At 43.2% G+C, this 288,358-nt stretch overlaps 4 protein-coding genes across 9 annotated transcripts in view; all 4 read right to left on the reverse strand.

The window, feature by feature from the left end:
- Positions 1–37,782, reverse strand: part of ppfibp2b (PPFIA binding protein 2b) — a 126,422-nt gene extending 88,640 nt beyond the window's left edge. For all 5 annotated transcript variants that reach the window (XR_005038648.1, XM_036958254.1, XM_036958240.1 and 2 more), the window contains exons 1-2: positions 37,393–37,782; positions 11,861–11,962 (exon numbers count right to left, since the gene is read on the reverse strand). Coding sequence is in view for 4 of the 5 variants with exons in the window: in XM_036958254.1 (XP_036814149.1) it covers positions 11,861–11,924 (64 nt within the window). In the remaining variant the exon portion in view is untranslated. The remainder of the gene's footprint in view (positions 1–11,860; positions 11,963–37,392) is intronic.
- A 16-nt stretch (positions 37,783–37,798) lies between these two features.
- Positions 37,799–41,943, reverse strand: olfml1 (olfactomedin-like 1). The gene is made up of 3 exons (XM_021575577.2): positions 41,667–41,943; positions 40,421–40,703; positions 37,799–40,283 (listed from the first exon to the last, which is right to left on the reverse strand). The coding sequence occupies exons 1-3, from the start codon at positions 41,781–41,783 to the stop codon at positions 39,502–39,504; spliced, it is 1,182 nt and encodes a 393-aa protein (XP_021431252.2). The 5' UTR covers positions 41,784–41,943; the 3' UTR covers positions 37,799–39,501.
- A 22,174-nt stretch (positions 41,944–64,117) lies between these two features.
- syt9b (synaptotagmin IXb) lies at positions 64,118–88,943 on the reverse strand. The gene is made up of 7 exons (XM_021575590.2): positions 88,456–88,943; positions 81,775–82,138; positions 81,132–81,672; positions 68,923–69,043; positions 68,278–68,449; positions 66,034–66,163; positions 64,118–64,810 (listed from the first exon to the last, which is right to left on the reverse strand). The coding sequence occupies exons 1-7, from the start codon at positions 88,601–88,603 to the stop codon at positions 64,736–64,738; spliced, it is 1,551 nt and encodes a 516-aa protein (XP_021431265.1). The 5' UTR covers positions 88,604–88,943; the 3' UTR covers positions 64,118–64,735.
- Positions 88,944–110,525: 21,582 nt separating this feature from the next.
- On the reverse strand, positions 110,526–234,810 carry LOC110498902 (spondin-1). 2 transcript variants are annotated; one of them, XM_036958288.1, is made up of 16 exons: positions 234,167–234,810; positions 217,807–217,913; positions 209,561–209,694; positions 195,863–195,936; positions 195,547–195,669; positions 192,924–193,072; positions 144,448–144,512; positions 138,854–139,055; positions 136,008–136,148; positions 133,260–133,335; positions 132,508–132,690; positions 128,669–128,839; positions 128,189–128,356; positions 127,699–127,860; positions 116,348–116,632; positions 110,526–111,855 (listed from the first exon to the last, which is right to left on the reverse strand). In XM_036958288.1, the coding sequence occupies exons 1-16, from the start codon at positions 234,393–234,395 to the stop codon at positions 111,686–111,688; spliced, it is 2,439 nt and encodes an 812-aa protein (XP_036814183.1). In that variant the 5' UTR covers positions 234,396–234,810; the 3' UTR covers positions 110,526–111,685. The 2 variants fall into 2 exon arrangements, with proteins under 2 accessions (XP_036814183.1, XP_036814191.1); XM_036958296.1 differs by lacking the exon at positions 234,167–234,810 and adding an exon at positions 233,308–233,445.
- Positions 234,811–288,358: the final 53,548 nt, after the last annotated feature.

Below are 288,358 nucleotides of genomic sequence, written 5' to 3' on the forward strand. Positions count from 1 at the left end.
TTGATCCCGATCTCTTGTCATGGTGAATTGACAAAAAGAGAAAGACCAATGGCATGAATCTCAGACAAGATGTACATAGATTTACACAATAAAACACTGCTGTGACTAGGATTGCCAAACTACCGGTATTTTACTAAAGTTACCAGAATCTTCAGTAATTTTGGTAATTAACAGAAAAACTATGGCAATCTATTGTAATTTAGGTAATTTAAACTTGAATAACTTTTTTAATATATATTATTCATTTATTATACCTGTGTCCATATTATCCATGTGTTTCTAGTAGTTAGACCATATGGTTCAAGATAAATAGCCTAATTATTGAAAAAAAGCATCTAATTAAGAATGGGATTATTTTCTTCAACTGCCAACAATTTGATGCCAAAACATTGACAACAAATACATATTGACAGTAAAATAAATAACAGTTTGTATAAATAATTACTGATATTTCATGCTAAAACACTAATATAAAACACCAATGGTATTCACTAAATGTATGTAAATGTAAATGTTATTCTTTCATTTTTTCAATTATTTCATATATTTTACATGTGATACGGCCACACAGAGGGCCAGAAATGATTACCGACACCTGTGAAAATCTGAAGTACCCAAAAGGGCCACCAGATATCTTGTGATAAATTAAATTAAATCCTTGAAAGATACAAACATTCTGGTAGTTTAATGGTAAACTTTGAAAGTTTCCAGTAATATACCATCCCTTTGCAACCCTAGCTGTGACATTCCCCTGCATACTGAATAGTGGTGCTCGGGTCAGCTGTTTGTTCACTCGCGTTCTGCCCGCAAATGTTAGTAACTCATCCGCAACCACCCGACTTTATGTGATAAAGTGAAAATCTGAGGCCGGAGCTATAGTCAGGGGGTGCAGGATTTTTTTCTGCCTGATTTAGATGTGTTTCTGCTTATAATTTCAGACATTTTTTAAGCTATTTATTACTAATTGGATACACGCAGCTTCTCTTCTGTCATTAGGCTATATGTTGCCCTAGAACAGTGTTTTCCAACCCTGGTCCTCCAGTACACCCAACAGTACACATTTTTATTGTAACGCAGGACAAGCACACCTGATTCAATTTGTCAACTAATCATCAAGCCCTCAATGAGCTGAATGAGATGTGTTTGTCAAGGGCTACAATTAAAATATGTACTGTTGGGGTACTGGAGGACCACGGTTGGGAAACACTGCACTAGAAGACTAAATTAACCCTTGTTCACCAGAATAATGTCACATATTGATATATATTTTTTATTTATTTTCATTTCACCTATATTTAACCCGGTAGGCTAGTTGAGAACAAGTTCTCATTTACAACTGCGACCTGGCCAAGATAAATCAAAGCATTGCGACACAAACACAGAGTTACACATGGAATAAACAAACATACGATCAATAATACAATAGAAAAAGTCTATATATAGTGTGTGCAAATGAGGTAGGATAATGGAGGTGAGGCAATAAATAGGCCATAGTGGCGAAATAATTACAATATAGCAATTAAACACTGGAGTGATCGATGTGCAGAAAATGAATGTGCAAGTAGAGATACTGGGGTGCAAAGAAGCAAAATAAATAAAATAATAGTATGGGGATGAGGTAGTTGGATGGGCTATTTACAGATGGGCTATGTACAGGTGCAGTGATCTGTGAGCTGCTCTGACAGCTGGTGCTTAAAGTTAGTGAGGGAGATATGAGTCTCCAGCTTCAGTGATTTTTGCAGTTCGTTCCAGTCATTGGCAGCAGAGAACTGGAAGGAAAGGCAGTCAAAGGAGGAATTGCCTTTGGGGGGTGACCAGTGAAATATACCTGCTGGAGCGTGTGCTACCTAGCAAACACTTATACAGTGGGGCAAAAAAGTATTTAGTCAGCCACCAATTGTGCAAGTTCTCCCACTTAAAAATATGAGAGAGGCCTGTAATTTTCATCATAGGTACACTTCAACTATGACAGACAAAATGAGAAAAAAAATCCAGAAAATCACATTGTAGGATTTTTTGTAAATTTATTTGCAAATTATGGTGGAAAATAAGTAGTTGCAGTTGCCATACCAGGTAGTGATGCAACCGGTCAGGATGCTTTCGATGGTGCAGCTGTATAACTTTTTGAGGATCTGGGGACCCATGCCAAATCTTTTCAGTCTCCTGAGGGGAATAGCGTTGTCATGCCCTCTTCACGACTGTCTTGGTGTGTTTGGACCATGATAGATCGTTGGTGATGCGGACACCAATGAACGTGAAACTTTCAACCCGCTCCACTACAGCCCCGTTGATGTTAATGGGGGCCTGTTCGGACTGCCTTTTTTTGTAGTCCATGATCAGCTCCTTAGTCTTGCTCACATTGTGGTGCGAGGATTGCCAGTTCTCTGTCAGTAGTCTGTAATAGTTTGCAAGCCCTGCCATATCCGACGATCATCAGAGCTGGTGTCGTAGGATTCAATCTTAATCCTGCATTGACACTTTGCTTGTTTGATGGTTTGTCTGAGGGCATAGCGGGATTTCTTATATGCGTACGGATTAGTGTCCCGCTCTTTCAAAGCAGCAGCTCTAGCCTTTAGCTCGATGCGGATGTTGCCTGTAATCCATGGCTTCTGGTTGGAATGTGTACATACGGTCACTGTGGAGACGATGTCGTCGATGCACTTATTGATGAAGCCGATGACAAAGGTGGTATACTCCTCAATGCCATTGGATGAATCCTGGAACATATTCCAGTCTGTGCTAACAAAACAGTCCTGTAGTGTAGCATCCACATCATCTGACCACTTCCGTATTGCGCGACTCACTGGTGCTTCCTGCTTTAGTTTTTGCTTGTAAGCAGGAATCAGGAGGAGTCAGGAGGAGTTAAAGGCGGAGGAGTAAAATGGCGCCGGAGGAGATTACGGTCTCCTAACCAATTGTGCTACTATGTGTTTTTTTCCGTGATATTTGTAAATTATTTTGTACATAATGTTTCTGCAACCATATCTTACGGAAGAAAAGAGCTTCTGGATATCAGGACAGCGATCACTCACCTCGGATTAGATGAAGATTTCTTCTTCCACAACAACAACAACAGCAACAACAAGCAGGACTCACACGATATTCTCCTAACCCCACAGGGCAGACATCCCAATTATTTGCAATATTACTTGCCAACGTGCAATCATTGGACAATAAACTAGACAATGTAAGATCACAAATATCCTGCCAACGGGACATCAAAAACTGTAATATCCTATGCTTCACTGAATCGTGGCTGAATGACGACATGGATATTCAGCTAGCGGGATACACGCTGCACCGGAAGGATAGAACAGCACACTCCGGTAAGATGGGGGGGATGCATATTTGTAAACAACAGCTGGTGCACGAAATCTAAGGAAGTCTCTAGAAGGAAGTCGCTTTTGCTCACCTGAAGTAGAGTATATTGTGATACACTGCAGGCCATACTACTTGCCTAGAAAGTTCTCAGCTATACTTTTCGTGGCTGTTTATTTACCACCACAGGGCAACTTAAATCAGTTCTACCAAATCTCTATCAACATGTTAAATGTGCAACCAGAGGGAAAACAATTCTAGATCACCTGTACTCCACACACAGAGACGCGTATAAAGCTCTCCCTCGACATCCATTTGGTAAATCCGACCACGATTCTATCCTCCTGATTCCTGCTTACAAGCAAAAATTAAAGCAGGAAGCGCCAGTGACTCGGTCTATACAAAAAATGGTCAGATGTAGCAGATGCTAAACTACAGGACTGCTTTGCTATCACAGACTGGAACATGTTCTGGGATTCTTCCGATGACATTGAGGAATACACCACATCAGTCACTGGCTTTATAAATAAGTGCATTGAGGACCTTGTCCCCACAGTGACTGTACGTACATACCCCAACCAGAAGCCATGGATTACAGGAAACATTCACACTGAGCTAAAGGGTAGAGCTACCGCTTTCAAGGTGCAGAACTCTAACCCGGAAGCTTACAAGAAATCGTGCTATGCCCTGCGACGAACCATCAAACAGGCAAAGCATCAATACAGGACTAAGATTGAATCAAACTACACCGGCTCCGACGCTCGAAGGATGTGGAAGGGCTTGCAAACTATTACAGATTACAAAGGGAAGCACAGTCGCGAGCTGCCCAGTGACACAAGCCTACCAGACGAGCTAAATCACTTCTATGCTTCCTTCGAGGCAAGCAACACTGAGGCATGCATGAGAGCATCAGCTGTTCTGGACGACTGTGTGATCACACTCTCCGTAGCCGACGTGATTAAGACCTTTAAACAGGTCAACATACACAAGGCTGCGGGGCCAGACGGATTACCAGGACGTGTGCTCCGGGCATGTGTTGACCAACTGGCAGGTGTCTTCACTGACATTTTCAACATGTCCCTGATTGAGTCTGTAATACCAACATGCTTCAAGCAGACCACCATAGTCCCTGATCCCAAGAACACAAAGGCAACCTGCCTAAATGACTACAGACCCGTAGCACTCACGTCCGTAGCCATGAAGTGCTTTGAAAGGCTGGTAATGGCTCACATCAACACCATTATCCCATAAACCCTAGACCCACTCCAATTTGCATACCGCCCAAACAGATCCACAGATGATGCAATCTCTATTCAAATCAAATCAAATGTATTTATATAGCCCTTCTTACATCAGCTGATATCTCAAAGTGCTGTACAGAAACCCAGCCTAAAACCCCAAACAGCAAGCAATGCAGGTGTAGAAGCACGGTGGCTAGGAAAAACTCCCTAGAAAGGCCAAAACCTAGGAAGAAACCTAGAGAGGAACCAGGCTATGTGGGGTGGCCAGTCCTCTTCTGGCTGTCCCAGGTAGAGATTATACCAGAACATGGCCAAGATGTTCAAATGTTCATAAATGACCAGCATGGTCCAATAATAATAAGGCAGAACAGTTGAAACTGGAGCAGCAGCATGGCCAGGTGGACTTGGGACAGCAAGGAGTCATCATGTCAGGTAGTCCTGAGGCATGGTCCTAGGGCTCAGGTCCTCCGAGAGAGAGAAAGAAAGAGAGAAAGAGAGAATTAGAGAGAGCACACTTAAATTCACACAGGACACTGAATAGGACAGGATAAGTACTCCAGATATAACAAACTGACCCTAGCCCCCCGACACAAACTACTGCAGCATAAATACTGGAGGCACTCCACACTGCCCTTTCCCAACTGGACAAAAGGAATACCTATGTGAGAATGCTGTTCATTGACTACAGCTCAGCGTTCAACACTATAGTACCCTCAAAGCTCATCACCAAGCTAAGGATCCTGGGACTAAACACCTCCCTCTGCAACTGGATCCTGGACTTCCTGACAGGCCGCCCCCAGGTGGTGAGGGTAGGTAGCAACACATCTGCCACACTGATCCTCAACACTGGAGCTCCCCAGGGGTGCGTGCTCAGTCCTCTCCTCTACTCCCTGTTCACCCACGACTGCATGGCCAGGAACGACTCCAACACCTTCATTAAGTTTGCTGACGACACAACAGTGGTAGTTCTGATCACGACAACAACGAGACAGCCTATAGGGAGGAGGTCAGAGACCTGGCCGGGTGGGGCAAAGATGCCTGCCATCCAGGACCTCTACACCAGGCGGTGTCAGAGGAAGGCCCTAAAAATTGTCAAAGACCCCAGCCAACCCAGTCATAGACTGTTCTCTCTACTACTGCATGGCAAGCGGTAAAGTGCCAAGTCTAGGACAAAAAGGCTTCTCAACAGTTTTTACCCCCAAGCCATAAGACTCCTGAACAGGTAACCAAATGGTTACCCGGACTATTTGCGTTGTGTGCCTCCCCCAACCCCTCTTTTATGCTGCTGCTACTCTCTGTTTATCTTATATGCATAGTCACTTTAACTATACATTCATGTACATACTACTTAAATGGCCCGACCAACCAGTGCCTCCACACTCTGGCTAACCGGGCTATCTGCATTGTGTCCCACCACCTGCCAAACCCTCCTTTTACGCTTCTGCTACTCTCTGTTCATCATATATGCATAGGCACGATATCTACATGTACATACTACCTCAATAAGCCTGACTAACCGATGTCTGTATATAGCCTTGCTACTCTTTTTTCAAATGTCTTTTTACTGTTGTTTTATTTCTTTACACACACACACACACACACACACACACACACACACACACACAGACACACACACACACACACCTTTTTTTCCTGCACCATTGGTTAGAGCCTGTCAGTAAGCATTTCACTGTAAGGTCTACACCTGTTGTAGTCGGCGCACGTGATAAATAAACTTTGATTTGATTTGATAGAATTATGGTCAGATTTGTCAAATGGAGGGCGGGGGAGAGCTTTGTATGCATCTCTGTGTGTGGAGTAAAGGTGGTCTAGAGTTTTTTTTCCTCTGGTTGCACATGTGACATGCTGGTAAAAATTTGGTAAAACTTAATCAATTCAACCACATCTTTGTTTCATCACAAAACTGGAGAGCAACCTCTGTCTGGTGAAGTCCACAAAGCATAATGCATGTAACAAACATTAACATGACCTACAGCATGGTCAAGCAAGTTAATGTTTCCATCATTTTCAGACAACTACACAACTATTGATTTAGAACCATGTAGAGTTACCGCAAGTCAGGAGCAGCCTCCACTAAAACAGGAGCTGCCTCCACTATTCCAGCACCATTTCAACTTCGACATTTCAACATCATCAAATCACCTATGCTCAGTCTAATACAGTGACAACTAAAAGATACCAAAAACAATAAGCTAAATATCATGTGGCTGTCCATTCTTCCAGTGGTGATTTTAGCATGTAAATCTTGGAGGGGCAAAAAAAGAAAAAAGTGGATTGCATGCCAGCAAAGCCACAACACAACACTAAACAATACATTCATTTTACTATAACGGTGACAAACGGTGCCCACAAACTGTTAGGGCCTATATAAAGCTGTCCAAACAGCAGTCCCAACATCTTACCACTGCTACACCTGGATATCAGCGGAGCCTTGTCTGGCAGCGAAACAGTTCATTCAGCCTCATTTACTGCCTTTAAAAAAACATAGCTGATATGGCTGACATGCTTAAACAAATGTGGTTTCTAATGACAATTGCGATGTACAAACTATGGTATAAGGGGACTACAATTGGATAAGAAGCAATCCGTAATTTCGATTAAGTCATTAATGAGCGAGCTAGGATGGAAGTAGTCAATATAACGATTTGTTCAGCACTTTTGAAATGTACAGCGACAGCATTCAGAACATGGGCCGTTCTTACAGTGTTCTCCCTGTACACCTAGTCAGAACCGTAGGATAAATAATGGGGGCATATAAGCAGACAATGAAAGCTCTTACAATATTCAATGATTACATTTCTCTAAAACAGGTTATATGCTACATGTGCACCACCAAGTAAGAACAGTAGGCGAAATTAAGAGGGGTAAATAGACCAAATTATTAGGGTGAGGCACATGGGCTACTAACATCTTACTACACAATATACACTTAGTATTACTTTCTTAGCTACAGTATACATATCTTCATGGCATATTACATAATTTACGCAGCAGTATTAGAATACATTTTTGTACTCACCTTGTCGTGCTGTACTCACTTAAACAGGAACGTGGTGCACCGGTCCTTCGAATTATGATGACGTCATTGATCTTCAGGTCATAGCTCTAGAAAGAGGCCTGATTTACAATTCCGAGTTGGATGTCCATTCAAAACGTATTTTCCCAGTCGGAGCTCATTTATTCCCGAGGTCCCAGTTGTCTTGTTCCAAGTTAACAGTTATTTTGAGTGCGGCTCAAATCATGCTTCACTGACAGCATTGGCAATGTTGGATGTTTATCATTTTAAACTTGGAACAGAGCCCCTTAATCCCAGATTTGGGACCACACAGCCACTGATTCCTTCCAAACCACTCATTGTTGAATTTGTGATTCCCAACTTGCTGTGTAATGTTTATGTCCAATGGCCGATGAGCACCGATACGTTTTATCTGTAATTTATCTTCATTATTTCTCTTCATATGACAAGGATTAAAAAGGATTTGCCAGTAGATTGTCGACTTGATTTATGATGATGACTGATAGCTAAGATTTTTAAAGTATGATGTATGATGTTTGTCCAATCAAAACTACTGTACATATAACATAATTTGACGTAATTTTATCTGTGGCCAATGACCTTGAGCCTTCTTGGATGGGCACTTCTAATGTAACTCTATGGCAGCACCCAAAGGGCTAGAATTTTCGAGGTCTACCTTTAGACTTGGCGGTGACGTAGTGTCCCCATGAGTGACAGAACACTGAGCCAATCCCTGGCCATTACCACAGAAAGCACTGAAACACCTGCAATTTGGAGCTGCCTTATTCAATAAAACAAAAGAGACCATGTTTATAGGAGGCTTAATTAACTCAATTATATATATATATATATATATATATATATATATATTGTATATTGTTTGCAAACTGATATGTGACACATGAAATACAGAAAGACGACTGATAACCGAATATAATTTGTCTTATTTTTTTCTTAGTAAATATTTTGGGGAAGCCTGGCTTCTCTTGACATCCATGAATACACGCCACTGCTGAACAGTAGGCTACAATTCCCTTGACTACAACACCTCTTCTGCCAGTCACATTCTGTTAAAGGTCCCCAAAGCACACACATCCCTGGGTCACTCCTCTTTTCAGTTCGCTGCAGCTAGCGAATGGAACGAGCTGCAACAAACACTCAAACTGGACAGTTTTATCTCAATCTATTCATTCAAAGACTCAATCATGGACACTCTTACTGACAGTTGTGGCTGCTTCGTGTGATGTATTGTTGTCTCTACCCTCTTGACCTTTGTGCTGTTGACTTTGCCCAACAATGTTTGTACCATGTTCTGTGCTGCTACCATGTTGTGTTGCTACCATGTTGTTATGTCGTGTTGCCATGTGTTGCTGCCTTGCTATGTTGTTGTCTTATGTCTCTCTTCATGTAGTGTTGTGTTGTCTCTCGTCGTGATGTGTGTTTTCTCCTATATTTATAGTGTATTTATATATATTTTTTAATCCCAGGCCCCCGTCCCCGCAAGAGGCCTTTTGCTTTTTGGTGGGCCGTCATTGTAAATAAGAATTAGTTCTTAACTGGCTTGCCTAGTTAAATAAAGGTTAAATAGAATAAAACAAATTTAAAAAACGTGCCAAAGGCCTTTTTGAAGTCGCCATCTTGTGACTGTCGAATTTGTATAGCGTCTCACAATCATCACATATATCCTAGCCGCGGGACTTCCATCATGCTCTTTTACAACTTCACCAAATCTTTCCCTAACATTACATTTCTGGCCCTCCCTTCTCTTTATTTTCAACTCTCCTTTCACAGCTTTTCTCTTATTGAATTAAACTCCAACCGTTTAGGCTTACGCAGTAATGCCCGATGGCCTAAAATGATGAAATAAAAAGCTCAATGTAGCTAGATAGAAATACATTTTATAGGCATTTCTTCCCTCTTTCTCTTTCTTTTCCTCTCCCCTTTTTCCTCTCATCCACACAATATATCATGATCATAAACCCACCCTAAACCCGCCCGCCCCGTGAATATAACGGCGGGGACGGCGGGTTATGAGTCAACCCACGCATCACTAATACAGAAGGCTAAGTCAAACTCTGTGGTCAATTCCAACGGCTGTCAGAGTGGCATGTCTTTCATTCTCCACAGAGACTGATGTAGCATTGAGTTGTTCTGTTGATCCGTTTAGTCACAAACTGGCATGTTGAGCTTCATCGCCCACAGTCTATTTAGATGACCGACTGCATTAAACATGAACCCTTTATTAGTTGAATCATGTTGGCAATAGCTGAGCTTGCTGCAGGGAGCTCAGCCCAAGCCCCTACAAATGCTTGCCCCTAATTTAACAGCCACACACACATACAAATGGATGTGGGCACATGCCCCCCCACACACAGACACACGCCCACACACACACACGCCCACACACACACACGCCCACACACACGCCCACACACACACACACGCCCACACACACACACACGCCCACACACACACACACGCCCACACGCCCACACACACACACGCCCACACACACACACACACACGCCCACACACACACACACACACGCCCACACACACACACACACGCCCACACACACACACACACACGCCCACACGCCCACACACACACTATCCATGTTTGACTGTGCCTTCCACCACACTAATACTGCATGGATTCCCTAAATAGGACTCATAGTGTACATGCAAGAAAGAGGAAAATGCCATTAAAACACACTCATATTTTGGGAGAACATCATAACAGAACAAACTGATCTAATTTCACCTGTAAATAAGCCAAAAACATTATTTTCCTTTTTTTTATGATATTTCCTAACTGTGAGGTGGAAATAAAACTCTGAAATTGTGAAAATTATAATAATGCCCTTTTTGGATAAAGCGTCTGCTAAATGGAAGGCTAATTTAGCCTACATGTTGTATATATGGGAAAAATAACATTTTGCTACTATTTACTAAATTGTTATACTAATTACAATATTTTCTAAAACAAGTAAATGTAATAATCTAATCTGATGTTTAGAATTTTACTTAAAAAGTAAGACTTCAAGAGATGGAGTTCAATGGAATTGGAAATGCATTCCGTCTAACGTGTTACAAACCCATCTTAGTTCAAGTCTATGGAGTCTATAGTAAACGGTCTGAGGATGACAGGGGGAACTGTCCAGGCCCCCAGTGTCCAGTCTAGAGTGGGAAGTCACGAGCTCTGCTGGTCTATTACCACGTAGCAACCTAGCGCCGCCAAAAGCTCTGGTCTGCCGTTGAAAGCCTACGAAAATGATGATCGTCAGAAAAGCCCAAAAGTTTTGGGCTCTAAAATGTGTTTGTTATGATCAGTTTAATCCCCACTGTAAATTCTTTAAAAGTTTGCTACAAATCGAGATATTTAATTAAATAGTGATTCATTCTGACAAGAACATTTGTCATCACACAGGACCATGTGCTGAGATAGCCTACCGGCCAATGATTGGTCTACGAGGGAGGAGGCTCTCTCAGGCAGGATGAAAACAACTACATCGACCATGATCCTTTGCTAGTTTCGGCCACTTTCACCGTGATCCCTTTTTTTTGTGCCATTCAGACCCATTCAGCAATATGACCCATTTCAAATTCAATATGATCCACTTCATGTACCATCGGGAGTGTTCCATAGGAATACGTGGATGACGTCAGCGCTAGAGACTATCTACTGGTTTGAATGTCTATGGAATTGTTACAGCACAGGAGGTTTGTGGAACCTTAATTAGGCAGGATGGGCTCGTGGTAATGATTAAGTGGAATGGTATTAAATACATCAAACACATGGTTTCCATGTGTTTGATGTTATTCCATATGCTCTATTCCAGACATTATTATGAGCCGTCCTCCCCTCAGCAGCCTCCTGTGTGTCACAGGCAGGGCTGATCTGATGTTTTATTCAGGACCTAATTTCTTTACAGGGTAGCCTTGCTTAGTCTGCTCCGTTTCTCAGCTTTTACCTGTCTGGCAGTGGCATGGTGTGTTTCAAGCCCACACACGCCAGCAGTTAAACCGGTTTGATATAAGGTATGTCACCTGAACCAATCACTGTGTACAAAGACAGTATAATGAGGCAAGGACCTTTCTTTCAAAAGAAGTGAACTAGTTTCTCAAGTTTGTTTTATATTCCAAATTGACGTCAGAGTCGTGTGAAAATACACAGATCTTTTCAATGGTGAATCAAAAAACCATAATAAACTGTGGGAGAATGTATTAGATGTAGTAGGAAGAGATAATTAATCACTTTTACCTGCAATGATGTCATCCATTTGCTCCAAGGCCGCCTCCAACATGTGGCTTGCATCTGAGGCCATGGCGACAGACTACTGCATCAGCCTCTATGCTTAGTGTCCTGGAGGGAAATATAAACACTGTTACATTTTAAGAAAGAGGAATTCTAAATATAATATAATTTAGCATTGAAAACTTTGTACAGTAAACATTAGTTAGAAAATATATGTCATATGGTACAAATTAGCCACGTATAAATAAACACCTGAACGGAGAACTGAGGATCAATTGTACTGCTGTGATATATTCTCTATTGAAACGGTTTCAGATACAGTATGTCCTTGTAACGTGCTGGTTCCTAGGCATACCTTGCAATATGATCCCATTGGCTAGGCCTGGTACAGAGACTACTGGTATATTCTCTGGGTCATCCCTATCAATAGGACAGAGCATGGCTCTGTACAGCGGACCCCTGTTCTAATGAGGCCTCCAAAGAACCCAGCAGGGTCTCCTCCCTCTGTCATCATGCCTTACAACCATCAGCATCTACCCTCTTAAACAGAGAGAACAGCCCGTCCCTTGCCTAACCCCCCAGGTTACGGGATCTAAACACACTGTGAATGTCTTCGTTCTTTCAGCTGTTGATAGAGCTGATGGTTGGTGGCGTTGGGGTATATCTCCATTCCACTCAACCATCACTGAGTTGGGAGACATTCACAAGGACCCAGGTCTGTTTTCATTACAGCTCAAAAGGGATCAGAGTGAAGCGTGACGGATAAATTGATTGCTGTGCCAAGAAATAAATCTGTCTCACACATCAATCTATGATGAGTTCCAAAGATCAAAGACAATACCAGCATGTTGAACTTTGACTGCTTAACTCTTTCATTCCCACCAACTAACTCTGTACTATCTATCATATGCCATAATGGAAACATAGCTATTCAAGTAATCTTCTCTGGAAAAATAATTAGATGTGACCATTGACTGTGATGCGTTGAGGACATAGCGACAGGCCTCTGTGACAAAAGGCAACTGTAGACGCCGGAATGGCAGGCAGGGACAGGCAGGCAGTGCTTTGAAAGGAGCCAGGCGTCAACAGTGTTAATTATGCGGCTGTTCAGATTCAGCTGGACACGGCTGAGGGTGATGGCTCCATTCATTCAGAGCCTCTGTAGTGACAGCTCCTCTGTGTAACAGCATCACAGTGGGCAGCAGACACTGCTATTCTAATAACTGGCCTGATCATACAAACCCAATTAAAGCCTGCAGTTAAAGGCCATGAAGAGATCAGGGTACTGCAGTGCACTAATGGACATGCCAAAGAGAATAATACAGTCTACTGTCTGCTTCTGTACAATCTAATGTAGCTCGAAGACACAACCTTGGTAGAGCTATTGCCCTGCATTAGGATACTATTGTTGGAGTGTATCAAGTCCATTAGAACAAACTGTAACAAAAGAACAGTGAAGTGGCAAACAAATGAGAGCTTCATTATGATATTAGAACATGAGATACGCTATCTGTAATAAACCTAGAACTTCCAGATATTCAAAATCATAGTGAAACTACCTACTACTTATTTATCATTATTATTCATAGTTTATGTAGAAACAGACACGCCTTATTCTCACAGTTTCCCAGTAACAAAACAACTGCCAGCAAAACAAACTTGATCACCCTGTTGTTGCAGGAAATGTCCTGCATAGCTGAAATACAAACATGTAGTGTATTTGAGGTCTAATTAAAAAGGCTTCTAAAGTTTGTCATTTCCATTTTAACATTTCAGAATTGATTTAACCTAACAGAAAATATATCAACCCCTACAAAAATGCCCATTATATATAATACACACAATAATAAATTCACATTCCCTGTTGCTGAAGGACTATTTTCCTTCTGTGAGAAACTGGTCAAATTAAGATCCTGCATCTGAACAACCTGTCATGACAGCAGTTTGTTATAAGAACTACATTTTCTGCCCGGTCTTAAAGCTTTCTTGCTGTGCAAAGCATTGAGGTGGTACTTTGCAGACACAAATATGACTAATATATAGCCAAGCAAACAGACACATCAATAACCTTACAGCACTTAAAGCCTTCTATTTAGTTTGGCCCCAGTGTCACTAGTCAGCTATCACAGGCATTCTTACCACAGAAAAGAGGAGTAGGCTGAGCCTGTTTGAAGAGGATAACATTAGCTAGCAGTGCTCAGGATGTCCCTTTGTCTTCCCATTTCATCCTCTGCCCCTGACAGTGCAGTCTAGCAGTCTCTCACAATAATGTTCTACGGGTCAGCACCTTTCTCCGCCGCAAGGTGTATTTTCAATTCAAACACCTGGGCCTGCTCCTCGCTGGATAAGCCATGGACTCGACAGAGAGTGAAATCTAGCCCGGTGCCGTCAAAGCAAATTTCTGTCAAAAACTCAACATTTCAGCTATAGCCAACTTTCACAATGCAGAAAACAGCAGGTTTAGAACAATGTGTTGCTGTCTGGAAAAGACATAAAGGACTTTTAAACTACTCCACAGACCACATCAAATGCTACATAACCTGGAAGTTCCGTGCTGAGCCAAATTGAGCTGCCGGGCATTTATGTGGTGTGCCAAAAAACTCTGAAGGTTAAAACAACAAACCTCTCCTATCCTGAAGCACAAACCCCATAAATCTAGGCAACAAAAAAGATTTACAAGAATACGATATGAAGAATGAATCATCCCTCGCCAACTTTCTAAAATCTTAAGATGTTCTTGGTCTGTACAAATAAATATACAAATCCACTGCACCTGGGTATAGTCCGTACAGTGCCAAACCGCTGTGTCTGCTAGGTCATTGCAGCCCTATTCTGTCCTGCTGCTCGTTCAGTGACTTTCATAAGTGCATTTCTGAGCCACCCACAGTTTGGAGAATCACCAAGCAGCCGAGTGCTTCTGCTGCTATCAGTAAAATGATTAGTGACATCTGAAAACATCACATGCTGAACAGTGTCCTAAGTACATTACAGATATCCAGCTCTGTATCTGGTTTCTGCACATGATCCATTTGGAGAACTTTGATAAGCACTGCATGGGACCTGCTTAAAAAGGGAGAGACAGTAACTTGCCTCTAAGGGCCTAAATTATTCTAAACATTCCTATAAGGGAGAAGGTCTGAACTTCTAAACAGTGCTTTGCAATTTCCATGCCTTTACTTTATAATCCTGAAAAAATGTATGACAGATTATTTACAGTTGATTTCCCTCCAATCCTATCAAAGGACTATAAAAAGTAGATTTGCCGAGCTTCCAGCTTGATAAAAAGAAGCAGCGTTTAATACTGGTCAGATCCTCATGGCCCTCTATCTGTCCCCTGCAAGGGACTTAATGCTGTTGTAATTAGAGTGTGGACCTGAGGCATTCCTTCACGCTGGCCAGGAAATAGCTGATTCTGGCTGAGCACTTGGGACTGGAGGGATGCTCTATCTCAGCCAGCGCTATCATCACCATGTGTTGTCTAATGTACTGCTGCCATTCAAAAGTCTCTGGGAGATTACAACAACAACATATGATGCCTGTAAAATCATTAATAAGTGTATTAACACAGTGATAATGTTGTTCATTATCAGTATAAAAATGTAAGGAGGTTTTTTAATTTATTAAAATCCTGTTCACCTGCTACATGCAGTACAGATGTCAATTGAATGCAGGCCTAATGATTAACAAGAAAGTATCCACCTCAATACAAAGTCCAACTGAGAAAATACAAATAATTGTATGAGCAGATGAGCTCAATACCCACTCAAGACCATTGTCTGAGTCTTTGATATAAGTCTGCAGGATCAAAATTGATGTAATAAAGATAATTTCTATGGAAACACATTTCTGGACGAACAATCTTTCGTGTTGTGTAGATGATAAATACTTTTTTATCAGAAGGTATGATATCTGTGGTCCCTTGCAGTTAGGACATAGAATAATGAATGGTGAGCTTTGTTTGAGCCAGACAGGCACAGTAGTAACACTGGGAGGAAGATCAAGTTCCTGTTTTTGTCCAGGTTGTCCCGGCCTGCAGTCCTCATGCTCTGCTGAAGACAGACACACTGAGCGCTGCTGGGTAGAGTTACAGTACAGACATCAGTGGTGTCCCATTCTTTCACAGGGACCAGAAAAGTCCCACATCCACCAGACCAAAGGATGACTTGTGTGTAAGTCAAATGGCCACAAGGTTCAAATTAAGGAAGTGCCATTTCAACATGATTCCTGATTGTTTGTTTGAGGAGGTCATCAAGGCCTTACAGTTTTGGGGGTGAAACTTTTCTGCTTAATTCACATACCTGAAAATCTAGTGTTTATCACTAGTCACCAGAGGAAGACAGAAATTCCACCTTTATCTGTTGGAGTAACTCTCAGGTCTTCTGACACTAATGGCTGGGCCAAAGAAGTGGTCCTACTGCTTTCAACAATTAGTCTGGTGGGTAATGTGAACAGAAATGCCAGAGCATGTGAAGTGGGGTGAAGCACAGTGTGAGTTTACTGTTTTCCCTCATTGACTCTGGCCTGTTTGGACAAGCAGAGCCAACTGCTGCAGAAGCCCAGAGAGAGAGTGAGAAAGCTTCGGAGGCCTGGATGTTACAATCGCAAATATAGGGGGTTGAGCAGGAAATACCCAAGAATTTTGACCATGAAGGCAGAAGAGAGTAACAGAAGATGACCACACTTATGGATGGGGATTTTCCCTACTCTGACCTTTACTCAAATAGACCCTCGCATGCTAACTAATGCTTACAGAAAATTAAGTAATCGCCACCCTTTAAAATGTGTGAATCTAGAATATTAGTTCAATTTTCATGGAATAAAAAACGAAAAGTCCTCAAATGCTAACAATTCACACAGTATGCAAATCTGACAATTCACACAGTATGCAAATCTGACAATTCACACATTACGAAAAGCTAACAATTCACACATTATGAAATGCTAACAATTCACACAGTATGCAAATCTGACAATTCACACAGTATGCAAATCTGACAATTCACACATTACGAAAAGCTAACAATTCACACATTATGAAATGCTAACAATTCACACAGTATGCAAATCTGACAATTCACACAGTATGCAAATCTGACAATTCACACATTACGAAAAGCTAACAATTCACACATTATGAAATGCTAACAATTCACACATTATGAAATGCTAACAATTCACACATTATGCAAATCTGACAATTCACACAGGATGCAAATCTGACAATTCACACATTACGAAAAGCTAACAATTCACACATTATGAAATGCTAACAATTCACACATTATGCAAATCTGACAATTCACACAGGATGCAAATCTGACAATTCACACATTATCGAAATGCTAACAATTCACACATTATGAAATGCTAACAATTCACACATCATGCAAAGCTAACAATTCACACATTATGCAATGCTAACAATTCACACATTATGCAATGCTAACAATTCACACATCATGCAATGCTAACAATTCACACATCACAAATTGAAAGAAAGCAGAAAAGACCTGTTATGTGGGACTTTGCACATCAACAGAAACATGCATCCGCTTAATATACCTCAGCAGATTTATTCCAAGCCTAGAGTATTTAATGATCAAATCTCTCTAATAGCATCCTACAGAAACTATACTTATGGGAGTCTGGCTGATGATTACAAAATTCATCCAACAATAACTAAGCCGTAAGTTGACGTGGGGAACTCTATTGTAACCTTGGGTTTGGTTTGCTTTACTTAGTCAGCCCTATATTGAGCCCATCCACCTCCCCTCGCTGGTGAAGCTTCATTAGCTCTCCAAAATGTCAACATCAGGCGGCCCGAGTGTAATCGCCCTGGCAGTGGATGTTACATGGCCCTGTAATACTCATGTCAGCAATCAAGTGACTGAGAGCATGTCAAGCAAATATGAGATCGCAACATCTCACAACTGCATTGCTCCTTTCAATGGAGGATAAAGGGTTCCAATATTATAAAATAAAAGTCAAGAAAACACAGTAGTCATAAGCACTACCACATTATTACCATACATATAAGAGGCCCTGGGAGAGAATGTGTTGACTAGTGTAAACATGCACGTTTCAGTTTTTACGTTTGAGGTTTTATTAGCTCAGGGAAGCAGGAAAAAAAATGTCATCACAGGGTTTGCTTACAATTGCCTTCAGATAAAGTGGACATTTACTTTACGATCACACTAAACATCCTATTTCTTCAACAACAAAAAAACAACATATTTTTCATGTGTTTGAAACAGACGTTTTTTTTTTTATCCAAATCTGTCTTACCAACATTGTGCCAACATGTAGCTAGAGGCTAGCAAAGTCAAAGGGATGCACATCATTTCCCACACCATTATTCAGACATGTAGAACTGTACAGTAGTTAACTCTCAGGCAGTAAGACCAGCATGCACAAAGGCCAGTGTCAGCAGTAGTGGGCAGACCAATAGAACCAGCGTGTCAACACGGCTTAATATACAGTGTAAGCATCAAAGCCATAGCCCCACTGACAGCTCTAACATCCTATCAGGGCCTCATTCTGCCACTTACATGTGTTCATGTGCTAGTTGACAAGATGACACATCGGAGGGGACTAGCTGCCTGCAGGCCTTCAGTTCATACAGCCTTCCATTTCAGCTGGGCGCTTGAGAGGTAGCCATCTAAACAGAAGTGGACTCAACTCGTGTCTGTGGCACTGGGGACCTGCGTGAGAAAGGTGATCTGTTGCATAATAGACAAGGCTTCATTGTAACAGTGTTGGCAGGGGGCCTAACACATAGCATTGCCAGATGATGAGTTTGTGTGTGCTGTGCTTCTGCCTTGCAACCGTGTTGTAACCACAAAAAAATCAACAGCAGCTCATTCAAAATGGCTAGTAGACCAGACTCCTACACTATATGCAGACTCCTGATGCACAGAACATAGTAAGGTTACATGGTGTCAACATCTTAACCCACAAGCCAGCTCAACCAGAACAAACCCAGCTCAAATGACAGGATAACATTACAGTCACACTATGCAAAGCATGTCTCATAACCAGCGGGCATTATGTGCTCAGACCACAGGACTGACAGATGAAATCAGCCCATCTAATGTGGGGCCATTGTTGGAGTGAGATACTTCACTTTCATACTCATTTTATTTGTGCATGTATGCATAGTACTGTATAAGTAAGGAATCAAACAAACTTCAACAGTCTACACTTGCATTGGTATTCCATGGAAGACAAGTACAAAGTCATATCAGTAGCTGTCAGCTGTTATTACTCATCTTCACTGAGTCTTCCAGACCGGGGCTCTGGAGTGGGGTTAGGACAGGACAGATGACCAGGACCCGGTTGACTTTCTGCCAGCTCACCGGGCCGATCATCGCTCCACTCACCTGGCAGCTGTGACGCGGGGAAGTGCAGGTTGCAGGAGCAGAGAAATGTCATCCATGAGCAGGTGCACTCTAATATGTCACAAACATCAGACAAAAGGCCAGGAAGCCCAATCAGGTGTCACCTCACAGTCTACAACATGACCTTCCCCTCGCTTGGCTCAGTGGGCTCACCAAATCCATCATACCTTGTTTGTTCAAAAAAATCTAACAATCCTTTTACCAGGTTCTGTTGGCCTATTTCTTACAACATGGTAGTGTCTGTCATCATCCTCTAACACTAAGCACGTTTCACCTCAGTTACCTTTTACTGCAGCAGGCTAAATCAGGGTCACAGAGTGTTTTTGGTTGTCTTAAACAAATCTACTTTGAAACAAAAGTATACACCTGACACACATGGTTATGGGCTTTAAAAAAAAAGAACATACCTGTATCAAATATAGAGTTGAAATGTATTTCCTTTTGAGTTTGCAACCCAATATTACACTTTATATACATCACAGAAGACTGAAATATAACAAAACCATTTGACATAGAAACACAGGATTTTCAGTGGGTTTAAGTAAATAGTATTGGGGCATCCTGAGTGGCGCAGTGTCAAAGCCGGCCGCCACCGGGAGGTCCATGTGAGTGGCGCTTAATCAGCTCAGCATCGTCTGGGTTATGGGAGGGTTTGGCCGGCAAGGATGTTCTTGTCCCATCGTGCACTAGTGACTCCTGTGGCGGGCCAGGCACAGTGCAAGCTGACACAGTACTCAGGTGTATAGTGTTTCCTCGTACACATTTGTGTGGCTGGCGGGTGTTGGGATGGCAGTGTGGGATGTGTTTCAGAGGATGCACGGCTCTCTTCACCTCTCCCAAGTCCGTACAGGAGTTGCAGCAATGGGACAAGACTAACTACCAATGATATTGGGGAGATTTTTTTCTTAATTATGAAATGATTACAAATATTAAAAACATTCCATCCATCATCCTCTAATCTCTGTAGAAAAACCATCTAGTGAGATAGAGACTCTAAATTCTTGACATAGATAAATGGGCCAAGACAAACACAGAACTAAGTCTTTGCTAGGTAAAAGCCCGCCTCATCTCAATTCACTGGTCACCATAGCAGCAACAACCACAGCACGCGCTCCAGCAGGTATATTTCACTGGTCACCCCCAAAGCCAATTCCTACTTTGGCAGCCTTTCCTTCCAGTTCTCTGCTGCCAATGACTGGAACGAACTGCAAAAATCGCTGAAGCTGGAGACTCTTATCTCTATCCACCGGATGTGTACCAAACTCACTAAAAGTGGCAGTAATAAAGCCTCTCTTGAAAAGGCCAAACCTTGACCCAGAAAATATAAAAAACTATCAGCCTATATCGAATCTCCCATTCCTCTCAACATTTTTAGAAAAAGCTGTTGCGTAGCAACTCACTGACTTCCTGAAGACAAACAATGTATACGAAATGCTTCACTCTGGTTTTAGACCCCATCATAGCACTGAGACTGCACTTGTGAAGGTGGTAAATGACCTTTTAATGGCGTCAGACCGAGGATCTGCATCTGTCCTCATGCTCCTAGACCTTAGTGCTGCTTTTGATACCATCTATCACCACATTCTTTTGGAGAGATTGGAAACCCAAATTGATCTACACAGACAAGTTCTGGCCTGGTTTAGAGCTTATCTGTCGGAAAGATATCAGTTTGTGTCTGTTGATGGTTTGTCCTCTAAAAAATTAGCTGTAAATTTCGGTGTTTCTCAAGGTTCCGTTTTAGGACCACTATTGTTTTCACTATATATTTTACCTCTTGGGGATGTAATTCGCAAACATAATGTTAACTTTCACTGCTATGCGGATGACACACAGCTGTACATTTCAATGAAACATGGTGAAGCCCCAAAATTGCCCTTGCTGGAAGCCTGTGTTTCAGACATTCTACTTTTAAACTCGGACAAAACAGAGATGCTTGTTCTAGGTCCCAAGAAACTAAAAGATCTTCTGTTGAATCTGAAAATTAATCTTGATGGTTGTACAGTCGTCTCAAATAAAACTTTGACGAACATATCAAGACTGTTTCAAGGACAGCTTTTTTCCATCTACGTAACATTGCAAAAATCTGAACTTTTCTGTCCAGAAATGATGCAGAAAAATGTATCCATGCTTTTGTTACTTCTAGGTTAGACTACTGCAATGCTCTACTTTCCGGCTACCCGGATAAAGCACTAAATAAACTTCAGTTAGTGCTAAATACGGCTGCTAGAAACCTGACTAGAACCCCAAAATTGTATCATATTACTCCTGTGTTAGCCTCCCTACACTGGCTTCCTGTTAAGGCAAGGGCTGATTTAAAGGTTTTACTGCTAACCTACAAAGCTTCACATGGGCTTGCTCCTACCTATCTTTCCGATTTGGTCCTGCTGTACATACCTACACGTACGCTACGTTCACAAGACACAGTCCTCCTAATTGTCCCTAGAATTTCTAAGCAAACAGCTGGAGGCAGGGCTTTCTCCGATAGAGCTCCATTTTTATGGAATGGTCTGCCTATCCATGTGAGAGACAGAGACTCAGTCTCAACCTTTAAGTCTTTATTGAAGACTCATCTCTTCAGTAGGTCATATGTTTGACCCAGGAGTGTGAAGTTGAACGGAAAATGCACTGGAGCAACGAACTGCCCTCGCTGTCTCTGCCTGGCCGGTTCCCCTCTCTCCACTGGGATTCTCTGCCTCTAACCCTATTACGGGGGCTGAGTCACTGGTGCGTCACTTGAGTGGGTTGAGTCACTGACGTGGTCTTCCTGTCTGGGTTGGCACCCCCCCTTGGGTTGTGCCGTGGCGGAGATCTTTGTGGTCTATACTCAGCCTTGTCTCAGGATGGTAAGTTGGTGGTTGAAGATATCCCTCTAGTGGTGTGAGGGCTGTGCTTTGGCAAAGTGGGTGGGGTTATATCCAGCCTGTTTGGCCCTGTCCGGGGGTATCATCGGATGGGGTCACAGTGTCTCCTGACCCCTCCTGTCTCAGCCTCCAGTATTTATGCTGCAGTTGATTGTGTCGGGGGGGCTAGGGTCAGTCTGTTATATCTGGAGTATGTCTCCTGTCTTATCAGGTGTCCTCTGTGAATTTAAGTATGCTCTCTCTAATTCTCTCATTCTTTCTTTTTCTCTGTCGGAGGACCTGAGCCCTAGGACCATGCCTTAGGACTACCTGGCATGATGACTCCTTGCTGTCCCCAGTCCTCCTGGCCGTGCTGCTGCTCCAGTTTCAACTGTTCTGCCCGCGGCTATGGAACCCTGACCTGTTTGCCGCCGGATGTGCAACCTGTCCCAAACCTGCTGCTTTCAACTCTCTAGAGACAGCAGGAGCGGTAGAGATACTCTCAATGATCGGCTATGAAAAGCCAACTGACATTTACTCCTGAGATGCTGACCTGTTGCACCCTCGACAACTACTGTGATTATTATTATTTGACCATGCTGGTAATTTATGAACATTTGAACATCTTGGCCATGTTCTGTTATAATCTCCACCCGGCACAGCCAGAAGAGGACTGGCCACCCCTCATAGCCTGGTTCCTCTCTAGGTTTTTTCCTTTTTGGCCTTTCTAGGGAGTTTTCCCTAGCCACTGTGCTTCTACACCTGCATCGCTTGCTGTTTGGGGATTTAGGCTGGGTTTCTGTACAGCACTTTGAGATATCACCTGATCTAAGGAGGCTATATAAATACATTTATCTCCCTCACTAACTTCAAGCAACAGCTGTCAGAGCAGCTCGCAGATCATTGCAGCTGTACATAGCCCATCTGTAAATAGCCCATCCAACTACCTCATCCCCATATTGTATTTATTTTGCTTCTTTGCACCCCAGTATCTCTACTTGCACATTCATCTTCTGCACATCTCACTCCAGTGTTTAATTGCTATATCGTAATTACCTCGCCACTATGGTCTATTTTATTGCCTTACCTCGCTTATCTTACCTCATTTGCACACACTGTATATATACTTTTTTCCCTACTGTATTATTGACTGTATGTTTGTTTATTCCATGTGTAACTCTGTGTTGTTGTATGTGTCAAACTGCTTTGCTTTATCTTGGCCAGGTCGCAATTGTAAATGAGAACTTGTTCTCAACTAGCCTACCTGTCATGTATTGTCATGTTGTGTCTTGTTTCTGTCCTTTCCCTTCACCCTGTCTCCCTCTGCTGGTCGTTATTAGGTTACCTTTTCTCCCCCTCTTTCCCCCAGCTGTTCCTTGTCTCCTCCTAACTACCTCGTCACCCCTTTTCCCACCTGTTCCCTTTTTCCCTCTGATTAGTCCTCTATATCTCTCTCTGTTTTTGTTTCTGTCTTTGTCGGATTCTTGTTTGTGTTATTCACGCCTGAACCAGACTATCGTCATGTTTGCTGCAACCTTGTCCTGTCCTGTCGGAATCTGCCGGTCCATCTGAGCCTACGTTTGTTTGTTATTAAAGAAGCTCTGTTTACGTTAATTCGCTTTTGGGTCCTCATTCACGCACCGTAACAGAAGAATCCGACCAAGAATGGACCCAGCGACTTCGGATCCTCTCCACTCAGCCGTCGAGATCCAGGGAGCGATGCTAGGCAGACACGAGCAGGAATTGTCTGCTGTTGCCGTTGAGACCCTGGCCACCCAAGTCTCCAACCTCACAGAACAGGTTCACCATCTCCGCCTCGATCCACCGGCCACTTCCAGGGCTTTCGAATCTCCGGAGCCCAGAATCAATAACCCGCCGTGTTACTCTGGGGAGCCCACTGAATGCCGCTCGTTCCTCACCCAGTGTGATATTGTGTTTTCTCTCCAGCCCAACACTTACTCCAGGAGCACTGCTCGTGTCGCCTACGTCATATCTCTCCTTATTGGACGGGCTCGTGAGTGGGGCACGGCAATCTGGGAGGCAAGGGCTGAGTGTACTAACCAGTATCAGGACTTTAAGGAGGAGATGATATGGGTTTTTGATCGATCTGTTTTTGGGGAGGAGGCTTCCAGGGTCCTGTCATCCCTATGTCAAGGTAATCGATCCATAACAGACTACTCTATTGAGTTTCGCACTCTTGCTGCCTCCAGTGGCTGGAACGAGCCGGCTTTGCTCGCTCGTTTTCTGGAGGGTCTCCGCGCAGAGGTAAAGGATGAGATTCTCTCCCGGGAGGTTCCTTCCAGCGTGGATTCCTTGATTGAACTCGCTATTCGCATTGAGCGACGGGTTGATCTTCGTCACCGAGCTCGTGGAAAGGAGCTCGCGTTCTCCGTTGCCCCCCTCTCCGCATCACTACCATCTTCCTCTGCCGGCTCAGGTGCTGAGCCTATGCAGCTGGGAGGTATCCGCATCTCGACTAAGGAGAGGGAACGGAGAATCACCAACCGCCTCTGTCTCTATTGCGGTTCTGCTGGTCATTTTGTCACTTCATGTCCAGTAAAACCCAGAGCTCATCAGTAAGCGGAGGGCTACTGGTGAGCGCTACTACTCCTGTCTCTCCTTCAAGATCCTGCACTACCTTGTCGGTCCATCTACGCTGGACCGGTTCGTCAGCTTCCTGCAGTGCCTTAATAGACTCTGGGGCGGAGGGCTGTTTTATGGACGAGACCTGGGCTCGGGAACATGACATTCCTCTCAGACAGTTAAGGGAGTCCACGGCCTTGTTCGCCCTGGATGGTAGTCCTCTCCCCAGGATTCAGCGTGAGACGCTACCTTTAACCCTCACTGTTTCTGGTAATCATAGCGAAACCATTTCTTTTTTAATTTTTCGTTCACCTTTTACACCTGTTGTTTTGGGCCATCCCTGGCTAGTTTGTCATAATCCTTCCATTAATTGGTCTAGTAATTCTATCCTCTCCTGGAACGTCTCTTGTCATGTGAAATGTTTAATGTCTGCTATCCCTCCTGTTTCCTCTGTCTCTTCTTCACAGGAGGAGCCTGGTGATTTGACAGGGGTGCCGGAGGAATATCACGATCTGCGCACGGTGTTCAGTCGGTCCAGGGCCACCTCTCTTCCTCCACACCGGTCGTATGATTGTAGTATTGATCTCCTTCCGGGAACCACTCCCCCCCGGGGTAGACTATACTCTCTGTCGGCTCCCGAACGTAAGGCTCTCGAAGATTATTTGTCTGTAGCTCTTGCCGCCGGTACCATAGTCCCCTCCTCCTCTCCCGCCGGAGCGGGGTTTTTTTTTGTTAAGAAGAAGGACGGGTCCCTGCGCCCCTGCATAGATTATCGAGGGCTGAATGACATAACAGTGAAGAATCGTTATCCGCTTCCTCTTATGTCTTCAGCCTTCGAGATCCTGCAGGGAGCCAGGTTTTTCACTAAGTTGGATCTTCGTAACGCTTACCATCTCGTGCGCATCAGGGAGCGGGACGAGTGGAAGACGGCGTTTAACACTCCGTTAGGGCACTTTGAATACCGGGTTCTTCCTTTCGGCCTCGCTAACGCTCCAGCTGTCTTTCAGGCATTAGTCAATGATGTCCTGAGAGACATGCTGAACATCTTTGTTTTCGTTTACCTTGACGATATCCTGATTTTTTCACCGTCACTCCAGATTCATGTTCAGCACGTTCGACGTGTCCTCCAGCGCCTTTTAGAGAATTGTCTTTTTGTGAAGGCTGAGAAGTGCTCTTTTCATGCCTCCTCCGTCACATTTCTCGGTTCTGTTATTTCCGCTGAAGGCATTAAGATGGATCCCGCTAAGGTCCAAGCTGTCATTGATTGGCCCGTCCCTAGGTCACGCGTCGAGCTGCAGCGCTTTCTCGGCTTCGCGAACTTCTATCGTCGTTTCATCCGTAATTTCGGTCAGGTGGCAGCCCCTCTCACAGCCCTTACTTCTGTCAAGACGTGCTTTAAGTGGTCCGTTTCCGCCCAGGGAGCTTTTGATCTCCTCAAGAATCGTTTTACATCCGCACCTATCCTTGTTACACCTGACGTCACTAGACAGTTCGTTGTCGAGGTTGACGCGTCAGAGGTGGGCGTGGGAGCCATTCTTTCTCAGCGCTCCCTCTCTGACGACAAGGTCCACCCTTGCGCGTATTTTTCTCATCGCCTGTCGCCGTCGGAACGTAACTATGATGTGGGAAACCGCGAACTGCTCGCCATCCGCTTAGCCCTAGGCGAATGGCGACAGTGGTTGGAGGGGGCGACCGTTCCTTTTGTCGTTTGGACTGACCATAGGAACCTTGAGTACATCCGTTCTGCCAAACGACTTAATGCGCGTCAGGCGCGCTGGGCGCTGTTTTTCGCTCGTTTCGAGTTCGTGATTTCTTATCGTCCGGGCTCTAAGAACACCAAGCCTGATGCTTTATCTCGTCTCTTCAGTTCTTCAGTAGCCTCCACTGACCCCGAGGGGATTCTCCCTGAGGGGCGTGTTGTCGGGTTGACTGTCTGGGGAATTGAGAGGCAGGTAAAGCAAGCACTCACTCAAACTCCGTCGCCGCGCGCTTGTCCTAGGAACCTTCTTTTCGTTCCCGTTCCTACTCGTCTGGCCGTTCTTCAGTGGGCTCACTCTGCCAAGTTAGCCGGCCACCCTGGCGTTCGGGGTACGCTTGCTTCCATTCGCCAGCGTTTTTGGTGGCCCACCCGGGAGCATGACACGCGTCGCTTCGTGGCTGCTTGTTCGGTCTGCGCGCAGACTAAGTCCGGTAACTCCCCTCCTGCCGGCCGTCTCAGGCCGCTTCCCATTCCCTCTCGACCGTGGTCTCACATCGCCTTAGATTTTGTCACCGGACTGCCTTCATCAGCGGGGAAGACTGTTATTCTTACGGTTGTCGACAGGTTCTCTAAGGCGGCTCATTTTATTCCCCTTGCTAAGCTTCCTTCTGCTAAAGAGACGGCACAAATCATCATCGAGAATGTTTTCAGAATTCATGGCCTTCCGTCAGACGTCGTTTCGGACAGAGGTCCGCAATTCACGTCTCAATTTTGGAGGGAGTTTTGCCGTTTGATTGGGGCTTCCGTCAGTCTCTCTTCCGGCTTTCACCCCCAGTCTAACGGTCAAGCAGAACGGGCCAATCAGACTATTGGTCGCATCTTACGCAGTCTTTCTTTTCGCAACCCTGCATCTTGGTCAGAACAGCTCCCCTGGGCAGAATACGCCCACAACTCGCTTCCTTCGTCTGCGACCGGGCTATCTCCTTTTCAGAGTAGCCTCGGGTACCAGCCTCCGCTGTTCTCATCTCAGTTCGCCGAGTCCAGCGTCCCCTCCGCTCAGGCTTTTGTCCAACGTTGCGAGCGCACCTGGAAGAGGGTCAGGTCTGCACTTTGCCGTTATAGGGCGCAGACTGTGAGGGCTGCTAATAAGCGTAGAACTAAGAGTCCTAGATATTGTCGCGGTCAGAGAGTTTGGCTCTCCACTCAGAACCTTCCCCTTAAGACCGCTTCTCGCAAGTTGACCCCGCGGTTCATTGGTCCGTTCCGTATTTCTCAGATCATTAATCCTGTCGCAGTTCGACTTCTTCTTCCGCGATATCTTCGTCGCGTCCACCCGGTCTTCCATGTCTCCTGTGTCAAGCCCGTTCTTCGCACCCCCGCTCGTCTCCCCCCCCCCCCCCCCCCCCCCATCCTTGTCGAGGGCGCACCCATCTACAGGGTCCGTAGGATTTTGGACATGCGTCCTCGGGGCCGTGGTCATCAGTACCTAGTAGATTGGGAGGGGTACGGTCCTGAGGAGAGGAGTTGGGTTCCCTCTCGGGACGTGCTGGACCGTGCGCTGATCGAGGATTTCCTCCGTTGCCGCCAGGTTTCCTCCTCGAGTGCGCCAGGAGGCGCTCGGTGAGTGGGGGGGTACTGTCATGTATTGTCATGTTGTGTCTTGTTTCTGTCCTTTCCCTTCACCCTGTCTCCCTCTGCTGGTCGTTATTAGGTTACCTTTTCTCCCCCTCTTTCCCCCAGCTGTTCCTTGTCTCCTCCTAACTACCTCGTCACCCCTTTTCCCACCTGTTCCCCTTTTCCCTCTGATTAGTCCTCTATATCTCTCTCTGTTTTTGTTTCTGTCTTTGTCGGATTCTTGTTTGTGTTATTCACGCCTGAACCAGACTATCGTCATGTTTGCTGCAACCTTGTCCTGTCCTGTCGGAATTTGCCGGTCCATCTGAGCCTACGTTTGTTTGTTATTAAAGAAGCTCTGTTTACGTTAATTCGCTTTTGGGTCCTCATTCACGCACCGTAACACTACCTGGTTAAATATAGGTGAAATACAATTTTATAAAATAAAAAAAAAAAATGTAACAGGTTCAGGCAGAACCCCCATCTGAGCTGGGAGGGGAGCTAGTTGTTTTAGGGATCATATTCCTAAAGAACACAGTTATACCTGATTAGCTAAAGAACTCCAACTGTAACTGGAAAACAACAAAGCTGCATGGAAAAACCATCAAACTATGTCCCACAGTATTGTTTCCCTCCCGCAATCACTCACCACTCAACACTTCCCTGCTCTGCTGAAAGCTTTAGCTTGATTTGCCTTGACAGGCGATAGTCATATAACTTTGTCAGATTAAAACAATGTTCACTTCAACCTCTCTTTTTGGCTTCCGGCTAACTCTGGGCTGCCTGTTTACCATGGAGCTTTAAATCAAGCAGGGAGAAAGTAAAAGTCCTGGCCTGGTAGAGGTCGCTCACCTTTGTCTGATGAACTCTCATCACAGTTAGCGGGGAAGCACACAGGTTGAAGAATGTCACTGGTGGACCCCAGAATCAATAACTTAAGTAATATGTTTGTTATTAAAAAGATTAGACATTTCAGCATACGACTTTGGTTTACTTGTAACTAAAGCATGGATGTTCAATGATTTCCATACAGAACATATCCAGGCAATGCATAGCAGTCCAAATGCCATGCAAACATAAAATCCTGCAGAAATAAAATAGCATTTACGGTCATACTGAGGGGGAAGTTGCTAAACAATTGCAATATCTGTTTATGCATTTGGCCTGAGTCCTGGGAGGGTATGTCATCTCAAAGACATACAATCGCATACTGTTTCACATGGGGCTGGGGAGTGGCATAAAACAGAGGCCAGGACAAATAATGGGCCTTATCCATTTGTCTGAGCACATGATCCTCAGAGCACAGCCCAACTGACTGCCGCCCAACACACTCATTACCAAGAGGAATTTACACTCTGGAGCTGTGGGACTGCCAATGTGTTGTCTTGAATTTCTACACATACAGTATATTAAATGGGCAATCTGCAGTAGCTACATCCATTTTTGGACTTATAAATTAATGATATGTACTGATTTGATTCTTAAAAAATAACTGCCTCATGAGCTTAATTCAACTGTCGTACCGCATCAGAACACACAATATAAACTTGTTTTACTGTACTGTGAACAAAGTAAATGCAAACACACACTGTATGGCCTCAAAACATGGTTAAAACTAAATTGTGATGTCAAGGATGATCAGTTCTTGCATCCATAGCTCTGTCTATGAATTTGAGTGGTTCCATTTCTTCAGTCCCATCCCTCAGCTTTGTAGCAAATCAGTGCTTTGTTATCGTTTCAACTGTTGATTGCCGCTTTAAGTGTGTTTTTTTCTATGTAATAACACAGCAGATCCCTTTCACTAGCTTGTCTGTTTCTTTATCTTCGCCACCTCAAAACAGGAGTGTCCAACACCATACATAGGCTACCCAGAGGTCTGTCCACTAGTATCATTCATTGAGTGAACTCTGGTAGAACATTCCTTGAAGGGAGCACTAAGCAGAGCAGCAACAGCTGCTTTTCTTTTCTAGTAGGAAAATTATATATAATAACTAGAGCCCGAATGATTTATCGGTTTACCACTATTAAAATCAGCCGATGTTGGCCTTTTAACTCCATATTGGTCGATAACGCCACGGTAACCGATATTCAATAAATAGAATGAAAAAATGAAATTGCATGCTTATCTGAACACACCATTCTCATGATGTGTCATTATTGTCACAATGTATGAAATCCACATCTGAAGCATTGGTATTGTACAATCACTCTTTTGGATGGCAATTTATAAGAACTCAGTGTGTGAAAAAAAATTCTGCTGTAAAACAGTTTATCGGCAGATACATTAGTATTGGTACATCCCCCCCCCCCCCAAAAAAAAAAAATCGGAATCGGTACCGGACCCCAAAAAACATATCGGTCAGGCTCTAAAATCAACACAAGAAATGATCTTCCCTGTGATTTTTCAAGCCCCCTGCGAGTAGTAAGCTTTCTCCGCTCTTTGACATCCAGTATCTGACTGAGGATTACCTCCTGTAGACGACTCACAATGCCATAGCCGTGTGAGTTGACAGAATAATTATTCAAACCTAGGACTGGAACGAGGACTACTCCTGTTGGTATTAAACACACTGTTTGATCCTCAGAGTATAATGCCCTGATCTGCTACTATGGTTGTCTTTTCTTCCTCATTCTGTGACTTAGTGCAGGATATAAGCTTATACTATACATGCAAACTCTCCTTTGAATATTCTTTGTATGTTGGAAATAACTTGTATTTCCTCACATTAATTTAAACTCCAAATATAAAAATAATAATTATAATAATAATAATGAAATGTTCAATTGTAAGGCAACCAGCTGCAACAGCTGCAACAGAGTTTGCTCAACAATTGGGCATATACTGTAGCTGAATCAACATACATTGTCAATTGAATTGTATGTTCACTCAACTTTGAATTGATGGTTAAGTGAACATACAATTCAACTTGAGAGTTTATTCTACCTTATTTGCATATATCTTAGTGTAAAATGTACATCTTTATGACAATACATTACATAAATCATAAGGCCTTTCTTTGAGGGCCTAGTTACACCCTAACACAGTGGTCGAAACTCCTGATTTACAGGCCACATCAAGCCTGCAAGTCACATTATGCTGGCTTGCAAAGTGATGTGTAATTCTTATTGGAATCCAGCCAGAGTGAGGATATGCAACAATTGGAACTTTTAATTACCCACAACCTACAAGGAGAAGGACTGTCAGAAAATTGAGACTACCTAAATCATATAAACTGGAACAGCTATCTCAGTAACAAGTGCAAAAAGTCCAAATACCAAAAAATTGGATTAGTTTAGAAAAATGTATGTTATTTATGTTTGTGTAGCATAAGATTAATAAACCAATCAATGTACAAGCAAGAACACAGGTATTTAAGCAAACAATTCTGAAAATCATCCTGCAATAGAGCATGCTGGGAAATATGATAATGATGGGGGTTGTTTTGAGTGGTTTTGAGCAAACATTCATTTGTAATATTACTTAACAAGCTTTTTCAAATTCACCTCACTTCAAGCAGAGTTTGTTGAGTAAACAAACTTGAAAACATTAGCTTAAATTCTTGTCCTTTTGAAGTCCATTCAACTCACAGAATAACACTGATTAAGCAATTTTGCAAGCCAGCATAATGTGACTTGCAGGCTTGATGTGGCCTGTAAGCCAGGAGTTGGCTTTTTTTTTTTTTTTACAGTGCAATCAAATAAGTTATTGATGAATCAAGTGTATCTTGAATAGATTAAGAATGAGGGGCCTGCCGAGTGTCACAGTGGTCTAAGGCACTGCATCACAGTGCTAGCTGTGCCACTAGAGAACCTGGTTTGAGTTCAGTCTCTGTCACAGCCGGCTGCAACCGGGAGACCCATGGGGGGGGGGGGGGGGGGCGCACAATTGGCCCAGCGTTGTCCGGGTTAGGGGAGGGTTTGGCTGGCAGGGATGTTCCTGTCCCATCACGCACTAGCGACTCCTGTGGCGGGCTGGGCACAATGCACACTGACGCGGTCGCCAGGTGTACAGTGTTTCCTTCCTTCCTCCGACACAAAAATGTAAAAAAGAATGCAACAAGCACCCTCTCTCTGTGATAACAACAGTATTGTGAATGATACTGAACAAAAATATAAACGCAACATGTAAAGTGTTGGTCCCATGTTTCATGAGCTGAAATCAAATATCCCTGTAATTTTCCATATGCACAAAAGCTTATTTTACTTAAATTTTGTGCACAAATTTGTTTACATCCCTGTTAGTGAACATTTCTCCTTTGCCAAGATAATCCATTCCCCTGACAGATGTGGCATATCAAGAAGCTGATTAAAACAGCATGATAACTATGCAGGTGCACCATGTGCTGGGGACACAATGCCATAGATGCCTCAGGTTTTGAACGAGGATTTGTGTGCTGACTCCACCAGAGCTTTAACAAGAGAACTGAATGATAAATTCTCTACCACAAGCCTCCTTCAACGTTGTTTTAGAGAATTTGGCAGGACGTCCAACCAACCTCACAACCGCAGACCACGTGTATAGTGTTGTGTGGGCGAGTGAATATACATGTTATATATATATGTTTCAGTATGATAATGCATGGCCCAATGTCGCTAGGATCTGTACACAATTCCTGGAAACTGAACATGTTCCAGTTCTTCCATGGCCTGCATATTCACCAGACATGTCACCTATTGCGCATGTTTGGGATGCTCTAGATTGATGTGTACACCAGTGTGTTCCAGTTCCCGCCAATATCCAGCAACTTCGCACAGCCATTTCAGAGGAGTGGGACAACATTCCACAGGCCACAATCAACAGCCTGATCAACTCTATGCAAAGAAGATGTGTCACGCTGCATGAGGCAAATGGTGGTCACACAATGGCGCCGGAGGGGCTGGCTACCATTTTACGAGCTCCTAACCAACTTTGCTATTGTTTGTTTTTTCGCATTGTTTGTAACTTATTTTTGTACTTATTTTGTACATAATGTTGCTGCTACTGTCTCTTATGACCGAAAAGAGCTTCTGGATATCAGAACAGCGATTACGCACCTCGAACTGGACAAGGTTTTCTTCTTTAATGAGTCTGACCCGAAGGATATACTGCTTTCCGAGACCAGGCCCAAATCCCTGTCATTTGCGTGAAGAAAGAGAGAAAAAAAGGCGGCGGAGTTCGGGCTGCCTTCAGAGAATTCGTAGGCAAGTCAGTAAATCTACACTACCATCCTTACTAATGGCCAACGTGCAATCAATGGGAAATAAAATGGAATACGATTAAGACTATCCTACCAACGGGACATTAAAACCTGTAATATCTTATGTTTCACCGAGTCATGGCTGAACGACGACATGGATAATATAGAGCACGCTGGGTTTTCCGTGCATCGGCAGGACAGAGAAGCTATGTCTAGTAAGATGAGGGGCAGGGTTGTGTGTCTATTTTTTTCAATAACAGCTGATACGCAACGTCTAATATTAAAGAAGTCTCTAGGTATTGCTCGCCTGGGGTAGAGTACCTCATGATACGCTGTAAACCACACTATCTACCGAGAGTGTTCTCATCTGTATTATTCGAAGCCGTCTACTTACCAACACAAACCGATGCTGGCACTAAGATCGCACTCAACCAACTCTATAAGGCCATAAGCAAACAAGAAAATGCTCATCCAGAAGCGGCGCTCCTAGTGGCTGGGGACTTTAATGCAGGCAGACTTAAATCAGTTTTACCTAATTTCTACCAGCATGTAACATGCGCAGCCAGAGAACAAAAAAACTCTAGACCACCTTTACTCTACACATAGAGACGCATAGAAATCTCTCCCTCGCCCTCGATTTGGCAAATCTGACTATAATTCTATCCTCCTGATTGTTGCTTACAAGCAAAAACTAAAACAGGAAGTACCAGTGACTCGCTCAATACGGAAATGGTCAGAAGACGCGGATGCTACGCTACACGACTGTTTTGCTAGCACAGACTGGAATATGTTCTGGGATTCATCCAATGGCACTGAGGAGTACACCACCTCAGTCCCCACAGTGACCGTACGTACAGTTGAAGTCGGAAGTTCACATACACCTTAGCCAAATACATTTAAACTCAGTTTTTCACAATTCCTGACATTTAATCCTAGTTACAATTCCCTGTCTTAGGTCAGTTGAGCTCACCACTTTATTTTAAGAATGTGAAATGTCAGAATAATAGTAGAGAGAATGATTTCAGCTATTATTTATTTCATCACATTCCCAGTGCGTCAGAAGTTCACATACACTCAATTAGTATTTGGTAGCAATGCCATTATATTGTTTAACTTGGGTCAAACATTTTGGATAGCCTTCCACAAGCTACCACAATGACTTGGGTGAATTTTGGCCCATTCCTCCTGACAGAGCTGGTGTAACTGAGTCATGTTTATAGGCCTCCTTGTTTGCACACACTTTTTCAGTTCTGCCCACACATTTTCTATAGAATTGAGGTCAGGGCTCCAATACCTTGACTTTGTTGTCCTTAAGCCATTTTGCCACAACTTTGGAAGTATGCTTGGGGTCATTGTCCATTTGGAAGACCCATTTGCGACCAAGCTTTAACTTCCTGACTGATGTCTTGAGATGTTGCTTCAATATATCCACATCATTTTCTTTCCTCATGATGCCATCTATTTTGTGGAGTGCACCAGTCCCTCCTGCAGCAAAGCACCCCCATAACATGATGCTGCCACCCCCATGCTTCCCCCTTTTTCCTCCAAACATAACGATGGTCATTATGGCCAAACAGTTCTATCTTTGTTTCATCAGACCAGAGGACATTTCTCCAAAAAGTACAATCTTTGTCCCCATGTGCAGCTGCAAACCATAGTCTGGCTTTTTTATGGCAGTTTTTGAGCAGTGGCTTTTTCCATGCTGAGTGGCCTTTCAAGTTATGTTGATATAGGACTCGTTTTATTATGGATATAGATACTTTTGTACCTGTTTCCTCCAGCATCTTCACAAAGTCCTTTGCTGTTCTGGGATTGATTTGCACTTTTCGCACCAAAGTACGTTCATCTCTAGGAGACAGAACAAGTCTGATTCTTGAGCGGTATGACGGCTGTGTGGTCCCATGCTGTTAATACTTGCGTACTACTGTTTGTACAGATGAACGTGGTACCTTCAGGCGTTTGGAAACTGCTCCCAAGGATGAACCAGACTTGTGGAGGTCTATCATTTTTTTTTCTGAGGTCTTGGCTGATTTCTTTTGATTTTCCCATTATGTCAAGCAAAGAGGCACTGAGTTTGAAGGTAGGCCTTGAAATACATCCACAGGTACACCTCCAATTGATTCAAATGATGTCAATTAGCCTATCAGAAGCTTCTAAAGCCATTACATAATTTTCTGGAATTTTACAAGCTGTTTAAAGGCACAGTCAACTTAGTGTATGTAAACGTCTGACCCACTAGAATTGTGATAGATGTCCTAACCGACTTGCCAAAACTATAGTTTGTCAATAAGAAATTTGTGGAGTGGTTGAAAAACAAGTTTTAATGACTCCAAATAAAGTGTATGTAAACTTCAGACTTCAACTGTACATCACTGGGGCCAAGCTTCCTGCCAATCCAGGACCTATATACTAGGCGGTGTCAGAGGAAGGCCCCAAAGACTCCAGTCACCCAAGTCATAGAATGTTTTCTCTGGTACCAGAGCGTCAAGTCAAGGACCAAAAGGCTCCTTAACAGCTTCTACCCTCAAGCCATAAGACTGCTGAACAATTAATCAAATGGCCAACCAGACTATTTCCATTGACACCCCTCCCCTCTTCATTTGTTTTTACACTGCTGGTACTCACTGTTTATTTTCTATGCATAATCACTTTACCCATACCTACCTGTACAAATTACCTCGACTAACCTGTACCTGGCAGGTAGCCTGGCAGGTAGGACGCATTGTGCCATTAACCAAAAGTTTGCTAGATCAAATCCCCGAGCTGATAAGGTAAAAATCTGTCGTTCTGCCCCTGAGCAAGGCAGTTAACCCACTGTTCCCTGGGTGCCGATGACGTGGATGTCGATTAAGCAGGCCCCCCACACCTCTCTAATTCAGAGGGGTTGGGTTAAATGCGGAAGACAGTTTTCAGTTGAATGCATTCAGTTGTACAACTGACTAGGTATCCCCTTACACATTGACTTGGTACTGGTACTCCCTGTATACTGCCTTGTTATTTTAATGTATTTTTAAAACTCTTTCTTGAACTGCATTGTTGGTTAAGGGCTTGTATGTAAGCATTTTACTGTTGTTTTCGGCGCAAGTGACAAATAAAAGTTGATTTGATTTGACTGGTTCTGATCCACGCCCCTACCTTTTATTTTTTAAAGGTATCTGTGATCAGCAGATGCATATCTGTATTCCCACTCATGTGAAATCGATAGATTAGGGCCTAATGAATTTCTTTCAATTGATTTATTTCCTTATATGAACTGTAACACAGTAAAATCTTTGAAATTGTTGCATGTTGCACTTACATTTTTGTTCAGTATAATTTGGAGACCAATGAACCACTGGTGTTCAGAGGTAATTCTATTCAGATGAATGCGACCTGGGCTACTTCGGATGAGCATGGCAACAGAATACATTGTATCCTGGGTGCAAGTCCCCTCCAACTCTTCTTCCATATTCAAGACACTCAAGCATTTCTGGTCTATGAATCATCTTCGCTGTTTGATGGCAAGCACACACAGCTGGGTGCACTACAGCCTTGATACTTACAAATTACCATATCATACACAGCAAGAAATATTTAGCTGCTTGTCATGCAGTCCATAATTGATAGTCTGCAATTAAACTAGGGTGAGTAGGCTGCAACATCATTTAACACATCATAGGCTACTATAGCCTACCCTGAAAACAACAAAACTGCATTTCATCAACAGAAACCCCTACAAACCATTAAAAAGCAGGGAATTGCTTTGTGTGCATTCAATGTAGCCCATTTTCTCCTCATAATTCTTACATAAATTGTATACATACATAAACTGAACACCATATCGTTTTACTACTAAGTGTGAAAGCAACTGCAACAAAAACTAATTGAGAAAAACAACCACTACTACTTTATTTAAATAAAGCTACATGCCAAGTGCTTAGATACTTGTGGAATGCTGAGAAACTGTTGAAACCACATACTGTACACAACTGCATTGTCATGTTCAGACAAGTTTTATTCTGTCACTTTCCCAGCGCTCATCCACCTGTTCCGTAAGCAAATCAGTGTATTGAACATACTTGGGAAAAAAATAGTATAGAACAATTAAAATTGTGTTTATTCACAAAGCCGCCGTACATTCGGCTACAGATAGCATTCAAATCGTATCTACTTATATTATGAATACCTGCGAGTAGGATACAAACTTTACTAAGTAAATAATAATAAGAAAACAAGTGTCTCGCATTACCTATAATATCCTCGACTTCGGAGACTTGCTCTCCAGCGCGTATTCCTCCCCTGCAACTTGCAAAATACACTATTGACCACCTTGGTGGTAAGTGGTGTCTTCAGCGATGGGATGCTCCGCGCATTGACCGACTGTGCCTTTGCGCTGCCAACGCCATAAGTGTGTTCATCATAAAGCCTCTCCACCAATCACCTATCATGTGATTCTAAGGGTGTGCCATCCCATCAAACTACACAGCCCATGTGCTCTAGCTACTCATCATTCCCAATACGTGAACAAGACGACATGTAAACTCAAATCTGCAACAAATTATTGTAATCACGTGTAATAAATATATTACAACTCATCACATCTTCTGTATGCTATTTGTGTACACATAAATACACTTTTTTTTTGGGGGGGGGGGGGGGGGGGGGGGGGGGGGTCCCATTTACCTGTGCAAATTTTTATCTCACCTGGTTGAGTCTGCCATGGCCCAGCACGTGCACAGTATTATATACCCTAGGACTGAAGGACTAAAACATATAGCCAGCCTATCATTTGGACGCTTGGCTCACTGGCGTTTGTGCTGAAGTTCTTGACAACAGTGCCATCTGCTGATTATAAGTGAGACAAGCATAGTTTTACAAAAAAACAGCAAAAATATCTCAGGTTAGATTACCACAGTATGAGTCATAATACCCATAAAACCTAGCGGTCAAACAAGGAAATTGTTCTATCGTTTTCCACCATACATTTTTTCCCATATGGGATTACCTGGCGTGACGACTCTCTCTAGGACAAGGTGATTTATCAAAACAGTCGCCTGTATCTACCCCCCCAAAATTAAATGCTAATTAGCTGTTTATGTGGCTATCATAAAGAACTACAAATGCCATGATAATTTGGACGAGACTGCCGAATCAAGGCAAAGGTAAGAATCTCTGGATTAACATATACTTTTATTTTAATTTAGTAACGCATTTAGTAATGAATAAATACACATTCTTTAAACTGACATTTCTTTGAACTGTCTTGTGCAAGTTTTAAATTGACACAATACCTGTTAGCAAAGGTGTCAACTAGAGATGACGTGCAGGAGCTTGCAGGGATTTGTAGTCTTGCATGATGTTTACTTTGATGCTAATTTGCATTTTTTAATCTGAGAGTAAATGAGTTTATTATATATTGATACAAGGCACCTTGTGAGAGTGATTTACATAGTTATCAAAACATCATGCCAGAGTATGCCTAGCCAAGTGTTTCTAAAATTCCCTATGGGAATAATGAATGGTGGAAAAACGATTGGAACCATTTGCCTGTTTGACCACTCGGGTTTTATGGGTATTATGACACCAACTGTGGGGCTCTATTACTAGCTACCTAATCTCATTTGACTACACTTGGCCCATACTCAATTAGCCTGTTCACGTGGTTGCTATGCCATATACATACACCAATAATAACATGTCATGAACTGCCTTTCAAAGTCACCACAAAGAACATAAGCTCATATCAAAATTATTATAGGAACAGGAATAGGAAAATATGGTTTGTCTGTTAATAGAATAGTACCATCAGTTTGTGGAAATGTCAGATTTAGTTGTTTTCATTACTTTACAGGCACATCCCATCTTTAGAGCTATGATGTGTTCAGCAGGGTCATAAAAGTTGCTCCATAAACATGTATGGCTATGCAAAAAGCTACTGTTTTGGGAGAGCTCTCTCACCTCATTTAGTTCAACAGTGCCATATTGACAAAATGTATTTTCAGTCACTGTACCTCCAAGAAGCATCTGACTACATTGTACTAAGAACCATCTGACCACTACATTGTACTAAGAACCATCTGACCACTACATTGTACTAAGAACCATCTGACCACTACATTGTACTAAGAACCATCTGACCACTACATTGCTCCCAGAAAGACAACTTTTTAAATGCAGTTTATTATAATCTTGCAGAAAGTCACGTGAAAATATGGGCCTTGAGTAAACTGTATTGTGTTACCTCAACTTAAATTGATTATTGTTGGCTATTATGATAAGAATATGGACATTGTTAATTAGTTATGTTTTGAATATGCCTGTGGTTCTATGACTGATAAGTGTTTAATGTAGACTCATGTCAGACTTCAGCCTTGCTCTTGAGGTCCACTTTGTAGATGGTCTGGTAGCCGTCGTCCCAGGCATACAGCTGCTTGTCCTTGGGGTGGTAATGCATACTGTAGTGGTTGGTGTAGCGTTTAGGAAAGAACAGCACAGGGCTCTCCTCACTGTGGATGGTGTCGTGGATATCGTACAGGCACTGAATGCTGGAGCGCCCTCCGTAGCGGGAGTTATACACCACGTACAGCGTTCCACAGATCATGAATGCTGACTCGGCGTCACGGCTCGTACAGGTGGTGTCCCAGGTGTGCTCCACAGCCAGGCTGCTCTTGTCCAGCTTGGTGATCACCAGGTTGCCCCCAAACTCTGGGTCAGAGTAGATGATCCACAGGCCCAGTTCGTCCACAGCCAGGTCCAGGAAGGTGTGCGTGGTGAGGGCGTAGGTAGGCAGGCGGCCAACCCCGGGCAGCAGCATACTGTCGGCCACAGTGCGGTTGAGGAGATGCACCTTTAAGATCTGGTTGGGTGTGTCTGCCCTGTGATAGTACAGAAAGCCATTGTAGACCACATGGCCAGTTCCCTGCCAGGGAAAGGGGAGCTGAATTGGATGAGCCTGGGCGAGCCTTCCCTCAGTGAAGGTCTTCAGGGATTTAAACTCCAGTACGGTGTTGTTCTTATTCCCGCTGAAGAAATAGATTTTGGCAGAGCCCTTAGTAGGGTCTTTCAGCCAGGATCCATAGACGTCCCCTGCTTTCTTCACTATCTTCAGAGACTTCACACCAGTGAGAGCTATGTTGCAGTCTATACATGAAAGGACAAGAGTAAGATTGAAAGTATCCTAATTTATTTTTCAATATCATGTACAACACACACACACACACACACACACACACAAGTATATTACATTGTTTTCCAGTTAACATCAGTTTCCTAAGTACCTGTCCCCAGTGTGATCTTTACTATTTTCTTCTGGGTGTCTTTCATCTGCTGTTCCATCAGGGCCTCCTCTACCTCGATGTGGGGCTGGTTAGGGGTCTTATTCTCCAGGTACTCCACGTCCCTCTCCACTCGCTCCACCCGCATGGCTACATTATCCACCTGAGTCTTTACCTCCGTTCGGTGCACCTCCATGATAGCCAGCTGGCCACGCACCTTTGTAGACAGGTCATAGATCTTCTGGTCCACCTGCTGGGTGTTCTGCTCACATTTGATCAGACGCTCCTGGGCAAGAGAGGTGAGCAAGCAGATGCTGTTTAAGAAGTGGCACAATGTGAAGGTAAGAATGTGGACCCTAGGTGGTCTTGTCAGGGGGTGTGAAGCATAAGGATTCAGACAAAATCAGGTGTAAAATGGAGGTATTTATTTATAGGTGCAGAAGGTGAAATGGAACCATGGATGTTTACAAGACGTTGATGAACTCTGACATATAAACATAAACTTTCAAAATGACAAACAATCATCTAAATAGCCAATAACTGAGGCAACAACTGGCTTCTAAGGCAGAGCGCCTATAAGAAAAGTAATTCTCATACTACAGAGTAAAAGAAAAACAATGGGACCAAATGTCACTCCAGCCCAAGCGCTCCTGAAATGATCCAGAATAGCTGAGAAACGCTTGGCTGCCCTAATCAGCGCAGAGTTGAGCCGGCGTGGGATATGGCTCGAAAACTTACCTCAAACCAGTGATTTTAGATGACTCTGTACTCCTAATTATCCCAACTGACAAATCGAGAAGATTGAAATGCTGCTAATTTATGAAACTGCCTTTTTCAGGTCGATAAATCGAAGCAGTGTAACTTAAATTCTTAATTAACATTGTTAACAATTTCTACTTGCGTGTGATGGCTTGAATAAGAACTTTGGGACATGCTTAGCGGTACACTCTAACCACACTAATAAACAAAAACATTTGCAAACTATGTTTGGTGGCAAATGAGAGTAGGGTGTATATGGAGTCCCTGGTTCGCATCGTCACAGTGAACAGTTTGTTTTGAGATTTGCTGTTAACATTGGTTTTAGTTTAGTGTTGCTGTAATGTTATCAATACAGACTAAACAATGAGGCAGAGTAATCTGAAAATATGATATTAGTTTTATTTGTCCATAAGCCAATCCATTCTTACTCTGTGTGTAATGAAGAAAACATATTGTTTGGAGTCTTTAGGCTTTTGTTTTTGTCTCTTACCTCAAGTTGGGCAATCCTCCTCTCAAAATACTGCATCATGAAGGCTTCCTGGGTGGACCTCTGAGCATGCCCCAACCCCAGGCTCAGGACGAGCAGTGTCAACATCCAGGTATACATCAAACACACGTTTAGGACTTATTTCAACTACTCTCAAACACAACCACAAAAGTATATTCCTTTAAGAGAATTCAGTTCTGAACTAACCTAAAAATATGTCTCCCTGGTGAGTTGTGTGGTTGAATTCCAGAGGCATCTGGCTGTATGTTTGTTTTTGGTTGACGTGAGAGACAGTTCTGGAAGGTTTTGAATCCTTCTTCTGAGAGAGAGTTCTGCTCAGGCTGCTGCATCTTTAGAACTTGTAATATTATCCAGATGGGCCCTTGACACGTCCCCAGTCCTGAAAAAATACCAAACTATGCAGGATAAAGGTCAAATGGGTTTTTATAATGCATGCATTGATCTATTATTTTCTGGATTGTTGTTTTTCTCCCATTGTATAAAGATTTCACAAAATGTTGAGGCATACTGTCTATTTTTGGATATTGTAATCATATAATGTATTTATGAAAAATTGTAGGTTTTGGTTATTTCAGTATTTTAGATGTTGAAACATTGGTCAGACAACTGTTGAACAGGCACAGGCTCTGACTAGATTTCTTCATCTTTGTTTATAGTTTTAGAAGATTACTTCTATCCCTCTGTGGGTTGATTTAATTGAATCCAACAGACAGTGACCTTGTTTCTACCAGCAGGTGGCGCCACATTATCTGGAGAAGACTGAAGTTTTCATTTCCTCCTGAGGACCTGCATGCAAGCTGTATCCAGTCCAGTACGTTTGTTTTTGGTTCATTTAAAGAGTTTGTGTACTTTCAGCAATCGACACTTCCTGTAACCTTTCATTGCAAGTTTGTTTCGCTCCTTTAATACAGTTTTGCTATTGAGAATTTGATATAGGCTACAATCGTTTGCAAAATCCTCATCCAGATAGTTTTTGAATGTCACTCCTGATCAGTTCCTCTTAACAGTTAAAGTTGTGGTATAGTATGCATTGTGAATGCAAAAGGCACCATTTATTTTCAAATCCTAATGATCAATTATGTATGCTGTTGTATAATGCAATTGGTGGGATGGGTTTTTAACTTGAATAGTAACAACTAGACATGGTCTCTACATGGACCTGGATGTAAGGCATGAGCACTTTATGTCTTGGGTGGAAATCAGACAGGTACACTAAAAAGTATAATCCATTAGTTAGCTAACTTTGATAAGTAACCAGAAATAACTATTGATTTTATGGTTCACAAAGAAACAACAACATAGATATTAAATAAATTCGACTATGCCCATTTCAATCTTATCTTTCTACAAAATATAAAAGTTATATCAGAATGTTTAAGCAAGTTAGCTGGCTAACTCCTTGATCCTGCGTTGTAAGTTACCCCTCAGGTTTCATCTGTCTGAATGCGTTTGTCCTTTCCGTCTGTTGTCAATGAGATATTGCATCATCTGTCTGTGTGTGAACAACCCTCAAAAGCTCAATTGCATAGAACTGGTTTCATCAGGTAATATTTTCCATGCCATCTTTCCACTTATCTGACTATCCTTTCAGTGTCAGGAAGTTACCTTATTTCAAATGTCAAAGCATATTTCCACTAGACAGCAGACACTCTTATCCAGAGCGACTTACAGGAGCAATTAGGGCACATCAACAGATTTTTGAACTAATCGGCTCAGGGATTGAAACCAGTAATCTTTCAGTTACTGGACCAACACTCTTAACTGCCAGGCTATGTGACAGCCGAAGTTTTATTTCAGTTGACTTCAGCATTGTAGCCTTGAAAATAACTCCTGTTGTTCTGTAACCAAAGATGTTTTAGTTACAGGGGTGTCAAACATACTGTACGGATCCGGCACTTGAGGGGTCCAATCCGGCCCCTGGTGGAGACGAACTCAATATACTTTAAAATGGACTAAAACCAAATCTAAACGGTGTAGAAATGATAAAGGACCTACATTCATACAGCCCTCTAATAATCACTGAAATGAAATCTAGACAGGGAGTATCGAAAATTCCCAAAACAAATAAAGGACTATATTTTGCTAATTTTGACGGCTAGGAAATAACACATTGGCTCGAATCTAGGTTCTGCCTTTTGATTTAGAGAAATTCAAACAACTAAATAAAAACATTTCTTCTTTTATTGACTTCTCAAACCCCAAACTGGCCTGCCGAGTCTGCTTCGCACGGTTTTCTCGGAAACCTCACGATGTTGGACCCCTGTGTTTGGAAACTCGGTGCTGTAACTGTTCATTGCCAATTGAAGGAACATGACCACTCAAATGGATATCCAGATGTTATACTTATGTTGAGATTTCAGCATGCAAAATAAGATTTACTAATTCCATGATCACAAATTGATATTCACTGTATCTGATATGATAAAATGCTAGCCCACCCAACATACAGTGCCTTCAGAAAGTATTCACACCCCTTGACTTTTTCCACATTTTGTGTTACAGCCTGCATTTAAAATGGATTAAATTGCTATGTTTGGTCATTGACGTGTGGAATTATGTTTTCCGAAATGTCCTTTCTTTGCGAGGCATTGGAACACCTCCCTGGTCTTTGTTTGAATCGGCGTTTGAAATTCACTACTCGACTGAGGGACCTTACAGATCATTGTATGTGTGGGGAACGTAACAGTGCAATAATAGTGTTTAACATTATTTCTGAATGACTACCTCATCTATGTACCTCAAACATACAATGATCTGTACGGTCCCTCAGTTGAGCAGTGAATTTCAAACACTGATTCAACCACAAAGACCAGGGAGGTTTTCCAATGCCTCGCAAAGAAGGGCACCTATTGGTAGACGAGTGAAAAAAAATAAAAAGCAGACATTGAATATCCCTTTGAGTATGGTGAAGTTATTAATTACACTTTGGATGGTGTACCAATACACCCAGTCACTACAAAGATATAGACGTCCTTCCTAACTCAGTTTCTGGAGAGGAAGGAAACCGCTCAGAGATTTCACCAGTTAAAGGACTGTAGTTAGAGGATGAATCAACACTGTAGGTACTCCACAATACTAACCTAATTGACAGTGTGAAAAGAAGGAAGGCTGTGCGGAATACAAATTCCAAAACATGCATCCTGTTTGCAGCAAGGCACTAAAGTAATATTGCAAAACATGTGGCAAAGTAATTCACTTTTTGTCCCTAATACAAAGTGGTATGTTTGGGGCAAATCAAATACAACACATTATTGAGTACCAATCTCCATATTTTCAAGCATAGTGGTGGCTGCATCATGTTATGGGTATGGTTGTAATCATTGGACTGGGGAGTTTTTTTTCAGGATAATAAAAAAACAACAACAGAATGGCGCTAAGCACAGGCAAAATCGTAGAGGAAAAACCTGGTTCAGTCTGCTTTCCACCAGACACTGGGAGATGAATTAACCTTTCAGCAGGACAATAACCTAAAAAACAAGGTCAAAGGTATACAGGAGTTGCTTACCAAGAAGACAGTGACTGTTCCTGAGTGGCCGAGTTACAGTTTTTACTTAAATCTGCTTGAAAATCTATGGCAAGACTTGAAAATAGTTGTATTTGACAGAGTTTACATTTTCTTTTTAAGAATAAAGGGAAAATATTGAACAATCCAGGTGTGCAAAGCTCTTAGAGACTTAGCCAGAAAGACTCAGCTGTAATCACTGCCCAAGGTGATTCTAACATGTATTGACTCAGGGGAATACTTACAGTATGTAAATAAGATCTTTTTGTATTTCATTTTCAATAAATCTAAACATGTTTTCATTATGGGGTGTTGAGGTGGGTTTATTTAATACATTTTGAATTCCGGGTGTAACACAATCTGAAATAAGCCACTAAGAGCTGCTGTAGCATCTGCCATCTCTGATGCGCTTATACTCGCCTGAGGTTGGCAAATCAACAGACTAACACTTTCCACTTAAAATTATGCAGCAGAGTTTTTGTATAGTTTAAGCCAGTAGTGTTTAGTAGTAGAGCTCATGAGCCAAAATGTTGCAAAATTGTGTACAACCAGTGGCGACGCATCATTCAGGGCATGTGGGGCATAGCATTTTCAGTTAATAAAGCCACATACAAACATGGTCTCTTTTTTGCTTTCTTGAGTTTCAGCCTGCCTCGGTGCTTTCTGTGGTGGTGGGGCAGCCAGCAGAAAATACGTAGCATAGGGGTTGATAATGTTCTCTAGTTGCTCAGTGTTCTGTTACTCATAGGGACACTACGTCACCGCAAAATCTACAGGTAGAGTTTGAAAATTGAAGCCCCTCGGGTGCTGCCATAGACTTACAGTGCCTTTGGAAAGTATTCAGACCCCTTGGCTTTTACAATATTTTGTTAGGCTACAGCCTAATTCTAGAATTGATTAAATTGTTTTGTTTTTCCCCTCATCAATCTACACACAATTCCCCGTAATGACAAAGTAAAAACTGTTTTCAGAAATGTTGTCTAATTTACATAAGTATTCAGACCCTTTACTCAGTACTTTACTAAAGCACATTTGGCAACGATTACAGACTCAAGTCTTCTTGGGTATGACACTACAAGCTTAGCACACCTGTATATGGGGAGTTTCTCCCATTCTTCTCTGCAGATCCTCTCAAGCTTTTTCAAGTTGGATGGGGAGCGTTGCTGCACAGCTATGCTATTTTCAGGTCTCTCCAGAGTCGATCAGGTTTAAGTCCGGTCTCTGGGTGGGCCACAGAGACTTTTCCCGAAGCCACTCCAGCATTGTCTTGGCTGTGTGCTTAGGGTCGGCGTCCTGTTGGAAGGTGAACTTTCGCACCAGTCTGAGGTCCTGAGGTTTGCATCAAGGTTCTCTCTGTAATTTTCTCTGTTCATCTATGCCTCGATCCGACTAGTCACCCAGTCCATGCCGCTGAAAAACATCCCCACCACCATGGTTGACCGTAGGGATGGTGCCAGGTTTTCTCCAGACGTGATGCTTGGCATTCAGGACAAAGAGTTCAATCTTGGTTTCATCAGACCAGAGAATCTTGATTTTCATGTTATGAGAGTCTTTAGGTGCCTTTTGGCAAACTCCAAGTGGGCTGTCATGTGCCTTTTACTGAGGAGTGGCTTCCGCTTGGCCACTCTACCATAAAGTCCTGATTGGTGGAGTGCTGCAGAGATGGTTGTACTTCTGGAGGGTTCTCCCATCTCCACAGAGGAACTCTATAGCTCTGTCAGAGTGACCATCAGGTTCTTGGTCACCTCCCTGTCCAAGGCCCTTCTCCCCCAACAGCTCTAGGAATAATCTTGGTGATTCTTAACTTCTTCCATTTTTAAAAATGATGGAGGCCACTGAGTTCTTCGGGACCTTCAATGCTGCAGAAATGTTTTGATACCCTTCCCTAGATCTGCCCCTCGACACAATCCTGTCTCGGAGCTCTACGGACAATTCCTTTGATCTGATGGCTTGGTTTTTACTCTGACATGCATTGTCAACTGTGGGACCTTATATGGACAGGTGTGAGCCTTTCCAAATCATGTCCAAAAAATTGTATTTACCACAGGTGGACTCCAATCAAGTTGTAGAAACCTCTCAAGGATGATCAATGGAAACAGGATGCACCTGAGCTCATTTTCGAGTCTCATAGTAAAGGGTCTGAATACCTATGTAAATAAGGTATCTTTTTTTATATGCATGTGTAAACATTTGTAAAAAACTATTTTTGCTTCGGCATTATGAGATATTGTATGTAGATTGCTGAGGATTTGTTTTTTTTTTGTCCCATATTTGAATAAGGCTGTAATGTAACAAAATGTCGAAGGAGTCAAGGGGTCTGAATACTTTCCGAATGCACTTTATCCCATGCAAATAAAAACTTGCACTGGTATTCAGTCCACATGCAATCCAAAGTAAATGGTGATTGTTTCCAACATGAGTTTCTCTCTAGCTGATGTGTTCCCCACAGAGAGTAAAGACAAATAAGCATTTTTTAGTATGATGCTTATTCTCCCTGTCAGTAATGATCCTGTCTATCTCTCCAAGGGTCCCAAGAGGTTTGTAATGGTTACACAGTCAGGACACAGTCCTGAACCTTAATCAAAGACGGTGCTGCTTGGTAATGTTTTGCCTTGTATCATGCTTTACCACATTGGATTTACTTTAGACATAGATCTTAGAAGCCTTACCAGGTCCTTGTTAAAGCTTGTTGTTACCTAATTAACCATGATGAATCCAGCTATAGATTGCACTGACCTGTCTGTTCCATTGTTATTTATAGATTTACTCTAATGACTATTTTGCTGTTGCACAGTTGATCCTGTGATTGTGTAGGTAGTTCAACAGCAGAGGAACATATTCCCCCTAAAATATTGTGACACTGTCTGCAACAGTGATAGCCAGCAAGCAATGTCTCCTTCAGCTACCAAATGAAGGCATTAGCAATTCCCCAATTCTTCTGAACAAGCACAACCCTCTCGCCCATTTCCATAATTCCCTCGCATCTTTCTTTTTCACGCTTCCACCACTATCTTACATCAGTGTGAATCAGAATACAAAATTATGACATTCTCTCGAACTTCAAAGGACATTATCCAAAATTCCGTATGGAGAGATGACCCTTTGCTCAGTGCGTTGTGAGACATCATTTGGGCGGGAGAGTTGAGCTTGTAACAGCGTGGATAGTGAAAGGACACTGTGTATGTGTGTGTGCATGTCTGTGCCTGTACAGTCTCTGAACTGTACATCTTTATAGCGTATGTGAGAGTAATCTGCTCAACTAAGGAAATTCCACCATATGATGGTGCTTGGTATGCATCCGTCAGTGAATAGCTAATGAGAAACAGAGATGACATGTACATATGCATCAGATATTCTCTCAAGTTTTTATCTGCACAATCTACACCATGAATAGAACATGGCAACACAATTTTAGATCTCTGAAAATGTCATTACACTCATAGAAAAAAGGTGCTATCTAGAACCTAAAAGGGTTATTCAGCTTTCCCCATAGGAGAACCCTTTTTTGTCTCCAGGTCGACCTCTTTTGGTTCCAGGTAGAACCCTTTACACATAGGGTTCTACATGGAATCCAAAAAAGTTCTACCTGGAACCAAAAAGGGTTCTCCTATGGGACAGCCAAAGAACCCTTTTTCTAACCCTTTATTCTAAGAGTTTACATTACATTAGAGAGAGTGTTATCCAATGTATTTTTGCATTCCTAAGTTAAGAAGTCGGAAGTTTACATACACCTTAGCCAAATACATTTAAACTCAGTTTTTCACAATTCCTGACATTTTAATCGGAGTAAAAATTCCCTGTCTTAGGTTAGTTAGGATCACCACTTTATTTTAAGAATGTAAAATGTCAGAATAGTAGTAGAGAGAATTGCTTCTTTCTTTCATCACATTCCCAGTTCTCAGAGGTTTACATACACTCAATTAGTAGTTGGTAGCATTGCCTTTAAATTGCTGAACTTTAATGTTTCAGGTAGCCTTCCACAAGCTTCCCATAATATGATGGGGTAATTTTGGCCCATTCCTCCTGACAGAGCTAGTGGAACTTAGTCAGGTTTGTAGGCCTCCTTGCTCGCACACGCTTTTTCAGTTCTGCCCACAAATGTTCTATAGGACTGAGGTCAGAGCTTTGTGATGGCCACTCCAATACCTTGACTTTGTTGTCCTTAAGCCATTTTGCCACAACTTTGGAAGTATGCTTGGGGTCATTGTTCATTTGGAAGACCCATATGCGACCAAGCTTTAACTTCCTGACTGATGTCTTGATATGTTGCTTCAATATATCCACATAATTTTTCTCCCTCATGATGCCATCTATTTTTTGAAGTGCACCAGTCCCTCCTGCAGCAAAGCACCCCCACAACACGATGCTGCCAGCCCCGTTCTTCACGGTTGGGATGGTGTTCTTCGGCTTGTAAGCATCCCCTTTTCCTCCAAACATAACGATGGTCATTATGGCCAAACAGGTCTATTTTTGTTTCATCAGACCAGAGTACAATCTTTGTCCCCATGTGCAGTTGCAAACTGTAGTCTGTCTTTTTTCTGGCAGTTTTTGAGCAGTGGCTTCTTCCTTGCTGAGAAGCCTTTCAGAATATGCTGATATAGGACTCATTTTACTGTGGATATAGATACTTTGTACCTGTTTCCTCCAGCATCTTCACAAGGTCCTTTGCTGTTCTGGGATTGATTTGCACTTTTCGCACCAAAGTATGTTCATCTCTAGGAGACAGAACTCGTCTTCTTCCTGAGCGGTATGACGGCTGCGTGGTCCCATGGTGTTTATACTTGCATACTATTGTTTGTACAGATGAACGTGGTACCTTCAGGTGTTTGGAAATTGTTTAAAGGCACAGTCAACTCAGTGTATGTAAACGTTTGACCCACTGGAATTGTGATACAGTGAAATAATCTGTCTGTAAACAATTGCACAAAGTAAATGTCCTAACCGACTTGCCAAAACTATAGTTTGTTGGCAATAAATTTGTTGAGTGGTTGAAAAACGAGTTTTAATGACTCCAACCTAAGTGTATGTAAACTTCCGACTTCAACTGTACCCCTGAATCTGATGATCCCTCGAAAAGCTTGTGATTCTGCTTTACTTTGTTTAAAGCAAGTTCTCCTCCATCAGATGCTGTCTGTTTAGAAAATTGCCTTTACAGGAAGAAGTATATTCTACTTGAATAAGTTGTCTCTCTTTGTTGATATTGTTTTATGTTTCAAATCAAGTTTCTTCTGTTTGATATCTGGTGACTACAATGAAACTAAATAGAAGAGACTGAACAAGAGATCAACTGCAGGGAGTGAGTCGTTTTGTGATCCAAAATAAGGAGATGAGAGCCATGCTGTGAGCCGAGATTAGCGTGGATCTATCCCTTTAATGGAGATGGATGGAGTAAACACTGGCAGACTGACTCTGAAGTGCTTTCTGTTTCTCATTGGGATGCTGCTGTCTGTTCCCTGGATGCCAGACCACACAGTCATCTTGGTCAAAAGCACATGGCTGGATAATCCTATTGGTATCTGATTCCATAGTCTGTCTGGTCAACATCTGGGCTGTATGTGGATGAGGCATTAAGACCAGCTTCAGAATCAGCTCTTGACTCTTATCGACTGTTTACTGTAGAGACCATACTCAAGAGTATGTGTAGCTGGTTCATATTAATAACAGATAAGATGTTCCATTTTGTTTTACTCTCAGCAGCTTTTGGAACAAGTAAGACAGTCTTACAAGAAAGCTAATAAACACTGATAAAGTAATTGAAGGATCAATTATTTTATATTGGCAAACATTGTTCTTCCTCAGAAATGTAAGAACCAGCTGCAACTGGCCCCATAAACCTGTGTGCCCTGTGCAGCCCAGAGTGGGATTCATGGTACAGTACGTTAGCTAAGTGAACAGGGGAGGTCCTGTAGCTGTTCTCCCCCACCGCACCGCAATGTGCTCTCCGTCAGTCCCTGGGCTCTGGAGGAGCTCTGTGGCCCTCCCAGTTCCTCAATGAGGATCCATCCAGAGATCTGAAACTTTGAATAATTCAACTACTTCCCCTCAACATATTTACATGACCCATTTTAGTGGGAGCCCCATTTCAACACCTATAATGAATTTTCTTGTTGTTGGAAAAAAAGACAGCCCCCTTTTTTTTTTAGAATGCTGAAATGCTTTGCCTAATTAGATTGCCCTCCAAGAATCTCTATCTCGACCCACCAATGTTTTTGTTTTGTTATCGTCCTGAACTCCTAAAGATCACAAGCGTATAGTTCAATGAGCAACGGGTCAGACGATAGCAAGACATTATTGTGATGTAGGCAGGGCAGTTATCTGCTAATAGTCAATGTGTGAATCCCTCGATGATACAGTTGTGTTTGCAGACTAAGTGACCTCATTTGCTGCTCTTTCAACTAAGTGCTGCTCACTGGTGGAATAATCTCAATTTTGCCCCTGATCCAGGCTGGCTCTAAATCACAGCACTGTAGATGGCAGAAGCCCCATACGGCCGCTCCTCTGATTGCCGTCCATTTAGATGAGAGCATGAAAGTGGGCCACACTTCCTCTTCCTGCCGTAATGAGCTGAGAGTCAGACTGGCTAATGAGGAATCATAAAGATCAGAGCACTCCATAGAGTCAACCAGGCCTAATGGGGCGTGGTAGTGTATAGAGGTGAAATGGATGTCTGCGATTTAAGTAATAAACAAATTACTTAAATAATAAATTCATCTACGTTTACTTTGTATTATTCTTAAGTTATTCAAACAAATAGTGGCCAACTTAGTTAAGGAAGGATCTGTAACACAATTCACCTTTCCCAATCTGAAATGGGTTTCTCCAACAGTCCTGGTGTGTGGAGCCAGTTGTTGTTAATAACTTGCAAATTGAATGAAGAGAGAGAAAACACAGAAAACAGTGTGATTCTTGTGGCTCTATTTGGATAAACCCCTTGTCTACCAGTTTAATTTGAGTGCAGAAGAGGAGAAAAACTAAAGTACTTAATGAGAACACCCAGGGAGGCTAGACTAGTCCACCGTCACATTAAGAGAACACCCTGGGAGTCTAGTCCACCGTCACATTAAGAGAACACCCTGGTAGTCTAGACTAGTCCACCGTCACATTAAGAGAACACCCTGGGAGTCTAGTCCACCGTCACATTAAGAGAACACCCTGGTAGTCTAGACTAGTCCACCGTCACGTTAAGAGAACACCCTGGGAGTCTAGACTAGTCCACCGTCACATTAAGAGAACACCCTGGGAGTCTAGTCCACCGTCACATTAAGAGAACACCCTAGGAGGCTAGACTAGTCCACCGTCACATTAAGAGAACACCCTGGTAGTCTAGACTAGTCCACCGTCACATTAAGAGAACACCCTGGGAGTCTAGTCCACCGTCACGTTAAGAGAACACCCTGGGAGTCTAGTCCACCGTCACATTAAGAGAACACCCTAGGAGGCTAGCCTAGTCCACCGTCACATTAAGAGAACACCCTGGTAGTCTAGTCCACCGTCACGTTAAGAGAACACCCAGGGAGGCTAGACTAGTCCACCGTCACATTAAGAGAACACCCTAGGAGGCTAGACTAGTCCACCGTCACATTAAGAGAACACCCTGGTAGTCTAGACTAGTCCACCGTCACGTTAAGAGAACACCCAGGGAGTCTAGTCCACCGTCACATTAAGAGAACACCCTGGTAGTCTAGACTAGTCCACCGGCACGTTAAGAGAACACCCTGGGAGTCTAGACTAGTCCACCGTCACGTTAAGAGAACACCCTGGGAGTCTAGACTAGTCCACCGTCACATTAAGAGAACACCCTGGGAGTCTAGTCCACCGTCACATTAAGAGAACACCCTAGGAGGCTAGACTAGTCCACCGTCACATTAAGAGAACACCCTGGTAGTCTAGACTAGTCCACCGTCACATTAAGAGAACACCCTGGGAGTCTAGTCCACCGTCACATTAAGAGAACACCCTGGTAGTCTAGACTAGTCCACCGTCACGTTAAGAGAACACCCTGGGAGTCTAGTCCACCGTCACATTAAGAGAACACCCTAGGAGGCTAGACTAGTCCACCGTCACATTAAGAGAACACCCTGGTAGTCTAGTCCACCGTCACATTAAGAGAACACCCTAGGAGGCTAGACTCGTCCACCGTCACATTAAGAGAACACCCTGGGAGTCTAGTCCACCGTCACATTAAGAGAACACCCTGGTAGTCTAGACTAGTCCACCGTCACGTTAAGAGAACACCCTGGGAGTCTAGACTAGTCCACCGTCACATTAAGAGAACACCCTGGGAGTCTAGTCCACCGTCACATTAAGAGAACACCCTAGGAGGCTAGACTAGTCCACCGTCACATTAAGAGAACACCCTGGTAGTCTAGACTAGTCCACCGTCACATTAAGAGAACACCCTGGGAGTCTAGTCCACCGTCACATTAAGAGAACACCCTAGGAGGCTAGACTAGTCCACCGTCACATTAAGAGAACACCCTGGTAGTCTAGACTAGTCCACCGTCACATTAAGAGAACACCCAGGGAGGCTAGACTAGTCCACCGTCACATTAAGAGAACACCCTGGGAGTCTAGTCCACCGTCACATTAAGAGAACACCCTGGTAGTCTAGACTAGTCCACCGTCACGTTAAGAGAACACCCTGGGAGTCTAGACTAGTCCACCGTCACGTTAAGAGAACACCCTGGGAGTCTAGACTAGTCCACCGTCACATTAAGAGAACACCCTGGTAGTCTAGACTAGTCCACCGTCACATTAAGAGAACACCCTGGGAGTCTAGTCCACCGTCACATTAAGAGAACACCCTGGTAGTCTAGACTAGTCCACCGTCACGTTAAGAGAACACCCTGGGAGTCTAGTCCACCGTCACATTAAGAGAACACCCTAGGAGGCTAGACTAGTCCACCGTCACATTAAGAGAACACCCTGGTAGTCTAGTCCACCGTCACGTTAAGAGAACACCCAGGGAGGCTAGACTAGTCCACCGTCACATTAAGAGAACACCCTAGGAGGCTAGACTAGTCCACCGTCACATTAAGAGAACACCCTGGTAGTCTAGACTAGTCCACCGTCACGTTAAGAGAACACCCAGGGAGTCTAGTCCACCGTCACATTAAGAGAACACCCTGGTAGTCTAGACTAGTCCACCGGCACGTTAAGAGAACACCCTGGGAGTCTAGACTAGTCCACCGTCACGTTAAGAGAACACCCTGGGAGTCTAGACTAGTCCACCGTCACATTAAGAGAACACCCTGGGAGTCTAGTCCACCGTCACATTAAGAGAACACCCTAGGAGGCTAGACTAGTCCACCGTCACATTAAGAGAACACCCTGGTAGTCTAGACTAGTCCACCGTCACATTAAGAGAACACCCTGGGAGTCTAGTCCACCGTCACATTAAGAGAACACCCTGGTAGTCTAGACTAGTCCACCGTCACGTTAAGAGAACACCCTGGGAGTCTAGTCCACCGTCACATTAAGAGAACACCCTAGGAGGCTAGACTAGTCCACCGTCACATTAAGAGAACACCCTGGTAGTCTAGTCCACCGTCACGTTAAGAGAACACCCAGGGAGGCTAGACTAGTCCACCGTCACATTAAGAGAACACCCTAGGAGGCTAGACTAGTCCACCGTCACATTAAGAGAACACCCTGGTAGTCTAGACTAGTCCCCCGTCACGTTAAAAGAATACCCAGGGAGTCTAGTCCACCGTCACATTAAGAGAACACCCTGGTAGTCTAGACTAGTCCACCGTCACGTTAAGAGAACACCCTGGGAGTCTAGACTAGTCCACCGTCACGTTAAGAGAACACCCTAGGAGGCTAGACTAGTCCACCGTCACATTAAGAGAACACCCTGGTAGTCTAGACTAGTCCACCGTCACGTTAAGAGAACACCCAGGGAGTCTAGTCCACCGTCACATTAAGAGAACACCCTGGTAGTCTAGACTAGTCCACCGTCACGTTAAGAGAACACCCTGGGAGTCTAGACTAGTCCACCGTCACGTTAAGAGAACACCCTGGGAGTCTAGACTAGTTCACCGTCATATTAAGAGAACACCCTGGTAGTCTAGACTAGTCCACCGTCACGTTAAGAAAACACCCTGGGAGTCTAGACTAGTCCACCGTCACGTTAAGAGAACACCCTGGGAGTCTAGACTAGTCCACCGTCACGTTAAGAGAACACCCTGGTAGTCTAGACTAGTCCACCGTCACGTTAAGAGAACACCCTGGTAGTCTAGACTAGGCCACCGTCACGTTAAGAGAACACCCTGGTAGTCTAGACTAGTCCACCGTCACGTTAAGAGAACACCCTGGGAGTCTAGACTAGTCCACCGTCACGTTAAGAGAACACCCTGGGAGTCTAGACTAGTTCACCGTCACATTAAGAGAACACCCTGGGAGTCTAGACTAGTCCACCGTCACGTTAAGAGAACACCCTGGTAGTCTAGACTAGTCCACCGTCACGTTAAGAGAACACCCTGGGAGTCTAGACTAGTCCACCGTCACGTTAAGAGAACACCCTGGGAGTCTAGACTAGTCCACCGTCACGTTAAGAGAACACCCTGGTAGTCTAGACTAGTCCACCGTCACGTTAAGAGAACACCCTGGGAGTCTAGACTAGTCCACCGTCACGTTAAGAGAACACCCTGGTAGTCTAGACTAGTCCACCGTCACGTTAAGAGAACACCCTGGGAGTCTAGTCCACCGTCACATTAAGAGAACACCCTGGGAGTCTAGACTAGTCCACCGTCACGTTAAGAGAACAGCCTAGTAGTCTAGACTAGTCCACCGTTACGTTAAGAGAACACCCTGGGAGTCTAGACTAGTCCACCGTCACGTTAAGAGAACACCCTGGGAGTCTAGACTAGTCCACCGTCACATTAACAGTTTTTCTATCAATCAGTAACAGTTTGTCTGTAAGGACACATGTAGTGTCTTGTGCTAGCAGTTGGAGTATCACTGAGGTATGAAGATGGGAAGTAGTGGATGTTATGGTGTTGCTTCTTGTTTGAAAAGACCCAGCTAAGAAGCACAGATATGTACAGGGAATGTTGTCAAAGAGACTAGATTAGGTAGTGTGTAAGAGAGTTCATACTTAAAAGCCAAGCCTCTGACAGTGTTGTGGATGGAAAATAGAACATGTGGATTGCAATCTAAGTAGCCATTTAGGTCAGGCTTTACCAAGGGGACGGTGTGTGTGAAGCACATCAGAGGACCACATCAGAACATACAGTACGGTGGTCAGCTGCTCAGCTATGCAATGTGTGAGAGGTCTATTTGTGTGTTTCTGCGTGCGTGCGCAAATGTGTCATATATTTGTAAAGACAGGCTGGGATAGCAAGCCAGGTGTGAATCAAGAGGTCACATTAGCCATGAGCACAGTACAATTTTTTGTGTTGAAAAGGTAACATGCAAGTCACATAAGTCTGGCAGATGCTATCCAAGAGTTCAGAATAAAAAGGGCAAAAAGTATTTGCCCCGTTTCTGATTTTCTCTATTTTTGCATATTTTTGATACTGAATGTTATCAGATCTTTAACCAAAACATAATATTAGAAAAAAGGATACTTCATTTATAAATAAAATAACAAAGTTAGGAAACACCCAATTAGCCTGTGTGAAAAAGTAATTGCCCCCTTACACTCTGTGGTTTTGCCACCTTTTAGCTACAATGACTCCAACCAAACACTTCCTGTAGTTGTTCATCAGTCTCTCACATCACTGTGGAGGAATTGTGTCCCACTCTTCAAATCAAATCTGATTTCAAATTTGTCACATGCTCTGAATACAACACGTGTGCCTAGGAGACTGTGTGAATCAGGCCTTCATGGCCTGAATTGCTGTAAGGAAGCCATTACTAAAGGACACCAATAATAATAAGAGACTTGCTTGGGCCAAGAGACACAAGTAATGGACATTAGAGCGGTGGAAATGTGTCCTTTGGTCTGGAGTCCAAATTGGTGATTTTTGGATCTAACCACCGTGTCTTTGTGAGACGCGGTGTGGGGGAACGGATGATCTCCACATGTGTATTTCCCACCGTAAAGCATGGAGGAGGAGGTGTGATGTTGTGGGGGTGCTTTGCTGGTGACACTGTCAGTGATTTATTTAGAAATCAAGGCACACTTAACCAGCATGGCTACCACAGCATTCTGCAGCGATACGCCATCCCATGGTTTGGGCATGGTCAAATCAAATTGTATTTGTCACATGTGCCGAATACAACAGATGTCGACCTTACAGTGAAATGCTTACTTAAAAGCCCTTAACCAACAATGCAGTTTTAAGAAAATTCCTTTAAAAAAAGTAAGAGATAGGAAAAACAAATGATTAAGGAGCAACAGTAAATAACGATATAACGACAACAGAGAGTAGCAGCAGTGTAGGGAGGGGGGGGGGTGTTCGTCAGAGGGCATAGCGGGATTTCTTATAAGCTTCCGGGTTAGAGTCCCGCTCCTTGAAAGTGGCAGCTCTGCCTTTTAGCTCGGTGAGAATGTTGCATGTAATCCATGGCTTCTGGTTGGGATATGTACGTACGGTCACTGTGTGGACAACGTCCTTAATGCACTTATTGATGAAGCCAGTGACTGATGTGATGTACTCCTCAATGCCGTCGGAAGAATCCCGGGACATGTTCCAGTCTGTGATAGCAAAACAGTCCTGTAGTTTAGCATCTGCTTCATCTGACCACTTTTTGATAGACAGAGTCTATAAAAAAGGCAGCTTTAGCAGGGCAGAAATTTGACGAAGTGACTTGTTGGAATGATGGCATCCTATGATGGTGCCACATTGAAAGTCACTGAGCTCTTCAGTAAGGCCATTCTAGTGCCAATGTTTGTCGATGGAGATGGTATGGTTGTGTGCTCGATTTTATACACCTGTCAGCAACGGGAGTTGCTGGAATAGCTACTAATTTGAAGGGGTGTCCACATGCTTTTATTATATATAGTGTATGTAATTGTTGTGTTATTTGTTCACTCAGGTTCCCTTTAAGATCTGATAACGTTCAGTATCAAAAATATGCAACAGTAGAGAACTAGATACTTTTTCACAGCACTGTACTGTTGTGTTAGGGGCGGCAGGGTTGCCTAGTGGTTAGAGTGCTGGACTAGTAACCGAAAGGTTGCAAGTTCAAATCCCCAAGCTGACAAGGTACAAATCTGTCGTTCTGCCCCTGAACAGGCAGTTAACCCACTGTTCCTAGGCCGTCATTGTACAGTTGTGTAGGAGGACAATCAGCTAATTTAAATACACTCCCACACACTGTACTGTTGCTGTTGACAATGTGTCTTGAAAAATAAATCAAATCACTAAGGATACCACATTTTCTGCCTTCAGCTGAAAACATCTATTGCCTTAGAGAGGACATTGACTTGTCCAACAGTGACATATTGTTGGTGTGTTGAAAGTGGCCCAACTGAAAAGCAACACCCATAGCATCATTGCAGTAAGGACTCATCTGTGAAATCCTTATCGTGGATGCCTTTTTATACATGCTTGTTTGTCTTCTGCCCTTAAAGGACAGGTACATTTACTTAGGTCCAAGATTGGACCTGTTGTCTAACTAAATGTTTTTCTTTGGAGAGGGTTGTCTTTTTTTTATTGGGCACAGGGGAGGGTAGTGCATTTTTTCCCTGATTTACTATATAATGTCTTCCATTTAGCCACATTTACTCATCTTCTTTCATGCGCCTCCCCTATCAAGGTGTTTTGGTACTTCTCTTATGCACTATGCTTTTTTGTGCGGTTACTATACCACAGGTCAATACAGTCTACCAGTCAACTGTCTATCCTGCCCTCTATCCATAGTGACAATAGTGGTAGTTGGATCATTTGTCCAGATCTGCAATAGTTAACTAGCAATCATACCACACATAAAATCATTCATATCTGCACCAATGTTCAATATAAATCCACAAGATAGAGGAATGAAGCCAGGTGTGTCATTGCGCATGAACGAACAATGAAGACACGGAACTCTTGTTTAGGGACAAACAAATGATCCTACAAAGACTAGCTAACCACACCACCCTCCAATGAATAATTGCACTATTGTTTTCAAGTGAGTAGAATTCTACTCTAGGCTGTAAACTGTAGTGAAAATGTAATTTCAATAATAATAATGGCGCAAAAGCCAAAAGTTGTGGGGCTACTCTCAACTGATAAGAAGGCACAGTAGCAGGCCAGTCTGGACGTATTTTTACTTTGATACTGATGTGATTTCTGTTGCCGATCATCATTCTCCCAAGTCGTCTTATATACTGTAATGTAGCCACAGAGGCCTAGGCTCCCAGCAGGCGCAGTTATTCAGAAAAGCATAACACTGCGTTCTGCATCCTTTCTGATCCAAGCGGCTATTCCTCGACTTAGTACCCAACGTTTCAATATACCCGAAATATTTGTAATTTAACTTTTAAAATACTGTACATTACCTTTTATGTGTGGCATAAGCCCAACTATTCACAATGTTTTAATCTGATTAGGCTCCTTCAGAAGTCTCCTGTAGGCTACCTGCGCATGTTCATCCACTCCACTCTATTGTCATTTCAGCATCCAAACTATGCAACGGCCATTCCATTAATGGAAAGAGACATCTGTTACAAAACACCAAAACGTTTTATGACATTAGGAGATTGTCAAACCAAGTCTTCAATGCGGAGTAGGGAGGGATGAAGTAGGGAGGGATGTATTTTCTGTTTGTTGAGAATGACATACTATACTTGATTGTGGTGTTGAAAACTCAAACCATGATGATAAGTGCTCAAAGTTGGGAATCTGTATATGTAGTTATGCGTTGCTTATTGGCTGCATTTGCAGGTCTCCCAACATATCACCTGGCTGTGAGCAGACAGCATCCTGGGAGCGCCTCAGGTCTCCCAACATATCACCTGGCTATGAGCATACAGCATCCTGGGAGCGCCGCAGGTCTCCCAACATATCACCTGGCGCGTCCTGTCTGCAGGGGGATTGTCATCCACATTCTCTCTGTTGCTCTGACTCATCATTAGGCAAACCAAGACTGACCAGGGGAGGGGAAAAGAGCTAGATAGATTAAATTATATTTTCATTAAAGTAAGATTAGACCGAAGGGTAAAGAGTGGGATGAAAAACACGTTCATGCACGGATAAAATGCGTACTCCCTCCTTGCCTCCATTTCCCTGTTCTAAAGAGCAGGTCCCCTCTGCTCTCTGGTGGTGGCTGTGCTGTTAAGAAGCAGTCATGAGAGCAAACCCATTTTGGCACTGCTTTGCACTTCAGAGCAATCCTGCCGTTTTAAACTATTTATTTTTCTAACTAATTACGGGAGCATAGGGGCTGGATGCTGTACGTGATTAGTAAGAATGCAGGCACACCACAGACGCCAACCCACGTCAGTTCTTGCATGACTACATTCCAGCAAATGCCAGGGCTTACAATGCCTGGATAGGTATTAACATATCATCTAACTACATCATGTGACATAACAATCCGATGCCTGACTGCACAGTCTATGACGTGGCATGCAACCATTGGTTGATGCAATGCAACTCCTGCACATCTAGTTGTTTAGGAACTATATCATTAATTGAGCTCTCCATCTGGCTGCTGGTGGGGTCCCATTCTCCTCATCAGAGTTCACCTGATGACTTCCTGCTGACTGCACAGTGCTGGGTGATTGATGTGATTTCCCTGAGGGAGGGGAGTGGTTCTAAATCTGTCTCCAGCACTGCAGATGGAACCGGCTCCGGTCCGTGTGGTGTTCCCATCAGCAGCCCAGTGTGCAGCTCCAACACTATGATTGGAGCACTCCCCACTGGCCTTCAATCACACCAAACATATTGCATATTTTTTCATCTTCCATCCCCCTGCCTCAACATCATTACTGTTTTTTTTTATTTTTTTTAAATACATTTAAGGGGTGGATCAGCTTTATTATTGCAGATAGATTGTGGCTTACATCAATGTAATTGTTTGCAGCATTTCCAATCCCCCATATTTTCTTAAATGTTTTCAATACATTTTCCTTTCTTATTTTCCCCTAAACCTACCACCCCTACCCTAATTGGAGTAAAGTAAGGGACAACAATACTTAGACTTCTACTTCTACATTTTACGGGCACGGTACATTTGACCTTTGTCATCCCTTTAGTCCAACCCTTCAGCTACCCTCAACACCTCCCATCTATCACTGAAAACTATCCCGTTTTGATTTCTACTTGCCATATGCAGTACCAGTAAAAAGTTGACACACCTACTCATTCAAGGGTTTTTCTTTATTTTTTATTATTTTCTACATTGTAGAATAATAGTGAAGACATCACAACTATGAAATAACTGATATGGGATAATGTAGTAACCAAAAAAGTGTCAAAATCAAAATATATTAGAGATTCTTCAAAGTAGACACCCTTTGCCTTGATGACAACTTTGCACACTCTTGGTTCCCACATATGCTGAGCACTTGTTGGCTGCTTTTCCTTCACTCTGCGGTCCAACTCATCCCAAACAATCTCAGTTGGGTTGACGTTGGGTGATTGTGGAGGCCAGGTCATCTGATGCAGCACTCCATCACTCTCCTTCTTGGTCAAATAGCCCTTACACAGCTTGGATGTGTGTTTTGGGTCATTCTTCTGTTGAAAAACAAATGATAGTACCACTAAGTGCAAACCAGATGGGATGGCGTATCGCTGCAGAATGCTGTGGTAACCATGCTGGTTAAGTGTGCCTTGAATTCAAAATAAATCACAGACAGTGTCACCAGAAAAGCACTCCCACACCATCACACCTCACCCTCCATGCTTCACGGTGGGAACCACACATGCGGAGATCATCCGTTCACCCACTTTGTGTCTCACAAAGACACGACGGTTGGGACCAAAATTCTCAGATCAAAGGACAGATTTCCACCGGTCTAATGTCCATTGCTTGTGTTTCTTGGCCCAAGCAAGTCTCTTCTTCCTATTGGTGTCCTTTAGTAGGGATTTCTTTGCAGCAATTTGACCATGAAGGCCTGATTCACGTGGTCTCCTCTGAACAGTTGATGTTGTGATGTGTCTGTTACTTGAACTCTGTGAAGCATTTATTTGAGCTGCAATTTCTGAGGTGCAGTTAACTCTAATGAACGTATCCTCTGCAACAGAGGTAACTCTGGGTCTTCCATTCCTGTGGTGGTCCTCGTGAGAGACAGTTTCATCATAGCGCTTGGATTTTGCGACTGAGCTTGAATAAACTTTCAAAGTTCTTGAAGTTTTCTGTATTGACTACTGACCTTCATGTCTGAAAGTAATGGACTGTCGTTTCTCTTTGCTTATTTGAGCTGTTCTTGCCATAATATGGACTTATACCATATACTTATAACTCTTATACCAAATAGGGCTATCTTCTGTATATCAACCCTACCTTGTCACAACACAACTGATTGGCTCAAACTCATTAAGAAGGAAAGAAATTCCACAAATTAACTTTTCACAAAGTACACCTGTTAATTTAAATGTATTCCAGGTGACTACCTCATGAAGCTGGTTGAGAGAATGCCAAGAGTGTGCAAATCTGTCATCAAGGCAAAGGATGGCTACTTTGGATCTAAAATATAAAATATATTTTCATTTGTTTCACTTTTTTTGGGGGCTACTACATGATTCCATATGTGTTATTTCATAGTTGTGATGTCTTCAATATTATTCTACAGTGTAGAAAATAGTAACAAATAAATTAAAACCCTTGAATGAGTAGGTGTGTCCAAATTTTTGACTGGTGCTGTATTTTTCAACTGGCTTTGAGGTTTCACAAATGTTCTGAACCTTTCCATTCTCATAGTTCCTGCAGATTCTAAATGAAAAAAAGAGTATTATTGATCGATTGACTATGGTTTTAAGTAAATGTTGAGATTTTTCAGCCATTCCTGAACCTGCGACCCAAAACAAGCTGCATCATATGGGCAGTATCAAAACAAGTGAGCTAATAAGTCTCTCTTCACAGCAAAATCTGCAGAGCTGGGATGATTGTATTCCCCATAAACACAACATAATATTTTGTATAATCATTTAAATATAATATTTTGTATAATCATTTAAATATAATCATATAAACTCAAAGTTTTGAATCAGGCGTTGTTTTGTTTATTTTTGCATTTATTAAGTATCCCCATTAGCTGCTTTGTATCAGTTCATAAACCATGTGCCATGGAATCAGCACATCGGAAAAAATCTCTTCCCAACTATTTAGCAACCTGTATGGCACAGCTGTAAATTTGTTGGTATTTAAATGGAACTGGTATACTTTTTTATTTATCCCATTATTATTAAACATTTTGGTCTTTAATGTAGGGTAAGGAACTTGTCTGTCGACCGTCTCCCCCTCCATTTTTGCGGTAATGCTATAATCAGTTGGTTGTAATTTTTGATAGAGCAGACATTTCTATATATTTTTGTTAGCTCCATGTGTGACACAACCCCACCTCGTTACTGTTTGTTTGGCTGTCAACAGTCTTGGTATCAGTCATGTGTGTCAATGTCTGTGGCCAGTTGGGGACTTATAACCCCCAACCCTCCAACCGCAGGTGTGAAGAGAGTGGGTTTGTGGGGAAAAGTGTTCAGGACAGGCTCTAAGGCCTGCGTGTCTATTTTCTTTTTTCTTCCTGACACAGCAATTCACTGTTGAGATCGTAAAATCACCTGTGTGGTAAACTTAAATACTTTTTTTGTGGATTGTCCATCTGTAGATGTAGACTAACTATCCACTGACCCTAGCCTTAACCTTTACCCGTATTCTAAACCTGATGAGAACTTGTTCTCAACTAGCCTACCTGGTTAAATAAAGGTGAAAAAAGCCTAACCCTCACAGTAACCTTAGCATGCTGCTTATCAACAGATGGTCATACTATCCACAAACTATCTGTAGAGCATATTGTGTCAAAGCTTTCTACAAGTATGTGCATTCTTCAGTATGATCACTGGAACTACTATAGAAATATTTATTTAGTAACATCTGAATGGACAATTTACATACTAGGTCTTAGTTTCATGGTACATTTTGTGTTTACAGTATGCTAGTATTTCACATGTAATCAATCAAAGGTCATTAGAAATGACAATATTACAGGGAAAAAGAAAGAACCCATGCACTGTACCCAAAGAACAAATACCAATTCATTGTAACAATGTGTTATAAACAAGACATAAACAAGACTATACAGTTACCTCCCAATTGAAACTGGAACACTTTGTTGCGTTTTAAACAAATAGTACTAATGAATGGCCACTGGACATGCAGTTTACTAAATATGGTCCTCCATGCAAGAATGTCATGGAGGCACAGACTCTGCGGTGGGAGCACATAGGGCTGGTTTCTCGGACATGGTTTAAGCCTGGTCCTGGATCAAAAGCACTGTTAAATGGAGATTCTCTATGTAGCATGTTTCTTAGTACAGGACTAAGTCGGGGAAACTGAGTGTAACATCTACCATCAGCTTAATGCGCTCTCCTACTCTTTTGATGCTGAGGCTCTCTGTTGATCCTCTTCTTCACCACCCTGTGTTCTCCACATAATAATAATAATAATAATAATATCATGGTGAGGGAGGAGTCTTCAGAGAGTTGGTGGAACCGCCCTGACTTCCACCTGCAGTCCCCTGGCCCACCCACTAGAGAACACAAAGATAGGAGACAGAAACACAGTCAGAGAGATGAACATAACAACCAGGCTACAGTATATGAGGTCTAGGAATACAATGGGCAGCTGAATTGCAAGAAGAGGAACGATTCAGAAGTGAAATCTAATTTCGGCAAATGGAAACTAGGAGGCTGAAGTCACATAATGCACTCTGAAGATTTCATTCGTTTTACACAAACATTGTCCTCTGTGTGTACGGCCCGGCCCCCCTTTGCGTTCTGTTGCGCCTCTGTCCACAAATCAATTGTCACGCACTGTGCCTCCGCAATGCCATGCTCCGTTTCATAACAGCACTAATTCAATGTTTCATAACAACACTAATGCTCCGTTTCATAACAACACTAATTCAATGTTTCTACTTTTACAAGACCTCCAATTCAAATTGCAGTTCCTTTAACAACTAGCATGCATTTTCCAGCTGGCATTTAATAGCTTAAAAAGGATGGATGGATGGATGGATGGATGGATGGAGAGAGAGAGAGAGAGAGGTCAGGTTTGAGCACAGTTTAAATGGCTGTTTTAGAGAGAATATTAATAAAGAGGGTGTGGCCTGGGATGTGAATTATTGATGACAACTGTCTGTGGTCTTGAGGGTCAGCGAGTCTTGCACAAAGATTTCAAAACACCAAGGCATGAACAGCCGCCGGGGGAAATAATGAAAAGTCAAGTGTGTGTGCGTGTGTGCGTGCGTGCGTGTGGTTGATGGGTTAAGTAAGCTTCCGTTTGGTTCTGTTTGGTTCTAGTGAATACACCCCAGGCCTGATTGTGCAGCTACAATGTTAGTCAATGACAGGCACTTCAGTTATTTCACTGTGTAGGCTGCATGACTGTAAATATTAGTCCAGGAACTGTTTCTGGTCAATTAATGAGGGTGTAGGAGTAGTGTTTCTAAATAGCTTAGTGAAGGAAGCCTCTTCCTCTCCCGCTACATGGATGGATTGTTGTGTTTATGGCACATCAAGTCAAGTAGACATTTGTGTTGTGTAATCCCGCTTGTCTTTTATTGTCCCTATACACACTGGAGAAGGAGAGCTCTATCGCTTGTTGTCTACTTCCCTTTGAGATGTGTGGTCATAATGTCAAGGATTAAAGAGTCTTTCTTCCATCAGTATACACATTGACTCCCACAGAAAGACGGACGGGCGGACATACAGTATTAATGGATTGACACACACACACACACACAAACTGTACCTCTACTAGGGGGTGCCAGTGAGCGATGGGCTTGCGGGGGTACGACAGCATCTCGTTCCAGTGGCCTCGACCCAGGCTCTCTGCCTCGTTGCCCACCCTACACACTCCAATGATCTCGTTGTGACCTACACTGTGGGATGGGGGTCACATCAAACATACAGTCTCATCAAAACCTTCTGTTTCCATACATGCACTCCCATTCATGTTTTTGTTTAAAATCATGTGGATTTGTGCTTGTCCACACATTTTCACTTAATGATAATAAAAATAATATCGTAAGTATGTCTTACAGAATAAAAAGCCCTGTAGGTTTGGTGTCCTGTCCAACAGCGTGTTCTTTGGTGTAATAATTATAGTGATGTTTGGCAGATTATATCTCATCAAATATAACATAACTCATCAAATATTTACTCTGAACAGCATCGGGAGGCAAGGAGTCTGTACTCTGTGTTCTCCAGGCTTGTTCGTCAACCTTTTCATTTTTTTAAAATGTTGTTTTCACTCTCTCTCTATTGAGCTGGGTTAACAGAATGCCAGCTGCTTTCCAAACCCATGAACAACTAAAACGTGTTACACTTAGGGAGGCTCAGCTATGTGTTTGGATGTGTCTAATATACTGTTTTCTCAGTTTCTGTTCAGTATATCGTAGTCACCACAAACTTGTCGTCTATTTGCAGAAAATAAAACAGAAACTACTGCCATAACGATAGGGGGTTCAGTTCATAGAAGCTTTGCAAAATGTTTTCATGTACAGTGCCTTGCGAAAGTATTCGGCCCCCTTGAACTTTGCGACCTTTTGCCAGATTTCAGGCTTCAAACATAAAGATATAAAACTGTATTTTTTTGTGAAGAATCAACAACAAGTGGGATACAATCATGAAGTGGAACGACATTTATTGGATATTTCAAACTTTTTTAACAAATCAAAAACTGAAAAATTGTGCGTGCAAAGTTAATACTTTGTAGCGCCACCTTTTGCTGCGATTACAGCTGTAAGTCGCTTGGGGTATGTCTCTATCAGTTTTGCACATCGAGAGACTGAATTTTTTTCCCATTCCTCCTTGCAAAACAGCTCGAGCTCAGTGAGGTTGGATGGAGAGCATTTGTGAACAGCAGTTTTCAGTTCTTTCCACAGATTCTCGATTGGATTCAGGTCTGGACATTCTAACACCTGGATATGTTTATTTTTGAACCATTCCATTGTAGATTTTGCTTTATGTTTTGGATCATTGTCTTGTTGGAAGACAAATCTCCGTCCCAGTCTCAGGTCTTTTGCAGACTCCATCAGGTTTTCTTCCAGAATGGTCCTGTATTTGGCTCCATCCATCTTCCCATCAATTTTAACCATCTTCCCTGTCCCTGCTGAAGAAAAGCAGGCCCAAACCATGATGCTGCCACCACCATGTTTGACAGTGTTCAGGGTGATGAGCTGTGTTGCTTTTACGCCAAACATAACGTTTTGCATTGTTGCCAAAAAGTTCCATTTTGGTTTCATCTGACCAGAGCACCTTCTTCCACATGTTTGGTGTGTCTCCCAGGTGGCTTGTGGCAAACTTTAAACAACACTTTTTATGGATATCTTTAAGAAATGGCTTTCTTTTTGCCACTGCCATAAAGGCTGCATCTCTGATCAGACTTCTCCTTGTATGAGCTGAAAGTTTAGAGGGAAGGCCAGGTCTTGGTAGATTTGCAGTGGTCTGATACTCCTTCCGTTTCAATATTATCACTTGCACAGTGCTCCTTGGGATGTTTAAAGCTTGGGAAATATTTTTGTATCCAAATCCGGCTTTAAACTTCTTCACAACAGTATCTCGGACCTGCCTGGTGTGTTCCTTGTTCTTCATGATGCTCTCTGCGCTTTTGACGGACCTCTGAGACTATCACAGTGCAGGTGCATTTATACGGAGACTTGATTACACACAGGTGGATTGTATTTATCATCATTAGTCATTTAGGTCAACATTGGATCATTCAGAGATCCTCACTGAACTTCTGGAGAGCGTTTGCTGCACTGAAAGTAAAGGGGCTCAATAATTTTGCACGCCCAATTTTTCAGTTTTTGATTTGTTAAAAAAGTTTGAAATATCCAATAAATGTCGTTCCACTTCATGATTGTGTCCCACTTGTTGTTGATTCTTCACAAAAAAAAATACAGTTTTATATATTTATGTTTGAAGCCTGAAATGTGGCAAAAGGTCGCAAAGTTCAAGGGAGCCGAATACTTTCGCAAGGCACTGTATTTACCGATCGTAGTCCATCACTGCTATTAGGAGACTGATCTGATCAATGTTCTCAGGAGGGACATCAAATACTATGGCTTCGTTGTAGACTGGATTCAGAGTGTTTCGCTTGGTGGACGTTTTCCTCTTCTTCAACCTCCGTCCCTCACACATCAAAGACACCTTCACATAGGGATCTAGAGAGAGTTGGGACACAGGGATGGAAAGGGTAAACCCAAGGAGTAACAGATGGGGTATGTCCGCATTAGGCCTCTGGTCAAAAGTACTGTACTATACAGGGAATAGGATGACATTTCGGATGCAGACATGGCCTCCTCAACAGTCACGCTACGTTGATATGTTTTGTCATGCCTTCTGCTCATTGGCCAATGTTATTAAAAGACCTGGAGACAGAAATTACAATTCCATTTGATATATTACCCTGTCATATTAGACTAGAGCCCCAGTCCCCACATTTTATTTTACCTTTATTTAACTAGTCAGTTAAGAACAAATTCTTATTTTCAATGACGGCCTAGGAACAGTGGGTTAACTGCCTGTTCAGGGGCAGAACGACAGATTTGTACCTTGTCAACTCAGGGGTTTGAACTTGCAACCTTGCGGTTACAAGTCCACCGCTCTAACCACTAGGCTACCCTGCCGCCCCTACCTGAGGCTCCAGTGATGTCCATGGCTTTGAGGTTCCTAGCCTTGATCATTGTGATGGTCAGCCTTCCAGCCGTTGGTAGGTAACACAGGGAGAACATGAGATCGCCCAAGTCCACATTGTCCTACAAAGCAATGAAAACATCAGTGAAAAATGTTTAGTAACTGAATGTCTCACGATGTCACCATACATTATAGCTCTGGCATCCCTGTTAGAGATTCTGCTGGTTCACAGTGAACCGTGTTTGAGTTAACAGGAAGAGCAGCACTCCAATTATCACCTTTGAAAATAGATTTTCTGTGAGAGAGTGATGCGTTCGTCAGACACCAGGATCGCTCACAAGGTTAGTTACCGACAGGGAATATGGAGGCCACGAGTCTCACCTCCAGTTGAGGCATGCACCTCACAATGGTAGGTAACCCTGACAACCCTGTTAATCCTGTAGGTTTTAGAAGCTGGGAGCCCACTCTAAATAAGCAGCATCTTCAGGCTTGGCTAGCACTAGCCTGACATCTGAATTAAGCTTTGTGTGAGTGCGTGTTTGTGTGCGTGTCACCAGGTTGGTGGTACCTTAGTTGGGGAGGACGGGCTCGTGGTAATGGCTGGAGCTGAATAGGTGGAAAGGTATCAAATACATCAAACATGTGGTTTCCATGTGGTTGATGCCATTCCATTCCAGCCATTATTATGAGCCGTCCTCCCCTCAGCAGCCCCCACTGGTGCAAGCGTGCTCCTTCACCCGTAGCTCTACAGGCATGTTATAACAGATCATTCCCCCTGTGTGAAGGTTCCTGTCAGCAGGCCCCTGGGCTCAGTGGGAGGGAAGCCCCATTATTCTGCATCAGCTGGAAAGGTCAGTCCAGCTCTCCACAGAGAAGCGCTCATTATCAGGACTGACCTGGTCACCTCCTGCCTGGTCAGTGGTCAGTCCCAGTATCACACACACACAGCCTCCCTGAGAAGCTAGCTAGCTCACACTCTGCTGGAGCTCTGTTGCCAGGGATATCCGGCTTCTCTGCCTGGCTGTCATGGCTCTGACAAGCCCATCGTCAATATTGGCAACTTGGTTTAGTTCCTCATATAGCACACTGTGTTCTCTATGGAATGGGTTTTACTAAGGGAATATGTTCACTGATGAAGTAACAGAAGTTTGAATATACTGAAAGGCAAACACAGCTCCATTTATGCTCATTGCTCACTCAATGATGACGGACCTGAATTGGAAAATGAATGTCTGTAGGAATAGTGTCCCAAAATGTGACTTCAAAAGCTAAGCTAAAAGTTTAAGAATAACATGCTGTCTGATGTGCTACATTATTCTAATGTGCTGTATATGAAAAATGCATGTTGCTATAAATGGGTCTCAACTCTGGTAGTTAATTACTTTGATGTTCCATTTCAAAGCCTCTAAAACACCTTGCATCACATCCACCAGAGATCAATGGACATGGTTGCTAAGGACACTAATAATGTAGGCTGTTTATTGTCTTATTCTTTGTGCATTGTAATTAATGTCCTGTCCTGCAAGGAATGTGAATGATTTTGGAGGTTGTTGTTGACTTAATTTTTTAGACCATGACATTGATAGGGAGTTTGAAAAAGGTCAGGTGCCATAGTGGAAAATGTAAAATTGGCACATCCATTCAAGCATCAATAAGTGTTCTTTCTGGATGGTTGTAATGGCAGATCTAATGCAATCTACTGTATCCAAAACAACATTAGGGCGCGCTAATACTGCTCTCTGGCCCGTGTCCAATATCACTATCAATTGAATCAAACAAAGGAGTTGATTTATCAAGGCTGTCAACATAGGGGAAGGAACCACAGTGACCTCTAACCTACATAATCATCAGTCCACACTTTGCAATACCGACATGGTCACTCAGAACGCACAGCATGAGGTTTCCATCGTAAAGTGGTACAATTCGCACACAGACATGCTCGGCCTCTGCGCGCACACACACACACACAAACACACACACACACACACGCAGAGGAGAGATTAGGGGTGGAACTATATAACCCATCCCTCTCAGACTAAATAATCAAATGAACCACTTCCATCTGCAGACTATAGCATAACAGTCCCCTCTATTCGTTGAAGCACTTCAATCAAGTCAGTGGTGGAATTATGGTAACTTGTGCTCTTTCCATGAAATTACACTGGAGCTCTAAAGGCCCCCAATATGGCTGAGTGAGAATGCTGGCAGTCTATCTTCTGTAATTATCCATCACCCTGGGATCTCGCTCTCTCTCTTTTTAAAGGGTCTCTTAATAGACAGGGTGTGTTGCTACCATGTTAGTAGAGAGAAACCGAGGGAGACAAAGGGAGATGGAAAGGGGAAATGGCTTTTCGATAGCCGGCGTGTGTAAGACCATGTCATCTTATTACAACATCAGACAGTAAGTCCGCAGTTGTGACCCACTGTGGAACGACATGATTCCCCACTTTAGCTGTGCTACCCTGGGCTGCTATCTGCTAAATGTACACTGACAGAATCAGAGTAAGCTAACACATTAGAACCACCTAAGGTAGTACTCATGTTTGACTAGTTAACAATAACAGAGTTTGGGATGATTCTGTTGTCATCTTGTGAATAAAATATTCTTAAAGGCCCAATGCAGGCATTTTATATCAATATCAAATCATTTCTGGGTAACAATGAAGTACTTTACTGTAATTGTGGGCAAAAATTATATTGAGCAAAAATGACTTATAATGGGGAGGGGAAAACTGGAGTAAACTGAAAACTCTCTTTGTTATTGGTCTATTAACCAATTTACCACATGGTGACGCCACTATGGAAAGCCGAAACTTCCGCCCATGCAAACCTGCTGATTAGAAGGTCCTGTGTAGATTGTATTTTCAACCAGCAACTATCGGGAAATAACACTGATCCAATTTTTGGTAACACTTTATTAGGGAAGTCCATCTGTAGATACTCTACATCAGTAACATTTCAACTAACTATCTACTAACCCTTATCCTAACCCTAAACTTAACCATTATCCTAACCCTACACTTACCCTTATTCTAAACCTAATCCTAACCGTAACCTTAACAAGCAGTTTCTTACCAACGCTACATATTCGTTGCCAAACCCACTGGCTCCAGATCATCTATAAGTCTTTGCTAGGTAAAGCTCCACCTTATCTCAACTCACTGGTCACCATAGCAACACCCACCCGTAGCACGTGCTCCAACAGGTATATTTCACTGGTCATCCCCAAAGCCAACACCTCCTTTGGCCGCCTTTCCTTCCAGTTCTCTGCTGCCAATGACTGGAACGAATTGCAAAAATCACTGACGCTGGAGACTTATCTCCCTCTCTAACTTTAGGCATCAGCTGTTAGAGCAGCTTACCGATCGCTGCAGCTGTACACAGCCCATCTCTAAATAGCCCATCCAACCAACTACCTACCTCATCCCCATATTTGTTTTTGTTTTTCTGCTCTTTTGCACACCAGTATTTCTACTTGCACATCCTCATCTGCACATCTATCACTCCAGTGTTAATTGCAAAATTGGAATTGCTTCGCCACTATTGGCCTATTTCTTGCCTTACCACCTTACTTCAGTTGCACACACTATATACACATTTTTCTATTGTGTTGACTGTACGTTAGGATATGCATATTCTTGGTACCATTTGAAAGGAAACACGTTGAAGTTTGTGGAAATGAGATTTGAATGTAGGAGAAAATAACACAATAGATCTGGTAGAAGAAAATACAAAAGAAAAAAACAACTATTTTTTTCTACCACCATATTTGAAATGCAACAGAACAGGTCCTACATCTATCCACAAGATGGCAGCAGTGTATGTGCAAAGTTTCAGATGGATAACTTGAAGTATGAGCAAACTACATGACATTTAGTGTGAAGTCACCCAGGTATAATTGGGCAAATCGTGAAGGAGGCATTCACATTCATATTACATTTTTCTGCTAGGATATCGTCAAATCTGTATACTTGGACTTTGATTTAGCTTTTCCAGTATTAGTAGCCATATTATAAGTTCAACATTTGCAAAACAACCAGTTTTCATAACTTCATAACTCTCCATATTCTTATAATTTTTGTTCAAAATGAAAAGGCTTGATGTCGCACAAGGTTAGCAGCTACATTTTGCGACAGATACTGGGTTTCCAGATACTCCCGTAAAGCCCAGCCCATTGGCTATCTAGCTAGCTTTGCTTGACCCCGATTTGGTGCTTATTTGACAAAGTTACAGTCGATCAAGTGAAGACCGCCCGCATCATCTGCGTGCCATGAAGGAGTCGCTCTCTGAACAAATCTTGTGTCCTATAGGATATACTACACCCCTAATGATATAGTAAAGTCTGGTTACATTCTAGGATCTCTGAGGAATACATACGAATGTGATTTGACTGATTGAAACAATGTTTAGGGTTAGATTTTCCCAGACCCCTTTCTTTGCAAATTGAATGAGTGGAAATACAAAATTGATCGTGCATGCTATATGGATCTTTTTAGGATATGAAAAAGGATTTTATCTAACAAACAACACTTCATGTTATCTCTGGGACCCTTTGGATTATAAATCAGAGCAAGATTTCCAAATATAAGTACACATTTCACCTTCAGAGGTGAATTTATCAAACCTATCGTGGTGAAAAAGTGTTTTGTTGTTAGGAGCTCTCCTCAAACAATAGCATGGCATTTTTTTCACAGTAATAGCTACTGTAAATTGGACAGTGCAGTTATATTAACAAGAATTTAAGCTTTCAGCCGATATAAGACACTTATGTACCGACACTTGTTGTTTCTCTAAAATCTGCGATGGTGACACAAGGCGCTGCACAACGGGACGCCTATCCCTAAGAATGAAATAAAGGTGAAATAAAAAATAAAGATAGTATGACCATCTGTGGAGCATCTACACAGACTATCCAAATAAAGTGTGACCAAATGCTTTTATAGTGTTAGTTTCATCAGCTGTTGTACAATATTATATAAAACACAGAAAACTGAATTTTGACTGCACTGGGCCTTTAATACTCAATGAACCTTGTGGGAATGTGAACATGTAACGTTCGTCGTTGGGAGAAAGAGAGGAGGACCAATGCGCAGCGTGGTAAGTGTTCATAGCTTTTAATGAAGTACTAGAACACTGAACAAAACAATGAATAACAAACGAACAGTCCCGTAAGGTGGAAGACAAAAACACTAAACAGGAAATAAGCACCCACAACTTAAAAGTGAAACACAGAAATCCCAAATCATCGAAAAAAGAACATAGACAACCCACCCAACTCACGCCCTGACCATACTAAAACAAAGACATAACAAAATAACTAAGGTCAGAACGTGAGAGAACAACATTTGGATGTGTTGCTTTTCAGTGGTGACAGGTCTTCTCTCAGCAGTTGGCCTAGTAAATCATCCTGATTGACCTTTTCCTCTTCCCTCTGTCATTCTCTCAACCTGATAAATGGATTGCCCTTTACGTACTTTACTCCTCAATATATTTATATTACTTACTTAATTCTCTTCATTCCTGGAGGGCCTGAATATATTTATAGATTACCTTAAAATAGTTGAAAAACAAAAATGCAGAGCTGCATCACTCTCATAGGCCTAGATAATGCCTTAAAAACGGAATCAATAATAGTGAAACTGCCAAGTCCGTTGGCGAAGTTACTGCAAACAATGAACACTGTTTTTTTCTAGCTCGTTCCAGTCGCTACCTGCAGCGAACTGAAAAGACGAGCGACCTAGGGATGTGTGTGCTTTGGGGACCTTTAACAGAATGTGACTGGCAGAACGGGTGTTGTATGTGGGGGATGAGGGCTGCAGTAGATATCTCAGATAGGGGGGAGTGAGTCCTAAGAGGATTTTTAAAATAAGCAACAACCAGTGGGGCCTGCGACGGATATACAGAGACGACCAGTTTACAGAGGAGTATGGAGTGCACTGATGAGTCCTATAAGGAGCATTGGTGGCAAATCTGATGGCTGAATGGTAAAGAACATGTAGCCACTCGAGCACCCTTACCTGCCGATCTATAAATTATGTCTCCATAATCTAGCATGGGAAGGATCGTCATCTGAATCAGGGTTAGTTCATCAGCTTGGGTGAACGAGGAGCGATTACGATAGAGGAAACCAAGTCTAGATTTAACTTTAGCCTGCAGCTTTGATATGTGCTGAGAGAAGGACAGTGTACCGTCTAGCCATACTCCCAAGTACTTGTATGAGGTGACTACCCCAAGCTCTAAACCCTCCGAGGTAGTCTTCTTGCCAAACTATATGACCTTTGTTTTGGAGGTGTTCAGAACAAGATTAAGGGCAGAGAAAGCTGGTTGGACACTTAAGAAAGCTTTTTTGTAGTGCATTAAACACAAAATCCAGGGAGGGGCCAGTTAAGTATAAGACTGTATCATCTGCAAATAAATGGATGAGAGAGCTTCCTACTGCCTGAGCTATGTTGTTGATGTAAAAACTTATTAGGGCTAGGGGTCCTGCTAGTGGGACAACTTCCAGTTAAACTGGAGTGCGCGCAATTCAAATTAATAATCATAAATAATATGGATTTTAAACATTTATGTACATATAAGTGTCTTATATCGGCTGAAAGCTTAAATTCTTGTTAATCTAACTGCACTGTCCGATTTACAGTAGCTATTACAGCGAAAACATGCCATGCGATTGTTTGAGGACGGCAACCCACATTAAAATATTTTTCCACCGGCACAGGTTTCATACATTCACAAATAACGATTAAATATTACTTACTTTTTGAAAATCTTCCTCTGATTTGTCATCCAAAGGGTCCCAGCTATAACATCTAGTGTTGATTTGTTTGATAAAATTCTTCTTTATATCTCAAAAAGTCTGTTTAGTTGGTGCCATCGATTTGAGTATTCCACTCGTTCAACATGCAGAGAAAGGAATCCGAAAATCTACCCCTAAACTTTGTTTCAACAAGTCAAAATAGGTTTCTAGTTACTCCTCAGATACCCTAAAATGTAATCAAACTATAATATTTCTTACGGAAAGAAGTATGTTCAATAGGAAACCGATTTTACCAGGTGTGTAATGTCTTAATAGCGCGCGCAAACACAAATTTCCAAGACTGTATCCTTCTGCTAAAACTGATATTTCTTATTTGTTTTTTAAGTTACAAGCCTTGAACATAGACTGCTGACACCCTGTGGAAGCCATAGGAATTGCATCCAGGGAGCTAATTTTCAATATTACCTTTCTTTTGAATGGTCTCTCAAAATAAAAATTCTGGTGGTTTTTCTTTGGATTTTCTCCTACCATATCTATTGTATTATTTTCTCCTACATTATTTTAACATTTCTACACACTTAAGTGTTTTCTTTCCAATGGTACCAATTATGTGCATATCCTGGCTTCAGGGCCTGAGCTACAGACAGTTTACTTTGGGCACGTCATTCAGACAGTAAGTGGAGAAAAAAGGAGCCTAGTCCTATTAAGAAGAGTGTGGGGCCTAGGATCGAGCCTTGGGGTACACCCTTGGTAACAGGCAGTGGCAGAGACAGCAGATGTTCTGACTTAATACACAGCACTCTTGAGAGAGGTAGTTAGCAAACCAGGCCAAAGACCCCTCAGAGACACCAATACTCCTTAGCCGGCACACACACGGCCACACAGAGTTCAAGTAACAGACACATCTCAGCATGTTCAGAGGAGACTGCGTGAATCAGGCCTTCATGGTCGAATTTCTGCAAAGAAACCACTACTAAAAGTAAACCATATGCAATGGATCTTGCCACACAGTCATTCTTTTAATAAGAAATCTTATCTAATTACAATATGTCCCAAGTTGGCTCAGATCAGTACTATTGAATGTTGTGGCAAGGACACAGATTACTGCGCTCTTTGTAATCTTTGTTATAACAGCCCAACAATTAATGTGAACCTGAAGAGGCTATTGGTCTTCTACTGAGTTCTAGAATAGTTTAGTTAAGCTGTGTCTAATTAATAGTTTTACCAAAGTGGTAAACAGCAACAGGTCCCTCCATCCGTACAGATCCAGATCCTTCATCTTCCTGACAGGATAAACCGCCATTGATCCTGTTCTATTGTCTAACGGTTCAATTCAACACTTATAAAGGTGGCTGTCTGACCTAGAGGCTTATAGAGACCAAGTAAAAGGTTTGGAGCTGGTGCACTTGTATGGGTATTTGTATCTCTCTCTGGCCCTGGAAGGTGTGGGATATGGTAAAAAAAAACATTTCAAACATGTAGCATTACTTGTAATTTATGTTATCAAATAAGTAGGTGGTGTGTAACATTTTCAAACACTATTCTTGACCTCCTTACTCTTCATGCGATCCTACAGTTTTTGTTTATGGAGATGAAGCACTTTAAGGCCAAATGTGATGCCAGGTTACAGCTTTTATGTTACATATGGGATGTTTGAAACCCAACTTCACCCTGAGGTATGATTTATGCATGGACTAGTGCTTGGTCTTCTGATGTCCCATGCTCTGTTCCCAGAGGGGCTGGCCCAGTTGGCTGAGTGGCTGTGTGTGTGTATTTGTGTACATTATGTTTGTCTACATTATGTCTGTGTGTGTGTGGCCGTTTGTGTGTGGGTACTTGCTTACACTTTAAGGCAAACCAATGGCTCCCAAGTGAGCTCACCCGCATGATACAGGGTGTAGATTATTTTTTATTTTATTTTTTATCTAGGAAGTCGCCAAGCTTGACATTCTCTGAGAGTCAACATGTGAAAGTCTGACCTGAGGAAAGCTGTGAAAATATCTACTCTAAGTCCGACCTTATTTAAAGTGACTGGCTGTGAATGGATTGATAGCTCTTAGATCTGTCTTTAATTTGCCTTCAATCTTCCACTAACCCTCTCCACGTCATACCTTTTAGCACTTCTAATCCAAATGCACAGAAATATGAAGAGTTGAAGTCGGATGTTTACATACACTTTAGCCAAATACATTTAAACTCAGTTTTTTACAATTCCTGACATTTAATCCGAGTAAAGATTCCCTGTCTTAGGTCAGTTATGATCACCACTTTATTTTAAGAATGTGAAATGCCATAATGATAGTAGAGAGAATGATTTATTTCAGCTTTTATTTCTTTCATCACATTCCCAGACGGGTCAGAAGTTTACATACACCCAGTTAGTATTTGGTAGCATTGCCTTTTAAATTGTTTAACTTGAGTCAAACGTTCCACAAGATTTGCACAATAAGTTGGGTGGCCCGTTCCTCCTGACAGAGCTGGTGTAACGTAGTCAGGTTTGTAGGCCTCCTTGCTCACACACGCTTTTTCAGTTCTGCCCACAAATGTTCTATAGGACTGAGGTCAGAGCTTTGTGATGGCCACTCCAATACCTTGACTTTGTTGTCCTTAAGCCATTTTGCCACAACTTTGGAAGTATGCTTGGGGTCATTGTCCATTTGGAAAACCCATTTTGCGACCAAGCTTTAACTTCCTAACTGATGTCTTGAGAGTTGCTTCAATATATCCACATAATTTTTCTCCCTCATGATGCCATCTATTTTTTGAAGTGCACCAGTCCCTCCTGCAGCAAAGCACCCCCACAACACGATGCTGCCAGCCCCGTTCTTCACGGTTGGGATGGTGTTCTTCGGCTTGTAAGCTTCCCCTTTTCCTCCAAGCATATTGATGGTCATTATGGCCAAACAGTTGTATTTTTTTCAGACCAGAGGACATTTCTCCAAAAAGTACAATCTTTGTCGCCATGTGCAGTTGCAAACCGTAGTTTGGCTTTTTTATGCTGGTTTTGGAGCAGTGGCTTCTTCCTTGCTGAGCGGCCTTTCAGTTTATATCGATATAGGACTTGTTTTACTGTGGATATAGATACTTTTGTAACTGTTTCCTCCAGCATCTTCAGAAGGTCCTTTGCTGTTGTTCTGAGATTGATTTGCACTTTTCGCACCAAAGTACGTTCATCTCTAGGAGACAGAATGTGTCTCCTTCCTGAGCGGTATGACGGCTGCGTGGTTGTTCCCAAAGATGAACCAGACTTGTGGAAGTCTACAATTGTTTTTCTGAGGTCTTGGCTGATTTCTTTAGATTTTCCCATGATGTCAAGCAAAGAGGCACTGAGTTTGAAGGTAGGCCTTGAAATACATCCACAGGTACACCTCCAATTGACTCCAATGATGTCAATTAGCCTATCAGAAGCTTATAAAGCCATGACACTGGAATTGTGATACAGTGAATTATAAGTGAAATAATTTGTCTGTAAATAATTGTTGGAAAAATGACTTGTGTCATGCACAAAGTAGATGTCTTAACCAACTTTCCAAAACTACAGTTAGTTAACAAGAAATTTGTGGAGGGGTTGAAAAACGAGCTTTCATACTCCAACCTAACTGTATGTAAACTTCCGACTTCAACTGTACTTGTACAGGTTGTTCATCTACATGGGTACTAATTATAGATCTATATTAAAATGCATCTTGCCCTGTGTAGAGCCAATGGCAGAAAGTACCTAGACTTAATTGTCCTTAAGGAATTGCCTAATCATACTATTGATTAAATTAAATCCCTACACTGGTGGTAAATCATGGGATCCTGACTTCTATCGGAAGTGAATATTAACACATGTAAAAAAAGAGCATGGCCCTACAGGCAGACAGTAGATAGATATACAGTACAGTACTGGAGTCACTGACATGTCAGAAAGGCTCTAGAGTCTCAATTGTCTGTTTCAATAGAAGTCTACAGTCTCATTGGAGTCTCACTGAAGAAAGAAGGACTATGGTATCATTGAAGGATTGTAAGTAGTCTCAGTGATATACATATCTATACACTATCAGTCAAAAGTTTGGACACACGCACTCATGCACAGGTTTTTCTTTATTTTTACTGTCTTCTACATTGTAGAATAATAGTGAAGACATTAAAACTATGAAATAAAACATATGGAATCATGTAGTACCCAAAAAAGTGTTAAACAAATGAAAATATATTTGAGATTCTTCAAATAGACACCCTTTGCCTTGATGACATCTTTGCAAACTCTTGGCATTCTCAAAACCAGCTTCATGTGGTAGTCACCTGGAATGCATTTCAATTAACAGGTGTGTCTTGTTAAAAGTTCATTTTTGGAATTTCTTTCCTTCCTAATGTGTTTGAGCCAATCAGTTGTGTTGTAACAAGGTAGGGGTGGTGACAGAAGATAGCCCTATTTGATAAAAGACCAAGTCCAAATTATGGTAAGAACAGCACAAATAAGCAAAAATAAATGACAGTCCATCATTAATTTAAGACATGAAGGTCAGTCAATCCAGAACAAGTGCAGTCGCAAAAACCATCAAGCGCTGTTATGAAACTAGCTCTCATGAGGACTGCCACAGGAAAAAAAAATACTTTTACAAATTAACTTTAAAAATGAACTTTTAACAAGGCACACCTGTTAATTGAAATGCATTCCAGGTGACTACCTCATGGAACTGGTTGAGAGAATGCCAAGAGTGTGCAAAGTTATCATCAAGGCAAAGGGTGGCTACTTTGAAGAATCTCAAATATAAAATATATTTTGATTTGTTGAACACTTTTTTTGCTTACTACATGATTCCATATGTGTTATTTCATAGTTTTGATGTCTTCACTATTATTCTACAATGTAGAAGACAGTAAAAATAAAGAAAAACCTGTGCATGAGTGCGTGTGTCCAAACTTTCGACTGATACTGTATATATTTCACTGAGACTACAGTCCTTCCTTGAGACTGCAGACTATTTACAATCCTTCAATGACACCATAGTCCTTATTTCTTCAGTGAGACTCCAATGAGACTGTAGAAGCCTCCAGAGCCTTTCTAACATGTCCAGTGAGATTCAATGGAACAGGCGAAACCTTCAGTATGCTACAACTCCCTATAGTAATCCATGTAGTCCATGTGAATAATCTAGACAATCTCCAGCTCTGTATCCTCTCATGTAAAAGCAGCCTCTTTACTGCCAAATGAAATGTAGGTCACTACCCCATGTGTTTCCTGGTGTGATCATGTATTATTCACCCATCTAAGTATATTTTTATGTTAGCCTTCTTTTAACACCATGGGGGTGGTTCTTGGGGAACAGTGACTCCCCACTAAACTCTCTTAGATAATGTCTCCTTATTCACTAATTCATTAAGTCACAATTGTGCATTTATTGTTGCTTGTCTATGTACCTAAGACAATATGAAGTGTATTGAGAGACATAAAGAGGTTAGCTTACCGAGGTGACGTACTGGATGTCCCTACAGAGTTTAGTCTCTCTGGGGAAGTCTGCTAGGTCCAGGAAGTTATCCACCACCACCTGGCCAATGATGTCGTGGCGGGAGAAGCGGTCAAAGTCGTAGACACTGAAGTGCAGTTTGCGTGTGGGCAGCTCAGTGTAGGCCACAGGGAACAGGAAGACCTCATCGAACACGGGGTTGAGGGTCTTGCGGTGAACCTTGGTCTGGTGCTTGGTCTTGCGGTCGGGGAGCAGGTAGATTTTGATATAAGGGTCAGAGGTTCCTGTGAAGTCCTTGGCCGGTAAATCCTGGGCCTTGTGGATCTTGATGATGAGCTGCTCCAGGTCACAGTCGAACTTGAGGATGAAGTGTATCCGGCCGCAGCTGTCGGCCCTCCTGCCGTCGTCCGTGTCCACGGAGTGCTGCTTATAGAGCTCAGGTTTGATCCGGCCCAGAGTGGCCAGGGACTCCTGTCTCTGGAACTGGCCCATGTTGAAGTCTGGGTTGGACAGGTTCATCTGGCGACGGAATGAGTTGTGCCTACAGAGGGTAGAGAAACCAGTTATCATTAGCTATCTATAGACCTAATGCAACAGGGTTAGTTGAATTGCCTTGTTATTGTTTCTGTTTTGTGGGGCTGACCGAACAGAGGAGGTGGGTTCAGTGATCTGGCGCTGCACCCGGGCAATGTGGCGGATGTGGTTCTCCTTGGGCTTGGACTGGACCTCCAGGGGGATGTCTGGGGACGTGTGGCTGATCTTCATGGCTGACTCTGGTGCTAAAAGGCCTGAGGGCTCCTTGACACAGTCCTCACTGTATTCATTCTCCACCCCATCCATCTCCATCAGGACTGGCTGCTGGTCCCCGTGGCCATCCTTCAAGCCCTCGGGAAGGCCACGGTCGCACCATGGCACCCAGCACAGCTTCCATGAAAAGAAGAGTGAGACCCCGAAAAGAGCCAGGCCACAGGTGGTCACCAACAGTGACAGCAGGCTCACCGAGACATCTGGACAGACAGAACCATTGTGAGAGATGGAATTAGGGCAAGTCAGGGGATAGTACAAAGATATTTTTTGTATTGATATCAACATATTATTATGCTATTGACTTTTCTTTATATCTCTCAATGTTTTCCTCATCTTGATATTGCACAAAAATGTGTACTTTATCATAAACATCACTGTAAGGAAAGACGTAAGGACAATTTGATGGACATTGTCCTCTGGATTTTAAGGCGAGGCCTGCAATTGTATACATTAGCAAGGGATGAAAAACTCAGATGGGTTTTAGCAGGTTATAGAGTCCTGCTCAGTCAACATTAACTCATCAGTAAGTCCTCCCATCTCAAATGGCCTCTCACAGACAGTGAAAGGGAACAGGCTTTTGTCTGAGATGGAACACACCAGGCTATCAGTATAAGTTCCAGTTCTCAGAAAGAGCATCTCACTACCTGATGAATGAGCTCACCCTGTCTCTGTATGGTCCCGTGTGGCTCAGTTGGTAGAGCATGGCGCTTGCAACGCCAGGGTTTGTGGGTTCGATTTCAATGGGAACCAGTACGAGAAAATGTATGAACTCACTACTGTAAGTTGCTCTGGATAAGAGCGTCTACTAAAATGTTAATGTAGTGTCTCCCCTCCCCAGTCATTGTGAATCAGGGTATACATACACCTAGTGCTTTTGGTCCACAGTGAATAAGCCCCTGTCAGTGTCCTGCAACTGCCATAGCTTCCAATCAGATCTATTGTGTACACTGTCTCTCGGCAATACTTCCCTTTGATTATCTAGAGCAGTGGAGGGAAATGGAGCCTCATTTGGTGTTGAGTTATTCCTCCCACCACTCCATCCTGGTTGGGCTTTGCAGCTCTGCAGTACACATTCACAGTGTGCAGCCAGGGATCCATGGGCTCATTGGGCTGGCCCACATACTGCACTGGAGACCAACTGTGGCTTCTGCACTAAGCCATAGATAGATGGCATGCCCAGACATTGTGGGACCAGTTTTTGAGGATTCACTCATCTGGTTGTCTGCTATTTTGACGATCTTTGGTATATTTAAATTTGGCTGTTTTAAAAAGAGAAGAAATCAAGGACACTATATGAGGAGTTTGGAAGCAGAATTGCTCTTTCCCTTGCTATTTGAATGTATGAAAGTTGTTGTCCCACCAAACTCCCAGCCCTCCTGGGACAAATCTGCTCTTCCTATCCTAAAACTGACAAGGTGCAATCAATATAATGTGCTCTAAATACCACTGCCTCTAATTAAATCTGCAGCTCAATTCATTACAAACACGACACAGGGTTAAAGTTAAAAACTTTCTCAAAGGAACACTGACTGACATGTTTAATTAGCACTGGCTTAATTATTTTAATTATTCATATTGTATTAATCAACCACCCAGCAACCACCCAACACTAGCACACAAACACACACACACACACACACACACACACACACACACACACACACACACACACACAACCCAAATGTGTAGACATGCTGATTTCACATGTGCAAATCATTTTTTATAATTGTATCTCCAGTATGTATAGGACTATGTGTATTCAATGTACTAATTAGGCAGCCCTGCTATGGTTGCGTTTGCTCATACTGTGGATTAGAGAACACGTTATGGTGGAACAACATGTGGTGCCCTTGATAGGGTCTATCCATATAAATGAATTGAACCTCTCTGATATTTCACACTGTAAGCATAATAGATCCTGTGTTCCATTTCAGACAGGCAGAAGCTCAGACAGGCTATGAGAGCAACGTGTGAAAACAGCTTTTAAAAGAAGCCAAGGTTAAAATGACAAAAAACACTCCTACAATTCAAGATCCACAGTCTGTCAAAGAATGTGTGAAAGATTATTTATTTACAGTATGTCTGCTAAACTATCAAATTAGTGTCTGACAGTTTATGGAATCACACATTTTCTCACATATTTCAATACAATATTTTATAAACAGGTGTTTGAACTGAAATTATTTACCAATTGTCTTGTTCTGAACAGAACCATCATTTTTTTTTTGTCCAGTTCCACTGTTCTGACCAGAAAAATACAGTTCTGAACAGATTTGAACCCCAAAAAAGTAACAGTTTATATTGTTATTTTTAAACCTCTGAAATCATAGCTCGACATGAAATTACTTCACAAATGGATAGAGCAGGTTTCTATGGAGCAGGGCAGGCTATCTACATGCAGTGGACAGACAAGTGTAGTGTAGGATGAGAGATGCAACTGAAATTCGTGGGTGAGGAGAGCACTGTGCATGATGCACTGGGCATCTTGTTGTTATGACATGCATTATCTGGATTAGGTCCACAGAATTGTACCCACAGAGGAGTGCTTCTATGAAGGAACTTTGGATGTCTTTGAGTTGGCTTAACTAACATTTTGACCAGAGCTAGCCCTTTATCATGACTCTCAGTTCCATTACATTACACATAATGCCACCTAGAGCTGATGACAGCTAGACCAGAGCTAGCTAGCTAACTAACAAGCTTGTGTGTGCAGAGTAGCACCAGGGGCGTAGGCATGGGATGGAGCAAAAACAAAAAGAATATACATTATTATGACAAAACTATGCTTCTGAGGGAGGGGGAGGGGCATGGGGAGGGTCAGGTAGCCTACACACACACTGGCAAAGATTTTCAGCTGTCAGGCATGAAGACACTGGAATAAGTTTCTGAGTGACAAAGTCAGGGCTTTGCATAGGTGCTTTGTTATGTTTTTTAAAGAAAAAAATCCCTGGAATGTAAAATAACATTATTACCAGTTCCCATGCCTTTTCTGTTCCGGAACAGTATAGATCATTTTTGTTCTCGGTTCCGGTTCTGTTCCTATTTTTATTTTTTATTTTATGGTTTTTGGTTCTGTTCCTTGAACCGGTTCCAACCCCTGCTTATAAATTATGTGTGTAAAAACAATCAAATGTAAAGGCACCAACAGTCTTGAGAAATACTGTATTGGGAACTATTTTATGACATTCATGACATTTTTTACTATTTATTTGCCAAACTTCAGGCCACTGTCCCCTCGGCCTCTGAACATCACAGGGAAAAGATACTTACATCCTTATGATCATCATGGATAGATATTTATTGCACAGAAGATCATTTGTCTCTAGCATAAAGGTCAAAGGTTGATGTCAAGGTCAAATTGACTTCAAATTGACTTCAGATGAAGTGTTGCTCATCACAGTTTATATGTGATCAGCACCATTCCTGTGCAGAAAGCAGCTTGTTTCTAGACCAAGGTTATATACGGTAGAACAATGTCAAGGTAAAATTGCGGGGGTCAAATTGCAGGGGTCAAATTGCGGGTCAAATTTACCCAGAACATCATGTATGTCACTAATTTTGTATTAATTAATTGTTTTACCAGTTTGAGAACCATATGTCGGAAAGTAGATGAAGGGTCATAGTGGAAAAGTTACGTAAAATAGTATTTCTGTTCTGGGTCAATTTGACCTGAAACATAAAGGAAGGGTTAAACAACGTAAATGTAAACAAACATTGCACAGCTTCAAAACATAGTTAAAACTGTATTTTGTTATATCATGGAGGCTCAGTCCTTGCATCCATAGCTCTGTCTATGAATTTAAAAGTGGCTACATTTCTCCCATCCCTCATCCTTTTACCAAAACAGTGGCGTCCAAGTGTATCTCCTGCTGTTAGGGAAGACATGTTTACTGATTGATCAATTATTACTGATACTTTGACACTTCACATGGATGCTGCATAAAAACCATTCACTTATTGCATTCAGTGGGTGCTAAAGTAACAATCAAGCTGACAAACCTCTGATTTAATCCTGAGATTTTGATGAAGAAATGTTGGATAATCACTAACATTACATGGGCTATAGCAAGAAAGATTAGAACCACTGTGACGTGAAGTTTAATGCAGGACGTATGCGGAAGACGGAGACCAACTCAGTGGTCTTGTGATCCCTGAAATTAGAAGGTTGGGAGTTCGATCCGGAGCCGAGACATACAAAAGACTGTAAAAATGGGACCAAGTGCCTCTCTGCTTGGCACTCAGCATTAAGGAAATAGATTGAGGGTAAGGCCCTGTGATAGAAAAGCTTCCTGTCCAGGGGCTGTGTTTGTACATCAAGCTGCCTCACACTACAGAAACAGGAGACAGGCATGAACATAAACATGATCCTAAGAAGCTTTTTGAAGTGCCTCATTCTGTTGAGAGTACACTCTTGGAAAAAGGGGTTCCAACAGGGTTCTGCGGCTGTCCCCATAGGAGAACGCTTTTTGGTTCCAGGTAAAACCCTTTTTGGATACAGGTAGAACTCTTTTGGGTTCCATGTACAACCCTCTGTGGAAAGAGTTCTACCTGGAGCCAAAAGGGGTTCTTCAATGTTTACTCCTATGGGGACAGCCGAAGAACTCTTTTTGGTTCTAGATAGCACCCTTTTTTTAGGAGTGTAGGGATTTCATCACTGAATGATCACATTAGTTCTATATAATGTTTTATAATATTCATCGTCCTCACAGATCCGTACACATCCACAACACTCAGTAGGTTTTGATCTACTAAAGTTTAGATTTTCATGAAGTTGAGATACTTTGGCGATAAATGGCCCTCTGAGGGTCCTAGCTGCCCCCTTGTGGTCTCATTACAGAAGACTCCTACACCATACAGGCCTGTAGGCAGTGGGTCATATTGGCTCTCCCATTAGACCCATTGTGTTGTTTATATTAGTCTGCTACTCATCCATAGAGAGGGGAAGTCCAGGTTGTGGCCTTTCATTAAACAGTTGTCTAGTTCCTCTAGGGAAGCACACTGACTGTCATGGTTCAATAAACCTACAGCAGCAGCACCACCAACATTATGTCAATAAGTCACAATTGCAAAGGTGAGAGGTCATTTTGATATGGGGGATTGAGAGACTAGAGAGAGAGGGACCTTTAGAACCGATTGATTGTTTTTCCCCTAGAAGGGCTGCAGTAACAGATTGTTGGATCCACAGAAAGCTACTGGTTACTGACACTGCTATCCCACTGCCACAGAGAGAGGCTCTCTTAAGCATGAGAAGATTGTGTGAGAATCACAGAAAGAGAAGTTTCCTTAACCTCATCTCTGTCCTTGATGGATTTGGATGTAAATTACCAGAGGATGTGATATGGACTTTTCTCATCTGTCCATTGCCCGTAGGCATTTCATACCAGCAGTTTATGCAGCTTTATGGCCACTTATTTTCCGACTAAAAATCCTATTTGTAACTGTCCAGACCAGATTAGACTCTTTCCACAAGTGGGCCTGACCAAAACCAAAGCACCAAGTTTCATAGTGGTCCTCTATTATACAGATATGGATGGCAACATGGGAGGCTCAAAACTAGTTCCCACCCTTTCCTGGGCGGTTTTAATAGCTTTACATCTATAAAACGTTGCTTATGTGGAGCAACCTGCAGTAAATAGGTCACAGAGTAACTGGGAAAAGATCTGTTAGCAGAACTTCTGTAGGATCATGCATGTTTAATGGAATTTGTAACATGTTTAATAAACGCATCAGTCAAGCCCAGTAGCTAACCTACGGTGTAACAAGAGACCTCACATACCACTCTGGTCTGTGACTTGATAGTGTGTGGTGGTTGGACTGAGGTACCAACAAAATTTCCATTTGATCAATCATCACTATTTGTCACTTAAAGGTAATTTAGTTGTCAAAGTCAATATACAGCTGAAATGAATAATAAATAAACAGTCAAATTAACATTTAGAATATAACACACTTAGAATAATTTAGAGTGCTGCTGTCACTGGATGGTTGTGTGACCCAGGGAGCAAGAACTTCAAAGCATTATGTTATCTGGGCAATGGTAAATGGGTGGGGCTCCTATCCCCTCCACTCTGTCAAAACACACACAAATAAAACGTTCCTTTTGTGCTGCTGTAGACGCCTTGATGAACACAGGCAACCTCTTGTAGGATATTATAATTCTTTTTTATTTTTTATTTAACCAGAGAAGTCACTAGCCTAAGTGTATGCCATTTGCCTAAGTAGTTTACATTGTTTAAAAGGAAATGCACTATAGACTGCTATCCAGTTCTGGATAATATTGATATAGACTACTATGCAACACGTTTCTAAACCTCACTTTTCACTGGAAAAAAGTGTCTTGCAAAATGTTTTAAAACCACCGAATTTGCTATCATAACGCTCTTTTCAAAAGTGTGGATGATTAAAAATTCTGAGATTGAGTAATTGAGAAGTTTTAAATCTCACCATCCTGTACAAAATCTATCTCATTGTTATAGCTAAATCAAAATGTTGTATTTCACATTACTGCACAACATACCTGAGTCTGAGTATCTCGGTCTGGCAAGATCTCGAAAATAGTATATGAAATCCACACAATTGTCGTTTTGCACTTCGCCCCTAGAACATAGATCCGACAGCAGTTCTAGAGCCTTTCGACAAATCTCGTCCTCTCTGTCTCCAGGCATTTCCCACCAGCATCCTTCTGAATGGAGGGGCTCTTCCGCAGCTCCACACCACTCCTAACGCCTATCTAGACCCCGATCCCCGGTGCCGGGAGCAGAGAGTCATCCCAAAGAGCACTTTTTGCATACACCGTCATCACGCAAGCGGAGAGTGGAGAAAAGCTTTATCCAACTAAGTTTTACTCTGAAATATTACTTTAGTTTGAATATAAAGTGTGGAAATATTGTGCCACTGTTTGAATCCATCCACTGGCATTCGCTATCCTTCGTTGTGCGCTGTTCACTAGACTGTGGTGCTGAATTACAGAGCTGCGCTCGTCAAGGTCTTGAATGAATGGCTTTGACGGCGCTCAATTATTTCTCAATGCACAATGAATGTCCGTTCTGCCTACCCACCCCCCCACTATTGTCCTCGCATTACAGCGCGTCCTATCGTTTCCTGCAGAGCAAGTGATGGAACAAGCAATACAAACACAGACATTGTGGTAAATCAATCGTTCAAGGTTTTTTGTTATTAAATGCTCAGTCGTGGATATTCAGTACGTTCAATGTTAAGTCTTCAAGTAGAGCTTTGATCTTCTGACACTTTGTCTTTTTGTTACAGTCTACATCATTCTTGTATGTTCTTTATCCCTAAAGCAAAAACGTTTATATTCTGCTATGATTCATGCTTTCTCCAATAGTTTATTCTTTAGAACCCAGTTTGTAATCTATGTAAAATGTTGGTAACTTAGTGCTGTGTTTAAAGCCTCTTGACAAGGCATTCAATTAAATGTTTTTATTCTCAATAGACTTACATGGATCAAGAATGGTTAACAAATATAAAAACCCCACAACTCTATTCCCTCTGAGTCACACAGTAATCCCAGCGTTGATTTGTCACTTTGTAAAGCACCATGTCTGACCTTTAGTCTCTAAGCTAATTAGGGGAAAGGACAGTAAATGTCAGCTGGTTGTAAAATAAGTAAATTAGCAAATTAAGGCCTTTTTCATGTACCCTAGCTATTCAACATGTAAGATATCAAAGAAATAACTTTTATAAAGGTATTAACTTCAAAAATGTCATACATTTCTAGGAAAATATGCTTTTCATTCTCCAGCCTCTGCTATATGTTATTTTTATTTTTTTCATGAACCGCACTTTCCTAAAGGCCTACATTCTACTTTATCGAGAAGCCTTGGTTATCAGTGCTAACTAGAGATTCTGGGTTCGAGTCCAGGCTCTGTCGCAGCCAGCCGCGACCGGGAGACTCATGGGGCGGCGCATAATTATCCCAAATTCGTTTAGGTTAGGGGAGGGTTTGGCCTGCAGGGATGTCCTTGTCCCATCGCGCACTAGTGACTCCTGTGGCGGGCCGGGCACAGTGCACGCAAACACCGTTGCCAGATGCACAGTGTTTCATCTGACACATTGGTGCGGCAGGCTTTCGGGTTAAGTGGGCATTGTGTCAAGAAGCAGTACGGCTTGGTAGGTTGTGTTTCGGAGGACGCACGGCTCTCCACCTTCGCCTCTCCCGAGTCCGTATGGGAGTTGCAGCAATGAGACAAGACTGTAACTACCAATTGGATACCACTAAATTGGGGATAAAACAGGGTTAAATAAAACAACAGCCTTGGTTATCAGTGCTAACTTGTGGTGCTGGATTCAGGGAGTCCCGGCCATGTACATAGGCTGACAGTACTGTATGTGGCCTTCAGATTGCAGGCCTGCATAGGACAAAGGCAAAGTAGCTAGCGAGGTACTGCTCTGTCATGGGCAGCCTATCTGTCTGGAGAAGGTGCTTTCTGTATCCATAAGTGTCAACATACTGTATCTGTCCTTTGAATGGTTTGAATCCTTTAACTCTAATGTGATTTGTGGATTCAAATAAAGTATTTAAAATATGTTTGTGTGTGTGTGCCAGCTGTTCGTGTGTATGTGCTGTAGAACCCATTTCCACAGAGGGTTCTACTGTACATGGCAGAGGTGGGACCAAGTCATTGTTTTACAAGTCACAAGTAAGTCTCAAGTCTTAGCACTCAAGTCCCAAGTCAAGACAGGCAAGTCTCAAGTCTCAAGTCCTAAACTTAGAGTTTTAAGTCCAAAACATGTCATAATGTGCACTTCACCAAATGTAATACCATTTCATATTTTTAACAAGAGTAATAGTTAGTGTATTACATTTACGCAAATCATGAATGCTTTTAAAAATATCTGTATATTTATTACTTTCCAAATAAACGTTATATTTCCATGGAAATACATACGTAGCCATTAGACACCCCCCCCATAGTGATCGCTATGGAGCGCAATCGGGCGATATAGGCTTGTACATAACCACCCAACCTTAACACACACACACACACAGAGACACTCTCTCTGTGTGGTTACAGTAGGCTAACGTATGTCAATGGTTTTAAGAACAGCAGTAACATCAGACAGGATTTAGGCTACCAACTGCCTAGCCAGTTGTAGCTCAATCTTGGGTGCAATGATCACGTTCCCGCACTGACTGACTGTGTGGAGGCTCATTGATTTAACGTTACGTTAGCCTACATGATACACCAGTAAAGTAATAAAATATATAGCTGTCGGCTATATTAGCCACGACTTAATGTTATTTGTGCAGCTTCAAATGTCGAACAAAGTTGTAAATTGTTGCGCCTCCGTCTGTAATTTTAACCATTTTAGAACCCTTTTTTCTAAGTGTTCCTGCCGTCGTCTAATGGCGCCGTGCTAACAGTAAATTCACTGATCATTATGATGTGATTAATCAGAGGTCCCTGGAGCCTTTGGCATGTGCGTTTGTTCATTAGGGAGGATTTTCTGAAGGCTTAGCTTCTCCCAGCTGCCTTACAGGAACAAAGGGGGTCTGTTCCTCCTCACTGTGGATATGTCAATCAGTCGATGCTGTGATAGAGAGGCTACTCTCAAAGTTTGGCCAAATTCTTCAAGGTCTTAAGCCATTATGACAACAAACAGCACAAAACACTGATTCAGTGATTCAGTTGATGCTGATAACAGATGTATACACTCTTACAAAAAAAGAGTTCCAAAAGGGTTCTTCGGCTGTCCCCATGGGAGAATCCTTTTTGATTCTACATGGAACCCAAAAGACATCTACCTGGAACCAAAAGGGTTCAACCTCGAAAAAAAGGGTCCTTCAAAGGGTTATCCTATGGAGACAGCCGAAGAAACCCTTTTAGGAGTGTAAGAAGTGGATAGGGTTTTTGATGATCAGGCCAAAGAGATGAGATGAGACGAGAGCTTAGTCCTAAACAAGGCAGCCTTTTAAACTCTTGGCATTTGGGTTCAGGAAGTGAGTGAAAGAAAAGACAAGCTTCATTGGTATGTAAAATATATACAGAGTACTATCACTGGTGCCTTGTCCTTGGAATCTTCAGCTGCTTACTGATAGACTGCAATGGTAGTGGATACAAACACCTGTATCTCCATCAGGAAATAACTTGTGATTCTTTATATTGTATTTTTGATGAGCAATTTGGACTGTACATTTTGAAAGACTATTTAGATGTCTCTATGCCCAGCTGTTTATTGTTCCCTCCAATAGTACAGCTGCCGAGCAGCAACAGTTGTGGCTACATGCTGAGGGAAAAAAGTGGATCGCTTTTCCATTCCCCATATGAGTCTGCTTGCTTGTCGTCTATGGCAACTAACAGACTGAAGAAAAAAGACCTGTAGCTCTCGTCCAGCCTCCTTGTTGCTCTCACATAAACAATGGATGTCTCTCAGAGGCAGTAGAAATCAGAGGGGGAATAAAGCATTAGACACACATGGTGATTGCTCCTCTCTCATCATGGAATGAAGACTAATCAGTGTAGTACAGAGGCCTCTCTATGTCTCTGCCCCACACTGACGTGTATTCATGGATGCCAAGGGAAGCCAGGCTTCCCCAAAAAACAAACAAAAATATATATACAATTTATCTTCTCTGCGTTTCATAGTTTTCCTTCAATTTGCAAGAGGCTGAGTATACTGTATCTCAACGGAGATAGCATCCGAACGAGCAAAACAGTGCCCCTCTGTTTCTGTATGTTTAGGCCATCTAGTTGATGCTGTCTGGTCCAAAAGAGCATGACTTTGTTGCAGCCCATAGCATTGAATGCAAGGGAAGCCAGTGATCATCTGGCCTCCCTTGATTAAAAAAAAGTATAAAATAATATCCAATGAGCATATAACTAAATTCAGTGAGCTCAACTGTGAATGGTCCTGGTGCACTGAAACAAAGTGTCAATGGAAGCCAGGTTGGATTTGGCATCACTCCTACCAAATCCAATAGAGAGTATATGCCATTGACAGAAACAACTTGAAATGTTGCAACTTTAGCTAGTTAAAATCGTACCCTTTCTGAAATTAGCAATGGATGGAGATAGGGATTTGGACTTGTGGTTTTACTTAATTCTCCATACTGGCCAATGATTATAACGGTGATTTTGATCCAACCCTTAAATCATACATTGTGCCCCTGGCCTGATAGGATGGAAGTTCAATATGTACAGTGCCTTGCAAAAGTATTCATCCTCCTTGGCGTGTTTCCTATTTTGTTGCATTACAACCTGTAATTTAAACATATTTTTATTTGGAATGGACATACAAAAAATAGTCCAAATTGGTGAAGTGAAATGAAAAAAAGACTTATTTTAAAAAATTCTAAAAAAAAAAAAACATAAAAATGGTGTGTGCATATGTATTCACCCCCTTTGCTATGAAGCCCCGAAATAAGATCTGGTGCAATCAATTACCTTCAGAAGTCACATAATTAGATTGCACACAGGTGGACTTCATGTAAGTGTCACATGATCTGTCACATGATCTCAGTATATACAGTGGGGCAAAAAAGTATTTAGTCAGCCACCAATTGTGCAAGTTCTCCCACTTAAAAAAATGAGAGGCCTGTAATTTTCATCATAGGTACACTTCAACTATGACATACAAAATGAGAAAAAAAAATCCAGAAAATCACATTGTAGGATTTTTAATTAATTTATTTGCAAATTATGGTGGAAAATAAGTATTTGGTCACCTACAAACAAGCAAGATTTCTGGCTCTCACTGACCTGTAACTTCTTCTTTAAGAGGCTCCTCTGTCCTCCACTAGTTACTTGTATTAATGGCACCTTTTTGAACTTGTTATCAGTATAAAAGACACCTGTCCACAACCTCAAACAGTCACACTCCAAACTCCACTATTGCCAAGACCAAAGAGCTGTCAAAGGACACCAGAAACAAAATTGTAGACCTGCACCAGGCTGGGAAGACTGAATCTGCAATAGATAAGCAGCTTGGTTTGAAGAAATCAACTGTGGGAGCAATTAATAGGAAATGGAAGACATACAAGACCACTGATAATCTCCCTCAATCTGGGGCTCCACACAAGATCTCACCCTGTGAGGTCAAAATGATCACAAGAATGGTGAGCAAAAATCCCAGAACCACACGGGGGGACCTAGTGAATGACCTGCAGAGAGCTGGAAACAAAGTAACAAAGCCTACCATCAGTAACACATTACGCCGCCAGGGACTCGAATCCTGCAGTGCCAGACGTGTCCCCCTGCTTAAGCCAGTACATGTCCAGGCCCATCTGAAGTTTGCTAGAGAGCATTTGGATGATCCAGAAGAAGATTGGAAGAATGTCATATGGTCAGATGAAACCGAAATATAACTTTTTTGGTAAAAACTCAACTCGTCGTGTTTGGAGGACAAAGAATTCTGAGTTGCATCCAACGAACACCATACCTACTGTGAAGCATGGGGGTGGAAACATTATGCTTTGGGGCTGTTTTTCTGCAAAGGGACCAGGACGACTGATCCGTGTAAAGGAAAGAATGAATGGGGCTATGTATCGTGAGATTTTGAGTGAAAACCTCCTTCCATCAGCAAGGACATTGAAGATGAAACGTGGCTGGGTCTTTCAGCATGACAATGATCCCAAACACACCGCCCGGGCAACGAAGGAGTGGCTTCGTAAGAAGCATTTCAAGGTCCTGGAGTGGCCTAGCCAGTCTCCAGATCTCAACCCCATAGAAAATCTTTGGAGGGAGTTGAAAGTCCGTGTTGCCCAGCAACAGCCCCAAAACATCACTGCTCTAGAGGAGATCTGCATGGAGGAATGGGCCAAAATACCAGCAACAGTGTGTGAAAACCTTGTGAAGACTTAAAGAAAATGTTTGACCTCTGTCATTGCCAACAAAGGGTATATAACAAAGTATTGAGATAAACTTTTGTTATTGACCAAATACTTATTTTCCACCATAATTTGCAAATAAATTAATTAAAAATCCTACAATGTGATTTTCTGGATTTGTTTTTCTCATTTTTGTCTGTCATAGTTGAAGTGTACCTATGATGAAAATTACAGGCCTCTCTCATCTTTTTAAGTAGGAGAACTTGCACAATTGGTGGCTGACTTAATACTTTTTTGCCCCACTGTATAGACCTCTTCTGAAAGGCCCCAGATTCTGCAACACCACTAAGCAAGGGGCACCACCAAGCAAGCGGCACCATGAAGACCAAGGAGCTCTCCAAACAGGTCAGGGACAAAGTTGTGCAGAAGTACAGATCAGGGTTGGGTTATAAAAAACATTCCAAAACTTTGAACATCCCACGGAGCACCATTAAATATATTATTAAAAAACTGGAAAGAATATGGCACCACAACAAACCTGCCAGCGTGGGCCGCCCACCAAAACTCATGGACCAGGCAAGGAGGGCATTAATCAGAGAGGCAAAAGAGATAACCATTAAGATAAAGATAACCATTAAGTAGCTGCAAAGCTCCACAGCAGAGATTGGAGTATCTGTCCAAAGGACCACTTTAAGCCTTACACTCCACAGAGCTGGGCTTTGCAGAAGAGTGGCCAGAAAAAGCCATTGCTTAAAGAAAAAAATAAGCAAACACGTTTGGTGTTCGCCAAAAGGAATGTGAGAGACTCCCCAAACATATGGAAGAAGGTTCTCTGGTCAGATGAGACTAAAATTGAGCATTTTGGCCATCATGTCAAAAATGTCTGGCGCAAACCCAACACCTCTCATCACCCCACAGTGAAGCATGGTGGTGGCAGCATCAAGCTGTGGGGATGTTTTTCATTGGCAGGGGCAGGGACTGGGAAAATGGTCAGAATTGAAGGAATGATGGATGGTACTAAATACAGAGAAATTTTTGAGGTCAACCTGTTTCAGTCTTCCAGAGATTTGAGACTGGGACAGAGGTTCACCTTCCAGCAGGATAATAACCCTAAGCATACTGCTAAAGCAACACTTGAGTGGTTTAAGGGGAAACATTTAAATGTCTTGGAAAGGCCTAGACACACCCAATGCCTAGATGTCAGCTAAAGATTTTGATATGAGTAATCACATTGACACAATATTGACTTAAAGAGTGCTGTACACCAGCGGAACCCATCTAAGTTGGAGGAGGTGGAGAAGTTTTGCCTTGAATAATGGGCAAAAATCCCAGTGGCTATATGTGCCAAGTTTATAGAGACATACCCCAAGAGACTTGCAGCTGTAATTGCTGCAAAAGGTGGCTCTACAATGTATTGACTTTGGGGGGGGGGGGTTATGCACGCTGAAGTTTTCAGTTGTTTTATAAATCAAATGATACAAACCACCCAAAAATCGTTTTTAATTATAGGAAAAATGCTACAGCCACTGTAGCTAAATGTACTGTATAAAGCTAATGTTAATTAGCTGACATTGACCATGAAAGGAAATTTGGCTAGCAAGCAATCATTTTCGCCAGGTAGCCTAAGACAACAAAAACTCAGTGTGTACTGTATGACGGTCATAGACCGTTTTGTCAACACGAAAGACAGGAGGATGGCATTGGCGTGTCTCCACAAGTAGTCTGAGTCAACATGTTTAATTCTACTTGCACTAACACACACACACACACACACACACACACGCACACACGCACACGCACACGCACACGCACACACACTCCACGCACGCACACACACACACTCCACGCACACACACACTCCACACACACACACACACACTCCACACACACACACTACACACACACACACACACACACACACACACACACACACACACACACCTCAGAAACATGGACAGCCACATCATATTTAACTTACGTTGATTGGACTACATTGTTTTTTTATATATATTTTAGTTGTCACTCTATTAGACTAAGCAGAGGTCATTTTATGATGCTGAAATATCGAAGTGTAAATGGTGCAGGAATAGTGGAGGCAGCTCCTGTTTTCTTTGCGACTTGCAGTAACTCTCTGTGGTTCTAAATCAATAGTTGTTTAGTTGTCAGAAAATATCGGAAACATTAACTTGCTTGACCATGCTGTAGGTCATGTTAATGTTTGTTACATGCATTATGCTTTGTGGACTTCACCAGACAGATGTTGCTTTCCAGTTTTGTGATGAAACAAAGATGTGGTTAATTTTATTCTGCCACTGTGTCTTCTTATTGTCTCTGCCTTTAGTAACAGGTTGTAATATGGCTTTTTCTTCTGGCTTCCCCACTGATTTTACCCACTCACTGCCACAGAGTCTCACTGTCACAGCATGGTGCCAACTAACTAGGCCATATATAGGCAACCAGTCATACAGTATAGGAATGAGGCACCCATCTTGTACAAAACCCATACATTTACTGTAAGGTGGTAATGTGCTATTTAAACAAAGCCTAAGGGGTCACCCGGTCACTGATTTGGTAAATGGCTGAGGGATGGGGCTGAAGAAATGGAACCACTCTCAAATTCATAGACAGAGCTAAGTAGGCAAGAACTGATCGTCCATCACATCACAACTATAGTTTTAGCCATGTTTTGAGGCTATAAAATATTTGTTTACAATTACATACATTTCAAAGAATGGAGTATATTTTGGGTCCGACAGTTTTACCAAGCTTGTGAGACATCAAGAATCAATGGGTATGTAATTTATTTAAAAGTCCAAAAATAGACACTCTGATCTTTCCTTTAACGGAAAGCTTGTCAACTGCTTGTCAAAGTGCTAGTGCAGAGACTGCATGGGCTCAGATCAATCAAACCTGTATGTACTGTATACTGTAACATGTAACTTATGGTAGTATACACAGTACTTATCGTTGTCATGATAGGATGTGATTTCTGGCAGGCAGCAGTTGTACTGACTAAGATACTGCATAAACATATATTAGCTATGGCAGGTTTCATTACATTTCACCCAGAGTCCCATTGTGAATATAATGGATCAGAGTTATGGCTGGTTTGTGTCTCTGTTGTACTGACATCGTAGAAGGAGGGAGGGAGAAAGGATGGGTAGGTTTTTACAGGAATCCAGGGGATGTTCCACATAACAACCCTTTGTGTGTCTCTAGAAGATGAATTAGTTCTGTTTACATTAAGTATAATGATGATTATACTTGCCAAAATTAATATAGGTCTATGGTGGGCAATTGCTGGTGTGTGTTCATCAAGTCAGTGTTATCATCAAATCAAATGTATTTATATAGCCCTTCTTACATCAGCTGATATATCAAAGTGCTGTACAGAAACCCAGCCTAAAACCCCAAACAGCAAGCAATGAAGGTGTAGAAGCACGGTGGCTAGGAAAAACTCCCTAGAAAGGCCAGAACCTAGGAAGAAACCTAGAGAGGAACCAGGCTATGACGGGTGGCCAGTCCTCTTCTGGCTGTGCCGGGTGGAGATTATAACAGAACATGGCCAAGATGTTCAAATGTTCATAAATGACCAGCATGGTCAAATAATAATAATCACAGTAGTTGTCGAGGGTGCAACAGGTCAGCATCTCAGGAGTAAATGTCAGTTGGCTTTTCAGAGCCGATCATTGAGAGTATCTCTACCACACCTGCTGTCTGTAGAGAGTTGAAAACAGCAGGTCTGGGACAGGTAGCACGTCTGGTGAAGAGGTCAGGGTTCCATAGCCGCAGGCAGAACAGTTGAAACTGGAGTAGCAGCATGGCTAGGTGGACTCATGCCAGGTAGTCCTGAGGCATGGTCCTAGGGCTCAGGTCCTCCGAGAGAGAGAGAGAAAGAAAGAGAGAATTAGAGAGAGCATACTTAAGTGGAGAGAGGGGAACCAGCCAGGCAGAGACAGCAATTGCGGTTTGTTGCTCCAGAGCCTTTCCATTCACCTTCACACTCCTGGGCCAGACTACACTCAATCATATGACCTACTAAAGAGATGTCTTCAGTAAAGACTTAAAGGTTGAAACCGAGTCTGCGTCTCTCACATGGGTAGGCAGACCATTCCATAAAAATCATCATTGAGTAAAGGTAAAGGGGGTACGATATTTGAGAAATAAAACATTGTCTGTCACTACATCAACTAAGAGGCATTCATATAGAGGGGCAGTGGTTTAATGAAAGTACACAGGGAGCTCTCGTTAGACTCAGATAAAACATTTTGACCGTGTGTTCCCGTAAACACGTATTTCCTCTGTGACTAATAAGGATGCACACCCCTTCTGCACGGGGAGGTAATCAGAGTGCTTTGAGACAAGACCGGAGTGTCTGATGCGTCTGTACTAAACTCGCTAACAGTAGCCCTTATCCAGTTAGCTAAACACTCATTCAAATAACTATTTTAGAAGCAGGGTGCCATTTTGTAAGTTTACTTGAATCACAGTGTGAAACTGCAACAAAAACAAAGAACATGTTTTCAGTTACAGTAGCATAGAGCACAGAATGTCTTACACAATAACTGCACTAAATGTACGAATTAAGGAATGAGTACTCAATCTAGAATCAAATATAAAATAAAGTTATTAGAATGCAACTGTATGCTTGATATTGCTAAGCTAGGTGTCCCTAGGGAGAATAGCACTGAAGCGAATGCAAAGTAGCTAACAGCTAACTAAATTCTTCATATTTTACAGAAACATGAAAATGAACAACAATAAACAAATGTAGTTACAGGCAAGCACCAACAAAGTTTGGCATGGACCCTCAGCTCCTCAAAAAGTTATACGGCTTCACCATTGAGTGCAGCTGCTTGGCACCTGACTGCTAGACACTATAGAGGGTAGTGCGTATGGCCCAGTACATCACTGTGGCTGAACCCACTGCCATCCAGGACCTCTATACCAGGTGGTGTCAGAGGAAGGCCTTCAAAATTGTCAACAACTCCAACCACCCAAGTCATAGACTGTTTTCTATGCTACAGTAAGTGATACCGATGCACCAAGTCTAGAACCAACAGGACAATTAACAGACTATACCCCCAAGCCATAAGACTGCTAAATAGTCCGGCTAGTTATTTGGTTAAATATTTCATATTTTTTCACTCATCCCATACACTGCTGTTTATTTGTCCTGTCCTGTTGACTAGTCACTTTATTCCTAGTTATTCCTAGCTACCTCAACTACCTCGTACCCCTGCACATGGACTCGGTACTTGTTCCTTGTGTATATAGCCAGGTTATCGCTACTCATTGTGCATTTATTATTGCTTCTATTATTTCTCTCTCTGTATTGTTGGGAAGGGCCTGTAAGTAAGCATTTCACTGTTAGTCTACACCTGTTGTTTACCAAGCATGTGACAAATACAATTTTATTCGATTGGTGCTCATATTTGATCTATTTCACACATTCAAGTGTGTATTAATACGCATGTGTGAATTATATACATATTTTTTGCATATCTCAACTCCCCCTAGATGTCCTTGGAAAGCAGAGTAACAACCACTGTAAGTGCTTTGCTCAAGGGCACCACACAGGGATGTAGTACACTTAAGTGGGGGCATGAATAGCTGAGAGGTGGTGGTCATGAGGTCGGCTCTGTGTGATATGGAGGTCTAAGAGTCAACCTGAAGAGTTATGTTCTGCCTAAGGTTACTGTTCACACAGGACTCTGTGGTCGTATCAGTTCAGAGAGAGAGTGTTCTCGGCAATCCCAGACCAGCAGCACTAGGTTTGGGAATCATGTCAGATTTTCTTGGCCAGTTCGTGGAGGGTGCTCTTCAGACAGACAACTCTCCCAACATTGGTTGTAAACTTGAAACGATTACGTCATAGCGCTTGCAAACTACTCACTAGCCCATCTGTAAATAGCCCACCCAACTACCTCATCCCCATATTGTTATTTATTTTTGCTCTTTTGCACCCCAGTATCTCTACTTGCACATCATCATCTGCACATCTATCACTCCAATGTTAATGCTAAATTGTAATTATTTCACCTCTATGTCCTATTTATTGTCCTACCTCCCTAATCTTCTACATTTGCACACACTGTACATAGATTCTTCTATTGTGTTATTGACTGTACGTTTGTTTATGTGCAACTCTGTGTTGTTGTTTTTGTCACACTGCTTTGCTTTATCTTGGCCAGGTCACAGTTGTAAATGAGAACTTGTTCTCAACTGACCTACCTGATTAAATAAAGGTGAAATAAAAATAAAATAAAACACTGACTAGGTGTCCCCCTTTCCTACTGCCTTGCAGAAATCAGTCCTTTGATCTACAATGAATATTTGTCCAAATAATGACTTTAACCAATCAATTAAACATTTGGGCAGAATCAGTACGCCTGAAGCACTGATGATGGCCTTCTCTTCCCCGCTGTGTTAAAAAGCTACAATTAGATTAAAGGACCCTTTTAGGTATCCAAATCAAATATTTAAAGAGAATATGTTATAAAGTATTGAATTTGGCCCATAGATATGCATTGAATGGCAAAAAAGACAGTCAAAAAGTAAATCATACGAACAATGTTTTGAAGTGTGTGTCCTAAATCTAGGAGATAAAAGAAAGCTCAGGTAATATATATATATATTTTGTTTTTACACATTTAACCACTTTTTGGGGTTATGCACAAAACTACCTCCCATATTTCCATAATCAAATTTTAAAAAACGGTACTGGTTACATTCAGACGAGTACCATGACACTTGTGGGGTTCATATAGCAACGTGGAGAACACCACCGTGTTCGTGAGAATCTCCCCTTTCCATAGAGTGGTCATAATAGTTTATGATAAGAATGAACAAAAATTTAGGAGAGAGGATCAGACTTGAACGCTTAACTAGTTGCCTTGAACGCAGCTCCCTACTAACTCAACAAGCACCAGCTGTTACTAACTTCCAATCAGCTCCATGCATGTTGTAACACTTTAACTAGATGTGTGAATGCAGCTTCTCAACAGAATAAGCTTTAACTCATTGCTAATCACCCTCCACCACTGCCACCCTACTTAAACCTGACCAAACCAACATTCTTGCTGTGTTCTGAAGTGCATGTCGCATTGCACAACACTCTGCTTTACTAGCCTCATCAAGAGATTGCATCCTTTGCCATCACCACAGCAGCCTAACTCCCACAGCCTGACGATGTCTACCTGAGACTCCAAGCCAAACTCTAGAGTCCACACCCCTGGATCCTTCCTCTGCAGCCTACGGCTTCATCTGGCCCATTCTCATTCCCCTCCTGAATCTTTCTCACATCATTTTCCTCAATAAATATTCTAAACCCATTTCAATGTCTGGTCTTTAAAACTTGTGAAGTAAGCCAAACTGTTCAGACGCTACAGACATTTTGGCGAGAAGACTGATCTTCAGGATGTCTCATGGTCTGACAAACACCTCTGTAGCTCGGCCACCTTCCACTGCAGATGCGGAACGCCGAAATAAGAGGCTGTAATGGATTAAGATTCAGCCCATACAAAAAAAACACATCTCTAGCTTAAATTGACGGATTTTGATGGTTAATTGTTGTTACTTAGATTGAGCCACCGGTATGTCAATTGACTCCAGGAGGTTTTAATAACCAGTGTGGTTGTCAACTGGTGCAATGAAATCTGAATTTAGGATCTGAGTGCTACAAATTTCACTTCACAATGGGTGAAATGGATAAATGCTGCATAATTCCCTTATTAAATCCAATCATTTGGTCACTGTATGGTATCAGAGCAGCACTCTACTGTGGTGTGATAGATTCACTGCGCTTTGGGAGTTTGTGTTTTCTCAGTTTCTATTTATAATGTGCACGTACACAACCAATTAATTAAGGCAGACTGTATAATATGTCTTTAGCCACAGGACTTGTGTTTCTGAGACTGTAGGCTAATTATGGACATCGAGTGTATCAGCATTTTGGGGATCTGGGAGATGTCATGTCAACGTAATCAGTTTCCTTCCTTGTCAATAAAGGTGGTAATTGGGAGCATATTCAGTGTGCGGGTCTTTCTGTTCTTTTCAGATGTCTTGTCTGCACAAAACCTTCTGTATACGTCACATTTTGGTGACACAATAAATAGCATTAAAACAACGATTTGAATGCGTGTTTGTGTATGTTGACATAGCCATGGTGAATACTGGTGGAGAACGTAGTAATTCTTCCATGGGGATTGGCTCACCCACACAACCTTTTACACTGACTTTACATATCCATGGCAACTATTTTTCTCTCACAATGGGACCAGAGATGTCCGTTGACTCCATTGAGAGAATCCCACACTTCACAGGGTTAATCACAGGGAAAGGGTTTAATTATTGCAGTGGACTAAATCAGGGCCACACAGAGTGATTCTTGGAAGTCTTAAATACATCTACTTTGAAACAAAAGTATACACCTCACACACATGGTTATGGGCTTAAAAGAAGAAGACACCTGTACCATGTCAGATATAGAGTAGAAATGTATTCAATTTTGAGTTTGCACCCACATATTACACTTTATATACCTCACAGAAGACTAAAATATAACAAAACCGTTTGACATAGAAACACCGGATTTTCATTTATTTTAAATTTTTATAATGTTTATTAATTATGAAATTCTGACAATTCCACCCTTGAGGCCATTAGAGGGTGATTTGGTCAGTTGACTGCAGGAAAGGGCTGCACTCTGTCCAATACACTGTATGTCAACACTCTTGGTCAGAAAATTAATTAGTATGGGTCCACAATACAGTATGTCCAATACACTATGTCAAGCGTTCAAACTCCATACTAGTTAACACTCTTAGTCAGTAAATTAATTAGTATGGGTGTTCTGTGATCTGAGAGAGTTAAGATGTATGGATTTGTATAGAAATTGCATCTTACTCACTTATCACTCAGATACAGTATGTATCTCTCAGTAACTCTTCTGATCAACCTATTTTCAGCACTGCCTCACTCTCCGGTGTGACAGCTATGGTGGTGGTGGCTGCTATAGTCTTTTTTGTGACATGGTGGGCTTCTGCCCCAGCTTATACTTAATTCAGCATGTCTTCAGAGATCTTCTGTTCAGAGGGTTTCTGAAATGAATGCCCTTATACTTATACTGCATGTTTTATGTCTCAACTGTGCATTTAGGCATGAGAGTATATTTGGAGAGTAGAAGTAAGGATTTGGTTCTCACAGGGAATGGAAGTATTTTGAGTTTTATTAGGATCCCCATGAACTGTTTCCAAGACAGCTGCTACTCTTCCTGGGGTCCACACAGGAAACAAAATAACAAATAAAATACACAATATAATAACACCACATAACACAATGTATAATACAATACTTAATACAATATACAATACAAAATATATTCAAATGTTCTGTGTCTCTTCACAGTCCCTGTTGTGTCGTACGATGTTCTTTCAAGGGAAAAGGAGTCCATTGAATATGGCTTTTAGCTCAGGCGAGGTTGGACCAGTTTGAGAGAAGTGTGTTTAATTTCTGTCCTTTTGAAAGTGCATCTCAACAAACAAGATACATGTATTTTTTATTGAATGACAGTCATTAACAAGCATCCTCTGCTAGCTTTCCATCCAACACACCTAAACCTCACATCACCGGGTTATTGTGCTTGCCATCATATTTCCCTGTAGTTCAACCCATTAGATCCCATTTCAGTGCCTTTGCTGGCCATGGGCTGTGTGCTATCCATTCAGCACACTTTGCCAAGTCAACATACTAAAATATTAATGTGTTGGAGCCTGGGGGCCATAGGGGAGTGAGCTGCTATCTCTCTAGGTAACGAGGAGCTTCTGAGGGGCCGGTAGGCCCCAGGCCCCTGGCCTCATCACCACCAATATAAGGGTTGAAGATTCATAAAGGGGAATCGTGAGCAATAACCCGGCCAAGACATTAATGTGCTATTATTAGGGAGGAGAGGAGAGAATGTAGAGACCAGCTCACTGAGACACTGACAGGAAAAGCACAGTCAGATAGTTAGCCTCAGACATGCGATAAAGGCACATTCTGCACAGATCAGAAGATAATGGAACATAATAGAAGAGAAGAGAAGAGGACAGGACAGATCAGAATGGAACATAATAGAAGAGAAGAGAAGAGAACAGGACAGATCAGAATGGAACAGAACAGAACATAAAAGATCAGAACACATCAGAAGGGAACAGAACAGAACTGAATGGAACAGAACAGAACACATCAGAAGGGAACAGAACAGAACAGAAGACATCAGAAGGGAACAGAACAGAACTGAATGGAACAGAACAGAACATAAAAGATCCGAATGGAACAGAATAAAAAATAATGGAAAAGAACAGAACGGAACAGAGCAGAACAGAACAGAACGGAACAGAGCAGAACATAACGTTGCAGAACAGAATCGAACATAACGGAACAGAACAGAATGGAACAGACTCAGAGCAGGCTCATACACAATCAGTTTGCTTGGTTCAGACTTCGGGAGAGAGAACAGATCATTTAGAAACAGAATCTCCTACTCCTCTCTAACCTGCAGTAGAGCCCTATAGGATCCCACTGCAGAGGAGGACATGCCTATTATACCTTATCCTCTGACAAAACAACAACAATCCTATTCTGGTATTCTAGAGAAGGATTCTACCGTCTAGTTCCCTTCCTGTTGTTTACACAGTCATTCAAAGAACAGAAAACACAGTGGACAAACCACAAAAATAATCAACAATAGCTGATTGGTCCAATATAATCATCATCAGGTGAGGTCCCATAGGAAATTAAGTCGCTTTGGATAAAAGGGTCTGTTAAAAGGCGTATAATATTATTATTATTATTATTATATTACTCAGTGGTATGGACTGTGAAATAATTGGGGCATTTGGGAGGACTATTAAAGTAGAATACCATGCAGAGAAATGAATAAATGCATCAAATGAATCAATGTTCTAATGAATTAATTTGCTTTGAGCAAAGTGGCCCAACTTTCGTTTCTTTTTTGTCGAAGAACAACTTAGTTTTGTATCAATTCTGCTGTGCTATTTTAACTGTGTTAAAATATTGTTTTGAAGTAAACCTATGGACTGGTCATGACATTCCTCATCATTAGTAGCTTTCAGCATTTTTGTTTTAAAGTAAACAATTACTGGTCGTACTTGGATTGGACACTTGTCATATGGTTTTACAGAGCCTTACTATGATGCATTTCCTGAGCTCCCTGTGTGCACAGGCAGTAGTCATGTCTAGCCATTTGCAGCATGGCCTTTCTATGTCTGGACTTTCTATTGATTTGCTACATTATGAAATTCACATATCTTATTAACCATCCATCATGGCAGCAACAAAGCCCTGACCTATAGGCTCAACTAATTATAGCATGATACAGTAGGAAAGACATTTGAAAGGGCGATTGGAAAATAAGTTCACATGTCATATGTATTACAAATTAAATTTTTGTCTCCGGTCAATTCACTAAATATATTTTTCTCAATATGTCAGATCAATGGTCAGCCTCCAGCTCTTGAAGTTGCATGGGAGAAGTGTATGTACTATGTTTTATAATGTCAACACTTACCCTCCCTCTTCCCCCCTGCTGATAGGTTCCTGCTGGAGACTGTGGTCTGTGCTTCACAACCTGTCTGGCCAGAGAAAGACCAACTCCCTCAGTAGCAGCAGCGTTTCCATTCCTTCTTCAAAGCGCTAGCTGCTGTGCTTCTGTTTACAATGAGGGCGAACACAGCTCTGTATGGGTTAGCGCCACACAATTATGCCCACCGGAAGCAATCACAGGATGGCAAGGTGAGAGGGAGAGAAGGTTGCATGGGGATGGAACACGCACCAGAGACATGTCAGATGCTAGGGTGGTAGTTGACTGAGTGAACCCATGGTTACCAGATTCAGACCTCTCAAACATGATCACTACCTACAGTTCCCACGCCAAACAGGACCTATTGTTCAAAACCCAATAGAAAAGTAGGCCTGTATATCATGTGTGTGGGGTGAATCATAATGAACATGTGAAAATGCATCCCAGTGCCCTGTGCCTGAAGAAATTGATGGGGAATATTGTCTCATTGTGATAATGGTATAAATGAATCACAAAATGATCAAGGTTTTTCTCTTTCCTCTGCTATATTATTAAACTATGAATGCTGATGAATTTGCATATTCAAGAAATTATCATCAGACATCATTCAACAGAAATACTTAAATATCTTTTAAACTGTAAATATTCAGATCATAGTAAATGGCAGGCCTTTATCTTAGCGTATTGTTCTTGTGGTGAATCTCTGAAGAAAACAACCACCTACTGTGTCTTATTAATAGTTCCAAAAAACAGGGTATTTTGTCACTGAATGGGCTCTATTCAATCCGCATTGTGGAAATTCAGCTTTACAGCATGATTGAAATGTTAAGGTAGTGTTCCAGATTTGGGAGAGACTACCTTCCTGGTAAACGCTGCTTATATCGCCTCAATTGGAAATTACTTTTACATTTCTATCGCGGAATCTGTAACACTTCAGCTTTTGACCTTTTGAAATGCACAAATAAAATATAGAGCCACTTTATGAAGCCAGGTCTGACTGTAAACAGGAGCCACAACAAGGCCAGAGTTGAAGCTCATCTACATGTCCATGAGTTTTGGCAATGATGTGCAGCCTACCCATAATACAGCCATTATAGCTCTGAAGGCTGAGTGTTTGAAGATGACTGGAGAACAGCACGCACTGAGAGCAGTCATTAATGACACATGACTCTACACAGGAAGAGCCAGGTGCAGGAGGCAGGCCATTCAGCTGGCTTTGGGAAGGGAAGGAGTGGGAACTATGGGGAGAATGCAGAAGTGATGAAAGACAGGGAGGTATCATCTTCTAAAAGCCTTTACTCTTCGGCAAATAGTAACCTGGTCTCTAGGCTCACTGCTAGAGTCAGCTGGTAGACAAGACTAGGCATAGCAATAAAGACTAACTCATAGCTGGGGTGTTAGTAGAAAATTGCCCTGGTGACATTTTCAGTGATCTCAGAGCCATAGCTCCAACACCAAAACTTTAAAGCAGAGGTGTCGAACATTGTAAATGTATGTGGTCTATGCAACTAAATGACTAAAACCAAATCTAAACGGTGTAGAAATGATAAAGGACCTACATTCATACAGTTTCTTGACTGTGTCCAGCTCTCTAATAATAACTGAAATGAAATATAGACAGTCAGGGAGTATTGAAAATTCCCAAAACGATGGATAGAAGACTATGTTTTGACGGCAAGGAAATACAACTCATTTTCAGTGCGGCCCTCCGGACCTCGTTGAAGACCGAATGCTTCCCCTGGGGCAAAATGAGTTGGACACCCCTGCTTAAAGGCTAGATCTGACAGGGAGATGAAGCCCTACCTTGGAGTGGTACCTGGCGGTACACCGTGGCATTTGCCTGTCACACAGAGGAAGAGAGGCAGAAAAGGTCAGGAGACAGAGAGCGGTTTAAACCCCACCACCCCCCCAGTCCCCTTCATCCACAGGGTGGTGTACTCTGCCATTTATCACTGTTTGTCTCGGCGGATGCCTCGCTCAGCCCCCCACCATGGATATTTAATGTCTGTATCGGCAAGTGTCTGTCCCACAATTCATAGTAAATCTTTCATAAGTGTGCAATGTAGGCCTCAGTGTTTGTTACCATGGCTCCAGCGGCAGGATATAACGCCGGCATCACCACTACAGCTAAGACTAATTTATAAAGACATGCATTGTATGCTTACCGTATTGAAATACAAGTGTTCTTTCGCTTTTGAAATTCAAGAAAGGAATGCAACTCTTGTATTTTGACATTTAATTTACATTTGAGGTTGAACCTTACTTTAACAAAGAAAGTCTATCTGATATTTGTTCTCTTAAATCTATGACATCCCTGGTAAACCTGTGGCTGAACAGTAACTCAGGTACAGGGCTGATTTGACAGAGGCACATTTATAATCAAGGCTCTTTCTCCCCCTGTTGGCTGTTCTGATACAGTGCAGCTGGGATGTGGCTCATCTCGAAAGGGCAGCCTGGTGTCATAGACTAGACGTAACATAGTAAAAGTACATCCAGAACACCTAAATTAGTATGAGACGGTATGTTAAGTTTGGTGTGGTTGGGTTGGATGGGTGGGCATATAACGCAAACATCTAACAGGTTGCTTGTTCGAATGTCATCACAAACAACTTTTAAACTACTTAGCATGTTAGCTAACCCTTCTCCTAAACCTTTAACATAACTCCTAAACTTAACCCTAGCCCAGATAATGTCATTTTTAAAATGTATTTTAAAACGTTTTTTTTTTTACCCCTATTTATCCCCAATTTTGTGGTATCCAATTGGTAGTTATGGTCTTGTCTCATCACTGCAACGCGCGAGAACCGCGCGTCCTCCAAAACACAACCCAACCAAGCTGCACTGCTTCTTGACACAATTCCCACTTAACCCGGAAGCCAGCCACACCAATGTGTCGGAGGAAACACCATACACGTGGCGATCGTGTCAGCGTGCACTGCGCCAGGCCCGATATAGGTGTCACTAGTGCGCAATGGGTCAAGGACATCCCTGCCGGCCAAACCCTCCCCTAACCCGGACGACGCTGGGCCAATCGTGCACCACCGCATGGGTCTCACGGGCACGGCCAGCTGCGACAGAGTCTGGAATGAACCCAGAATCTCTAGTGGCACAGTTAGCACTGCGATGCAATGCCTTAGACCACTGCGCCATTCGGGAGGCCCTAGCCTAGCTAACGTTAGCCAACTAGCTAATGTTAGCCACCTAGCTAGAATTCGTAATATATTTTGCAAATTTGTAAATTTGTGCATGTTGCAAATTTGTTACATTTAATACTAATTGGAATTTGGAACATATCATATGAAATGGGTGAAGGACATCCACAAATTAATACATACCGTATGAAACGTTACACATAAAAAAATACGTGTCTCAGATTTACAAGAATATTACAAAATGCTCTGAGACCAGGTTGAGCTGGGAGGTGGCCCAGCTCTCTAAACCTGGAGCTGGGAGGTGGCTCATCTCTCTAAACCTGGAGCTGGGAGGTGGCTCATCTCTCTAAACCTGGAGCTGGGAGGTGGCTCATCTTTCTAAACCTGGAGCTGGGTGGCTCCTCTCTCTAAACCTGGAGCTGGGTGGCTCGTCTCTCTAAACCTGGAGCTGGGTGGCTCGTCTCTCTAAACCTCTGGAGCTGGGAGGTGGCTCATCTCTCTAAACCTGGAGCTTGGAGGTGGCTCGTCTCTCTAAACCTGGAGCTGGGTGGCTCGTCTCTCTAAACCTGGAGCTGGGTGGCTCGTCTCTCTAAACCTGGAGCTGGGTGGCTCGTCTCTCTAAACCTGGAGCTGGGTGGCTCGTCTCTCTAAACCTCTGGAGCTGGGTGGCTCATCTCTCTAAACCTGGAGCTTGGAGGTGGCTCGTCTCTCTAAACCTGGAGCTGGGTGGCTCGTCTCTCTAAACCTCTGGAGCTGGGTGGCTCATCTCTCTAAACCTGGAGCTTGGAGGTGGCTCGTCTCTCTAAACCTGGAGCTGGGTGGCTCGTCTCTCTAAACCTCTGGAGCTGGGTGGCTCGTCTCTCTAAACCTGGAGCTTGGTACTCACTTTCGTACTCAATGATTATTTTGTTGAGAGCTATATGAAACAATGGCTTCTACAATCATCTAGAAGTGCTTTATGCTTGAACTAGATCATTTTATACAAGTGGGCAAATCATTGGACAAGACAAGACAGTACATGTCTATAGAAACGGTGGGAGATGAGCAAAAAGACATTCACAAAATGATTTATCACGTTTACTTTTATGGTAAAGGTGATTTATTCCAAAATAGTAATATGTTGTAGAGGCAAAAGAAGAAAGAGAGAGGACTGATAAAATGACAGAGAGAACATCTACATATGACTTTGGAAAGAGTCTTGTCTCACATTCTTATCAAAATACAACAACAAAATAAACAAAATATGTAATTATGCACACTCAACGAGGCGTGTTTAAGACTCTACATGTCTTACAATGGAATAAAAAGTCACAATAGATTCGTGTCTTGAAAATAATAATGTATTGAGGCATACAAAAATTGGAATGATTGTTCACCTGTGCTTTGTCTTGGAATATAATTGTCAAATTAACAAACTAAGCACGGGATAAAATATTTTCTATAAATTACTTGGTTGGTATTTTCATTCAATAATGTTTCAAAACAATCAACACTGATTTTCCAAAAAAGTCTTACTGTGTATACGGAGCTACCTTGTACAACCTGTATGGAGTATTGTGGTTCAACCAGCAGGATTACAATGCTCAAATCAACCGGACAGTGAAGTTTGGAGACCTGCCTTAATGATACATGAATGCTGGAGTGAAACTCAACTCTCTGATGCGGATAAAGAAATTGGGGGCAGGAAAAATGCCAAATGCAAATTCCTTTTGATGCCCTAGACTGGAGGCCTGGACTGAAGTGTCTCTTTCTAAGATCTGCAAGTGCCCTTTATCATCATCGTTTGGCCACATTTTGAAGTCTAGGGTCACTACCAGTGAAGTCTTCTGACTGAGAAATGTTAGACATGCAAGAGTGAAAGAGTGTTACCAGTGCTAGCTAGTAAAGCCAATACAACTGTAGTATAAAGACAAAAACAACATTGTAAAAAAACATGTGTGTGATTGTGAAGTTGTGGTGTACTGTATAGTGTTGGTTACATAGTAATACATTGGCCTGCTGAGTGAGGAGGCTACTATAAGACTAATGACTGACGCTGGTCTCGTCCTCAGCCCAGTGATCCACAGTAATGGAGTCTCTGGAGAATCTCTCATCTCCCTCCAACACACAGGTGCTGTATCCATCACACTGACTGCCAACCCAGGCTAAATCAACACTGACAGTCTGCTTCTCCTTCCTCCCCCCAGCCCTAACAAAGATAAACACAGATAGACAGCAGAGCCCCCTAGCAGGGCTGGACATTACAGGCACGGATCTCCTTCCTGTCCTTGCAGCTGGTGACCTGTGCAGGGGCACTCTTGGCTCTCTTCTTCACAGCCATTAAGCGCTCCTGGATCCCCCCACCGCAGTACTTGGAACAGTCCGTCCAACTGGACCAGGGCTTCATCTTACAACCTGTGGGAACAAGTCAATGAGACGAGAGAGGGGGGTTAGAATAATACAAAATGCTCTGAGACCAGGTTGGGTTTCAGGTGGCTTTACTTAGTAAGCCAAATCAATCATGCACCAAATATTTTACTTGATTATGACATATTAATTAATGTGAGCAAGCAAAAGTGAGACATATCAAATGTGCAATGTTCAAGCCTTAATTTCATGACCAATTATTTTTTAGCCTTACATTAGACTGAACAATCATCCATGCTCCAGAGAGCATGGAGTCCCAGTCCGCTCCCTATCGCCCTTAATTAGTGATGATGATTGGTGGGTGGTGTGGGTTGTGGTGGTGGAGGGGGAGGGGTATTCTTCCAGCCCCAGCCAGATCTGTGGGGGTATTTGTCACCGTCACCAGCTCATTAGCCACGGGTTAAAGAAACCTGTCTCTGTGGGGAGGCAACAGTCCAAAGCCCACCCTGACTGCTCTGCCTCTACCCGCTGGGAGCATCATGACAGCCATCTGTGAGCAGGCCCAGTCACTTTATCAACCTGACAGGGCTGATCAGCACTGAGTGTAGCAGCTTTAACACAGCCAGCCAGGCAGGGAGGGAGGGAGGGAGGAGAGGGCAGCATTGATCATCTCAGGACTTGGGCGGATGGATTAAGAGTGAGCTGCATGAGAAATTTGACATGAGGCATGTCCGGACTGAGCTAAAGGGTAGTGCTGCCACTTTCAAGGAGCGGAACTCCAACTCTCTTATTAGATATTCCGCTATGCCCTCAGACAAACCATCAAACATGCAAAGTGTAAATACAGGACTAAGATTGAATTCTACTACACCGGCTCCGATGCTTGTCGGATGTGGCAGGGCTTGAAAACTATTACGGACTACAAAGGGAAGACCAGATGCAAGCTGCCCAGTGACACAAGCCTACCAGACGAGCTAAATAACTTCTATCTATGCGTGCTTCAAGGCAAGCAACACTGAAGCATGAATGAGAGCACCAGCTGTGCCGGACGACTTTGTGATCACGCTCGACGTAGCCAATGTGGGTAAGACCTTTAAACAGGTCAGCATTCACAAGGCCACAGGGCCAGATGGATTACAGGACACGTACTACGAGCATGCGCTGACCAACTGGCAAGTGTCTTCACTGGCGTTTTCAACCTGTCACTGGCAGGTTGAGTCTGTAATATCTACAGTGGCTTGCGAAAGTATTGACTCCCCTTGGCATTTTTCCTATTTTGTTACCTTACAACCTGGAATTAAAATACATTTTTGGGGGGTTTGTATCATTTGATTCATACAACATTTCTACCACTTTGAAGATGCAAAATATTTTGTTTTGTGAAACAAACAAGAAATAAGACAAAAAATAACAGAAAACTTGCATATAACTTTTCACCCCCCCAAAATCAATACTTTGTAGAGCCACCTTTTGCAGCAATTACAGCTGCAAGTCTCTTGGGGTATGTCTCTATAAGCTTGGCACATCTAGCCACTTGGATTTTTGTCCATTCTTCAAGGCAAAACTTCTCCAGCCCCTTCAAGTTGGATGGGTTCCGCTGGTGTACAGCAATCTTTAAGTCATACCACAGATTCTCAATTGGATTGAGGTCTGGGCTTTGACTAGGCCATTCCAAGACATTTAAATGTTTCCCCTTAAACCACTCAACTGTTGCTTTAGCAGTATGCTTAGGGTCATTGTCCTGCTGGAAGGTGAACCTCTGTCCCAGTCTCAAATCTCTGGAAGACTGAAACAGGTTTCCCTCAATAATTTCCCTGTATTTAGCACCATCCATCATTCCTTCAATTCTGACCAGTTTCCCAGTCCCTGCCGATAAAAAACATCCCCACAGCTTGATGCTGCCACCACCATGCTTCACTGTGGGGATGTTGTTCTCGGGGTGATGTGAGGTGTTGGGTTTGCGCCCGAAATGGCATGTTCCTTGATGGCCAAAAAGCTACATTTTAGTCTCATCTGACCAGAGTACCTTCTTCCATATGTTTGGGGAGTCTCTCAAATGCCTTTTGGCGAACACAAACGTGTTTACTTATTTTTTTCTTTAAGCAATGTCTTTTTTCTGGCCACTCTTCTGTACATCTCCACAACTTTGTCCCTGATCTGTTTGGAGAGTTCCTTGGTCTTCATGGTGCCGGTTGCTTGGTGGTGCCCATTGCTTAGGGGTGTTGCAGACTCTGGGGCCTTTCAGAACAGGCATATATTTACTGAGATTATGTGACACAGGTGGACTTTAACTAATTATGTGACTTCTGAAGGTAATTGGTTGCACCAGATCTTATTTAGGGGCTACATATAAAAGTGGGGTTTTTTTTCCCCGTTTTTTTTTCGAACTGTTTCACTTTCATTTCACTTCACTACTTTGGACTATTTTGTGCATGTCCATTACATGAAATCCAAATAAAAATCTAGTTAAATTACAGGTTTTAATGCAACAAAATAGGAAAAACGCCAAGGGGGATGAATACTTTTGCAAGGCACTGTATATGTTTCAAGCAGACCATCATAGTCCCAGGGCTCAAGAACACCAAGGTAACCTGCCTAAATGACCACTGACCCATAGCACTCACGTCTGTAGCCATAAAGTGCTTTGAAAGGCAGGTCATGGCTCACATCAACACCATCATCCCAGAAACCTTAGACCCACACCAATTTGCATACCGTCCCAAAAGATCCACAGATGACACAATCTCTATTGCCCCTTCCCACCTGGACAAAAGGAACACCTATGTGAGAATGCTTTTCATTGACTACAGCTCAGTGTTCAACACCATAGTGCCCTCAAAGCTCATCATTAAGCTAAGTACCCTGTGACTAAACACCTCCCTCTGCAACAGGATCCTGAACGTCCTGATGGGCCGCCCCCCAGGTGGTAAGGATAGACAACAACATATCTGCCACTCTGATTCTCAACATGGGGCCCCGTCAGGGGTGTGTGCTTAGTCCCCTCCTGTACTCCCTGTTCACCCATGACTGTGTGGCCAAGCACGACTCCAACACCATCATTAAGCTTGTCAACTACACAACAGTGATTACCAACAACGAGGAGACAGCCTATAGGGTGGAGGTCAGAGACCTGGAAGTGTGGTGCCAGGACAACAAACTCTCCCTCATCATGATCAAAACAAAGGAGATGATAGTGGACTACAGGAAAAGGAGGGCAGAGCACGTCCTCATTCTCATCGACAGGGCTGTAGTGGAGCAGGTTGAGAGCTTCAAGTTCCTTGGTGTCCACATCACCAACAAATTATCATGGTCCAAACACACCAAGACAGTCATGAAGAGGGCATGACAACACCTATTCCCCCTCAGGGGACTGAAAAGATTTGGCATGGGTCCTCAGATCCTCAAAAAGTTCTACAGCTGGATCATTGACCATTGAGAGCATGAGAGCATCACCGCCTGGTATGGCAACTGCTTAGCCTCAGACGGCAAGGTGCTACAGAGGGTAGTGCATATGGCCCAGTATATCACTGGGGCCATGCTTCCTGCCATCCAGGACCTCTATATCAGGCGGTGTCAGAGGAAGGCCCTAAAAATTGCCAAAGACTACAGCCATCCTAATCATTGACTTACCGCACGGCAAGTGGTACCAGAGCGCCAAGTCTAGGTCCAAAAGGCTTTTTAACAGCTTCTACCCCCAAGCTATAAGACTCCTGAACAGCTAATCAAATGGCTACCCAGACTATTTGCATTGATCCCTCCTTTTTTTGATCCCCCCTTTTTTTATACACTGCTGCTACTGGCTGTTTATTATCTATTATCTATGCATAGTCACTTTACCCCTACCAACATGTACATATTACCTCAATTACCTTGACTAACCTGTACCCCCGCACATTGACTCTGTACCAGTACCCCCTGTATATAACCACATTATTGTTCTTTTATTGTTGCTCTTATATTTTTTACTTTTGTTTATTTAGTAAATATTTTTCTTAACTCTTTTTCTTAACACTGCATTGTTGGTTAAGGGCTTGTAAGTAAGTAAGTAAGTAAGTAAGTACCTCAGCAGGACTTATGGGAAATCCAAATGAATAATGAGTGACTGGGAAATCATCGTCAGTGACAAGCCCGATTTATTTAACCCTATATTTGGGATATAAAGGACACATCAAGGTGGTGGATAAAGCATGTATCAATGATATGAATGAAAGAGGTGATAATGATGAAGATATAAAATGTGTATGTACAGTATATATGCCACACAGGTGATGATGATGAAGATATAAAATGTGTGTATACAGTATATATACCACACATGTGATAATGATGAAGATATAACATGTATATACTGTATATATACACTATATGTGTCACACAGGTGATGATGATGAAGATATAAAATGTGTATATACAGTATTTATGCCACACAGGTGATGATGATATAAAATGTGTATATACAGTATTTATGCCACACAGGTGATGATGATATAAAATGTGTATATACAGTATTTATGCCACACAGGTGATGATGATGACTGACCTGGCTGTTCCTCCACTGCTGCGTCCCGTCCTTGCTGTTTTCCCCTCCTCTTCTCCTTCCCGCCGCCCACCTCTCCCCCCCGCCGTCTCTTCTTCTCCTCGCTGGCCCTGGAGCCCCGTTTGCACTTCCTGATCTTACACTTCTTCCTCTGGACCGTCTCAGAGCAGGGCTCCCCTCCAAACTGGGGCTCTAGCTTCACCATGCGCGTCCTGATGGTGTGGCCTTTGCCGCAGGACTTATTACACTCGGACCACTCCGTCCACTCTGACACCATGCAGTCCATAGCTGGGGAGAGATCGGGGGGGGGAGGTTAATGAAGTGTAAGTAACTGACTCTGTCCTTATTTGTTTATTCAGATCCCCATTAGCTTTTGCAGAAGTGGCAGCTACTCTTCCTGGGGTCCAAAAAAACACAAAACATGACAAGTAGAAAAACACTGAGACAAGACAGTCACACACATTTAAAAGACAACGATATACAAACACTACAACAACAAAAATACATAACACATAATGTGTGTTAGTGTGTCTGTGTGTGCTTGTGTTTGTGTGTGTCCCCTCATAGTCCCCGTCGTTCCATGAGTTATTGTTTAATCTGTTTTTTAAATGTAATTTTGCTGTTTGTTTGAGTAATTAGGTATGGAAGGGAGTTCCATGAGATCATGGTACTCTATAAAAGTGTGGGTTGCCGTGAATCCGTTTTGGACTTGGGGACTCTGAAGTGACCCCTGGTGGCAGGTCTTGTGGGGTATGTATGGGTGTCTAGGTTGAATATTATTTAATTATGCAGAAAATCTGGACTTTTTGTCACAGTAATATTTCAAATAAAAACTAGAATAAAATCAGTCAATGTCTCATCAACGCTCAACCAGGAAAGACTGGCATGCATGTTGTTGATGTTAGTTCTGTATGTGCAGTTAAGGGCAAGGCGTGCTGCTCTGTTCTGAGCAAGCTGCAGCTTTGCTAGGTCTTTCTTTGCTGCACTTAACCATATTACTGGGACAATACCAGAACCTGAATAACTAGTACAGTTGATTTTTGTTTTTATAACAGACATACCCCTCCCCAACTTCACAACCACTTTGTCAATATGACTTGACCATGATAATGAGGGTTAGGTCTTAGAGAATGTTTTGAAACAAACACAATACTTTTTGTTTTAGATATATTTAAGACCAGTTTATTATTGATCACGCATTTTGATACTGACTGTAACTCCTTATTTATAATTTCAGTGAGCTCACTGGCTTTGGTTGCTGACATGTAGAGTATGAAATCATCAGCATACATAGTCATAGTGGCTAAATACAGGGGGTACCACTTTGTGTAAGACCAGCGGCAAATAATTTGTAAAAATAGAGAAGAGTAACGGCCTAAGGCAACTGCCCTGAGGGACACCGCACTGTGCATATCTGATGTTATAGATGCTTCCATTGAAGAACACTCTATGGGTTCTATTGGATAAAAAAACTATCCAACCATGTGATGGGAGGTCATGTAATAGCAATTTGGTTTTTTCAATAACAATTTATGATCAATAACATCAAAGGCTGCACTGAAATCTAACAATACAGCTCCAACTATCTTATTATTATCCATTTATTTTAACCAATCATCCGTCATCTGAGTCAGTGCAATACAAATCAGTGCCCTTCTCTATATGCATGCTGAAAGTCAGTAGTTAACTTGTTCTTGGAAAAATAGCATTGTATTTGGTCAAACACAATCCTCTCCATCAGTTTACTAAGAACAGGCAGCAATCTGATTGGGCGGCTGTTAAGGCCAGCAAAGGGTGCTTTAGTATTTTTAGGCAGTGGAATTACTTTAGCTGCCTCCCACGCCTGTCAACAAACACACTCCTTTAGGCTTAGGTTAAGATATAGCAAACAGGGGTGGCAATACAGTCTGCTACCATTCTCAATGCTACCATTCTCAATAGTTTCGCATCAATAGTTTCCCATCATCACATTACTAGTGAAATAGTCATTGAAACGATTGGCAATATCAAAAGATTCTGTTATAAATAACTCATTAACTTCAATCAACGCTGGAGATTAATTGGGCTTTTCTGCCCATTATAACATTTAAGGTAATCCACAGTCTTTTTCTATTGTTTTGTAAGTAATTTATCTTTGTTTTGTAATATTTCCTATTTTTGTTAAGTTTAGTCACAAAATGTCTCAATTCACAGTATGTCATCCAATCAGCTGAGCAGCCTGACTTGTTTGCCACCTCTTTTTCATCACTTCTTTAAAACATACAATTGCGACGGAACATTTTTATCAGTGTGTGTATCAGATTATTCACAGATTGTGTGTTCAGCATACATGCTTCTTTTGGGTTCATGCAAGTGACTGACTGATGGTGCATGGAAAGAATCCTCACTATCAGTATAAGCAATTTTGCAGTATGCCCAGAACATTGCTCTGGGAACCGAAAGGGGTATCTCAGTGTCAAGGTCTCAGCTTGGAGAGAAGAAGCCTTATTGGTCAGTCACGTGCAGGAACCAATGATAATGATGAATATTGAATCATGTAAATCATGCAAATATAACTTGTATGGATGCAACAGTACAGTGGGCCCACGGTTTGGTATGTAGTATCATGGTTTGTGGGCCATGGTAATGGTACGGTTTCGGTAACTTTATATTTAAGAAAAAAATTAATTCACCCATTAAACAATTTACTCTTATTTTGTCTATTGACAAATAAAACTTTACATTCAGAAAAATGGCAGCATGACTGACTAGGCCTGGTTTATGTCTCTACTGTATGAAATCAAGGGGAAAAAAACACAAAAATGAAAAGTGCTTCTTAGCTTTGACAACCTGTAGCTCTTCATCTCCCAATCCAGTACATAGTGAACCGTCACAGTGAGGTAGCTTTGAGTTGCTCTGGAGGTCCAACTATCAGTGGAGAGAGCTAGATAGGGTGCCTGTGTCAATTCACTTTCAATTTCTCTCTGTGATGTTTCAGAGTTTGGGAATTACTTTGCTGCTGAAATGTGTGCGGGAGGGGACATTGTAACGCGGTTACATTGTTTTCATCAGGTGACAAAATCCAGAGTCAGTAATCACTGAATAGGCCTGCAAGTCTTTGGCTATGAATACTCCCACTGCTTTCATTATTTCTTTATGTTTTTCTGAATTTGTCGCAAATTGTTGTTGGAAGGCAGCAGCGAGAGATTGTTTTGGCTAACGAGTGGACTCTCCTTGCTCCAGCTCCACCTGCAAGGGATACGGCCGGGTGATGGCGACGTAAATGACACGTCATGTTAGAAGTGTTTCCACTCGAGTAGCCGACAGTGGCAAAGCAATGCTTGCAGACTGTACTTTGTTTGTTTATGGACTTCTTACCCTCGTCATCGTATTGAACGCTGAATGCAAAATGATCCCTCACAGCGGATTTAGTTTCTCCCCTCTTCACCGGACCCCTTTGGGGAGGTTTCCTACTGAGATGTCATTCCAAATTGTCCATTGGTTGTTTAAGTGGGAGGAGGTTGCGGTCACTGCGGTAGCCACGTTTTGAGACATTGCTGTGGAGTAAAGTTTGTCAGCCCTCAGGAGCCCCCTATCTACCACAAGCCGTGCGTCTGGTTCTGTGGATCTGAATGTAAATACAACATGCGTGTAGTCTGCAGCGCAATAAACAACGTTTTGGAAATGAAAGGAAAATGACAGGCATACCGTAATTCTGTTGTTCACGTGTGCGTATTGAACCATAGGGGGCGTACCAAACGGTTCGATAACATACTGTGTACCGGTGCATCCCTAATAACTTGCCAGTGTTAGCATGTTAATAAGAGAACTGAAGGGACTGCCCTGGCAGAGCTCCCAATGACGTGTACTATGGTGCATTGAGTTTGTTGGAACCTCTCCAGTTTGCTGATAATAAAGAATGATTAATTTAAGTTTACAAAATGTTTCAATTCATCATCAATACATGGGGCTCAAACAGTTCTCACAGTTGATTTTTTAACAGGTGCATATCAACAATTGGCATGAATCATTTTACAAATACTTACAGTGCTGCATGTGCATACACTTCCTCATACACATTTTATTTATTTTTATTTCACCTTTATTTAACCAGGTAGCCTAGTTGAGAACAAGTTCTCATTTGCAACTGCGACCTGGCCAAGATAAAAGCAGTGCCACACAAACAACAACACAGAGTTACACATGGAATAAACAAACACACAATCAATAATACAGTAGAAACATCTATATACAGCATGTGCAAATTAGGTAGGATAAGAGAGGTAAGGCAATGAATAGGCCATGGTGGCAAAGTAATTACAATATAGCAATTAAACACTGGAATGGTAGAATGTGCAGAAGATGAACGTGCAAGTTGAGAATACTGGGGTGCAAAGGAGCAAGATAGATAGATAGATAAATAAATAAATACAGTATGGGGATAGGTAGATTGGAAGGGCTATTTACAGATGAGCTATGTACAGGTGCAGTGATCTGTGAGCTGCTCTGACAGCTTGTGCTTAAAGCTAGTGAGGGAGGTAAGAGTCTCCAGCTTCAGAGATTTTTGCAGTTCATTCCAGTCATTGGCAGCAGAGAACTGGAAGGAGAGGCGGCCAAAGGAAGCTTTGGCTTTGGGGGTGACCAGTGAGATATACCTGCTGGAGCGCGTGCTATGGGTTGGTGCTGCTATGGTGACCAGTGAGATGAGATAAGGCGGGGCTTTACCTAGCAGAGACTTATAGATGACCTGGAGCAAGTGAGTTTGGCGGCGAGTACGAAGTGAGGGCCAGCCAACGAGATCATACAGGTCATAGTGGTGGGTAGTATACGGATGGCACTATGATAGACTGCGTGTTGGAGGCTATTTGGTAAATGACTTCACCGAAGTCGAGGATCAGTAGGATGGTCAGTTTTATGAGGGTATGTTTGGCAGCATGAGTGAAGGAGGCTTTGTTGTGAAATAGGAAGCAGTTTCTAGATTTAGTTTTAGATTGGAGATGTTTAATGTGAGTCTGGAAGGAGAGTTTACAGTCTAACCAGACACCTAGGCATTTGTAGTTGTCCACATATTCTAAGTCAGGGGCGGGCAGCGATCGGTTGAAGAGCATTCATTTATTTTTACTTGCATTTAAGAGCAGTTGGAGGCCACGGATGGAGAGTTGTATGGCATTGAAGCTCATCTGGAGGTTAGTTAACACAGTGTCCAACGAAGAGCCAGAGGTATACAGATTGGTGTCGTCTGCATAGAGGTGGATCAAAGAATCACCAGCAGCGAGAGCGACATCATTGATGTAAACAGAGACGAGAGTTGACCCGAGAATTGAACCCTGTGGCGCTCCCATAGAGACTGCCAGAGGTCCGGACAACAAGCCCTCCGATTTGACATACTGAACTCTATCGGAGAAGTAGTTGGTGAACCAAGCGAGGCAGTCATTTTAGAAACCAAGGCTGTTTAGTCACCCAATAAGAATGTTGTGATTGACAGAGTCGAAAGCCTTAGCCAGGTCGATGAATACGGCTGCACAGTAATGTCTCTTATCGATGGCAGTTATGATATCATTTAGGACCTTGAGCGTGGCTGAGGTGCACCCATGACCAGCTCTGAAACCAGATTGCATAGCGGAGAAGGTACGGTGAGATTCGAAATGGTTGGTGATCTGTTTGTTAACATGGCTTTCAAAGACCTTAGAAAGGCAGGGTAGAATAGATATAGGTCTGTAGCAGTTTGGGTCTAGAGTGTCTCCCCCTTTGAAGAGGGGGATGACTGCGGCAGCTTTTCAATCTATGGGAATCTCAGACGATATGAAAGAGAGGTTGAACAGGATAGTTATAGGGGTTGCAATAATTTCAGCAGATAATTTTAGAAAGAGAGAGTCCAGATTGTCTAGCTCGGCTGATTTGTAGGGGTCCAGATTTTGCAGCTCTTTCAGAACATCAGCTATCTGGATTTGGGTAAAGGAGAAGTTCGGGAGGTTTGGGCGAGTTGCTGTGGGGAGTGCAGGGCTTTTGACCGGGGTAGCGGTAGCCAGGTGGAAAGCATGGCCAGCCGTAGAAAAATGCTTATTGAAATTCTCAATTATTTTGGATTTATTGGTTGGGTTGTGTAGCGGAGGACGCATGACTTTCAACCTTCGTCTCTCCAGAGCCTGTAAGTGAGTTGTAGCGATGAGACAAGACAGTAGCTACTAAACAATTGGATACCACGAAAACGGGGTAAAATTTGACTTTTTAAAATTTGACTTTTTAATTTTTTTTTTTAAAGTTGCATATCACAGGGGCTATTTGTGCTGTTCAAGGGCAGAGAAGTCTGGAGTGAACCAAGGGCTATATCTATTCCTAATTCTACATTTTTTTAATGGAGCATGCTTATTTAAGATGGCGAGGAAGGCACTTTTAAAGAATAACCAGTCATCCTCTACTGACGGGATGAGGTCAATGTCATTACAGGATACCCCGGCCAGGTCAATTAGAAAGGCCTGTTCGCAGAAGTGTTTTAGGGAGCGTTTGACAGTGATAAGGGGTGGTCGTTTGACCGCAGACCCATTACGGATGCAGGCAATGAGGCAGTGATTGCTGAGATCTTGGTTGAAAACAGCAGATGTGTATTTGGAGGGCAAGTTAGTCAGGATGATATCTATGAGGGTGCCCGTGTTTACGGATTTGGGGTTGTACCTGGTAGGTTCATTGATAATTTGTGTGATATTGAGGGCAGCAAGCTTAGATTGTAGGACGGCCGAGGTGTTAAGCATGTCCCAGTTTAGGTCACCTAGCAGCACAAGCTCAGAAGATAGATGGGGAGCAATCAATTCACATATGGTGTCCAGGGTACAGCTGGGGGCAGAGGGTGGTCTATTTCAAGCGTTATCGGTGAGATTGTTTCTGGAAAGGTGAATTTTTAGAAGTAGAAGCTCGAATTGTTTTGGTACAGACCTGGATGGTAAGATAGACCTCTGCAGGCTATCTCTATAGTAGATTGCAACACCGCCCCCTTTGGCAGTTCTATCTTGGTGGAAAATGTTATAGTTAGGGATCGAAATTTCAGGGTTTTTGGTGGTTTTCCTAAGCCAGGATTCAGACACGGCTAAGACATCCGGGTTGGCAGAATGTGGTAAAGCAGTGAATAAAACAAACTTAGGGAGTAGGCTTCTAATGTTAACATGCATTAAACCAAGGCTTTTACGGTTACAGAAGTCAACAAATGAGAGCACCTGGGGAGTAGGAGTGGAACTAGGCACTGCAGGTCCTGGATTAACCTCAACATCACCAGAGGAACAGAGGAGAAGTAGGATAAGGGTATGGCTAAAGGCTATAAGAACTGGCCGACTAGCACATTCGGAACAGAGAGTAAAGGGAGCAGGTTTCTGGGCATGATAGCATAGATTCAAGGCATAATGTACAGACAAAGGTATGGTAGGAAGAGAGTACATTGGAGGTAAACCTAGGCATTGAGTAATGAAGAGAGAGATATAGTCTCTAAACGCAGATGAGCAGGGACCCTGGGCATCTTTCTTTTGGGTGTTTTTCAGAGTCAGTAGAAAGGCCTCTTTAGTGTCCTAAGTTTTCATAACTGTGACCTTAATTGCCTACTGTCTGTAAGCTGTTAACGACCGTTCCACGGGTGCATGTTCATTAATTATTTTTGGTTCATTGAACAAGCATGGAAAACAGTGTTTAACCCATTAGATACTCTATAGGCATTCAATTGAAAATACCCACATCAAAAAATCCCACATCCTGGAGGGATTTTCCTCAGGTTTTCGCCTGCCATATCAGTTCTGTTATATTCACAGACATTATTTATTAAACTTTAGAGTGTTATCTATCCAAATATACCAATTATATGCATATCCTAGATTTTGGGCCTCAGTAACAGGCAGTTTACTTTAGGCACGCTTCTCATCCAGACGTCGAAATACTGCCCCCAAGCCATAAGTTAAATAAAGGTTTAATAAAAAAATAATTAAAAAAATACCTTACAATACATGCCACCAGAGGTCTCTTCACAGTCCCCAAGTCCAGAACAGACTATGAGAGGTGCCCAGTACACATAGAGCCATGACTACATGGAACACCTTGTGGAACAGCAGGGACTTTGAAGAGACAAACACACACACAGGCATAGACACATGCATACAGATGCTAACACATGCACTTTACACACGTACACATGGATGTTGTATTATAGATACAGTGGGGCAAAAAAGTATTTAGTCAGCCACCAATTATACAAGTTCTCCCACTTAAAAAGATGAGAGAGGCCAGTAATTTTCATCATAGGTACACTTCAACTATGACAGACAAAATTAGAAAAAAAATCCAGAAAATCACATTGTAGGATTTGTAATGAATTTATTTGCCAATTAATGGTGGAAAATAAGTATTTGGTCAATGAGTATCACTCCACAAATTTCTTGTTAACAAACTATAGTTTGGGCAAGTCGGTTAGGACATCTACTTTGTGCATGAGACAAGTAATTTTTCCAACAATTGTTTACAGACAGATTATTTCACTAATAATTCAATGTATCACAATTCCAGTGGGTCAGAAGTTTACATACACTAAGTTGACTGTGTATTTAAACAGCTTCTAAAATTCTAGAAAATGATGTCATGGCTTTAGAAGCTTCTGATAGGATAATTGACATAATTTGAGTCAATTGGAGGTGTACCTGTGGATGTATTTCAAGGCCTACCTTCAAACTCAGTGCCTCTTTGCTTGACATCATGGGAAAATCAAAAGAAATCAGCCAAGACCTCAGTAAAAAATTGTAGACCTCCACAAGTCTGGTTCATCCTTGGGAGCAATTTCAAAACGCCTGAAGGTACCACGTTCTTCTGTACAAACAATAGTACGCAAGTATAAACTTCATGGGACCACGCAGCCATCATACCACTCAGGAAGGAGATGAACGTACTCCTAGAGATGAACGTACTTTGGTGCGAAAAGTGCAAATCAATCCCAGAACAACAGCAAAGGGCCTTGGGAAGATGCTGGAGGAAACAGGTACAAAAGTATCTATATCCACAAAAGGCCGCTTAGCAAGGAAGAAGCCACTGCTCCAAAACCACCATAAAGAAGCCAGACTACGGTTGCAACTGCACATGGGGACAAAGATTGTACTTTTTGGAGAAATGTCCTCTGGTCTGATGAAACAAAAATAGAACTGTTTGGCCATAATGACCATCGTTATGTTTGGAGGAAAAAGGGGGAGGCTTGTAAGCCAAAGAACACCATGCTAACCGTGAAGCACGGGGATGGCAGCATCATGTTGTGGGGGTGCTTTGCTGCAGGAGGGACTGGTGCACTTCACAAAATAGATGGCATCATGATGTAGGGAAATTATGTGGATATATTAAAGCAACATCTCAAGACATCAGTCAGGAAGTTAAAACTTGACAATGACCTCAAGCATACTTCCAAAGTTGTGGCAAAATGGCTTAAGAACAATGAAGTCAAGGTATTGGAGTGGCCATCACAAAGCCCTGACCTCAATCCTATAGAACATTTTTGGGCAGAACTGAAAAAGTGTGTGCGAGCAAGAAGGCCTACAAACCTGACTCAGTTACACCAGCTGTCAGGAGGAATGGGTGAAAATTCACCCAACTTATTGTGGGAAGCTTGTGGAAGGCTACCCGAAACGTTTGACCCAAGTTCAACAATTTAAAGGCAATGCTACCAAATACTAATTGAGTGTATGTAAACATCTGACCCACTGGGAATGTGATTCAAGTAATAAAAGCTGAAATAAATAATTACTTATACTATTATTCTGACATTTCACATTCTTAAAATATTAGTGGTGATCCTAACTGACCTAAGAAGGAATTTTTTTAAATGTATTTGACTAAGGTGTATGTAAACCTCCGACTTCAACTGTAGCCTACATGGAGGGGTTTTTATGCACATCCACAATAATAACAGGAGCTGGCTAAAATAATGTAATAGTCTACATTGATAAATAGGAGATGTCCGCTCACTGTTTTGCTGCTGCCAAACTTGATCTTTTAATAAAGCTGTGGTGATTTAAGATTTATTTCAAAGTGGTCTCAAGAGCCAAACCCTGTATTGATAGTCTACTTTGTGAATGTATTGGACAAACAAGACTTCCATCATTAAGAGGAGGGGTTTTAATCCAATGTAACGAAATGGGAAAAAACATGTGTTTGTTTTGTTTCTAAATACGAGGTTTACAGGCACAAAAAGCACATCTCTCTGGTTCCATGTGCATATGGGCACTGTGCGTCACAGCTGGATAGGCTGTGCTACCGTCGCGTTACAGTTTAAGACTAGCTTTCGGTTGGTCTTAAACATCCCCATCAACACATACTGAAATTGGCATTTTGATGCAAGCACATTGTTAAGGACACACCTCAGATGTTGCCACCCCTCCCACCTTAATGCAAGCAAGCTCATTTAAGACAGGTAAATTACCAATTTATAAGATTTGAAAATAGAAGAGCGTCAGATTTATTCATTTATATACATTTTATTTCACCTTTATTTAACCAGGTAGGCTAGTTGAGAACAAGTTCTCATTTACAACTGCGACCTGGTCAAGATAAAGCAAAGCAGTGTGACAAAAACAATAACACAGAGTTACACATAAACAAACTTACAGTCAATAACACAATAGAAAAATCTATGTACAGTGTGTGCAAATGTAGAAGATTAGGGAGGTAAGGCAATAAATTGGACATAGAGGCGAAATAATTACAATTTAGCATTAACACTGTAGTGGTAGATGTGCAGATGATGATGTGCAAGTAGAGTTACTGAGGTGCAAAAGAGCAAGAAGATATATAACAATATGGGGATGAGGTAGTTGGGTGGGCTATTTACAGATTGGCTGTGTACAAGTACAGTGACCGTTAAGCTGCTCTGACAGCTGATGCTTAAAGTTAGAGATGGAGATATAAGACTCCAGCTTCAGTGATTTTTGCCATTTGTTCCAGTCATTGGCAGCAGAGAACCTTAAAGAAAGGCAGCCAAAGGAAGTGTTGGCTTTGAGGATGACCAGTGAAATATACCTGCTGGAGCGCGTGCTACGGGTGGGTGTTGTTATGGTGACCAGTGATCTGAGATAAGGTGGGGCTTTACCTAGCAAAGACTTATAGATGACCTGGAGCCAGTGGGTTTGGCGATGAGGGTTAGGGTTTAACAGTTTGATATTGCAAATGAGTGTATGTTTGACAATTGCGGAAATAGAGCCCTAGGAGTCAGCTATACAGCACAAACATATCTGGGACCAGCTATGATAGTGCTAAAAAAGCATATGAATTTAGAGTATTATGCATTAAGTTCCCAGTGGCCAGACTGTGATTTAGGGGTGATGGTAGTGGTAAAGAGTACGGCAACATCTGATGATGACACTTACGACACTCAGGCTGCATACACCGCTCCACCTGTTCCAGCTCCTCTGTACACTCCCCTAGGTCCGGAGACTTGAGCATTCGCTGGCGTGCCCTCACGCCCTTCCCACACGTTACACTACAGACGCTCCAGTCCGACCACGGAGACAGCATGCACAGGATGGTGTCTGCAGGGATATACCAAGCAGGCATAATACATGATACATAATAATGTCCCCTGCTGTTCAGAACAATAGTTTCAACATACATGACAACATTCATTTCCGCCATCTTCAGCTACTGTTTTTTCATAGCTGAATGGACTTGAAATGATCTTATTGTTTGAATGTATTCTCACACATGCACTCCTCTGAGAGATCTGTCGATTTGAGTGAGTATCTATCCGGTTGGATCTAGATAGGTACAAACTACAAGGCCCCTTGGCAGATGGCTGAACAAGGCTACCTGTCACAGTGCTGAGGCAGTTGTTGAGTGGGTGTTGGAGGAATTACTCACTGCACTCAGGCGTCATGCACTTCTCCACCTCTGCCAACTCCGCCTTGCACATGGAACCGTCTGAGGGGGGCATCTTCACCATGCGCTCACGCCGCTTCATACCCAGCCCACAGGTGGTGCTGCAGGGATCCCACTCGCCCCACTCTGTCACCACACAGCTACTAGGGGCTGATGGATTTACATGGACAGATATACACTCATCCACAGGGATGGGACTTTGTTATAGCAGCTTGCAATTACTGTTGTTAACATTTACTTGAGAAACCATGTTCCATTAACACACTGACTGAATATTACGCCTGGTGGCATATAGCAGCTTTTCAACATAGGATTTGTGTTGGTTTTTAAAAACTATATGTCATCATGCCATCATATTATAGACAAAACATAATCTTTTAGTCTTTAACACAAAAGGCCTGAACCCAGAACATGATCCTGATGTCACAATTTGGATCATCTCCATGTTTCACTGAGACTCACAGCAGTCGTCGTTGACCACACACTTTTCTGTCTCCTCAGTGTTCAGAGAGCAGATGGATCCATCTTCGGGGAACTGTTTGATGTAGCGCTCCCGATACCTCATCCCCATCCCACAGGACTCACTGCATGGAGACCAGCTGATCCACTCTGACATCATACAGGTAGACACTTCTGGGAACAACAAGAGTCAAGGGCATAGCCTGGATAAACCAGACCGAACTCTGTGATCACCATTGTGTCATGGTGAGTGCAGGGTTCAGACTGGTTTAACCAGGCTAGCAAAGACGAGCAGGGTCATTGACAAGTCATACAAACATCACTAATAGCTGACACCTGAATTCCACCGCCCTTCATCTGGTAACAAGTAACACACCCAACATAAATTATCCACTCTGCTCTCTTCAATTATCTGGGAACAGAGTTTGTAAATAGATCTTTTTCAGAGAGGATGAATGAACTTTCGGGAACTTTAACATGGATTTCTCTCTCATCTGGTCCACCCCACTGCCTGGCTGCAGATTGGGAGCAGTGGTGAGTGTAGCTTAATAAAGCAGAACTAAGTGAATCATTAATAAGAGCTGTAAACAAATGTGGCCCCGATGAGGCCCTGTTCAGCTTCAGGAATATCAATCAACTACGGGCTGTTGACGGAGCGATAAATTAAAACAAAGGAGTAAAGTGCAGGAGGAAAAGCTTGCAATGCCAGTATTATTAATCAATAGTGTGCATTAGAGCGAAAAGATAGCCTTGAACAATTCAAACCCACTCATCAAGCTCTGACAAAGCTGAGATTTGGGGCCCCGAGAGTGATTAATGGAAGTAGGAGAGAGAAAGATAGTAGGAAGTAGGGAGGAAGGAGAAAGAGAGAGACACCTCTGCATGACTGATCATGTGACTTTAAGAAGAGTGGTCCTAATTGACAACTTTGATGAGAATTGGACAAAGAGTCAGTTACTTCCTGATAAAGAAAGTTAATGCCAATCTGACTGAATAGAACAGCCTTCAGACCTCCCTTGTTTACTGGAGGAAGAAGTGCTTGTTGAAAATCATATGTGTTTTGATCTCTACCTGGTTACGGCAGTTGATGAGACTCCAAAGTCCTAGCTTTGCTTCTTGTGTTTGAATGCCAAGGACAAAACAGTGTTAATTATGCATCTTCGGTAGCACGTAAACCGTGAAAGGGAAAACAATGCCAACACCATGTAGGTCGTTATCAATAATACGGTTTAGAGCATTCGATTTGACTGCTGGAGGGTACGGAGACTCCCAACTCCACTGAAACCATTGACAACTACGTGCCATTTTCAAAGGATTGTTAAATAAATGTTTAAAATAAATGCTGGTTTCAATATTATCACCTCTTGAAGAGCATAGTCATCATCAGAGCATCATCAGAGCATCATCAGAGTTATACAGCAAGTAACTGCTTGCTTTTCATGATCAGTACACATCAATTGATCATGTAATTTCAGATATGTGAGGGTAGCCTATCCATTTGGCATGTAGTGTCATTTAGCTTGCTTCATCAGAGATTAGGCTTTTGGAAAGAGCTTGACATCGGCAAGTCCTCGTCCTGATATCAGTCGGAATACTGTCATTACCACTAGATGGCAAGCAAATCAAACAATATTTACATATAGCCATCTAGTTTATCCCCTGAAAGTTAGCTTGTTAACTAGCCATATTGACCTTATCTGTTATTAGCTAGCTAGTCAATTAGACGTGATCCATCAATCAATGTAACCATGTCTGTTAGCAGCAATCATGATGAAACACTCTTAAAAACAATGTTGAAAAGAGGATGTTAGCTAACTTTTCTAGGTAGGCTTACATTGGTTGGAGAAGAAAGTACATTAATTCAATTTACCTCTAGCCTATATGTTTAGCCAACTGTTCTACCGGTAGCTTGCAATGTAAACATTATCATCTAACAGTTAATCCGCAAATGTGTCCTTCTGCTTGACAGGCTGAGCCCAGAAAGAATGAGAAATCAACCTAAACCACTCATACTTGTCAGGTATAGTTCACTTTGATTTTATATCACTCAAATATCCAATTATTGGTGGCCAATATTTAGAGATATTGTGAGGCTAAAAATGACATGATCAACATATTTTTACTGCTCATGAAAAGCATGCCAACCAAAGCCAAGGGAATAACACTCCATTACACTTCCCCTCTTTCTGGATTAAGGAGGGAAAAAGTACATTTGAGGTTGCAAATACTCTTAAACGGTTTTAGCAGTTACCTGCTGTATAACTCTGCTAAATGTGCTGAGGTGATGATATTACAACCAAATAGTTAACGTTTACTTAACAATCCCTTGAAAACATCACACAGTTGTGGTTTTAGCAGAGCAGGGGTCTCCTTGCCCACCAGCAGGCTAATCCAACACTCTGCACCTTATTGTGATGTTTTATTGATAAAGACCTACTTCCTTGTGCTTGGCTAAGAAGTTGGAGGAGGAACATGACACCATCTCAACCCAAATTCCTGTTCTCATGAACACGGGACCTCTCCCATGTTAGGCCTTAGTTCAGTCTGATTGCACATTGACATGTGAGGGTAGGAAACAATGTCACCACCGATTAAACTACGAAAATCAATCATTTCAATAAGCATTTTTCTACGGAGTGACTCTGGTCTGAGGAAACCAAGATTGAACTCTTTTGCCTGAATGCCAAGAGTCACTTCTGGAGGAAACCTGGCACCATCGCTACGGTGAAGCATGGCAAAGGCAGCATCATGCTGTGGGGATGTTTTTCAGCGGCAGGGACTGGGAGACTAGTCAGGATCGAGGCAAAGATGAATGGAGCAAAGTACAGAAAGATCCTTGATTAAAACCCGCTCCAGAGAGCCCAGGACCTCAGAGCGAGGTGAAAGGTTCACCTTCCAACAGGACAACGACCCTAAGCACACAGCCAACACAACGCAGGAGTGGCTTCGGAACAAGTCTCTGAATGTCCTTGAGTGGCTCAGCCAGAGCCCGGACTTCAACCCGATCGAACATCTCTGAAGAGACCTGAAAATAGCTGTACAGCAACGCTCCCCATCCAACCTGACAGAGCTTGAGAGGATCTGCAGAGAAGAATGCAAGAAACTCCCCAAATACAGGTGTCTCAAGCTTGTTGCGTCATACCCAAGAAGACCTGAGGCTGTAATTGCTGCCAAAGGTGCTTCAACAAAGTACTGAGTAAAGGGTCTGAATACTTATGTAAAAAAAATCTAAAATATATATTTTTGCTTTGTCATTATGGGATATTGTGTGTAGATTTAATCAATTTAGGATAAGGCTGTAACCTAACAAATTGTGTAAAAAGTCAAGGGTTCTGAGTACTTTCCGAAAGCACTGTAAATGCATTTGGGGGACCTAAGCAAAACATTTAACTGGCCCCCGTCTTGAAGGCGTAGATAAAAAATATATTTCCTGCAATTCTACACATTTTGCCATGGGGCAGATACATTTTTTTTTGCAGTTTTACAGCTAATTTCCTGCAATTCTAACTATTTGCCATGACTTATGCCATGTTAATATGATATCTGAGTGAGAGTGATGAACAAAATCAATGGGGGCCCCCTGGAGGTCAGGGCCCCAGGGAGATGCCCTGCGTGCCCAGTCGGCCATGTTTACAACATTAGATGGCTGGCTATACTAACTTACCAATCTAAACATTGTTAGCTGACATGGGCTAATTGAGTGACTGTCAGCAACTGTCATAACAAGAGAAAAACTGCTGATGCACAACCAAATTTCTAAATTGCACCTTATGTATTTTACTATTCTAACTCTAATCAGTAGAGTTAGAGACCCCGACTGTGACACTGTCCTTAGTCCTCACCCTCCTCGCTGCAGCCAGGCCCCATGCAGGGCTTGAAGTCCTGGGTATGAGGGCAGGGCACACTGAGGTCCAGCTGGGCCTTCAGCATCCTCTGTCTCATCCTCCGGCCCTTGTCACAGCTGGCTGAGCTGCAGGCTGACCACGGAGACCAGTTGGAGTAGATGCACGTCTCTGGAGTGTCGTCTGGACGGAGAAATTGGGTGACAATAACTGCATTGGTTAAATGTCACTATTTTGGCATATTCTAATGAGACCATGTTGGTGGGAAGGGGGGAATTCATATGCACTGTTCATGTATGTAACCCTATATTTTCACTGGTTTAGAATGTGTTGGGGCTGTATAGGTAAGCACTAATTGCCTATAAAAGTCAATGCAAGTTCATACAGTTCATCTCTTGCTCTAACCACAGTGTATAGTTACTGTACAATACCCACAGTACGTGTATTATAATGTACTGGAGACCGTCCTGTTTAGGAAACAGACAGTGTCGTGCTCAACAGAATGAGAGTAGAGAGAACAAATCATTTGGTTGAGGTTCAAAGGTAGTATTGGAATGCAATTGCAGGGTGTGGTCAGAAACCCCATCAGGTTCATTTCTGCTGCTTGGCCGTGTTCATGCTTTTCAGCAGACAGACATCTGGAGGTTTAAACAGGCTGCCAGGCAAACGCTTCATTAAAGACTCCAGCAGATACAGTGTGTGGCTTTTAAATTGAACATCCCAAATTGGTTTGAGATAAAGTGATTACTCACCTTCCTCCTTCTCCTCCTGGCCAATATCTGCCACGATATCGTCCACCGTGTCCGGGACAATATTGCACTGCTCTCCCTGTGGGCAAGAAACATGATTCAACATCACAAACACTGATAAAATGTTACATTTACCATCTAATATCATATATTCTCATTGGAGACAAGGGTATTTATTTTCTAGGCAATCTTCAGTAAAATGGAGTTTAGGTCAATATGACATCTGGTTTTTGGATTAAAAGAGATTTCGTTTTTTTTTTTGCTTCAGTTGTCAGGAGACAACCACACTGTCAATTTTCTCTGTGTTTTTCAAAGACTTGCTATGATCACTATGGCAATATACTGCCAATTCAAAGAGCTATGTATCCAAAGCAACATTACATGTATAGCGACTGTGAGGAGAGGTATGTTGCATGAACATTCAAATCAAATCAAATCTTATTTGTCACATACACATGGTTAGCAGATGTTAATGCGAGTGTAGCGAAATGCTTGTGCTTCTAGTTCCGACAATGCAGTAATAACAAGTAATCTAACTAACAATTCCAAAACTACTGTCTTGTACACAGTGTAAGGGGATAAAGAATATGTACATAAGGATATATGAATGAGTGATGGTACAGAGCAGCATAGGCAAGATACAGTAGATGGTATCGAGTACAGTATGTACAAATGAGATGAGTATGTAAACAAAGTGGCATAGTATAAAGTGGCTAGTGATACATGTATTACATAAGGATACCGTCGATGATATAGAGTACAGTATATACGTATGCATATGAGATGAATAATGTAGGGTAAGTAACATTTATATAAGGTAGCATTGTTTAAAGTGGCTAGTGATATATTTACATCATTTCCCATCAATTCCCATTATTAAAGTGGCTGGAGTTGAGTCAGTGTCAGTGTGTTGGCAGCAGCCACTCAGTGTTAGTGGTGGCTGTTTAACAGTCTGATGGCCTTGAGATAGAAGCTGTTTTTCAGTCTCTCGGTCCCAGCTTTGATGCACCTGTACTGACCTCGCCTTCTGGATGATAGCGGGGTGAACAGGCAGTGGCTCGGGTGGTTGATGTCCTTGATGATCTTTATGGCCTTCCTGTGACATCGGGTGGTGTAGGTGTCCTGGAGGGCAGGTAGTTTGCCCCCGGTGATGCGTTGTGCAGACCTCACTACCCTCTGGAGAGCCTTACGGTTGAGGGCGGTGCAGTTGCCATACCAGGCGGTGATACAGCCCGCCAGGATGCTCTCGATTGCGCATCTGTAGAAGTTTGTGAGTGCTTTTGGTGACAAGCCGAATTTCTTCAGCCTCCTGAGGTTGAAGAGGCGCTGCTGCGCCTTCTTCACGATGCTGTCTGTGTGAGTGGACCAATTCAGTTTGTCTGTGATGTGTATGCCGAGGAACTTAAAACTTGCTACCCTCTCCACTACTGTTCCATCGATGTGGATAGGGAGGTGTTCCCTCTGCTGTTTCCTGAAGTCCACAATCATCTCCTTAGTTTTGTTGACGTTGTGTGTGAGGTTATTTTCCTGACACCACACTCCGAGGGCCCTCACCTCCTCCCTGTAGGCCGTCTCGTCGTTGTTGGTAATCAAGCCTACCACTGTTGTGTCGTCCGCAAACTTGATGATTGAGTTGGAGGCGTGCGTGGCCACGCAGTCGTGGGTGAACAGGGAGTACAGGAGAGGGCTCAGAACGCACCCTTGTGGGGCCCCAGTGTTGAGGATCAGCGGGGAGGAGATGTTGTTGCCTACCCTCACCACCTGGGGGCGGCCCGTCAGGAAGTCCAGTACCCAGTTGCACAGGGCGGGGTCGAGACCCAGGGTCTCGAGCTTGATGACGAGCTTGGAGGGTACTATGGTGTTGAATGCCGAGCTGTAGTCGATGAACAGCATTCTCACATAGGTATTCCTCTTGTCCAGATGGGTTAGGGCAGTGTGCAGTGTGGTTGAGATTGCGTCGTCTGTGGACCTATTTGGGCGGTAAGCAAATTGGAGTGGGTCTAGGGTGTCAGGTAGGGTGGAGGTGATATGGTCCTTGACTAGTCTCTCAAAGCACTTCATGATGACGGATGTGAGTGCTACGGGGCGGTAGTCGTTTAGCTCAGTTACCTTAGCTTTCTTGGGAACAGGAACAATGGTGGCCCTCTTGAAGCATGTGGGAACAGCAGACTGGTATAGGGATTGATTGAATATGTCCGTAAACACACCGGCCAGCTGGTCTGCGCATGCTCTGAGGGCGCGGCTGGGGATGCCGTCTGGGCCTGCAGCATTGCGAGGGTTAACACGTTTAAATGTCTTACTCACCTCGGCTGCAGTGAAGGAGAGACCGCATGTTTTCGTTGCAGGCCGTGTCAGTGGCACTGTATTGTCCTCAAAGCGGGCAAAAAAGTTATTTAGTCTGCCTGGGAGCAAGACATCCTTACAAACAGGACAACGGAGTGGATCCTATGCAGCGACCCAAAAAAACGACTCCGAAAGAGAGGGAAACGAGGCGGTCTTCTGGTCAGACTCCGGAGACGGGCACACCGCGCACCACTCCCTAGCATTCTTCTTGCCAATGTCCAGTCTCTTGACAACAAGGTTGATGAAATCCGAGCAAGGGTAGCATTCCAGAGGGACATCAGAGACTGTAACGTCCTTTGCTTCACTGAAACATGGCTCACTGTAGAGACTCTATCCGAGAGACTCATCTCTTCAGAGGGAGCAGACACAGACAGAGAGCTGAATGAATGAGGCATATGCTATAGTTACCTTTCGGGCTATCCTCTCCACCACTACCCGGGCCAAGGCTGTGATAGGGCCTCCCTCTGTGTCATAGAAGGGGCTCTGGGGGTGGTCCAGGCTGGTCAGGGACCGGATCCTCTCCTGAGGTATTGTGGGCTTGTTGGGAGACTGGAATGGTAAAGGTACAGGGTGGAGTATGAGTGATACAACATGGGCATAGGGCCAGGAGTAACTGTAACACAGGGTAATATAGGTCCATGGAAGGGAGTTAGTACAACAGTACTAACAGTAATACTAACAGGAGTTAGTATGGGCACAGGGTTGGCAGTAACTGTAACACAGGGTAGTATGGGAACAAGGCTGGTACAGTAATAACTAACACAGGGTAGTATGGGGACGCCAGTGGAGGCTCCTCAGAGGAGTACGGGTAAGACCATCCTCCTCAGTGAATTTCATAAAAATAAAATAGTGGAACATTAAAAAAGTTATAATTTTTGATGAAACTATACAAAATATATTAATGTTACCAAATAATTTATTAAAACTGTTTTGCAATGAAGATAGAAGCACTCTGTAGGGTAGCATTATGGTGTAGCTGGAAGACAGCTAGCTTCTGTCCTCCTTTGGGTAAATTGACTTCAATTCAAAACCTAAGAGGCTCATGGTTCTCACCCCCTTCCATAGACTTACACAGTAATTATGACGACTTCTGGAGGACATCCTCCAACCTATCAGAGCTCTTGCAGCATGAACTGAAATGCTGTCAGAGAATGAATCTAGTACTGAAAGCATAAGCTACAGCTAGCTAGCACTGCAGTGCATAAACTGTGGTGAGAAGTTGATACAAAGAAAGAGAAAGGCAATAGTTGAACAGTTTTGAACAAATTAATTTCTTCCAAAATTAAGGAGAAGTAAGAGCGAGAGAGAGAGCTAGCTATATTTTATAGTATATATTTTTTTCACTTTCACTTACTTAGCTAGTGTCAAATGCAGGCAGCCTACTCAAACAGAGAGGGATGCTATGTTAGCTAGCTGGCTATGGCTATCCAACACTAGAACTCTTTTAAGTAAAGGTAAGCTTTTGGCTTTATTAATTTTTGCCAATGTTGCCAGCCGGTGTAACTGCTAAACTGATTGCTGCTGACTACACTGTTCTGCATGATTTTAGCAGGTTTACTAACGCCTTAGTTCTAGTAGCTATGCCTATGTTGACTATGACATGACAACGTTGTAGGCTGTGTGTAGCAGTTAGCAGTCATGATATGAAGGTTTGGATTGGAAAGTTTTTTCCGCCTGGTCACAAACCACTGATGTTTTCTGCACTGAAGTCCACAAGCGAAGGGAAAAGGTGAGCGGAAGAGAGCACATAGATTGATGCGAGAAGGAATTATATATTACACGAGCTGCTTGTACGTGTCTGGTATGAAAGTTAACTGTGTTTGCATGTGATCAGGGGTGTATTCATTGCGCTGAACGGAGGCAAACGGAAGCAAACGGAACAAAATTGGGACAAATTTGCCTGAATTTGTCGAATAGAAACTCTCATTTGCAACTGTTGGACTAACGATTACACCCTAGATCAGCTAGATGCAGGCAAAAGTGTGCGTCCCTGTCTGTCACCTTGATTACTCAAAATTCTCTCAACCTGTGCACCTACATTGTACATTTTCATTCATAGGCTAGATTGTAGCACCCACATGATGGGTGCAGGGAAAATTTGAGTATCACGTATTATCTAAAACCTATTGATGTCACATTGAGTTGGGTGAATGAAATATGAATGACAGTCATCCAAAATGCTGTAATAGAAATAAGGCTCATGAATTTTATTTAATCATCCTCCCTCATCTTAATTGGCACAGATCGTCACTTGGGCACAGGGCTGATAGTAACTGTAACACAGGGTAGTGTGGGCATAGGGAGGGGCGCTAGTGAAACAGTGTGGGCACGGGGCTGAGTGAGAGCGAGCACCTCATCATGTTCAGCTGCCATCTGTTAGGGGACTCAGTGTTTGATCTCAATATGCATAATTGATCAAATGTGTAATATTTATTTTATGAGTGATTTATGTTTATGTTTCCTGCTAGGTGCTTTGTAAATCACCTTTCATGATTCGGTTCCAAAACAGTTACTTCAGGGAAGAGAAAACTACAAAAGCAATTTCTACTTTAACTCCAGGGAATCTAGTTTTAGTTTTTAGATGTATTCATTGGTACTGCAGCCAAAAGTAGCCAGAAACTAAATTACTAAATCACATATGGAGTAGATGAATGTATTTGTCATCTGCTTTCTTTACAAAGAAAACATAAAATGGTATTTACAGATTGTGGATTTAGGTATGGTATGCTGTGTGGGTCTACATTGAAGTCTGGTTTTATCTTCAGGGTCTTTTCTGGCCTATAGATGGCAGTGTCTTTCCATTTCGTTCCCCAATGTCTTTTAAAGCCAGCAGAAAATGTCATTATAAGTTCCAGGGCAGGATTTGTTGGGGACATATTTACAGTGTAGAGACAACTAGTCTGTGAGGCAGCCTCTTGGGTAAATAGGCACGCCTCAATAAAATGACTACAGAGTGAATGTGCTGCTTTATGTTAGCAGTAGGTTTTTCGCTGAATCTGTTTAGTGCGTTTTTCAGCCAAGGTTGGGTCATTTGTATATTCATGAGCCATAAACTAAAAATAAAAAAGCAAATCTCCTGCACTATTAATGAAAATAGATCAAAAGCTTTCATTCCAGATTCATGGAAAAATACAGAGGCCTGGTTTTGAAAGTCAGAAAGGCAGAGGTATTTTACTAGTTAACTGAACCAGACCAAGAAACCAGAGCCATTTATTAAATATTGACCCCTTGTCTGGGGGGCCCAGGACCCTCACCTCATAGGTGACTCCACTGTCAGTGCCTGCGTCCCAGGGGATGAGGTCTTGGTCCAGCCTCTGGATCCAGCCACACTCCTTGGTGCAGAGGTCCTCTGCAGACAGCCCCACGTTCCAGTCAGGGCTGGGCCCCAGCATGCTCAGAAAGGACATGAGGTGACGCGTACGGTCTACTGAGAACTCAGCCGAGGGAGCTGCCCGCCTGGAAAGACAAAGAGATATACAGACATGTACCGTATGCTCCCCAATGTGCAGATTGATCTTATTGCTCAACATAGCTCCATGAGACAGCCAGCTCCATAAGTGGCAAGCTCTAAAAGTACAGTATGAGATAAATATGTATACATTAGTATTGATAGATAGAGAGGGTTGACAATATTGGCAATGTTAAAGACTGGTGAAGGCTAATACAATATACAACTGTGGTGTTAATGTAGATGCAGCGCATACCGCACCAATTAAGTGCTTTAAGTGTTTCTCGGTACTGGTATTCCCTGTATATAGCCTTTTTACTGTTATGTCATTTTATTGTGTTACTTTTTAAAAGTAATTGCCCCCCTCACAATCAATACTTTAACTGGTTGTGCCACCTTTAGCTGCAATGACTGCAACCAAAAGCTTCCTGTAGTTGTTCATCAGTCTCTCACATCGCTGTGGAGGAATTTTGGCCCACTCTTCCAAAAAGTTGACTGAAGTTTGCCAAAAATCACCTGGATGATCATCAAGGCTCTTGGAGGAATGTTCTATGGACAGATGAGTCAAAAGTATATCTTTTTGGACGACATCAGTCCTATTATGCCTGGTGAAAACCAAACACTGCATTCCACAGTAAGAACATTATACCAACGGTCAAGCATGGTGGTGGTAGTGTGATGGTTTGGGGATGCTTCAGGACCTGGACAACTCGCCTTAATAGATGGAGCCATGAATTCTGCTCCGTATCAGAGAATTCTACAGGAGAATGTCAGGTCATCCGTCTGTGAGCTGAAGCTTTAGCGCAGCTGGGTCATGCAGCAAGACAATGGTCCAAAACACACAATCATGTCTACATGAAAATGACTCAAAAAAACACATTTGAAGTTTTGGAATGGCCTAGTCCAGACCTAATCACAATTGAAATGTGTGGCAGGACTTGAAATGCTTGAAAACCCACAAACGTTGCTCAGTTAAAGCAGTTCTGCATGGAAGAGTGGGCCAAAATACCTCCACAGCGACACGAGAGACTGATTAACAACTACAGGAAGCGTTTGGAGTAATTGCAGCTAAAGGTGGCATAACCAGTTATTGAGTGTAAGGTGGCAATACTTTTTTTCACACAGGGGCTTTGGGTGTTTGCATAACTTTGTTTATGAAATAAGTTATGTCATTTTTGCGTTATTTGCTCACTAAGATTCCCTTTATCTAAAATTAAGTTTTGCTTGAAGATCTCAGTATCAAAATTCAGTATCAAAAATATGCAAAAGTAGAGAAAATTAACAAGGGGGCAAATACTTTTTCAAAACACTGTCTATTCTTAAAGTTTAGTTCGATAAATATTCTAAATGAACACTTACACTATCTTAAGTCCAAACAAAGAAGTATAACACATTTCTGTCATAACCACTCAACATATTAATAAATAATAACTTGTTTATATTTAGAACTCATTAGAGGGAATAATGTTGTATCATAGACAGCAGAAGGCATTCGAGAAGTGTTAATGAGACAGATGTTATGTTGGAGATGTTGTTAAGGCTGGAGGATGTGTGTGGAGGCTAAAGAAAGATATTATGATTCCTTCCCAAATAGCACCCTATTCCCTATATAGTGCACTACTTTTCACCAGACCCTATAGGCCCTGGTCAAAGGTAGTGCACAAATTGGGAACAGGATGCCATTTGGGATTTATTTATGTGTTAATTGCCACTACACTAACACTAAGAGGAGAAGAACATCCAGTAACATCTCAATAGTTACTGAAAGAGGTGTGAAGAGATCCCAAAAAAATGAGAAGGAGAAATATTATATAATTAAGTGATTAACAACAAAACTCTTTACATGAGCTGAAAAGAAAGGTACCAGAAATGTTCGATACGGACAAAAAGCTTTACATCCTTGTTAGTGAGGGTTTGTTCTTTGCCAAGATAATCCATCCAACTGACAGGTTTCGCATATCAAAAATCTGATTACACAGGTGCACCTTGTGCTTGGGACAATAATAATAATAACACAATGCCACAGATGTCTCAAGTTTTGAGGGAGTGTGCAATTGGCATGCTGACTGCAGGAATGTCCACCAGAGCTGTTTTCAGAGAATCTAATATTCATTTCTCTACCATAAGCCACCTCCAACATCGTCATAGAGAATTTGGCAGTACGTCCAATCGGCCTCACAACTGCAGATCACGTGTAACCACATCTCACCTGCGGGATTGTCGGAGACCACCTGGACAGCTGAAGAAACTGTGGGTTTGCACAACCAAAGAATCTCTGCACAAACTGTCAGAAACCGTCTCACGGAAGCTCATCTGCGTGCTTGTTCTTCCATGGCCGGCATACTTACCAGACATGTCACCCATTGAGCAAGTTTGGGATGCTCTGGATCGATGTGTACGACAGTGTGTTCCAGTTCCCGCCATTATCCAGCAACTTCACACAGCCTTTGAAGAGGAGTGGGACAACATTCCACAGGCCATAATCAACACCCTGATCAATTATATGTGAAGGAGATGTGTCTCGCTGCATGATGCAAATGGTGGTCACACCAGATACTGACTGGTATTCTGATCCACACCCCTACCTTTTTTTAAGGTTTCTGTTACCAACAGATGCATATATGTATTCCCAGTCATATGAAATCCATAGATTAGGGCCTAATTTATTTATTTAAATTGACTGATTTCCTGATTTGAACTGTAACTCAGTAAAATCTTTGAAATTGTTGCATGCTGCGTTTATATTTTTGTTCAGTGTAGAATTTTCACATTCCACATGCACATTCATATTTTTAAACGATCTCCTTCAATTTGAGACATCTATAATGTTGATGTTTTTCCAACCCCCTTTAACATCAACAATGAATATGTCTCCTCCAACAAAGCAAACATTCCCTGGCTTAATTGACAGGCTTATTTTAAAATAGGTCAATGAAACATCTTGATATATTGGAGCAGAAGGGAGGCTATTAACCTTCATCTCAGAAACACCCCGAGGGAACACATCTCTCATCAAAACAGGAGCCTTCTTTTCACAAACAAAAAAGCTCATGAAAAATGTACACAATCATTAAAGAATTTAAGAAAACATCCACAGGCCAAGCATGTACCTGGTGAATGAATTCTGGGTGGTTATCTCCTCCTTTAGCCTGTAATTTTTTTATTTCACCTTTATTTAACCAGGTAGGCTAGTTGAGAACAAGTTCTCATTTGCAACTGCGACCTGGCCAAGATAAAACATAGCAGTGTGAACAGACAACAACACAGAGTTACACATGGAGTAAACAATAAACAAGTCAATAAGACAGTAGGAAAAAAAGAGTCTATATACATTGTGTGCAAAAGGCATGAGGAGGTAGGCGAATAATTACAATTTAGCAGATTAACACTGGAGTGATAAATGATCAGATGGTCATGTGCAGGTAGAGATACTGGTGTGCAAAAGAGCAGAAAAGTAAATAAATAAAAACAGTATGGGGATGAGGTAGGTCAATTGGGTGGGCTATTTACCATTGGACTATGTACAGCTGCAGCGATTGGTTAGCTGCTCAGATAGCAGATGTTTAAAGTTGGTGAGGGAGATAAAAGTCTCCAACTTCAGCGATTTTTGCAATTCGTTCCAGTCACAGGCAGCAGAGAACTGTAAGGAAAGGCGGCCAAATGAGGTGTTGGCTTTAGGGATGATCAGTGAGATACACCTGCTGGAGCGCGTGCTACGGGTGGGTGTTGCCATTGTGACCAGTGAACTGAGATAAGGCGGAGCTTTACCTAGCATGGACTTGTAGATGACCTGGAGCCAGTGGGTCTGGCGAAAAATATGTAGAGAGAGCCAGCTGACTAGAGCATACAGGTCGCAGTGGTGGGTGGTATAAGGTGCTTTAGTAACAAAACGGATGGCACTGTGATAAACTGCATCCAGTTTGCTGAGTAGAGTATTGGAAGCTATTTTGTAGATGACATTGTCGAAGTCGAGGATCGGTAGGATAGTCAGTTTTACTAGGGTAAGTTTGGCGGCGTGAGTGAAGGAGGCTTTGTTGCGGAATAGAAAGCCGACTCTAAATTTGATTTTAGATTGGAGAAGTTTGATATGAGTCTGGAAGGAGAGTTTACAGTCTAGCCAGACACCTAGGTACTTATAGATGTCCACATATTCTAGGTCGGAACCATCCAGGGTGGTGATGCTAGTCGGGCGTGCGGGTGCAGGCAGCGAACGGTTGAAAAGTATGCATTTGGTTTTACTAGCGTTTAAGAGCAATTGGAGGCCACGGAAGGAGTGTTGCATGGCATTGAAGCTCGTTTGGAGGTTAGATAGCACAGTGTCCAAGGAAGGGCCAGAAGTATACAGAATGGTGTTGTCTGCGTAGAGGTGGATCAGGGAATCGCCCGCAGCAAGAGCAACATCATTGATATATACAGCCCGAGTATTGAACTCTATGGCACCCCCATAGAGACGGCCAGAGGACTGGACAACATGCCCTCCGATTTGACACACTGAACTCTGTCTGCAAAGTAGTTGGTGAACCAGGCAAGGCAGTCATTAGAAAAACTGAGGCTACTGAGTCTGCCGATAAGAATATGGTGATTGACAGAGTCGAAAGCCTTGGCCAGGTCGATGAAGACGGCTGCACAGTACTGTCTTTTATCGATGGCGGTTATGATATTGTTTAGTACCTTGAGCGTGGCAGAGGTGCACCCGTGATCGGCTCGGAAACCAGATTGCACAGCGGAGAAGGTACGGTGGGATTTGAGATGGTCAGTGATCTGTTTGTTGACTTGGATTTCGAAGACCTTAGATAGGCAGGGCAGGATGGATATAGGTTTGTAACAGTTTGGGTCCATGATGTCTCCCCCTTTGAAGAGGGGGATGACTGCGGCAGCTTTCCAATCCTTGGGGATCTCAGACGATATGAAAGAGAGGTTGAACAGGCTGGTAATAGGGGTTGCGACAATGGGGGCGGATAGTTTCAGAAATAGAGGGTCCAGATTGTCAAGACCAGCTGATTTGTACGGGTCCAGGTTTTGTAGCTCTTTCAGAGCATCTGCTATCTGGATTTGGGTAAAGGAGAAGCTGGGGAGGCTTGGGCGAGTAGCTGAAGGGGGGGGGGCGGATCTGTTGGCCGAGGTTGGAGTAGCCAGGAGGAAGGCATGGCCAGCCGTTGAGAAATGCTTGTTGAAGTTTTCAATTATCATGGATTTATCGGTGGTGACCGTGTTACCTAGCCTCAGTGCAGTGGGCAGCTGGGAGGAAGCCTAGTAGAATGAGATATTCTGTTCACATCTAAATTCTCAATTAATGGTTATCCAAATGATCATCTCTACAAGTGTATATTTTTTGAAAGACAATTAACATTATAAACCTGTGAAAGGTGAGGGTACTCTTGTACATCACTGTGTACTCACACGTTCAGGGGCTGCCATGCTGGCCACTGCGCCTTGGTTTTGATAACAGTCAGAACTTCATCACCCTGTGGAGAGAGAGATACATTATTTTTGTAAAATAAGAGAAGACAACCTGGAAAACATAGAAAGATACTAAACAGTGTTCATTCCTCTCTTTCTTTGTAAAAACTTTACAAAGTTGAGAGCTGTGAAAATGGGCATCTTGGGACCAGAAGTGTCTGCTATTTTATAATGGCTGTTTTTCCACAAGAGGATAACTACTGTGAATCACACAATTCACAGTAGTTCAGCTGAGCTGGCCAGTCTGGGGGAGCAGTGTGTTACCATGGCAGCATTGTCACCTCCTGCTGAAAAATTAAAGGGCCAGTAGCAAACAGACCCCTTTGATGTAGAACTAAGTAGGAATTGTTGTAGCGTTATGAGACAGTTTGGTGTCTGACATGAAAAAAAGGAAAAACAGCACAGTAGAGATTTGTTCAGTTCTCACACATTTCAGAGCAGACACACACACACACACACACACACACACACACACACACACACACACACACACACACACACACACACACACACACACACACACACACACACACACACACACAAACACACACACTGTACCGTTTAGTAAACAGAAACAGGTTTAGATATGAGACACACTCTTTTACTTTGAAAAGATCTAACCACTTCTAGCTCACTAGTGGAGTGTGCCCTTCTTGGACAGCAACACTCAGCCTCTTTTTGGGACGCGTTGCCCACAGGCTTGTAAAAAATGCTTTTTTCATGGTTGACTGATGGTTCCACAATCGCCCTGAAAGTCTTCTCTTTTGGGGCTTACTATAGAAAACAAGCTTGTCTCCCATTTCTACTCAGAGCACCTCAGGGTTGACCAGCTTTTGCCCTCTGAATTACTTCTTCAAGCTCTCTAGTTTTGGGCCACACTCAAGAGACCCACAGCCTTCATTTAAAGCTCAAAGTATTTTTCCTCAATAAGTGAGTGTTGCGAGAATAGTCATGGTCTCATACCAGCAAAAAGCAGATGCCTGTGATTTCTGTTTGTCACCGTCCTTCTACACTACAGTCTGGCTGTCTATCATGATGATGTGAACTGTATGTCTCTTGGTGGGGAGGATAATCACCTGTCTGTCTGGCCTGATTTTCTGTTCTCGGGTGTCTCTACTTCACAGAACCACCATGAAGAGGATTTTTTGCACATCCTGAGGACTAAGGGAGTCCATATCTACTGACATAAGTTGAACTGCATGTCTGCATGTGGAACTAACTCTAAACAGAAGCATTGTTATTCATGAGAATCACAGTAGGATAAATCATGTTATTCTCCATGGAGGTTTGTGTGTTGTGAATAGTTCAATCCAAACACATTTGATGAATATTCAGAGGCAGAGCCAAACAGCATACAGCCCATATAGACCTTGTTGTGATCCAGTCCTCCCTACAGTCTTATATGTACACTGAACAAAAATATAAGCGCAACATGCAACAATTTCAAAGATTTTACTGAGTTACAGTTCATATAAGGAAATCAGTCAATTTAAATACATTCATTAGGCCCTAATCTATGGATTTCACATGACTGAGAATACAGATATGCATATGTTGGTCACAAATACCATTAAAAAAAAGGTAGGGGCGTGGATCAGAAAACCAGTCAGTATCTGGTATGTTCACCATTTGCCTCATGCAGCACGACACATCTCTTTCGGATAGAGTTGATCAGGCTGTTGAATGTGGGACATGTTCAGCTTCCAGGAATTGTGAACAGATCCTTGCGACATGGGGTTGTGCATTATCATGTTGAAACATGAGGTGATGGCGGCAGATGAAGGGCACGACAATGGGCCTCAGGATCTCGTCACGGTATCTCTATGCATTCAAATTGCCATCGATAAAATGCAATTGTGTTCGTTGTCCGTAGTTTAAGGCTGCTCATACCATAACCCCACTGCCACCATGTGGCACTGTTCACAACGTTGACATCAGCAAACCACTCACCCACACAACGGCGTGGTTACACGTGGTCTGTGGTTGTGAGGCCGGTTGGATGTACTGCCAAATTCTCTATAACAACCTTGGAGGCGGCTTATGGTAGAGAAAAGGCAACAGCTCTGATGGACATTCCTGCAGTCAACATGCCAATTGTATGCTCCCTGAAAACATGAGACATCTGTGGCAACTCAAAATCAAATTTTATTGGTCATATATTTAGCTGAAATGCTTGTTATTTTTTTTATACACAAAAAAAATACTGCAAAGTTGCTTAGGAGCTAGAAGCAGAGCTGCCATGTATGCCGGCGCCATCTTGCCAATGACATTGTGTTGTGTGAAAATAAATCACATTTTAGAGTAGCCTTTTATTGTCCCCAGCACAAGGTGCACCTGTGTAATGACCATGCTGTTTAATCAGCTTCTTGATATGCCACACCTGTCAGGTGGATGGATTATCTTGGCAAAGGAGAAATGCCCACTAACAGGGATGTAAACAAATGTGTGCTCAAAATTGGAGAGAAATAAGCTTTTTGTGCGTATGGAAAATTTCTGTGATCTTTTATTTCAGCTCATGAAACATGGGACCAACACTTTACATGTTACGTTTCTATTTTTGTTGAGTATAATTGAAGTGGTAAATTGGATTTATTGAAGGAGAGGGCGTGAGTGTTATTAAGGGAGGAGGGGGATGAAAAGGCAGTGGGAGGCAGCAGATGCAGCAAGGAGGATGTTTTACACTTCACACAGCTGCCTGCCATGCTGACCCTGACCGCTTTGTGTACAGAGGGAGAGAGATGGAGGACAGGATGAAAAGAGGAGAAGAGGCTATTGGTTACATCATCGCCCAGGGCAGACAGTGCCACGGTCAGAGGCTGCAGAGGGAAATGTCCCTGGTCCCACCACCTTTCCATATGCCACGGTTTCAAAGTACTGGAGTTTTGCTACACAAACCGAGAGACTCAGAGTTCATCTCTAACTTGTCTCAGCAAACACATTTACTTTTTAATGATTATTGCTGAATGAGAGCTAAAGTGCAGCTAGGTTTCTTTTTAACATTCTTTGTAGCCTCTCTTGACAGAGTTTCTCTGAGCAATAGCACTCTTAACAAATAATGCCTTAGTCTTCACTCTTACCATTGTCCTCCCCAAAATCAAGCACTCTTATCTTTTCCCTTTACAACATTTTTCTCTTTTATTGATTTGTCAAGTTAATCCTATATGCTGACCCAATGTGATGTCTTGTCCAGTGTCCAGCCTCCCAAGTCCCTAAACGTCCCTCTCTGTCTGTCTCCAGCTACAGAGGAGTCTGGGCCAAAGTGTTGCTCAGTAATTGATTTGATTTCAGTGAGGTGTCAGTCACTCCCACAGGCTGAGAGGAACTGAGTGGCAGGGCCATGAGCCCCCTCTTACCACGCTGCTCGGCCCAATCACATAATTCTCGGAGACAGGCGGGCAGGCAGCGGCGGGTGGGTGTTGGGTACTTAGAGTGCCAGCTAGGCTCTCTTAGTACCCAATGTACCCAGCAGCATACTCCTGCCACCGCCGTCGCTGCGAACGTCTGGTGCCCGAGTACAATCAAAAGACATTGGCTTTGCCAAGGGATCCTTTGCACAGCAGCGGGATAAATATTGTCAAATGTTAATCATGTAAAATGAGCTGGGAGCCTCTGGGATAGTCTGTGTAGACCTAATAAAGAATAAACCCTCTGCATTCTCCTGACATTCTAATAAACTGCCCTTTCAATTTTCATTTCAATGCAAATCATTTTTAAAAACTTGCTGTTAATTATTATAACTTTAATCCTTAAATGAGACAGGCAAAAGGTCATTGTTCTTAATTAGACTTCCTGCTGATCCCCTATGTCCTGCCTATTTCATTATTGCCAGATTACCAGTGTACTGTAACTTCCCCTAATCCTATGTGTGGGTTGATAGAGGTTGCTTGATTTCACACCAATTAAGAGGATACACGTATGTAACATTACAGTATATGAGCTGGTTGAAAAAGCTTCACGTCATTGACTTTCCAAGTTAAGTATCGCCTGTCACGTGGCATATTTGAAGAACAAGGAACTGATTTGTAAATTGATTATTGCTTTGATATCAACAATGACATTCGTCTGTGTTTCTCATCTACAGATCTTGACTCTCACATATACAGTACATTCGGAAAGTATTCAGACCCCTTGACATTTTCCACATTTTGCTACGTTATAACCTTATTCTAAAATGAATGCATTTTTCCCCACATCAATCTACACACAATACCCCATAATGACAAAGCAAAAATGTATTAAAAATGTAAAACTCAAATATCACATTTACATAAGTATTCAGACCCTTTACTCAGTACTTTGTTGAAGCACCTTTGGGAGCGATTACAGACTCGAGGCTCGGAGCTCTACCGACAATTCCTTTGACCTCATGGCTTGGTTTTTCCCCTGACATGCACTGTTAAATGTGGGACCTTATATAGACCGGTTTGTTCCTTTTCAAATCATGTCCAATCAATAGAATTTACCACAGGTGGACTCCAATCAAGTTGTCATCTCCAATCAAGTTGTCATCAATCAAGAAACATCTCAAGGATGATCAATGGAAACTGGATGCATCTGATCTCAATTTTGAGTCTCATACAAAGGTCTGAACACTTATGTAAATAAGGTATTTCTGTTTTTATATATAATACATTTGCAAAAATGTTTTAAAAAACCCTGTTTCCACTTTGTCATAATGTGTAGATTGATGAGGAGAAAAAATGTATTTAATACATTTTAGAAAAAGGCTGTAACGTAACAAAATGCAGAAAAAAATCAAGGGATCTGAATACTTTCCGAATGCACTGTATGAGAAATGTATGCCTTACGACTGTGCTGTACAGATTTATGATTTTAATTTGAGCACCCTATTGCTGGAGAAATGTAAAACTTGTAGTGTAGTTGTCACTCCGGCTCCTTATCTTCCCCCCTCGCGCTCGAGGGCGCTGGGCTCCCCAGCATTACCCACTCCTGCCACCATCATTACGCACACCTGCTTCCCTCGTCACGCGCATCAGCGATCATTTGGACTCACCTGGACTCAATCACCTGTTATTTCCTTCCCTTTATCTGTCTGTCCTCCAGTTCTGTTCCCTGCTTCCACATTAACGTTCGTATGTTGTTTTGTTACCCGTGTGCTGATGCTGTTCCTATCTTGTTCCTTATTAAATGTTTGACTCCCCGTACCTGCTTCTCGACTCCAGTGTCGGTCCTTATAGTAGTTGAGATTTTTAAAAGGATTCTGAAGTTTGGTATTTCCACTTCAAAATGTCAGACTTGATTTTCTCTTACGAAAAATGTATCAACCCCTACAAAAATGTCCATTAATTTTAATCCACATAATAACTGACATTTGTTGTTGCTGCAGGATTATTTTCCTGCTGTAGCAAACTGGCTCAAATTAAGATCCTACATCTGTAAGTCAAATGAGGGAATATGAAATACATCAATACAGAATGGGAGCACTAAACCAGGGTTTAATGACACACACTGAATATGGTACAGCAAGTCTAGAGCCTAGAAGGAAATATCTATATACTGAAGAAAAATAGAAACGCAACATGTAAAGTGTTGGTCTCATGTTTCATGAGCTGAAAAAAAAAACATCCTAGATGAGATATATTTTTTTTTGATCCCAGAAATGTTCCGTACACAGAAAGTGTATTTCTCTCCAATTTTGTGCACTCATTTATTTACATCCCTGTTATTGAGCATTTCTCCTTTTGCCAAGATAATCCATCCACCTGACAGGTGTGGCATATCAAAAAGCTGATTAAACAGTATGGTCATTACACAGTAGCTGGGGAAAATAAAAGGTCACTCTAAAATGTGCTTTGCCACAGATGTCTCAAGTTTTGAGGGAGCATGCAAATGGCATACTGACTGCAGGAATGTCCACCAGAGCTGTTGCAAGAGAATTGAATGTTCATTTCTCTACCATAAGCTGCTTCCAATGTCGTTTTGGAGAATTTGGCAGTATGTCCAACCGGCCACACAACCTCAGACCACGTGTAACCACGCCAGCCCAGGACCTCTACATCTGGCTTCTTCACCTGCCGGATCGTCTGAGACCAGCCAATCGGACAGCTGATTAAACTGAGGAGTATTTAGTATTTATGTCTGTAATAAAGTCCTTTTGTGGGGAAAAACAAATTCTGATTGGCTGGGCCAGGCTCCCCTGTGGGTGGGCCTGGCTCCCAAGTGGTTGGCCCTGTGCCCTCCCAGGCCCTCCCATGGCTGCGTCCCTGCCCAGTTCATGTGAAATCCATAGATTAGGGCCTAATGAATTTATTTCAATTGACTGATTTCCTTATTTGAACTGTAACTCTGTAAAATTGTTGACATTGTTGCATGTTGCATTTCTATTTTTGTTCAGTGTATATATGTAATACACATGAATAAAATCAATACAACAGGCATTGATTCCATGATTCCTCACTCAGCTCAATATTGCAACATCAAAAGATATGGATATTGAGTGTAACACTTACTGTGGTTTCTGCATGTACAGCATGACTGGGGTCAATTCGAATTGAAGGCAGTCAGTTCAGGGAGTAAACTTAAATAATAATTCAAAACTTGAAAGAACTGAATCTGTTTTCAATTACCTCAGTAAACTGAGTAGAAACTACAATTTTAACATGAATGTTAAATTAAAATCCCTTCCTGAATTGATTGCCTTCAATTCGAATTGACCCCAGCCCTGCAGTTCAGTGTGATGCATTTTCAAATCACTGTGGAATTATAATGACAACTCTCTTATATGATGCAAAAGACTCTCATCTCTGGGATGCAAGACAACAAGGTGTTTGCATGTGTGTGGGGTGCCTTTACATTTATTTTTGTACTTCCAAAAAAGGAAAATGGGACTATTACTATTATTATTGGTTTAGGTTTTTGTTTTCATTTGAGACTGAGTGCAAGGTTAGATCTTATGCATAAACAGCATTTTTAATATAATCTGTCCTATGTCTGACCTAGACCGCAACTAACTTTTCTCCCTTTAATTCATGTTTGATAATCAGCACATCCTATGTGGAAAAGGTGCCATGATCAAACCGTCTGTTGTCATTGAGTGACATCAGCGATTTGCTTCATCAATTGAGACGGTCTCTAATCATTTCGGAGGCTAGCATTTATACACATACAGCTCTGTGCTGCGGCTTGCACATTAATCAATGCCTAGCAACATGAGACGGGAGCTGACCAACAAGGCTTGTGTTGAAAAATACAGGGTGATTAAATATGGCCTTTCAATAACATAACTGCGACAAGAGCAAAAGCATCAAGACTAAGTTATCTCTGGCTTATCAGAAAAGGGTCATTTGTCATGTTTGGCTGCTGGAGGATGTTTTCATGGTGGGCCAAGTGATAAATCATCCATATGTCAGAATTTACACTACCAATTACTTGACAAGAGATTACACGAGTCAAACATACTGTAAATCACAGACCATTTAATAATCTCAGTGTATTGGCTCGGGTTTAAAAGCAGGGGAATAAATGAGTAAGAATAGATCTACAGGTAAAAGTATGTCTATGACCATTACCAGCAGACCCTCTGGACATCATGGTATTGTCTGAGACCTAGGGTTAAGAGTGTTGGGCCAGTAACCAAAAGGTCGCTGTTTCAAATCCCCAAGCTGGCAAGTGGAAAAATCTGCCGTTCTGCCCTTGAGCAAGGCAGTCCCCAACAACAACTCCTGATGACGTGGACGTCATGTGTTGGGTTAAATTCGGAAGACGCATTACGGTTGAATGCATTCAGTTGTTCAACTGACTAGGTGTCCCCTTTCCCCATAGTATACAGTGTATTCAGACCCTTTGACTTTTCCACATTTTGTTACATTACAGCCTTAATCTAAAACTGATTAAATCGTTTTCCCCCCCATCATCAATCTACACACATTACCCCATAATGACAAAGCAAAAACACCTGTATTTGGGGAGTTTCTCCCATTCTTGTCTGCAGATCCTCACAAGCTCGGATGGGGAGAGTCGCTGCACAGCTATTTTCAGTTCTCTCCAGAGATGTTCGATCTGGTTCAAGTCCAGGCTCTGGCTAGGCCACTCAAGGACATTCAGAGACTTTTCCCGAAGCCTCTCCTCATTGTCTTCGCTGTGTGCTTAGGGTCATTGTCCTGTTGGAAGGTGACCCTTCGCCCCAGTCTGAGGTCCTGAGTGCTCTGGAGCAGGTTTTCATCAAGGACCTCTCTTTACTTTGCCACCCTTTATCTTTTGCACGACTAGTCTCCGGATGTGACGCTTGGCATTCAGGCCAAAAAGTTCAATCTTTGTTTCATCAGACCAAATAATCTTCTTTCTCATGGTCTGACAGTCATTTAGGTGCCTAGCTCTAGGAAGAGTCTTGGTGGTTCCAAACTTCTTCTATTTAAGAAAAATGGAGGCCATTGTGTTCTTGGGGACCTTCAATGCTGCAGAAATGTTTTGATACTCTTCCCCAGATCTGTGTCTCAACACATTCCTGTCTTGGAGCTCTACAGACAATTCCTTTGACCTCATGGCTTTGTTTTTGCTCTGACATGCACTGTCAACTGTGGGACCTTATATAGACAGGTGTGTTTACCTTTGCAAATCATGTCCAATCAATTGAATTAATCACAGGTGGACTCCAATCAAGTTGTAGAAACATCTCAAGGAAGATCAATGGAATGTTGAGTCTCATAGAAAAGGGTCTGAATCCTTATGTAAATAATGTATTTTTTAAATTATTTTTTAATAACGTTGCTAATTTAAATTTTTTGCTTTGTCATTATGGGGTATTATGTGGAGATGTTTTTGTTTAATCCATTTTAGAATAAGGCTGTAATGTAAGAAAATGTGGAGAAAGGGAAGGGGTCTGAATACTTTCCGAATGCACTGTATAATGTATACCAGTGAAGCCTGAGGCTACCCAAAGTGATGTTCAAACACGATGAGGTTTGCAGTAGGGAGCAAGAAAATATCCTCCCTCAGGCTAGAAAGTCTTTGCAGGTTTTGGAAATCACTGATATTCTTACTTTTAATTATACCACGCTATGTCACAGAGAAGCGTTTTTTTAGGAACTTTTTTCTTATATTTTTAACCACAGATCATTGAAAGAAATCTTTTCACATGAACCCTTTTTCAGGACCCTGTCTTTCAAAGATAATTCGTAAAAATCCAAATAACTTCACAGATCTTAATTGTAAAGGGTTTAAACACTGTTTCCCATGCTTGTTCAATGAACCATAAACAATTAACGAACATGCACCTGTGGAACGGTCGTTAAGACACTAACAGCTTACATATGTTAGGCAATTAAGGTCAAAGTTATGAATCCTTAGGACACTAAAGAGGCCTTTCTACTGACTCTGAAAAACACCAAAAGAAAGACGTCAAGGGTCCCTGCTCATCTGCGTGAACTTGCCTTAGACGTGTTGCAAGGAGGCATGAGGACTGCAGATGTGGCCAGGGCAGTAAATTACAATGTCTGTACTGTGAGACACCGCTACAGGGAGACAGGACAGACAGCTGATCGTCTTCTCAGTGGCAGCCCACGTGTAACAACACCTGCACAGCATTGATACATCCGAACATCACATCTGCGGGACAAGTACAGGATGGCAACAACAACTGCCCAAGTTACACCAGGAACGTACAATCCCTCCATCAGTGCTCAGACTGTCCGCAATAGGCTGAGAGAGGCTGGACGGAGGGCTTGTAGGCCTGTTGTAGTCCTCAGCAGACATCACCGGCAACAACGTCGCCTATGGGCACAAACCCACGGTCGCTGGACCAGACAGGACTGGCAAAAAGTGCTCTTCACTGACAAGTCGCGGTTTGGTCTCACCAGGGGAGATGGTCAGATTCACGTTTATCGTCGAAGGGATGAGCGTTACACCGAGCCCTGTACTCTGGAGCGGGATCGATTTGGAGGTGGAGGGTCCGTCATGGTCTGGGACAGTGTGTCACAGCATCATTGGACTGAGCTTGTTGTCATTGCAGGCAATCTCAAAGCTGTGTGTTACAGGGAAGACATCCTCCTCCCTCATGTGGTACCCTTCCTGCAGGCTAATCCTGACATGACCCTCCAGCATGATGCCACCAGCCATACTGCTCGTTCTGTGTGTGATTTCCTGCAAGGCAGGAATGTCAGTGTTCTGCCATGGCCAGCGAAGAGCCCTGATCTCAATCCCATTGAGCACGTCTGGGACCTGTTGGATCGGAGGTTGAGGGCTAGGGCCATTCCCCACAGAAATGTCCGGGAACTTGCAGGTGCCTTGGTGGAATTGTGGGGTAACATCTCACAGCAAGAACTGGCAAATCTGGTGCAGTCCATGAGGAGGAGATGCACTGCAGTACTTAATGCAGCTGGTGGCCACACCACATACTGACTGTTACTTTTGATTTTGACCTCCCCCTTTGTTTAGGGACACATTATTCCATTTCTGTTAGTCACATGTCTGTGGAACTTGTTCAGTTTATGTCTCAGTTGTTGAATCTTGTTATGTTCATACAAATATTTACACGTTAAGTTTGCTAAAAATAAACGCAGCTGACAGTGCTGTGTTTGTGTAGACACTGGTTTATTTCTGTGACATTCTAAATTAGTTGGACGAATCTCTAATTAGCCGAGCACAAAGCGGCTATACAGATGGTAATACCTCTGCAAACAAACTGTTCACTTTGGTTTAGAGGAGGAGACTACGATCAACTGCCTGCCTGCCTGCCTGCCTGCCTGCCTGCCTGCCTGCCTGCCTGCCAACAAGATCCCACAACATAGGTGGGAAAAAAGGCTACCTAAGTATGATTCCCACCTATGTTGTGGGATCTTGTTTTTGTACAACTCTTGTAGCCTACGGAACGGTACGTTCGTTTTGGATTAACTTTGTTATTTTGTTGCTGGGTCTCATTTAAATAAATATGATATGACCACAAATTACGCCTTGGTCTCCTTCAAACAACGTACGTTACAGAAGATCCCACCACAAAAAGACCAAGCAGTGTTTTCTGGAGGAGTGGACATGGGAGGAGATACTGGAAGGCAAAGGTCCCTGGGCGCAGGCTGGAGAGTATCACCATCCAAGGGAGGAGATAGAAGCAGCTAGAGCGGAACGGCGAGGATACGAGGAGTTAGAGGAACAGCAACTATACAAGGGGTCAAGGCTGGGAGACCGGGAAGCCACTCGGGAGGGGGGGGGGGGGGGGGGGGGGGGGAACTGGCTCCACGTTCGAAGCCTCCAGTGATGATCCATGGCCCGGAGCCTGCAGTGAGGATCCATGGCACGAAGCCTCCAGCGTTGATCCACAGTCCGGAGCCTCCAGCGACGGTCTCTGGTCCGGAGGCTGCAACGAGGGTCCCCAGTCCGGGGCCTGCAGAGAGGGTCCCCAGTCCGGGGCCTGCAGAGAGGGTCCCCAGTCCAGGGCCTACAGAGAGGGTCCCCAGTCCGGGGCCTACAGAGAGGGTCCCCAGTCCGGGGCCTGCAGAGAGGGTCCCCAGTCTGGGGTCGGCGACGAGGGTCCCCGCACCAGAGGCGCCACTAAAGTGGGGGGAGCGGAGCCACCGCCAAGGGTAAATGCCCACCCTAAATGCCCACCCTTTTAAGGGGAGGGGGGGTACTGTCATGCCCTGACCTTAGATAGACGTTTTAGTTCTCTGTTTGGTGAGGTCAGGGCGTGATGTGGGGTGGGCATTCTATGTTTTGTATTTCTTTGTGTTTGGCAGAGTGTGGTTCCCAATCAGAGAAAAAAGTGAAACCGTCCCTGGTTTCATTTTGTTATTTTGTTGCTGGTTCTCATTTAAATAAATATGATATGCCACAAATTACGCTGCGCCTTGGTCTCCTTCAAACAACGTCTATCGTCGTCTCTGATTGGGAATCATACTTAGGTAGGCTTTTTCCATCCTAGGTTGTGGGATCTTGTTTTTGTACAGCTCTTGTAGCCTACGGAACGGTACGATTGTTTTGGTTTCACTTTGTTATTTTGTTGCTGGTTCTCATTTAAATAAATATGATATGACCACTAATTACGCTGCGCCTTGGTCTCCTTCAAACAACGTACGTTACAAATATAAAAAGAACATTGCAGATACGGTATCATAGTGCTGTGATGTTAGAAATGACTGAAAACACATTTCTGCATAATGATGAGAAGAAAGTTTGCAGAAGACAGATACTTTTAAGATGATGTTTGGTTCCTTAAAACTTATGTTTCCAACATACTTCAAACAATTTAACATGACCATGAATAGAAATACACATACTGTGTCCCTATATTTGTCTTTAAAGTTGTGAAAGTTTCAAAGTCAGTTTTCAAAGCATTTTTTGACCCAGCAATGGACATTTCAAACATGCATTCAGGTGCAATTTGACAATTCAAATACCCAGCTAGCATGTTCCATCCATATTCTAATGGTTATACACCAGAACAGCCTCCCTCCCATTCCCCTGGAGGTTGGGGGAGTTGAGGGGAACTGAGAGTCTGGTTATTAGCTTTGACCTTCAGTTAAGTTGACTTTACTCAGCCAGGCCAGGCAAGCCGGCAGGGAATCATCTGACTGGGAGGGATGTTGACCCCAGTGATCGTCCGGGGTGAGGTGCTACACACAGTGACTTGTCACACTCCACACACACTAGTTGTGCTTGAGTTGAAATATATGCATGCAGGTATAAGCCAAGCTTGGATCTGACTTTTCTTTTAAATGTAGGAAGAGACGCAGTAAAGATTCTATCTGGTTTTGGTCATAGGCTTGTCTGATTGACACTTTCTTTCACAGTTTTTTGTAGTACTTTAAAAAAATGTTTTATGAAATATGCTTTAATCCATAGAAACATGTAAAATACATGTAGCCTAACTGTAGAGACATGCTTTACATTTTTTTACCCCAGTGTAAAACTGCTGGTGAAGCCATTACCATACCATCCACGTACTGTACATTCAGGTCTCAGGTGCTGTAGCTACCGCCATCGGAGATGGCTAAATGTAAAATGTAAATGTGTGATTCAGCCTGTTAGGACAGTAATAACCACCTAAGCCACTCAATGGTAATGAGCTCATCTTCTCTAGATTGGAACACTGAACTACATTAAATGAATGTGACGGTAGAGAACCTGAACCTGAGCAGAACCTTCCTGAAGGCTACAGTAACACACACGTTGTTCATTGATTGCTAACATGCTACAGCGCTAAGATCAAAATCCTTTGGCCGTTTGTGGTTGAGGGTTTAGCTACCTGCTCTTTCATCTTCATGGAAAGTTCCTCAACCTGAACTGAATCAAATCCCTCTCCATCAAAACCTTTGGCCCTTCTTTCAATTACACAATTATACAAGAGAATAATTAGGACGGAACACAATCTATATCCACATTTTTAAAAATCGTTTTGTTTTGTTGAAATGCCCAACCATCCCCCCTAAAGGGTTCAGATGTTCACACACTGATTCATCAGCTAGTTCTAGTTACAGATGAAACTGACTGTGTTCTGTCTGGCTATTCATTCTAAGGAATGGTCACAGTCAAGAGAACAAACTCAAGGTGTTGTGTGCATCTTATCATTCAGCTGGCATTCAGGGAAGACGTTATTATAATACATTCTTAACATACCAAAGCATTTTGATGAATTACCTTCTGGGCTGTGTGATACAAATTCAGAATGTTTATCTCATTGCAAAGACAATCCTCCGGCTTATAATGACCGCCCAGTTTAGATATCTAATCAAATCGCTGATCTGCTTCTCCACCATAGTTGTTCCTCATTGTCAGGCAAGATATTCCTTTTAATCATTGGGGCTTTTATGGCTAGTTGATAGGAGGACAGAGCTGCAGCTACGACCAAAAAGAGTTTTGATATTGCAAGCTTCCTCAAGAATATATTGTAACAAAAGATGTGTGGAGTCCAATAATACCCTGATAAGAAAAGAGATAGATCGTCTTGTCTCTGTTACCATAATAAAGAGAGCTTCCTCCTGCTCCGATCTTTACAAATGATTTTCTGACAGAGGATTTCAGCTTCACCTTCAGTGAGGCCAACAGACAGACACCCTGTGAAGGAGCAACACTCTTTCATCAAAAAGTTCATTCCAAATTCAGGGAGCTTCAAGACTTTTGAATGGGATACATTTATTAGTTGTCTTCAATTCTAATAAATTCTAAATATGGATAATCAATAACAACTCTTCCGACATCAAAATCAGGTGTTTACAAAAACAGAGAAATCAGGTTGTATTCAGCAGTTGAACAGTGCTTTATCAAAGAGAGAAGCTACACCTAGAAATAATACACACTTGATTGGTGGCAAGTACTGTTGATATTAGCAAATAATATCTGTAAGTTATCTATAGGCCGTCTTTTTAATTTATTTTTAATTTAAATATTTATATATATATTTGTTTTCTTTAAAACAACAATACAATACATACAGTACAAATGGCTGCTCTTTAGGCCATCTTCAAGTATTTCAAGAGCAGCCAACTAAAAGAGAGGACATATGTAGGATCTTAATTTGATCACCCTGTTGCAGAAAATGTAAAACTTGTAGTGTATTTGAGATTGGAAATAATTCAGAAGTTATTTATTTCCACTTTGAAATGTCACACTTGATTGACTCTTACAAAAAAAGTATCAACCCTCTTTAGTACATTAATTATAATCCAAATAATAATTCATTTCCTGTTGCTGCAGGATTATTTTCCTGCAGTAGCAAACTGGCTCAAATTAGGATCCTACATCTGTATTATGGGTGAAATATTTGACCCTCCACTCACCACTACCATAACAAAGGAGTAAGGGATACATGGGCCAAGGAGAGCCTGTCTGAGTCTCTAAGCATTGATGTCAGATTGAATCCCACTACAAAGTGTGCTATCAAAGGCATCAGACATCAGACGTGACAGAGAGGAGTGTGTTGAGAGATAGTCGTCCCTGCAAATATTGTAATTTCAGCATGAAGGTGTCCTGAACAGGAGGTGATATAGCTGGAGTCTTTAGGTAACGGTTTTAGACATTCTGAGAATGATGTTCAAGACTTGCAGCTGACGCAAGTCACCAAAATTGCCAACCGGTGTCAATTTAACCTAATTAAAATGCAAGACAAATGTTATTTTGGAAACTCATCATTAGCTGTCAGTGAAATGGTAGCTTAGGGGTCTGTATGAAGTGTTCTCTCTCCTCTTTCTCCTATCCCCACTCTATACATTACCCAGACAGCACTGACACATGTTTAAGAAGTGTGTGCTTCTCTCAAATCCTCCCTCTCAACATCCCCACACACACACACACACACACACACACACACACACACACACACACACACACACACACAACACTGCCCTCATCTGCTCCCACAAACAACTTACAACCACTTTCCCATGTCTCTGTCAGTGATATCTTACTCCAGTTCACCTCACCAGTGCTCTCTGAAACAAGTCTACTCAATCGTCAGCATATGCCTTTCACAATAACAGTCTGAGGTTGACCTAGGGATACAAACAGGCAGACAAACACATAAAAAGAACAACACTGAAGTGAGAAGTATTCTTAAATTAGACTTGATAGTTAAGGTTTGTACTTGTTTTCTAATTTTCTAAGACAATATGAAAATACACTTGAGAAGTCATTAGCCTAGGGGTTCACATACTTTTTCCAACCTACACTGTGAATGTTTAAATGACTAGAAAAATACAATCATTTGTGTGTTATTAGTTTAAGCACACTATGTTTGTTTATTGTGTTGACCTAGATGAAGATCAGACCAAATGTGATTTCCAAAGGGTTCACATACTTTTTCTTGCCACTGTAGCAATTCCTTCCACTGATTATTATCTGATAAACAAAAAACAGAACCACATTATAATGTATGAACTGTATTATAGACTATGTTCACTCGCAACGGTATTGCTACATTAAATAGGTGAGTATGAGAGTGAGGAACTGTGCACTTTCAGTGGAATGAAATGTTTGACAAGCCCACACAGACTGTCCTGGAAATGCTTTTGTTAAGGACTCTCACATTCCTACTGTACCATGGGACAATAGCTGCCTTGGAGAGATTGTCTAGTGTTAGGGGAGAAAGTCCAGGCTGTCACCCAGACCTGTGTGTGTGTATGTGTGTGTGTGTTGACTGTCATCTTTCTTTGTGTGTAATGTGTGTGTATTCTGTCAGGCATGTCTCTGCGGTACAGGAGGGAGGAATCCACAGAGCAAATTAGGGGCAGATTACTGTCAACAAGGCCTTTGGATAACAGGGATAATTTGCATAGGAAAAACATGGCCACCAAGGGCTGTTATTGAAAACAGATTGATGAGGGGACCCTCATGAATTAAAGAAGCTCTGAGCATAATGTGGCTTTATTGTGTTAGGACTTTAGGAGCTGGAGGGATATAGCCTGAATCTTAATATGGGAACAATTTTATCCCGCTATTAGAGCCTGAGACATTCAGAACAATCCCTCTGGGGAACAAGCCAAGAACCAGGAATGTTTCGAACAACAAAAACTCACAAAGTGAACCTTCACTGCCTTACAAAAGCCTAGGACGCTGACCCTCAGAACACACTGTCAGCCACGCAACAGTTATTGTTGTGCACAGTTCTTGCAAAAGTGTCTCGAGCTCCCTGTACATTAGCAGTACAGTGATGTCGTCACGAGGTGACAAAGCACAAACACTTGGGATTCCCTTTGAAGAGAGCTCTACTAAGCAGCAGTTCATTATTTTAATGTGCTTTAGAAATGTCAAGATGTGAGCAGATTGTAAGAGATGCGGTCAGGCCCTGCCTGGACACTTCAGGTTTCCTCCTCTTCACTGGGATGTGTATGGGAGGCAATAAAGGCTGAGTTTGGCTGTGGGAGAGGCCTGCAGCAATTTCTTCTGAAGTAGTCGAGTATTCAGATGAAAGTTAAGGACAGCTATGCAGGCTGGCATGCCCCCTGCCTTCATCCCTTCCTCCCAACCCTCCCCTGACAATCTCAGTGAAATTAAGCCTTCAGAAAAAAAAGACAGATCGTCAAAAAGCCAGAGAGAAACGCTTATGATGTGTTTATGAGACGGAGGACAGACATTCCAGTCGAAAGGAAGGGAGGCTGTGAAGTGTTTATGAGACGGAGGACAGACATTCCAGTCGAAAGGAAGGGAGGCTGTGAAGTGTTTATGAGACGGAGGACAGACATTCCAGTCGAAAGGAAGGGAGGCTGTGAAGTGTTTATGAGACGGAGGACAGACATTCCAGTCGAAAGGAAGGGAGGCTGTGAAGTGTTTATGAGACGGAGGACAGACATTCCAGTCGAAAGGAAGGGAGGCTGTGAAGTGTTTATGAGACGGAGGACAGACATTCCAGTCGAAAGGAATGGAGGCTGTGAAGTGTTTATGAGACGGAGGACAGACATTCCAGTCGAAAGGAAGGGAGGCTGTGAAGTGTCTGGAGAGGAAAAGATACAGATGCACTTTGTCGATTTCCAGATTGACGATAAATGACGAGAAACTCTAAACTTTGTTTACAGCGAAATTGGTCTAAATGTTTGCACACTAATTTACAGGTTTCTGTCCAAGGAAAGACCCTATGTGTGCATAGCTAGTGCATGTTGCCTATGACATTTGCATATAACCTCCAGACCCATACAGTGCATATACAGTGCCTTGCAAAAGTATTCGGCCCCCTTGAACTTTGCGACCTTTTGCCACATTTTAGGCTTCAAACATAAAGATATAAAACTGTATTTTTTTTGTGAAGAATCAACAACAAGTGGGACACAATCATGAAGTGGAACGACATTTATTGGACATTTCAAACTTTTTTAACAAATCAAAAACTGAAGAATTGGGCGTGCAAAATTATTCAGCCCCCTTTAGTTAATACTTTGTAGCGCCACCTTTTGCTGCGATTACAGCTGTAAGTCGCTTGGGGTATGTCTCTATCAGTTTTGCACATCGAGATACTGACATTTTTTCCCATTCCTCCTTGCAAAACAGCTCGAGCTCAGTGAGGTTGGATGGAGAGCATTTGTGAACAGCAGTTTTCAGTTCTTTCCACAGATTCTCGATTGGATTCAGGTCTGGACTTTGACTTGGCCATTCTAACACCTGGATATGTTTATTTTTGAACCATTCCATTGTAGATTTTGCTTTATGTTTTGGATCATTGTCTTGTTGGAAGACAAATCTCCTTCCCAGTCTCAGGTCTTTTGACTCCATCAGGTTTTCTTCCAGAATGGTCCTGTATTTGGCTCCATCCATCTTCCCATCAATTTTAACCATATTCCCTGTCCCTGCTGAAGAAAAGCAGGCCCAAACCATGATGCTGCCACCACCATGTTTGACAGTGGGGATGGTGTGTTCAGCTGTGTTGCTTTTACGCCAAACATAACGTTTTGCATTGTTGCCAAAAAGTTCAATTTTGGTTTCATCTGACCAGAGCACCTTCTTCCACATGTTTGGTGTGTCTCCCAGGTGGCTTGTGGCAAACTTTAAACGACACTTTTTATGGATATCTTTAAGAAATGGCTTTCTTCTTGCCACTCTTCCATAAAGGCCAGATTTGTGCAATATACGACTGATTGTTGTCCTATGGACAGAGTCTCCCACCTCAGCTGTAGATCTCTGCAGTTCATCCAGAGTGATCATGGGCCTCTTGGCTGCATCTCTGATCAGTCTTCTCTTTGTATGAGCTGAAAGTTTAGAGAGACGGCCAGGTCTTGGTAGATTTGCAGTGGTCTGATACTCCTTCCATTTCAATATTATCGCTTGCACAGTGCTCCTTGGGATGTTTAAAGCTTGGGAAATCTTTTTGTATCCAAATCCGGCTTTAAACTTCTTCACAACAGTATCTCGGACCTGCCTGGTGTGTTCCTTGTTCTTCATGATGCTATCTGCGCTTTTAACGGACCGCTGAGACTATCACAGTGCAGGTGCATTTATACGGAGACTTGATTACACACAGGTGGATTGTATTTATCATCATTAGTCATTTAGGTCAACATTGGATCATTCAGAGATCTTCACTGAACTTCTGGAGAGAGTTTGCTGCACTGAAAGTAAAGGGGCTGAATAATTTTGCACGCCCAATTTTTCAGTTTTTGATTTGTTAAAAAAGTTTGAAATATCCAATAAATGTTGTTCCACTTCATGATTGTGTCCCACTTGTTGTTGATTCTTCACAAAAAAATACAGTTTTATATCTTTATGTTTGAAGCCTGAAATGTGGCAAAAGGTCGCAAAGTTCAAGGGGGCCGAATACTTTCGCAAGGCACTGTATATCATATGACACTGTTAAAATACTGCTCTACCACTAAAGGAAGTCTTGCAAGCTCTGCAAAACTATACAACCAAAACAATCTACATTTCCTTTCCATATTCACCTGAGTATTCTACCAGCTACAGTACCGGTCGGATTAACCCCAGCAAAATTGCTTCCCTATGCACACCTATGGGTGCTGTGAGGCATATCTCTCCTCCATGCCCAGGATTAGAGATTTGTTAGGAAATCTTGGGCTTTGTCCTCCATATTATCAGAGCTAATTCCCCGCTGGATGTTTGAGATTCCCCTGTAATCCCGGGCTTACTGAAGCCCATGAACTGTGTGCCTCTGGACCAGAGTGGACCAGCTTTCTCCCCTGGTGTATTGGTGGTCACCAGGCCTCAACAGAGTAGACTGGCAGAGTGGACAGAGTCAAACATGGGTGCTTAGGCTGCAGCCTAACAGTGGAGGGAAAGCCTCTCTCATCCCCTGAAAAATCATTTAAAGTGGGTGGAGGGCACAAACAAACACGTTTGACCAGCTGAAATAGAATGTGTATAGCACTATGGCCAGACTGTACACAGATGAGTGGGATCCACAGTTCTGTAGAAACCAGATAAAATATTCATCAGCATATCTATGTATCTAAATTCCTTAATGTGGGTTTTTGACCAAAGTTCCTCTTTCACAGTAGGGCAAAAACAAAAAGCATTTAATGTGCATTAATTACAAACCCGTATGAAATCTGTAAATATTCATACAAAATGTAAATTACGAGCCTAGTTTAGCCAAGGAGACAGAACCCTTTCTGGCTACTCATGATTGGCTGATATAATGGAGCGGTTGGAAATGCAGAGAGATGAGTTCTGATTGGTCTGTCATGTCATTCTCTCTGTAACATAAGGCGGACTTCTGATGTCTATAACAGAATGTGGAATTACCTGGTCTGTATACTGTATATTAAAGTTTTCTGTAGTGACAATGGTGAGTGAAGTCAGAAATCACTATAGTTTTATATCACAGGAGGTTGGTGGCAGCTTAATTGGGGAGGACAGGTTAGTGGAAATGGCTGGGGCGGAATAAGTGTAATGGTATAAAATACATCAAGTACATTGTTTCCATGTATTTGATGCCATTCCATTTTCTCAGTTCCAGCCATTATTATGAGCCATCCTCCCCTCAGTATCCACTGTTTTATATCTATTTTCTAAGCAACAATCATTGCTGGTTGAGGAAACTTTCCTAGAAAACAAGGAATAGAAATGTATACCTCAGTAAAAGGCAATTCAATTCAGTTTCAAGCCATGTCATTGTTTATCAGACTATGCCAGGTTTTATTGTACAGGGAAGTCTATTGTAAGATCAGCCTCACAAGCCAAGAGAGGGGTTAGGCCTGTCTTTCAAATACTGATGTCTCTGTGAAAAATCCCAAAGCTGAGCTGACAGGCAACCAGAAACTGCCAGTTGGTTGAAATTAGACAATTGTTCCTCGATAAACTACTGGAACACCTTTCAAACAATCCTGCCCGAACGTGCCCAGCGAGCAGAAGATTCACACAGTGAAGAATCCTGTGGCGGCCATCCAAAACCCTGAAAGCTTAAGAATGTCTGTAAAAAGCATTAGGCAATAGTGTGGGCTGTTAGGGCTAGCAGGCGTGGTGGAAAGGCCGGGCCGACAGACAGAGCTCTCCAGAGATCGCATTTACTTTAAATTGTCCCAGCTCAAGATTGAGCTGATTAAATCCTCTTGAGGAGAATATAGAGGCAGATAGAGAGGGGGATACAGAGATGGAGATATAGCGGGAGATAGAGAGGGGAATATAGAGGGGGATACAGAGGTGGATATAGAGAGGGATACAGATAGGGATATAGAGAGGGATACAGAGAGGGATATAGAGGAGGATATCGAGAGGGATACAGAGAGGGATATAGAGGGAGATACAGAGAGGGATATAGAGGGAGATACAGAGAGGGATATAGAGGAGGATATAGAGAGGGATACAGAGAGGGATACAGAGGAGGATATAGAGAGGGATACAGAGAGGGATATAGAGAGGAATACAGAGAGGGATATAGAGGGAGATACAGAGGGAGATACAGAGGGGGATATAGAGAGGGATACAGAGTGAGATATGGAGAGGGATAGAGAGTGGGATATAGAGAGGGATACAGATAGGGATATAGAGAGGGATACAGAGAGGGATATAGAGAGTGATACGGAGGAGGGTATAGAGAGGGATACAGAGGGGAATATAGAGGAGGGTATAGAGAGGGAGATACAGAGGGGGTACAGAGAGGGATACAGAGAGGGAGATATAGAGGGAGATAGATAGGGGGATATAGAGGGGGATATAGAGAGGGAGATATAGAGGGGGATATAGAGAGAGATATAGAGGGAGATATAGAGAGGGATACAGAGAGGGATATAGAGGGGGATATATAGAGGGAGATACAGAGGGGATATAGAGGGGGATATAGAGGGAGATATAGAGGGAGGTACAGAGGGGATATAGAGGGGGATATAGAGGGAGATATAGAGGGGGATTTAGAGGGGGATATAGAGAGAGATACAGAGGGGATATAGAGGGGGATATAGAGGGAGATAGAGAGGGGGATATAGAGAGAGATATATAGAGGGGGATAGAGAGGGAGATACAGAGGGGATATAGAGGGGGATATAGAGGGAGATACAGAGGGGATATAGAGGGGGCTATAGAGGGAGATATAGAGGGGATATAGAGGGGGATTTAGAGGGGGATGTAGAGAGAGATATAGAGGGGGATATAGTGGGAGATACAGAGGGGGATATAGAGGGGGATACAGAGGGGGATATAGAGAGGGATACAGAGGGGGATAAAGAAAGGGATACAGAGTGGGATAAAGAGTAGGATATAGAGGGGGATACAGAGGGGGATATAGAGAGAGATACAGAGGGGGATATAGAGAGGGAAATAGAGAGAGATACAGAGGGGATATAGAGGGGGATATAGAGAGGGATACAGAGGGGGATAAAGAGAGGGATATAGAGAGGGATACAGATAGGGGTATAGAGGAGGATATAGAGAGGGATACAGAGAGGGATACAGAGGGGGGTATAGAGGGAGATACAGAGGAGGATATAGAGAGGGATACAGAGGGGATATAGAGAGGGGTAAAGAGAGGGATATAGAGGGGGACACAGAGGGGGATATAGAGGGGGATACAGAGGGGGATAAAGAGAGGGATATAGAGGGGGATACAGAGAGGGGTATAGAGGAGGATATAGAGAGGGATACAGAATGGGATATAGAGGGAGATACAGAGGGAGATACAGAGAGGGATACAGAGGGATACAGAGAGGGATATAGAGAGGGATACAGAGAAGGTTACAGAGAGGGGTATACAGGAGGATATAGAGAGGGATACAGAGAGGGATACAGAGGGAGATACAGAGGGAGATACAGAGGGGGACACAGAGAGGGATATAGAGAGGGATACAGAGAGGGATACAGAGGGAGATATATAGAGGGAGATATAGAGGGAGATACAGAGGGGATATAGAGGGGGCTATAGAGGGAGATATAGAGGGAGATACAGAGGGGATATAGAGGGGGATATAGAGAGGGATACAGAGGGGGATATAGAGAGGGATACAGATAGGGATATAGAGAGGGATACAGAGAGGGATATAGAGAGGGATATAGAGAGTGATACGGAGGAGGGTATAGAGAGGGATACAGAGGGGAATATAGAGGAGGGTATAGAGAGGGAGATACAGAGGGGGATACAGAGAGGGATATAGAGAGGGAGATATAGAGGGACATAGATAGGGGGATATAGAGGGGGATATAGAGAGGGAGATAGAGAGGGGGATATAGAGAGAGATATAGAGGGAGATATAGAGAGGGATACAGAGAGGGATATAGAGGGGGATATATAGAGGGAGATACAGAGGGGATATAGAGGGGGATATAGAGGGAGATATAGAGGGAGATACAGAGGGGATATAGAGGGGGATATAGAGGGAGATATAGAGGGGGATATAGAGGGGGATTTAGAGGGGGATATAGAGAGAGATACAGAGGGGATATAGAGGGGGATATAGAGGGAGATAGAGAGAGATATATAGAGGGGGATGGAGAGGGAGATACAGAGGGGATATAGAGGGGGATATAGAGGGAGATACAGAGGGGATATAGAGGGGGCTATAGAGGGAGATATATAGGGGATATAGAGGGGGATTTAGAGGGGGATATAGAGAGAGATATAGAGGGGGATATAGTGGGAGATAAAGAGGGGGATATAGAGGGGGATACAGAGGGGGGTATAGAGAGGGATACAGAGGGGGATAAAGAGTAGGATATAGAGGGGGATACAGAGGGGGATATAGAGAGAGATACAGAGGGGGATATAGAGAGGGAAATAGAGAGAGATACAGAGGGGATATAGAGGGGGATATAGAGAGGGATACACAGGGGGATAAAGAGAGGGATATAGAGAGGGATACAGATAGGGGTATAGAGGAGGATATAGAGAGGGATACAGAGAGGGATACAGAGGGGGGTATAGAGGGAGATACAGAGGAGGATATAGAGAGGGATACAGAGGGGATATAGAGAGGGATACAGAGAAGGTTACAGAGAGGGGTATACAGGAGGATATAGAGAGGGATACAGAGAGGGATACAGAGGGAGATACAGAGGGGGACACAGAGAGGGATATAGAGAGGGATACAGATAGGGATACAGAGGGAGATATATAGAGGGAGATATAGATGGAGATACAGAGGGGATATAGAGGGGGCTATAGAGGGAGATATAGAGGGAGATACAGAGGGGATATAGAGGGGGATATAGAGAGGGATACAGAGGAGGGATAAAGAGAGAGATATAGAGGGGGATACAGAGGGGGATATAGAGGGGGATATAGAGAGAGATACAGAGGGGGATATAGAGAGGGATATAGAGAGGGATATAGAGAGGGATACAGAGAGGGATATAGAAAGGGATATAGAGAGGGATACAGAGAAGGTTACAGAGAGGGGTATACAGAAGGATATAGAGAGGGATACAGAGAGGGATACAGAGGGAGATACAGAGGGGGACACAGAGAGGGATATAGAGAGGGATACAGATAGGGATACAGAGGGAGATATATAGAGGGAGATACAGAGGGAGATACAGAGGGGGATACAGAGGGATACAGAGAGGGATATAGAGAGGGATACAGAGAAGGTTACAGAGAGGGGTATACAGGAGGATATAGAGAGGGATACAGAGAGGGATACAGAGGGAGATACAGAGGGGGACACAGAGAGGGATATAGAGAGGGATACAGATAGGGATACAGAGGGAGATATATAGAGGGAGATATAGATGGAGATACAGAGGGGATATAGAGGGGGCTATAGAGGGAGATATAGAGGGAGATACAGAGGGGATATAGAGGGGGATATAGAGAGGGATACAGAGGAGGGATAAAGAGAGAGATATAGAGGGGGATACAGAGGGGGATATAGAGGGGGATATAGAGAGAGATACAGAGGGGGATATAGAGAGGGATATAGAGAGGGATATAGAGAGGGATACAGAGAGGGATATAGAAAGGGATATAGAGAGGGATATGGAGGAGGGTATAGAGAGGGATACAGAGGGGAATATAGAGGGAGATAGATAGGGGGATATAGAGGGGGATATAGAGAGGGAGATATAGAGGGGGATATAGAGAGAGATATAGAGGGAGATATAGAGAGGGATACAGAGAGGGATATAGAGGGGGATATATAGAGGGAGATACAGAGGGGATATAGAGAGAGATATAGAGGGAGATATAGAGAGGGATACAGAGAGGGATATAGAGGGGGATATATAGAGGGAGATACAGAGGGGATATAGAGGGGGATATAGAGGGAGATATAGAGGGAGGTACAGAGGGGATATAGAGGGGGATATAGAGGGAGATATAGAGGGGGATTTAGAGGGGGATATAGAGAGAGATACAGAGGGGATATAGAGGGGGATATAGAGGGAGATAGAGAGGGGGATATAGAGAGAGATATATAGAGGGGGATAGAGAGGGAGATACAGAGGGGATATAGAGGGGGATATAGAGGGAGATACAGAGGGGATATAGAGGGGGCTATAGAGGGAGATATAGAGGGGATATAGAGGGGGATTTAGAGGGGGATGTAGAGAGAGATATAGAGGGGGATATAGTGGGAGATACAGAGGGGGATATAGAGGGGGATACAGAGGGGGATATAGAGAGGGATACAGAGGGGGATAAAGAAAGGGATACAGAGTGGGATAAAGAGTAGGATATAGAGGGGGATACAGAGGGGGATATAGAGAGAGATACAGAGGGGGATATAGAGAGGGAAATAGAGAGAGATACAGAGGGGATATAGAGGGGGATATAGAGAGGGATACAGAGGGGGATAAAGAGAGGGATATAGAGAGGGATACAGATAGGGGTATAGAGGAGGATATAGAGAGGGATACAGAGAGGGATACAGAGGGGGGTATAGAGGGAGATACAGAGGAGGATATAGAGAGGGATACAGAGGGGATATAGAGAGGGGTAAAGAGAGGGATATAGAGGGGGACACAGAGGGGGATATAGAGGGGGATACAGAGGGGGATAAAGAGAGGGATATAGAGGGGGATACAGAGAGGGGTATAGAGGAGGATATAGAGAGGGATACAGAATGGGATATAGAGGGAGATACAGAGGGAGATACAGAGAGGGATACAGAGGGATACAGAGAGGGATATAGAGAGGGATACAGAGAAGGTTACAGAGAGGGGTATACAGGAGGATATAGAGAGGGATACAGAGAGGGATACAGAGGGAGATACAGAGGGAGATACAGAGGGGGACACAGAGAGGGATATAGAGAGGGATACAGAGAGGGATACAGAGGGAGATATATAGAGGGAGATATAGAGGGAGATACAGAGGGGATATAGAGGGGGCTATAGAGGGAGATATAGAGGGAGATACAGAGGGGATATAGAGGGGGATATAGAGAGGGATACAGAGGGGGATATAGAGAGGGATACAGATAGGGATATAGAGAGGGATACAGAGAGGGATATAGAGAGGGATATAGAGAGTGATACGGAGGAGGGTATAGAGAGGGATACAGAGGGGAATATAGAGGAGGGTATAGAGAGGGAGATACAGAGGGGGATACAGAGAGGGATATAGAGAGGGAGATATAGAGGGACATAGATAGGGGGATATAGAGGGGGATATAGAGAGGGAGATAGAGAGGGGGATATAGAGAGAGATATAGAGGGAGATATAGAGAGGGATACAGAGAGGGATATAGAGGGGGATATATAGAGGGAGATACAGAGGGGATATAGAGGGGGATATAGAGGGAGATATAGAGGGAGATACAGAGGGGATATAGAGGGGGATATAGAGGGAGATATAGAGGGGGATATAGAGGGGGATTTAGAGGGGGATATAGAGAGAGATACAGAGGGGATATAGAGGGGGATATAGAGGGAGATAGAGAGAGATATATAGAGGGGGATGGAGAGGGAGATACAGAGGGGATATAGAGGGGGATATAGAGGGAGATACAGAGGGGATATAGAGGGGGCTATAGAGGGAGATATATAGGGGATATAGAGGGGGATTTAGAGGGGGATATAGAGAGAGATATAGAGGGGGATATAGTGGGAGATAAAGAGGGGGATATAGAGGGGGATACAGAGGGGGGTATAGAGAGGGATACAGAGGGGGATAAAGAGTAGGATATAGAGGGGGATACAGAGGGGGATATAGAGAGAGATACAGAGGGGGATATAGAGAGGGAAATAGAGAGAGATACAGAGGGGATATAGAGGGGGATATAGAGAGGGATACACAGGGGGATAAAGAGAGGGATATAGAGAGGGATACAGATAGGGGTATAGAGGAGGATATAGAGAGGGATACAGAGAGGGATACAGAGGGGGGTATAGAGGGAGATACAGAGGAGGATATAGAGAGGGATACAGAGGGGATATAGAGAGGGATACAGAGGGGGGTAAAGAGAGGGGTATAGAGTAGGATATAGAGAGGGATACAGAGAGGGATATAGAGGGAGATACAGAGGGAGATACAGAGGGGGATACAGAGGGATACAGAGAGGGATATAGAGAGGGATACAGAGAAGGTTACAGAGAGGGGTATACAGGAGGATATAGAGAGGGATACAGAGAGGGATACAGAGGGAGATACAGAGGGGGACACAGAGAGGGATATAGAGAGGGATACAGATAGGGATACAGAGGGAGATATATAGAGGGAGATATAGATGGAGATACAGAGGGGATATAGAGGGGGCTATAGAGGGAGATATAGAGGGAGATACAGAGGGGATATAGAGGGGGATATAGAGAGGGATACAGAGGAGGGATAAAGAGAGAGATATAGAGGGGGATACAGAGGGGGATATAGAGGGGGATATAGAGAGAGATACAGAGGGGGATATAGAGAGGGATATAGAGAGGGATATAGAGAGGGATACAGAGAGGGATATAGAAAGGGATATAGAGAGGGATATGGAGGAGGGTATAGAGAGGGATACAGAGGGGAATATAGAGGAGGGTATAGAGAGGGAGATACAGAGGGGGATACAGAGAGGGATATAGAGAGGGAGATAGAGGAGGATATAGAGAGGGATACAGAGAGGGATATAGAGGTGGATACAGAGGGGGATATAGAGAGGGATACAGAGGCGGATAAAGAGAGGGAAATAGAGAGAGATACAGAGGGGATATAGAGGGGGATATAGAGAGGGATACAGAGGGGGATAAAGAGAGGGATATAGAGAGGGATACAGATAGGGGTATAGAGGAGGATATAGAGAGGGATACAGAGAGGGAAACAGAGGGGGGTAAAGAGGGAGATACAGAGGAGGATATAGAGAGGGATACAGAGGGGATATAGAGAGGGATACAGAGGGGGTAAAGAGAGGGATATAGAGGGGGACACAGAGGGGGATATAGAGGGGGATAAAGAGAGGGATATAGAGGGGGATACAGAGAGGGGTATAGAGGAGGATATAGAGAGGGATACAGAGAGGGATATAGAGGGAGATACAGAGGGAGATACAGAGGGGGATACAGAGGGATACAGAGAGGGATATAGAGAGGGATACAGAGGGAGATACAGAGGGGGTGACAGAGAGATACAGAGAGGGATATAGAGAGGGATATAGAGAGGGATACAGAGAGGGATATACAGAGGGATATAGAGGGACACAGAGAGGGATATAGAGGGATATAGAGAGGGATACAGACAAGGATATAGAGGAGGATATATAGAGGGATATAGAGAGGGATATAGAGAGGGATACAGACAGGAATATAGAGGAGGATATATAGAGGGATATAGAGAGGGATATAGAGAGGGATACAGAGAGGGATATAGAGAGGGATATAGAGAGGGATACAGAGGGGGATACAGAGAGGGATATAGAGAAGGATACAGAGAGGGATATAGAGGAGGATATAGAGAGGGATACAGAGTGGGATATAGAGAGGGATACAGAGTGGGATATAGAGAGGGATATAGAGAGGGATATAAAGAGGGATACAGAGGGGGATACAGAGAGGGATATAGAGAGGGATACAGAGGGGGACAGAGAGGGATATAGAGAGAGATACAGAGAGGGATATAGAGAGGGATATAGAGAGGGATACAGAGGGGGATACAGAGGGGGATACAGAGGGGATACAGAGAGGGATACAGAGGTAGATAGAGAGGGGGATACAGAGAGGGATACAGAGAAGGATACAGAGAGGGATATAGAGGGATACAGAGGGAGATATAGAGGGATAGAGAGGGAGATATAGGGGGGGATATAGAGGAAGATACAGAGGGAGATATAGAGGGATACAGAGGAGGATATAGAGGGGGATATAGAGGAAGATACAGAGGGAGATATAGAGGGATACAGAGGGAGATATAGAGGGGGATATAGAGGAAGATACAGAGGGAGATATAGAGGGATATAGAGGGAGATATAGAGGGGGATATAGAGGAAGATACAGAGGGAGATATATAGGGATACAGAGGGAGATATAGAGGGGGATATAGAGGAAGATACAGAGGGGGATATAGAAGGATACAGAGGGAGATATAGAGGGATACAGAGGGAGATATTGAGGGATACAGAGGGAGATATAGAGGGGGATATAGAGGGATATAGAGGGAGATATAGAGGGGGATATAGAGGGATATAGAGGGAAACAGAGGGGGATATAGAGGGATACAGAGGGAGTTATAGAGGGAGATATAGAGGGATATAAAGAGGGATACAGAGAGGGATATAGAGAGGGATACAGAGAGGGATACAGAGAGGGATATAGAGAGGGATATAGAGAGGGATACAGAGAGGGATATAGAGAGGGATACAGTGAGGGATACAGAGAGTGATATAGAGAGGGGTACAGAGAGGGATATAGAGAGGGATACAGAAAGGGATACAGAGAGGGATACAGAGAGGGATACAGAGAGGGATATAGAGAGGGATATAGAGAGGGATACAGAGAGGGATATAGAGAGGGATACAGAGAGGGATACGGAGAGGGCTACAGATAGGGATATAGAGAGGGATACAGAGAGAGATACAGATAGGGATATAGAAAGGGATACAGAGAGGGATATAGAGGGAGATACAGAGGGGGATATAGAGGGGGATATAGAGAGGGATACAGAGGGGATATAGAGGGGGATATAGAGGAAGATACAGAGGGGGATACAGAATTGGATATAGAGGGGGATATAGAGGGATACAGAGGGAGATATAGAGAGAGATACAGAGGGGATATAGAGGGGGATATAGAGGGATACAGAGGGAGATATAGAGAGAGATACAGAGGGGATATAGAGAGGGATATAGAGGAAGATACAGAGGGAGATACAGAGGGATATAGATGGAGATATTGAGGGGGATATAGAGGAATATACAGAGGGGGATATAGAAGGATACAGAGGGAGATATAGAGGGATACAGAAGGAGATATAGAGGGATATAGAGGGAGATATAGAGGGAGATATAGAGGGATATAAAGAGGGATACAGAGAGGGATATAGAGAGGGATACAGAGAGGGATACAGAGAGTGATATAGAGAGGGATACAGAGAGGGATATAGAGGGGGATATAGAGGGATATAGAGGGGGATATAGGGGGATACAGAGGGGGATATAGAGGGATACAGAGGGAGTTATAGAGGGAGATATAGAGGGATATAAAGAGGGATACAGAGAGGGATATAGAGAGGGATACAGAGAGGGATATAGAGAGGGATATAGAGAGGGATACAGAGGGGATATAGAGAGGGATACAGTGAGGGATACAGAGAGTGATATAGAGAGGGATACAGAGAGGGATATAGAGAGGGATACAGAGAGGGATACAGAGAGGGATACAGAGAGGGATATAGAGAGGGATATAGAGAGGGATACAGAGAGGGATATAGGGGGGGATACAGAGGGGGATATAGAGAGGGATACAGAGGGGGATAAAGAGAGAGATATAGAGGGGGATACAGAGGGGGATATAGAGGGGGATATAGAGAGAGATACAGAGGGGGATATAGAGAGGGATAGAGAGAGGGATATAGAGAGGGATACAGAGAGGGATATAGAAAGGGATATAGAGAGGGATATGGAGGGGATATGGAGAGGGATATAGAGGAAGATACAGAGGGAGATATAGAGGGATATAGAGGGAGATATAGAGGGGGATATTGATGAAGATACAGAGGGAGATATATAGGGATACAGATGGAGATATAGAGGGGGATATAGAGGAAGATACAGAGGGGGATATAGAAGGATACAAAGGGAGATATAGAGGGATACAGAGGGAGATATAGAGGGATACAGAGGGGGATATAGAGGGATATAGAGGGGGATATAGAGGGGATACAGAGGGGATATAGAGCGGGATATAGAGGAATATACAGAGGGGATATAGAAGGATACAGAGGGAGATATAGAGGGATACAGAGGGAGATATAGAGGGATACAGAGGGAGATATAGAGGGGGATATAGAGGGATATAGAGGGAGATATAGAGAGGGGATATAGAGGGATATAGAGGGGGACATAGAGGGGGATATAGGGGGATACAGAGGGGGATATAGAGGGATACCGAGGGAGTTATAGAGGGAGATATAGAGGGATATAAAGAGGGATACAGAGAGGGATATAGAGAGGGATACAGAGAGGGATATAGAGAGGGATACAGAGAGGGATATAGAGAGGGATACAGTGAGGGATACAGAGAGTGATATAGAGAGGGATACAGAGCGGGATATAGAGAGGGATACAGAGAGGGATATAGGGGGGGATACAGAGGGGGATATAGAGAGGGATACAGAGGGGGATAAAGAGAGAGATATAGAGGGGGATACAGAGGGGGATATAGAGGGGGATATAGAGAGAGATACAGAGGGGATATAGAGAGGGATACGGAGAGGGATATAGAGAGGGATACAGAGAGGGATATAGAGGGGGATATAGAGGAAGATACAGAGGGGGATATAGAAGGATACAAAGGGAGATATAGAGGGATACAGAGGGAGATATAGAGGGATACAGAGGGGGATATAGAGGGATACAGAGGGAGATATAGAGGGGGATATAGAGGGATATAGAGGGATATAGAGGGAGATATAGAGGGGGATATAGAGGGGATACAGAGGGGATATAGAGCGGGATATAGAGGAATATACAGAGGGGATATAGAAGGATACAGAGGGAGATATAGAGGGATACAGAGGGAGATATATAGAAAGGGATATAGAGAGGGATATGGAGGGGATATGGAGAGGGATATAGAGAGGGATACAGAGAGGGATATAGAGAGGGATACAGAGAGGGATATAGAGGGGGATATAGAGAGGGATATAGAGAGGGATACAGAGGGGGATACAGAGGGGGATACAGAGGGGATACAGAGAGGGATACAGAGGTAGATAGAGAGGGCGATACAGAGAGGGATACAGAGCGGGATACAGAGAGGGATATAGAGGGATACAGAGGGAGATATAGAGGGATAGAGAGGGAGATATAGGGGGGGATATAGAGGAAGATACAGAGGGAGATATAGAGGGATACAGAGGAGGATATAGAGGGGGATATAGAGGAAGATACAGAGGGAGATATAGAGGGATACAGAGGGAGATATAGAGGGGGATATAGAGGAAGATACAGAGGGAGATATAGAGGGATATAGAGGGAGATATAGAGGGGGATATAGAGGAAGATACAGAGGGAGATATATAGGGATACAGAGGGAGATATAGAGGGGGATATAGAGGAAGATACAGAGGGGGATATAGAAGGATACAGAGGGAGATAAAGAGGGATACAGAGGGAGATATTGAGGGATACAGAGGGAGATATAGAGGGGGATATAGAGGGATATAGAGGGAGATATAGAGGGGGATATAGAGGGATATAGAGGGAAACAGAGGGGGATATAGAGGGATACAGAGGGAGTTATAGAGGGAGATATAGAGGGATATAAAGAGGGATACAGAGAGGGATATAGAGAGGGATACAGAGAGGGATACAGAGAGGGATATAGAGAGGGATATAGAGAGGGATACAGAGAGGGATATAGAGAGGGATACAGTGAGGGATACAGAGAGTGATATAGAGAGGGGTACAGAGAGGGATATAGAGAGGGATACAGAAAGGGATACAGAGAGGGATACAGAGAGGGATACAGAGAGGGATATAGAGAGGGATATAGAGAGGGATACAGAGAGGGATATAGAGAGGGATACAGAGAGGGATACGGAGAGGGCTACAGATAGGGATATAGAGAGGGATACAGAGAGAGATACAGAGAGGGATACAGATAGGGATATAGAGAGGGATACAGAGAGGGATATAGAGGGAGATACAGAGGGGGATATAGATGGGGATATAGAGAGGGATACAGAGGGGATATAGAGGGGGATATAGAGGAAGATACAGAGGGGGATACAGAATTGGATATAGAGGGGGATATAGAGGGATACAGAGGGAGATATAGAGAGAGATACAGAGGGGATATAGAGGGGGATATAGAGGGATACAGAGGGAGATATAGAGAGAGATACAGAGGGGATATAGAGAGGGATATAGAGGAAGATACAGAGGGAGATACAGAGGGATATAGATGGAGATATTGAGGGGGATATAGAGGAATATACAGAGGGGGATATAGAAGGATACAGAGGGAGATATAGAGGGATACAGAAGGAGATATAGAGGGATATAGAGGCAGATATAGAGGGAGATATAGAGGGATATAAAGAGGGATACAGAGAGGGATATAGAGAGGGATACAGAGAGGGATACAGAGAGTGATATAGAGAGGGATACAGAGAGGGATATAGAGGGGGATATAGAGGGATATAGAGGGGGATATAGGGGGATACAGAGGGGGATATAGAGGGATACAGAGGGAGTTATAGAGGGAGATATAGAGGGATATAAAGAGGGATACAGAGAGGGATATAGAGAGGGATACAGAGAGGGATACAGAGAGGGATATAGAGAGGGATATAGAGAGGGATACAGAGGGGATATAGAGAGGGATACAGTGAGGGATACAGAGAGTGATATAGAGAGGGATACAGAGAGGGATATAGAGAGGGATACAGAGAGGGATACAGAGAGGGATACAGAGAGGGATATAGAGAGGGATACAGAGAGGGATATAGGGGGGGATACAGAGGGGGATATAGAGAGGGATACAGAGGGGGATAAAGAGAGAGATATAGAGGGGGATACAGAGGGGGATATAGAGGGGGATATAGAGAGAGATACAGAGGGGGATATAGAGAGGGATAGAGAGAGGGATATAGAGAGGGATACAGAGAGGGATATAGAAAGGGATATAGAGAGGGATATGGAGGGGATATGGAGAGGGATATAGAGGAAGATACAGAGGGAGATATAGAGGGATATAGAGGGAGATATAGAGGGGGATATTGATGAAGATACAGAGGGAGATATATAGGGATACAGATGGAGATATAGAGGGGGATATAGAGGAAGATACAGAGGGGGATATAGAAGGATACAAAGGGAGATATAGAGGGATACAGAGGGAGATATAGAGGGATACAGAGGGGGATATAGAGGGATACAGAGGGAGATATAGAGGGGGATATAGAGGGATATAGAGGGAGATATAGAGGGGGATATAGAGGGGATACAGAGGGGATATAGAGCGGGATATAGAGGAATATACAGAGGGGATATAGAAGGATACAGAGGGAGATATAGAGGGATACAGAGGGAGATATAGAGGGATACAGAGGGAGATATAGAGGGGGATATAGAGGGATATAGAGGGAGATATAGAGAGGGGATATAGAGGGATATAGAGGGGGACATAGAGGGGGATATAGGGGGATACAGAGGGGGATATAGAGGGATACCGAGGGAGTTATAGAGGGAGATATAGAGGGATATAAAGAGGGATACAGAGAGGGATATAGAGAGGGATACAGAGAGGGATATAGAGAGGGATACAGAGAGGGATATAGAGAGGGATACAGTGAGGGATACAGAGAGTGATATAGAGAGGGATACAGAGCGGGATATAGAGAGGGATACAGAGAGGGATATAGGGGGGGATACAGAGGGGGATATAGAGAGGGATACAGAGGGGGATAAAGAGAGAGATATAGAGGGGGATACAGAGGGGGATATAGAGGGGGATATAGAGAGAGATACAGAGGGGATATAGAGAGGGATACGGAGAGGGATATAGAGAGGGATACAGAGAGGGATATAGAGGGGGATATAGAGGAAGATACAGAGGGGGATATAGAAGGATACAAAGGGAGATATAGAGGGATACAGAGGGAGATATAGAGGGATACATAGGGGGATATAGAGGGATACAGAGGGAGATATAGAGGGGGATATAGAGGGATATAGAGGGATATAGAGGGAGATATAGAGGGGGATATAGAGGGGATACAGAGGGGATATAGAGCGGGATATAGAGGAATATACAGAGGGGATATAGAAGGATACAGAGGGAGATATAGAGGGATACAGAGGGAGATATATAGAAAGGGATATAGAGAGGGATATGGAGGGGATATGGAGAGGGATATAGAGAGGGATACAGAGAGGGATATAGAGAGGGATACAGATAGGGATATAGAGGGGGATATAGAGGAAGATACAGAGGGGGATATAGAAGGATACAAAGGGAGATATAGAGGGATATAGAGGGAGATATAGAGGGGGATATAGATGAAGATACAGAGGGAGATATATAGGGATACAGATGGAGATATAGAGGGGGATATAGAGGAAGATACAGAGGGGGATATAGAAGGATACAAAGGGAGATATAGAGGGATACAGAGGGAGATATAGAGGGATACAGAGGGGGATATAGAGGGATACAGAGGGAGATATAGAGGGGGATATAGAGGGATATAGAGGGAGATATAGAGGGGGATATAGAGGGGATACAGAGGGGATATAGAGCGGGATATAGAGGAATATACAGAGGGGATATAGAAGGATACAGAGGGAGATATAGAGGGATACAGAGGGAGATATAGAGGGATACAGAGGGAGATATAGAGGGATACAGAGGGAGATATAGAGGGGGATATAGAGGGATATAGAGGGAGATATAGAGGGAGATATAGAGGGATATAAAGAGGGATACAGAGAGGGATATAGAGAGGGATACAGAGAGGGATATAGAGAGGGATACAGAGAGGGATATAGAGAGGGATACAGTGAGGGATACAGAGAGTGATATAGAGGGATACAGAGGGAGATATAGAGGGGGATATAGAGGGATATAGAGGGAGATATAGAGGGGGATATAGAGGGGATACAGAGGGGATATAGAGCGGGATATAGAGGAATATACAGAGGGGATATAGAAGGATACAGAGGGAGATATAGAGGGATACAGAGGGAGATATAGAGGGATATAGAGGGGGACATAGAGGGGGATATAGGGGGATACAGAGGGGGATATAGAGGGATACCGAGGGAGTTATAGAGGGAGATATAGAGGGATATAAAGAGGGATACAGAGAGGGATACAGAGAGGGATACAGAGAGGGATATAGAGAGGGATACAGAGAGGGATATAGAGAGGGATACAGTGAGGGATACAGAGAGTGATATAGAGAGGGATACAGAGAGGGATATAGAGAGGGATACAGAGAGGGATATAGGGGGGGATACAGAGGGGGATATAGAGAGGGATACAGAGGGGGATAAAGAGAGAGATATAGAGGGGGATACAGAGGGGGATATAGAGGGGGATATAGAGAGAGATACAGAGAGGGGATATAGAGAGGGATATAGAGGAAGATACAGAGGGAGATATAGAGGGATATAGAGGGAGATATAGAGGGGGATATAGAGGAAGATACAGAGGGAGATATATAGGGATACAGATGGAGATATAGAGGGGGATATAGAGGAAGATACAGAGAAGGATATAGAAGGATACAAAGGGAGATATAGGGGGATACAGAGGGAGATATAGAGGGATACAGAGGGAGATATAGAGGGGGATATAGAGGGATATAGAGGGAGATATAGAGGGGGATATAGAGGGGATACAGAGGGGATATAGAGGGGGATATAGAGGAAGATACAGAGGGGGATACAGAATTGGATATAGAGGGGGATATAGAGGGATACAGAGGGAGATATAGAGAGAGATACAGAGGGGATATAGAGGGGGATATAGAGGGATACAGAGGGAGATATAGAGAGAGATAAAGAGGGGATATAGAGAGGGATATAGAGGAAGATACAGAGGGAGATATAGAGGGATATAGAGGGAGATATGGAGGGATACAGAGGGAGATATAGAGGGATACAGAGGGAGATATAGAGGGGGATATAGAGGGATATAGAGGGAGATATAGAGGGGGATATAGAGGGATATAGAGGGGGATATAGAGAGGGATATAGAGGGATACAGAGGGGATATAGAGGGATACAGAGGGAGTTATAGAGGGAGATATAGAGGGATATAAAGAGGGATATAGAGAGGGATACAGAGAGGGATACAGAGAGGGATATAGAGAGGGATATAGAGAGGGATACAGAGAGGGATATAGAGAGGGATACAGTGAGGGATACAGAGAGTGATATAGAGATGGATACAGAGAGGGATATAGAGAGGGATACAGAGAGGGATACAGAGAGGGATACAGAGAGGGATATAGAGAGGGATACAGAGAGGGATATAGAGAGGGATACAGAGAGGGATATAGGGGGGGATACAGAGGGGGATATAGAGAGGGATACAGAGGGGGATAAAGAGAGAGATATAGAGGGGGATACAGAGGGGGATATAGAGGGGGATACAGAGAGAGATACAGAGGGGGATATAGAGAGGGATACAGAGAGGGATATAGAGAGGGATACAGAGAGGGATATAGAAAGGGATATAGAGAGGGATATGGAGGAGGGTATAGAGAGGGATACAGAGGGGAATATATAGGAGGGTATAGAGAGGGAGATACAGAGGGGGATACAGAGAGGGATATAGAGAGGGAGATATAGAGGGTCATAGATAGGGGGATATAGAGGGGGATATAGAGAGGGAGATAGAGAGGGGGATATATAGAGAGATATAGAGGGAGATATAGAGAGGGATACAGAGAGGGATATAGAGGGGGATATATAGAGGGAGATATAGAGGGAGATACAGAGGGGATATAGAGGGGGCTATAGAGGGAGATATAGAGGGAGATACAGAGGGGATATAGAGGGGGATATAGAGGGAGATATAGAGGGGGATATAGAGGGGGATTTAGAGGGGGATATAAGGAGAGATACAGAGGGGATATAGAGGGGGATATAGAGGGAGATACAGAGGGGGATATAGAGGGGGATATAGAGAGGGAGATAGAGAGGGGGATATAGAGAGAGATATAGAGGGAGATATAGAGAGGGATACAGAGAGGGATATAGAGGGGGATATAGAGAGGGAGATAGAGAGGGGATATAGAGAGAGATATATAGAGGGGGATAGAGAGGGAGATACAGAGGGGATATAGAGGGGGATATAGAGGGAGATATAGAGGGGATATAGAGGGGGATATAGAGGAAGATACAGAGGGGGATACAGAATTGGATATAGAGGGGGATATAGAGGGATACAGAGGGAGATATAGAGAGAGATACAGAGGGGATATAGAGGGGGATATAGAGGGATACAGAGGGAGATATAGAGAGAGATAAAGAGGGGATATAGAGAGGGATATAGAGGAAGATATAGAGGGGGATATAGAGGGATATAGAGGGAGATATAGAGGGGGATATAGAGGGGATACAGAGGGGATATAGAGGGGGATATAGAGGAAGATACAGAGGGGGATACAGAATTGGATATAGAGGGGGATATAGAGGGATACAGAGGGAGATATAGAGAGAGATACAGAGGGGATATAGAGGGGGATATAGAGGGATACAGAGGGAGATATAGAGAGAGATAAAGAGGGGATATAGAGAGGGATATAGAGGAAGATACAGAGGGAGATATAGAGGGATATAGAGGGAGATATGGAGGGATACAGAGGGAGATATAGAGGGATACAGAGGGAGATATAGAGGGGGATATAGAGGGATATAGAGGGAGATATAGAGGGGGATATAGAGGGATATAGAGGGGGATATAGAGAGGGATATAGAGGGATACAGAGGGGGATATAGAGGGATACAGAGGGAGTTATAGAGGGAGATATAGAGGGATATAAAGAGGGATATAGAGAGGGATACAGAGAGGGATACAGAGAGGGATATAGAGAGGGATATAGAGAGGGATACAGAGAGGGATATAGAGAGGGATACAGTGAGGGATACAGAGAGTGATATAGAGATGGATACAGAGAGGGATATAGAGAGGGATACAGAGAGGGATACAGAGAGGGATACAGAGAGGGATATAGAGAGGGATACAGAGAGGGATATAGAGAGGGATACAGAGAGGGATACAGAGAGGGATATAGGGGGGGATACAGAGGGGGATATAGAGAGGGATACAGAGGGGGATAAAGAGAGAGATATAGAGGGGGATACAGAGGGGGATATAGAGGGGGATACAGAGAGAGATACAGAGGGGGATATAGAGAGGGATACAGAGAGGGATATAGAGAGGGATACAGAGAGGGATATAGAAAGGGATATAGAGAGGGATATGGAGGAGGGTATAGAGAGGGATACAGAGGGGAATATATAGGAGGGTATAGAGAGGGAGATACAGAGGGGGATACAGAGAGGGATATAGAGAGGGAGATATAGAGGGTCATAGATAGGGGGATATAGAGGGGGATATAGAGAGGGAGATAGAGAGGGGGATATATAGAGAGATATAGAGGGAGATATAGAGAGGGATACAGAGAGGGATATAGAGGGGGATATATAGAGGGAGATATAGAGGGAGATACAGAGGGGATATAGAGGGGGCTATAGAGGGAGATATAGAGGGAGATACAGAGGGGATATAGAGGGGGATATAGAGGGAGATATAGAGGGGGATATAGAGGGGGATTTAGAGGGGGATATAAGGAGAGATACAGAGGGGATATAGAGGGGGATATAGAGGGAGATACAGAGGGGGATATAGAGGGGGATATAGAGAGGGAGATAGAGAGGGGGATATAGAGAGAGATATAGAGGGAGATATAGAGAGGGATACAGAGAGGGATATAGAGGGGGATATAGAGAGGGAGATAGAGAGGGGATATAGAGAGAGATATATAGAGGGGGATAGAGAGGGAGATACAGAGGGGATATAGAGGGGGATATAGAGGGAGATATAGAGGGGATATAGAGGGGGATTTAGAGGGGGATATAGAGAGAGATACAGAGGGGATATAGAGGGAGATACAGAGGGGGATATGGAGGGGGATACAGAGGGGGATATAGAGAGGAATACAGAGGGGGATAAAGAGAGGGATATAGAGGGGGATACAGAGGGGGATATAGAGGGGGATATAGAGAGAGATACAGAGGGGGATACAGAGAGGGATATAGAGAGGGATACAGATAGGGATACAGATAGGGGTATAGAGGAGGATATAGAGAGGGATACAGAGAGGGATATAGAGGGGGATACAGAGGGGGATATAGAGAGGGATACAGAGGCGGATAAAGAGAGATATAGAGGGGGATACAGAGGGGGATATAGAGGGGGATATAGAGAGAGATACAGAGGGGGATATAGAGAGGGATATAGAGAGAGATACAGAGGGGGATATAGAGGGGGATACAGAGGGGGATATAGAAAGGGATACAGAGGGGGATAAAGAGTAGGATATAGAGAGAGATACAGAGGGGGATATAGAGAGGGAAATAGAGAGAGATACAGAGGGGATATAGAGGGGGATATAGAGGAAGATACAGAGGGGGATACAGAATTGGATATAGAGGGGGATATAGAGGGATACAGTGGGATATATAGAGAGAGATACAGAGGGGATATAGAGGGGGATATAGAGGGATACAGAGGGAGATATAGAGAGAGATACAGAGGGAGATATAGAGGGATATAGAGGGAGATATAGAGGGATTCAGAGGGAGATATAGAGGGATACAGAGGGAGATATAGAGGGGGATATAGAGGGATATAGAGGGAGATATAGAGGGGGATATAGAGGGATATAGAGGGGGATATAGAGGGGGATATAGAGGGATACAGAGGGGGATATAGAGGGATACAGAGGGAGTTATAGCGGGAGATATAGAGGGATATAAAGAGGGATATAGAGAGGGATACAGAGAGGGATACAGAGAGGGATATAGAGAGGGATATAGAGAGGGATACAGAGAGGGATATAGAGAGGGATACAGTGAGGGATACAGAGAGTGATATAGAGAGGGATACAGAGAGTGATATAGAGAGGGATACAGAGAGGGATACAGAGAGGGATACAGAGAGGGATACAGAGAGGGATATAGAGAGGGATACAGAGAGGGATATAGAGAGGGATACAGATAGGGATATAGGGGGGGATACAGAGGGGGATATAGAGAGGGATACAGAGGGGGATAAAGAGAGAGATATAGAGGGGGATACAGAGGGGGATATAGAGGGGGATACAGAGAGAGATACAGAGGGGGATATAGAGAGGGATACAGAGAGGGATATAGAGAGGGATACAGAGAGGGATATATAAAGGGATATAGAGAGGGATATGGAGGAGGGTATAGAGAGGGATACAGAGGGGAATATAGAGGAGGGTATAGAGAGGGAGATACAGAGGGGGATACAGAGAGGGATATAGAGAGGGAGATATAGAGGGACATAGATAGGGGGATATAGAGGGGGATATAGAGAGGGATATAGAGAGGGGGATATATAGAGAGATATAGAGGGAGATATAGAGAGGGATATAGAGAGGGATATAGAGGGGGATATATAGAGGGAGATATAGAGGGAGATACAGAGGGGATATAGAGGGAGATACAGAGGGGATATAGAGGGGGCTATAGAGGGAGATATAGAGGGAGATACAGAGGGGATATAGAGGGGGATATAGAGGGAGATATAGAGGGGGATATAGAGGGGGATTTAGAGGGGGATATAAGGAGAGATACAGAGGGGATATAGAGGGGGATATAGAGGGAGATACAGAGGGGGATATAGAGGGGGATATAGAGAGGGAGATAGAGAGGGGGATATAGAGAGAGATATAGAGGGAGATATAGAGAGGGATACAGAGAGGGATATAGAGGGGGATATAGAGAGGGAGATAGAGAGGGGATATAGAGAGAGATATATAGAGGGGGATAGAGAGGGAGATACAGAGGGGATATAGAGGGGGATATAGAGGGAGATATAGAGGGGGATATAGAGGGGGATTTAGAGGGGGATATAAGGAGAGATACAGAGGGGATATAGAGGGGGATATAGAGGGAGATACAGAGGGGGATATAGAGGGGGATATAGAGAGGGAGATAGAGAGGGGGATATAGAGAGAGATATAGAGGGAGATATAGAGAGGGATACAGAGAGGGATATAGAGGGGGATATAGAGAGGGAGATAGAGAGGGGATATAGAGAGAGATATATAGAGGGGGATAGAGAGGGAGATACAGAGGGGATATAGAAGGGGATATAGAGGGTTCAGAAGGAGATATAGAGGGGGATACAGAGGGATATAGAGGGGGATATAGAGGGATATAGAGGGATACAGAGGGAGATATAGAGGGGGATATAGAGGGATATAGAGGGGGATATAGAGGGATATAGAGGAAGATATAGAGGGGGATATAGAGGGAGATATAGAGGGATACAGAGGGAGATATAGAGGGGGATATAGAGGGATATAGAGGAAGATATAGAGGGGGATACAGAGGGATACAGAGGTAGATATAGAGGGGGATATAGAGGGATATAGAGGGGGATATAGAGGGATACAATGGGATATATAGAGGGGGATATAGAGGGATATAGAGGGGGATATAGAGGGATACAGAGGGAGATATAGAGGGGGATACAGAGGGAGATATAGAGGGATACACTGTATGACAGTGATGTCCTGCCAAATGTTAATTAGAGTCTGATTCCGAACTTGCAAGCATTTCCTCACAACTTATAGCCTGTAAATTGACATGTAAATTTGCATGTTTTCAATTTGCTGCGTTTGTGGGGGTCCTTACAATACGGGCATTACATTAAATGTGTATCATCTGAGCCATTGATAATGCATGTAAATGTTGAATTACTCAGTGCGTGTTGCCCATGTCTAATCTCAATGTGTTAGCTGCTTTGTGATTCAACGCATGTACGCACCTACACACACACACACACACACACACACACACACACACACACACACACACACACACACACACACACACACACACACACACACACACACACACACACACACACACACACACACACACACACAGAGATTGTGTTGTTAGGCATTCCAAGGATGTCAATTGTATGCAAATGGAATGCACCATACTGTTAGAGGAAATGGAAAGTTCACAGCACTGTTACATCAGAGAACACTGAAGGCACTCACCACATCGCCTTGGTTAGAGGACAACATTACAAGCATAAGCCGAGTTGTCATTAACTTCATACTGTGAATTGGTAATAGTTAGCACAATACACATGTTACCCTGATGGGGATCATCATAAAACACCCAATAATAATTATATCTGGAATACAAATCCTTGGCAAGGAGCATACATCTGTATCAAGGTCCTACTGTACATTTTCAAAAGAACAGACTACTTAAAGGGGCAATATTTTCAATAACTTCTTCACTGAAATGCTGTATTGCTTTCTACCTATGCTATGAGTATAGCCCCCTCACTTGAACCTCATCAATATGTAATTATCATGTTTGACACCCTTACTCTCTTCAATTGTCCTCTCATCGGTTCCACAGCCCCTCTATACAAGATGACAGTTGGTTGAGCTCAAGGACAACAATCTCCACAGTCCACAGCACTTCAACAAATGCCTGTATAGTCATGGACCATTAATAAACATTGAAAATAACTTCCAGAATAACAGGACACTCTTAGAAAAAAGGTGCTATCTAGAACCTAAAAGGGTTATTCGGACATCCACATAGGATAACCCTTTGAAGAACTATTTTTGTTCCAGGTAGAACCCTTTAGGGTTCCATGTAGAACCCTTTACAAAGAGAATTCCACATGGAACCCAAAAGAGTTCTACCTGGAACCAAAAAGGGTTCTACCTAGAAGGAACCAAAAAGGGTTCTCCTATGGGGACAGCCGAATAACTCTTTTTTTCTATGTGTACAGAAGGCGATACAAATGATAGAAATCAGAATTTGCTCATACAGCTCATTACTAAAAACAACGAATGATATTATGTTGAGAAATAATCTTCAGTTATTATTTACACAAATTGAAATGTACAGCGTAACATTGCAATGAAGTGTTCAGAACCATTTATTTTGATTCTGTCTTTACTTCATGTAAATAGCAGAGCATGGAGATTAACATTCTGAGTTTCACCTCGAGCTCCTGTCCTATGGTGTCTGTTAATTCAGACCATGTTTTCCCTGCCTTATCTTGAGTCTACTGTTATGTACCAGTGTTTCAGTGTTCAGCAGAAACTATTTCCCTTCCTTGGCTAGAAATGGATTCTGAGCTCCTTCAGTAGCATTTCCCAAGGTCAGCAGCAGATTTAGAGAATGTAATCACCGCCAAAACCGGACAATATTTCTTCCCGCGACATTGTCAAATGATGATCACTAAATGTTATAATCTGCCCTTATCGTGTGAGAATGAATGCACATACTACAACAGCCAATAGCCAGTTTCTCAATTCAACAGAATAGAAGCAATTGCTGTGGCTTAGAGCGACATTTATCCCTATACAGCATTAAGCATTCCTGGCTGTCTAAAAGGGGCAATCCTCTATTGCTACTATAATTTAAAAAAACTGTAAGCATGTTGTACTGATTGTTTGTAAACAATGTAATTGTAGTCAAACACTTCATAGTCTCAAAACATGGTTAAAAGTGTCATTTTTTATCCCATGGATGGTCAGTCCTTGCATCCAGAGCGCTGTCTATGAATTTCCGAGTGGTTACATTTCCCCAGCTGTTTACCAAAACTGTAGATTGCCTATTTAAGAGCAAACATCAGGAAGTTGATCAATGATTGTGTGAGCTTTGACAAAGGAAGCATGTGTGTGCAGCCACTTTACGTTCTATTTTCTATTAGCAATGACTGTTAAATCGCAGGATACAAAATACTGATTACAAAAATACAAATCTGCAGGTGGAAAAGACTGACAATCTCTCTGACAAGAAAAAGCTGCTCCAAAGCCCAGATAGCAGGAGTGACAGGTAACCCACAAACAGTCATGTTGTCAGAGAGACACTCACAGATGCCAAAACACTGCTGCCATATCTATGATTTCACTCTAAATATCTCCCTGTTACGTCCACATCTTCAGAGAGAAATGGACACTTCAACACAAGGTGAAACCAGGTGTGTCATAGATAAGGATGTATAGGTAGATATTTGCAGTATGTAAGCCATTATATAAATGGCCTACGTAGGATCACGTAAAAAAAAACAAGATCTCTGATGGCCACATTGATGTATGATATAAATTGGTTAGCTGACAACGTCACGAAAACGATGCGCACGAGTTGATTCTGGATCGCTAGATAGCTACCAACAATGATAATAAACTTCCATGTGGGGAATCGTGACTGGCTTCAGACAGTTTCATCTGGTTCTTGATGCCATGTCTTGTTTTGAGGTGTTTTATGAACTGATTTCATGTAAATGCTAACATGGCTAAGATTCACTAGGTAGCTAACCAACAACTGTAACGACGTATTTGAGAGACAACAAGTGTATTGATGTTTTTAAAAACATTGGAGACTAAATATAGTTTACATGTTGTCAACAATTTAAGCCAACCCCGTCTGTTTTGCCCCATTGTTGCGCAGGAGTCGGTTGTGTTGCTCAACAACCAACCTGTCTATAATACAGGAGACGGCATTCCAAAGCAAACAGATGACAGGTGTGATGAATGGTGTAGACTGTGTGTTGACAGGCCAGTGCACTGCAGTGGATGGATGACAGGTGTGATGAATGGTGTAGACTGTGTGTTGACAGGCCAGTGCACTGCAGTGGATGGATGACAGGTGTGATGAATGGTGTAGACTGTGTGTTGACAGGCCAGTGCACTGCAGTGGATGGATGACAGGTGTGATGAATGGTGTAGACTGTGTGTTGACAGGCCAGTGCACTGCTGTGGATGGATGACAGGGGCCTGTGAGAACACTGGTCACTGTCACATTCACAAACAGTCATAACACCACCACCAGACTGCTCTTTGAATTCTGGAAGCATCTGCATCCTATACAGTAAAGACCATTACTAATCTGTGTCCAATGTAATTCTATCACTATTTAGTTTCATAACCAATTTCAATGAGTAATATAACTTTTGCAGGAGTGTTTCGATTTCAAAGTATTACGCTCATTCCTGTGGTTTGAATTATACTTTGATATCACACTCATGTCTTACAACAACAACATTCAATCATTCAACTTGTTTAAGTGTTTGAAACATAAAAACAGACGAGTTGAAAGTGGGAGCACTGCCAGAGGTGATTGTGGCCCGTATCCAGAATATGTGACAACCAATCATATACAGTGCCTTGCAAAAGTATTCGGCCCCCTTGAACTTTGCGACCTTTTGCCACATTTCAGGCTTCAAACATAAAGATATAAAACTGTATGTTTTTGTGAAGAATCAACAACAAGTGGGACACAATCATGAAGTGGAACGACATTTATTGGATATTTCAAACTTTTTTAACAAATCAAAAACTGAAAAATTGGGCGTGCAAAATTATTCAGCCCCCTTAAGTTAATACTTTGTAGCGCCACCTTTTGCAAAGTTCAAGGGGGCCGAATACTTTCGCAAGGCACTGTATTTGCAAGTGACAGAGGTCGAACAGAACATGGCGCTCTATCATCTGTCTGAAACTTGTTAACATTCCCTATGATCTGTCAGACCTCACAGCATTGTAGGAAAGACAAAGGATCCCACGTGGGTTACGAGCTTTTTCCTGAACACACCGATTCTACATGTTTTTTTTCTGTTTCTAATTAAGAATAAAATGGTTTCAAGTTTCAGGGGGTTCGATGTAGCAGTTACTGATGTTTGTCCCCCATGTGTCACGACTTCCACCGAAGGTGGCTCCTCTCCCTGTTTGGGCGGCGCTCGGCGGTCCTAGTAGTTGATTTCGGTGGGTTTATTTACCTCCGCTGCCTGCTAGTCTTTGTGATTGTTTTCTGTGGTTACTGTGTTAGGGGTGCGTGTCTGCACCACAGGGTTTTGTTTCACGCGGCAGTTGTACCGTTTTTGGGATGTGTTTAGGAGTAGAGGTTTCTCCTCCATGTGTGACGTTTATTTCCCTGTGTGGCGACCTCGTTTGGGCGTATTCCCCCCCATGTTGTGTTTGAGTTGGGACTTCTAATAAACTATTGTACCACTGGGACTTCCTTGCTCTCCTGCTCCTGATTCCTGCACCTCCCTCCTTCAAGGAGGCATGTAACACCATGAGACACCATAGGAACAAAGCCAGCATCACTTCCTCAAAATATTCAGAATCTAAGATGACTCAAGGAATCTGTATTTCATTTTGATGTATTTGCCAAGGAAGTTTTAGTATTTCTCAAGTAAAGAAATGTGCCACATGCTGTCTGACAGTATGTAAACAAAGTCCAATCTGCTGTGCTGCTGGGCAGGTCTGTCTCACTGTCAGTGTGTTCTGCTGTACGACTGGAGAGCACATTCACCTCAGCTGTTTATCCCATGTTAGTGGGCAAGTGGGCATTGTCGAATTCAAAACCCAACCCTCAAATAAGTCATGACGAACTCTTTTACTCAAATCTCAAGAAACTCTGTTCTGGAAGATACTGACTTTATGACCAAAATTAACCTACTTGCACTTTTTTTGGTTAATTTTAGCACTGGAATAAATGCTTCGGACTGATTTCAATCTCATATGCCGTTTTCAACGAGAGAAGTTAGTTCTCGAGTTCAGTTCTTTTTTAAGATTCTCTGTGATGTGGCCGTCCTCTCTCACTTCTCCCTCCATTAGCTATGCCCCCTCTCCTCCACAGCCATCCCATAATGCCCCTCAGCATCTCATCTGTCCCTGGGCTCAACACTCTATTGTTGCCATGTCACCCAATAGCAGGAAATGAACGTTAAACAGCAGAGTGGTGCAGATCAGCCAATATACGGACTAAAGTGTTTCATTAAGATGTCAGGGAGGACCTTCCATTAGCTGATCAACCTTTGACATGCTGTTTCAGAGGCGGAGACAGGTAGGAGATATTACTACGTAGGTCTGCACAGAAAAGACTCAGCTGAAAGAATAGAAATATCAAGACATCCGAGATTGGAGATATAGCTGATCAGCGTACATGAACAGGTCTGAACCAGAGGAGGCTGGTGGGAGGAGATTGTAAAGAATGGGCTCATTGTAATGGAATAAATAGAATGGTTTCAAACACATCAAACATATGGAAACCACAGGTTTGACTCTGTTCCATCTATTCCATTCCAGCCATTATAATGAGACCATTCTCCTATAGCTCCTCCCTCTGGCCTCCTGTAGCCTGAATCCATGATGTTTGGTTTTACCTCCTGACTGTACAGTCTGCATCTCTCTTCTATCATAGTCTCACCAAGCTCACCTTCTGTCTAATCTCTTCCTCCATCTTAACTGGAGACCCCAGCTCTGCCACCTGTTTCACCCCTTCACTGGCGAAGCCCCTGTACTCCCACAGGACGTAGCTCCTGGAGTGGGATGCCCCGATGAGGGCTGACCAATGATTGGCACGTCCTGTATAAGGGGGGAAACAAAGAAACAATTTGACAAATAAATAAAGTGTGTGTGTGTGTGTGTGTGTGTGTGTGTGTGTGTGTGTGTGTGTGTGTGTGTGTGTGTGTGTGTGTGTGTGTGTGTGTGTGTGTGTGTGCGTGTGTGCGTGTGTGCGTGCGTGCCAGCATGCGTGCGTAAGTGCCAGCGTGTGTAGAGGCTGACAGATCACTCCTGCCTTTGACTGTGCATGTGGCTGGAAGGTCATTGTTAGTTACAATGTGAGGCCTGCACTACCATTGCTGGAGCCCTCATCATTACTGAGAGAGTTGAGGCTGGAATAGACCCTGTCATATATATGTGTACAGTCAGGTCAGTCAGGTCCAAAATGATTAGCATCCTTGATAAAAATCAGCAAAAAAGACTGTATAAAAAATAATAATACAATACTGAGCTATATTGTATGCTTAACATTTAAAAAGAGAGAAATACATTTTGTAAAAACAAGTAAAAACAAATAATTAAGATCCCTAAGACTAAGATCCCTCCCTCCCAATGTGTTTTTCAATCTCATAAAACATTTAGTAAAAAGGCTCAGTGCCCTTCACGTCGCAAGGTGAGATATTGAAGGGTATAGAAAACAGAGGTGGCAATAATTTTGACTCAATCTTTTAGAAGAAAAAAAAATAGTGGTTAATTTATTTTTTTTGTGAGCAATTGTATTAGTATTACATTTTTTTTTGCATAGCTCAGTATTTGTATTATTTTATACAGTCTTTTTGCTCATCTTTATCAAGGGTGTCATGACTCCCGCCAAAGTCGGCTCCTCTCCTTGTTCGGCTGGCGCTCGGCGGTCGACGTCACCGGTCTTCTAGCCATCGCCGCTCCACCTTTCATTTTCCATTTGTTTTGTCTTGTTTTTCCGCACACCTGTTTTACACCCCCTCATTACTCTACTTGTATATTATCCTCTGTTCACCCCCATGTCTGTGTGTGTAATTGTTTGTTACGTGTCATGTGTGACACTTCATGCTGGTTTCTCGCTGGGTCTTGTTTGGAACCCGTGGTATTATATGCTGTACATTATTTGTGTGACGAGTGTGCTATTCGCTTTTGCCTTTGGTGGGAGTGTCGTTTTCGCTATAGTCGGCGTCCGACTGTTTTCCTTCTGCCTTTCACGCCCTGGCCTTAGTTATCTTTGTTTTCTTTATTATTTTGGTTAGGCCAGGGTGTGACATGTGTGATTATGTGTTTTGTCTTGTCTAGGGATTTTTGTAGATTTATGTTGTTGTGTTCAGTTTAGGTGTCTAGGTAAGTTTATGGTTGCCTAGATTGGTTCTCAATCAGAGGCAGGTGTTTATCGTTGTCTCTGATTGGGAACCATATTTAGGCAGCCATATTCTTTGGGTATTTTGTGGGTGATTGTTTCCTGTCTTTGTGTTTTATGCACCAGTTAGGACTGTTACGGTTTTCACGTTTATTGTTTTGTAGTTTGTTCATATTTGAGTTTTCTTATTAAAGAACCATGAACTATAACCACGCTGCGTTTTGGTCCGCCTCTCCTTCACAGGAAGAAAGCCATGACACTGCCAAATAAAGTGTGCCTGTTCACTCGTCTCTGCTCTCCTGCACCTGACTCCAGTTGACCAGGACGTTTTGGACGTGACTGTACGGTACTGTATCAAAAGACAATTGAAGCTTGGTACTATGGTCCCTCAGCACTCTCCTCAGAAACCCTTGAATGTAATTACGTTACTATTTGTGAAAGATTCTATATACCGCTGGAGGGAAAGGCGAACTATACAGTTCATCTGTTTAAACCCATCAGGCCCATAGCGAAGCCCTGTGATGTGCTATAATGTACCAAAACCTGTTTTCTTATTTCCTTCCAAAACAGCCTCTTCCTGTCTCAAATTATTTATAGAGATTCCTTTCGTAAGCTGTGACTACATAACGCTGACTGCAAGGAATACGTAGGGTCTGTGGTTCAGATCATCAGCTCCAAGAAGTCACAGTGTCATAACAGCTTTGATACTGTTTTACTGACCTACGTTGACTGAACATTCTTCGTTTAAATCCCAACAAAACACAAAGAATTTGAGAGGAATCTTCTAAACCACAGTGTGCTGCTTTAGGACATGCAGTATGTCTTGTGTGGCTCAGTTGGTAGAGCGTTGCCCTCGCAATGCCGGGACTGTGGGTTTCATTTACCACGGGGGACCAGTATAAAAAATGTATACACTCACTACTGTGAGTCGCTCTGGATAAGAGTATCTGCTAAAATATAAGCATGTTACTCGAGTCAACAGACTGTCTAAATATGTCCAGGGTAAAATGTCACCTTCTTGTGTTTCTTCCCCAACCACAATGTCTTGCTTAATTACTGTAATGCAGATCCTTTCACACTCCATAGAAAACGGACAGAGGAGCAACAGGTGGGAGGTTGTACAGTCATGTGGGGGTGTAGATATACTGTATGACCCCAGTGAGGGACTTACTGGGGTAGTCTTTAGGGTGAATCTTCTCCGACCAGTTCCCAAAGAAGGTGACTCTGTACTTGGCCGTCCCACAGGCACAGCATTCCAGAGGGGGCTTTTCTGTGGTCTCTCCAAACACAGCCTCTGAAAGGCACACACATACACATACACACACACACGCACAAAGAATGGATAACAATGGTGATGTTGCTTGGTCTAATAGAATAGTTGAAGAATATGACTCCATACAGAATGTCCATTATAATCTATGGTAACAGATCATATAAAAGGGCTGTTCTGTGAGAAGTAACATTGGTATAGGACAGATATGCTGTACCTTTCTCACACAATCTGACGGTGAGGGAGCCTTCATCCTGGAAGTATATGATCCTCTTCTGCACAATGCTGGCCCTGCAGAGGAGGAGGAACAGCAGTCCTTTTATTCACTGACAGCACAACAAAAATACAGCACACAACGTCTAGGGGCATCCACATACACACACACACACACTGCCGAGAGCCATAAACTTGTACACGCAACAGAAACTGTGTGCCAATAGCAACGCTCGGCCATTAGAATGCTCCTCTTTTTCTCTCTTGTAGTGCGTAAGGAGTGTCTGTTTCCTCTGAGGAGAGGTGGTAAGACCACCCCGTCAGAGACCACCCCGTCAGAGACCACCCCAGAGGCACTGCTAGACCTGCTCCCCATCAACCTCTGCAGAATACCAACGTACAGAGAGCCAGGAGTCCAGACTGAGACTGATCCACAGGACAGCCCATCAACACTGTGACCATTATGACTGCACTCTCTAAAGCTCATCTCCCAGGGAAGAACATTGGCAATGTATGTGGGGGTTGAAGATAAAATATCAAATGGTGCTGGACTCATCAAACAGCAGGATCTAAGTGACCGGGAGCCAAATAGACAAGGTCCAGCCCAAACTGTTTCCACAGTAGATGGAAACGGAAGCTGTGGATACATCCTCAGCCATGCAGCTCTTCTGAAGCCCACAGTTACATTGTATGGAGCTCAGCAGGGACTTTGTTAAAAAGCAACTTGATAATACATTTCATTTATCATTTCACTTTAAAATATGACACAGTAATTTATTAATATTAGACGCATCAAGTTATTAAGGTTCAGATGAGGACAAACTCTGTAAAAAGATCAGTTTAACCCAATGTCAATATCTTAACATTTGTTTTCAGCAATGGGATCCAGTAGCAGTTGGGTAAAATATCCCTGACTAACCCATGACTTGCATGGCTCTCTCCCATGGTTATGTTCTTCACTCCAATGGTTGGGCCAGGCTTCTGTCCAGACCATTAGTTCCAGTGGGAGAGTTTATGATCCTTTAGTTGTGGTTCCACACCCAGGCACATGGGCCCTGGCTATGAGCTGGGGCTGCATGTCTCCAGTGCTGCTGCCAGCCTGCAACCTCAGTGTCGCTGAGGAGAGAGGGTGGCTATAGAGAGCAGGAGAGGATGTTTAAAGAGAGCAGGAGAGGGTGGCTATAGAGAGCAGGATGTGGGTGGCTATAGAGAGCAGGAGATGATGTTTAAAGAGAGCAAGAGAGGATGGCTATAGAGAGCAGGAGAGGATGTTTAAAGAGAGCAGGAGAGGATGGCTATAGAGAGCAGGAGAGGGTGTTTAAAGAGAGCAAGAGAGGATGGCTATAGAGAGCAGGGAAGGATGTTTAAAGAGAGCAGGAGAGCATGGCTGTAGAGAGCAGGAGAGGATGTTTAAAGAGAGCAGGAAAGGATGGCTGTAGAGAGCGGGAGAGAATGTTTAAAGAGAGCAGGAGAGGATGGCTGTAGAGAGCAGGAGAGGATGTTTAAAGAGAGCAGGAGAGGATAGCTGTAGAGAGCAGGAGAGGATGGCTATAAAGAACAGGAGAGGATGGCTGTAGAGAGCAGGAGAATATGTTTATAAAGAGCAGGAGAGGATGGATGTAGAGAGCAGGATAGGATGGCTATAAAGAACAGGAGAGGGTTGCTATATAGAGCAGGAGAGGATGGCTGTAGAGAGCAGGAGAGGATGGTAAAAAGAGCAGGAGAGGGTGGCTGTAGAGAGCATGAGAGGATGTTTAAAGAGAGCAGGAGAGGATGGCTGTAGAGAGCAGGAGAGGATGGTAAAAAGAGCAGGAGAGGGTGGCTGTAGAGAGCATGAGAGGATGTTTAAAGAGAGCAGGAGAGGATGGCTGTAGAGAGCGGGAGAGAATGTTTAAAGAGAGCAGGAGAGGATGGCTGTAGAGAGCAGGAGAGGCTGTCGAAAGAGAGCAGGAGAGGATGGCTGTAGAGAGCAGGAGAGGATGTTTATTAAGAGCAGGAGAGGATGGCTGTAGAGAGCAGGAGAGGATGGCTGTAGAGAGCAGGAGAGGATGGCTATAAAGAACAGGAGAGGGTGGCAATAAAGAGCAGGAGAGGATGGCTGTGGAGAGCAGGAGAGGATGGCTGTAGAGAGTAGGGAAGGATGTTTAAAGAGAGCAGGAGAGCATGGCTGTAGAGAGCAGGAGAGGATGTTTAAAGAGAGCAGGAAAGGATGGCTGTAGAGAGCGGGAGAGAATGTTTAAAGAGAGCAGGAGAGGATGGCTGTAGAGAGCAGGAGAGGATGTTTAAAGAGAGCAGGAAAGGATGGCTGTAGAGAGCGGGAGATAATGTTTAAAGAGAGCAGGAGAGGATGGCTGTAGAGAGCAGGAGAGGATGTTTAAAGAGAGCAGGAGAGGATAGCTGTAGAGAGCAGGAGAGGATGGCTATAAAGAACAGGAGAGGATGGCTGTAGAGAGCAGGAGAATATGTTTATAAAGTGCAGGAGAGGATGGATGTAGAGAGCAGGATAGGATGGCTATAAAGAACAGGAGATGGTTGCTATATAGAGCAGGAGAGGATGGCTGTAGAGAGCAGGAGAGGATGGTAAAAAGAGCAGGAGAGGGTGGCTGTAGAGAGCATGAGAGGATGTTTAAAGAGAGCAGGAGAGGATGGCTGTAGAGAGCAGGAGAGGATGGCTATAAAGAACAGGAGAGGATGGCTGTAGAGAGCAGGATAATATGTTTATAAAGAGCAGGAGAGGATGGATGTAGAGAGCAGGATAGGATGGCTATAAAGAACAGGAGAGGGTTGCTATATAGAGCAGGAGAGGATGGCTGTAGAGAGCAGGAGAGGATGGTAAAAAGAGCAGGAGAGGGTGGCTGTAGAGAGCATGAGAGGATGTTTAAAGAGAGCAGGAGAGGATGGCTGTAGAGAGCAGGAGAGGATGGTAAAAAGAGCAGGAGAGGGTGGCTGTAGAGAGCATGAGAGGATGTTTAAAGAGAGCAGGAGAGGATGGCTGTAGAGAGCGGGAGAGAATGTTTAAAGAGAGCAGGAGAGGATGGCTGTAGAGAGCAGGAGAGGCTGTCTAAAGAGAGCAGGAGAGGATGGCTGTAGAGAGCAGGAGAGGATGTTTATTAAGAGCAGGAGAGGATGGCTGTAGAGAGCAGGAGAGGATGGCTGTAGAGAGCAGGAGAGGATGGCTATAAAGAACAGGAGAGGGTGGCAATAAAGAGCAGGAGAGGATGGCTGTGGAGAGCAGGAGAGGATGGCTGTAGAGAGCAGGGAAGGATGTTTAAAGAGAGCAGGAGAGCATGGCTGTAGAGAGCAGGAGAGGATGTTTAAAGAGAGCAGGAAAGGATGGCTGTAGAGAGCGGGAGATAATGTTTAAAGAGAGCAGGAGAGGATGGCTGTAGAGAGCAGGAGAGGATGTTTAAAGAGAGCAGGAGAGGATAGCTGTAGAGAGCAGGAGAGGATGGCTATAAAGAACAGGAGAGGATGGCTGTAGAGAGCAGGAGAATATGTTTATAAAGAGCAGGAGAGGATGGATGTAGAGAGCAGGATAGGATGGCTATAAAGAACAGGAGAGGGTTGCTATATAGAGCAGGAGAGGATGGCTGTAGAGAGCAGGAGAGGATGGTAAAAAGAGCAGGAGAGGGTGGCTGTAGAGAGCATGAGAGGATGTTTAAAGAGAGCAGGAGAGGATGGCTGTAGAGAGCAGGAGAGGATGGTAAAAAGAGCAGGAGAGGGTGGCTGTAGAGAGCATGAGAGGATGTTTAAAGAGAGCAGGAGAGGATGGCTGTAGAGAGCGGGAGAGAATGTTTAAAGAGAGCAGGAGAGGATGGCTGTAGAGAGCAGGAGAGGATGTCTAAAGAGAGCAGGAGAGGATGGCTGTAGAGAGCAGGGGAGGATGTTTATTAAGAGCAGGAGAGGATGGCTGTAGAGAGCAGGAGAGGATGGCTGTAGAGAGCAGGAGAGGATGGCTATAAAGAACAGGAGAGGGTGGCAATAAAGAGCAGGAGAGGATGGCTGTGGAGAGCAGGAGAGGATGGCTGTAGAGAGCAGGAGATGATGGTAAAAAAGAGCAGGAGAGGGTGGCTGTAGAGAGCAGGAGAGGATGGATGTAGAGAGCAGGAGAGGATGTTTAAAGAGAGCAGGAGAGGATGGCTGTAGAAAGCAGGAGAGGATGGCTAGGAAGAGCAGGAGAGGGTGGCAATAGAGAGCAGGAGATGTTGGCTATGAAGAGCAGTAGATGGTGGCTATAGAGAGCAGGAGATGATGTTTCAAGAGAGCAGGAGAGGATGTTTAAAGAGAGCAGGAGACGATGGCTGTAGAGAGCAGGAGAGGGTGTTTAAAGAGAGCAGGAGAGGATGGCTATAGAGAGCAGGGAAGGAAGTTTAAAGAGAGCAGGAGAGCATGGCTGTAGAGAGCAGGAGAGGATGTTTAAAGAGAGCAGGAAAGGATGGCTGTAGAGAGCAGGAGAGGATGTTTAAAGAGAGCAGGAGACGATGCTGGAGAGAGCAGGAGAGGGTGTTTAAAGAGAGCAGGAGAGGATGGCTATAGAGAGCAGGAGAGGATGGCTAGGAAGAGCAGGAGAGGGTGGATATAAAGAGCAGGAGAGGGTGGCTATAGAGAGCAGGAGAGGATGTTTAAAGAGAGCAGGAAAGGAAGTTTAAAGAGAGCAGGAGAGCATGGCTGTAGAGAGTGGGAGAGAATGTTTAAAGAGAGCGGGAGAGAATGTTTAAAGAGAGCAGGAGAAGATGTTTATAAAGAGCAGGAGAGGATGCTGTAGAGAGCAGGAGAGGATGGCTGTAGAGAGCAGGAGAGGATGGCTGTAGAGAGCAGGAGAGGATGTCTAAAGAGAGCAGGAGAGGATGGCTGTAGAGAGCAGGGGAGGATGTTTATTAAGAGCAGGAGAGGATGGCTGTAGAGAGCAGGAGAGGATGGCTGTAGAGAGCAGGAGAGGATGGCTATAAAGAACAGGAGAGGGTGGCAATAAAGAGCAGGAGAGGATGGCTGTGGAGAGCAGGAGAGGATGGCTGTAGAGAGCAGGAGATGATGGTAAAAAAGAGCAGGAGAGGGTGGCTGTAGAGAGCAGGAGAGGATGGATGTAGAGAGCAGGAGAGGATGTTTAAAGAGAGCAGGAGAGGATGGCTGTAGAAAGCAGGAGAGGATGGCTAGGAAGAGCAGGAGAGGGTGGCAATAGAGAGCAGGAGATGTTGGCTATGAAGAGCAGTAGATGGTGGCTATAGAGAGCAGGAGATGATGTTTCAAGAGAGCAGGAGAGGATGTTTAAAGAGAGCAGGAGACGATGGCTGTAGAGAGCAGGAGAGGGTGTTTAAAGAGAGCAGGAGAGGATGGCTATAGAGAGCAGGGAAGGAAGTTTAAAGAGAGCAGGAGAGCATGGCTGTAGAGAGCAGGAGAGGATGTTTAAAGAGAGCAGGAAAGGATGGCTGTAGAGAGCAGGAGAGGATGTTTAAAGAGAGCAGGAGACGATGCTGGAGAGAGCAGGAGAGGGTGTTTAAAGAGAGCAGGAGAGGATGGCTATAGAGAGCAGGAGAGGATGGCTAGGAAGAGCAGGAGAGGGTGGATATAAAGAGCAGGAGAGGGTGGCTATAGAGAGCAGGAGAGGATGTTTAAAGAGAGCAGGAAAGGAAGTTTAAAGAGAGCAGGAGAGCATGGCTGTAGAGAGTGGGAGAGAATGTTTAAAGAGAGCGGGAGAGAATGTTTAAAGAGAGCAGGAGAAGATGTTTATAAAGAGCAGGAGAGGATGGCTGTAGAGAGCAGGAGAGGATGGCTGTAGAGAGCAGGAGAGGATGGCTGTAGAGAGCAGGAGAGGATGTTTAAAGAGAGCAGGAGAGGATGGCTGTAGAGAGCAGGAGAGGATGGCTAGGAAGAGCAGGAGAGGGTGGATATAAAGAGCAGGAGAGGGTGGCTATAGAGAGCAGGAGAGGATGTTTAAAGAGAGCAGGAGAGGATGGCTATAGAGAGCAGGAGAGGATGTTTAAAGAGAGCAGGAGAGGTTTGCTGTAGAGAGCAGGAAAGGATGTTTAAAGAGAGGAGTAGAGGATGTTTAAAGAGAGCAGGAGAGGATGGCTATAGAGAGCAGGAGAGGAAGTTTAAAGAGAGCAGGAGAGGATGGCTGTTGAGAGCAGGAGAGGATGTTTAAAGAGAGCAGGAGAGGTTTGCTGTAGAGAGCAGGAAAGGATTTTTAAAGAGAGCAGGAGATGATGGCTGTAGAGAGCGGGAGAGAATGTTTAAAGAGAGCAGGAGAGGATGGCTGTAGAGAGCAGGAGAGGATGTCTAAAGAGAGCAGGAGAGGATGGCTGTAGAGAGCAGGAGAGGATGTTTATTAAGAGCAGGAGAGGATGGCTGTAGAGAGCAGGAGAGGATGGCTGTAGTGAGCAGGAGAGGATGGCTATAAAGAACAGGAGAGGGTGGCAATAAAGAGCAGGAGAGGATGGCTGTGGAGAGCAGGAGAGGATGGCTGTAGAGAGCAGGAGAAGATGGTAAAAAGAGCAGGAGAGGGTGGCTGTAGAGAGCAGGAGAGGATGGATGTAGAGAGCAGGAGAGGATGTTTAAAGAGAGCAGGAGAGGATGGCTGTAGAGAGCAGGAGAGGATGGCTAGGAAGAGCAGGAGAGGGTGGCTATAGAGCACAGGAGATGTTGGCTATGAAGAGCAGTAGATGGTGGCTATAGAGAGCAGGAGATGATGTTTCAAGAGAGCAGGAGAGGATGTTTAAAGAGAGCAGGAGACGATGCTGTAGAGAGCAGGAGAGGGTGTTTAAAGAGAGCAGGAGAGGATGGCTATAAAGAGCAGGGAAGGAAGTTTAAAGAGAGCAGGAGAGCATGGCTGTAGAGAGCGGGAGATAATGTTTAAAGAGAGCAGGAGAAGATGTTTATAAAGAGCAGGAGAGGATGGCTGTAGAGAGCAGGAGAGGATGGCTGTAGAGAGCAGGAGAGGATGGCTATATAGAGCAGGAGAGGATGGTTGTAGAGAGCAGTAGAGGATGGCTGTAGAGAGCAGGAGAGGATGGCTAGGAAGAGCAGGAGAGGGTGGATATAAAGAGCAGGAGAGGGTGGCTATAGAGAGCAGGGGAGGATGTTTAAAGAGAGCAGGAGAGGATGGCTATAGAGAGCAGGAGAGGATGTTTAAAGAGAGGAGGAGAGGATGTTTAAAGAGAGCAGGAGAGGATGGCTAAAGAGAGCAGGAGAGGATGTTTAAAGAGAGCAGGAGAGGATGGCTCTTGAGAGCAGGAGAGGTTTGCTGTAGAGAGCAGGAGAGAATGTTTAAAGAGAGCAGGAGAGGATGGCTGTAGAGAGCAGGAGAGGATGTCTAAAGAGAGTAGGAGATGATGGCTGTAGAGAGCAGGAGATGATGTTTATTAAGAGCAGGAGAGGATGGCTGTAGAGAGCAGGAGAGGATGGCTATAAAGAACAGGAGAGGGTGGCAATAAAGAGCAGGAGAGGATGGCTGTAGAGAGCAGGAGAGGATGGCTGTAGAGAGCAGGAGAGCAGGTTTAAAGAGAGCAGGAGAGGATGGCTTTAGAGAGCAGGAGAGGGTGGCTGTAGAGAGCAGGAGAGGATGGATGTAGAGAGCAGGAGAGGTTTGCTGTAGAGAGCAGGAGAGAATGTTTAAAGAGAGCAGGAGAGGATGGCTGTAGAGAGCAGGAGAGGATGGCTGTTGAGAGCAGGAGAGGTTTGCTGTAGAGAGCAGGAGAGAATGTTTAAAGAGAGCAGGAGAGGATGGCTGTAGAGAGCAGGAGAGGATGTCTAAAGAGAGTAGGAGATGATGGCTGTAGAGAGCAGGAGATGATGTTTATTAAGAGCAGGAGAGGATGGCTGTAGAGAGCAGGAGAGGATGGCTATAAAGAACAGGAGAGGGTGGCAATAAAGAGCAGGAGAGGATGGCTGTAGAGAGCAGGAGAGGATGGCTGTAGAGAGCAGGAGAGCAAGTTTAAAGAGAGCAGGAGAGGATGGCTTTAGAGAGCAGGAGAGGGTGGCTGTAGAGAGCAGGAGAGGATGGATGTAGAGAGCAGGAGAGGATGTTTAAAGAGAGCAGGAGAGGATGGCTGTAGAGAGCAGGAGAGGATGGCTGTAGAGAGCAGGAGAGGATGGCTATAAAGAACAGGAGAGGGTGGCAATAAAGAGCAGGAGAGGATGGCTGTAGAGAGCAGGAGAGGATAGCTGTAGAGAGCAGGAGAAGATGGTAAAAAAGAGCAGGAGAGGGTGGCTGTAGAGAGCAGGAGAGGATGGATGTAGAGAGCAGGAGAGGATGGCTGTAGAGAGCAGGAGAGGATGGCTAGGAAGAGCAGGAGAGGGTGGCTATAGAGCACAGGAGATGTTGGCTATGAAGAGCAGTAGATGGTGGCTATAGAGAGCAGGAGATGATGTTTCAAGAGAGCAGGAGAGGATGTTTAAAGAGAGCAGGAGACGATGGCTGTAGAGAGCAGGACAGGGTGTTTAAAGATAGCAGGAGAGGATGGCTATAGAGAGCAGGGAAGGAAGTTTAAAGAGAGCAGGAGAGCATGGCTGTAGAGAGCAGGAGAGGATGTTTAAAGAGAGCAGGAAAGGATGGCTGTAGAGAGCAGGAGAGGATGTTTAAAGAGAGCAGGAGACGATGCTGTAGAGAGCAGGAGAGGGTGTTTAAAGAGAGCAGGAGAGGATGGCTATGAAGAGCAGGGAAGGAAGTTTAAAGAGAGCAGGAGAGCATGGCTGTAGAGAGCGGGAGAGAATGTTTAAAGAGAGCAGGAGAAGATGTTTATAAAGAGCAGGAGAGGATGGCTATATAGAGCAGGAGAGGATGGTTGTAGAGAGCAGTAGAGGATGGCTGTAGAGAGCAGGAGAGGATGGCTAGGAAGAGCAGGAGAGGGTGGATATAAAGAGCAGGAGAGGGTGGCTATAGAGAGCAGGGGAGGATGTGTAAAGAGAGCAGGAGAGGATGGCTATAGAGAGCAGGAGAGGATGTTTAAAGAGAGGAGGAGAGGATGTTTAAAGAGAGCAGGAGAGGATGGCTAAAGAGAGCAGGAGAGGATGTTTAAAGAGAGCAGGAGAGGATGGCTGTTGAGAGCAGGAGAGGTTTGTTGTAGAGAGCAGGAAAGGATGTTTAAAGAGAGCAGGAGAGGATGGCTGTAGAGAGCAGGAGAGGATGTCTAAAGAGAGCAGGAGATGATGGCTGTAGAGAGCAGGAGAGGATGTTTATTAAGAGCAGGAGAGGATGGCTGTAGAGAGCAGGAGAGGATGGCTATAAAGGACAGGAGAGGGTGGCAATAAAGAGCAGGAGAGGATGGCTGTAGAGAGCAGGAGAGGATGGCTGTAGAGAGCAGGAGAGCAAGTTTAAAGAGAGCAGGAGAGGATGGCTTTAGAGAGCAGGAGAGGGTGGCTGTAGAGAGCAGGAGAGGATGGATGTAGAGAGCAGGAGAGGATGTTTAAAGAGAGCAGGAGAGGATGGCTATAGAGAGCAGGAGAGGATGTTTAAAGAGAGCAGGAGAGGATGGCTGTTGAGAGCAGGAGAGGATGTTTAAAGAGAGCAGGAGAGGTTTGCTGTAGAGAGCAGGAAAGGATTTTTAAAGAGAGCAGGAGATGATGGCTGTAGAGAGCGGGAGAGAATGTTTAAAGAGAGCAGGAGAGGATGGCTGTAGAGAGCAGGAGAGGATGTCTAAAGAGAGCAGGAGATGATGGCTGTAGAGAGCAGGAGAGGATGTTTATTAAGAGCAGGAGAGGATGGCTGTAGAGAGCAGGAGAGGATGGCTGTAGAGAGCAGGAGAGGATGGCTATAAAGAACAGGAGAGGGTGGCAATAAAGAGCAGGAGAGGATGGCTGTAGAGAGCAGGAGAGGATGGCTGTAGAGAGCAGGAGAAGATGGTAAAAAAGAGCAGGAGAGGGTGGCTGTAGAGAGCAGGAGAGGATGGATGTAGAGAGCAGGAGAGGATGTTTAAAGAGAGCAGGAGACGATGGCTGTAGAGAGCAGGAGAGGGTGTTTAAAGATAGCAGGAGAGGATGGCTATAGAGAGCAGGGAAGGAAGTTTAAAGAGAGCAGGAGAGCATGGCTGTAGAGAGCAGGAGAGGATGTTTAAAGAGAGCAGGAAAGGATGGCTGTAGAGAGCAGGAGAGGATGTTTAAAGAGAGCAGGAGACGATGCTGTAGAGAGCAGGAGAGGGTGTTTAAAGAGAGCAGGAGAGGATGGCTATAAAGAGCAGGGAAGGAAGTTTAAAGAGAGCAGGGGAGCATGGCTGTAGAGAGCGGGAGAGAATGTTTAAAGAGAGCAGGAGAGGATGGCTATAGAGAGCAGGAGAGGATGATTAAAGAGAGCAGGAGAGGATGGCTATAGAGAGCAGGAGAAGATGTTTAAAGAGAGCAGGAGAGGATGTTTAAAGAGAGCAGGAGATGATGGCTGTAGAGAGGAGGAGAGGGTGTTTAAAGAAAGCAGGAGAGGATGGCTATAGAGAGCAGGGGAGGATGTTTAAAGAGAGCAGGAGAGCATGGCTGTAGAGAGCAGGAGAGGATGTTTAAAGAGAGCAGGAGAGGATGGCTGTAGAGAGCAGGAGAGGATGTTTAAAGAGAGCAGGAGAGGATGGCTGTACAGAGCAGGAGAGGATGGCTAGGAAGAGCAGGACAGGGTGGATATAAAGAGCAGGAGAGGGTGGCTATAGAGAGCAGGAGATTATGTTTAAATAGAGCAGGAGACCATGGCTGTAGAGAGCAGGAGAGGATGTTTAAAGAGAGGAGGAGAGGATGGCTGTAGAGAGCAGGAGAGGATGTTTAAAGAGAGCAGGAGAGGATGGCTATAGAGAGCAGGAGAGGATGGCTATAAAGAACAGGAGAGGATGGCTATAGAGCACAGGAGAGGATGGCTATAGAGCACAGGAGAGGATGGCTATAGAGCACATGAGAGGATGGCTATAGAGCACAGGAGAGGATGGCTATAGAGCGCAGGAGAGGATGGCTATGGAGAGCAGGAGAGGATGGCTATAGAGCACAGGAGAGGATGGCTATAGAGCACAGGAGAGGATGGCTATAGAGCGCAGGAGAGGATGGCTATAGAGCACAGGAGAGGATGGCTATGGAGAGCAGGAGAGGATGGCTATAGAGCACAGGAGAGGATGGCTATAGAGCACAGGAGAGGATGGCTATGGAGAGCAGGAGAGGATGGCTATAGAGCACAGGAGAGGATGGCAATAGAGCACAGGAGAGGATGGCTATGGAGAGCAGTAGAGGATGGCTATGGAGAGTAGGAGCTCCATTTAGACCTTCTTCATCTCAATGAGTCACTGCGTCTTTTGTGTTTGTGTACTCTGAGATGCTCTCTCCAGTTCTGCTATTCTTTTCAAACCTCCAAGAGCTCTATGTGCAGTGCCCTGTGACATAACAGCCTTTGACACTTTAGTATACAAGATAACGTATATCTAATGACAGGACTCTGTAGTGTAGGAGGAGGAGCATCGTTCGGGGATCTCTGCTGTGATATCCTTTATGAGATTCAGTGGGAGAATGATTGGACCTCTCCTAGCAGTAATTGGAGTTTTATTTGATGTTCGGTGGACAGAGATGGCAGCCGTATTTATTGGCCTTTGTCTGGCAGTCAGCCCCCTGCTCCGGTATGAGGTAGAGAGCTCTATCTTTACTTTGTCTGGCAGGCAGCCCCTTGCTCCGGTACGAGGTAGAGAGCTCTATCTTTACTTTGTCTGGCAGGCAGCCCCTTGCTCCGGTACGAGGTAGAGAGCTCTATCTTTACTTTGTCTGGCAGGCAGCCCCCTGCTCCAGTACGAGGTAGAGAGCTCTATCTTTACTTTGTCTGGCAGGCAGCCCCCTGCTCCGGTACGAGGTAGAGAGCTCCTGTGTGAACTAGGGCTTTATTACTCCTTTGTGAAGTAGGGCTTTATTACTCCTGTGTGAACTAGGGCTTTATTACTCCTGTGTGAACTAGGGCTTTATTACTCCTGTGTGAAGTAGGGCTTTATTACTCCTGTGTGAACTAGGGCTTTATTACTCCTGTGTGAAGTAGGGCTTTATTACTCCTGTGTGAACTAGGGCTTTATTACTCCTGTGTGAAGTAGGGCTTTATTACTCCTGTGTGAAGTAGGGCTTTATTACTCCTGTGTGAACTAGGGCTGTATTACTCCTGTGTGAAGTAAGGCTTTATTACTCCTGTGTGAACTAGGGCTTTATTACTCCTGTGTGAACTAGGGCTTTATTACTCCTGTGTGAAGTAGGGCTTTATTACTCCTGTGTGAAGTAGGGCTTTATTACTCCTGTGTGAAGTAGGGCTTTATTACTCCTGTGTGAACTAGGGCTTTATTACTCCTGTGTGAAGTAGGGCTTTATTACTCCTGTGTGAACTAGGGCTTTATTACTCCTGTGTGAAGTAGGGCTTTATTACTCCTGTGTGAAGTAGGGCTTTATTACTCCTGTGTGAACTAGGGCTTTATTACTCCTGTGTGAAGTAGGGCTTTATTACTCCTGTGTGAAGTAGGGCTTTATTACTCCTGTGTGAAGTAGGGCTTTATTACTCCTGTGTGAAGTAGGGCTTTATTACTCCTGTGTGAAGTAGGGCTTTATTACTCCTGTGTGAAGTAGGGCTTTATTACTCCTGTGTGAAGTAGGGCTTTATTACTCCTGTGTGAAGTAGGGCTTTATTACTCCTGTGTGAAGTAGGGCTTTATTACTCCTGTGTGAAGTAGGGCTTTATTACTCCTGTGTGAAGTAGGGCTTTATTACTCCTGTGTGAAGTAGGGCTTTATTACTCCTGTGTGAACTAGGGCTTTATTACTCCTGTGTGAACTAGGGCTGTATTACTCCTGTGTGAAGTAGGGCTTTATTACTCCTGTGTGAAGTAGGGCTTTATTACTCCTGTGTGAAGTAGGGCTTTATTACTCCTGTGTGAAGTAGGGCTTTATTACTCCTGTGTGAAGTAGGGCTTTATTACTCCTGTGTGAAGTAGGGCTTTATTACTCCTGTGTGAAGTAGGGCTTTATTACTCCTGTGTGAACTAGGGCTTTATTACTCCTGTGTGAACTAGGGCTGTATTACTCCTGTGTGAAGTAGGGCTTTATTACTCCTGTGTGAAGTAGGGCTTTATTACTCCTGTGTGAAGTAGGGCTTTATTACTCCTGTGTGAAGTAGGGCTTTATTACTCCTGTGTGAAGTAGGGCTTTATTACTCCTGTGTGAAGTAAGGCTTTATTACTCCTGTGTGAAGTAGGGCTTTATTACTCCTGTGTGAAGTAGGGCTTTATTACTCCTGTGTGAAATAGGGCTGTATTACTCCTGTGTGAAGTAGGGCTTTATTACTCCTGTGTGAAGTAGAGCTTTAATACTCCTGTGTGAAATAGGGCTTTATTACTCCTGTGTGAAGTAGGGCTTTATTACTCCTGTGTGAAGTAGGGCTTTATTACTCCTGTGTGAACTAGGGCTTTATTACTCCTGTGTGAACTAGGGCTTTATTACTCCTGTGTGAAGTAGGGCTTTATTACTCCTGTGTGAACTAGGGCTTTATTACTCCTGTGTGAAGTAGGGCTTTATTACTCCTGTGTGAAGTAGGGCTTTATTACTCCTGTGTGAAATAGGGCTTTATTACTCCTGTGTGAAGTAGAGCTTTATTACTCCTGTGTGAAATAGGGCTTTATTACTCCTGTGTGAAATAGGGCTTTATTACTCCTGTGTGAAGTAGGGCTTTATTACTCCTGTGTGAGTGGACAAACATACTCCTCGGCAGTATTAAAGGTACCCACTTGAGGATGACACAGCCGCTACCAGAAGAGGGTGCTGTCCAGAACACTTGTATCCTGGTCCTCCTGCGGGGGGTGCTCTCCGTCACAGCCGGGGGACAGTTGGTCATGAACTGGGTGTCTTCCTCATCTATGATCTAGGAGACACGGAAAACCAGTCAGTCACAACTACACAGTTTCTCACCAAACTCACTTTTTGGCAAAAACAATTCAGTTTTTTGGAAAACAAACACATATTAGCTGAAAGAAAGTAATTGAGTCAATTAACTTTTTGTTATTTTTATAGTTAAAAAATCCTTTTTGAGAAATTACTAACTTTCAACCGTGGTGCTTGCCAACTTTTAATTATCACAACTCTGACCTGACTCTTATGATTCATTTTCGTTGTTGAGCAATATGTTCTGCAATGCATGTTTGGTTGCATTTAATGGGTGCTATAATTCAGGGCTCCTGTAATAAACCGATGGTTTAGAGTCTGAGACAGGCTGTAATATGTGTTTTGTAATCACCTCTTTGCTGCGACACACTCCACTAGTACTTCCCAATACCAGGATCAATAGTGTATTTCAACGTCACACGTGTCTGGATGTTTTCAAATGGAATCCTTTTCAGATGCCAACGCTGCCATTACATGTCGTATAGCAGACAGTTCTGTCTACTTTACGTGAACGATCCTCTCAAAACGGATAGAAACTCACACACGTCTTAAGTTGAAAATATGACATTGTAGTTCTGTTTCAGCTCATCTCTTTGCACATGTGACTGGTTGATTGAGAGCTGACTGTACAGTGCATAATGTTCCTTCACCTATCCTTGGCGCAGTAAAGTGGGACAGTAATAAAATAATACTCCACGTTGTGCAATGAGACAGTGTAATAACAGCGTTGTGAGTCCATGGCGTGTTCAGCCCAGTCCCCCACTATGTCATGGCTGTGAGAGAGGAATGAAAACCTGGCATGACGAGCAGCAGCCTCACACAGAGATGACCTCTGGCCCCCTGTTCGCCAGCTGCTATGACTCCACCATAACATTGACCTAACAGCCAGATGCTTCACACATGACAGAAAGTAAGAGGAAGACATTTCTATAGAGGTCTTTTAGAAAAATAAAAGACTCTTCATTGATGCTGATGGTTGTCTAAGGAACCCTGGTGAGCCATGTCTTCCCTCACTGTAACTTGCCTCCGTCTCTAGCTTTCTCTCTTTTTCTGTCTCTAACTCATATGCTCCCTGCTCAACCAGGGTTCCTCCATACTATACCTTAGGCCTCATTATACTCATACTGAAATAATGTCTTTTTTTTTGCCTCTCCACCATTGATATCCTGTCAGTCACAGACAGCTGCAAACAACTGACAGTGCACAGGAAAACAACCAATTGATAGGAGGCTGAACTTAGAGTTTAGTTACTTCGGAAACTGTGCATTTCTTACAGTACACCCAGCGCATATCTATTTTATCACCCTGTGGGAGGGAGGGAGGGAGGGAGGGAGGGAGGGAGGGAGGGAGGGAGGGAGGGAGGGAGGGAGGGAAGGGGGGTCCATTGTCTTGTAAACCCACTATCCCCCCCTGGGAGGCCAGTGCTGTAGTTTCCTCTCAAAACGGAATCTAAGTGGCTGTCAGATCGGGGTTGAACTGCAGCCAAGCAGCAGAGCCGTCAGGAGGACGGAGGAGCTGGGAAAGTGGAGCGTTTGTTTTAATTGTGGCTCCTGGCTTGGCTTGGCTCAGTGGCCCAGCTCTCCTCAGAGCTCCTCTGGGGCTGCCTAGGGAGGCAGGGTCTGGGTCTGGAGGAGCAGCTGAATACTTCTGTTTTCATAGTCATTCTCTCCCTGGTGACACAGCAAACACAGATGCTTTGCAGTGCCTGCTAAAGTAAATGTGTATTTTCAAGGAGACACAGATGGACAGTATTTATTTTGGGCTTAGTAGAAGTTTGAAGCCCCCTTGGAAAATCAAGACATGGAATAGATGATAGTTTGGCAAGAGACTCGGGGCGGATGTAACTTTCTGACACGATGCAAATGTCACATCAACATGTGATTTAAAAGTAACAGGTTTCTTCCCATCTCAATGGAAATCTCTGGACTCAAGAGCACTAACATTTGCCTTGAGCCTCCTACCAATCAAATAATTATATTACTACAGAAACCCATATAAATCTCTGATATTAAATCTTATTATATATTTTTCAAACAGTGAAATTATCTGCACTCTTAGCACCTTTTGTTTCTGTCTAGAACCTACAATTGTTATTCGACTGTCCCCATTGGAGAACCCTTTTTGGTTCCAGGTAGAACCCTTTCCACAGAGGGTTCTACGTGGAACCTAAAAGGGTTCTCCATGGAACCAATAAGGTTATCCTGTTATCCTAAGAGTATGCTATTCTTCCTCAGAGTATCCATCTATGGATTTATACTGTCTATATTAATATATACTGCATTAACACATTGGCTTTACATTTTAAAAACTCAATGAACTATAATTCATTTCTATTTCTATTTCTACAGCCACTGCCATGTTTCTTCTTCATACATCACTTGGTCATTCTTGGCTTGACAGTATTTATAGTAAAGGTCCAAGCCTTCCTGGGCATTTCCTTCAGTCTGTAATGCTGCAGCGAGCTTCAGCCTGGAGAGCTAGCTCAAGGATGCTACTAAATAACTGTCGCGGGCAATCTCTGGCCCAAACAAAAACGCCAATGATGAACGATGCTCTTTACATACAGTATACAGGGGCTGAGATCCCAGAGGAAGTCATGGAAGACACTCCTCCTGTTCCAATCCCTGAAAGCTTTTAGCGCCGGCTGGGTTAGTGAGAAAAGCTTTTACACAGGAGACATGTCTATCACTTGGATAGAAAATACACTCTTAAGAGCAGCTGCCGTAAAATGAGTGAAGAACTAACATTACGACGCTGTAAAGGAACCAGGCCAGATGTTTTGCCTTTTAAAAGGTGTGAAGTTGAGTTCTGCTTCTTAAATGTGAGAATATGAGTGGTGCAAATTGTCTTTCAATACATCAGAATCAACACAGCAAGAACAGACTTAAAGTAGAAGCCACTGTCACGACGTCACTGAAACTTGGTCAAAGTTTCCATATATCTCCCCTGACCTGTTGACTACCTCCCCTCACCATGTCATATCCTGCTGTGATGTAATAGACCTTCTCTAAGGAGTCGGCCTCTGCAGATCATCCACCACTAATTTGTATATGCCCTGCTGTGTTTAATGTACTTGCAGCCATTGACCTAACGAGAAGACATCTAACTGAGTCAGCTTGTCTGTCTATCCATGGCAACCCAGAAACAAAGTGATGCTTTTCATCTCTGTAAACACAAGATCCTATCTAATCTGGGCTCATCTTGTCTCTCCAAATAAACTTAGTTTGCTTCCCTGGGTGATAGCATGTCTCTGGCCTAAATAAATAAGAATGAGGAGAGTTAGAAAATCTGCGGGGGTTTCTCTGAGGCCTAAGGCACAAATGGGGGTCTCTTGGTAACGTGTGAAGAGAAAGACAATGTGTTCTAAACATAAAAACAGTATGACTCCTGGAGGTTGTACATGTTTAGAAATGGACGCCAGGCACATTCCAGGAGAGGAGCCAACAACAAGGATTATTTGCTGGAGGATATTGTGCATTTACCATGCTTCATTTTTATAGTAAATATTTTCTTCAAATTTCCATCATCCTTTCAATTCATTTGGAAAAGTATTATGCAAACTTTATCAGCACATACACCACAGGTCAAAAGTTTTAGAACATCTACTCACTCAAGGGTTTTTCTTTATTTTTACTATTTTCTACATTGTAGAATAATAGTGAAGACATCAAAACTATGAAATAACACATATGGAATCATGTAGTAATTAAAAAAAATTGTTAAACAAATCAAAATATACTTTCAATTTGAGATTCTTCAAATAGCCACCGTTTACCTTGATGACAGCTTTGCACACTCTTGGCATTCTCTCAACCAGCTTCATGAGGTAGTCACCTGGAATGCATTTCAATTAACAGGTGTGCCTTCTTAAAAGTTAATTTGTGGAATTTCTTTCTTTCTTAATGCGTTTGAGCCAATCAGTTGTGTAGTGACAAGGTAGGGGGGTGGTATACAGAAGATAGCCCTATTTGGTAAAAGACCAAGTCCATATTATGGCAAGAACAGCTCAAATAAGCAAAAATAAATGTCCATCATTACTTTAAGACATGAAGGTCATTCAATACAGAAAATGTCAAGAACTTTGAAAGTTTCTTCAAGCATCAAGCACTATAATGAAACTGGCTCTCATGAGGACCGTCACAGAAATGGAAGACCCAGAGTTACCTCTGCTGCAGAGGATATGTTAATTAGAGTTACTAGCCTCAGAAATTACAGCCCAAATAAATGTTTCACAGAGTTCAAGTGTCAGACACATCACAGCATCAACTGTTCAGAGGAGACTGCATGAAGCAGGCCTTCATGGTCAAATTGCTGCAAAGAAACCACTACTAAAGGACACCAATAGGAAGAAGAGACTTGCTTCGGCCAAGAAACACGAGCAATGGACATTAGACCAGTGGAAAACTGTCCCTTGGTCTGGAGTCAAAATTGGAGATTTTTGGTTCTAACCACCGTGTCTTTGTAAAATGCGATGTGGATGAACGGATCGATGTGGATGAACATCTCCACATGTGTATTTCCCACCGTAAAGCATGGAGGAGGAGGTGTGATGGTGTGGGGGTGGTTTGCTGGTGACACTGTCAGTGATTTATTTAGAAATGAAGGCACACTAAACCAGCACGGATACCACAGCATTCTGCAGCGATACGACATCCCATATGGTTTGGGCTTAGTCAAATCAAAACAAATCAAATTGTATTTGTCACATGCGCCGAATACAACAGGTGTAGACCTTACAGGGAAATGCTTACTTACAAGCCCTTAACCAACAATACAATTTTAAGAAAAATAAGTGTTATGTAAAAAAATAGATAAGTAAAAAAAAAAAATAGCCTCCCGGGTGGCGCAGTGGTTAAGGGCGCTGTACTGCTGCGCCAGCTGTGCCATCAGAGACTCTGGGTTCGCGCCCAGGCTCTGTCGTAACCGGCCGCGACCGGGAGGTCCGTGGGGCGACGCACAATTGGCCTAGCATCGTCTGGGTTAGGGAGGGTTTGGCAGGTAGGGATGTCCTTGTCTCATCACGCATCAGCAACTCCTGTGGCGGTCCGGGCGCAGTGCGCGCTAACCAAGGTTGCCAGGTGCACGATGTTTCCTCCGACACATTGGTGCGGCTGGCTTCCGGGTTGGATGTGCGCTGTGTAAAGAAGCAGTGCGGCTTGGTTGGGTTGTGTTTCGGAGGACGCATGACTTTCAACCTTCGTCTCTCCCGAGCCCGTACGGGAGTTGTAGCGATGAGACAAGATAGTATCTACTAAAACAATTGGATACCACGAAATTGGGGAGAAAAGGGGGTAAAATTCAAAAAATATATAAAAAAATAAAAAATAAAAAATAATTAAAGAGCAGCAGTCAAATAACAGTAGCAAGGCTACATACACGGGGAACTGGTACAAAGTCAATGTGCGGGAGCACCGGTTAGTCGAGGTAATTAGAGTCCCACTCCTTGAAATTGGCAGCTCTACCCTTTAGCTCAGTGCGGATGTTGGCTGTAATCCATGGCTTCTGGTTGGGGTGTGTACATACTGGGGGGGTGGACATCATTGATGCACTTATTGATAAAGCCAATGACTGATGTGGTGTACTCCTCAATGCCATCGGAAGAATCCCGGAACATATTCCAGTCTGTGATAGCAAAACAGTTCTGTAGCTTAGCATATACGTCATCTGACCACTTCTTTACTGAACAAGTCACTGGTGCTTTCTGCCTCAGGTTTTGCTTGTATGCAGGAATCAGGATGATAGAATTGTTGTATGATTTACCAAATAGAGGGTGAGGGAGAGCTTTGTTCACGTCTCTGTGTGTGGAGTAAAGGTGATCTAGAGTGTTTTCCCCCTCTGGGTGCACATTTAACATGCTGGTAGAAATTACGTCAAATTTAAGTTTCCCTGCATTAAATTCCCCGGCCACTAGGAGCTCCGCCTCTGGATGAGTGTCTTCCTGTTTGCTTATGGCCGTATGCAGCTCATTGAGTGTGGTCTTAGTACCAGCATCGGTGTGTGGTGACCCAGTGGGTCAGAAGTTTACATACATTCAATTAGTATTTGGTAGCATTGCCTTTAAATTGTTTAAAGGGTACCCTTCCACAAGCTTCCCACAATAAGTTGGGTGAATTTTGGCCCATTCCTCCTGAAAGAGCTGGTGTAACTGAGTCCTTCCACGCACATGCTTTTTCAGTTCTGTCCACTCATTTTCTATTGAGGAAAGGGCTTATGATGACCACTCAAATACCTTGACTTTGTTGTCCTTAAGCCATTTTGTCACAACTTTGGAAGCATGCTTGGGGTCATTGTCCATTTGGAAGATCCATTTGCGACCAAGCTTTAACTTCCTGACCGATGTCTTGAGATGTTGCTTCAATATATCCACATAATTTTCATCCTCATGATGCTATCTATTTTGTGAAGTGCAACAGTCCCTCTTGCAGCAAAGCACCCCCACAACATGATGCTGCCACCCCGTGCTTCACGGTTTTGATTGAGTTCTTCGGCTTGCAAGCCAAGGCCTTTTTCCTCAGAAAATTACATTGGTCATTATGGCCAAACAGTTCTATTTTTGTTTCATCAGACCAGAGGACATTTCTCCAAAAAGTACAATCTTTGTCCCCATGTGCAGTTGCAAACCGTAGTCAGGCTTTGTTATGGGGGTTTTGGAGCAGTGGCTTCTTCCTTGCTGAGCGGCCTTTCAGGTTATGCCGATATAGGACTCGTTTTACAGGTACAAAAGATATAGATACTTTTGTACCTCTTTCCTCCAGCATCTCCACAAGATCCTTTGCTGTTGTTCTGGAATTGATTTGCACTTTTTGCACCAAAGTACGTTCATGAATGCGCCTCCTTCCTGAGCGGTATGACGGCTGCGTGGTCCCATGGTGTTTATACTTGCATACTATTGTTTGTACAGATGAACGTGGTACGTTCAGGCCTTTTGAAATTGCTCCCAAGAATGAACCAGACCTGTGGAGGTCTACAATTTGTTTTCTGAGGTCTTGGCTTATTTCTTTTGATTTTCCCATGATGTCAAGCAAAGAGGCACTGAGTTTGAAGGTAGGCCTTGAAATACATCCACAGGTACACCTCCAATTGACTCAAATTAGCCCATCAATTAGCCTATCAGAAACTTCTAAAGCCATGACATCATTTTATGGAATTTTCCAAGCTGTTTAAAGGCACAGTCAACTTAGTGTATGTAAACTTCTGACCCATTGGAATTGTGATACAGTGAATTATACTGTAAGTGAAATAATCTGTCTGTAAAAAATTGTTGGAAAAATTACTTGTGTCATGCACAAAGTAGATGTCCTAACCGACTTGCCAAAACTATAGTTTGTTAGTTTGTGGAGTGGTTGAAAAACGAGTCTTAATGACTCCAACCTAAGTGTATGTAAACTTCCGACTTCAACTGTATGTGATCATAGTTCATCTATATTGTTATCCAATGATTGTACATTGGCTAATAGGACTGATGGTAAAGGCAGATTAACCACTCGCCGTCGGATCCTTACAAGGCACCCCGACCTACATCCCCGATATCTCCGTCTCTTTCTCTTAATTTAGCTGTATCATTCTGATCTCATTGAATCATTTGTCAATTATTTGTCCAATTAAGGGATTTACAATACAAAGACCTACAGTAGTAATGACATGGTTATATTACAATGTTCTTAACAACAGAATCATAATGCATATTGAATGTGTTTGATTGTCTATTATGGGTGACACAATGATAATTTGAAGAGGCCAAATGAAAACAGGATTAGAATCTTGAGACTAGAAAAGGGTTACACACTCTGGGAACCGAAGGATGCAGAACGCGAAGTGTGGGCTGAGGCTGAGCAGGCAGGTTGTGGGAGTGTTTATTCCTTTTTATGTTGTCAGGTAATTGCCAGGTAAGGAAGTGTGTTCTCACTGCTGTAGGGCACTCTCACACAGTAGGTTGTGTATTATTATCATGAGCTGAGCAAAGGAGACAACTATTTACTTGCTTTTAGCTGCTCTTATGGAGACGTTAGGGAATACGCATTTAGTCTTGAGGAAAGTGATTTTGAAGACAATTACTGAAATATGGCCACAATATACATGCATAGTACATTACCTGGAATTTGCCAGCGTAGTGGTCATCTGTGGTTCCTTCCTTCCCCTCCTTCAGAGCGATAAGGGTAAAGCCTCTGAAATAGGAGGGACTGGAGGCGTGCAGAGTCACTGGAAACAGGACAGGAGGGAAGTTTAGGGAATATACAGATGTTAGATCTTAATTTGACCAGTATTGTCGCAGCAAAATAATCCTGCTCAACAGGATTTGAATGTTAATGTTGCTTGATTTGTAGTTAGGCTATTACCTGGCCAAAATTAGGCTACATGAAAAGTACAATACTGTTAATATACACTATAAATACAAAAGTATGTGGACACGCCTTCAAATTAGTAGATTCGGCTATTTGAGCCACACCCGTTGCTGACAGCCATGCAATCTCCATAGACAAATATTGGTAGTAGAATGACCTTACTGAAGAGCTCAGTGACTTTCAACATGGCTTCGTCATAGGATGCCACCTTTCTAACAAGTCAGTCCATCAAATGTCTGCCATGCTAGAAATGCCCCGGTCAACTGTAAGTGGTAGGCCACACAAGCTCACAGAACGGCACCGCCTAGTGCTGAAACGCGTAAAAATCGTCTGTCTTCGGTTGCAAAACCAACTACCAAGTTCCAAACTGCCTCTGGAAGCAACGTTAGCACAATGACTGTTCTTCGGGAGCATCATGAAATGGGTTTCCATGGCAGAGCAGCCTCACGCACACAAGCCTAAGATCACCATGCGCAATGCCAAGTGTAGAATGGAGTGGTGTAAAGCTCACCGCCATTGGACTCTGGAGCAGTGGAAACGCATTCTGGCAATCTGGCCGTCCCACGGACCATTTGGCAGTCCGACAGATAAATGCCAGAAGAACGCTACCTACCCCAATGCATAGTGCCACCTGTAAAGTTTGGTGGAGGCGGCATAATGGTCTGGGGATGTTTTTCATGGTTCAGGCTAACCACTTAAATCTTAATGCTACAGCATACAATGACATTCTAGGCGATTCTGAGAATTTATGTAAATCGTGAAGCTCATCTGAATTTCCTGTGGTGCAAGAAAATTCTCAGCAACAAACGAGTGATCAAATTAAGATCCTATCAAAGATGAAAGATAATGTAATGTAGCCCCATCCCAGGCACTGTTGAGAGAGCAACAAACTCAGCTGGAGGAGCCTACTACAGAATGTGGGATAAAGGTATGCGCTGCTAGCAGCTCATTAGTTGCCTGCTGTTTGACTGTTTTCCAGTCAGTGATTTCAACAGGGTCAAATGTAACGTGTGTTGCGGTGGTAAAAGATTTATCTTTGAAAAGTCAGCTTTACTAACAATATTAGCTTATGGTTTCCCTGAAAACTGACAGCACACAATGCATCCTCCTTGGGCTGTATCGGGTACATTATAAAAGATAAACATTGTTAGATGTATTTACACATTCGTTAGATAATAATGTAATTCATTTTTAAGTGAACATAATTTGTATTATTAATGTAGGGTCACTGGGAGCTATTCAGACACCTGTATCGGAAACTTTGATGAGAGAGTTATGAAGAATGTAATAATATAATTGTATTTACTAATTGCACACTACTGACCTGGTTTATTTTTCCAAGGGAAAAATGCTGCTTACAATCACACAACAGTGAATTATAATGTGATAATGAGCCACTTATCACAGGCCAATGAACACCTGAAGGTTATAACCTTGCATCCCCCTAGGGGTGTCAGTTCAGCTAAACCTAGGGCATGGGTGTTAAAACAGATTTGTATTTATATTCATTCATCTATTATGTTTGTAAAATGTGAAGAAAAAAAAACGTTTTTAATAAACATTGTTTTAAGCAAAGTGGGGTGGGCAATTTTCTCTTTTTAAAAATACAAAAAATGACCCCTGCCATTAATTATCACCACAATATTAGGGTTAAAGGTCTGTGGACCGTGTGTACAATGTCAACCACTACTCAACCATATTATAAATTGACTAATTTACTCGTAGAACAGTGCATACATGCATCTATCAAGTCACAACAAGGCAGACTTCAAATGCCGACGTTAATGTGAAAGTAACCAGAGCATAAAACAGCTGATCGTGAATGCAAACTATTCCAGATAAATCCTACACATGCATTGAAATAAAATGCACACATCAAAGGATTTACTTAGGCCTCGACAGGTACGCATGAAGACAAACAAATTCGACTAAAGAACGACGAAAACACAAAATACAAAAGGTAAACGTACACATACCTTTTTAAAGGGAGCTAAGGCCCCGCCCATGATTCAGCACTGCCACATGGACAGCGCCTCGGTACAGGTAAGCATAGTGGAGCTCCGTGGCGTGGTGCTGAATAGACAGCACCTGTCTAACACCCAGCTATAGAATTATTTTGGTTGTGTGCAGTTTGACATTTGTTGGGCACAGTTATGCGTATATGAAAATCATAACTGGCATGCAGATCTTTAGAAATGGTAGGATCAATTGTAGATTATAGAATTGTAGAAAAAAGGTTGCCGATCCCCTTCTATAGGCTATATGAAGCCACCCTTGTGGAACGGTGCAAACAGTTTACTATGACAGTATCATTGTCTCATGCGCTTCCCACCAACATTGTCTAGTGCACTTCCCGCAAATTTTTGCATTTGCCTGTCTGCATTATTCTCCAGGGAAAGGAAACATTCTGTGAATACTGAAGCATTGTATCAACAAAGTGGCTCTGATAACATTGAAACATTGCATCAACAAACGAGGAGGCCCAGAGAATATTGAAACAATTAGTATCACCAAAGCGGCTCCGAGAATATTCATTGTAACATAGAGAACCATTTTTTTCCCCTGTCCAGCTTGTCTCTGTCTGATATTAGTAGTTGCACAGCCCTACGTCTACAGTATAGCTAAATAATTTAGCAATAGCCTATTTAATGACGTTTTGCCAGCCAGATTGATCAGTAAGAATATCTCATTTGAATTGAGGAAGATGGACAATCAAGGTGGAAATGCATTATACCATAGGCCGGTAGGCTACATGTAGGGATTAGGGATTCAGGCAGAGAATAATGATGACGTAGGCCTACAGCAATAAGTTTTTAAAAAGTTAACCCAACAAAGTAATTATTAATGATTTGCATTAGCTCCCTTATTTTACCAGGTAAATTGACTGCGAACACATCCTCATTTACAACAACGAACTGGGGAATAGTTACAGGGGAGATGCCAGATTGGGAATTTAGCCAAGACAGCAGGGTTAACACCCCTGCTCTTACGATAAGTGCCATGGGACCATAGAGAGTCAGGACACCTGTTTAACGTCCCATCTAAAAGACACCACCCTACGGCATAGGTATAATTTTTAAACCAGAGGGAATGGTGCCTCTTACTGGACCTCCAACAGCAGCCGGTCTCCCATCCAGGAACTAACCAAGGCTAACACCACTTAGCTTCAGAAGCAAACTGGCAGTGGGATGCAGGGTGGAATGCTGCTGGCATACAAGTAGGCCTATCATTCTGTCACTGCATTACAATGCACATTTATTATAACCTAAAACTGTTATTGTCTTTGAAGCCAAAAACAGGACATGTTTTTTAGGTAAATGCTCTAAAGGTTTTCCAAGATGGCGTAGCAGTCGCACGTGTCTTTGCATTGTTGTAACGTTCTTGTTGTAGTGAGTGAGAAGTCAGGTGCAGGAAGCAGAGAGTTCAGGTTAGTGCTACTTTAATGCACAAAACGGCGAACATAAGCCAACCCCACAAAAACACAGGGCGCACAACAAAACAAATGCCCCAAACACAGGGACTTAAACTGTCCAATGGGAAACAGGTAACCCACGGACGTGGGTTACACACAAGTACCACAAAAACAATCCCGCACACAGAGCAGGCGGGCCTACCAGTAAATAAAGCCTGACTAATCAGCCTAAAACACAAACAGGTGAAACCAATAAACCGAAAGGGGAGAAAGGATCAGTGGCAGCTAGAAGGCCGGTGACGACGACTGCCGAGCGCCACCCGAACAGGAAGGGGAGCCACCTTCGGTAGGAGTTGTGACACTTGTCATTTCTTGTCCGGTGTAGATAGTCATTTTCCTCATTTTTTTCTGAAATATTTCGTATATATTTAATTCTCACTTTCCATCCACGAACTGAATATACTTTCCTGCAACCCGCCTCACCCAATGTGGTGCGATATGCTATTTTTATACTTTAGAATCGGAACCCCATCAGGAGCTAGCCAGCTAACTAGCTAGTAGTCAGTTAGCCACTGCTAGCGGTCTTCACCATTACAGTGCCTTGCGAAAGTATTCGGCCCCCTTGAACTTTGCGACCTTTTGCCACATTTCAGGCTTCAAACATAAAGATATAAAACTGTACTTTTTTTGAAGAATCAACAACAAGTGGGACACAATCATGAAGTGGAACGACATGTATTGGATATTTCAAACTTTTTTAACAAATCAAAAAATGAAAAATTGGGCGTGCAAAATTATTCAGCCCCCTTAAGTTAATAGTTTGTAGCGCCACCTTTTGCTGCGATTACAGCTGTAAGTCGCTTGGGGTATGTCTCTATCAGTTTTGCACATCGAGAGACTGACATTTTTTCCCATTCCTCCTTGCAAAACAGCTCGAGCTCAGTGAGGTTGGATGGAGAGCATTTGTGAACAGAAATTTTCAGTTCTTTCCACAGATTCTCGATTGGATTCAGGTCTGGACTTTGACTTGGCCATTCTAACACCTGGATATGTTTATTTTTGAACCATTCCATTGTAGATTTTGCTTTATGTTTTGGATCATTGTCTTGTTGGAAGACAAATCTCCGTCCCAGTCTCAGGTCTTTTGCAGACTCCATCAGGTTTTCTTCCAGAATGGTCCTGTATTTGGCTCCATCCATCTTCCCATCAATTTTAACCATCTTCCCTGTCCCTGCTGAAGAAAAGCAGGCCCAAACCATGATGCTGCCACCACCATGTTTGACAGTGGGCATGGTGTGTTCAGGGTGATTAGCTGTGTTGCTTTTACGCCAAACATAACTTTTTGCATTGTTGCCAAAAAGTTCAATTTTGGTTTCATCTGACCAGAGCACCTTCTTCCACATGTTTGGTGTGTCTCCCAGGTGGCTTGTGGCAAACTTTAAACAACACTTTTTATGGATATCTTTAAGAAATGGCTTTCTTCTTGCCACCCTTCCATAAAGGCCAGATTTGTGCAATATACGACTTATTGTTGTCCTATGGACAGAGTCTCCCACCTCAGCTGTAGATCTCTGCAGTTCATCCAGAGTGATCATGGGCCTCTTGGCTGCATCTCTGATCAGTCTTCTCCTTGTATGAGCTGAAAGTTTAGAGGGACGGCCAGGTCTTGGTAGATTTGCAGTGGTCTGATACTCCTTCCATTTCAATATTATCGCTTGCACAGTGCTCCTTGGGATGTTTAAAGCTTGGGAAATCCAAATCCAAATCCGGCTTTAAACTTCTTCACAACAGTATCTCGGACCTGCCTGGTGTGTTCCTTGTTCTTCATGATGCTCTCTGCGCTTTTAACAGACCTCTGAGACTATCACAGTGCAGGTGCATTTATACGGAGACTTGATTACACACAGGTGGATTGTATTTATCATCATTAGTCATTTAGGTCAACATTGGATCATTCAGAGATCCTCACTGAACTTCTGGAGAGAGTTTGCTGCACTGAAAGTAAAGGGGCTGAATAATTTTGCACGCCCAATTTTTCCGTTTTTGATTTGTTAAAAAGTTTGAAATATCCAATAAATGCCGTTCCACTTCATGATTGTGTCCCACTTGTTGTTGATTCTTCACAAAAAAAAATACAGTTTTATATCTTTATGTTTGAAGCCTGAAATGTGGCAAAAGGTCACAAAGTTCAAGGGGGCCGAATACTTTCGCAAGGCACTGTAACTCGGACTCCAGCCAGCTTCAGCTCGGTCAATACCTGCCAGTCTGCACAGTGCGATATCAACCCAGAGCATATCAGACTGCTTTTTCTCTACCTCATCACCGGATTCCTGCTGCAAGCCCTTGTCCATTACACCGGATCATCGCAGCTAACTAGCTGCAGTCGAGTGGCTACTGCTGGCTAACACCTCTGTCCCGAAGAGAGCACCAGTTAGCCTTGAGCTACGCCCATCTCCCGGCTATCCGAAGAGGTCTACCAGCTAATTCTTGGGCTACAATACCTCTTTTTCCAATGGGCCTGGACCCTTTATTGCCGACATGGAGCCATACCGATCCATCACGACTGGTCTGCCGAAGTAATCGTCCGAGGAGGTTTCAACAGGCTCTTCCATTGCGAAGTTGCCTAAGGCCCATCTGCTAGCCGCAGCCTGCTAGCTGTCTGAATCGGTGTGTCTCCAGCTCACCTAGCGTAGTAGCAACTACTGAACGGCTCCCTGACTCACCTATTGCTGCTCATTGGACCCCAATATCACTCGACTACACATGCCTCTCCCTAATGTAAATATGCCTTGTCTATTGCTGGTTTGGTTAGTTATTAGTTATTATTGTCTTATTTCACTGTAGAAACCCCAGCCCTGACCTACATGCCTTAGATAGGCCTTTTGTCCCCCCCCCCCCCCCCCCCCCCCCCCCACACACACACACACACACACACACGTGGTGACCTCACCTGGCTTAACTGGTGCCTCTAAAGATAAAATCTCTCTCATCGTCACTCATTGCCTAGGTTTACCTCCACTCTACTCACATCCTACCATACCCTTGTCTGTACATTATGCCTTGAAACGATTCTACCACGCCCAGGAAACTGCTCCTTTTACTCTCTGTTCCGTACGCACTAGACAACCAGTTCTTATAGCCTTTAGCCGTACCCTTATCCTACTCCTCCTCTGTTCATCTGGTGATGTAGAGGTTAACCCAGGCCCTGCAGCCCCCAGCACCACTCCTATTCCCCAGGTGCTCTCTTTTGATGACTTCTGTAACCGTAAAAGCATTGGTTTCATGCATGTTAACATCAGAAACCTCCTCCCTTAGCTTGTTTTATTCACTGCTTTAGCACACTCCGCCAACCCTGATGTCCTAGCCGTGTCTGAATCCTAGCTTAGGGAGGCCACCAAAAATTCTGAAATTTCCATCCCCAACTACAACATTTTCTGACAAGATAGAACTGCCAAAGGGGGCGGAGTTGCAATCTGCAATCTACTGCAGAGATTGCCTGCAGAGTTCTGTCACACTATCCAGGTCTGTGCCCAAACAATTTGGGCATCTACTTTTAAAAATCCATCATTCCAGAAACAAGTTTCTCAACGTTGCCACTTGTTATACACCCCCCTCAGCCCCCAGCTGTGCCCTGGGCTCCATATGTGAATTGATTGCCAGCCATCTATCTTCAGAGTTCGTACTGTTAGGTGACCTAAACTGGGATATGCTTATTAACACCCCGGCTGTCCTACAATCTAAGATAGATGCCCTCAATCTCACACAAATTATACCAGGTACAACCCTAAATCCGTAGCCATGGGCATCCTCTTATAGATATCATCCTGACCAACTTTCCCTCTAAATACACCTCTGCTGTCTTCAACCAGGATCTCAGCGATCACTGCCTCATTGCCTGTGTCCGTAATGGGTCCGTGGTCAAATGACCACCCCTCATCACTGTCAAACGCTTCCTTAAATTCTTTAGCGAGCAGGCCTTTCTGATCTACCTGGCCCAGGTACCCTGGAAGGATATTGACCTCATCCCGTCAGTAAAGGATGCCTGGTTGCTCTTTAAAACTGCTTTCCTCACCAACTTAAATAAGCATGCCCCATTCAATTTTTTTAAAACTAAGAACAGATACAGTGGGGCAAAAAAGTATTTAGTCAGCCACCAATTGTGCAAGTTCTCCCACTTAAAAAGATGAGAGAGGCCTGTAATTTTCATCATAGGTACACTTCCACTATGACAGTGGAAATCACATTGTAGGATTTTTTATGAATTTATTTGCAAATTATGGTGGAAAATAAGTATTTGGTCACCTACAAACAAGCAAGATTTCTGGCTCTCACAGACCTGCAACTTCTTCTTTAAGAGGCTCCTCTGTCCTCCACTTGTTACCCGTATTAATGGCACTTGTTTGAACTTGTTATCAGGATAAAAGACACCTGTCCACAACCTCAAACAGTCACACTCCAAACTCCACTATGGCCAAGACCAAAGAGCTGTCAAAGGTCACCAGAAACAAAATTGTAGACCTGCACCAGGCTGGGAAGACTGAATCTGCAATAGGTAGCTTGGTTTGAAGAAATCAACTGTGGGAGCAATTATTAGGAAATGGAAGACATACAAGACTACTGATAATCTCCCTCGATCTGGGGCTCCACGCAAGATCTCACCCCGTGGGGTCAAATTGATCACAAGAACGGTGAGCAAAAATCCCAGAACCACACGGGGGGACCTAGTGAATTTTAATTTATTTTATTTATTTCACCTTTATTTAACCAGGTAGGCAAGTTGAGAACAAGTTCTCATTTACAATTGCGACCTGGCCAAGATAAAGCAGTTCGACACATACAACGACAAGTTACAAGTTACACATGGAGTAAAACAAACATACAGTCAATAATACAGTATAAACAAGTCTATATACGATGTGAGCAAATGAGGTGAGATAAGGGAGGTAAAGGCAAAAAAAAGGCCATGGTGGCAAAGTAAATACAATATAGCAAGTAAAACACTGAAATGGTAGATTTGCAATGGAAGAATGTGCAAAGTAGAAATAAAAATAATGGGGTGCAAAGGAGCAAAATAAATTAATTAATTAAATACAGTAGGGAAAGAGGAAGTTGTTTGGGCTAAATTATAGGTGGGCTATGTACAGGTGCAGTAATCTGTGAGCTGCTCTGACAGTTGGTGCTTAAAGCTAGTGAGGGAGATAAGTGTTTCCAGTTTCAGAGATTTTTGTAGTTCGTTCCAGTCATTGGCAGCAGAGAACTGGAAGGAGAGGCGGCCAAAGAAATAATTGGTTTTGGGGGTGACTAGAGACATATACCTGCTGGAGCGTGTGCTACAGGTGGGAGATGCTATGGTGACCAGCGAGCTGAGATAAGGGGGGACTTTACCTAGCAGGGTCTTGTAGAAGACATGGAGCAAGTGGGTTTGGTGACGAGTATGAAGCGAGGGCCAGCCAACGAGAGCGTACAGGTCGCAATGGTGGGTAGTATATGGGTCTTTGGTGACAAAACGGATTGCACTGTGATAGACTGCATCCAATTTGTTGAGTAGGGTATTGGAGGCTATTTTGTAAATGACATCGCCGAAGTCGAGGATTGGTAGGATGGTCAGTTTTACAAGGGTATGTTTGGCAGCATGAGTGAAGGATGCTTTGTTGCGAAATAGGAAGCCAATTCTAGATTTAACTTTGGAATGGAGATGTTTGATATGGGTCTGGAAGGAGAGTTTACAGACACCAAAGTATTTGTAGTTGTCCACGTATTCTGAATGACCTGCAGAGAGCTGGGACCAAAGTAACAAAGCCTACCATCAGTAACACACTACGCCGCCAGGGACTCAAATCCTGCAGTGCCAGACGTGTCCCCCTGCTTAAGCCAGTACATGTCCAGGCCCGTCTGAAGTTTGCTAGAGAGCATTTGGATGATCCAGAAGAAGATTGGGAGAATGTCATATGATCAGATGAAACCAAAATATAACTTTTTGGTAAAAACTCAACTCGTCGTGTTTGGAGGACAAAGAATGCTGAGTTGCATCCACCAAAGAACACCATACCTACTGTGAAGCATGGGGGTGGAAACATCATGCTTTGGGGCTGTTTTTCTGCAAAGTGACCAGGACGACTGATCCGTGTAAGGGGAAGAATGAATGGGTCCATGTATCGTGAGATTTTGAGTGAAAACCTCCTTCCATCAGCAAGGGCAATGAAGATGAAACGTGGCTGGGTCCTTCAGCATGGCAATGATCCCAAACACACCGCCCGGGCAACGAAGGAGTGGCTTCGTAAAAAGCATTTCAAGGTCCTGGAGTGGCCTAGCCAGTCTCCAGATCTCAACCTCATAGAAAATCTTTGGAAGGAGTTGAAAGTCCATGTTGCCCAGCAACAGCCCCAGAACATCACTGCTCTAGAGGAGATCTGCATGGAGGAATGGGCCAAAATACCAGCAACAGTGTGTGAAAACCTTGTGAAGACTTACAGAAAACGTTTGACCTCTGTCATTGCCAACAAAGGGTATATAACAGGATTGAGATAAACTTTTGTTATTGACCAAATACTTATTTTCCACCATAATTTGCAAATAAATTCATTAAAAATCCTACAATGTGATTTTCTGGATTAATTTTTTTTTTGTCTGTCATAGTTGAAGTGTACCTATGATGAAAATTACAGGCCTCTCTCATATTTTTAAGTGGGAGAACTTGCACAATTGGTGGCTGACTAAATATTTTTTTGCCCCACTGTATAGCCCTTGGTTCTCTCCAGTCCTAACTGCCCTTGACCAGCACAAAAACATCCTGTAGCGTTCTGCATTAGCATCGAATACCCCCTGCGATTCCAAAAAGTTTTTGGACACTTTAAAGTCATTGAGCACCTCCTCCCAGCTGCCCACTGCCCTGAGGCTAGGAAACACTGTCACCGCCAATAAATAAAGCATTTTTCTACGGCTGGCCATGCTTTCCACCTGGCTACCCCTACCCCGGCCAACAGCTCTGCACCCCCTGCAGCAACTTGCCCTGCCGCAGTCATCCCCCTCTACAAAGGTGGAGACACTCTAGACCCAAACTGTTATAGACCTATATCCATCCTGCCCTGCCTTTCTAAAATCTTTGAAAGCCAAGTTAACAAACAGATCACCGACCATTTCGAATCCCACCGTACCTTCTCCACTACGCAATCTGGTTTCCCAAGCTGGTCATGGGTGCACCTCAGCCACGCTCAAGGTCCTAAACGATATCATAACCGCCATCAATAAAAGACAGTACTGTGCAGCCGTCTTCTTCGACCTGGCCAAGGCTTTCGACTCTGTCAATCACCGTATTCTTATCGGCAGACTCAATAGCCTTGGTTTCTCAAATGACTGCCACGCCTGCTTCACCAACTACTTCTCAGATAGAGTTCAGTGTGTCAAATCGGAGGGCTTGTTGTCCAGACCTCTGGAAGTCTCTATGGGGGTGCCACAGAGTTCAATTCTCTGGCCAACTCTTTTCTCTGTATACATCAATGATGTCGCTCTTGCTGCTGGTGATTCTCTGACCCACCTCCACACAGACAACACCATTCTGTATACATCTGGCCCTTCTTTGGACACTGTGTTAACAAACATCCAAACGAGCTTCAATGCCATACAACACTCCTTCTGTGGCCCCCATCTGCTTTTAAATGCTAGTAAAACTAAATGCATGCTCTTCAACAGATTGCTGCCTGCACCAGCCTGCCCGACTAGCATCATTACTCTAGACGGTTCTGACTTAGAATATGTGGACAACTACAAATACCTCGGTGTCTGTTTAGACTGTAGCCTCTCCTTCCAGACTCACATTAAGCATCTCCAATCCAAAATTAAATCTAGAATCGGCTTCATTAATTAAATCTAGAATTTCACAACAAAGCCTCATTCACTCATGCTGCCAAACATACCCTCGTAAAACTGACTATCCTACCGATCCTTGACTTCCTTGATTTCGTCATTTACAAAATATCCTCCAATACTCTACTCAGCAAACTGGAAGTAGTCTATCACAGTGCCATCCGTTTTGTCACCAAAGCACCATATACTACCCACCAGTGCGACCTGTATGATCTCGTTGGCTGGCCCTCGATACATATTCGTAGCCAAACCCACTGGCTCTATGTCATCTATAAGTCTTTGCTAGGTAAAGCCCCGCCTTATCTCAGCTCACTGGTCACCATTGCAACACCTACCCGTATCACACGCTCCAGCAGGTATATTTCACTGGTCATCCCCAAAGCCAGCACCCCCTTTGGCCGCCTTTCCTTCCCGTTCTCTGCTACCAATGACTGGAACGAATTGCAAAAATCACTGAAGCTGGAGACTTATATCTCCCTCTCTAACTTTAAGCATCAGCTGTCAGAGCAGCTTACCGATCACTGTACCTGTACACAGCCAATCTTTAAATATCACTCCCAACTACCTCATCCCCATATTGTTATTTATCTTTTTGCTCTTTTGCACCCCAATATCTCTACTTGCACATCATCATCTGCACATGTATCACTCCAGTGATAACGCTAAATTGTCATTATTTCGCCTCTATGGCCTATTTATTGCCTTACATCGCTAATCTTCTACATTTGCAGTTGTAAATGAGAACTTGTTCTCAACTGGCCTACCTGGTTAAATAAAGGTGAAATAAAAAAATAAATAGCAAGTTGTTCAGTTGTGTTTATTTTCATACCAATACATGAAACGAACATTGCGCTAGCCTACTGGGCGAATGAATGAAAATTTAAATTAGGCATACAGCTATCACAACCTATATTTTAATAGCAATAAAACAGCTTTTGGTTTAGAATGGTCACCAAAAAAGCAGACTCCCCCACTTCCCAATTCAATTAACCCCTGGTTATCAGATTACAACAAGGAAATCAAGGCCGAGTTCAAATGCCTACATCAAATTCAAAGCAATCCACTCAATGCCTGATTCTCTGACCATCAAAGCAAACTGGCACTGTCTGCACTCTGCTTTCTACAATGAGACAAAAGGCACGCAGGTGGGCAGCTGCTCTCTGAGGGATGCTCTGCATGGTCCTAAAGCCAACCTGTCTGTACGACCTGCCTGACACCCAAATGCACTCCTTACATTTTGACAAGAAAGTGGTCCAATTGACAGACTTCTCAAGAGAACATCCCTGGTCATTCCTACTGCATCTGATCCGGAGGACTCACTAAACTCAAATTCTTTGTTTATACATTATGACTGAGTTTTGGAGTATGCCCCAGGCTATCTGTAAATGTAAAAAGAAATAAGACAATTGCAATTCCACTTACTTTTAACACTTAAGTATATTTAAAACCAAATACTTTTAGACTTTCACTCAAGTAGTATTTTACTGGGTGACTTTCACTTTTACTTGAGTCATTTTCTATTAAGGTATCTTTACTTTTACTCAAGTATAACAATTGAGTACGTTTTCGACCACTTTTTTGACTACTTAAAATGTTTGGTCTAGAGGTGGGGTATGGCATACCAAGCCTCGTCGCAAAACAGGCTAACGGGAAGCCTGGGAAAGTTCCATGGCAGAAATCAACTAAATAGGAGTGGAATTTGACACCTCAAACCAATCAAATGCCTTGCTTGGGCAGAGCTACAAAGATGCTCACCAGATTAGTGCCATAGGAGCAACAGTGTGTGAGGACTAAAAACATCATCAAAACATGCACTGGTGACAAAACATTTGACAACGTTTGCAGCACGCTGGTTTTCACAGCATTTCTCTGTTATTTTGAGGTGAGCAAAAGCTGCAGAAATGGTCTACAATGCTGGCCATGTCAATATTTTACGGCAACCATGTACTGTTTATCTATGGGGACAACTGCAGTCATTTTGCAAGCAACGTTGCTAAAATGAATAAAGAAAAATAAAATGTTATCTGTAATGCTCATCTCCTGTAGCCTAATTGTTACCTGTAATGCTCACTACCTGTAGCCTAATTGTTACCTGTAATGCTCACCACCTGTAGCCTAATTGTTACCTGTAATGCTCACCACCTGTAGCCTAATTGTTACCTGTAATGCTCATCTCCTGTAGCCTAATTGTTACCTGTAATGCTCATCTCCTGTAGCCTAATTGTTACCTGTAATGCTCATCTCCTGTAGCCTAATTGTTACCTGTAATGCTCATCTCCTGTAGCCTAATTGTTACCTGTAATGCTCATCTCCTGTAGCCTAATTGTTACCTGTAATGCTCATCTCCTGTAGCCTAATTGTTACCTGTAATGCTCATCTCCTGTATCCTAATTGTTACCTGTAATGCTCATCTCCTGTAACCTAATTGTTACCTGTAATGTTCATCTCCTGTAGCCTAATTGTTACCTGTAATGCTCACCACTTGTAGCCTAATTGTTACCTGTAATGCTCATCTCCTGTAGCCTAATTGTGGTCTACCTATTTTTATACTGTACCTCAATTACAAGGAGTGGATTTGCACTAAACATTTTATGTCAGCACTTAATTAAAAGGCATGTACAAAATCTGGTATATGGTTTCCCTCATACATTGTCTACTGGTATAATTTTAAATTGAGAACATATAGCTCAACATTTAAACAATGTCTGAGTTGAGCTACGCTCTGCTTCAGATGCCCATAAGGCCAGTAATGCCATCATACTGTAGGCCTGTGACTCCATTGGCAATGCATGCCATATGATAAGCTGCAAAATGTATTCACATAGCTGATATACTGAGAGAGAGTGAAAATCAAATAAAACCGACTTGGGATCTTACAACTACACAAAAATGCAATGTTCATTTGAGAATACACAGAAACACAAACATAGACACGGAACCCCTTCTCCTCTTTATTGCAAGATTGTGATATGTGATATGATTAATCAACATTGATACTAGTTCATTTTGAATAATAGTTTAATAATTAAAACAAGTTTAAAAACTTCACTTCAAAGAATCAACACTTTGTCACTTCAAAATGTACAAATAAGATTACCTGTATGTAAAGATTAGACATCTTAGTCAAAACAGCAATAGATAATTGTACGCTATTATTACTAAACCATCATTTCAGGGGAACAAAAACAACTCCATACTAGCAGTGGCCAAACTTGCTCCAGTGATCCCTGATCTACTGGGTGAGCAGACTTCTATTCCAGCCCAACAATAGCACACTTGATTATCAACTCATTATAAAACAGAACCCTGCACACCCAGCAGACTTCCAGCAAGGTTGGCCTGCTCAGATTTCAATAGGTTTATACATTATGTGTGATGTTTAACTGTATTATGTATTTGGCAACATAGGCAGGCCTACACATATGACCCATGGCATATAGGATATACCCTTAGTCTTATGTGACATTCATTGGGACCTCTTTTAATCTGCAAACAGGCTTTCAGTTTTCGATATCTGAGGACAGAAAACGTCACAAAGAAACAGACTTCATTATGATAAAATTAGACAGCACTCAATATTATGTTGCTATTATCTCTGGCCTTATGGTTTTTCCCTCCTGGGTCTGGAACTGGAGAATATTTTCATAATGTCCTCCCACAAAATTACCTGCCCAATCCAGTAGCCTACAATCTCCCTTTACTGACAGCTAGAGCTGCAATTTCACCCTTTTCCATGGCTGTTATCTACAAATGTATTTGGAGACTGTTTTTAATTTAGAATGATTACACCAAGATATCTAGCTAATATACAATTAGCTAGCAAGTGCCATTTAATTCACTTAGCTAAACGGTGTGCAATGTTGGCCATTTGGCTAGCAGCTCAGTTGAGTTCGCTTACAAAGTGGCGAACTGTAGCCACATAGCTAGCTAATAATACACTTTTAAAAAAAAAACATTTAAACATGTATTTACTTACTTGAATAGGTTATCCCACTGCCTCTATTTTTTGGGTCCTTACAAAAATAAAATAAATGGGCAATCTTCACGATATTTTCGGTGTAAGCAAAGCACAGCCATGTGGACGAATGGAAACAAGGAAATCAATGTTTGTCACCAAAGCGATTTAGAACGTGTTATGACGTTTGACTTTACCAGCATAAATCCCCCCCCCCCCCCCCCCCCCCCCCCCCTCTCTCTCTCTCTCTATCTCTCTCTTTATCTCTCGCTCTCTATCTCTCTATCTCTCTCGCTATCTCTCGCTCTCTCTTAGAAAAAAGGGTTCCAAAATGGTTATTCGCTGTCCCCATAGGAGCACCCTTTTTGGTTCCAGGTAGAACCCTTCTGGTTTCCATGTAGAACCCTCTGTGGAAATGATTCTAACCCCAAAAGGTTCTACCTGGAACTAAAACGGTTCTTCAAAGGGGTATTCTCTGGGGACAGCCAAATAACCCATTTAGGCTCTAGATAGCACATTTTTTTTACCAAGAGTGCATGGCATATTGACATCTTTCCTGAGAGTGCCAAACGCATAATATGTGTTACTTTCACTAATATGTTTGTTCAGTGCAGATGCAATTGTTTTGATACAAGTATTGCACTTGTCTTCAGGTGTCATATTGAGGTGTGATTAGTAGCTCTGGTTAGCTACATTTGTCACAATTACGCAATGGAAGTGACTTGCGCACGGAATCTAAACTTGACTTATTAGTGTGTTAGACAACTGAAGTAGGTTATACTTTCTGAGAGTTGTCCTTTTCAAAGTCACTCCAATTTGGTGGATATATGCAAAGCCAAGCAAGTAACGATACGTAAAATGTGCTCTTATTGTTGTATACCTCTGTATGTGCTTGCAGGTTGGTAATTTTCTGGGTCCCCCTCGACTCTTAGCCGAAACTCATTGTAGCCATCTCTCCGTGTACCCTGTGTCTGTGCCCGTAAAATCCTGCCGCAATATCCATCCGACTTCGCTTGCTTATCTGTTGGTTCCTCGACGAACGTGAGAGCATTGCACACACAATTGGAGACAAAATACTGCAAAAGCAGAAAATTCAAATATATTCCCATTATTGATGGTGTGGTGGGAAGTTATTTATTCCACCTCTACAAAGGAAACAAAATAGAGGATGTATTATCTCCCTACAGTTCCCAACTACGGAATTCCTGCAAACTATTAGCCCTGACACTTGGTAATAAATGGTGAGAGAAACCGCGGTGAATCCATCCCAGACAGAGCGGGTTTCGAAGTTCGATGGCACTGCTTCAGCATACAGTTACACTGATCTGAGAGGAAAGCGGTGATAGGTAGCTTGAGTGTTGAGTTAACGGAGTAATTCTCAGGGTCCGGGAAATAGCGAAGAGCAGCAGCACAGCTGTCCCCGACAACGAGGGAATAACTAGATTGTAGCGATGAAGGCAGCAGAGTATAAACAAAACCCAGACATTCCTAATCACCCCTGTGACCGAGAGGTGCATTTGACATTCTTGGTGAGACGCAGCAAAACTGTCGGCCAATGGTTACACAGCTATTTCACAAGTCAATTAGAATATAGCAGGGCGCTCATAACAATAATGCGCCTTTTCTTGTATTAATGATAATGGTAAGGCAAATGTTTGGTGTGTGCTCAATGATTTACTTTTGACGATTATACAATTTTACCGTTTATATAGTGCAAAATTATTTGCGTGACGTTTTCTTCCCGATTAACAATGAGTGACCGGCGTCCCTCCAGAGTGGTGGAGTGCGGTGCGATAGCTTTTTTGCCCACCGGCTGCATTAACCGGACTCCCGCGACCGTCGTTCTCAAATGGCGTTTTCCTCTCACAGCCCACTCGTCCTTCTCCTGACCTGTGACACTACAGCTGCCAATTGGAAGCAATAATATTTTTCTGTGTCAAGCCAGCGGCATGCCTACTCCCTGTCGCCACTTTTTAAAAATATGTTTATTGATTTTTACTATTTAATATATATTGGATGGCATTGAAAAAGGTTTGTGGAAAAGTATTGTAAATTATTATGTGTGCAAAATATATCAGATAATGAGGGTCAGTCCTGTCAGTCTTCATGCCCATTGGGGGCACAGGGGCACTTGTCCCCTTAGATTTGTCATGTTTAAAAAATATATATATTTTTTTTAAAGTCATTTTTGTAGTTGTTTTTTCTCTGTAATATTACTAATCACCTAGCAATTTTATGAAGGTGTCTTTAGCCCAGATAGGTTCCCAATCTAAACAGCTTCTACCCCCAAGCCATAAGACTCCTGAACATCCAATCAAAAGGCTACCCAGACTATTTGCATTGCCCCCCCCCCCCCCCCCCCCCCCCTTCTTTTACACCGCTGCTACTCTGCCTCTCTCTGTTGTTATCATCTATGCATAGTCACTTTAATAACTCTGTACGTAAGGTCTACACATATTACCTCAACTAACCGGTGCCTCATCACATTGACGCTGTACCGGTACCCCCCTGTATATAGTCTCGCTATTGTTATTTTACTGCTGCTCTTTAATTACTTGTTACTTTTATTTATTATTCTTATTTGTATTTAAACATTTTGTTCACTGCATTGTTGGTTCGGGGCTCGTCAGTAAGGTCTACACCTGTTTTATTCAGCGCATGTGATTCATACGATTTGATCTCCCAAGCTCATAACTAGCTGCCAACAAGCTAGCCCTTGATCATGACTTTCAGTTCCATTACGTAACATAATGGAACTGAGAGTTAGGATCATGTAATGGAACTGAGAGTCATGATCATGTAATGGAACTGAGAGTCATGATCATGTAATGGAACTGAGAGTTATGATCATGTAATGGAACTGAGTGTCATGATCATGTAATGGAACTGAGTGTCATGATCATGTAATGGAACTGAGTGTCATGATCAAGTAATGGAACTGAGTGTCATGATCATGTAATGGAACTGAGAGTTATGATCATGTAATGGAACTGCGTGTCATAATCATGTAATGGAACTGAGAGTTATGATCATGTAATGGAACTGAGAGTTATGATCATGTAATGGAACTGAGAGTTATGATCATGTAATGGAACTGAGTGTCATGATCATGTAATGGAACTGAGAGTCATGATCATGTAATGGAACTGAGAGTTATGATCATGTAATGGAACTGAGTGTCATGATCATGTAATGGAACTGAGAGTCATGATCATGTAATGGAACTGAGAGTTATGATCATGTAATGGAACTGAGAGTCATGATCATGTAATGGAACTGAGAGTTATGATCATGTAATGGAACTGAGTGTCATGATCATGTAATGGAACTGAGAGTCATGATCATGTAATGGAACTGAGAGTTATGATCATGTAATGGAACTGAGAGTCATGATCATGTATTGGAACTGAGAGTCATGATCATGTAATGGAACTGAGAGTCATGATCATGTAATGGAACTGAGAGTTATGATCATGTAATGGAACTGAGAGTCATGATCATGTAATGGAACTGAGTGTCATGATCAAGTAATGGAACTGAGTGTCATGATCATGTAATGGAACTGAGAGTCATGATCATGTAATGGAATTGAGAGTCATGATCATGTAATGGAACTGAGTCATGATCAAAGGTTAGCTTCTTGGTAGCTAGTTATGAGGTTGGGAGATTGCTAACCTATCTCGGCTAAAGCCACCTTCATAAATTTGCTAGGTCATTGGACAAATGCGTATCTGTAGTGGTGAGTTTTGTTAAGATCCCTGACGCTCAAGCTGCTCATTAACATGCATCGCTTGCCATATGGTATTGAAAGCATAAGGACCTTATTTTGTTGAATCACAGATTTTGATAAAGTTTGATTTGATTCATATCAGCGAGAAATCCTTTTCAAAAAGCTAAATGTTAAATTGATAGGGTTAAGGTTAGTTCCCCCACACAGCAATATCTCCATGCTACAACGCTTGTTTACAGAAAACAGACGGAAGATGAGGCAACCACCTGTGCTAATTAGCGATCTAGCATGCTCTGAACACTTGTGTGTAAGCGTAACTCAGGAAGTGGAGTGGAAATGTAGTTTCTTCGGATGGAGAAACAGAATTACGCCTAGAGTTTTCAAGAGCTACCAAGAAGCCATTTCAGACTATCAATCAAGTTCGAGTACCTAGCTTGTCTAACCATTTTAGCTGGCATGCCTGCTGGCAAGGTTAGTAGACTTTAGAAAAGCAAGCAATAACTAAATGTACTGAATAAGACTCACATTTATTTGAATCTTTTACCCAGATTTTAGCAGAGGTGCAGAGAAGCATAATTTGTTTCTTTAAAAAAGGAACGACCAGTCAGGAGGATACAACCAGCTCTATAGGTATTAAATATGCAGAAAAATATGCATATTTTTGTTAGTAAATTAAGCAAATTGTATTGTCATGTACTTGCAGGCTTCTCACACAGTGCAATGGTGACAAAAGTGACAAATAAGTAACATAGGAAAGCAATCAAATAAGTTACATTGTAAATATACAGTACAACGTACTAATACAAATACTAAATAAACTAAATCAAGTACAATAGGCATGCAGATAAAATAAAATATAAATGAAAATAAGATTTTTAAACATAGCCTATAAGGATATAGTATGGACCTTATTTGCCATGTGCATAGTGAGTGGAATAAAGTGCAGAAGCAGCATATAATTATATGAAACATATACATTAGTAGTGGAGTAAGGTGACATAACTATTGCATTGGTAAATCAAATCACAACAAATGTAAGGTATTTATAGAAACAGCAAGAACAGCTTGCAGCCTCTGGCTGGCTGTGGTTAGCTAGAAGGTGGCAGGATGAATTTGAGATTAGAGAAATTCCTTGCTATTGTCTTTCAAATTAATTCATGTCTAGATGGCTTGCCTAGGGCTTATAGCTGTTCTCTGAGTGGAGCCTAAATGCCAGAGATACAAAAGCGGCCTGCCAAGGGTTTATAGGTTCCTATGAGTGGGGGTCACACCTGCCAGAGATGCAAATCACGTCTTGAACAGCAAACTCCACTCCATCGCTGGCGGTAGGAATGTATAGTCTTGGGCGTAGGAAAGTGGAAAATAGCAAATGGGAGGATTTTTTGGGGGTACTGGGATGTAATTGAATTACATTCACCTCATGCATAAAAAGCACATGTGAGATAGGCTATCTGGAAGTGAATCAATGGAGGTAGCTGTAATAAATCATTTAGGCAGGCTGTTCCATTTCATATCAATAAATATTTACTAATGGATATACAGTAGCATATAAAGTCTATAAGGTCCATATCCAATACATTAAAACACTGATGAAATTGTATAATAAAGTATTACAAACTATATTAAATCTCACTTTTGATTGAGACAGCCCACTGTGATGTTTCACTGTGTCATCTTCTAACAGTTTTATTTGTTTTATGTAAATGTGCCTCAAGTATTTGCATAAACATATCTGAGACCAATTGGCATATCCTTTCATCATCTGAAAAGTGTCTCACTTATTCTAGCTGTTTTTATGAGCCGCTCAAAAGGATAGAATTTGAAACTCTCCACACTACCACTCTCCATCCACTGTCTTCCATCTACGCAAATCCTTCTGTATCGTATGGACACTGTGCCCGCCAATGTGAGTTAGTAGTGGTCTGGTCTGTATTGAAGACAACAGGAGTGTATTAGCTGTGTGGATGTCTGCCATAATGCTTCCTAGCTGCCATTCACTAAAACCTCCATTGAAGCAAACCAATCTATGCACTGCTATGAAAACATTTCCCCTAGCAAGATCAAATAAACATCACTACACATGCATTATTGAATAATGGTGCTTGTTTGGTCTGAATGGCGGGGAAAGGTGTGGTTTTGTGGACCTGGGAGTGAGACACATGTGGCAGTGGTAACAACACATAGAGGAGAACAGTACCTGAGGCTGAAGGTGGTTACTCTGCATCCACCATGACGTTGTCTGAGGAAGCCCATCTGACCCATCCACCGCTGTACTTCGGTCCCATGTGAATGTATGAGTGGTGGCTGTTTCCCATCTAGCGGCCTGCGTGGCTGTTTACTACTGACAATACTATTTCCCAATGGTACATTTATATTTTACTGCTTCATAAACACACAGATGTCTACATGGACGTCTCAACCTTCCAACGTACCTGTTGTGCCGGACATAAACAATAATAAATGGTGGTTCACACTACTGAGCCTAGCCAAGCTAAACCAAGCTGTAGTGAGCTGGCCTGGATACCTATCATGGTCGCTGGAACCGTGCTGAAGAGGACCATTTGAAAATATATCTGAGCCTGCGGAGCTTGATTTTTTGTCGGCACGATAGTGTGAAAATGGTATAAGATAAGCATATTAATAATATCATATACCATGTTCTGTATAAATCTATTTATATAAATCTATTTATAATGTGTAGTAGACTAGAAAGTGTTTATCTCTCAGCAGGCATGTGTTGTGTCAGTCTGACCTGCTTCCCTGGAACTGTACTTTGTGCTTCTAGTTGGGAGGTAATCGGTTCAGATCGTCCATTTAAACACCCTGCTGAAATATCGTGAACATTTGGAGGCCATCAGATGCAATTACAGCGAGTCAAGACAGACAACTCTGAATCGAAATGTGCTTCCCCAGGTAGTTGCGGTATTTCTCGCTGACTGAGAGGATATCATACCCCAAATAACCCTTCAATTATACTCCATGTTAATGCAGTGATGCTTAGCTGATTTAATTTAATTTTCTTAATTTTTCTTTATTTGACTGGCAAGTCAGTTAAGAACAAATTCTTATTTACAATGACGGCTCACCCCGCTGGGCCAATTGTGCATCACCCTATGGGACTCCCAATCACAGCCGGTTATGATACAGCCTGGTTATCGAACCAGGGTCTATCACAGCCGGGTGTGATACAGCCTGTAGTGATGCTTCTAGACCGCTGCGCCACTCGGGAGCCCAGTCGTGTAGTCTGTCATAGATAATGGTAAAAATGACTGTAGCTACCCATAGCTCCAGTAAATAAGATAGGAGAAATATGTTGATTATTGATTTCTAAAAACCTGTAACCATGTGTGAATCACCCAATTCTGTTACATTCCTTGAACACTGTTTAATTTGTTATCTCTCTGTAGGTGAAATCCAACTATTGTGGTCATGTCTTTCCTGAGGACATCATTGTCAAACACAGGAGCCAACGGAAGTTATCTTATCAGGGAGTAGATAAGGGGAGCGGCATTTGACATGTGCCTATCAACACTTCACATCAAACATAATCAGAACACACTCCTAGGTAGGAGGAGGAAGTGTGTGTGTGTGTGAATGTGGAGTGGTGGGTGGTGAGTACAATTCTATCCTGATTGTGAGGACATGCAAACACTAACATAAGCTCTATAGCAAAGCATCATAGAGCAAAGCTTTAAAGCAAAGCTTTATGGATGGACTTGGGTGCACCAAAGTGTTACTGTTTGTCAGTGACGAAGGTATTCAAATATGGACAATGTCTAGAAATTCTGATTGATGGTTGTCTCGTATAGCAGGTATTCTGTCTCTAAGATTTGAGTGAGAGATAAAGTAGGGGAAGTAGGAGAGAGTGGGATAAATTGAGCCAAAGGGTTAGTTGAGCCATCTTTTGTTTCTAAAAAAGAATACACCAAATTAATCAATGTGACCAAATATTTAGGAAGAGGTCATCATTTCATGGAGTGTGGGAAGGAAGAAACCACATGGAAAAAGTGGTAAGCAAGTTAGGTCCAGATTGTTTTATACACTGAACAAAAATATAAATGCAAAAATAAAAAAATATAAATGTAAATTGTTGGTCCCTTATTACATAAACTCAAATAAAAGATCCCCAAAATGTTCCATGTGCTCAAAAAGCTTATTTCTGTCTAATTTTGTGCACAAATCTGTTTACATCCCTGTTAGTGATCATTTTTCCTTTGCTAACATAATCCAGCCACCTGACAGGTGTGGCATATCAAGAAGCTGATTAAACAGTATGGTCATTACACAGGTGCATCTTGTGCTGAGGACAATAAAGGCCACTTTAAAATGCGCAGTTTTGTCACACAACACAATGCCACAGATGTATCAAGTTTTCAGGGAGCGTGCAATTGGCATGCTGACTGCAAGAATGTCCACCAGAGCTTTTGCCAGAGAATTGTATGTAATTTCTCTACCTCTCCTACATTCTTTTAGATAATTTGGCAGTATGACCAACCGGCCTCACAACCACAGACCATGTGTATGGTGTCACGTGGGTTTAGCGGTTTGCTGATGTCAATGTTGTTACCAGAGTGCCCCATGGGGACGGTGGGGTTATGGTATGGGCAGGTATAAGCTTTGAACAACGAACACAGTTGCCTTTTATCGATGGCAATTTGAATGCACAGAGATACCGTGATGAGATCCTGAGGCCCATTGTCGTGCCATTCATCCACCGCCATCACCTCATATTTCAGAATGATAATGCACGGCCCCATGTCACAACGATCTGTACACAATTCCTGGAAGCTGAAAATGTCTCAGTTCTTCCATGGTGTGCATACTCACCAGACATGTCACCCATTGAGCATGTTTGGGATGCTATGGATTGACGTGTATGACAGCTTGTTCCAGTTCCCGGCAATGTCCAGCAACTTCGCACAGCCATTGAAGAGGAGTGGGACAACAGTACACTGGCCACAATCAACAGGCTGATCAACTGTATGCAAAGGAGATGTGTCACGCCCCTACTTTTTAAAGGTATCTGTGGCCACTAGATGCATATCTGTATTCCCAGTCATGTCAAATCCATAGATTAGAGCCTGATGAATTTATTTCAATAGACTGATTTCCTTATGAACTGTAACTCAGTAAAATCTTAGAAATTGTTGCATGTTGTGTTTATATTTTTGTTCAGTATACATCAGTCGGGGTCTCTATAAGCTACAATATGAGGTCCTAAACCTAGCATGAAAGTGCATCCTTGTAGCTGTGTGGGCTAATATAGTCAAAATGTTTGCCTTGGGGTACTGTAAATTGAGCCAATGTCCACAATACCCCATACAAATGATGATTACATTTAGTCAGTTTTATGCATAGTTGTTTTTAGGGGATTCATTGTAAAGGGGGTGAATACCTATGCACGCACCACTGTTCCGTTTTTTAAATTTAAATTTTTTACATTTAAAAGTTATTTTTTCATTTCACTTCACCAATTTGGACTATTTTACATGAAATCCAAATAAAGATCCATTTAAATTACAGGTTGTAATGCAACAAAATAGGAAAAACGCCAAGAGAGATGAATACTTTTGCAAGGCACTGTAGAATCGCAGTAACAGTAAGGTGTTCAATTATTTAAAAATCACATAAACCTATGATGTGCTCTATTCTTGTGAAATATAGAATACAAAGTCATGACTTTGCAAAAATTATGTAACTTGGCATTTGGTTTTCAGTTGAAGGCCAGGACACAAAAATGCAAATCATGGGGTCCAAAATGTTACTGTACTGTTGTTTTGCTGATCGAATTTTGATGAACTTACCCTGGGTATGGGGTAAATTGAGCCACTTTGGGTTTAAGTGAGTGATGGTGTCCTGTGACAGTGGGTTATGGATGCCTACATTCAGATATACTGTATATCTTCAGTATCTGTTCAATATCACTTACCCTTTCATTTCTTGGCCAGTTGTCTGGGAAAGGGATGTTGTTTCGATGTACCAATTCGTAGCCAAGTTCTCTGCATTTGAGGCTTCTAAGCCCATGAAACTGGTCGGAGAAATTCTGCATATGTTTAGAAAGCTACAGTATCATAGCCTCTCTTTCACACACGTACATGTGTCATTCAGTAAATTTCTTCATCTCTAGCTGCTGCTTAATGGACTTTTTCCCTTCTCTCACTTCCTTGGCTGCTCTCTCAAGAACCTCAAGGGGGACTAGACCCCTTCTTGTTTCACCTTTGTATAAGGTCAGGGACAAAGTTGTGGAGAAGTACAGATCAGGGTTGGGTTAGAAAAAACATTCCAAAACCTTGAACATCCCACGGAGCACCATGAAATACATTATTAAAAAATGGAAAGAATATGGCACCACAACAAACATGCCAAAAGGGGGTCACCCACCAACACTAATGGACCAGGCAAGGAGGGCATTAATCAGAGAGGCAACAAAGAGACCAAGGATAACCATGAAGGAGCTGCAAAGCTCCACAGCGGAGATTGGAGTATCTGTCCATAGGACCACTTAAAGCCGTACACTCCAGAGAGCTGGGCCAGGAAGAGTGGCCACTCTGGTCAGATGAGACTAAAATGTAGCTTTTTGGCCATCAAGGAAAACACTATGTCTGGTGCAAACCCAACACCTCTCATCACCCCAAGAACACCATCAGCATCATGCTCTGGGGATGTTTTTCATTGGCAGGGACTGGAAAACTGGTCAGAATTGAAGGAATGATGGATGGTGCTAAATACAGGGAAATTCTTGAGGGAAACCTGTTTCAGTCTTCCAGGGATTAAAGACTGGGACGGAGATTCACCTTCCAGCAGGACAATGACCCTAATGATATTGCTAAAGCAACACTTGAGTGGTTTAAGGGGAAATATTTAAATGTCTTGGAATGGCCTAGTCAAAGCCCAGACCTCAGTCCAATTGAGTATCAGTGGTATGACTTGAAGATTGCTGTACACCAGCGAAACTCATTCAGCTTGAAGGAGCTGGAGCAGTTTTGCCTTGAAGAATGGGCAAAAATCTGTGGCTAGATGTGCCAAGCTTATAGAGACATACCCCAAGAGACTTGCAGCTGCAAATGCTGCAAAAGGTGGCTCTACAAAGTATTGACTTTGGGGGGGTGAATAGTTAAGCACGCTCAAGGTTTCTGTTTTTTGTGTAATTGTAAGGGATGTCGTCGGGAGAAAGAGAGGAGGACCAAAGTGCAGCGTGGTAAGTGTTCATGATGATGTTTAATTAAAACAGAACACTAAACAATAAATGACAACGTGAATTTACCAAAACCTAAATAGTACCGTGTGGCCCAAACACTTACACGGAAACAAACACCCACAAACCAAAAGTGAAACCCAGGCTACCTAAGTATGATTCTCAATCAGGGACAACAATTGACAGCTGCCTCTGATTGAGAACCATACTAGGCCGAATTCAAAAACCAACATAGAAAAACAAAAAGACTGCCCACCCCAACTCACGCCCTGACCATACTAAAACAAAGACAAAAACAAAGGAACTAAGAATGTGACAGTCCCCCCCCCCCCCCCCCCAAAGGTGCGGACTCCGGCCGCAAAACCTGAACCTATAGGGGAGGGTCTGGGTGGGCGTCTGTCCGCGGTGGCGGCTCTGGCGCGGGACATGGACCCCACTTCACCATAGTTTTTTTGCGCCTCTTAGCCCGCCTCCGTGGCCTCTTTAGAGCGGCGACCCTCGCCGCCGACCTTGGACTTGGGACCCACGCCACGGGTCCCGAATGGACGGGAGACTCCGGCAGCTCCGGAGTGAAGGGCGATTCTGGCATCGCCTGGCTGACTGACGGCTCTGGTGGCTCCTGGCTGGCTGGTGGCTCTGGCGGCTCCTGGCTGGCTGGCGGCTCTGGCGGCTCCTGGCTGGCTGGCGGCTCTGGCTGCTCCTGGCTGGCTGGCGGCTCTGGAGGCTCAGGACAGACTGGCGGCTCTGGCAGCTCAGGACAGACTGGCGGCTCCGGCGGCTCAGGACAGACGGGAGACTCTGGCAGCGCTGGGCAGTAGGAAGGCTCTGGCAGTGCTGGACAGGCGGGAGCACCTGTGAGGAGAAGACGGAGAGACAGCCTGGTGCGGGGGGCTGCCACAGGAGGGCTGGTGCGTGGAGGTGGCACCGGATAGACCGGATCGTGCAGGCGCACTGGAGCTCTTGAGCACCGAGCCTGCCCAACCTTACCTGGTTAAATGCTCCCCGTAGCCAGGCCAGTGCGGCGAGGTGGAATAGCCCGCACTGGGCTGTGCTGGCGAACCGGGGACACCATGCATAAGGCTGGTGCCATGTACGCCAGCCCGAGGAGACGCACTGGAGACCAGATGCGCAGAGCCGGCTTCATGGCACCTGGCTCGATGCCCACTCTAGCCCGGCCAATACGAGGAGCTGAGAAGCACCGGGCTAAGCACGCGTACTGGGGACCCCGTGCACTCCACCACATAACACGGTGCCTGACCAGTACGACGCCCTCTCTCTCCACGGTAAGCATGGGTAGTTAGCACAGGTCTCCTACCTGCCTTAGCCACACTCCCCGTGTGCACCCCCCAAGACATTTTTGGGGCTGCCTCTCGGGCTTCCTTGCCAGCCGTGTTCCCTCGTATTGCTGGCTCCTCTCTCCGGCTGCTTCTGCTCTCCTAGCTGCCTCCACCTGTTCCCATGGGAGGCGATCCCTTCCAGCCAGGATCTCCTCCCATGTGTAGCAACCCTTGACGTTCAAAACGTCCTCCCATGTCCAGGAGTCCTGGCATCGCTGCTGCTGCTGCCCGTTACCACGCTGCTTGGTCCTTTTGTGGTGGGTGTTTCTGTAAGGGATGTCGTCGGGAGAAAGAGAGGAGGACCAAAGCGCAGCGTGATAAGTGTTCATGATGATGTTTAATTAAAACTCAGAACACTAAACAATAAATTACAACGTGAATTTACCAAAACCGAACATGTGGCCCAAACACTCACACGGAAACAAACACCCACAAACCAAAAATGAAACCCAGGCTACCTAAGTATGATTCTCAATCAGGGACAACAATTGACAGGTGCCTCTGATTGAGAACCATACTAGGCCGAACTCAAAAACCAACACAGAAAAACGAACATAGACTGCACACCCCAACTCACGCCCTGACCATACTGAAACAAAGACAAAAACAAAGGAAGTAAGGTCAGAACGTGACAGTTATTTCTTGTTTGTTTCACAATAAAAAATATTTTGCATCTTCAAAGTGGTAGGCATGTTGTGTAAATCAAATGATACAAATCCCCCAAAAATGTATTTTAATTCCAGGTTGTAAGGCAACAAAATAGGAAAAATGCCAAGGGGGTGAATGCTCTTAAATGCTAGTAAAACAAAGTGCATGCTCTTCAACCGATCGCTTCCTGCACCTACCCACATGACTAGCATCACTACTCTAGACGGTTCTGACTTAGAACATGTGGACAACTGTAAATACCTAGGTGTCTGGCTAGACTGTAATCTCTCCTTCCAGACTCATATTAAGCATCTCCAATCCAAAAATTGAATCTAGAATCGGTTTCCTATTTCGCAACAAAGCCTCCTTCACTTATGCTGCCAAACTTACCCTAGTAAAACTGACTATCCTACCGAACCTCAACTTCAGTTTTGTCATTTACAAAATAGCCTCCAACACTCTACTCAGCATATTGGATGCAGTCTATCACAGTGCCATCTGTTTTATCATTAATGCCCCATATACTACCCACCACTGCAACCTGTATGCTCTCGTTGGCTGGTCCTCGCTACATATTCGTAGCCAAACCCACTGGCTCCAGGTCATCTATAAGCCTTTGCTAGGTAAAGCTCCACCTTATCTCAGCTCACTAGTCACCATAGCAATACCCACCCGTAGCACGCATTCCAGCAGGTCAATTTCACTGGTCATCCCCAACGCCAACAACTAATTTGGCCGCCTTTCCTTCCAGTTATCTGCTGCTAATGACTGGAACAAATTGCAAAAATCACTGAAGTTGGAGACTTATATCTCCCTCTCTAACTTTAAGCATCAGCTGTCAGAGCAGCTTACTGATCGCTGCAGCTGTACACAGCCTGTCTGTAAATAGTCCATCCAACCAACCAACTAACTACCTCATCCCCATATTTGTTTTTCTGCTCTTTTGCACACCAGTATTTCTACTTGCACATCCTCAACTGCACATCTATCACTCCCGTGTTAATTGCTAAATTGTAATTACTTTGCCACTATGGCCCATTTATTGCCTTACATCCTTACTTCATTTGCTCACACTGTATACAGATGTTTCTATTGTGTTATTGACTGTACGTTTGTTTATCCTATGCGTAACTCTGTGTTGTTGTTTTTGTCGCATTGCTTTGCTTTACATTGGTCAGATCACAGATCTAAATGAGAACTTGTTCTCAACTGGCCTACCTGGTTGAATAAAGGTGAATAAATAAATAGTTCCCACACAGTGCTCTGGTATAGGCCTACAGTAGATACAAAGACAAATCAGTACCTAAAAAGCACTTTAAGTCTAGGCTGCAGTGAAGACTTAAAGATGTGTTTTAAAGGTTTTGTATAATTGCAGCCAGTCGTTTTGAAAGTAGCGCCCACGAGCCAAAACAGGTCAGTGAAAATTGTGCGCAATGTTATCCATTTCGTATGGTTTGTTACGTACTGCAAGAAAAATGCAAAATACATGTTCCTGCTATTCGTATATATTATGAGTTCATATTCGTACAATATGTTACGAATTTGTAAGTGCTTAACATCCTGTTCAATCCCTTTATATGAACCAATCTCACAGTTGCCTTAGGATGTGTGTTACACAATCTCAGAGGCTGGCTCCCTCTTAGTGTGCTGACTATCAGCTGAATGGGCACTCTCCCTTCCCTTGGCTCTGTCTCTATTCCCAGTGTGTTTGGCTACACGTTGGCCTACCTTTGGTACAGATAGTGTGCTCATCAGTTTCAGGTAGCCTTTTGGAGTACTGGGATGTATAGAACATGATGGAACAGCTTTAGATCTGGCCATAAAATGATTTTGGTTAAAATCATGGTTACAATTATTTGACATAACGCCATTTTTATCCAATTAAATGTCCTAACAGCTGAATGTTCACTCTGAGCAACACCTTTTGTTGCATTTATTTTCCTATTGTGAGTGATGATTGTGCAGTAATGGATCTCTGTCCCTAATACAATGAAGACAAACAGGAGGCACCACATCTAATTTCAGTAACCCATTACCATGGTCTCCCTTTACGAGTTTACTCTAACCCACTTTGAAATCTCAGGTGGGAAAACGTTCTCATATATATGTTAATGTATTGTAGCATCAGCAGACTTCTCTGAACATGAAGTCCGGGACCTTAGAGGACCCGAGGGCCCAAGAAGATTATTTAAGCTAAGTTTCTTACATGTCCATTTTTACAGGCTTTTTATTTTCTGCTCAGCATTTGCAACAACCCACTGTCAGCTCCCTGTGCTGGCTGCTTAAGGCGGTGGATGTGAGTTGAAGCACACAGAGATTAGTGAATCCCCAACCTGACTGACATCTGACAGAGAAGGTAGGGACTTTTTTGCTGACCAAGCAAAGATTTGTCAGTTGAAAGCAGTGGGGGAAATTCCAGATGAACTTCTTTTCACCATCACCATTCTCACTCGATATGAACATAAAGGTATGTTTATACCTCATGGCTCTTTTAGCAATGAAACAAGTGAACCGAAAAGTGGTATGCACCGTAAGGTTATGATGTGTGCCAGCTGATGACCTGCAAAGACCTGGACCTGATAGAGTTTCTTTGATCATCAATCTCACATTCTCTCGGAGGATTCACAATAAATTAAGATTGCTGATAGCTGGGTCGGTCAAAGAAAGAGGATAGCATGTCTGTAAATCATTGGAGTTACATGGACTCTAATGAGAACATGCATTACATCAGCTGAACTAGTAAGACAGAACCATATGCTGCTGTGATGGTTGGACAGTGATGTGAATTCTGTTAACCCCTAAGGCTAGCTTAAAACTAGCGTAGAATGTTTAATCAGCATGCCAGGGTGGCTTCCTGTCCTAATCTGATTAACATTAACATGGCTGGAAGCTAAGGTACTGTCCAGAGATGTATTTCACTGTGTGTGTGTGGGTTGGTGGGTGGGTGGGTGGGTGGGTGGGTGGGTGGGTGGGTGGGTGGGTGGGTGGGTGGGTAGGTAGGTAGGTAGGTGGGTGGGTAGGTAGGTAGGTAGGTGTGTATAGAGAGAGAGAGAGAAGCAGCTGAAGCAAATAGTCTGAAGCTCCTCCTCCTCTCTTTAATGGACACTTCATTTCGACTTCAGATAGTCCAACCTCAACAGGATGTGTCTTACAGGCCTGCTGAGGAATGCCAAACATTGGGTTGCTCCCTCAGGGTCAGTTCCAGAGGCTCTCTCTGATGAGTACCATCTCAACAGGAGAGACGTCAGAGAGAGATGAAAACAGAAGGATAAAAGCAAAGTAGTGCCGTCCTGATTAAAGACAACAACCAGGGATTTCAAAGTTAAAGTAAATAAATAATTATCAGAACCAATGATTAATAAATTACAATGGTAACATTGCCAGGTAATGTACAAGACACCCAACCCCACTTTACCTCACTTCACCCAACCCCAAAGTCTATTAGAGACAGCAGATCGAAACAAAGGAATAATACACTAATGGTAAGGTGACAAATTAGAGAATGATAAAGCAGGGGAAAGCTGCAGATCCTTGGGGTTTGTTCTGCACCTGATAATGTCCGGTGTGATTTGTCAAATTTGAATGGTTTTCTAAACGTTGCTGGATCCAAAGCTCTGACAAACAGTTGGTGTCATCGTGTCGCGGGGTGATGGTGAGCTCACTCATTTATAATTCAAGGCTGAGGCCGTGGAGGGACACTCGCAGTCTGCCAGTGTGGGTCCCAGGGGCCCGGGATGGAGATCAGGTGGGTTTCCAGGGGCCTGGGGTGGAGGCCTGCTGAGAGGGCTAGGAGGGAAGCCAACCTGCCTCCACCCTCCGGAGTACCACAGCTGTCCTATGGGAGATGCAGCTCCATGCAGGTAAAGCATGCATTAGGATGATAAATATTGTCAGGATTTGGCCATGGTTGTTCCGGTTTTGGTCACTAGATGCCCCCATTGTGCTTTTCACCCTTTTGTTTCCCCTTGTTCCCAGTTATTATTTGCACCTGTGCCTCGTTTCCCTTGATTGTATTTAAACCCTTAGTTTTCCTCAGTTCTTTGCTCTGTGTTTGAATGTTAGCACCCAGCCCCAGTGATGCTGTGAACATTTGTTGCTCCAGTTGGACGCTCTTGTGGTCCTCTGTTTTTGTTCTTGTTTATTTATTTTTTGATTATCTTTTGAGGCTTTTTTCTACTGTACCTACCACCTTGTGGATTTACCTTTTTGACTTGGAGGATTACCTTTGTTCTCTTGGAATTACTTTTGACGTTGTGGATTTATATTTTTTTGCCTGAAGAACTTTCCTTTTTACTTTATTAAAACACCGTTTCAAGTACTGCTGTGTCTGCCTCATCTTCTGGGTTCTACCGACTATTCGTGGCTCAGTTTGCTAAGTGAACTCACACCGGAGACCCGGGTTCATAACCGGGTCCTGACAAATATGCAATATGACAACAAGTCATCATTCAAAGCATAAGTCAAATTAGCTGCATTTAAGTTAAAATCCAGTAGCATACATTAAGTTGCATACATTAACTAGAAATGTCAGAGTTTCTGGAGAGGGCTGGGAAACTGTTAATTCATTGATACCTGAAATGCTGTGCTGCTGCATATCTTTTCTCCTGTTAACTTGGAACTACCCATCCCGGATCCGGGAGAATTGTCATCAACTACACTAATTAGCATAGCGCAACGGTCAAAAAATATTACTAGAAAATATTCATATTCATGAAATCACAAGTGAAATATAGTGAAACACAGCTTAGCCTTTTGTTAATCACCCTGTCATCTCAGATTTTGAAATTATGCTTTACAGCCAAAGCAAGACAAGCGTTTGTGTAAGTTTATCGATAGCCTAGCATAGCATTATGTCCAGCTAGCAGCAGGAAGCTTGGTCACGAAAATCAGAAAAGCAATCAAATTAACCGTTTACCTTTGATGATCTTCGCATGTTTTCACTGACGAGACTCCCAGTTAGACAGCAAATGTTCCTTTTGTTCCATAAAGATTATTTTTATACCCAAAATACCTCCGTTTGTTTGTCACGTTATGTTCAGAAATCCACCGGAAATAGCGGTCACGACAACGCCAGAAAAAAAATCTAATTATATCCATAATATCGACAGAAACATGGCAAACGTTTTTTATAATCAATCCTCAAGGTGTTTTTCAAATATCTATTCGATAATATATCAACTGGGACAATTGGCTTTTCAGTAGGAGCGAGAGGAAAAATTACTACCTCTGTCTTTTACGCAAGAATCACTCAGAGCCCTCAGCTGGCCACTTACGCAATGTAGTCGTTTACGCTCATTCGCGTGAAACTACATCAAAATGCTGTAGACACCTTAGGGAATACGTAGAAAAATGAATCTGGTTGATATCCCTATCAATGGCTAATAGGGGTGCATAGGAAGACAACGATTTCAAAATAAGAGGCACTTTCTGATTGGATTTTCCTCAGGGTTTCGCCTGCAATATCAGTTCTGTTATACTCACAGACAATATTTTGACAGTTTTGGAAACTTTAGAGTTTTTTCTATCCTAAGCTGTCAATTATAGGCATATTCTAGCATCTGGTCCTGAGAAATAGGCGGTTTACTTTGGGAACGTTATTTTTCCAAAAATAAAAATAGTACCCCCTAGTTTCAAGAGGTTTTAAGCTAGATGCCATTTGTATAGAGCAGGGGTGGGCAAACTATGGCCCAAGGGCTGGATCAGGCCAGCAAGCCAATTCAATCCGGCCTACGGTAGGTTTGAGTAAAATACTATTATTATTATTGTGTAAATTGTTAAATTTGTGTTAGAAAAACCCTCCAGGCCACACTTTAACATCTACATCTAATAGAAAGTATGTAGACATTATAATGGAACTTAATATTTTCAATAACTGACCTAGCTCTGAGGGGGAAAAAAAAGAGAGAGAGAGAGAGAGAGAGAGAGAGAGAGAGAGAGAGAGAGAGAGAAAGAGCGAGTGAGAGAGCGAGTGAGAGAGTGAGAGTGTGTGAGAGAGAGAGCGAAGTCATGCAGAAGAACAGCTCCTGGCTTGTTGAACTTGAACTTTTTGGTTGTTAGGACCGAGATTGACACGATTAAATTATCAAATTGTACAACTGAAGATCAACACAGGAGGACTAGATTGACAGAGAGTGAGTTAAAAGACCAATTTTCATTGTGCTAGCTAGCCAAATTCAAATCTGTCAGCTAGCTTACCGTCTAGCTCCAACTGTTTACTGTGGTAACCATAGCAATATGGCCACTGAGGCAGCGCCAGCAGCAGCAGAGACTGAGAGACTTTCCCCCTTTTTTTTGAATACCCAGCAGAAATCAAATCAGAGAAGGGAAGAATCAATTTTAAACACAGAATTCTGAGGGAAAACCCAGAAGCTTTGTTTGCCGACTGGTCACAAAACAGAACTGTTACAAACCTGTTATTTTACACAGACCACACTTCTGCCTGGCATACAGCTGTAACCGGGGATTTCAGCTACACCACAAAGAAAGGCATCTGGAAGGGAAGGCAAATCCACATTTTTGAGGACAGCGATAAGGACCAGGTAAACAGGTTTCTGATGGTAAACATGTATCAGAACGGCACTGTCATGGTTCAGGGCAGTGAGGCTGCACTCAGCTCTGTTGTGCAGGACTTCCCCACTCTATCAATATCAGTACCCAATCAATATGGCGGAAAGCAAAAAAGAAAAGGACAGCACCCCGATCTCTCCCCTCACCTCAGGCACCCCAACAGCAGGGCTATCCTCTCCCCTCACCTCAGGCACCCCAACAGCAGGGCTATCCTCTCCCCTCACCTCAGGCACCCCAACAGCAGGGCTATCCTCTCCCCTCACCTCAGGCACCCCAACAGCAGGGCTATCCTCTCCCCTCACCTCAGGCACCCCAACAGCAGGGCCATCCTCTCCCCTGCCCGCCTACAACCACCAGAGCCAAGACCACACTACCATCAGCCTGCTGAGAGACAGGCTGGCTGTGATAGAGGTATGGGTTGCTGAGCTGAAGGAGCAGCCCCCCAGCTACACCACCACCAGCCCAGACACAGAGCTTCTACAGGACCAGATCAACCAGTGCAGGACCCAACTGAAGAACTCTGTCCAGGAGCTGAGAGAGAACCTTACCACAGTGCTTGAGGAGGTAAAGGACACCATGAGGAGGAGAGCTGGTGCAGGTAAAGGAGGAGATGGCAAAGGAGTTGTCTGTCATCAAGAGGATGCTCCAGCACAGAGAACAGACTGTAGAGACTCCCAGACAGAAGCTGCAGCCCCTCAACACCCCTAACAACCCCATTGACCCACCTTTACCCACAACCCCCCCCCCCCCCCCCATACCGACAACACTTTACCCACACCCCCAGTCAACAAGGAGGCTCACATGGAGACACCTACTACAGAGAGAAGCTCTCTGCGCCCCCCTGACAACCCCCCCCCCCCCACACACCCCTCCATGTACACAGGCCCTGTGTACTCCAGCCCCAGACTGTAAACCCACTACTCTGGTAAAACCCACATGAGGTGGCCATCCTCATTGACTCAAATGGGAAATTCATCCAAGAAGATAAACTCTTCCCTCAACACAAGGTGTGCAAAATATGGTGCCCAAAAACACAGGATGCACTCCACATCCTGTCCCAGCCTGACTTTGGCACACCATGCCACATTATTATTCACACTGGCACCAACAACCTGTGAGAGGAGCAGGAGAGAGTAGGCAGCCTGGTCAACAGAGTAGCAGAGAGGGCCTCTGAGCGGTTCCCCAACTCCCACATCACCATCTCCACTCTGCTGCCCCGCAAAGACTTTCATCCCCGTACCATTCAGAAAGTCAACGCTGACATCTCCAGAGGGTGTGGCCTACTCCCGAACGTACACGTTGCTCACCACCCAACAATCACCCCAGAGCATCTGCACGACATGAAAACAACCACACATTCACAGCCCAGTAAGCTGTACAACATCAGAAATTCATACAGATTCGCCCAAAACAGCACAGAAAGCAACCTGGAACCTGGAAAATATCCAAACACTCTTAGATAACTTTCTGGATACCACATTCACTCACAGTAAAGAAGGCATCAATCTGGCAGTACAAAACATCAACTATATATTCAGGCAAACGGCAAAAGAAGCACAATCAAAATTGATAAAAAATAAAAAAGACCACAGATGACAACTGGCTTGATGCAGATTGTAAAATTATAAGGAAAAAACTTAGAACACTGTCCAACCAAAAGCACAGAGACCCAAATAATGGTGAATTACGCCTTCATTACTGTGAGACTTTAAAACTCAGAACCAAAAAAAGCACAGTACAACAGCAAGCAGCTGACACGAATTGAGGAGTCCATAAACACACACAACTTCTGGCAAAATTGGAAAAAACGGAAAAAATCTAAACAATAGGAATTAGCAATACAAAATGGTAACATATGGACAACCCATTTTAAAACACCGTTCAAATTGACACAAACGCAGAACAACGCCAAAGTCATGAGAAGTTGAATGGATTAGAAAAAGCTACAAAGGACAATCAAAATCCACTGGACTCCCCAATACTGACCAGGAGCTCCATAAGAAACTTCAGGCTCTCAAATTTAAAAAGGCATGCGGACCTGATGGCATCCTAAATGAGATGCTCAAACTTACTAGTGCAAAATTTCAATAGGCTATATTAAAACTGTTTAATTTGAGTGTAGGTTATTTCCCTGACATCTGGAATCAAGGACTCATAACCCCAATCTTTAAGAACGGAGACTAATTTGACCCTAACAATTACAGAGGCATTTGTGTGAAAAATAACCTGGGGAAGGTTTTCTGTAGTATTATAAATGTAAGAGTTCTAAACTTCCTTAATAAGCACAATGTCTTGAGTAAAAGCCAAATTGGATTTATACTAAAACATATCACAACTGATCATATTTACACCATACACCCTGATAGATAAACATGTCCACCAAAATAATACCAAAATATACGCTTGCTTTATCGACTTCCAAAAAGCAATTGATTCTATTTGGCATACAGGATTGTTCTACAAAGTTATTGAAAGTGGTGTAGGGGGTAAAACATATGACATAATTAAATCAATGTATACTGGCAATACGTGCAGCATTAAAATTGGTAAGAAAATAGCAGAATTCTTTAACCAGGGGTGGGGCCTTCGCCAGGGTTGCAATCTGAGCCCTGCACTCTTCAATATTTACATTAACGAATTGGCCACTATTCTAGAAAAATCCTCAGCCCCTGGTGTTAGTCTCCACAATTCAGAAGTGCCTACTCTTTGCCTACTCAGTGCCTACTCTTTGCAGATCACCTATGCCTGCTGTCACCCACAGCACATGGCCTACAGCAGAGCCTGGACCTGCTAGAGCAGTACTGCCAGACCTGGGCCCTGGCAGTAAACCCCAAAAATACTAAAATAATGATTTTCCAGAGAAGATCCAGATCTCAGGAAACTAGACCAAAGTTATCAATTGGTACAAAATGTATAGAGTACTGTACACACTACAATTACGTAGGTTTAAAAATAAGCTCAACTGGAGACCTAAATGAGGCAGTGAATGAGCTGAGAGAAATCACACAGGGCATTCTATGCCATTAAAAAGCTAATTCAAATTGACATATTCAAAATTTAGCTAAAACTAATTGAATATGTCATTGAACCAATTGCACTTTATGGCAGCGAGGTGTGGGGTCCACTTGCAAAACAAGATTTCATCAAATGGGACAAACACCCCATTGAAACCCTGCATGCAGAGTTCTGTAAGATTCTCCTACATGTCCAGAGGAAAACTACATGCAGGGCATAATTAGGCCAATGCAGAGCAGAATGCAGGGCAGAATTAGGCCATGCAGGGCAGAATTAGGCCAATATCCACTAATATTAAAAACTCAAAAAAGAGCATTTAAGTTTTGGAAACATCTAAAATACAGTGACCCCCTCTCATATCATTACCAAGCCCTGCAAGGCCAAGAGCTGAGCAAAGAAAAGAGTCCCCTCATCCAGCTGGTCCCGGGGCTGAGTTCACATACTTGTTCTACTAACACACGGAAACCTCAGGACCAAAACATCCAATCAATCAGGATAAACCAAATTACAACACAGTCAAAACAAAACTATATTGCTTATTGGGAAACACAAGCACAAAGCAAAATGCAATGCTATCTGTCCCTAAATCAACAGTACACCGTGGCTAAATATTTGACCATGGTTACTGATTAAAACCTTAGAAAAACCTTGACCAAGTACAGGCTCAGTGAGCATAGCCTTGCCATTGAGAAGGGTAGACACAGGAAAACCTGGCTCCCTGTAGAGGAAAGGCTATGCAACCACTGCACAACAGCAGAACCTGAGACAGAGCTGCATTTCCTGACAAAATGTCAAAAATATAAAACAATTAGAGAGTGTCATTTTCCCAAATTTGAAACCCTTATTCAAGGTTTGAAAGACCTCTCTGATGAGAGTAAGCTGCCCGTCCTGTTGGTGGAGGAAGCAGAGAGCTGTGGGTTGGCAGCGCACTACATTGCTGCCTGCCATAAGATGAGGGACAGTGTCTGACAGACCAATCAACCTGCACATGTACTCTACTGTATGCTTATTGTTATTGTTGAATGTATTGTTATTTTGACCCTTGGTTATTGATTTTTATAAATAATATGTTTATTATTTTCCAATAAAAAATAAAATAAAAAAGACAGAAACACAAGCAATGACATTCATTGTACTGTTGAATGGGAGGGCCAATTTAGAGGACAAAACAAAACTTAACTCACACATACACAAAATAAAACTAAATCCTATTAGGTGGTACATGTATAAGAAGACAGAACATAGTCATTACAAGCAGTGTAGTTAAGCCAAAAATAAATATTGAGTGGAGTACAGCACAGAGTAGCAGCAGATCATCAACCCAGTTATGAAGCGGGACTAGACCATTTATCCAGTATCGGCTGCCATATTTTGTAAAACATTGAACTTCTATTGGAGGTATTGTATCATATCTTCTCCATATGTATTACATTCCCTAAATCCCGTAACCACATTTCAAAAGGTAGGTACAGTCTCCAATTTCCAAAATTGCAATATGAGCCTTTTGGCTAATAGAGTACAAAGAGAGACAGCTTTCCCTTCGTGGTTATTCCCATCAACTGTACCAAACTGAGCGATCAATGGGTCTGGGGCTAGAACTCTATCAAAGGTTTTAGATAAGTAATCAAAAATGAGAGCCCAGTAAGCATGTAATTTAGGACATGTCCAGAATAAGTGGGTCAACGTCCCCTCATCCTGCTTGCACCTCTCACTCGGTGGTGAGGTGTCCGGGAATATTTTATACAGTTTTACTTTTGAGTAATGTAACCTGTGTATCACCTTAAACTGTACAAGGTTTGTGTCTGGCATTCACTGAACTGTGGTTTACATTCCTGAAAGCTTCTACCCAGTCCTCATCTGAGATTTCTGAACCAAGTTCTTGTTCCCAAGCCCTTTTAATAGTGTCTGTGGATACCTCTATGTGGGCCTGTAGCACATCATACAGTCTAGAGACCGACCCTTTTGAATGGGGTTTGACAAGGATCAAGCTATCTAATGTAGGACTATTTGGCTTCATGCCATACTGTGGGATATGTGTCCTTAAGAAATTCCTGATTTGTAGGTATCTGAAAAAATGTGTTGGCATGTTGAACTTTCCCTGTAATTGTTGAAATGAAGCTAACTGACCATCTATGTATAGATTACCAATTGTTGTGAGCCCCTTCTCCCTCCACTGTGAAAACACCACATCATCCAATGCGGGGTGGAAAGCATGATTCAGGCAAATTGGGCTGTCTATGTAAACAGTGGGTATGTTAAGAAAATACCTCATCTGTTTCCAGATCCTAAGCGTATGACAAATGACTGGATTAGAGTCATAAGTGTCTTTTTTCACATATGCTGGACTATTAACAAGTGCAGGGAGTGAGGAATGTTGACAGGAGGCCTGCTCAATCAAAAGCCATGAAGGCATATCCTTCTGTCTCATTGCAGGTAAACTTTCAGATTATCAGCCAATAATACAGTTTGAAGTGAGGAAGGCCAAAGCCCCCCTCTATTTTGTACTTGCATAAATGCTTCTTTGAAATTCTGGCTGCCTTGTTATCCCATAAAAATGGAGTTACTATTGAATCCAGTTTCTTAAAATAGCTTTGTGGTATGAAATTGGGTAGACATTGGAAGAGGTAAAGAAACCTGGGTAGGACAACCATTTTAATAGCGTTTATACGACCAACCAAGGAGATAGGCAGAGTTTTCCAAAAATCTATATTTTGTTTAAGCTGATATATTTTCATGTCCCAATTCGCTTTCAAAAGCTGATCAAGGTCTCTTGTCACTACAATGCCAAGGCTTGTGAACCTGTCCATCACTGTTCTAAACGGGGTAGATTGCAGAAATTGCATATCCACAGGCCGTGATATTAGCATCAACTCACTTTTTTGCCAGTTTATCTTGTAGCCAGAGAAGGAGCCAAATGTGTTTATCAAGTTAAGTAAGGGTGGAATAGAAGTTTTAGGCTTGGACAAAGACAAAAGAACATCGTCTGCATATAGGGAAATTTTGTGCTGTGTGTCTTTTATTTTAACAGAAGCTATATTGGCACATGCCCAAATGCGAGTAGCAAGGGGTTCCATGGCTATAGCGAAGAGAGCAGGCAAATTAGGGCACCCCTGTCGGCACCCCTTGAACAGGCGGAATGACTGCGACATTTCCTGATTGGTTACCACGGACGCCATTGGGTGTGCATAAATAATTCTTATCCAATTAATAAATTCCTTTCCGAATCCGGAGTGCTCCAGAACCGACATCATATACTTCCACTCAATCTGATCAAACGCCTTCTCTGCATCAAGAGCTATTACCACTGCCTCAACCTTATGATCAGGATACATTACGTTGAAAAGGCGTCTCAAATTGTAGTATATACAGTATGTCGGCCCGGGATAAAACATGTCTGGGTGTATGATGTCGGAAATATATGTTTTCAATTGGTTTGCCAATATCTTTGTCAACATCGTGTTTTCTATGGGGAGTAATGACACGGGGCGATAAGACGACATCTCCATGGAATCTCTATCTTTTTTCAAGATCAGTGCTATTGCAGCCTCATACAGTGTTTGCGGGAGTTTGGCATTTTCTTTGGATTGTTTAAACATTCGCAACATAAGTGGAGATAGACTGGCGCAGTACTTCTTATAGAATTCTATTACATATCCATCGGGCCCAGGGGCCTTGCTGTTTGGAAATTGTGCTATCGCTGTGTTAATTTCCTCCAAAGTTATCCCTGCATCGAGTGCAGCAGCTGCCCCCCTGTCTCGTTTAGGAAGTTCACATTCAGCGAGAAAGCGTTCCATAGTTTGTGGATCAGTAGCATCACATTTTGATTGGTATAGCTCTGAGTAAAACTGCGCAAAACATTTATTAATATCCTGCGGATCTGTTACTATTTTACCCTTCTTGTCTTTTATTTTGTGAATAGCTCTAGATGCCTGTACATGCCTTAGCTGTCTTGCTAATAATTTATGTGGTTTGTCACCCAGTTCAAAATAACTTTGTTGCGTTCTAGCAAGTAAAGAGCCCACCCATTTCAAAAGGATGGTATTGTATTCATATTTTAACTTTGTGATCTTCTCAAGGACTGTATATGAGGAATTTGTCCTAAAGACGTTCTCCTGTTCCCCTAACTCTCTTTCAATTTCTCTCAGCCTAGTATTGGAGCGTTTCTTCCTCTCTGATGTATAACAAATAATGTAACCTCTAATCACAGCCTTTAGAGATTCCCAAAGCGTGGAGTCGTCAACATCCCCCGTGTCGTTAGTTCCGAGGAAAAATGCAATCTGCTCCTTCAAATACTGACAAAAAGCCTCATCTTTCAACAGGTATGCGTCTAAGCGCCACGGTCGCTGACCTGTCGACATATTGTCGAGTTTCAGCACCATGGACAGAGGAGAGTGGTCCGTAATTACAATAGGGTGACAGGTAACCGACTCAGCTGCTGAAATTAGTTTGGAGTCCAACAAAAAATAGTCCATTCTGGAATATGATTTATGAACTGATGAAAAGAAAGAATAATCCCTGTCTGTTGGGTGCATCAGTCTCCAAATATCGACAATGTTAAGGTTTGTCATCAATGTATTTAGACAGACACTGGCATTTGATTGTTGAAGTGACCTTGATAGCTGTTTATCTAAAAGAGGATCTAATGTACAGTTAAAGTCACCGCCCACAATAACACTTGTATCTGAGATATTTGGTATGGCCTTAAATACCCTTTGAAAAAATAATGGATCATCGAAGTTGGGTCCATATAAATTGACCAAGGTTATTGGTTTCGAATTCAGTGTACCATCCACAATAATATACCGACCATTAGGATCTAAAATGGAGGATGAGTAAACAAAAGGAATATTTTTCATTATCAGGATTGCTACCCCTCTCGCTTTTGCATCAAAGTTAGACTGGTATATCTGACCGATCCAGCCGACTCGTAGCTTGGCCTGAGCGGAGCGTTTAACATGAGTTTCTTGAAGAAACACTATGTCAGCACCCAGTGATTTAAGATGAGAAAAAACCTTAGCTCGTTTCACCACATGCCCTAAGCCATTACAGTTCCAGCCGACTATCTTTATTCCACCTGGTCTACTCTGTGCTCTGTCACTATGTGGCATTTCTTATTTTAGAGCAAATTGTTGCTGTCATACAAAACCCAGAAGAAAAACGTCCCGCCGTGCGGGAGCTTGTCATGCCACCTATATTAATAAACGTGAACATAAAACACAGACCCCATCGCCCCTCCTCCCGTTCCTTTACTGAGTGACTTCCCCAAACTAAGCACTCCTTAGCTAACACACAAACCTTAGGGTGTCTAGACATACAGCTTGAACCAACTCGTCGTCTATAGATGCTCCGCATATAAAGTAATATTAAATAACACTTAACTCTCACGTTAGGGGGTGAGTGGTGCTAAAACATGATAGGCTAAATAATGCTATATTAGCCACAACATCTCACCTATCATATAAGTCCCAAATTCTGATCTTCTGATCGAAAAGACATAGGCCGGAAATTCAAACACATTCCTGGCCTGTATTTGGCCATTTAGCCAGCTGACACAGCCGTTCTGTATCCTCAGCCAGGGAGCTTGCTTGTCAAGAACAGATCGGCCTCTTTTGGGTTGTCAAACCTACGTGTTGATCCCTCGACTGTCACCTTAAACCGGGCTGGGAAGAGGAATCCATATCAGATGTTGGCCGCCCTGCATTTGTTGCGTACCTCATCATACTCTTTCCGTTGGTTCCTCACCTCCAAGGTAAGATCTGGGTAGAAAGACACCCTGGCTCCGTTGAAGTTAAGGGGGAACTTTTGACTAGCCAGCTTGAGGATGAGATCCCTGGTCTGGGGATAGTGCAGCCATACAATGAATGGCCTTGGTGGCCCGCCCTTGGCCGGCCTCGTTGCCTGAGATCTGTGTGCGCGGTCGATCAGGATGGCCGTTTTGAAGTGTTCACTCCCAACGTATATTCAACGTATAGTCAACGTATAGTTTTGATTTATATTTTGTTGAGTTGTCAGCTAACGTGAATTCAATGCAACATTTCACCATGTCATTGGATTTAGGTTAAATGTTGGGTGGAAAGAAAATAAATGTCCTTAAAGTGGCAATCTGCAGTATAAACATTATCAACGCGTCTTCCTCACCGCTGTTTTGGTATATAGCAAAGGGGTGGGGCTGGAGAAATGTAAACACTCAAATTCATAGACAGAGCTATGGATGCTAGGACTGAACATCCATGATATCAAAATTGTAGTTTTAAGCATGTTTAATATGCAATACCTTTGTTTGTTTACATGTACTTCCTTTACAAACATTGGAGTAAAACAAGCTTGTATTTTGGGTTCTGATGGGGTACAACAGTTGAACTAAGCTTATGAGTCATTCATAAGTAATATTCTTCAATAGGTATATATATCATTAATTTATAAGTCCGAAAATTGATGTAGTAACTGCTGATTGCCCCTTTAAGTTGATGACTTTTTGCAATCCAATCAGTTTTTCAAGTTGATTTAACATCATCACATAGATTTATTTGGTTGAAATGATGTGGAAAACCTTGCAGAGACTGGCTCATATCTGTACTTGTTTTTTGTTTGAGACCAAATAGACACTACAGCGATGTATCTGGACAACTCCACATATTGATCTTGAAACAGTTGAGTGAACTCTCCTGTTCACACACACTGTCTGGGCAAGAATGAGCAGGTTAACAAGATGTTATATAAAACATGGTGTAGAGGTGTCTGTAGTATTGTGTGATCATGATGACGTAGTAGGATGTGTAAAATATATTCCACTCTACCTGCAGTGCCTGTTGAATCATGCAGGGTCCAGCTTCAGCAGAGATGAGATCTGACAAGCAACGCAAACAAATCCATGTCGAACCTATTTCATAATTGAACATCGAAAACTTCTTCCAATATGAGACTGTGCATGTGCTTAAGAGAGAAGAGTGCTCCACACAGCAAAGGAATTTGCCCCTCTCTGTGACAGGAAATTACCTTTGAAAAACAGCTTGATTAATGATTGTTCATGAGCCATGAAAAACACTCAATAGAACATAATTGTTTTGTGTGACCACACCCTTGCTGCATGTGTAGGTTCTTTCATGTGCATATGTTTTCGCTGGTGATTCATACCAGCGAAATTGGCTGTGGAGAATGATGACTGATTGTTTCTTTGTGTACCTCTCAGCGAGGGATGTCAAAGACAAACAGATCAAGACAAGCACTTCAGTCAATCAACAAGCCCAGTAGCCTGTTATAGTCTTCTGATTGATAAGTGAACATGGATGGTAGCAGGGACAAGGGACCATAATGAATGAATACCTACTTGTTATCCTCTGCCTACAGCTTGTAAAAAAGGGCTAATTATTTCACATTCAACTGTATGAGAGGCCTCGACTAACGCTTTCTGACATGGAAACAGCGATATCATCATACATGTGTAATATCTTAATTTGATCACTCTTTTGTTGCTGAGAGGTTTCCCGCATCGCAGGAAATGCAGAGGAGCTTCGTGATTTACAAAAATCCACTGAAAATACACACTAACCCACGGTTATAATAAGAGTATTGCACTTTTCATGAATCCTACTTTTACCCAGCTAATAGCCATTACCACTGATCAAGCAACATTATGGACTAACCATTCAAATCCTGTTGCTGCAGGATTATTTTGATGTGACAATAAAGGTCAAATTAAGATTCTACATCTGTAGGTGTCATCTCCTCTCACAGGTTGAGGTCACACCAAGCCTCCAGAATAGTTCTCCACTCCACTACGAGAGAGGGTGATGCATGCATTTGTCAGTTTTTTTGTTTTTCTTCAGTGTTTGACAGGAATGTTTTAATGAATATAGCACTCAACCAGTAAGTGAGTAGTGGTTTCTAGAGGTACAATGTGGGCACTAGATAAGGTCATTCCAATTAGTTAAATAGCAAAGAGGAATGAGGTCCTCCACTGCCAAATGTTTTCAAGTTGAAGACCTGACGTTAGAAGAGGTGCTGGAAAAACTCTTGTGCAATAAAGAGGGCAATAAGAACTCTTGTGCAATTTAATTTGTGTTATTTAATTTAAATCAGTTATTAAATAGATCATGTTGTAAAACTTCTTGTTTCTTGTTAACTTGTTTATGTAGGCCATGTTACATGCAACATGTTTATTGAGGGCACGTTGGGAACAGCTATCAACACATCTTCCAGCGATTAGCTCTAGACATGCTTGCAAGCATCCTTAATGTGTAGAAGGTCAAACTGTGTTATAGAAAGGAAACAGTGAAGTGAAAGAAAGAAAGACCATGCTTTGCTGAAACTATGACATCATCCTTCAGAACAAATAAATAGAAAAACATATACAGTGGGTGGTGCTATTACTGACATGTAAACTCTTCCACGAATAACAAAATCACATCTGCCTAGTTAAGACATTCAATTAGCTGCTCCTATCAGGAAATAAAAACAGCACCAAATGTAACTTCCTGTCCAATGTTATTTTTGTTATTCTTTAACGATGCTTTTTACGGTACTGCAGATCACAATGTACCAGCTGCAAGCAATTTGCAAGGCCCATAAATCCAATGTAATTATTCTTAATAGGTCCATATTTCCTAGCCTGCTTTGAGGGTGCCTGATGCTGATTGGACAGACAAACTGTTCAATGAGTTAACCCTGACCAAGTTCCCAGGTTAAACACATCACTGATTGAACACAGTGAGAGGATGAACACATTCACTCTAATAGAAGTCTAATGGGCCTTGTTCTTTATGGTCTGGGCCAGCCTCGACTCTTTAGTTCCCAGCTATGATGTACTCTGTCCAAAATAATGAGTCTGCCATGGCTTTGATTTACACTGTACATTAGTGCTGGAATAGCAGAAATTCCCATTATATTGAGATGTGAGCCGCTCAATAAAAGGGATAGCGCCACAAATATTAATCGACAGAGGATTTCATCTATAATAAAATACTACCTCTTTGCTGTGTTTTGGGGAGGAAGATTATTTTTTTTTTTACCTTTATTTAAACCAGGCAAGTCAGTTAAGAACAAATTCTTATTTTCAATGACAGCCTAGGAACAGTGGGTTAACTGCCTGCTCAGGGGTAGAATGACAGATTTGTACCTTGTCAGCTCAGGGGTTTGAACTTGCAACCTTCTGGTTACTAGTCCAACGCTCTAACCACTAGGCTACCCTGCCGCCCCGCCAGGATTGAAAGTGCTGACATGGCGAGAAACAGATATCTGGCCTGGGCCGTATCTGTGTGAGAGCTCAATCCAACCAACAACCCAACAAAAGAGACATGTATTGTGGTGCTGCGTGGCATTGCGGCGTATGGAGGCCTGTGCTTTATGACATCATCCATCGGCAAGGCAATCTCACAGTCATACAGGATCACAGTCCAGGGCTCTCTCTCTCTCGCCCCCTCTCTCTCTCACACACACCACAATGCTGATCTGTAATTTGTTTACATATATACACTGTCAAAGCCCTTTCATTGAAACAGTAATTATAGATGTGATTTTTAAAGGCTTATGCAATTATCCACAGAAAAATTTGACTATCACTATAACATTTTGAACAGGCCCCTGAATCTGTTTCAGCTTTATTCAGGTTTGTAACAAAAGAGAAAGCAAATCCATAACGATGACTAGCTAGTGATGTCTTTTCTAAATGGTTGGGCGGTTGGAGTCCCTGGCAGACTCTCCATCACAGATGCCAGGGGTGAAGGGAAGTCAATGGGAGATTGTGACATGATGTGTGCAGGTCAGACCCAGTCCAGCCAAAACAGATTCTCTATAAGCTTGTAGCCCCATGGCACTGGCAGACACAGCATGTTGCAGATCTATGAGACATGACTCTGGTGTGTTTAGTGACTCCTATGTTTGTAGACCACCTGGATTGGGAGGTTAAATAACACATGGTGTAGACAGGCACGCACTCACACACACAGCAAAGCAATACTGCAACTCGTTATATTTTCATGCGAACGTTGCAGCAGAAACTAACTCACCACTGCTCGTGCAAACACATTGGCTATGGCTGGTGCCTCGTGGGGAACTCGTTTAAGTCTGTCTGAAGGCTAACACATCATCTAACTCAGGACGTATATAAAGGCTATATCTAGTAATAGTGAACAAAAATATGAACGCAAAATATAAAGTGTTGGTCCCATGTAACATGAGCTGAAGTAAAAGATCCCAGAAATGTTCCATACGCACAAAAAGCTTCTTTCCCTCATATTTTGTTCACAAATTGGCGCCGGAAGAAATGGCAGCAGTTTTACGGGTGCCCAACCAATTGTTGTGCTATTATGTGTTTTTTTTCATTATTTTTACCATAATGTTTCTGCAACAGTACCTTATGGCAAAAAATAGCTTCTGGATATCAGGACAGTGATCACTCACCTCGGATTAGACAAAGATTTTTTATTCAACAAGCAAGACGCACAGGACATTCTCCAAACACCCGACAGGGCCAACATCCCCGTTATTTGCAAGAGGAAGCGACACAGGTACAGAGGTCAAAGATGCCTGGTCAGGACCCGGAAAAGGCGAGTGGGAAAGCTGCCGTTACCATCAATACTACTCGCCAACGTGCAGTCAATGGACAATAACTAGATGAGGTAAGATCACAAATATCCTACCAACGGGACATCAACAACTGTAATATCTTACGTTTCACGGAATCGTGGCTGAATGACGACATGGATATTCAGCTAGGGGGATATACGCTGCATTGGCAAGATAGAATTTTGCTTGCCTGAAGTAGAGTATATTGTGATAAATTGCAGGCCACACTACTTGCCTAGAGAGTTTTCAGCTATACTTTTCGTGGCTGTTTATTTACCACCACAGACAGATGCTGGCACTAAGACCGCACTCAGTCAGCTGTATAAGGAAATAAGCAAACAGGAAACCACTCACCCAGAGGCGGCGCTCCTAGTGGCCGGAGACTTTAATGCAGGGAAACTTAAATCAGTCCTACCAAATTTCTATCAACATGTTAAATGTGCAACCAGAGGGAAAAAAATCTAGATTACCTGTACTCCACACAGAGACGTGTACAAAGCTCTCCCTCGCCCTTCATTTGGTAAATCCGACCACAACTCTATCCTCCTGATTCCTGCTTACAAGCAAAAATTAAAGCAGGAAGCACCAGTGACTCGGTCTATAAAAAAGTGATCAGATGAAGCAGATGCTAAACTACAGGACTGTTTTGCTATCACAGACCACAAGCCATGGAATACAGGAAACATTCGCACTGAGCTAAAGGGTAGAGCTGCCGCTTTCAAGGTGCGGGACTCTAACCTGGAAGCTTACAAGAAATCCTGCTAGGCCCTGCGACGAACCATCAAACAGGCAAAGCGCCAATACAGGACTAAGATTGAATCATACTACACTGGCTCCGACGCTCGTCTAATGTGGAAGGGCTTGCAAACTATTACCGACTACTAAGGGAAGCACAGCCGCGAGCTGCCCAGTGACACGAGCCTTCCAGACGAGCTAAATCATTTCTATGCTCGCTTCGAGGCAGGCAACACTGAGACATGCATGAGACCATCAGCTGTTCCGGACAACTTTGTGACCACACTCTCCGTAGCCGATGTGAGTAAGACCTTTAAACAGGTCAACATATATAAGGCTGCGAGGCCAGACAGATTACCAGGACGTGTGCTCCGGGCATGTGCTGACCAACTGGCAGGTGTCTTCACTGACATTTTCAACATGTCCCTGATTGATTGATGCAATCTATGTTGCACTCCACACTGCCCTTTCCCACCTGGACAAAAGGAACATTTCTGTGAGATTGCTATTCATTGACTACAGCTCAGCGTTCAACACCATAGTACCCTCAAAGCTCATCACTAAGCTAAGGATCCTGGGACTAAACACCTCCCTCTGCAACTGGATCCTGGACTTCCTGACGGCCATCCCCAGGTGGTGAGGGTAGGTAGCAACACATCTGCCACACTGATCCTTAACACTGGAGCTCCACGGGGGTGTGTGCTCAGTCCCCTCCTGTACTCCCTGTTCACCCATGACTGCATGGCCAGGCATGACTCCAACACCATCATTAAGTTTGCAGACAACACAACAGTGGTAGGCCTGATCACCGACAACGACGAGACAGCCTATAGGGAGGAGGCCAGAGACCTGGCCGGGTGGTGCCAGAATAACAACCTATCCCTCAACGTAACCAAGACTAAGGAGATGATTGTGGACTACAGGAAAAGGAGGACCGCGCACGCCCCTATTCTCATCGACGGGGCTGTAGTGGAGCAGGTTGAGAGCTTCAAATTCCTTGGTGTCCACATCACCAACAAACTATCATGGTCCAAACACACCAAGACAGTCGTGAAGAGGACACGACAAAGCCTATTCCCCCTAAGGAAACTAAAAAGATTTGCCATGGGTCCTCAGATCCTCAAAAGGATCTACAGCTGCAACATCGAGAGTATCCTGACTGGTTGAATCACTGCCTGGTATGGCAATTGCTCGACCTCCGACCGCAAGGCACTTCAGAGGGTAGTGCGTATGGCCCAGTACATCACTGGGGCAAAGCTGCCTGCCATCCAGGACATCTACACCAGGCAGTGTCAGAGGAAGGCCCTAAAAATGGTCAAAGACCCCAGCCACCCAAGTCATAGACTGTTCTCTCTACTACCACATGGCAAGAGGTAACGGAGTGCCAAGTCTAGGACAAAAAGGCTTCTCAACAGTTTTTACCCCAAAGCCATAAGACTCCTGAACAGTTAATCAAATGGTTACCCGGACTATTTGCATTATGTGCCCCCCCAAACTCCTCTTTTTACGCTGCTGCTACTCTCTGTTTATCATATATGCATAGTCACTTTAACTATACATTCATGTACATACTACCTCAATCAGCCTGACTAACCGGTGTCTGTATGTAGCCTGGCTACTTTTAAAGCCTCGCTACTGTATATAGCCTGTCTTTTTACTGTTGTTTTATTTCTTTATCTACCTATTGTTCACCTAATACCTTTTTTGCACTATTGGTTAGAGCCTGAAAGTAAGAATTTCACTTTAAGGTCTACACCTGACAGGTTTGGCATATCAAGAAGCTACTTTAACAGCATGATTATTACACAGGTGCTGGGGACAATAAAATGCCACTCTAGAATGTGCCATTTTGTCACACAAGACAATGACACAGACATCTCAAGTTTTGAGGGATTGTGCAATTAGCATGCTGACTGCAGGAATGTCCACCAGAGCTGTTGCCAGAGAATGGAATTTAAATGTACCTTCATAAGCCACCTCCAACTTTGTTTTAGAGAATTTGGCTGTACGTCCAACCGGCCTCACAACCGCAAATTTCATCCGGCTTCTTCACCCAATTGTCTGAGACTAGCAACCTGGACTGCTGATGAAATTGTGGGTTTGCACAACCAAAGAATTTCTGCCCAAACTGTCAGAAATTGTTTTAGGGAAGCTCATTGCGTACTCGTCGTCCTCACCAGGGTCTTGACCTGACTGCTGTTTTGCGTTGTAACCGACCTTAGTGTGCAAATGCTCACCTTCGATGGCCACTGGCACACTGGAGAAGTGTGCTCTTTACGGATGAATCCTGGTTGCATTTTATCAATGGCAATTTTAATACACAGAGTTACCATGACAAGATCCTGAGGCCATCGTCGTGCCATTCATCCGCCACCATCACTTCATGATTCAGCATGATAATGCACGGCCCCCTGTCACAAGGATGTGTACACAATTCCTGGAAGCTGAACATTTGCCAGTTCTTCAATGGCCTACATACTCACCAGACATGGCATGTTTGGGATGCTCTGGATCGATGTGTACGACAGTGTGTTCCAGTTCCCACCAATATCCAGCAACTTCGCACAGCCATTGAAGAGGAGTGGGACAACATTTCACAGGCCACAAACAACAGCCTGGTCAACTCCATTCGAAGGACATGTGTTGCATTGCATGAGGCAAATGGGGGTCACACCAGATACTGACTGATTTTCTGATCCACACCCCTACCTTTTTATTAATGTTTCTGTGACCAACCGATATATCGGTATTCCCAGTCATGTGAAATTCATACATTAGGGTCTATATGAACTGTAACGTTGCAAGTTGCATTTATATTTTTGTTCAGTGTATATCCCATTCAAAACCCTATTTTCCCTAGCCTGTAACCCTTAACCTAACCCTAACCCCAAATCCCTAACTCCAAACCAAACCCCTAACCCTAATTCTAGCACTAACCCTAAATCTAACCCCTAACATGCTGACAAAACCGACTCTGTGTGTGCGCATGTTGTCTATACCCACCAGATACGTTCACGGCACACAGATTAAAATACCAAAACAAACTGTGAACCAACTATATAACAACATTCATGGACATTTACCTAGCTTGCTGTTGCTAGCAATTTATTCCTGAGAGATTTGGTTGTTATATTACGTAAAATGCATATGGTCCTTTTTTGGCTGGATCTTTGTATAATTTTTTAGCCATTTTGAGTCATACAAAATTGCGCGTTCACTACTCCGAAAACTAATCCACAGAAAAAGGGGAAACCGAGTTAGTTTTTACTTTTCTATTATTAATATCTCCTTGTTCATCATTCATTTTCTTTGGTGGATTTTACGGGTGACAACCAACTTTAAGGTGCATTACCGCCACCAACTGGACTGGATTGTGGACCTTGTTTGTCTTTCAATCACCCACGTGGGCTAGTATGGTTGTAAAAACCAATTAGTATATGGGAAAGGCTGGACTTGCAGCGCATCAAACATCACAAATAGAACCAAGTTCAATTCCAAGTTCTATAGATCCAAGTTCTATTCCAAGTTCTATAGATCCAAGTTCTATTCCAAGTTCTATTCCAAGTTCTATAGATCCAAGTTCTATTCCAAGTTATATTCCAAGTTCTATAGATCCAAGTTCTATTCCAAGTTCTATAGATCCCAAGTTCTATTCCAAGTTCTATTTTAATGCCTGGCTACGCAGACACTCGTTGACTGCGCGAGCAGTTTGGATAAAATGATTGAGAACATATACAGTGGGGAGAACAAGTATTTGTTACATTGCCGATTTTGCAGGTTTTCCTACTTACAAAGCATGTAGAGGTCTGTAGGTACACTTCAACTGTGAGAGACGGAATCTAAAACAAAAATCCAGAAAATCACATTGTATGATTTTTAAGTAATTAAATTGCATTTTATTGCATGACATAAGTATTTGATCACCTACCAACCAGTAAGAATTCCGTCTCTCACAGACCTGTTAGTTTTTCTTTAAGAAGCCCCCTGTTCTCCACTCATTACCTGTATTAACTGCACCTGTTTGAACTCGGGGCATCAATGATCATGAGGAAGGTGAGGGATCAGCCCAGAACTACACGGCAGGACCTCGTCAATGACCTGAAGAGAGCTGGGACCACAGTCTCAAAGAAAACCATTAGTAACACACTACGCCGCCATGGATTAAAATCCTGTAGCGCACGCAAGGTCCCCTGCTCAAGCCAGCGCATGTCCAGGCCCGTCTGAAGTTTGCCAATGACCATCTGGATGATCCAGAGGAGGAATGGGAGAAGGTCATGTGGTCTGATGAGACAAAAATAGAGCTTTTTCGTCTAAACTCCACTCGCCGTTTTTGGAGGAAGAAGAAGGATGAGTACAACCCCAAGAACACCATCCCAACCGTGAAGCATGGAGGTGGAAACATCATTCTTTGGGGATGCTTTTCTGCAAAGGGGACAGGACGACTGCACAGCATTGAGGGGAGGATGGATGGGGCCATGTATCGCAAGATCTTGGCCAACAACCTCCTTCCCTCAGTAAGAGCATTGAAGATGGGTCGTGGCTGGGTCTTCCAGCATGACAACAACCCAAAACACACAGCCAGGGAAACTAAGGAGTGGCTCCGTAAGAAGCATCTCAAGGTCCTGGAGTGGCCTAGCCAGTCTCCAGAACTGAACCCAATAGAAAATCTTTGGAGGGAGCTGAAAGTCCGTATTGCCCAGCGACAGCCCCGAAACCTGAAGGATCTGGAGAAGGTCTGTATGGAGGAGTGGGCCAAAATCCCTGCTGCAGTGTGTGCAAACCTGGTCCAGAACTACAGGAAACGTATGATCTCTGTAATTGCAAACAAAGGTTTCTGTAACAAATATTAAGTTCTGCTTTTCTGATGTATTAAATAATTATGTCATGCAATAAAATGCAAATTAATTACTTAAAAATCATACAATGTGATTTTCTGGATTTTAGATTCCGTCTCTCACAGTTGAAGTGTACCTATGATAAAAATTACAGACCTCTACATGCTTTGTAAGTAGGAAAACCTGCAAAATCGTCAGTATATCAAATACTTGTTCTCCCCACTGTATGTGTACATTTATTTTGCAACACTTGCGCACGCAAAGCAGACGGTTTAGTCAGCATGTAAGCCTAAAAAGCCTCTTTCCTTATGGGGACCTGTAAAATGTCCCCACAGACTTATGTTCCCCACAAGGATAGTAAAACCAAAAACACACACACACAGACAGTCATAGGAGGCTCTGTCAGTATGCCTACCTAGCTATGGGACAGTAGCCTGTAACTACAGTACAGTATGTGGAGACAGGGAAGAAAAAAAAGAGAAATGTAATCATTATCATTCGGCATAATTAGGCCTTCTCAGCTGACAGCGTTAGCTGGCCTCTCATGGGAGATAATCTGGTCCCCTGCGGGGTGGCTGTGTAACACATTAAGAAGTAAAGGAAGACTCCTGCTATACACTACAATATGGTTACAATTAGACTGATCATGTGAAGGACGAATGGTGACAAATTAAAAGTAAAAGGTCAATGTAACAGGGGGGATAACAGCATCTTTCTGAATGAAGAAATGTCCTAAATTATTTGTACATCAAGAAAGACTGATGTAAAGTGAAGAAGAGGTTTGTTTTTTCAAGACAGTTAAAGTGGTATTCTCATTTACAAGTACCCACTTTTTCTATACATCATTCATTCATTTTCTATACACCTTCTCCGCTGTGCAATCTGGTTTCTGAGCCGGTCACAGGTGCACCTCAGCCACGCTCAAGGTACTAAACAATATCATAACCGCCATCGATAAAAGACAGTAGTGTGCAGCCGTCTTCATCGACCTGGCCAAGGCTTTCGACTCTGTCAATCACCATATTCTTATCGGCAGACTCAGTAGCCTCGGTTTTTCTAATGACTGCCTTGCCTGGTTCACCAACTACTTTGTAGACAGAGTTCAGTGTGTCAAATCGGAGGGCATGTTGTCCGGTCCTCTGGCAGTCTCTATGGGGGTGCCACAGGGTTCAATTCTCGGGCCGACTATTTTCTCTGTATATATCAATGATGTTGCTCTTGCTGTGGGCGATTCCCTGATCCACCTCTACGCAGATGACACCATTCTGTATACTTCCGGCCCTTCCTTGGACACTGTGCTGTCTAACCTCCAAACGAGCTTCAATGCCATACAACACTCCTTCTGTGGCCTCCAACTGCTCTTAAACGCTAGTAAAACCTAATGCATGCTTTTCAACCGTTCGCTGCCTGCACCCGCACGCCCGACTAGCATCACCACCCTGGATGGTTCCGACCTAAAATATGTGGACATCAATAAGTACCTAGGTGTCTGGCTAGACTGTAAACTCTCCTTCCAGACTCATATCAAACATCTCCAATCTAAAATCAAATCTATAGTCAGCTTTCTATTCCGCAACAAAGCCTCCTTCACTCACGCCGCCAAACTTACCCTAGTAAAACTGACTATCCTACCGATCCTCGACTTCGGCGATGTCATCTACAAAATAGCTTCCAATACTCTACTTAGCAAACTGGATGCAGTTTATCACAGTGCCATCCGTTTTGTTACTAAAGCACCTTATACCACCCACCACTGCGACCTGTATGCTCTAGTCGGCTGGCCCTTGCTACATATTCGTCGCCAGACCCACTGGCTCCAGGTCATCTACAAGTCCATGCTAGGTAAAGCTCTGCCTTATCTCAGTTCACTGGTCACGATGGCAACACCCACCCGTAGCACGCGCTCCAGCAGGTGTATCTCACTGATCATCCCTAAAGCCAACACCTCATTTGGCCGCCTTTCGTTCCAGTTCTCTGCTGCCTGTGACTGGAACGAATTGCAAAAATCGCTGAAGTTGGAGACTTTTATCTCGCTCACCAACTTCAAACATCTGCTATCTGAGCAGCTAACCGATCGCTGCAGCTGTACATAGTCTATCGGTAAATAGCCCACCCAATTTTACCTACCTCATCCCCATACTGTTTATATTTATTTACTTTTCTGCTCTTTTGCACACCAGTATCTCTACCTGTACATGACCATCTGATAATTTATCACCCCAGTGTTCATCTGCAAAATTGTAATTATTCGCCTACCTCCTCATGCCTACATTATTGACTTGTTAATTGTTTACTCCATGTGTAACTCTGATGTCTGTTCACACTGCTATGCTTTATCTTGGCCAGGTCGCAGTTGTAAATGAGAACTTGTTCTCAACTAGCCTACCTGGTTAAATAAAGGTGAAATAAATAAATTAATTAAATAAAAAGGTGCCACAAAGCTTTACCAGGTTAAAAAGTATCTCATTGCCAATTAAAGTCATTTAAATTCCTAATCATAGCCAGTATATTGTTTGTTCACAAACCTTAAAAGGTGAAAGTGTTGCCACACTAAGCTATATCAATAAAAGATGATGATTGGGGTCAGAGAGTCAGATGACATGTTAAAGTTATGGTTTTATACTCTCCTGACTACAGTAATATCCTCATAATTATGGTCACAGCTCAGTATGCGTTCACTGTGAACAGCAATTCAAGCAGTGTATTTGTTTTAAACAACTCATTGCTGTGAAGAATGTATGGGTGTCTGTTGTCAGAGCTGACAACAGGAACTTAAAGGGCATCTAGAGATGTGACTTTGCATTTAATGAATTTCAGGGGAAATGACAAAGAAACCGATCAATATACCTTAAAACTAAATGCCAGTAAGTGTTAGTTTGAAATAGGTATTTTACTTAATTGCCACTAGAGCCAGAATGATCTCAGCCTTTCCATTCAGTGGGAACAGTCAGCCACTGGGACTCCAGAGAGTGGTGTGGAATAATGGAAATAAAAGAACACATCTCAAATAGGAAAAAAGTACTTGGGTATTCGGAGACTTTATCATTACTTCCCAGGCTTGCTGTTGTTGTCTATAAACACAAACAATACATTTGCATGTATAATGCAGGATATTTTGGGCTCAGGCTGTGAGTGGAATATCTTGGTAGAAAGAGTGGAATATCTGGGTAGAAAACACGTTTTCTCCGAGACAGTGTGACCACTCATCTTCTTCCCCAACATCTCTGCATGACAACAGCACTGCAATCTCCATCACTTGCAATGTGTCCACCCAGGAACTGAGGCTAAGACATAATGATCTTATATTGTCTGTCTGAAAGGTGGCTGTCGGTATTCCTCGTCTTGCAACAGAATACAGACTGATTAGCTCCTCCATTATTCCACCAAGTCTCAATTTCACAATTATTATGTCACTATCCAAAATGGGCTCATTTTCTACACTCGCAGCTGCAAGCCTATTTCACCAGCAAGAACATCAAGGCCACAATCAAGGCAATTTATGAAGTTAATATGGCACCTCCTCATCTCAAAGGGAGTTATAATGAAGATTGAGGGAACAGTTATTGATTGTAATAAACCATTTATCTCATTCCTTTTTCTTTTTTTTTGTGGTGAGGGGGAATTGTCTCATTTTGATATGATGGAGTCTACTGCTTAGAGTATGTAATGGTGGTGTAAATCAACAAAGTATTACAAAGTGCTTTTTTGGATCGTGAACATCATCAACTCATCCCTTGATGAAAATTACAGGAAAGTATTCATACAGAAAAAAAGTATTGTTACATTATCTTTACCAGGTAAACATTATCTCTGAAATGTTGATACATTATCTTTACCGGGTAAACATTATCTCTGAAATGTCGATACATTATATTTACCGGGTACACATTATCTCTGTAATGTTGATACATTATCTTTACCGGGTAAACATTATCTCTGAAATGTTGATACATTATATTTACCAGGTACACATTATCTCTGTAATGTTGATGCATTTTCTTTACCGGGTAAACATTATCTCTGTAATGTTGATGCATTTTCTTTACCAGGTAAACATTATCTCTGTAATGTTGATGCATTTTCTTTACCGGGTAAACATTATCTCTGTAATGTTGATGCATTTTCTTTACCAGGTAAACATTATCTCTGTAATGTTGATGCATTTTCTTTACCGGGTAAACATTATCTCTGTAATGTTGATGCATTTTCTTTACCAGGTACACATTATCTCTGTAATGTTGATGCATTTTCTTTACCAGGTACACATTATCTCTGTAATGTTGATGCATTTTCTTTACCGGGTAAACATTATCTCTGTAATGTTGATGCATTTTCTTTACCAGGTAAACATTATCTCTGTAATGTTGATGCATTTTCTTTACCGGGTAAACATTATCTCTGTAATGTTGATGCATTTTCTTTACCAGGTAAACATTATCTCTGTAATGTTGATGCATTTTCTTTACCAAGTACACATTATCTCTGTAATGTTGAGACATTTTCTTTACCAGGTACACATTATCTTTATAATGTTGATGCCTTACTGGTTTACCCACATCATATGCCGTGGTGTAAAGTACTTAAGTAAAAAATACTTTAAAGTACTACTTAAGTAGTTTTTTGGGGTATCTGTACTTTACTTTCTATTTTTGTCAACTTTTACTATTACTTCACTACATTCCTAAAGAAAATAATGCACTTTTTACTCCATACATTTTCCCTGACACCCAAAAGTACTTGTTACATTTTGACAGGAAAATGGTCCAATTCAAACACTTATCAAGAGAACATCCCTGGTCATCCATACTGCCTCTGATCTGGCAGACTCACTAAACACAAATGCTTTGTTTGTAAATGATGTCTGAGGGTTGGAGTGTGCCCGATAGCTATCCGTCAATAAAAATCAAATACAAAAATTGTGTCTGGTTTGCATAAGGAACTTGAAAAGGATTTATACTTTTACTTTGACTTTTGATACTTAAGTACATTTTAGCAATCCATTTACTTTTGATACTTAAGTATATTCAAAACCAAATACTTTTACTCAAGTAGTATTTTACTGGGTAACTTTCACTTTTACTTGAGTCGTTTCTATAAAGGTATCTTTACTTTTACTCAAGTATGACAATTGAGTGCTTTTCCCACCACTGATCATATGTATATACTGTATTCTAGTCATGGCTCATCCTATATAACTATTGCTGTACACACCTTTTCTATTCATATTCTGTCCATACTGTGTATACACACCATCATATACACATATATTTATATTCCAGACTCTGACATTGCTCGTTCTAGTATTTCTTGATTTCTTTCTTTTACATTTTTTTGGGGTTTTCTGTGAATTATTTTGTAATGTTCGGTATTACTGCAATGGTGGAGCATGAAGCATAAGCATTCCACTGCACCTGCGATAACATCTGCAAAATATGTATACATGATTAACATGACCAATACAATTTTACTTTATTATCTTTAATCAAACATTATCTCTGTAATATGCACTTGATAAAATTAATTCCGAAGACAAAAGAAACAAAATGTTGTATCATTGATACATGTATGGAGGAAGACTCTCTCCTGGTTCTCTGACCATCCATCCCACTCTCTCCAGCAGCACATGTTCCCCAATGAGTCCCACACCAGCGTGTCTGAGGCTCTAAGCAAACACCCACCAGATGGAAGCTGGCTGCATGCACTCCTCATAGCCAAGTATTTGTTTGCCCAGCCTCTTTACCAAAATGACAATCCTCTACAGAGAGTCTGTTAGACACAAGTTGGGATGTAGGCGTGTGGAAGCACCAGTATGGTATGTAATGATCCACTCAGTACATTAATTGTTCTAAACACACACACAAGCTCTCACAGTCACACTGCAGAATTATACGTTTTTGCACTTTTGTCCAAACATCAAATTTCGAAGTTGCTCCAAATGTCAAATTTCGAAGTGCTTTTTACACCCCGGGTTGTTCCTGCTCCATTCTCACACACACACACACACACACACACACACACACACACACACACACACACACACACACACACACACACACACACACACACACACACACACACACACACACACACAGCCATTTCCTGTTACAAGGATTCATACAACATGACTCTGCTTACAGCTGATGCTTTCCAATTCACTTAGAGCATATCTAAACCAACCATCTGTGTATGTTTGTGAGAGAGTATTTATGTGTTGTGTGTGAGTTCTATACAGAGCAAGAGAGATGTCAGAGAGGGGAGGAAGGGGACGAGGGAGAGATGGAGAGAGTGCATTAGTAGGGCATTTCACCCTAATGCATTTGGTAATGATAACATTTGAAACTACTGCTCAATGCACTTGCAGTGTTTATGAGAAAGAGGAGGAGAGAGAGAGAGACAGAGAGAGAGAACTGGTTATTTAATTAAAGGTGGAAAAGTGTGGCAGTGATACAGAGCTTTGTTAGTCGATTGACAAAAGAGAGCGAACATATTACACAACCATACAAGCTTAAGGGTTAAAGGAGAATTTTCCTATTTCTGAAGTAAATAAAAAAATATATATATGTAAATGTCTACAACATCTAAAGACCTACATCACTATACTGAGAGCTTTTCCTTCTTTAAAGTACGTATTTGGGTGTTTTTTTAAAGCTTTTGTTAATTTCTTTTGAGTGCCCTGATACTGCACAACGAGCAATGAGGAATCGAATCGTGGCTGGTGTAAGTTTCTCAAAGCCAAGACAAATCACAAAGTGTCTGGACCATTCTAGACCGAGTGGCGCATTGGTCTAAGGCACTGCATCTCAGTACTAGAGGCATCATTACAGACCTTGGTTTGATTCCAGGCTGTATTAAAACCAGCCATGATTGGGAGTCCGATAGGGCTGCTCACAATTAGCCCAGCGTCATCCAGATTAGGGTTTGGCTGGGGTAAGCCGTCATTGTAAATAAGAATTTGTTCTTATCTGACTTGCCAAGTTAAATAAAGGTAAAAAAATAAATAAAATTTACATCAAAAACATATGATATACTTCAGAAATAGGAAAATTCTGGTTTAAGGTTATGGATAGTGTTAAACAATGTAGTTTAGGCATTCATTACAAATGGTTAAGTTAAGGGTTTAAACAAAAGAACTAGAGCCTCCAGAGTGGTGCTAGAGGCAGTGCTAGATGCGTTACTACAGACCCTGGTTCGATTCCAGGCTGTATCAAAACCGGCCGTGATTGGGAGTCCCATAGGGAGGCGAGCAATTGGCCCAGCGTCGTCTGGGTTAGGGGAGGGTTTCGCCAGGGGAGATTTACTTGGCTCATTGCGCTCTAGTGACTCTTTGTGGCGGGCTGGGCACCTGCAGGCTGACCTTGGTCGTCAGCCTGTTTCCTCCAACACATTGGTGTGGCTGGCTTCCGGGTTAAATGGGCGGGTGTTAAAATGCACTGTTTGGTGTGTTATGTTTCGGAGGACGCATGACTTGACCTTCACCTCCCGAGCCTGTTGCAGCGACAAGACAAAATCGATTTTGGGGAGAAAAAAGGGGTAAAAAAATGCAAGTACATGCAACATTCAGATCCGGAGTCTGGAATTAGGGATGGGATTACACCCATCCGCCACCTATGTCCACAACTCCCTAGCAAAACCCAAGTCTACTTGATGGTAAGAAGATGGCGCTGGAGGGTAGGCCTACCATCTTATTCGATCTTAACCAGCCGTGCTATTTATTTTAGTTTTTTTGCATTGTTCGTAACTTGTTTTGTACATAATGTTGCTGCTACCGTCTCTTATGACTGAAAAGAGCTTCTGGACATCAGAACTGGGATTACTCACTTCAAATTGGATGAGGTGCTCTACTTCAATTAGTCAGATGCGAGGGATATACTAAGGACACCTGGACAGGCCCAGATCCCCATGATTTGCTGAAAAAGGAAACGTAGGTTTCTCGGAAATAGATCAGGGTGCCTTGTGAGGATTAGGCGACAAGTGGCTAATCTGCCCTTGCCTTCGGAACTGCTAGCTAACGTTCAATCACTGGAAAATAAATGGGACGAACCAAAAGCACGTATATCCTACCAACGGGACATTAGAAACTGTAATATCTCATGTTTCACTGAGTCGTGGCTGAACAATGACATTAATAACATACAGCTGGTGGGTTATACACCCTATCGGCAGGACAGAACAGCAGCCTCTGGTAAGACACAGGACGGGGGCCTATGCATATTTGTAAACAATAGCTCGTGCACGATATCTAAGGAAGTCTCAGAGTATCTCATGATAAGCTGTAGACAACACTATCTAACTAGAGAGTTCTCATCTATATTTCTCGTAGCTGTCTACATACCACCACAGAACGAAGCTGGCAGTAAAACAGCACTCAATGAGCTGTATTCCACCATAATCAAACAGGAAAACGCTCATCCAGAGGCGGCGTTCCTAGTGGCTGGGGACTTTAATGCAGGGAAATTTAAATACGTTTTGCCTAATTTCTATCAGCATGTTAAATGTGCAACCAGAGGGAAAGAAATTCTAGACCAGTTTTACTCCATACACAGAGACGTGTACAAAGCTCTCCCTCGCCCCTCATTTGGCAAATCTGACCATAATTCTATCATCCTGATTCCTGCTCTGAAGCAGATGCTAAGCTACAGGACTGTTTTGCTAGCACAGACTGGAATACGATCCAGGATTCCTCCGATGGCATTGAGGAGTACACCACATCAGTCACTGGCTTCATCAATAAGCGCATCGAGGACATTGTCCGCACAGTGACATACTCCAACAGGAAGCCATTGATTACAGGCAACATTCGCACTGAGCTAAAGGGTAGCGCTGCCACTTTCAAGGAGCGGGTCTCTAACCCGGAAGCTTATAAGAAATCTCGCTAATCCCTCGGACGAACCGTAAAACAGGCAAAGCGTCAAAACAGGACTAAGATCGAATCGTACTCCGATGCTCGTCGGATGTTGCAGGGCTTGCAAACTTTCACAGACTACAAAGGGAAGCACAGCCAAGAGCTGCCCAGTGACACGAGCTAAATAACGTCTGTGTTCGCTTCGAGGCAAGTAACACTGAAACACGCATGAGAGCATCAGCTGTTCCGGACGACTGTGTGATCATGCTCTCCTCAGCCGATGTGAGTAAAACCTTTAAACAGGTCAACATTCACAAGGCCGCAGGGCCAGACGGAATACCAGGACATGTACTCCGAGCATGCGCTGACCAACTGGCAGGTGTCTTCACTGACATTTTTAACCTCTCTCTGTCAGAGTCTGTAATACCAACATGTTTCAAGCAGACCACCCTATGCCCAAGAACACTAACCAGTAACCCGGCTAAATGAGTAGCACTCACGTCTGTAGCCATGAAATGCTTTGAAATGCTGTTCATGGCTCACATCAACACCATTATCACAGAATCACTAGACCCACTCCAATTTGCATACCGCACCAACAGATCCACAGATGATGCAATCTCTGTTGCACTCCACACTGCCCTTTCCCACCTGGACAATAGGAACACTTATGTGAGATTGCTATTCATTGACTGCAGCTCAGTGTTCAACACCATAGTTCCCTCAAAGCTCATCACTAAGGTAAGGACCCTGGCACTAAACACCTCCCTCTGCAACTGGATCCTGGACTTCCTGACGGGCCCAGGTGGTAAGGGTAGGCAACAACACAACTGCCACGCTGATCCTCAACACTGGGGCCCCTCTGGGGTGTGTGCTCAGTCCCCTCTTGTACTCCCTGTTCACTCATGACTGCACGGCCAGGCACAACTCCAACATCATCATTAAGTTTGCAGACGACACAACAGTGGTAGGCCTGATCACCGACAACGATGAGACAGCCTATAGGGAGGTCTTAGACCTGACAGTGTGGTACCAGGTCAACAACCTCTCCCTCAATGTGATCGAGACAAAGGAGATGATTGTGGACTACAGGAAAAGGAGGACCGAGCACACCCCCATGGGGCTGTAGTGGAGCAGGTTGAGAGCTTCAAGTTCCTTGGCATCCACATCCCCAACAAACTAACATGGTCCAAGCACACCAAGACAGTTGTGATGAGGGCACGACAAAACCTATTCACCCGCAGGAGATTGAAAAGATTTGGCATAGGTCCTCATATCCTCAAAAGGTTCTACAGCTGCACCATTGAGAACATCCTGATGGGTTGCGTCACTGCCTGGTATGGCAACTGCTCAGCCGCTACCCCAAGCCATAAGACTCCTGAACAACTTATCAAATAGCTACCCAGACTATTTGCATTGTCCCCCCCCCCCCCCCCCCCCCCCCCACTGCTGCTACTCTCTGTTATTATCTATGCATAATAACTTTAATAACCCTACCTACATGTACATAATTACCTCGACACAGGTGCCCCCCGCACATTGTCACATTGACTCTGTACCGGTACCCCCTGTATTTAGCCCCACTACTGTTATTTACTGCTGCTCTTTAATTATTTGTTATTCTTCTCTCTTACTTTTTTTAGGGATTTTCTTGAAACTGCATTGTTGTTAAGGGCTTGTAAGGTTTCACTGTAAGGTGATCAGGCACTCAATACCTGTTGTATTCGGCGCATGTACCAAATAACGTATGATTTGATTTAAGAGTGCTTACTGTTGCCACTAGTGGCCGGTTTTAAATACATTTCGACGTCCTCAAGACATGGACAGACTTCCAATTTCGAAGTCAATCTTGAATGAACTGGCTGTATAAACAATGATAAGTAGCAGTAACCAGCCCTGAGTGCCTGATCACGCCACTGTGAACCAGTGGGGGTTGTTCTGGCCTGATAAGCCTAAGTCTCCTGCAGCTTGGGAGCACAGTCAGCACATTGATGGTTGTTGTAAGCAGCTGAACACGGTTCGTCTGAAAGCGCCTCTCAGGTAGTGCCAACAGGCATTACTCATGTGATTGGTGATAACTCCACCTTGGTTGATGGCTGAGTGTCTTTGCAGCACCTGGTTGGGTAAATAATGTGCTCTGGCAGCTTTGGCCAGCATGATCACAGTCTGAGGCTTCAGCCCGGCTGTGACAAGGCTAAACCAAAAACAACTACCAAAGTAATAAGTAATACAATTTAAAGGACCTTTCCAAAAAAAGAACTTGGGCATACTTCCTATTTGTAAAGGGAAATTTCACTTTCCCTGGAGTAATTGTCATCACTTTTCAAAGAAGATCTTTCTGTAATACTATAGCCGGTGGCAGGTATTCAGTGAAATTCGAAGTTGAGACAGATAGCATGCTTCGTGATTCAGCTGCGTTGTCTGTGTTTTTGTAGTGACGCTACATTTCAACACTGTTATGAGTATCTTCTCCTAATCCAGCAGGTTCCCAGCTTAGAAACCAATAGGGCAATTAAATTCTCTCTTTATCTTAAGAATTGCAGTAAGCTTCTATGGAAATCCCACAGGCTCACTTTGAAAATGTCTGGTATGGTTTAATCCTCTTTGCAGTGTGTGTGTGTTTGTGTGCATGTGTGTGTGTGTCTGTGCGTGTGTGCGTCGGACAAACGACTGTTGTACAAGTACGGTCACACACATACACACACACATGCAAACGCACACACACGCGTACCGCACACACACATGCACTCACATACACACACACACACATCCCGAAATGAATAAATACTTTTGAAGTTGACACTGAACATCCTTATACTTTGATGAAGTTTGCTGGAAGACTTGTAGAAAGGTTGGATGAAAGGAGTTGCAGTTCACGGACTCATGTTAATTAATCAACCTCATCGTATTTCCCTTTTTTTATTACTGAAGAGACAGACATTGAATGTGGGATTGATCCCTCTCTCTGGCAATGGGCCACCCTGGCAGGAGATGCTGAGCAGTAAGGCAACATCTGCCTGGCTCCACCTTTCCCTCTCTGGGATGACATAGCGCTCCTTTAGTGGAGAGAAGAAGAGAAAGTGTGCTTTTATCAATGGACAGAGTAACATCCTATGTCATCATCACCACCACTTGTATCATCGACAACACCTTAAGTATCCTCATTAGTGTAGTCCTTGATAAACTGTGGGAATTGGAAAAGAGCTGTAAGACATATTCCCCACTTAAACTCCATGACCATGATGTATCCATTTGTATGCATTAAGAGGACTGCTTATTAATGAATGTTAATGCTTCATGCTGGGAGAGCTCAGTTTATATGGACTCATAGTCATAAAACATTTATTAGAAAACATAGTACAGACAAAGAGCTGAGCAAACGAAAGGGGAACTGTAACGGCTGTCGTCTTCGTCTGAGGAGGAGTAGGAAGGATCGGACCAATATGCAGCGTGGTAACTTTCCATGTTCATATTTATTATAACTCAGAACACTAAGACCAAAATAACAAAAAATAGACCAACACGAAACAGTTCTGTCTGGTGCAGACACAGAGACAGAAAACAACTACCCACAAATCATAGTGGGAAAACAGGCTGCCTAAGTATGGTTCTCAATCAGAGACAACGATTGACAGCTGCCTCTGTTTGGGAACCATACCAGGCCAAACACATAGAAATACAAACATAGAACAAAACAGAGACATAAAAAAAGGAACTAAGGTCAGGACGTGACAGTACCCCCACCCCCAAAGGTGCGGACTCCGGCCGCAAAACCTAAACCCATAGGGGAGGGTCTGGGTGGGCATCTGTCTGCGGTGGCGGCTCTGACGTGGACCCCACTCCACCTTAGTCTGGGCCCACTTACGTGGCGCCTTTGGAGCGGCGACCCTCGCCACCAACCCCGGACTGGGGACCTTTTCAGCGGGCCCCGAATAGACGGGAGACTCTGGCAGCGCCGGAGTGAAGGGCGACTCTGGCAGCGCCGGAGTGAAGGGCGACTCTGGCAGCGCCGGAGTGAGGGGCGACTCTGGCGCTGCCGGAGTGAAGGGCGACTCTGGCGCTGCCGGAGTGAAGGGCGACTCTGGCGCTGCTGGAGGGAAGGGCGACTCTGGCGCTGCCGGAGTGAAGGGCGACTCTGGCGCTGCCGGAGTGAGGGGCGACTCTGGCAGCGCAGGAGTGAAGGGCGACTCTGGCAGCGCCGGAGTGAAGGGCGACTCTGGCAGCGCCGGAGTGAAGGGCGACTCTGGCAGCGCCGGAGTGAAGGGCGACTCTGGCGCTGCCGGAGTGAAGGGCGACTCTGGCGCTGCCGGAGTGAAGGGCGACTCTGGCGCTGCCGGAGTGAAGGGCGACTCTGGCGCTGCCGGAGTGAAGGGCGACTCTGGCGCTGCCGGAGTGAAGGGCGACTCTGGCGCTGCCGGAGTGAGGGGCGACTCTGGCAGCGCAGGAGTGAAGGGCGACTCTGGCAGCGCCGGAGTGAAGGGCGACTCTGGCGCTGCCGGAGTGAAGGGCGACTCTGGCGCTGCCGGAGTGAAGGGCGACTCTGGCGCTGCCGGAGTGAAGGGCAACTCTGGCGCTGCCGGAGTGAAGGGCGACTCTGGCGCTGCCGGAGTGAGGGGCGACTCTGGCAGCGCAGGAGTGAAGGGCGACTCTGGCAGCGCCGGAGTGAAGGGCGACTCTGGCAGCGCCGGAGTGAAGGGCGACTCTGGCAGCGCCGGAGTGAAGGGCGACTCTGGCAGTGTTTTTGTGAAGTGGAAACGTCTCAGCTGCGAAGTGGAAACGTCTCAGCTGCGAAGTCGTTACGACTCAGCTGCGAAGTCGTAAGCCACACAAGCTCACAGAACGGGAACGCCAAGTGCTGAAACACGTAGCTGAAGTGGTTGCAACACTTACTACCAAATTCCAAACGGTCTCTGGAAGCAACGTCAGCACAATAACTGTTTGTCGGGAGCTTCATGAAATGAGGGGTTTCCATGGCCGAGCAGCTGCACACAAGCCTAAGATCACCATGCGCAATGCCAAGCATCGGCTGGAGTGGTGTAAAGCTCGCTGCCATTGGACTCAAGCTTGTGCAAAGCTGTCATCAAGGCAAAGTGTGGCTATTTGAAGAATCTCAAATATAAATATATTTTGATTTGTTTGACACTTTTTGGGATACTACATGATTTCATACGTGTTATTTCTTAGTTGTGCTGTCTTCAGTATTATTCTACAATGTAGAAAATAGTAAAAATAAAGAAAAACCATTGACTCAGTAGGTGTTCTAAAACCGTTGACCTGTACCGTACGTGTCAGAAACCACAGCTAATCAAGTCACTGAAACCCTTAACAATCAGTTGTGGTCAGTTTTGGAATGGGTGAAACGTGTCCTGAACATCTCTAAAAACGAAGAGCATTGCATTTGGCACACATAATTCCCTAAGCTCTAGACCTCACCTGAATCTGGTTCTGGTGTGGCAGTTGAACAAGTTCAGGAGACTAAATTACTTGTTGCCTTAGATCGTAAACTGTCATGGTCAAAATATATAGATGCAATTGGTTGTAAAGATCAGGAGAGGTCTGTCCATAATAAAGAGATGCTCTGCTTTTTTGACACCACACTCCACAAAGCAAGTCCTGCAGGCTGTAGTTTTGTCCTGTCTTCATTATTGTCCAGTCATGTGGTCAAGTGTTGCAAGCAAGACCTAGTTAAGCTGCAGCTGGCCCAGAACAGATTGGCACGTCTTGCTCTTCATTTTAATCAGAGGGTTGATATAAATACTATGCATACCAGTCTCTTTTGACTAAGAGTTGTGGAGAGAGACTGTACCACTTCTTCCTTTTTTCTTTTTTTTTTTCTCCCCAATTTCGTGGTATCCAATTGTTTTAGTAGCTACTATCTTGTCTCATCGCTACAACTCCCGTACGGGCTCGGGAGAGGTTGAAAGTCATGCGTCCCCGATACACAACCCAACCAAGCCGCACTGCTTCTTAACACAGCACGCATCCAACCCGGAAGCCAGCCGCACCAATGTATCACACTGTTTACCTGGCAACCTTGGTTAGCGTGCACTGCGCCCGGCCCGCCACAGGAGTTGCGGGTGCGCGATGAGACAAGGATATCCCTACCAGCCAAGCCCTCCCTAACCCGGACGACGCTAGGCCAATTGTGCGTCGCCCCACGGACCTCCCGGTCACGGCCGGTTGCGACAGAGCCTGGGCGTGAACCCAGGGTCTCTGGTGGCACAGCTGGCGCTGCAGTACAGCGTCCTTAAACCACTGCACCACCCGGGAGGCCCATTTCTTCTTTTAATGAGAAACATTGTGTTTAAAATTCCAAGATGTTTGCATAATCAACTAACACACAGCTCTGACACACACTTACCCCACCAGACATGCCACCAGGGGTCTTTTAACAGTCCCTATATCCAGAACAAATTCAAGAAAACGTAGAGTATTATATAGAGCCATTATTGCATGGAACTCCCTTCCATCTCATGTTGCTCAAATTAACAGCAAACCTGGTTTCAAAAAACAGATAAAGCAACACCACAGGAAGAGTAGCTTTCACATCAAACATTGAATACTGAAATGAGGCCGTGATACCTTGTTGCTCATTTCAGCTCCATTCCCACTACCTGAGACTAAGAGACAAAGAACAGAGACACACACACAGCCAGCTGTGTGAACAGTTACCTAACAGAGCCAGCTGTGTGAACAGTTACATAACAGAGCCAGCTGTGTGATCAGTTACCTAACAGAGCCAGCTGTGTGAACAGTTACCTAACAGAGCCAGCTGGGTGAACAGTTACCTAACAGAGCCAGCTGGGTGATCAGTTACCTAACAGAGACAGCTGTGTGATAAGTTACCTAACAGAGCCAGCTGTGTGAACAGTGACCTAACAGAGCCAGCTGGGTGATCAGTTACCTAACAGAGCCAGCTGTGTGAACAGTTACCTAACAGAGCCAGCTGTGTGAACAGTTACTTAACAGAGCCAGCTGTGTGAACAGTTACCTAACAGAGCCAGCTGGGTGATCAGTTACCTAACAGAGCCAGCTGGGTGATAAGTTACCTAACAGAGCCAGCTGTGTGAACAGTTACCTAACAGAGCCAGCTGTGTGAACAGTTACCTAACAGAGCCAGCTGGGTGATCAGTTACCTAACAGAGCCAGCTGTGTGAACAGTTACCTAACAGAGCCAGCTGTGTGAACAGTTACCTAACAGAGCCAGCTGTGTGAACAGTTACCTAACAGAGGGGCTAACAGGCCGGGAATCAATAACATCAATACAGTCTTTGAACCTGCTCACAGTTCCCTTAGCGATGCAAGCTACTTTGGAAAAGCAATTTGAGTGAAGCATAAGCCTATTGCAGCGATACAAATTATAGAGTGGTTGCATCTAATAGTTTTTTTAATGACCTAATTAAATTGGTATGGTAGAGGTTACAGGAAACAGCCACAGATTTTAAAATTTCCTGCGCAACCCTCTGACATTAGTTTTAATCTTGGAGCCACTGGGCGTGTCGCGCCAAGCCTCCAACATCTTTTATTACAGGATGTATTAAATACACCATTTTGATTTATAATCCTTGTGATGAATCCGCCATAGTTCGTTGCACTAATTATTGC

This window comes from Oncorhynchus mykiss, chromosome 2 (assembly GCF_013265735.2).
Source record: "Oncorhynchus mykiss isolate Arlee chromosome 2, USDA_OmykA_1.1, whole genome shotgun sequence".
Classification (NCBI taxonomy): domain Eukaryota; kingdom Metazoa; phylum Chordata; class Actinopteri; order Salmoniformes; family Salmonidae; genus Oncorhynchus; species Oncorhynchus mykiss.

Coding starts and splice junctions, on each gene's coding strand:
- olfml1 (XM_021575577.2), bottom strand. CDS start 41,783: ATGTATACCTGGATGTTGACACTGCTCGTCCTGAGCCTGGGGTTGGGG. Junction 40,704..41,666: donor GGAGGATTGCCCAACTTGAG/GTAAGAGACAAA, acceptor TCTCTTGCCCAG/GAGCGTCTGATCAAATGTGA. Junction 40,284..40,420: donor AAAGATCACACTGGGGACAG/GTACTTAGGAAA, acceptor TTTCATGTATAG/ACTGCAACATAGCTCTCACT.
- syt9b (XM_021575590.2), bottom strand. CDS start 88,603: ATGCCTGGAGACAGAGAGGACGAGATTTGTCGAAAGGCTCTAGAACTG. Junction 82,139..88,455: donor ACCGAGATACTCAGACTCAG/GTATGTTGTGCA, acceptor CTGTCTGTCCAG/ATGTCTCGGTGAGCCTGCTG. Junction 69,044..81,131: donor ACATCCAGTACGTCACCTCG/GTAAGCTAACCT, acceptor ATTGCTTTGTAG/GACAATGTGGACTTGGGCGA.
- LOC110498902 (XM_036958288.1), bottom strand. CDS start 234,395: ATGGGAATATATTTGAATTTTCTGCTTTTGCAGTATTTTGTCTCCAAT. Junction 136,149..138,853: donor ACAGTGGAGTCACCTATGAG/GTGAGGGTCCTG, acceptor TTACCATTCCAG/TCTCCCAACAAGCCCACAAT. Junction 132,691..133,259: donor CCAGGAGGAGAAGGAGGAAG/GTGAGTAATCAC, acceptor TTCTCCGTCCAG/ACGACACTCCAGAGACGTGC.